The sequence below is a fragment of the Lagenorhynchus albirostris genome, chromosome 2 (genome assembly GCF_949774975.1).
Source record: "Lagenorhynchus albirostris chromosome 2, mLagAlb1.1, whole genome shotgun sequence".
In the NCBI taxonomy this organism is placed as follows: Eukaryota; Metazoa; Chordata; class Mammalia; order Artiodactyla; family Delphinidae; genus Lagenorhynchus; species Lagenorhynchus albirostris.
Genome location: NC_083096.1, coordinates 174,497,598 through 174,748,447, shown reverse-complemented (window position 1 = coordinate 174,748,447; position 250,850 = coordinate 174,497,598). Strand labels below are relative to the sequence as shown.

The window sequence follows — 250,850 nt, the reverse complement described above, 5'->3', positions numbered from 1 at the left end:
TAGATAAGTTCATTTGTACCCTTTCTTTAGATCCCACATATAAGCTATATCAAGTTACGATGTAGAAAACAACTTATGGGCTCCCCTGGTGGCGCAGTGGTTGAGAGTCCGCCTGCTGATGCAGGGGACACGGGTTCGTGCCCCGGTCCGGGAGGATCCCACATGCCGCAGGGCGGCTGGACCCGTGGGCCATGGCCGCTGAGCCTGTGCGTCCGGAGCCTGTGCTCCGCAACAGGAGAGGCCACTGCAGTGAAAGGCCCGCGTACCGCAAAAAAAACAAAACAAAAAAACTTATGATTTCCAGGGGATAAGGGGGGGAGGGATAAATTGGGAGATTGGGATTGACATATACACACTACTATGTGTAAAATAGATACTAATAAGGACCTACTGTATAGCACAGGGAACTCTACTCAATACTCTGTAATGACCTATATGGGAAAAGAATCTAAAAAAGGGTGGAGATATATATATATGTATAACTGATTCACTTTGCTGTACAGCAGAAACTAACACAGCATTGTAAATCATCTATACTCCAATAAAAAATTTAAAAAAAAGATTCTAGCACGGTACCTGGTACGCTGTGAAACCTAAATAACGATGGTAGCTGATGCCCCTGCTCAAAACAAGGGTTGATTGTTTTCCCAATTAGCACTAATTTTATGGAGCTTCCTATATACCAGGTCTTATTCTAAGTACTTGAATGCTATTGACTCATTTAATCCTTAGAGTAACCTCAAGAGGTAGGTATTCCCATTATCCCCATTTTACAGGAGAGGAAACCCCAAAACTTACCTCATGGAGATTGAATCCATCAGCCATTATTCTGGTGTCAGCCTTCCCTTCAGGCCTGACTATTGTATAGTAATTCAACAAACATTTAACTGAACACTTGCTGTGTGCTAGGCACTGTTCTAGGCACTGGGGATACTGCACTGAGCCAGACAGTCCCTGCTGTCCTGGAGCTTACATTCTAGTGGAAAGGACAACAATGAAGAAGGGAATCAATTGCAGAAACCAGCCATGCCAAGAAAGAAAGAGAGAAAAAGGGAGAGAGGGGAAGGAAAGAGAGAGAGAGAGAGAGAGAAAGAAAGAAAAAGAACGAAAGAACGAAAGAAAGAAAGAACGAAAGAAAGAACGAAAGAAAGAACGAAAGAAAGAAAGAAAGAAAGAAAGAAAGAAAGACAGAAAGAAAGAAAGAAAGAAAGAAAGAAAGAAAGAAAGAAAAGAAAAGAAAAGAAAGAAGAAAGAGCAAGTGAAAGAAAGAAAAAGAAACCAGCTGTGCCTGGCTTTTGCAAAAGGGAATTTCCTGGAATACTGGAATGAGCCCTCAGGGCATCACTGAATGAATAGACCTGCTGTAATGCAGATCCAGGGAGGGAACATCTGATTGGCCTGGGCTGTGTCATGGGCCCACACCGAGGCTATGAGAGGGCGGAGCTTTTGATTACCTTCTTCTCCTCCTGACTGTAATCAGAGGAGATGAGGTAATTCCCCCCAAGAAGACATCAGAGGGGAGTATAAAGGGGAAATCCATGTCCGGCAGCCGGAAAACCAAACATCATGACACCAGCCCTCAGACATTTCAAGACTTAGCATTCTACCGGTCTCTCCTCTGAGTTGAAACCCCTTGTTCCCCCTCTGGGTTCCATCAACCTAACCCTCGAACTGGATGACGTTAAAGCTGAAATCTAAAGTCAACCAGCTGTACAAGTGACCAAGCCCCTGCCTGGTGGAGAAGAAGTGGAGTGCGTCCATCAGGGCCCAAGCAGAGAAACAGAACCAGCAGGAGATATGTATGAGGTGATTTATTGCAAGGAATTGGCTTATGCAATTGTGGGAGCTGGTGGGGCAAGTCTGAAATCTTAGGACAGGCATCAGAGAGGGCAGGGGGGAAGCCTGCTGTCCACAGGTTCCCCAGGTAGGATTTTGTCTCCATCAGCGAAGCCTCAGCTCTGCTCATAAAGCCCTTCAACTGATGGGATCAGGGCCACCCAGACTATCTAGGATAAACTCCTTTACTTAAAGTCAGTCATTATGAACCCTGATAACATCTATAACTATGTCTGTCAGCAACACCTAAATTAGCATTTGATTGAATAACTGGCCAAGTTGACACACAGAGGTGACCTCATTAAGCCTCTGGGAAGATGTGGCATGTTTAGGGTTGCCAGATAAAATAGAGGAAAGCTTAATGCCCAATTACATTTGAATTTCAGGTAAACGATGCATAATTTTTTAGTATATGTATGAAAGAAAGAGAAAGAGAGGAAGGAAGGAGAGGAGGGAGGGAGGGAGGGAGGGAGGGAGGAAGAGAGGGAAGAAATATCCTTTAAAAGCCCACCTGCATATGAAGACTTGGAACTCTGAAGCAACCCTGGGAAGGAGCGTGGCACCGAAGAACCAGGGGCCCCTCTCATTCACTAAACAGCTGTGAGTTTGGAGAATATTTATTGAGCACCTATTATGTGCTAAATACCAAAAGCTATAGCTAATACCCACATAGCATTTTCCATGTGCCAGGCACTGTTCTAGCTGCCTTTTAACTTATTAATTCATTTAATACATAAAACTCAGTGGGAGTAGGTATAATTCCCATTTTATAATGAGGCAATCAAGGCAAAAAGACTAAGAAATGGTCCACAGTCCCAGAGTAGGTAAATGGTAGACCTGGGATTTGAACCCAAGTAGTTTGGCTTCAGGGCTCATATACTTGATGGCCTGTGTACCAGTCAAGGTTCAGAGAAGCTAACCCAGTAGGAGATTTATACACACACACACACACACACACACGTGTGTGTGTGTGTCTATGTATATATATGTATGAGGGGAGGGAGGGAGAAATATACCCTTTAAAAGCCTTTATGTATATACGTATACATGTATGTGGCACGGAAGGCACACGCTGTCACCTCCAGCATCACCTCACACTATTGATCACACATGGTCAGCTCTATTTTGTGTAGAGGAAATGGCCCAAGGGTGTGGATACCAGGAAGGGAGGTCATTCAGGCCATCTCAGAGGCTCTGCCACACTTCCCCGCTAATCTGCCCCTCTAGATCCTCAGCTTGGTACTTGGGGAATTGACAGTCAACAAGACCAGCTCTTTCCCTGTCCTTCCAATGCCTTAGGGTGTGAGGGAAGAAACAATCAATAAGTAAACAAATAAATAAATCATTACAAGTTGTGGTATGTGTTACGAAGAAAGCAGCAACTGTACCTGGGGTGACTGATCAGGGAAGGCCTCTCTGAGGAGGTGACATTTGAGCTGAGACCTGAAAGGTAAGGAAGAGCCACTAGTCAAAGAGTAGGGCTGAGCCGCATGTGCAAAGGTCCAGAGGTGGGACAGGCTGGCAGGAGCTGAAGGAGGAAGGTCAGTGGGGCTGGAGAGTGGCCTCACAGGAGTGCCATCGGGCAGGCGCTTGTAGGCCTGGTGAGCAGTTAGAGCTTCATCAGAATGAGCAAAGAGAAAGTGGGGGAGCAGATGAAGGGACAGGAGAGGAAGAATCAAAGTGACTTCCCTGTCCCAAACACACACACCCACACTCACATTTACTTGGCTGGAGGGCTTGGGCCCTCACTGGAGGGAGACATAATGAGACCTTTCCCTGCTGACTCTGGGGAAGGGAACCTGAAGGAAGGGTCTAGAAGAATGAGAAAGACCCTTGTACCTGAAACCCAGTGGCCTTCTCCGCAAAGCACATCTGCTTCGCATTTAAGGTGCCGAAGTCTCCTATCAGGACCAATGTTAACCTGCCAGGAAGTCCTGTTTGTGCCGCCTCAAATCATGACCAGGACACGCCTCCCTCCACTGTCCCCTCCTGGCTGAGCCCCATCATCTGTCACTGGATTATCGTCACAGCCTCTTAAATGGTCTCGCTGCTTCTGTCCTTGTTCCCATCTATTCTCCATGCAGCAGCCAGCTCCTCTTAGAAACACTGTCAGATCCTGTCACTCCTCTGCAGGAAGCTTCTCTGAAGGCTCCGCATCTAAAAGCCAGAGTCCTTCTGGTAACGCACGTGGTCCTACAGATCCCCTCTGCCCCTCACTTCTCTGACCCCATCTCCCACCACCCTCCCAATTGCTCAACTCACTCCAGCCAAATGGTCCTTCTCAATGTTCCCCAGATACCTCAGCAGACTCAAGCCTCAGGGCCTTTGCACTTGCTGCGCCTCCTACCTAGAACACTCTCCCCATCCTACAGCCCCCATCCCACTCAACGGCACCTCTCACCTCCTTCAGGGTTTCTGAGTGTCACTTTCTCTGATCACTCTGTTCAAAACTCCAACTCTCCCCATCCCCCAAGCCTCTAACAGTTTCCATCCTCCTTCCTGCTTTGTTTTACTCTTTTATCTTTATCCAACTCACTTCACTTTCCTTCTTTATATGTTTATTGGTCTTCTCCCCTGACAGAATGCAAGTTATATGAGGGTAGGAATGCTAGTCTGTTTTATCCCCTGCTCTATGCCCAGAGACTAAAACAGTACCTGGCATATAGTAGGTGATCAATAAGGTTTACTAAAGGATGAACAGAGTAAATCTAGAATTTGACGCTCAATAATCATAGAAGGATGACTACTAGAAGACTATAAACTTTTGGGATAAGTGTTTCAGTTTAGCCTGATAGCACTGGGGAAGATAAATGAATATAATCCCTTCCTCCCGATTTACCGATGAGGCCCCTAGAGGCCAGGACTCATTGTGTTCTGAGCCCTGTCATTTACCAGCTCTGAGGCTTTCGTCAAGTCACTTTTTGGGGCATCAGTTTCCCTATCTGTAAAATGGGAAGGATGGACTTGATCACCTCTGAGGTCTACCAGACATTCAAACATTTCAACAGGCACCATCAGGAGGGGAAGGGGGGAACTTTCTTCCAAGGTTCAGAAAATCTCTCATGCACATCGCCAGCGAAAGATCAGATGACATTTTTGAAAGGGGAAATGCTGTTGACAAGTAGCGAACTTCTTTTTACATCTTCTTAAGTAGCCAACTTCTTTTTACATCTTCTTAGAGTGCTGCAGTGCGGTGCCCTCTCTCTCCTTTCTGCCTCTCAGACCCTCACACCAGCAACCCCAGGGTGGCTATGTGGGGGGAAGGGGGAGGGAGGAAAACACACTAATGCCCTTTTCCCTTATTTTGGAGCATTTTCAAATAGAATGCCTAAAAGGCCTGGAACCACTCCAGGGTGTATGCCTGACAGAAAAGGGAGCTTCTGTGCGCCAAAAACTGGTGCAAATATCATCATAGTTGCTTTATTCTCAACAGCCCCAAATTAGAAACAACCTGAAGGCTATCAACAGAAGAATGAAAACATCAATTGCAGTATATTCAGACAATGGAATACAGTACAGCAACGAAGAAGAACAAAGTACAGCCATACAAAAACCCTGCCTGGATCTCCCAGACACAATATTGAATGAAAGAAATCAGGCACAAAAGAGTACATACTGTATAATTCTGTTTATTCGAAGTTCAAAAACAGGCAACATTTATTTACGGTGATGAAGGTTATAATTAAGATTACTTGTGGGGGACTTCCCTGGTGGCACAGTGGTTAAGAATCCGCCTGCCAATGCAGGAGACACGGGTTCGAGCCCTGGTCCGGGAAGATCCCACATGCTGCGGAGCAACTAAGCCTGTGCGCCACAACTACTGAGCCTGTGCTCCAGAGCCCTTGAGCCACAACTACTGAGCCCACGTGCCACAACTACTGAAGCCCACACGCCTAGAGCCCGTGCTCTGCAACAAGAGAAGCCACGGCAATGAGAAGCCCGCGCACCACAACGAAGAGTAGCCCCCGCTCGCCGCAACTGGAGAAAGCCCGCACGCAGCAACGAAGACCCAATGCAGCCAAAAATTAATTAATTAAATTTTAAAAGAAAATAAATAAAACTTCACCTGAAAATATTTTTTTAAAAAAAGCTTTAAAAAATAAATAAATAAGTAAAAGGGGACTTCCCCGGTTAAGATTCCACGCTCCCAGTGCAAGGGGCCCAGGTTCAATCCCTGGTCAGGCTAGATGCCGCATGACACAACTAAAAGTCTGCATGCTGCAACTAAAAAAAAAAGATCCTGCCTGCCACAACTAAAGATCCCACGTGCCGATCCGGCACAGCCAAATAAATAAATAAATATTAAAAAAAAAAAAAGTAAAAGGCCTGAAACAAAGGAAGTTTCCAACACAGGGAGATCGTCGACCACCCACCTGTAGTGGATTTCCACAAAATTGGGTGGCAGTTCCCACCTCCCCCTGGCAGCCCACAGAGTCACTAACTCAGAACTCAGCACATCTGGCCACTGTTTCCTCCTTCTGAGCAACCTGGTCCCCAGAAGCCAAGAGGACAAAGGGCCAGCTGCTTCTGGCTCCAGGCTGCATCATTCACCCACCACCCTCCTACCCCTTCCTGTCTCCCACCGCCCTTCTGAGGGCCAAAGCCTTGGAGGGGTTCCAATTCCTCCATCTTTTGCTGGCCTCCTCCCCCCACAACCACCCTCCCCCTCACACACAGTGTTCCATAATCCTGGATGAGACGGAGAGGAAATCCCAGCCTGGCGCCTGCCTCCGGGCCTTTGTGGCTCTCTAGGTGAATTCCATGGAGCGTCCAGTGCCAACCAAGACGCTGGGGAGTCGAACTCAACTACCAGGACTAGGTCTTTGGCACTCCAATCATAGGTCTGCTGAGACCAGTGACTCCTGACTCAGGGCAGAGACCCCATCACTCCACCCCCTTCCTGACCTGGCTTCATTCACGTTGGGAGTTTCTCTCCAATAACAATAAGAGTCTCCTTATACAGAGCAACTTTTCATTGCTTGCTGCTTCCTTTCACAGATGTCAACTTGTCAGGACTATTACTGACCCCATTTTACAGATGAGGAAGCTGAGGCTCTGCCAGGTTAAATGACTCACCCAAGGAGCTGTAAACACAGAGCCAGGACTTGAACTCAGGCAGCTCAGCTTCAGTGCCATGTGCCCAGCAGCAAGCTAGACTACCTCACACAGGCACAAGTCTAAATATAAGTGCCGGCACTGTGAATGCTGCCTGGGATTAGCTAAAAGGCAATGTAAGGTGCAAGAAATGGTTACGTTTCTCAAAGGAAAAGATCCCAATTAATACAAAATTTTAAATGTTGAATTACGTTGAATTATGTAGAGAAAACCACTTTCTCCTTTCTGGCCAGAGGGCCAGTTAGCCTGATGGTGCTGTCCAAACTGGGTCCACAGGCTGTCCAAGCAGAATGGAACCGCTGGGAAAATCCAAAGGCATAGGGCGGGTCTGTCTTTTCCCAGGGCTGCACTGGGGCATTGTTACCAGCCCGCTGGCTGCACAAAGCCTCAGAGCAGAGCCCGGGGTGGGCAGAGGGTTGGCAGGGCAGATGGCTTATCAGGTGCTCCTACACACCAGAGGTGAGGAAGGAATGCCTTCCCACCCAAGCGCTTAGAGAAAACAGGCCCCCCTCCCCGGAGCCCCAGGGACTTGCAAGCTCTTGGACTGCTCAGAGCCCTTTGACCGGAGACAGCCAAGGGACATGGGGCGAAGCTCTGCAGGGAGCTGAGCAGAAACCCAGGGCGCCCTAGGCTCTGCATTATAATTGGATTTTCCAAGAACTGGCTTTGTGCCGCTTTTCAAGCTGCTGATTTACAAACTGACCTCAGCCAGCATTTACTCTTCCCTGTAACTGGATTTGCCAACTCTCAGACTCGGCCTCTTGTTTCATCCTTCCATTTTTATCCCTGCTCTTCTCCAGGGAGTCGACCCGGCCCCGCTGTCTGGACTCTCTTTCTGATGTTTAAGTGGAGTGAAGAGAGTCAATATATTACGCTGTGTCAATAACGGCCTCCTGTCAGTCACAGCCATTCTGCCAATCGTCTAGGGTATAGGCGGGCCTTAGGAAAAGTTCGACCAATGGCTTTTCACTTTCGCCCAGGTGACGCTTGTGACTGGCCCCGGCCCTGAGCAGACGGGCAGGTACTTGGGGGTGCAGGAAGCAGGGAAGGCGGCGGTGAAATAAAACCGTACCTTTGTGGGAACCGAGTGGCTAAGAGGATAGGCTCTAGGTACAAGAGCCAGCTCTGCCCCCAACTAGCTGTTGATTTGGGACAAACACTCCGTCTCCAATTTAAGGCCTAAATGAGATGCTGCATGTAAAGTGTTTAGCACAGCACCTGGCATGTACAAAGATGATGAAGGGTGACATTTTAACGGATGGTGTTCTTCAGTCCCAGTTTTTCTTCTTGTTTCAAGATCCTCGCCACCCCTAAAATTCAGGCAGCTGTTATCATATGTCTGCTGGAAGGCATGACACAGCGAAAAAAAGAGAGCCGAACAGTCCTGACTTTTGAATTTTGAAAGCCTAGGAAGTCAGGGAAACAGAAAGGACTGATGTGAACGGACAACAGAATAGATGGGGGGCGGGGAACAACCCAGATGCTGGACTAGCAAGACTTCCTGCCTCTTAAGACAAAATAAAGCTTCCCACATCGGAAGGAGGAGGGCAAGTCTGAAAGGAAGCAAGGGAAACCGAGAACGGGCCCCTGGGCTGTGTCCCATTGTGTCCCTTTCCGTGTGGAGCCTGGGAGGGCAGCAGGACCCTAGATGGAATGGTATATCTGGGCTGGTGGATCTGAGACAGCGCCATGATGTTTCTCTGCACCAGCAAGGGGCAGGAGAAAAATCGTCCCGGGGGACCCGAAAGTGGCAGAGGCAGGGAAGAGTGAGGGCTGCCAGCTCAAGTGTGTACACAGGCCAGACAGGTTTTATAAATGAGTGAATCCAGGCTGGATGCATAACAGGGAGTGTTGGGGACGGTGGTGAATCACAAGCGGGCATGCCTGGTCTGAAGCGGCAGCCACTACACAGGTCCAGCAGATCACTGCTCCACTGGAATGTGTGCCCAGAGCCCTCTGCTCCAGACAGCTAGAGCCTTATGTGAAAATTCCCATTTCAAATATTGGTAACTAATTGTTTTTGTAATAAAATTTTGAAAAATAAATGTTATTTATTTTTCCTTTCAGTTTTCTTGAGATACAATTGAGATACAGCATTGTATAAGTTTAAGGTGTACAGCATAATGATTTGGCTTACATACATCTTGAAATGATGAAAACGAAAAGTTTAGAAAGCACCCATCATCTCATATAGATACAAGGCAACTAATTTTCAAAAATACTATATGGACCAAATCAAACCTACCTGTGGACTACACACGAATCAGAGGATGCCAGGTAGGGGCTCGTCATCCTGCCAGGTTTCCCCTGGGCCCAGCAGGGTGTGGGAGTTGGGGTGAGGGATGGCTCAGTGTGGACTTGCAGGGTCCACAGCCAGCAGCCAGTCTGGGTGGATGGCATTGGCTCCAGATGTGCTCCTAAGGTTGGGGGAGTGGGATGGCACTACAGAAGGCCCTCAGAAATTAGATGCAACCCCAGCAAAAGGGGGAAGGGAACATTTCTGCCACCTGGCAGAAGAGGGACTTGTGAGACAAATTAGGCTGAGTCATGGAAAAATAGTTACCTTTCCTGCCAGCTTGTGCTTGTGGTCTGAGTCTCACCTCCTCTGGTGACCTGGGACATTCAACTATTTCTATACTGCATGTGATTTTTGAGAATTCTTTTCTTCCTTATGTCCCTATGTATTCATTTATTTTATTTATCTATTATTTGAGTTAAAATCTTTATTTTGAAATAATTAGATTCACAGGAAATTTTGAATGTACAGGAAAACCTTGTGTGTCCTTCACCCAGCCTTCCCCAATGGTAACCTCTTGCGTAACTATGGTACAACAGCACAGTCAGGAAACTGGCACTGGTACAATTCACAGAGCTTATTCAGGTGTCATGTTTGACATGTATTTGTGTGTGTGTGTGTGTGTGTGTAGTTCTCTGCATTTTTATCACTCGTGTAAATCAGTATGATCACATGTGATCAATCAAGATCCAGAACTGTTTCATCACCGTAAGCTCCTTCACGCTACTCCAGTGTAGCCACAACACTTCCCTAATCCCCATCCTCTCATCCCTACCTCCATCCCCTGCCAATGATCTTCAGCTCTGTAATTTGGTTATTTCAAGAATATTACATCAATGAAATCATAGAGTATGTAACCTTCTAAGATTGGCTTTTTCTACTCAGCGTGATACGCTCAGCTCAGCGTAAATTGCTGCATATATTGATCATTTGTTCCTTTTGACGGCTGCATAGTATTCCATGGTTGGACGTGCCAGAATTTAAACATTCCCCTATTGAAGGACACTCAGGTTGTTTCCAGTTTGGGGTTATTATCGATCCTTATGTATTTAAAATTAGAAGATGTCAGCCAGGGGCAGCTGTGTTCTGAGTTTGGACGGGGTACAATATTTTCTGTGGCCCCTCAGTCATGGAATTTTGCAGAGACTTTTTCATTGGAACCCTGCAGAAGCCCTGGGAGGGAGGCAGGGCAGAGATTCAGTCAACACAATTTTCTTGAGCACTTACTATGTGCCATGCACTAGATACTGGAGTTACAGTAGTGAATGAAACCAGTTAAAACCCCTCTCCTCTTTTATTATCCCCACTACACATGTGGGAAAACTGTGATTTGCTCATGGTCACACAGGTAAGAAGTGACAGAACTGGGACTTGAACCCAGGTCTTCTGACTTCCAGGCCAGTACTTTTCTGATTATATTTCTCTGTCTACCCTCAATGACAGCAATATCAGAGCACAAAGCACATGCTGGGGATCCTGTGTGTGATGTTGTAAACAGAGGTTCTTAACTGGGGGTGATCTACTCCCAAGGATGTTTGACCATGTCTGGAGTCAGTTTTGGTTGTCACAACTTGAGAGGGGGTTGCTACTAGCATCTAGTAGATAGAGTCTCAGGGAAGCAGCTAAACATCCTACAAGGCCCAGGATAACCCCCACGGCAATGAACGAACCCACCCAAATGTCAACAGTGCTAAAGTTGCAAAACTCTGGTCTAAAGAGCCATGGGGGCTTCCCTGGTGGCTCAGGGAATCCACCTGACAATGCAGGGGACACAGGTTCGAGCCCTGGTCCGGGAAGTTCCCACGTGCCACGGAGCAAGTAAGCCCGTGCGCCACAGCTACTGAGCCTGTGCTCTAGAGCCCGCGAGCCACAACTACTGAGCCACCGTGCTGCAACTACTGACGCCCGTGCACGTAGAGCCCCTGCTCTGCAACAAGAGAAGCCACCGCAATGAGAAGCCCACGCACCGCAACGAAGAGGAGCCCCCGCTCGCCGCAACTAGAGAAAGCCCGTGCGCAGCAACGAAGACCCAACACAGCCAAAAATAAATAAAATAAAATAAATAGATCTATTTTTTTTTTTAAAAAGTAGCCATAGGAGTCACGGACAAAGACAACAGCTACCCAGACAACATAGTGTCATGTTGAACTTCCACCCAAGCAGACACAATCATGTACTTGACAGGTATGGTTAGAGCAGGTACATTGTTGGTTGGGGGCTGATGGAGGGTCCTTATGAAATAAGTACAAAGAACCGTCACCTCCTCTATATCGGTGCTGGGAGGATTTTCTGCAGGAGACGAGGGTGCAGGGACAGCAGAAATGGTCGAAGACAGAGACTGGTGATGCAGAAGGGGTAGGAGTCCTATTCCTCCGTTCTGTGCTCTGCCTCCTCTGCTTCTCCTGAAGAACCTTGTTAATCCCCTCCTTCAGGTAGAAATGTACAAGAGGGCGGGGCTGAATACGCCCAGCCCTTTGAGGAGCAGCAGGGAAATTCAATCCACGCCATAAAGCGCACAAGAAACATAACTTCAGTTTTCAAAACGAGACTTAATTTCTACTTCATTTCTGGGTGGAAGAAATGATAGTTAATCAGAGTCTCCCTACTTCCTGTTCTGGATTGTGTCTATGTTTCTTATATGGGGAGAGGAGGTGCTCCCATAGGGCCAGACCTGGGCAGGGGGCAGGGGCGATCCGGTCTTTTCTGGCATCTGCTGTGGGCCACGTTTCTGTCTTCCAGGAGGCAGGTGTGCCCTCCCAGGCTTCCTGGAATCCATCTCCAGGCCCAACTTCTCTCTCTTTCTTCTCTCAGCTTCTTCTGCCCTCTTGGGCACACGGGAGACGTTGGCAGGGCCTGGCAAAGCCGTGCAAGGCCGTCTCAGCCCCTCTGCCAATCACTCTATGTGACCATCCCTTCCCTTCCCGTGCCACGCTGGGTAAGGGGAGACATTCTCCGAGGCTTGTCCCCAATCCATACTCCCTCCCCCAGACAGCACAGGGCCGCTGCTTTGGTCACGCCTCATCTCTCTGGAGACCCACATCTTCATAACTCTGCCCTCTACCTGGCCCCCCAGCCCAAGGAACTTTGACCTTAACTGGCTTGAGGGAAATGGCTCTTGGGTCTCAGTCTCCATTTTGTTAATGACATAAACGTTATGCCCAGAGGCCTCCAGGCCTTCCTCTTTTGAAACTCAAAGGCCACGTTCTTGCAACTCAAAGTCCTTGTTCTTGAAATTCAAAAGGGTTATCTCTGCTTTCCTGATGAATCGAGTCTTCCTCCAAAGCAAGAAGCGCCAAGGTCTGGAAAAAAGCAAAAGGGAGAAAAACAACTTTCATCAATATCACCAAATATTAGCCCACTGTGGCAGCCTGGGTGGAAGGAATGGGCCACCAGGACCCTAGCAGGTGTGGAAGACACGGCCGTGCTCCTCCTGTTGGCCCCTTTCAGCCAGGGGAGCTGAATCTCTGTCCCCCTGTTCATCTTCCATCTTCTGAACCTGGATCAAGGAGTCCCTCAGGGTATCATAAACACCACTTACATGAGAACCAGGGTAGAAAAGTAGGTGGGAGCACAGGCTCCAGGCACATTAGGGTCATAGGCAGACCCCCCCCCAACTTACCAGCTGAGTGACCTTGATTAGGTCACTTAACCTCTCTGTGTCTCAGTTTCCTCATCTGTAAAATGGGGGAACTCTAGTACCTTCCTCATGTGGTTATGAGGATGATTAAATGAGACAGGAATTGTAAGGTGGGTAGAACACTGCCTGGCACACCGTCAGCGCTGTATGAATGGTGGCTGCTACTGCTATTTACTTATCCTAGAGGTGGATGTCTTTCCTTGAAATCCAAGTCCCACAGGGCCCTTGTGTTTGCTGCTGGTGGTTTCAATGCAGTTAGTTAACGGGGAGAGGATCAGGGCACCTGTGCTTTGTCTCTGGCCCTGCTTCCAGGCTGCTTGCAAAAGCTTCCAAGGGATTCTCTTAAGGTCCTTTTGTTGCAAGCAATGGAAACTCATCAGACTAGTTTAAGCAAAAAGGAAACCCGGCAGAACAGGAATACCGCTCAGCCTGAAGAACTGGAAGGCCGGCAGGAATCCCGGAAGCATCTCTCTCCCACTCTCTCTGCAGAGGGCTTTGCTGCTTTGGCGTGTGCTAGCCCAACATGGAGGCCCTCCTATACTGATGGTGCCTGCTGTAGGTGTCTGCCGGGGGCTACCAACAGTCATTGGCTTCTTCCTTCTGTTGGCAAATCCTCCATTTGTCTCAGGTGTCTGCACCAACCCCAAGTGACTCCAGGTGAATCCCAAGAGTCTACCCCAGTCTGGAGGGTCCTCGCTGCGATGGGGTTAGGAGTAGTCATGTGAGCCAGCTCCGGCAAGGGAGCGATCAAGGAAGTTTCCTAAGAGCTTCTGGGAAAGGTTTCATCATTGATGGAAAAGGGACCCACAGGAAGAGAGAGCGACAGACGAGGGAGCCTGAGGGAGCGTGAGTAAGGAGGCTGAGCACATCAGAAGGGCCACCTGATTATGAGGTCCCCGTGTGTCCTTGTCAAGGAGTCTGGACTGGATGCCGAGGGCAGTGGGGAACCGTTGCTCAGATTTGTGTTTCACACCGCTGACCATTCAACGGGGAGAATGGATTCAAGGGCGAGAGCTTGGGAGCAGGACCCCAGTTAGGAAGTAGCTGGATGAACTGACTGATGATTATGAGATCTAGAGGAAGGTTCTACAGGGTGGGGCACAGAGGAATATGGGGTGATAAGGAGGAAGGAGTGCTGGTTCTCTGTGCTCAGGTGTCCCAAGAACCTGTACCCCAAAACCATGATGTCCTCACCAGCTCCATTCTGGGCCATCTGATCCATCTACACAGGCCCCATTAAGCTGGTAACTCAGGAAGAGATGTATTTCTTGAACAAAAAAATTTCAGGCAATGGGATGAAGTTGTTTTATTTAAACAAATGGTCCAATTATCCAATTTCACTTTGCACTATATGAGCACAATTTCTCACCGTGCAGACCTGATTAAACCTTCAGAGAGGTTGGGCCAGTATGTCATGGGTAATGCCTGCAAGCCAGACACATCCTTTCCGGGTAGGTGACTAACGTGAACCACTCCAGGTGAAGGTCAGGTTACAAGTATGGTACGTGTTTTACTGCTGACTTTGGCAAGAGTCACAAGGTAGAGACATCATTCAGATCCTCAGAGTTTAGAAATGAGTAAAGGTGGGAAGAGGGGGTCATCTGCTCAGAACTGAGCAAAGGAAGAGTGGCAGATGGGGAAAGATCACAGCAAGAAAGGGAAGACACAGGGGCAGACAAAGGAGGGTGTGCTCTTGGTGGACCATACAGGTGGTTCCTGGCCCCCCTATTTTTTCTAAGTTTTATTATAAATTTAATACATTCTTTTTGAAACAAATAATAATTACCTCCTCCATCTCTCCCTCCCTCCCTCCCTCTCTCTCTCTCTCTCTCTCTCACACACACACACACACAGACACACACACACACACACACACACACACACACACCTCTTCTCAATTTCTAAAGGTAACTACGGTTTGCTTTGGTCTGGTCCCTCCTGAACACTTTCTATGCGTAGTCAAATACATGTGTCTCCATCTGTTTTAAAAACCATTTGTAGGCTTCCCTGGTGGCACAGTGGTTGAGAGTCCGCCTGCCGATGCCGGGGACACGGGTTCGTGCCCCGGTCCGGGAAGATCCCACATGCCGCGGAGCGGCTGGGCCCGTGAGCCATGGCTGCCGGGCCTGCACGTCTGGAGCCTGTACTCCACAATGGGAGAGGCCACAGCAGTGAGAGGCCCTCATACCGCAAAAAAAAAAAAAAAAAAAAAACACCATTTGTGTGGCATCAAAATGCTTGGTCTCTTGCTTTTCTCAGTTAATGATCCATCTTGGATATTCATCCCTGTGAGACAGCTCCTTCTCTCTTCATGACTGCATAGTACTCCAGTATGAGCCTGCACCATAATTAATTTAGCATATCTCTTTTTGGTGGCATTTAGCTTGACAATGATTTTTCACCATTATAAATAATCAGCAATGGAAATCCTTGAACACATCTTCTTGAGCACACATGTGAGTTCTTCTGCAAGATGATCTCTTCCTCTAAGTGAATTTTTCAGCCTTACTTTATAACAGATTGTGGTCAGTCACTGACCAGAGACAGTCGAATATTTTAAATTAGTTACTTGCTCACTCAGGCAGAGCAAGTCAAAATGTATGCCAGGAAATGCTCGGAACAGCATCCAGTCCTCCTCAAATACAGACTTTCAGAGCTGGACACGTTAATGCCCCAAACGACTCATGTTCGGATGTCACTGGACCATTTATAAGGCACTTTTTCACATTCTGGTTCACCTAATCCTCATATTGGTCCTGAAAAATAGGTATTATTGGCATCACTCTTTTTACAGATGAAGAAACTGAGGCTCAGAGAGGATGAGACATTTGCCCAAGGTCACACAGCTCATAAGTGGCAGAGGATTCAGAAACCAAAGAGAGATCTGATGAAATCCTGCCTTCTTTCTAAATCTATGATTCAGCTTGTGTCATGGTGCCTCACATGAGAAGAGCTTTACAGTGAATAGTTAGCTGAAAATGTGGGTGAAATAAACATCTGCCCACGTGGCTGAGTTTGCAGGATGTATTGGTTTCCTATTGCTACTGTAACAAATTACCACAAACTCTATGGCTATGAGCAACACAAATTTATTATCTGACAGTTCTGGAGGTCAGAAGTCCAAAATCGGTCTCGCTAGGCTAAAATTTAGGTGTCAGCAGAGCTGTGCTCCTGCTGGAGGGTCTAGGGGAGAATCCATTCCTGACTTTTTCCAGCTTCTAGAGGCTGCCCACATTCCTTGGTTCATGGCCCCCTCCAGCAACTGCATTACTCTGACCTCTGCTTTCAGTGTCGCATCTCTGACTCCCACCCTCTTGCCTCCCTTATGAGAACCCTTGTGATCACATCAGGTCCACCAGGATAATTCAGGATAATCTCCCCATCTCAAGATCCTTAACTCAATCACATATGCAAGGTCTCTCTTGCCATGTAAGTTAACATATTCACAAGTTCTGGAGATCAGGATGTGAATATCTTTGGGTGGCCATCATTCTGCCTCCCACACGGGGTTCCTAGCATAGTTGTTAAGAGCAAGTATATACCTTGGTTCAACTCTTGGCTCTACCACCTGCTAATGGATCCAGGTACGTAACTCCTCTGAGTCTTAGCCTCACCTGAAAAACAGGAATTATAGAATTTTCCTTTTAAGGCTGTTGTGATGATTGAATAACACAATGTTTGTGGAGCACTTGAAACATAGGGCTCGGTAAATGGTAACTGTCATCTTCCCCATTGCCTATGATGGTAACAGAAATTCCACCATTCCAGATTTATTTCTTTGGCTCTTTTCCCAAGGGCATGTCTCAGGCCCTTGTCAGCTGACAGTGGGATAAGGTGGCAGTTAAATTAAGTCAGGCTCCTCAATGGGACATAGAGAACCTGGGAAGATTCAGAGAAACTAACCACATAGAGGGAGAAGGCTTGAAGGGGAGGATGACAAAGAGAAATATGGTTCCTTTGCCAGCTTCTGGGTTCTGCCTGTGGCTCAGCTCTGAGAATTTCTCCAGCCTCTCCCCAGATTAGCCAGGGTCAGCCTGCCTAAAAGGAACACTCTGAAGATGATTTTCTCAGATAGACGAGACCTGCCCAGTTGGGTGTGCAACAGAGCAGGGCGGCTCTGGAGTTGGACCCTGGCATGGAAAAGTACTGAGGCCCTTTGCCTCTGGGTAGGAGCTGGAACAGCTGTCTGAAATGATCACCCGCAGTCCAGGCCTCTCCAAAGTTGGTCTTGCAGAGTGAAATGAAAACCAGATTCCTGGTCTTATCTGAGAGCTATGTGACTGTTTCACATCACTCCTTCAGAGCCTGGAAGGTTCCCAAATTCATTGTCTAAACTTTGCAGTGGATACGCACAGCTCTCAAATGGGAGCCTGTTATCACAGGTCCCTTCCACACAAAGGTTCTCCCCATTTGCTAAGATAATGTTATTATTTGGGGCTTTCATTCATCCAGCAAATATTTACTAAGCACCTGCAGGGGGCCAGTATGGGGGCGCAGGGGTCCCAGTCCTCAGGAGAGCAGGAGGCAGACTTGTAAAAAATGACACCACTATGCAGAGTGCGACACTGGTGTCTTCTTCCTGAGTGACAGATAGGAAAAGCAGGGGAAGCTTGTCTCAGGGCCCAGAACATGACAAGTGATTTTTCTATAGCAGGGAGAGCACAGGCTCTGGAGGGGACCAACTTGGGTCAAGCTCCTGACACTTCTCAGCTGTATGACTTTGGGCAAATGACCTCAACCCTTTAAGCTTCAGCTTTCTGTTCTATAAAGTGGGCATAACTGATAACCATCTCCAGGGTTGTTATGAGGATTAAATGAGATGGTGCAAGGGAAGCAGGTGGTAACCTGGTGCTTGATCCACAGTAAGGACGTGAGGAATACCAGTTATTGATATACTTATGGGGACTCATTACTCTGTTTCTCTAAATGCCTTTCCCACCCCCAAATCACAGGACAGCCCCAAATTGGCTTCTTTATAGACACGAGGGTCCTGTTGAACTGTTGCCATCAAGAAGCAACAACAGGAAAAAATACCCACGTGTGACCACTCTGTAGGTATACACACATGGGGACCATGTGTACCCATGAAGTCAGCAGTTTGTAAGTGAGCTTGATTGCAATTACCAGCAGGGTGTCTATTTTCCATCCTGGACAGGGCAGATTCCCAGTAGGAGGCGCCTTCTGTCCTCCGCTAGATTCTCTGACACCCGGCCAGCTGCCTATCAGCTTTTCTCAGGACTTGAACTTCAAAGGGCTGGACACACACTGGAGAAAGGGACCCTGGCCTGACCGGTCTTGGAATTCAGAACAATGTAAGGTTGAGAGAGGAGAAGGGCAACCTTCTCCCTCTGTGTTTAGAATCGGGCTGGGTCCCAGCAGCGCAGTTCCAGAGCAAACCTCCAGGCAGCGGCCCCACGCAGGGTCGCAGGTTAGAGGCGCCCTCCCAAGCTGTGGTTCACCCTCCCCAGAGCCAGGCCTTGGGCAGCAGCTCTGGGGCTCTCAGCAGAGGCGGACCACCTCCCTGCCACCTGGTCGTTAGGACACCAACCGGTGCTTCCTTGGGCAAGTCCTCCGCAAAGCTGGGAACGGGCCTCCAGCTGGGGAGACACCCGAGCCGGGGCGGCCCCATCCCGGGCGCGGGTGCAGGCACCTGGAATGGGCTCCACCCCGACCAAGGCCCAGGTGTGAGACCCGGAGGGCGCCCAGGGAGCCCGGGAGCGGGTGGGGAGCCGAGTCGAGGGCCTGAACAGACTCGCTTTTCAAAAACTCGCTTCCTCCTTTCTTACCTCCGCCCATCAGTTACCTCGCAGGGCCCCAGCCCTGGGCGGTGCAGGCGGGGCTCAGCACCCTGAACCTGCTAGAGGGTGAAGAGGGAGGCGGCAGCCTCCCCAGGAAGGGGCGGGGGAGTGGGGAGGCCGGTGCACCGGCTGGCCAGGTGAGCGCCTCACCAGGTAAAGGCGCGGCAGGCGGGCCCGCTGAGCTGAGCCACCGGGCCTGGTGGGGAATCTCTGCTCTTACTTAACCCTTAAAACCCGGACTCCGGGCCGAGACGCCTCTCCCCACCCTACCCGCATACATCCAATTCTCGGTCCCCCGCGGGGGTGGAAGGAGTCAGGGCCCTACCCCCTCCCCCCCGCCCCCGACCCCGGTTTAGCCAACTTCATGCGGCCCAGCGCCCCCGGCCCGCACTCCTCCCCCAGGAGACCGGACGGAGTGGGTGTCCGCCCTCCGCAGCTGGGGCTCGGCGCCCCGGGCCTCTGGGTGGAGCAGACAGCCGGGCTTGGCGGAGAGGGTCGACTGGTGGGCGGTGCCTCTCGGGGCCGGAGGCCGCTCTGGGCCGGCACCGCCCTCCGTCTCTCGCGGTCCCTCCCTCCGGCACGCCGGCGCCCAGCGGCCGCGCTTCCTGCGTCCCCATCCCGGTCCGAGAGCGGGCTGCGCGCTCTCCGCCCCCGCGCTCCCTCGACCGAGATTCCCCGGAGCCCCCAGCCCCGGGATCGCGGCACCCGAAGGAGGCAGCCTGTGGGGGCCGGGGTCGTGTGGCCCCCAGCCCCCGGCCGCCGACCGAGACCGAGCTGGACCCGCCGCCGCCCCGGTGAGTCTGCGCCTTCCGCCCCGCCGTGCCCCGCGGAGGGATTGTTCCCCACAGGGCCCCGGGGGGAGTCGACGGCTATCTGGGTCTGTCTGTCCGTTCGTCTGAGAGCTTCCTGCCCGGGGTCTTCGGCGGGAGGACTGTGTACTCGCATCCTCTGGAGCCGCGCCGGGCCAGTGAGGGACCACCCGGCTCCCGGGCATTGCGCTGAGGACAGCTGGCTTCGCCTGGGGGAAGGCAGCCGGCCTCCGGGCCCCCTGTTGGCGGGGACAGGTGCCATCCGCCTGGCGGATTTCGAACCCTTGGCCAAGGAGGCACCTTCCCTCGGTGCTTAGAGCAGAACTTCTCAGTAGGTCCCAGGAAACCGCCCGGCGCTGCCCGAAAGAGCCCTTTCCCCCATCCCTTACTCCTTTTTGGAAAGGGAGACTTTTAAGGGATATAGATTCGTGTGTGAGTGTGTGTGTGTGTGTGTGTGTGTGTGTGTGTGTGTGTGTGTGTGTGTGTGTTAGGTACTAGAGGCAAAGGGTGAGAAATGAGTGTGAGCAATGGGGTGTAACTCAGGTTTCTTCACCTAGAAAAATGGGAGTGATAACCTCCCGGGGCGAGGTGGGGCATTAGTGCTTGCCGCAGAGCAAGTATCAATACTACTCAGGTCCAAATCAGATATCTAGTCTGCGCCCTGAAGGGAGCCCTGTGGCCCAGAATGCCAAGTCTGATTAAGAGGGATGGGCACTTTCAGAACGAAATCTTTCCTTGCCAAAGGACGAGGGTGCAGGAAACCTGGACGTCCCTACGGTTTCCCGAGAAGCTGCGACGGGTCCTCGCTAACTCTGCGGGTGGTCCAGGAGCTGGGAACCCAGGTGTAGCCGGAGCGGGGTGGGCGGGGCCGGAGCCAGCCTGGCGGGAGGCAGGAGAGGGATTGCCCTCTAAGGCTGGCTTCTGGCTTTCGTTTTGAGGGGGGTCACTTCGAGGATGGCCTTCCTAGTGAAGGGTTGGCTCTGGGACCTGTGACTGGCTTTTACACTTTGGAGACGTCACACAGGGATCTTGACCTAAGTTGATAGGGCCAAATGGAATTGGGAGGGGGCCCCTTTCCCTCCAAATGTGTCCCTCCCCAGCTTGCCAGAGCTATCTCCCAGATTGGGAGAAAAGGCAGAAGAGGGAGAAAGGGGAGGAGACTGGCTGTGCATCGGTTCCTCACAATGTCCTGAGCTGCCAGTGGTTCAATGATTAGGGCCTCTTGAGTATCACAGAGGCCTAGGCCGGCCCCCTGGGGATACAGGGCCAAGGGACCTCAGAGAGTTCCCAGCCTAGTGAGTAGTAAATGGCACGTGTCGTAAAGAGGTGGCAATATAGTCAGACCCCACCGTTCCCTGGCTGTGTGACCCACAGTGTCACTTTGCCTCTCTGAGCCTCAGTTTCTTCATCTGTACAGTGGGAATGATGACCTAGGGTGAGGGGGGACATTCATGCCTCGCACACAGCAAGTACTCTGTAGGAAGCTATGGTACAGGTTTAGGGAAGAACGGAAGAAAGAAAGTAACTTAGGGTGAGGCGTACCAGCAGGTCCTGCTAAGAAAAGAACGTTAGTAAATTAAACGGTGAGGTGGAGTCTCTCAAAGGGACAGGGTAGGAAGGGTGTCTGGGCATATGGAACAGCACAGGCAAAGGCACGGAGGTATGAAGGTGCACGAGGTGTGCTGGACTGAGGCAGGTGCTCAGGTAGTGGCAGGTGGGTTTGTGGGAGGATGCAGGGAAGTAAAGGGATTGGAGGGTCTGGAGTGAACTGGACTGGAGAGGTGGGGCGAGGTCATCACAGGTGGGACTTTATTCAGTGGAGGTCTTAGAACCGGTCCACAGATGTTGACTGTGTGCCTTCTATGGGCCAGGCACTGTTCTAGGTGCTCAGTATACATCGCTGGACAAGAAAGACAAATTCCGTTCAGGCTCTTTAAGCAGGAGAGTTATTTGATCCTGTTGCTGTGTTAGGAAGATAAATCTGGCTGCATGGAAGTTTGGAGAAGGCTGCTAGGGGAGAGGAGGCTGGCCCGCAGGCTGGTGGAGGCATCAGGAATGAAGAAGTTGGCTTGGTGCCCCGCACAGGAGGCAGAGGTGGTCTTAGCATGTGACCACTGGTCAAGGAGGAGATCTGTGGATTCAGTGTGAGGCTCAGACTGCCAGCCTGCCAGCCTGTCCTCTACCAGAGCAGGGCCCAAGCTCCTCCAGCTGAGGCTTTCCAGCTCTCTGGTTTGAGAAGTCCCGAGCCCCAGGAGCGTCTGCGTCTATGCGAGGAGTGGCAATGCTGGAGACAGAGTCAGCAGCCCATCTCCTGTTGGCATTTGCAGTGAGCAGCCTGTCCCTTTGGGGGGGCTCCTGTTTTCCTGGGTCACGGTTCTGGTACATGTTCTTTCCTCCCTCTGCAGGGCTGGCAGTAAAGCCCTCAGAGCTCTTGGGCTGGAGGAGACCAGAGCTCCAGGACCTTTGGCTCTGGGCTTCTCATTCAAGGGACTGAGGAGAGTTTTCTCCCTAAGGGCCAGGAAATTTCCCTAATCTCAGATGCCTTCTGACTGGGGACGGGGTGAAGGGTCTGCTTCTGGCTGCTGGCTTTTGCTTTCCCTTTTGTTGTGTCTGCTCTGAAGTTTAGAGGAGTTTTTTATTTGTTTGGTTTGGTTTGGTTTTTGCACTTGACAGCCGTAAGAGCATCCTTCTCCTGGTTATAAGTCTCCTTTACTTGGAGGTGGACCATGCACGGCCTTTCACCTGCCACAGGAGGACCCTAGAATGTCCTCTCATTTGACAAACAAAACTCAGAGAGGGGAAGGAACTCACCCAAGGGCCCACAGCAAGTGAGCAGCAGAACCGGATCTAGGTTCCTCTGCATTATCCCAGGAGACTGGCCACGTTCAAGTCAGAGACTTGTTAAGGGCCCCAGGTTAGTCCAGGGTGGGAGGTTTTCTCAACATCTGTCTTGCTCCTCCCCAGTTTGGACTGGTGGCCCCGTTTAGCCTGGTGATTTTTTTTTCCTCCTTCCTTCTGGATTGAGCCTTTGGTGCACCAGCCACCGTGCTGGGAGCTCTGGCTCTGCGGAGAAACAGGTCACTTGTTTGGCTTTGCCTGCTCCAGGCCACCCACACTGCCCTACCCTTCCCGGACAGCCCCGAGACGAGACGCTGGCCTGAGGTCGTGCTCCGGGGATCTCTGCTAAGTGCCTCAGGCTCATCCTCTGCTCCTCCCTCGCCTCTGCCCCAAGCCCTGTGTCAAGATGCTGGGCTGGCCCCCGCCTTCTAGTCTGTGTCGTTTACTCGGGCTGAGCAGCTGAAAGTTTCCTTATTCTCTCTTGCCCTAGATTCCTCAGACATAGCAGCCCTTCAACCTGAGTGCTGGTTCCTTTAGCTCTGAGAATATTGGAGCCAGAAGGGACCTTAGCCATCTGAAAGTCCACTCCGTTTGTTTTACAAATTGGGAGGTTGAGGCCTAGGGAAGGGGGAAGGGAAGGGACGGGCCTGAGATCAGAGCTGGGGCTAGAACCCAAGATTCCCGATTCTGTCTTGAATGATTTTAAGGATGGTTCTTGAAGAAAAAACAAAACAGAGCACACTCCTCCTGCAAGGGCCCCTTTCTCCCTATACTCCACACTGCCAGGAATTTGGGGGGTACCCACAATCACACGTCCAGAAGGAGTAAACGCTGGGGCCCCCGGAAGGCAAGGAGTATATGTGTCTTGACATTTTCAGGACCTATCTCTTCAAACTGACTTTCACGCCAGGGACTAAACTAGTGATTAAACTTACTTGCTGCTCCCTGAACCCTACTTTATCATGTACCCCTGGATAGACAGGCTCTTGAAGTTATTTTCTCCCCCAGGTTACAAAGGAAGTACATGCTGATTGTGGAAAACTCGGAAGGAAAACATCACGATATGCTGACAACCACTGTCGCCACGGTGGTGTCTTATTCAGACTTTTTTTGTTTGCTGGCTTGCCTGCTCTGCTATTTCATATCCTCGTCTTCCAATTCATCAATCATGATGTGTACTTTCCCCACCTGACGGTTTTTTCACACCGGTTCTAACCTGCCAGTCTCACGTGCTTCTACCATGTGATGGCTGGAAGGTACTTAGGAGGCCAGAATTTTGTGGCCAAAATCAGAACGCTCCAGTAGCCCAAATTCTGTAACGTTATGCAAATTACCACTGTGGGACTTCAGGGGGCCACTTCTCGGGTCACCGTCACCATGGCTGTTGGGAAAAGGGCTGTGTTTACCAAATCTAATGCAAACATTGATTCTCAGTGAGCTTCTTAGAAATGGAGGACATCAGCCATCAGGGGTGGGGTGGGTGTGATCCCAAGATTCTAGGAGGGAGGGAGAGAGCTTCGTCTCTTCTGATCTTTTGCTGTGTTGGTTTTAACCTAGCCAGGTGCTTCCACCCTGTTTTTATCACCCCTTTCCCCAAATCTCCCCAGGACTAGGCACTGGGGTGGCAAGTGCAGGTCCCTCGAAAAATCAGAATTTAGGTCACTTGTCTCCAAGCCCTACCTCTTGGAGAGGCAAAGATGGCAAAGACGTGCAGAGAATTTTTTACCGACTCAGGTGATAAGGTCAGTCACCCCACCCTGGGGACAGGATTTCCTGGCGTCTCTCATCCTCTAACAGGGTTGAAGCCTTGCTAATGCCATGTAAATTGTCAATACTAGTCGTGATCTTGGGGACTTCCCTGGTGGTCCAGTGGTTAAGTCTCCACGTTCCCAATGCAGGGGGCCCAGGTTCAATCCCTGGTCAGGGAACTAGATCCCACATGCTGCAGCGACGATCCCGAGTGTCACAACTAAAGACCCGGCTCCGGTTCACTGGGTTTTTTTTTTTAAAGATTTTTCTTTTTTTTGATGTGGACCATTTTTAACATCTTTACTGAATTTGTTAACAATGTTGCTTTTGTTTTATGTTTTGGCTTTTTGGCTGCAAGGCATGTGGGATCTTAGCTCCCTGACCAGGGATCAAACCTGCACCCCCTGCCTTGGAAGGCGAAGTCTTAACCACTGGACCGCCAGGGAAGTCCCTCACTGGTTTTTATATGGTGATCCTGGGAAACTTGGGATTCCTTGGACAGGTCCTAGAAGCAACTCAGGGGTTTGTGGGGACAGGGCTGAGTGGTGGGAAGCAGGGCCAGCTGGGCAGAAACTCTGCTTACAAATATTAAAGATGTCATGGTGCGAAGGATCCCTTTAAAGAGATTCTGCGACTTTAAAAAGAAAACGAAACCGCTGCTGGTCTAGCCACCTCGATTCTTAGAAGAAACCGAGGGCAGAAAACAGAGTCTGAGGCCTGTGCGGGGCAGGTGAGGGCTCTCAGGCCTCTCACATTGATGAGGGTCTTCAGATGAGGCACTAAAGTCAGTATCAGACAGAGCTCCTGGCTGGAGACGCACGTTGGCCCTGCAGCCCGCTTCTCCTCTGGGCCACACTGGTATGTGCGCTAGGAATTCATGTTTATCATCATGACTGTAACTGTCGTGCCAGTGGTCCAGCTTAAATTGCACAATGCACAAAACAGTCATTTGTTCAATGCCAGCATTTAAAACACATCACAGGGTTGGTTAAGCCTGTTTAATGTCCCCAGAGCTTCCCTAATGGAAACATCCTACAGGCGATGGGCCCAAGGTCACCCAGCAAATCTTGGCAGAACCAGGATGAGAATTCACCAGTGAGAGAGGTCCTTTTTTGAGATTGTGGTCTCATATGATGTATAATTCTGGATGCCTCCAGGAGGTTCTGCTATTTTTTCTATTCAAGATGTCGAACCACGTGGCTCTAATGCTTGGTGAATTTTTTGTCTTTGCCAGTTGTTCCTCTTCACATCTGGTCTGGGAGAGAAAAGGAGAGACAGAATTTCGTTACCCTTGTTCCACATTTTCCCCACCCCGACTGGCCGGGCTTGTGTTGGTTAGGATGTGGACATGGTTTCCTGAAACTTGGGCATGGGGGGAATATGATAAAAAACAAAACACTCACACTTTCAGACTCCATATATTACAGCTTCATTAGCTGCAGTGTGGTGGGCAGGGATTATATATTGGAGTTGCCTTTGGGTAATTGTTTTCAAACACTGACAGATGCAAATTAGACCATGGGGAGTGGGGAGGAAGTTGTCTTTGGCTGCCAAGAGCTGCCATTTTAAACGAATGTGCTGCTAGCATTGCGTGCTGGTCACGAGCTGGTGGGGACCTGAGAGGCCAGCTGCGCCCCCTAGATGGGCCAGTGGTCCCGGGAGCCACCGTTACAATACAGCTGACCAGTGGCAAGGAAACCCAGGAGCTTGGAGGAGTTGGTTTAACCCAGACTTGGAGAGTGAAGGAAGGATTTTCAGAAAGGGCAGAGTGTCAGCTGAAATCCGAAGGGGGAGCAGAAGGTCAGCAGCTGTGCCTGGCAGAGGTACAGCCTGTGCAAAGGCCCAGCGGCATAAGAGAGCTTAATTCACATGGGCTGATACTAGATGTGAAGGGCAGGGGTGGGAAAAACCATTTACTTGATTTCTTTCATTCAACCAGTATTCACTGAGTTCACTCTACAGGCCAGGTGTCCAGGGTTTTGGGGGGAAATGTTCCATAAGGGAGACTCAGTCCCTGCTTTCCTGGAGCTTACACCGTACTGGGTTGGGGGAGGGGTCCGTACATTAGGAAACAAACAAGGGAACTAAACCAATAACCATATCAGGCACTGAACTGAAATCTTTGCCGCTTCCCCACTGCCTGCAGGGTCAAGTCTGGGCTAAGCCCCTTCGCTTTCAAAGCTCTGAAGACTGGACTCTTTAGAGTTTAGACTCAGTTTACCTTTCCAGAACCATTCCGGCTGCCCCGATCCCTCTCCGCACCCCGGTGCTTTGGTCAGAAGGAACCAGGAACCGCTTCCCACCTCACTTTCCTTCCCCACCCATAGCCACGAACTTTGATGACTTTTCTGTCTAGAAAACCAAAACCAAAAGCAAAACTTGGAGAGGTGAAGGGCATTGTGCATGACCCTAGTGTACGTATCAAAACTAAGAAATTCACATTGCTGCTGGCTAAACGACAGACTTCACTGGGATCTCACCAGCGTTCCCACTGTCATGTTTCTGCTCCAGGATCTGGTCCAAGACACCACCTTGCATTTAGTTCTCCATCCCCTCATCTCTACTGATCTGTGACCGTTTCTCAGTCTTTCCTTGAATTCCATGACCTCGAGAGCTCTGACGAGTACTGGTCAGTGTTTTGTAGGATGTCCCCCACTTTGGGTTTGTCTGGTGTCTTCTCATGATTAGACTGAGGTTTGAGGAAAGAATACTGCAGAGGTGAAGTGTTCTCGTGACATTATGTCAAGATTTCCACGATGTCAGCATGACTTATTGGGGGTGTTAACCTTGATCCTTTGGTCAAAGTCATGTCTGCAAGAGTTCTCCACTATAAAGTTACTCAAGCCCCTTTTTGTAAGAGGCTTTTAAAGCATGGTAGTAAAAGGTCAAATTATAAAATAAATTCTTGAAAGTGACTGACAGATTGGGCTTCTAAAGTTAAAAGAATTTCCATAGAGTAAATATTAAACTGGAGCAATATTTGCAACACATCCAGACAAGGGGTTGTTTTCTGGACACATACAGGATCTCTTCTAGTCAGTGAGGAAAGGCTAAATGCCCTAGTTAAGAAATGGGATAAAGGAATATATAAAGAAGATGTGGTACATATATACAATGGAATATTACTCAGCCATAAAAAGGAACAAAATTGGGTCATTTGTAGAGACATGGATGGACTTAGAGACTGTCATACAGAGTGAAGGAAGTCAGAAAGAGAAGAACAAATATCATATATTAACACATATATGTGGAGTCTGAAAAAATTGGTATAGGCGATCTTATTTACAAAGCAGAAATAGAGACACAGACGTAGAGAACAAACGTATCGATACCAAGGGGGAAGGGGGAAGGTGGGATGAATTGGTAGAGTGGGGTTGACATATATACACTATTGATACTATATATAAAATAGATAACTAATGAGAACCTACTGTATAGCACAGGGAACTCTACTCAGTGCTCTGTGGTGACCTAAATGAGAAGGGAATCCAAAAAAGAGGGGATATATGTATACGTGTAGCTGATTCACTTTGCTGTACAATATAAGCTAACGCAATATTGTAAAGGAAAAAAAAGAACAAATGGCATTGACCCATAATCATATAGGAAAAAACCCAACAATATTCAACCTCATCATATTAAAGAAGCTGCTAATTAAAACAATGCCATCTTTCACATATAAAATTTTAAATGTTTTGAAAAGTTAAAAAATTTTAAGCTGAAAAAAGGAATGCTGGGGCTTCCCTGGTGGTGCAGTGGTTGAGAGTCCGCCTGCCAATGCAGGGGACACGGGTTCGTGCCCCGGTCCGGGAAGATCCCACATGCTGTGGAGCGGCTGGGCCCATGAGCCATGGCCACTGAGCCTGCACATCTGGAGCCTGTGCTCTGCAATGGGAGAGGCCACAACAGTGAGAGGCCCGCGTACTGCAAAAAAAAAAACAAAAATGGAATGCTGGGCTTCCCTGGTGGTGCAGTGTTTAAGAATCCACCTGCCAATGCTGGGGACACGGGTTCGAGCCCTGGTCCAGGAAGATCCCACATGCCGCAGAGCAACTAAGCCTGTGTGCCACAGCTACTGAGCCTGCGCTCTAGAGCCTGCAAGCCACAGCTACTGCAGCCCGCACGCCTAGAGCCTGTGCTCCGCAACAAGGGAATGAGAAGTCTGCACACCGCAATGAAGGGTAGCCCCTGCTCGTCACAACTAGAGAAAGCCCCCGCGCAGCAACAAAGACCCAACGCAGCCAAAAATAAATAAGTAAAATAAATAAATTTATTTTTTTTAAAAAGGAATGCTGATATGGGGAGATGGTGATTTCACAAGCTCAGGGAGGGATTGTAAATTGGAGGACATTCTGAAAATGCATGTCAAAGCTTTAAGAAAGGTAGCAGTTTCAATACTAGGAATTTATCCAGAGGAAACATGATTGTATAAGGAGTTAGTTTCAACAGTTTTTTTTTTTTTATAATAGCAATAAAGTGAGAAACCAACTGTGTGTCTGGCAGTAGAGGATTGGTTGTATAAATGATGGGTCCTCCATGTACTGGAATATTCCTCAGCCACATCAGTTTAGATGAACACTGATGATATGCAGAATTGTTCATTATGTATCAAAAATTTCAAAGGTCACAAAAGCATACTGCAGTAAGATCTCATTTTTGTAAAATTTAAAAAAGTGTGTTTGTTTACAAAACACTCAAAGTCTGAACACCATCATAGATATTATCAGTAGTTACGGACGGTGGGGTAATGGATGATTTTAATTTTCTTTCTGCTAATCTAGATTTATTAATTTTTGTTTAATAAACAGGCAGTATTTTTATAACAAGAGAAAATGTTTCACTGTTAAAAATCTCATAGGGTTTTTGTGGATCCCCTTAGGGTTCCTACTAGGTAAGGTGCTTTGTGAGCTGTAGAGGGCTTTGCAATTATTAGCCTCTATTCCAGGTGACTCTTTTCTCATTTTTAATTTTGAGCATGTGGGTCTCCTTTCCTACCCTTAGGAAGCTGAGATAGGAGCAACGCGGGAACCACAGCAGCTCACTGATCTGTCTGTGATAGGCTGAATGTTTGTGTCCCCCCCCCAAATTCATATGTTGAAGCCCTAACCCCCAATGTGATGGTAATAGGAAGCAGAGTCTTTGGGAGATGGTTAGGTCATGAGAGTGAGACTATCCTCATGGGACTAGTGCCCTTACATGAAGAGGAAGAGAGACAGAGATCACCAAGGAAAGGCCATAAGAAGGCAACATGAAGGCTGTCATCTACAAGACAGGAAGTGAGGCCTCACCGGACACCAGATCTGCCGACACCTTGTTCTTGGACTTCCCGCCTCCATAACCATAGGAAATAAATGTCTGTTGTTTAAGCACCCCCCTCCCCAGTCTACGGCATCTTGTTGTAGCAGCCTGAGCTAAGATACGACCTCCCAGCGTTATGATGCACACATATATATATGTGTGTATATATAAAACCTGAAGTGTGTGTGTGCTTTACAAACAGTAAAATGTACCCTTTTTCATGTACCGTTCTGTGAGTTTTGGCAAACACAAACAATTGTGTAACCTCCACCATGAGGAAGATATAGAAAAATTTCATTAACCACCCCCCCACATTCCCTCATGCTGCCCCTTGGTAGTCAACCCCTCTGCCACCCCTGGCCCTTAGCAGCCAATCATGTTTGCTGTCCTTGTAGCTTTGCCTTTGTTCCAGGATGTCATGGAAATGGAATCGTACAGTGTGAAGCCTTTTGAGGCTGGCTTCTTTATTTTTTTTTTTTTAAATATGTGCTTTATTTATTTATTTTTTTTTTTTATTTTTTTTTTTTTTTGCGGTATGTGGGCCTCTCACTGCTGTGGCCTCTCCCGTTGCAGAGCACAGGCTCCGGATGTGCAGGCTCAGCGGCCATGGCTCACGGGCCCAGCCGCTCTGTGGCATGTGGGATCTTCCCGGACCGGGGCACGAACCCGTGTCCCCTGCATTGGCAGGCGGACTCTCAACCACTGCGCCACCAGGGAAGCCCGAGTCTGGCTTCTTTTACTCAGCGTAATGCACACGAGACTCCCCCATGTGGCATTTGTTCCGTTGTGTGGATGTACCACAATTGACGTATTCCTTCACCTGTTGAAGGTTATTTAGATTGTTTCTGGTTTGGGGTGATTATGACTAAAGCTGCTGTAGACATTTCGCATGCAGATTTCAGGATGAACATGAGTTTCTCATTTTTCTTGGGCAAATACCTAGGAGTGGGATGGCTGGGTATGTATGGTGAGTGTATATTTATCTTTATATGAAGTGGCCAAACTTAGAAAGTTTCATGCTGATGGTCCAAGGCGGGGAGGGGGGAAGAGAATGGACTCTTATTGAGCACCTACTGTGTGCCCCGCACGGAGCCAGGAGTTTTACACACATAGCCTCAGGCAATCCTCAGCACAGCCTAGGAAGTAATGAGCTCTGGCCCCCCCTTTACAGGTGACCCACAGAAAAGGCAGTTTCACATAATCTGACCTAATAAATGCAGAACTACTCTCTTTGACTCTGGGGGCAGCCAAATCAGGGGCCATGGTAGGAGACCGTCTAGCCTCCATGGTATGTCCTTTACTTCTACCCACCCCCGCATTGTTCTAGCATTTATACATCTTTATCACCTCTAGCCTAGCTCAGAGTCCATTTACTTGAGTGTGCACCCCTGAACTTCCGTAAGGTTTTTCCCAGCTCCTACTTCCAGGACCACAGCTGTATAGGGACCTAATAAAATATTAATAACACCCTCCCCTCCAATGTGGAACTTTAATGACCTGTGTTGAACACCCAGTAGAAACCATTTGTCATCTCTCCTTGAGTAATATTTTGTCTTTTCCCACCATCATTCAGGGCTGCTGGAGACTCCCCCTACCTCCTCATCCTGCCATGTTGCTGCCTTGTGGGTCTCAGCTGAAATGTCCCCGTCTCTGAGAGACCTTCCTTGATCACCTTGTCCAAAAGACCATCTTCCCCCTTTACTCTTTCCTATTCTGTTTCCTTTTCGGAACATCTCTTGTTAATCCATCCCTCCGTGTGTTTGTCTCTTTCAGTAGAAGAGAAGCTTCATGAGAACAGGCTTTGTCTTGTTCATGCCTGTGTTCATCATGCCGGACCCCCAGTAGTTGGTCAGTGAGCGTTTGTTGAATGAATGACGTCAGCAGAGATTTGTTGAGACTTTATGACGGGCATAGTTCCGTGCTCAGGGTTTGAGGAGTCCCAGAGAAATGTAAAAATGCCCCGAGGTGGCGATCAGAAGAACACAGGTATTAAGTCCTGCCTGCTTCACTTTTTTTTTTTTTAAGATTTATTTATTATTTGGCTGCGTCAGGTCTTAGTTGCGGCACGTGGGACCTTTCGTTGCGGTGTGTGGGCTTCTCTCTAGTTGTAGCATGCAGGTTTTCTCTTCTGTAGTTGTGGCGTGTGGGCTCTGTAGTTTGCGACATGCAGCCTCTCTAGTTGAGGCACGTGAGCTCAGTAGTTGCGGCGCGGGCTTAGTTGCCACGCGTCATGTGGGATCTTAGTTCCCTGACCAGGGATCGAACCTGCGTCCCCTGCATTGTAAGGCGGATTCTTTACCACTGGACCACAAGGGCAGTCCCCTGCCTGCTTAACTTTAAATTCAGTTAAAGAGAGAAAGTGGGAAGGAAAAAGAGTCCCTCAAGACATCCGAGAGCTGCTGGTGGCAGTTGGCTAAGACAGAGGACCTGCATTGACAGCTCAAAGGAGAGCTGCTTCCTGCTGGCTGTGGGGGAAGGGGAATCAGTTGGATGTGGAACCAACCAGGATGCGAGGCCTTCCTGGTTAGCTGGGGGAGGGGAGAAGGCCGAGGCAGAGAGACTCACAGTGTGCAGAGACGGGGAGGCAGACCTACGTGACCTCAGGGGCGACATCAGGACCGTTTCCCTCCCTCGGACGTGTCCCTGATGTTGCACCCATCTTCCTCCTGGGAGAGAGCACGTTTTTATCCATGCTGGAATCGTTGGTGCCTGGTACAGGGCCCTGCACACAGTGGTCACTCAAAGAACATGGGAAGTAAGGTTGAGCGGGGGGCAGACCACACCCTCCCGGGAGATGGGACTTTATCCTGTAGGCTCTGAGGGACTCCTTTGACGTTTTGACAGACACAGTGGCTGGAGGGTTGGCATGGCTGCACTTATAGGCTGAGAAAGCCTTAGAGAAGCAGGTTTTAGTAATTCTCGCAATCAACCAGGCCTGAGGAATAGGAGGGAGATGGTTAGGGTGGGAAGAATCACTGCAAAGAAAGGCTTTGAGAAGGAAGAAGAAACAAGTTTGGGGACCAAGGGGATGTGGAAGTGAGAAGGGGCTGCAAATGCGCATGTCTAAAAGGATGCAGCTGCGGGTGTTAAGGAGAGAGTCTGGCCAGACATGAGGCAGCAGGGAGTGGTGGGGACTGTGGCAGAGTGGAAGGCAGGCCCCTTCCATAGGAGACAGCTGTGACACAGCACCGGCTGCCTGTTACATGTGAGAACTGGGGCCAGGGCTACCCGGTTTTCAAGTTTTGTGTATGAGGTCACCATGTTCTCAGTGTTGGCAACTACTCTATAGCATATAAAATAAATAACACTTCACGGACTAAATAAGTTGTGCCCGTGGGCCAGATACAGCCCTTAGGCTGCCAGTTTAAGACCTGGGGGTGTGTCTGGGCTGGGGATGGAGTAGGGAGGAGAAGGAATGCTCAAGCACACTGAGATTTCAAGCCCAGGGCACCGGGAGAATGGTGGCCTCTCACACTGTAATTAGGAAGTCTGGAGGAGCGGGGACGGGGAAGGATGATGTTGGAATGATGTGGACAAAGGAGGATGTCTGTGATGTATGACGAAGGACACGGACCAGCAAAAGCAGCTTTTCTGTGGAAACAGCTGGATTGCAAAGGCCGTTGGTTAGAGACTGGAGGGAGGGCCTGTGAGTGTGGTTCTTTGGTGATGGGGCTGGAAGTGGTCTCCCTGGGACCTTTTGTAAGGGGTTCATTCGTTTTGGATTCGGCAGAGGGTTCATTTAAGATTTGCACCCTGCTAGGAGGCAAACGTAAGAATGCGGTGTTAGAGCCTTAGAGACACGGGTTTGAATCCTGGGTCGGCCCCTTGCTGTCAGGGACCTTGGGCCAAGTCTCTCTGGGGCCCCCCTTTCCTGGGTCTCTGTCCCACGTGGATGAGAATGTTGGCCTTGACGGGTTGGGAGGTGTCCCCAGCCCCTCCCCAGGTCCCCGTGCCCCACACCGGGCGCTAAAATACTTGTCTTACAGTAACCCTCACCCCGCACGACCCCGGCCTCCTCTCCTGGGTCTAGGGCCTCGGATGGGATGCACATGGGGTCCTTCCTGGTTCCCCTCACCCCGCCTGGGCGTCGTGAATCCTACCTCCCCCAGCGTGGCTGCTGCCATCGGCCACCTAGAACCACGGCACACCCTCAACACCCTTCACTGCGGGGGACTCTCAGCCTCCCGGGGAGGGATACTGAAGGACAGTGAGTGGCCGCCTCCCTGGTCAGGGCGGCTGGAGGACATCCTGCGGCCCTGGACGCCGGTTCAGGGGTAGTTTTGTGTGACATGGGCCCTGTCCTCATGGAGCTTCTAGTCTCTGGCAGGAGGGAGGGTGACACAGGCTACTCAACACCAGACCACAGTGTTTGTGGTAACATTTATTGAGCACTTACTAGATGAGGAGAGCAAGGCTCAGAAAGGGGAAGCGGTTTGCCTAAGGCCACCCAGGCAGACCTGGATTTTAATCACCACTGACTCTACCCACGTTGCTTTACTGCCTCTGCTAAATTGGCACTGGGGCTCCCTGCAGGTCCCTGGTGGGGTTTAGAGGAAGGGCTGTGAATGATGCATTTTCATCACATGCAATCTGTAGACGCTGGGGAAGGAGGCATGAACCTTAGTCAAAGCTTCGGCAACCAGAATACTCCTTGTGTTATCTCCATGGGCTTTTCAGCCTGGTGTGAACAGCTGACGTCATCAGTCAGAACTCCACGGGTTCAGCTTTCAAAGCTACGTGTGAATCAAAATGTGGAATGACTCAGATCCTTGGATAGGAGGACGGATTCCTCTGTGACCCAGAGCAGGTCCAGTAACCTCTGGGGGCTTCTCCCCTAGATAGAGGGCTTCTCCCCTAGATAGACTAGGGAATCCCACCCCAACCGGGCTGCAGCACCCAGAGAGAGGGTGAAAGTAAATGCTTCTCCCTGTGCCCCAGCAATTCCACTGCTGGGTATTTATGGAGAGAAAGGCCAACAGCGACCCACCAAAGCTCTCACACGTATATTCATAGCAGCTTATACCCAGCAGCCCAAACGAGAAAGCAGTCCAGGTGTCCACCAGAAGGTGACCAGATTAACAGACTGTGGTGTAGCCACACAACGGACTTCTGAGCAAGAGAAAGGAAGCAAACGAACTACAGACACAGGCAACACCGCGGATGAACAAAAGAAAGCGGACAGGACACACGCTGTATTGGTCCATTTATATAAGTTCCTAGTACAGGCAAAACTAACCTATAGTGACAAAAAGCAGATCTGTGATTGCCTGGGGTGGGGGATGATGGGAGGAAGGCGCACACGGGGAGCTTCCTGGGAGGGGCTTGTATCTTGATCTCAGCAGTGGTTACATGGATATATGTTGTTAAAACTTATCAAACTGTACACGAAGATCTATGCAATCTACTAGATATAAATTATACTTTAAGTAAACAAGTAAATGACCAGATGCCTCTACCCCAGCCCTGGCAACTCAGTCAGCAGTCTTGGGTGGGGCCCAGGGGCATCTGCATTTTCAGCAAGTACCACAGACAGCATCGACCTTCAGCCTGGGGTGGGCACCCCAGACTCTAATCGCTAAAGTCTCTTCTGGCCAGGACAGTTGAGTCTTTGAAGATGTTGAGCATTTGCTGTGAGTCTGTTTTGAAGCATAAACCTAACTGGGGTCAAAGTCTGGTCCCGGGACTGACTCCTGATAACCGGCAGGAGCGGCTCTAAGCCACGCACAAAGCACCCTCAGTTACCGGGCTGATCCTGGCCATGTGCCGGGCATCACAGGGTCTGCTGTACTGGGGACAGAGGGCAGGACTCCTGCACAGGGCTGCGGACGCCTGCCAGGCGCTGGGCATCAGGCAGAGCTAGACAGGCCCTCTCTGGGTTGTGTCTCCCTGCCCTCCAGAAAATCATGACTTTGGCTGTGTGTTGAGGAGCTGTGGTGTTATACCGTTTTGTGTATACGTTGAATTTTATAAGAGGATGTTCTTAGGCACCTCAGCTCAGAGTCAGCCTAGGCTCAAGCCCCACATCTCCACAATTAGCTGTGTGTCTTTGTGCAAGTGACTTAACCTCTCTGTGCTCCTTATCTGTGAAACGAAGAAGATGACAATACTTCTTCGCAGTGCCTTGAGCAAGGGAAGCATTTAGCAAATGTTGGCTGTTACAATTACTATTACCTAATTGAATGCTTATAATAACCCTATGGGCGTAGGTGCTGTTCTTATCCTCATTTTACAGAGCCAGAACTGAGGCTCAGAGAGGTCAAGTCCCTGGTCCAAAGTCACACAGCCAGGACTGTGTGGAGCTGGAATCAAAACTGGGGTCTGCCTAACTCCTGAGGCTTTTCACTGCACCACACTGCCATCAGCTTTGTGGGATGGGGATCATTACAGAAGACCCCCATGCACTGGAATGAGAATCCATCACTAGTTGAACAAGAGATGTGCCCTTCTTCAGTAAGGCTGTGCGTACTGGTTCTGAAAGTGGGTTCACATCCTGGCTCTGCCAACTGTGGAACCCTGGGCAAGCTGCTTAACCACCTCGGTTTCCTCATCTGTAAAATGGGGGCGCTAATCCCGACCTTAAAAGGCTGTTGTGAGGATGAAATGAGTCGGTGTGTATGTGGCACACAGTAAGCCCATAAGCCTGGTCAGCTTTATTTACCATCACTGCAAGCTTGCACACATCTCGGTTCGTGACTGAGCCGGGTGGGTTAGAGAGGATGGGAGGTTGTCCTTCACGCCTTCGAGGAAGTGATAGGACAGTCTGCAGGGCGGCCTGGGGCAACAGGCAGAGAAAAGAGCCTCATGAACCATGTGCAGGGAACCTGAAGTTCTGTGATTAAACCCTCTTGTGGATTCTCTCATTTTAAAAACTCAAAGCCTTGTTCCCCGTCTTGTCCCGTGTTTCCTAACCATCATGTTTACTCTATTGGAAGCGATTCGGGGCTGACAGTCCCTGTCATGTCTAAATGGATGGCAGGCTTCTTGCCACTGGCTCTCAGTTTGGGGGGTGGGGTGGCAGCAGGTGCTAGACAAGACTGAGCTCAAGGTGGACAGACAACCCTTTTGTTTGTTGATTTTTTGGATTTCTGTTTTTGTTGTTGGTTTTTTTTGTTGTTGTTTTTTGGTTTTTTGCCTGCATCTTGGGAACCACAATGTGGGTTTCTCAAGCTGCTCTGTTTCGTTTGGGTTGAAAACAAAAATAAAAGGCAGGCCATCAAACCGTGACATCCAGCTGCCTGCATGAGACTCTGTGAAGGCTGGTTTATAAATGAAAAATGTGTGACCGCACTAGGCTGAAAGCAGAGGGGCCACACAGCACAGCGTGTCTCTTCTGGAGTCCAACCCTTGTGCTCTTCTTGGCCTGAAGAGGTGCCAGTCTGCCTCTCTGAGCCTCGGTTTCCTCGTCTATGAAATGGGGCACAATTGTGGCACCCACCTCATGAGGCTGTTGTGAGATGAGGCAGTAAAGGTCTTAGTCCAGTGCCTGGTACACAGTACGGATTCAACAAGCAAGAGCTAATGGGATTATCGGTTTGCCAGCCCCACTCTGAGTTGAACTGTTCAAGCTCTGGGTCTCTCACTGACTGGCTGTGTGACCTTGGGCTAATTAGTTCACCTCTCTGAGCTTCAGGTTCTTCATTTGCAAAATTGAGACCCTGTGTTCCCTATGTAACGGCTTGTCCTGAGGATTAAATTAAGGAAGATAACTCCTAAAGGCAGCCTGGCAGCGTCCTTAGGATATTCAAGTGATTGTGCTGCCAACGTGATGCTGGGAGCACACGGCCTTGACTCTCAGGGAGGTTGAACAAGGTCATAAGCCTCCCCCAAAGTGTCCCGGGGCTGCGATGCTGGGGGTACCTGGTACAGCCCCTAGTGCCAGGGAATGTAGTTGATGCTTCTTGGAGTGAGGGAGAGGCCAGACACCGGTTACTTACCAGGTGGTGGTGAGGGGTGAAGGTATGCCAGCCGACAGAGGGCACAGAAATAACAACTGTTCCTGGCTTGAGTGGCCCCTGGGTCTTCCGTGTTGGGCTTGTTTCTGGACTCATGTCTGGAAGTAAAATGTTTCATAGCAACAGTCGTTGGGAACATATGGATAGACAGACCTTGCTTACACAGATTCCGAATACAAAGACGCAATTTACCCAAAAAGCACATGAAGGGATTATGATTCCCCAACAGCAGAATTCTTTATTTTATAGAAGTATTCACTAGGAAATTCTTCTCAATGTCAAGCACCCCTCGTTCATGTACAGTGCTGTTTGATTTATGAATAAGAGGGCGGGATTGTGCAGTGGTAGCAGGTGTAGTTACAGGGGCTAGATCGCTCCCCACTCCACTCCAGGTGGAACCCCTGCTCTGCCTGTTACCATCTATGAGACCGTGTGTCTAATGTGCCTCTATTTCCTCGTCTGCAAAATAGGGATTATTATAAATAGTACCTATCTTACCTCATAGGTTTCATGAAAAATAAACAAGATAACCCATGTAAAGAAAAGTTAATGCCACATAGTAAGGGCACAATACTTGTGGCTGTTATTAATTCCAAAAATCTTTGCAGAGCATCTTCTATGTGCCTGGTGCTGTCTGCCCTGTACCTGCCCTCGTGGAGCTTACTCTGGGTTGTGGGATATGAGGGGGAGGGGGGGAGGCAGACAAAACATAACATAAACAAACAAGATGAATTCAGGTTGCCGTCATAGCTGTGTCCCAGGAAAGAGGGAGCTAAGAGGTAGGATCACATGGGGAAGTGCTTGCAAACATCTGGCTTGGAACTGCGATAGTGACATTTAAGTGACAGATGAGAGGGAGCCAGTGATGAGGGCAGAGTGGTTGGAGCATGGGGTGGGGGTGAGGGGCAGACTGGAGCAGCTCTTCAGAGACTTGAGATGCACCTGCACCTCACCTGTGGAAATGCAGGTGCTGCACCAGCAGGTCCAGGTGGATCTGAGGTTCTGCTTTTCTAACTAGCTCCAGGGCCACCGAGGCTGCTGGACCACACTGTGAGTGGCCAGTACCGGAAGACAGAGGGAGCCAGGGTCCAGGTGGCAGAGGGCCTGGAAGGCAGGTGGGGAGTTTGGATTTTATTCTCGAAGGCAGTAGGAAGGCAGGCAGGAGAGTGACATGACTAAAGGATGCTTCCAGAAGCTCATTTTGGCTGTGTGGAGAAGACTTGCTGGGGCCAGAGTGGCAGCAGGGAGGCCAGGTAGGAGGCGATGTAATCGCACAGGTGACAGTGGCAGCAATGGAAGAGGCAGGAAGTAGGTTTGAGAACCGTGGGCAAGTAGACTGACGACACTTGCTGAGGTGTTGTATATAGATATCCTTCATAATCCTTTTTATCCTTCCTAATCTTAATAAATATTCTTGTATGTGCTTCATTTTAAAATATTTTAAACCAATAGTCTAGAGCAGTGGTTCTCAGCCCCGGGTGTGCTGCCACCCCATCCCCAATCTAAGGGACATTTGGCAAGGTCCCAGCTGGGATCAAGATGCTATTGGCATCTAGTGGGTGGAGACCAGAGATGCTGCTAAATAGCCTATGATGCACGGGACAGCCCCCCAGCAAAGAATTATTGGGCCCAACACGTCAATGGTGCCGAGGTGGGGAAACCCTTGTGTAGAGGCATAGAAAGTCAGACATGCAGAGCCCCCCCCTCTCACCCCAGCCCTACAACCCAAAGAGAACCAGTGTTACCAATTTGCTGCACAGCTGTCCAGGCAGTACACTGTGCATATACAGTACGCAGATTTCCTGTATCCCGTCTCACCCCAGAAGGGATGCTAGGGAAATGCTCAGAACCTGGGAGCGCTGAGCTGCACACGGAGGAGGGCACCTGTTTGTTTTGCCAAATCTGTTCCCACTCACTGGAGGTCACACCCAGCGGGAGGGGGGAGGGGGGAGGGGAGGGAGGGTGGGCAAGCGGCCTAAAACCTTATTCCTCTATAAAGTGTGATAGTCTTTCTTTTCTCCAAAACCGCACATTGTGAGGCAGGCAGCCTCTCTAACTGGGACTAACTCAAGGAATCCAGGATTTCAGTGCCAGAGGACACAATGGGATAACCTAGTCCCACCCAGCCTCTTATTTCACAGATGGGAAAACTGAGGCCCAAGGCTTTTTGTAAATGGAAAAAATCCTTTTATAATAGTCTCTTCACAAATTACTGGGATTTTAATTTCAGATCTCCAATGTAATGCACAGTGACAGCTTATGTTCCTGACTTTTTTTTTCTCTTGGACGCGTCCGTATGTGAGGTTGGTTACAGTGGTGGACAAAGGGGACGTAGTTTAACAAAATTAGAAGGCGAAAGACAATGTATTAAATTTCCCTGAAATCAGAATTGATTTCATTTGGAGAGTGTGTCCTCTGCTCCAAGGTTCTCTCTTCCTATCTTTACTGTTACGTCGGTCTTCCCGCTCTGGAAGGATGGCGGTAGCAGAGGGCAGGATGCTTTCGTTTGGTTTCGATGCCCTTACTAAGTGGAAGAGAAAGGTAGCAACCCGACGGCAGTCTTCTCAAAACAGCAGGAGGGATTTTACTGGTCTGTGAACTCCGAGGTGTGAGGAGTACTGGTTTCATCTGCTTTCACGGGCCGAACCGAGGGCAGGATCGGCATCATTTTCACAGCTTTGGGGAGGTCCGGTTTCAATGCAGCCTCAGGTATGCAGTGCTGCCATGGGGCGGCCCTCCTTCCCTCACCATGCTCCTGTCCTTTACGAGGCCTCAGGGAGCCCCCCAAGTGGAAAGAATGAGGCCCCGCCTCTGTAGGACCCCAAGGGAGGAGCGGCAGGTCTGGGAGGTCAGTTCTGGCAGCGCTGAGGGCGCCCACAGCTGGAATCCAGCTGTGGTCTCCATCGGCCAGCCCTCTCCCCAGCCCCCCGAGGGATTTGGCCTCCTGCCTGGAACCTTAGCGAGGAGGGGTGCATTAGGAAGGCTCCCCGGGACTCCTCTGTACCTGTTTTCCCAGATCCCCCAGCTGGAGCAGAGCCTGAATACCGAGCTAAGGGGTTCGGCCTTAGACTCTTTGGCACTGGGGCGCCCCTGAAAGCTGCTGAGCAGGCGAGAGACAGAACGAAAAAGCCTGTTTCCTGGAGCTCAGAACGGCAAGAGCACGCTGGAGGAACTGGACAGGAAGGCGCGGCTGGGGCAGGGAGCCAGGTGGGCACAGGGAGGTGGGAGGGCTCACCCCGCAGCGGCAGCAGTGGATACAGAAAAGGAGGAAGAGCAGGACGCGTGGGTGGGCCTCGGGCCTGGACGAGGGAGAGCCAGGAGTCACGGACGAGCAGGGTTTCCAGCCCTGGCGAGGAGGACGGCGACTCCGCCAGTGGGAGACTGCAGAGGTCACGGAGCCTTCTCCCAGCCCCAGTTACGTGATCTGCGGACATTGGGTCGTGGGGAGGATGCCGTGAGAGTGTGCGTGGGAACTGCATGGAAATCGGCAGGCCCCAGGGGGGCGGCAGGCAGGTGCCAGGGGCCTGTGAGCAGGGCTTTATCCTGAGGGCCCTGGGGAGCCATGGAGGGGTCTTGACGCCGGTGGTGTGATCACATTTGCCTTTGGGAAAGAGCCCCCTGAGAGCAGTGGAGAGACGGCAGGCCGGGAGGCCGGGAGGCAGGGAGGCCGTGGAGGAAGCCTCTGTGGCCAGTATGCAGGTGAGGTGTGAGGTCAGCCTGGGCCAAGCAGGAGGTGGTCCTCCTGGAGCATGGCCGCTCCCCAGGGCGCAGCTCGCTTGTCCCCTTTGTGCTCGGGCAACCGCCGCGATGAATGCAGGGTGGCCAGTGTGGGTCCCAGCGACCCCGCTCTAGGGCTCTCCGTGACTGTGTCTGTACACACAAACCGTGCGCTGGGCAGGTCCCTGCGACAGCAGCCAGCACGGCGGAGGCCCGGCTGTTTGACCAGAGAGGCAGCCGCCTTGGAGTGAGAGCGTGAGGCCCAGCACCAGATCCACCTTTCCTTTCAAAGAATCCCCCCCACCCCCTCCCCTCCCCCACCCCTCCCCTCCCCCTCCCCTCCCCTCCCCTCCCCCACCCCTCCCCTCCCCCTCCCCCTTCCCCCTCCCCCCCCACCGTGCCCGCCACCACGCAGCCCCCCAGCAGTGTCCTGGCAACTCCCCTGCCTCATCAGGGACTAGACCTTCATTACTCCTGCCTCTCCTCTCCTTTCTTCCTCCTGCCATGCTTTCATGGTGTCCACTCCATTTTTGTTCACTTATCTCTCCTTCTTTGGGTTGTTTGTGCCTCTTTCTTCCTTCCTGTCCCCCTCCCCAATTTGTCAGGTCTCCTAGTTTTTCTTCTCTTTTGCCCCTCTTGGGTGTACAAGGCTGAGGACGTTTTGCTGCTGCTGCTGGCTATCTCGGTGCCTGCCACAGTGCCTGGCCCACAGGGCACAGACGGCAGTCCCCTCGGGCATGTCTGCCTGTCCCCTGACACCACATGCCCTTCCAGTGCATTCCCTTCCTGCTTCCTTTCTTGCTCTGTGCGTATCCGTTTGCTAGATGTACATTATAACCTTGGCGATAACGTTTTCAAGGACAGGCCTGGTTCTCCCGCCCTCTATTTCCTGCTAACCACCTAGAGGCAACCCTTGATCACCCTCACCTGCTCTGGCTACCTTTGCTTCGCTGATAACGTTCTATGCCAAAACGCATGGAGTTATGATTCCTCAGCTGATCTTCAGATCTAAACACCCTGCAAGGTAGATTAAGGGCCAGACCTTGTATATATTTAATAAACTCCTGTGTTGTCCAGGCCCCTTGTGGGGCAGAGATGATGGGGCGTAGCTCCTGGCCTGAGGGGGACAAGGGACATGACCGGAACACCCACAGATGCACTGGAGACCGTGACACCCACTGTGGGGCTTCCGGGTAGATGATCCAGGTTCGAATCTGCACAGAGGCTGTCGTCTCTGACTGTTCCCCATCCTCGACCCCCTTCCCTCCTCTTACAGTGGGGATGAGGCGGCAGCCAGAGAGAGCTTTGATGATTCGGGCTACAGAGATGATGTGCGAGAGTGTCCAGCTCGGTGCTCGGGCCCAGGAAGTGCTCTGAGTGTGGGTGTCGGGTCACAGCCCCTAACACTGTGCTGCGGCAGCGCAGAGACGGGCAGAGTCCTCGCACATGAGACGGGGCTTCGGGCAGCCCCATGAGCCCCCAGTCCCAGGGGCTGAGCGAGGCCCGGAGAGGTGCAGGGTCAGTACTCAGCCTGGACCCTTAGCTCTAAGCAGGTTACTTAAGACACTGACTTGCATCTTTGTCACTGAGTGGTCCTGGACACATCCGTTCCATCTCTGTCATCAGCAAATCTCTGATTCTGATATTAGACAAAGGATTGCCGTGTTCATGGAAGCAGCGTGTAGTTGTTTAAAAACTCATTCTTTAAAGCATGGCTTGGGGGCAGGTGAGAGGCAGGATTTTAGGGGGACTCTGGACTCAGACTATCTGGTTCACAGCCTCATTCTGCTACTTATTAACGTGAGGCTTTGGGCAAGTCACGTAACCTCTCTGGGTATCTGTAACACGGGGATGGTGGCAGCGTGTTTGTAAAGATTAAATGAGATAATCCAGGCTCAGAGTAAGCATTCAATGCAGGTTAGCTGTTCTTATCATGACTGAAAGATGCAGGTTTCTGAAAACAAAAGGCCCTCTTGTAAAATATGTAATCCTCGCCCCCATTTGTAATGACACACCTAGTCTATATCCAGGTGCTCCTGATACCTGAGTGGGGATGCTTTTCCTGGCAGACAGTCAGTGAAACGCCAGTGAACCCCTGATGTACAGGAGTGTGCCTGGGGGCCCTTAGGGTATGCTGAATAATGAAATTAGGAATGAATCATGACCCTCCCCTCCCAAAAGATGTTCACATCCTAATCCCAGAACCTGTGAATGTGTTACTTTATATGGTTAAAGGGCCTCTGCAGATTCACATTATCCAGATGGGCATGATGTAGTCACAAGAATGCTTTTAAGTGGGAGGCAGGAGGGTCAGAGTCAGAGAAGGAAATGTGACGACAGAAGCGGAAGTTGGGAGATGGAGAGGAGGGGCCAAGGATGGCAGGCGGCCTCTAGAAGCTGAAGCAGGTGAGGAACCGGATTCTCTCCTAAACCTTCCAGAAGCAATGCAGCCCTGCTCATACCTTGATTTTAGACCTCTGACCTCCAGAACTGTAAGAGAACGAATTTGTGCTGCTTTAAGCCGCTAAATTTATGGTAATTTCCTGCAGCATTACAGCAGCAACAGGAAGCTAACAGCCCCTCTTGGCGGCGGCGGGGGGTGTCCATGGGTGTTTATTAGATTTTCATCTGTGTTGACGGTCAGAGGATGAGCAGTCGCTGGTCCCCAGCATCTCACCTGTGGCCCTGGGAGCCCCTGCTGGGCGTCGCCGTAGCCACTTTCCCCACCTTCCCCGGCCTCCGTGTTCTCACAGAGCCCATCTGAAATGCAGGTGTATGTTTCACCACTAATTTCTTCTCTGGAAAGGCCTCTGAAAACAGCTGTCCTGTCACCCTGGAGATTCGTCAATCAGGGCCATGACACATGCCCACGGAGGGTGCCTCCCCTGGTCCTCAGTCACTGCTGACACCAGCTCTGGGCCTGTCTCCAAGCTGCTGCTGCCCGTCTGGACGGGGAAACGGGCTGCGGTTCCAGCAGCGGGAGCAGTAGAGGCACCTCTTAGCAGCTGCCGGAGGCCACAACCTGGCACGTCACTGGGCTTTATCGTTCACTCGCCCAGAAGAGCAACAGCTCCTCGGCAGAGCCCTCCAGCCTCTCACCTTCCCAGGTTCCCCACACACATGGCGGGGGCAGCGAGCAGTCTCCAATTCTGGGCCAGGCCTGGCCTTGGTTACATCACTGGATCCTGAGAAGCAGCATCTCCCTTTTACAAATGTGGAAACTGAGGCTTGCAGAGGTGAAGTGCATTGCCAGGGGTGGGTGTACCGAATTGAACAAAGGTCCAATGGACTCTGTATTTTTCATGACACCACTAGGTCAGCTACTCATTCTTTTATTTAATTTTTTTAAATTTTATTTATTTATTTAAAATTTTTTTTGGCTGCGTCGGGTCTTTGTTGTGGCACGCAGGACCTTCATTGTGGCACGCGGGCTTCTCCCTAAGTTGTGGTGCAAGGGCTCCAGGGTGTGTGGGCTCTGTAGTTGTGGTGTGCGAGCTCCAGAGCACGTGGGCTCTATAGTTTGCAGCACGCGGGCTCTCTAGTTGTGGCGTGTGGGCTTCGTTGCCCTGCGGCATGCGGGATCTTAGTTCCCGACCAGGGATCGAACCTGCGTCCCCTGGACTGGAAAGCGGATTCTTTACCACTGGACCACCAGGGAAGTCTCCTACTCTTTCTTTTATTAAATTCCCTGATACCACTATGTCATGCTTTTTTTTTTTTTTTAAGTTTTTTTTTTTTCCTTGGCCTCACCACGTGGCTTGCAGGATCTTAGTTCTTCGACCAGGGATCGAATCCAGGCCCATGGCAGGGAAAGTGCCGAGTCCTAGCCACTGGATCCCCAGGGAATTCCCCGTCATGCTTTGCATTCGCTCAGTGAACATTTATTCAGCTCCTCCTGCATGGACCAGGCCTGTTCCAGGACTGAGAGAAAGCAGCAAACAAAGCAGACAGAAATTCCCACCCTCAAGAGCTAACATTTCAGAACAGCCCTGTCCAATAGAAATAGAATGTGAGCCCCATATGTAATTTTAAATTTAACTTTTAAATGGGAACCATATGTTTTTAAAAGGTACAAAGAAACAGGCTAAGTTAATTTTAATAATATATTTTATTTAACTCAGTATATCTGAAATAGATCATTTCAGCATGGAATTAATTTAAAATGTTAATGAGATATTCTTATTCTTTCTAAGTCTTTGAAATCTGGTGCGTATCTTACACTTCTACAGCACATCTCACTGCAGACCAGCCACACTTGAAGAGCTCCCTTGCCACCCGTGGCTAGTGGCCATTGTATTGGACAGCGCAGCCCTTGCATACAGCGAATTCCCACTGGCCATCTCAGCAGCCACCTGGGTGTGATGGGCGTCACTCGCACCACCCAGTGGAGCTGAGCAGCCATCGGTCCATTCCTACCGCAATCAGCTTGGGATTACGCTGGCCGCATTCAGCTCTGTGGCTTCTCACGGCTGGGTTGTTGTGGATCTGGGGAACCAGCATTTCTTTGTGGGGCGGTAGGCAGAGGTGCTGGGCCTCAGCTCAGAAGGTTGGGTTAATCCAGCCCTTACTTTGTGCCACATCCTCATCTGTGGACCTTGCTGGGCCACTCTCTTGTTTTATTATTGTTGTTATTATTTCATTTTCTTTTTTCCTCCCCTCCCCCATTCCATTTTATCTTTCCTCCCCAGGGCAACCATCCCAGGGGCATACAATGCCCTGATTGGCCAGACCTGGGACATATGCCCACCCGTGGAGCCAGAGTTTGGGTCAGACACCTGGGCTGAGAGTGGAGAGGCCCTGGCCAAGGAAAACTAGAGTGCTGTTGCACTAGGATTAGGAGTGGGCAGGAACAACAGCACCTTCTGAACTTCTCTAGGGTGCTTGAGACTAACTGCTGCCCCTCCTTGTTTGACACCTCCTCCTGGAAGTTCTGAACCCTGTACCTTCTGGGGACCTCTTCCTCTGCCTGGGGAGCCCTTCTTGGCTTCTTTGCTCAGGCTCCCCTCTTTCCCCACCTCTGGCTCTGGCTGTCTCAGAAAGACCATACGGAGTCTTACAAATAAATTCACTGTTACTATTCACCAGGTCTGGGCTGGTTCAGGTGGTAAAAAGCCCTAAGTAACTGTAAATTCAATAAAATAAATCTTTGTTTTTCTCCCAAGTAAACAGAGTCCAGAGGTCAGCAGTCCAGGGCTGGGAGGCTAGCTCTGTGATTACCAGGAACCCTTACCCCTTCTGTCTTGTTGCTTTGCCATCGTCTACCTCATGTTCCAGCATAGCTGCTGAGATCCAGCCATCATATCTGCATTACAGCCAGTAGGAAAGGGGTGGGGTGGGGTGGAAGACATGTCCCTTCCATTTAAGAACCCTTCCTGAATGACCCTCCCCCCAATACTCACTTCTGTTTCTATCCTGTCAGCCAGAATTTAGTCACATGGCACGGCCAGCTGCCCGAGAAGCTGGATAAGCCACGGGAAACTGAGCATCCGAAGTCTTCTTAACGATGGAGGAAGGGAAGAGTGGATATTGGGAACCACGCGCAGGCAAAACAAAACCATCCTACTGAGTATCAGGCTAGTGAGTTGTTATCTCCTCTCAGGAGGTGCGCTATGCTTGGGGGTGAGCTGTGCCCTACAGGTGACATCTCACCTTAGCCAGCTGTGTCTGTCTGTCCCTGAAAAGGTCACCCCTTTCCCAGCACTTAGCTGGGTCCTGGTTGGCACTTACAGGTCAGATGGCAGAGAGGAAAGGCAGCCGAGCTGTGCACCCTGAGGCCCCTGAGAAATCGTTTTGCGCCTCAGCAGTTTCGTCGGGGCTCGTCTGTTGATGAAGAGGCCACTGCAATATCCCCTGTTGGTTGCAAGGAAAGCAGAATGAGTCTTTTTCAGTTCCTAGGAGACTTTAAAACCTGGGGGAACGAGTGGGTGGTGGTGAGTGTGGGCTGGGGGAATCCAAATGTCATCCTTCCCTTGCTGCACCATGTCTTGGCGCTTCCTGTATACCCAGCACTGTACACTTAACGTGGATAAAACATTCACTCCTCAGCCCTGTGAGGTCGATTCTGTCTGTTCTAATCACCTCTGGACAGAGAGGGATTTAACTCCAACCCTTGCATTGACTGTGCCTTGACCTCTCTGTAAAGTGAGGGTTACAGCAGCACTTCCCTCACAGGCTGCTGGAACAAGGGAGAAGATGTTGGAAAGCATGGGCTATGCCATGGAGGTAGTAAGCTCTCAGCCAGGGGTAGTTCTTGTTTTATCTCCCAATGTGAAAGAGGACCCAAGCCCCCTAAAGCAAGCTCCCCTCCCTCAGCTGTTTTTCTTCTCCTCTCCTGCAGGCTGCCCCATTTTAACCTCGATTCTGGTTTTATGATTAAACATCATTGTCAATTATTTACAAGTCTGTCCAGATGAGTATCAGGGTTACAGGGGACTGAGTAACTCACACGGGGGAAGCTGGTCCTTGTGGAGGGGAAATGAGGGGAAGGAAAACAAGGAATTCTACCTTCTGACCACAGAGGCTGAGGTCAGCCTAGGGAGGGCTTCCAGCAGCCGGGGTGTGGAGAGGGGACTCTCCATCGCAGTGTGGGGACTGGGACGGGAGGCAATGGGTGGCGGGGCATGCTAGCTCTGGAATCAGACATAGCCAGTTTGAACCTTTGCTGTACCATTCGCTGTGTGACTTTGAGTAGGTACCTTAACTTCTCTGAACTTCAGTTTCCTCATCTGCGAAACAGGGATCATTATAGAAACTTCCTCATTAGGGTTTTAGGGAAATTTAAACAGGATAGTAAAGAGTAAATCAAAATATAATTATATTAAATAAATAGTAATAATAGCTAATTAATGAATATTTATATGTGAAATATACTAAATTTTATAAATAATAAACAGAATTATTAATAATAATAAAAAATGCATGGAAAGCACCCAGCACAGTGCCTGGCAGTTGGTGAGTGCTTAGGAAATGTTCATGGGTGTTGCTACAATTCCAAAATGTAACCGTTGGAAAAAGAATTGAGTGTGACAAGTGACTTCCTAAAAATCAAAAGCAGGCGGAGGCCAGGGGGCTGGAGAAAGCAGCTCTGGCTAAAATGCTTCAAGTAGGAATTGCAGGTGGAAAGTGGAGAAGAGGGGGTGGAGAGAGTGTGTTGGACAGCTCAGCTGTGTTCCCAAAGGGCTCTTGGCAGAAGGTTTGGGAAGCACTTCTATGGAGGCAGCGTTTGCTGTAGCTAAAAAAGAAAATGTCCAGATATGGGCAGGATAAACTTTCTCAGCCTGTGTCCTAGTCTCCAGAATCAGGGCCAGTCTGATAAAGGCCTGGGCACAGGGAGGGCTTTGGTTCTGCAAAGTCTGTCTCTCCTCTACCCACCCCTGGTTTTGGTTTAAAGCCCCTCATATAAAGACCACATAAAATAGACATCCGCCTTGTTTTGTCCCCAGGGTTTAGGAACTGTAGCTTTGAGCCACTGGAAGAGCCTGCTGATACAAGGCTGAGAGTGCTAGCCTTTATCACAGTTGCTATCCCAGCAGAGTTAGAACAGGTGCAGACTTGGCTCGAGAGTGGAATCTCGGATTAACCTGTAAACCAGGTCAAGGGACGCTGGGTTGCCCAGCTTCCCTTCAACCTGGTCCCACAAGGAATGGGTGCAAAATTCACCAAGAGATTGGTTTTATCAAGACTAAGGAACTGTGCCTGATTAAACCAACTATTGGGTAACCAAACAGTCCAAGTGTCGGCAGGTGCCCATAGAAAGGTATAAACACGAATGCTGCCAGTATTCATTTCCTGTGGCTGCTATAAGGAACTACCCCGAACTTGGGGTCTGAAAACAACACAGATCTGTTTTCTTGCAGTCAGTTTCGTGGGCTAAAGTCACAGTGTCGGAGGGGCTGGCTCCTCCTGGAGCCTCTAGGGGAGAATCCGAGTGCTTGCCTCTCCCAGCTCTCGAGGCCGCCTGCTTTCCTGGGCTCGGGACCTCTCCTCTCATCACGCCAGCCTCTTCCTGCCATCATCACATTTCCTACTTCCTCCTTTGACTTTTTGCCTCCCCCTTATAAGGACACTTGTAATTAAGTTGGATCCACCTGGATAATCCCAGCTAATCTCCTCAAGACCCTTGAGGTAATCACATCTGGAAAGTCCCTTTTGCCATACAAAGTAACAGTCACAAATTCTGGGCATTAAGATCTGCATATCTTTGGGGGCTATTATGCAGCCTCCCACATGCCTTTTCCCAAATCCTGAGAAACACAGGGTGGTGAGTCACAAATAGCCCTGAAGTGGACCCCGGATTCTTCTCCGTCCCCAACTTAAATGGCCTTGAATTAGCGACCCACACGTTCTGGGCCTCTTTAAATGTGGATGGCCTCTCACCTGCCTCCACAGGTGTGTAAATGACAGCTGACGTGTCATTAGAGCAGTCGTTCTCTGCCAGGCACTGGGAGAAGGCCCTTAATGCCTTCACTCATTAATACATCGTCTTTACTGTCCTTGGAAACGGTCAGGCAGGCTCCCGGCTCGGGGCCTTCGTTCTGTGGGTCCCTCTGTAGGAAGTGCCCTTCTCCCAGATCTCCCACATGCTTCCTTGGAGCCCTCACCTCCTTCCAGTCTTTGCTCAGATATCCCTTACCCAGGGACTGTGTTCCCTGACCACCAGATTTTATTTTATTTTTTTATGTATTTTTATTTTTTGGCCACCCATGCAGCGTGAGGGACCTTCGTTCCCCAACCAGGGATCGAACCCATGCCCCCTGCTGTGGAAGTTCAGAGTCCTAACCACTGGACTGCCAGCGAAGTCCCCCTGCCCGCCAGGTTTTAAATTGGCACTGCCAGCTCTCCCTCCTGCCCAGCCCAGCATCACAGCTTTCCTCTAGCTTGGATCACCAGGCAACATATAGCCTTTTTCCTACAGCCTTTTTCTCTGTTTTCTCTGTTAGGCTGGTGGTCTGTGGGCTCTGCGAGACAAAGCTTCTGTCTGTTTTATTCATTCCTCTGTCCCCAGCACTCGAACGGGCCCTGGCACGTGGTGGGTGCTCAGTGACTAGTTTGTTGAGTGCATGAATAAGTACCTGTAACTCAAAACTTGGAGCTCCTAACGCATAACAGCCCGGTGAGGTAGATGCCAGTATCATTCCCCTCTTACAGATGAGGTGACAGGCTGAGAGAGGTAAGAATTCACCCTTCTAGGTAACAATTAAGTAGCAGAGCTGAGATACGGACGCAGCCTCTGGTCCGGAGCCCACCACGTGGTGAGTGGAGTTGACCTTTGCAGTCAACCTCCGTAGTCCCCGATTTTAGAAGTTCTCCCCTCTGCCCTCCTGTACTTTGTGCTGCAAAATGCCTCTTGAGAAGGATAAACCAAACGAATCAAGTTGGTGTCCAAAACGGCCCACTGCACAAGGACAAATGGTGTGTCCAGACGGTGCCCAGGTTCACCCGAGCCTGGCCGGCAGCCAGTACCCTGACCGGGGGCAGCGAGGTGAGATGTGCTGCGCACTCCAGTCTCTCCCCACCAGGTCCCGGGTCCTCCCGCCTCCCCAGGCTCGGAGCTGAGCCTCAGGCGTCTGTGCTCCTGGTCACAGGTCGGCCGTGACATCTCGCTTAACTTCGTCCTTGTGCCCAGAGGGTAGCCTCAGTGGCGGGACCGTGGAGCCAGCCCTTAGTGACAGGGATGCTGTCCTGCCTTGATCTGAGTTAATCAAGCTTGGCGAAAGGCTGGTTTTTTGTTGTTCTGAGGATGAGGAAGTTCTGAACGGGGAGACTGTGCTCAGGGCCACCACCTCTAAGCTGTGAGACCTGGGCAAGTTTCTCAACCTCTCTGTGCCTCAGTGTATTAAGGGATAACATGCACAAAGATGGGCACCTCCTCATATGGTTGTTGGGCAGAAAAAAGGTGCTAACCCGTGCAGAGCGCTTAGCGTGAGCCCAGCACACGGGCAGTGTCCAGGAAGCAGGAGCAGATATTTCACAGTCGCTGACGGTGGGCTGGGGCTGGGGTCGGGGCGGCCGGGTTGCGTGGTCAGAGCCTGTACTCGGCCCTGCTTACCAGAGCGGGAGGCCATTGGTGGCTCATCCCTAGAGCCTGGAGAAGGATCAGGGTGTCAGACTCGCTTTGATGGTGACAGGAGCTCTCAGACTCCATCCTGGCAGGGAACACATAGAGATGTCACATTTTCCAAGAAATATTGAGTGTGGCTGGAGCCCTCGAGACTGGGTGCCCAGCTCCAGCCCTGTAAGTAGGGTCACACGCCAGCCACTTGCTTAGAGAAAGATACAGTGTCAAGCTCCCGAAGAAAAGATACCTGGTTTGTTAACTTGCTCCTTCTGTTTATGGCTCCTGGAGTCTTCAGACTTGAATTTGCCTTCCTTAATTTCCTTCCTTAATTTCACCAACACTTAATGGATAAGCAAGGAGACTGGAGACGTCAGGTCTTATAAAATTCACTGATGTCTTATACTGCGGAGGGGAAGCTGCCTCTTTTCTCTGCAAGAAGTGGTGCACCCTGGGAGGTGTCTGCTCTCCCATCTCTGTGCACTTTCCCAGGCTGAACCCTTCCCACGGGACACCTTATCTCCTCCTGCCCCCAAACTCCGCCCAAGGAAAGGTTACAGATGCCTCCAGGTCCTACACAGCTGCTGCTTTATCCTTCCTCCTTCCTGCCCCCTTCAAAGTGAATTGGTCGCTCTCTCTGTAGGCTCATTTTACGTACCCCGTTTTAGTGCTTAGTGGTGCAAAGCATGGGCTTTAAAGTCGGACATACCTTACCCCTGCCTAGCTGTGTGACCTTGGACCAGTTACTTTGCCTCTCTGAACCTCAGTGTCCTAGGTAGAACTAATAACTATTAAATGATTATGCATGGAAAGAGCTCAACAGAGGGCCTGGCACAGAGTCGGCATCCAACGCACGTTCCCTCTTACCTGATGTTCACTTCCCTTCTATAAGAAAGAATCACCTGTCTTCCTGCTGGACTGTAAAGGCAGTCTCCCACATCTGTGTATCCCCCGAAGCCCCTGGCACACAGTAGGGACCCAGGAATTGTTGGAAACAAATTCTTTAAAAAGTCATTTTAAAAGAAATGTACATATGTTACCCCTCATGCTCTGGTGATGAAGTGTCTCCAGGGGTGAACTGTGTGGTGCCCATTTCTGGCCTGCGTGCCCCACCCAGGGAGTGGCCCACAGGGGGCTGGTGTGGTGCAAGGGAAAGGAGGCGGGCTTCCAAGTCAGCTAGATTTGATTGTGAAACTTGAATCTGCAGCTTACAGCTGTGTGACCCAGGGCAAATGACTTAACCTCTCGGAGACTCAGATATAGTGGGGCTAATCATCTTTGAAGGGCATCTGTGAGGATTGGATGCCTTTAGAAAGGGTGCCTGATTCCTTCTTGAACTGTTCCTATTATTATCATTACTCTGCCTCGCAGTTTACTTGATATCCTTTCTTTTTCTTTTTCCCATCAGCGCTCTCTGGCTCAGGCAGCCCTCCTCTCTCCTCTACCTTTAGGACTCATTTGCACAGTGCTTTTCGGTTTTTCCTGAGTGCACAGTCTACAAGAACCTGTTCTAAAAGAATAGGAACCCGACACCCCTTGACCTTGGCTCTTGGGGAGGTAGCCTGAAACTCCCCGGTGGGACAGGGGCAGCGGCAGCGGTGGCTCAGAGCCTTTCCTCCGGCCCCCACCCCTTCCCTGTGGCATGGGGCTGGAACTTGGTGACAAAAGTGATTGTGAGCTGAAACTTGGCCAAAGGGCCCCACTGAATTCTTCCTTTGTGATGGGAATGTAGCACAGCCTGGTTCCTGCGAATGGAGCTGGGGATCCCTTTCCCAATTATGCAGCTTGGCAGGAAGAGTTTGGGGCTCGGGGAGAATGGTCAAGGAGCCTCTTTGTCACGGGGGCCGGTTGTGCTGCCAGACACCTCCGACTGCCGAGAATCTCCTCCCCCTAAAGCTGGCCAGCCTGGACGCTTCTGGAACTGTGCCTTCCAGGGCCACAGGGCAGAGCTCAAAGGCCACGTGAGGGTCTAGATCACAGCCCAGGTTTCTAAACTGTGTTCCAGAGAATTGCTGGGATTCGGCGAGACGCGGGGCAAGGGAAGGCTTGCCCATTAACACTTGGAACCCTGTGCTGTTTCAGCCAGAGCACTGCCGTTTTCTATCGTTTGATTTTCTTTAAAGCATTGTCTTCATATTGTCTCTATGTCTATATAGAGAGATTCTAATCCAAGTGTGGACTGGTGATAATGACCACCCCCAACGCCCCACCCCCAGCTCATCCTGGTGAGCGCTCAGATGTCAGAGCTGTGACTACTCTCCCCAGGGCACAGCCCCTCCCCTGTCCCCAGGGAAACCCCTGGCTCTGGCTCTACTTGGTCAAAGATGTACGGGAAGAAAGACAACAGGTGCCCAGGTTGGAGGAACAAAGCTCTGGGTGCTTACCTACGTGCTGGGAAGACCAGCGACCAGCTGAAACCTCAAAGCCCACCAGGGAGTATTGATAGAGCCGCCATCTCGGGTCAGAATGGAAGTCACATTTAACCTGGGTCCCTTTCCCGTGTTGCTGGCATATCATTTGCATACAGACACAAGATTTGGGTATCCTGAAAATTAGCTCTATCTAATCCTCTCCTCCTCGGCGCCAACCTTGGACTAGGCATCTCCCCTAATTGATATGGGACATCAGTTAAACTTTTTAACTTGCTAGATAGTCATTCATTCATTCTACAAATAGTTATTAAGCAGCTGGTATGGTCTTGGCACACTATGCTGGGTGCTGGGCATAGAGAGGTGAACAAGGCAGACGAGAACTTACTTTCAGGGAGTTTACGCTCCAGTGGGGGAGACAAGGAAGCAGCAGGAAAGCAAAACGAGACGATCATAGACTGAGTTAATGTCATCCATCCATGAGACGGAATGTCATAGGGACCGAAGCATGGGGCTTGAGAGTAGCTGGATGAGGGAGGGGACATTATTTGTAGTGTGGTCAAGGAAATCCTCGCTGAGGACGTGGCATTTGAGCTGAGAGACAGAAGTAGTAAAGAAGTGGACAAAAAAAAGAGACAGGTGGAAAAGTTTCGGGTGTCAGGAAAAGTAAGTGCAAAGGCCCTGGGGCAGGGTATGCTTAGTGTGACTAGAAACAGACAGGAAGCCACAGAGGGTTGGTGAGCCAAGAGATAAGATGTGAGAGAGGCAGGAGCCCAGTCTAGTCTGGTGGGATTTGAAGGCCACAGCGGAGGAGTTCAGATTTTATGCTAAGAGTTATGGAAAGACATTGACGGACTTTCAGAATCTCCTATTGCAAAATATTCCAGTCAGTCAAAAGAGTATATATAAGATATATGTGACGTTTAAGAAATAATTTAATAAACATCCTTGTACCCTTCACTATTCCTCCCCAGCATCATTTCTCACTCCTCCAGGGAGATAACTGTTATCCTAAATTTTAGTTTATAATTTTGCCTTTCTTCCTAATAATTACAAAGATAAAGCAATACATTGCCTGGTTTTGAACTTCATATAAATATTATAGGATCATGCTGTGTGTGTTCTTCTGCAATTTGCTTTCCCGTTCAACCTCACATGGGTCAGTATGGGCCACGCTGGTGCATGTAGCTGCAGTTTATTCATTTTCTCTGCTGCGTAGTACTCCGCTGGACTATAACTGCATAGTCAGCTGCTGTCGTGGTTTATCCTTTCTCCTGGGACGTGACATTATTCGATTTTCTAATGTTGAATCAACTCTACATTCTTGGGGTAAACATTTTTTTAAGATGTTGGATTCCATTCGGTGATATTTTGTTTAGGATTTTTGTTTCTGTGGCAGCAGATCAAATTGACCTGTCATTTTCCTCTCCTGCCTTGTCGCTTTTGGGGTCAAGATTACAGATTCCTCATAACGTGACCTGGGGAGTGCTTCTCCTCCTTTTACTCTCAGGAGCACTTGTGTAAGATGGAGAAAACCATGGAAAGATTTTGTCAGTGTAGCCGCCGTATCATCATCCTTCTGCAGCCCCACTCTTGGTACAGAATCTTGAATTTTTTTTGCATGTCCCTTCCCTCCAAAAAGCAAACACGTGCCTCCCCCAGGAGTACCTCAAATTGACATGCTCACAGCCTACTTAGAAAGCTGCATTTCTGGTTTTTTACAGGTGGATCCTTAACTCAAGATTTTAGCATGAAGAGTTGTTGTCAGGCCTGCCTGGAGGCTCCCTAGGTAACAACAGGTAGGTGCCTCTCTTAACTGGTTCACCGTTCTCTTGAAAACCCAGATACAGGATCACTCACTTATCCCTTAGGGCTGCCTTGAACCTGAGCCATGATGGATCCAACTCCTGGGTCCAGAGGTGAGTCCGGCTGAGCTGGGACCCCAGGCTGTTCACCAAGGCTCCTCTGTTTTAGGGACATCTTGGAAACTATGTGGTCCAAATCCTCTAAGCACAAAATTAGCTTCTTTCCATTATTTTTGGAAGGGAAAGAACAGCATGCTAAATATAACGTGGGTCAACAAGCCAGAAACAAGATAAATAGCTTCCAGCTGCACCTCAGGGAACTGGGTCTCCACACCCCCAGTGAACCGTCGAGATCTGGTCTCCAGAGGGAGGGTGGAAACGACGAACAGTTTTAAGCTACCATTGGACACATAACCCTGCCATGAACCCCTCCCCAAAAACACCTTTATTTCATTTTCTTATTTGAAAAGCAACACATTTCTGTGTTTTCCAATTCTTATCCTCCCAGAAAGAAAAAGAAAAGAAAAATCATTCTAATCCCAGCACACGGAGAAAATAACTGTAAACATCATGGTTTGTATAATTTGAGTGTTTTGAAATTTAATATAATACATTCATTGGTGTCTCTCAACCTTTTCTTCCCCGACTATCGTTCCTTCCCGGAGGAGTCTCTTTAGACCTTCTTTTTGTAATGCTCTCCCAACCCCCGCCCCATGAAATTGTCATGCCCGACATGCTGGGGATCTGGAGGACCACTGACTATTGTAACAGGTAAGATTATTTTGCACCATCCCCAAGAGTCAGTTGTTTCCCCCTTGTGGGTGATCTCACCCCATTGAGAATGCAGGCTTTAAATAATATTAAATAACAAACCTTTCTGTAAGAATTTACCGTGTGCTGGTCACATACTATTCTAGGTACTTTAGGTCTATTTACTTTTTTATGTATCATAACTCCCCTATGAGGTGCGTCCTAGAGAGCTTTTATCTCCATCTTACAGTTGTGGAAACTGAGGCACAGAGAGGTTAAGTAACTTGTCCAAGGTCACTCATCTGGGAAGGTACAGAGTGAGGATCAGAGTCCAGGCAGCCTCGTTCCAAAGCTCACACTTAACTACCAAGCTATGTTGCCTTGTGACAACACATTGTGATTGTAGGAAATTCAAAATACAGAAATAGAGTAAAAGTTACACTTCCCAAGCCCCCTCCATCCCCAGAAGCAATCTTTGGCACAAGTTTGGAATGTGCCCCTTTTCTGGGATTTTACGTACATGTTTGCGTACAGGAAAATATATTGTCTCTTTTTCATTTTAACATAAGTAGGATCGTTTGGCCCATTCCCCTGTATATTCATATATACAGACCCATGTATGGAGTTTTATTAAAATTAGAATCACAGTGAACATACTCTTGTTTGACTTTAAAATGTATCATTAGCTGCTTTGAGACCATAATTGAATAAGTGCATGCACCATATTTTATTTAACCAAATCCAGATTATTGGCTATTTAAGTAGTTTCTAGTTTCTCGCTACTAAAAAGCTATGATGAATATCCTTGCCCTGTGCATAATTCTTAGAAGTGGGAATTGATTGGAGCCTAAGGGTATAAACATTTTTGGAACTTTTGATCCACAAATGCCAAAACTTGCCATCCAGCAACATTGTATGAAATTGCCCATCCCGACACCCTCACCCACACTGAGTATTAGTGCCTGTTTTCAGTCATTGACAATTTAACAGGCCAAAAATGTGTTAATTCTGACATGTTCATCTCTGCCCGTGTCTCTCATCGGGGACCTGTTTTACTCACGTGACAGCATAAGGCAAAGCTTGAATTGAGAATTAATGAGAAGAGGAAGCAGGGGGAGATAACATGGCCCCATCACTGGTTTAATAAACAGGCTGTCAGCCTCCTGGGAACGAAGCCTGCCTGTCCGGCCCTGAGCAGGTGCTCAGTAAATGGTTTCTTCATCTCTCCTGCTTCCAGCACGAGGCTCAGGCTGCACTTCTCCACCACGGAGCCCTCCAAGTCTGGCCTTGTCTCCAATCCATTTGGCAGGACCTACGCATTCCTAGGGCTGCCAAACCCCTCCTTCCCTTCGCTGGCTGTGAGTGATGTGAGAAACACACAGCCTTGTGTATACCGTAGACTGTTCCCAGCTGGTCTCGCTGCAAATGTCTCCAGCAGGAATGGACAGTTGCTTAACAAAATCTGGGCAAGGAAATCCCAGGATGAAGGGCAGAGGCGCCTACAAAGGCCAGAGCTGCCCCTCTCACCACCCGCGGCCCCAACCAGCCCTGGGGGAAGATCAATAAGGATGGAGTCAGGGCTCCCTGTTCAGTGCTCTGTATGCATACACGTGCATGGTCATATACCAGCACGCATGCATGGGTGTGCATGTATGTACACACACGTGCCCAGTGCATTCAGGGGCAGATGCAGATCCTATTGTGTGAAGTGGGGCTTCTCTCACAGAGACTTTCCATATGCCCTCCAGCCTGACTTAAGACACCCAGCTGCCTAGTGCCACAGTTCCTTTCTTCCCACTTTGTTATTCCCTGTAGACTGTTTTCCTGCTGACCTGGAAGCCCCCCTGATTCTAAACTTGCTCACCAGTGTTTCTCCAGCGCCTAACACTGCTTAGCAGACGCACAAGAAATATTTGTTGAGTGGGAAAAAAAAAAAAGAGAGAAGGAACTGACTTCAAGCTGATAGAGGATGTTATCCCAATTATTTTTAGAGTATTTTTGAACAAAGTGGCCAGTTTCGGATGGAGCCCAGTGCTGGATGAGAAGTATCTCGGCAGCATCGGCTCTCACGTGGCCTGGTTAGCCGTCCTTTTGCAAGGAGCGGAAAGAATGTAGAACGGCAAACAGGACCTTGCCCATCGAAACAGCTGTAAAGTTTTACTGTTCTGCAAAAGTTGCTTAGGCAGGAATAACATATCTGAGGAGTAATTAGCCAGGAGCCTTGCTCGCTGGTCCCCCCGCCCCCTGAGAGTGTTCTACCCTCAACTCTTCAAGTCACTGGCTCCCTCTCCCAGCCAGCAAATGGTTACGGACTCCCAGGACGGCTGACCGCTGCCTTTAGCACAAGGTCTCTGAGCTGCTTCACGGGAGAGGGTTTCTCATCCAGTTGGGAACAGCAGCTAAGATGAAGGATGTGCAGGCTTCTGCCCCTTTAAGAAAAGCAAAATTCCGTGTGGCTGAAAAGAAGCGTGTCTTGCAGGACAGCTTCATCCGGCCTCTGTTCATTTCATTCGTTTGATTCAGCAGACATTTGGGGGGGGGGGCCCTGTTACGTCCCAGGAGCAGAGTGAAAAACATGTGGTCACGGAAAGAGAGAGACTTGCCACGGTAGTTGCTGGTGGCTTGCGGGACACACGGAAGGGCAGCTGAGCCCTGGCGATCAGAGAAGGGCAGAAATGCCGGAGGGGATTTGCGAAGGAGGGCGAGGAAGGGCATGAGTGGGAGAGGCAGGGCCAGGTTGAGCCGCCCATGAGCATGATTCCAAGGAGCCTGGATTTTGTGCTGCGGGAAATAGGGAGCCATTGAGGGTGGTGAGGGTCCGCAGTCGGCTGTTGGACCGGGTCATATCATTGACCGATGCCGGTCAGCCAGGCGATTCTGTCACAACTATTGATCATGGCTCAGGCATGCCATCATTCACTCTCCTCGCCATACCCGGTAAGAGGTGAGATTTTATCACACTTCATTAAATCCCACAAAATGTTTGAACCACCTGCAGCTCTGACCTTTCCAGCCTCTTGCAGGGAAAGGTCGCGCTTTTCCTTTTCAGGTGGGGGTAGGCGGACCACAGAAGGAACAGGAGCACGTAAGACCTCTGGAATGCATCAGAGGCGAGCCCAGCGAGAGGCTGTGACTCAGTCCCGCTTCTCCCCACCTCCAGGAGCACAGCCGCTGTGTCCACCGGAGCACTTGGAACCAGCACTGATTTTCCCCTCTCCTCTCTCTGCTTTCCTTCCAGACCTCCCAGCCGCAGCTGTCCACACGGGATGCCTCACATTTGCTTGAAACCATCCCTTGAGAGTCTGGTTGCTGTTTCTTCAGCGTGGCGCTAGGGATTTAGCGCAAGGCGTTTACGGGGCTTTTGTTGCTGCTGCTGCCGTTTTTTATTTATTTATTTTCTTCCTTTGAACCCGGGCCTTGCCCCGCTCCCGCTGGCATGATGGCCCAGTCCAAGGCCAACGGCTCGCACTACGCGCTGACTGCCATTGGCCTGGGGATGCTGGTCCTCGGGGTCATCATGGCCATGTGGAACCTCGTCCCCGGGTTCAGCGCTACCGAAAAGCCAACCGCTCAGGGGAACAAGACGGAGATAGGGAGCGGCATTCTCAAGAGCAAGACCTTCTCCGTAGCCTACGTGCTGGTCGGGGCCGGGGTGATGCTGCTACTCCTGTCCATCTGCCTGAGTATCCGTGACAAGAGGAAGCAGCGGCACGCTGAGGAGCTGGCGCACATCCAGCACCCGGGGGTCGCGCCTCACGCCCACGAGGAAGACAGGTGAGGCTGGCCACCCGCCCCAGATGGGAGATGGACGCACACACCCACACGTGCAGGGCTGAGCAATGACGAGAACATTTTAGTCAAGGAGGCTTTCTCCCATTAACGCTTCTGTAAAACAGTTTATCATTTTACCGATACCTTTGTCCTTCAGTCCCGAAGTTTCCCAAATAATGTGGCTTGAATGCATTACAGGTGTGTCCAGGTTTTGACACCTCCAGGGGTTCTGCGTGGCTCCCGGGGTGGCCAGAGCCTGCACGCTGGAAGCTTGTCCATTTACCCCAATGTCCTGTGTGTTTATGCTTTTAAGTTGAACAGGTTGGGAAGTAGTGTTCTCTTTGACCCAAAATGCCACGAACAGATTTAAAAGATAAGTGGTAAATTGGGGAACATATGATAAAGGTTGATATCCCTAGTATAAAAAGAGCCCTTACAAATGAATATGAAAGAGAAACACATCAGTAGGAAAATGGACAAAGGACACAAACAAGCATTTCGTAGATATTCACACTGTAGATGTTCAACCTCATTAGTCAGGAAATGCAGACAACCAAAAAAACGCATCGTAATTCCTTGGCTTTCATATTGGCCCAGATGGACTGCCCCCTGGGTTGGAGGTTTGTAGGGAAGTAGGTTGCTGACCGGAGTGTTGATTGACATAACCTTACTGAAGGGGCGTTCACAGTAAGAGGCCATATTAAAGATGTGTGCACCTATCAGTTCTCTTCCTAAGAGCTTATCTTTGGGAGACAATCACACAGGTGCAAAGGGTTTTGTGCTCATATGTTTATCAGAGCATTGCTGAGAACAGCAAAGACAGGTGACAACCTAATATCCATCAGTCGAACTGAAGTATGACATGCCCATTCAGTGGAGTGCTACACAGCCATCACTGATCTATATTTGCTAATATGGGTCCGTATCCACCACATGGAGAAAAGGAGGTTGTATATAATACAGCATGTTAGGAAAGGTTTTCATCACATCGTATGTTGCAGCTATGGAATTAGAGAAAGATCTGGAAAGGTATACGACAGAATGTTAACAGTGATTGTCTCTGGGTGGAACAATTTCAGATGTTTTTATCTTCTTCATTAGATTTTTCTGTGTCGTTTGAATTTTCAGTAAGAATGTCTTATCTCTATAGTGGGACGGGAGTTGTTTTTATTTTGGAAAAATTAAACCAATTTTCTGAGAGTAAAAGATAATCAGGCATATTCTAGAAAACTTGGGAAATAGAGAAAAGAACAAAGAAGGAAATCGGTCACCCATCATCACCCACCCTGGCTGTGAGCTCACAAGTTCATTCCTAAAGGAGATGCGAGGAAAGCCCAGATAAACAGTGAGGTTTCCGGTGTTGGCCATTATCCCCTATACAGGTTCAAGTGTAGGGTGCTGGAAAATGGCTATTGGCATTACTCCCTATAAACATGTAAAAACTGCCCTGACATTCTGGTTTTCTCTTTCAACAGTCAAATGAGACTAAGGCTGAGGACCTGACCTATCCTTTGAGTCTAATGGTGAACGTGGAAGACAAAATTACAGAATAATTCGAGATACATGTAAATTTTACATTCCAGATATTCCTTCTCTACCCAGGGACAACCATTTTGCTTCAAATTTGCAGCCGTTTCATGCATGTTTATGTTGTCTTTGGTCAAAGGATGCCCAGCTGGGCATCGGAATAGCCCACCCAGCATGCTATTAAGTGTGAGGCTAAAAGGCAAGGGAGGTTAACTCCCAGATGATATGGTGTAGTAGTTGAGAATGTGGCATTCATTTCCTGCCCTGCCACTTCTTAAAGGTATGACCAAGTCACTTTACCTCAATGTATCCATTTCCCCATCTGTAAAATGGGTATACTAATAGAACCTAACCCATAGTGTCATTAGGAAGATGGCATTGGTTCATATGTACTTGGGACAGTACCTGGCTCATAGCCAACAGTTGAAGTGTTAGCTCTTGTTACTTCTTGGACACATTTGTTGTTTACAAGGCTGGCATACGTGGTCCCAGTGGCAACATGGGATTTGGAGTCCATCTATTTGTGATTTTAAATGACTTGAGCGCAGGCTAACACCCCCGTGTCTGTGCTTGGTGTGTTGCAGCCAAGAGGAGGAGGAGGAGGCCTCCTCAAGGTACTACGTCCCCAGCTATGAGGAAGTGATGAGCACAAACTACTCGGAAGCAAGGGAACCAGAGCAGAACCCCAGGATGAGCATCTCTCTCCCCTCCTACGAGTCCTTGACGGGGCTGGATGAGACAAGGCCCACCACAACCAGGGCTGACGTGGAGACCAGCCCGGGGAACCCCCCCGACAGGCAGAACTCCAAGTTGGCCAAACGCCTGAAGCCGCTGAAAGTTCGAAGGATAAAATCCGAAAAGCTTCACCTCAAAGACTTTAGGATCAACCTGCCAGACAAAAATGTGCCTCCTCCGTCCATCGAGCCTCTGACTCCCCCACCACAGTATGATGAGGTCCAAGAGAAGGCCCCCAACTCCCGGCCCCCGGACTGACGACCCCTCCCGGGCGTGTTCCCTCCTGTCACTCAACCTCCACGCCAACAGATCCCGAATGAAGCCACTCAGCCACCGTTGAGAAGCGGAGGGGCCAGGTGTGTACTTAGCAATTTGGACGGGGCCGGGGGGTGAGGGGTTCTGGGATTCAGGAGTGACTCTGCAGCCCCCAGGACCTCACATAGTAGGTGCATCGGAAAGAGCTGCTGCTTCGGATCTCGTGATGCTGTGACCCTAGCAAGGAATGGCACCGGCATCTTCCCCCCTTGTCCTTCCGCGACTCTGAATCGCCAGTGATGACACTCCTCGTTCCAATTAGGAAAGGATACCTAGCAACTGGTTTAGATTGTGGTTCTGTTTTGCTTCCACTAGGACTGTTTTGTTTCCAAAAGAAGACAAGTTACGCCTTCGCTTTTTCCCTGGTATCCTGAACTGTGGGTAGGAAAGATGACCCGCTTTATGGAAAGGACATGGGCCCGTTTTGTGAATTAAGCCGAATGAGAGGCTGGATGATTACCCTGGGGTGAGACCCAGGTGGGGTTCTCAGAGCCCCTGATGCCGTCAGTTCTTCTGAGGGCCCAAAGCCTGAGGATGCATGAGATCCTAGTTTGAATTGGTAGACTTTCCTAGTCTCTCCTGTGTAATGGCAGAAAAAGGAAAGCCGTCTGGGATGCTCCGTTCCTTCTAAAATGCCTTGCAACTGAGCTTTTTGTAATAAAATGTTTTATATGTCACACATTTGGTGCTGAATTACTTTAGCAGTTCTTCCAATACTGACTTGCTTAGGGAGAAATCTCACTGATGAGAATAATACTAGCTAATATTTCCTGAGCACGTAGTATATGCCAGGCGCCGTGCTAAGCACCTCACATATTTATCCCATTTTCAGCTGTACCCAAGCCAGGTATTACTTCCTATGGGTTAGTTCACGAAGAATCAGGTTAATTAAAGGGCCCCATGTCACACCGCTAGGAAATGACAGAGCTGGGATTTGAACCCAGGCCTCCAGGGCCTGAGTACTTCAACACTCTAGTGTGCCACTCAGTGGAAAGGGCTTTTTCAGACTTTGAATGAGGACCTGTGCTTCCCAAGAGCTGAGACTGTCCCCGTCAACCCACATGCCCAACAGAAAGTTCTGGGTATTTAGACAGCAGCTCTCTACCTGTCTAAACATCCTATGACAGCTCTTCTGAGAACTGGCCCAGATGGGCTGTATGATCATGCAGAGTGAGCGTGTCCTCGTGGAGAGGGCAGGGTGCCTACCTGCGGAGCCCAGGAGAGAAATTCAACAAACGAGAACATGCAGCGGATGGCAGACTGCTGAGGCTGGGCTGAATGAGAGGACCAGGGACGTCGGGGGTCAGGGTCTTGACTGTGGAGTGGGAGTCTGGGAAGACAAATCTGAGTCCAAAGTTCCCTTCCTGGGACTTCCCTGGTGGCCCAGTGGTTAAGACCCTGCGCTTCCAATGCCGGGGGGCTCGGGTTCAGTCCCTGGTCGGGGAAGTTCCACATGCCATGCGGCGCGGCCCAGGAAAAAAAAATAAAGTTCCCTTCCTGGTCCTGGCAAGCGTGGAGCGGGCCGCGGGGGGTCTGTGTAGCTAGGAGGGTGGTTAGAAGAGCACATTCTCAGGCCCTGATGTTTCCTAAAAGCTCCTGTGGGAGAAAAGGAGCGGCAGTTAGGAAGTCAAGCACCTTCTCATATCAGAATTGGCAACCGTGCCTAAGTTCCAACCTTTCATTTCCTTATGTAAATCCATCTATAAAAAGGGAGCTGCAGGGCTTCTCTGGTGGCGCAGTGGTTGAGAGTCTGCCTGCTGATGCAGGGGACACGGGTTCGTGCCCTGGTCCGGGAAGATCCCACATGCCGTGGAGGCTGCAGAGCCTGTGCTCCGCAACGGGAGAGGCCACAACAGTGAGAGGCCCGCGTACAGCAAAAAAAAAAAAAAAAAAAAAAAAAAAAGGGAGCTGCAATACCGGAGCACCGGGTAACTGCTCGGTGGCCTGGAATACCCGGAGGCCTGGTCTGGTCCCAGCCCACCCCTGAGCCAGCCTGTGCCTCTCCATGTATCTCTGGGCTGGACTTGCTATTCATTTACTCCCTTTTTTTAATAAATTTTTTAAAATTTATTTTATTTACTTATTTATTTTTGACTGCGTTGGGTCTTCGTTGCTGCACGCGGACTTTCTCTAGCTGCGGCGAGCGGGGGCTACTCTTCGTTGCAGTGCACAGGCTTCTCGTTGCAGTGGCTTCTCTTGCTGAGGAGCTCAGGCTCTAGGTGCGCAGGCTTCAGTAGCTGTGGTGCACAGGCTCAGTAGTTGTGGCGCACGGGCTTAGTTGCTCCACAGCATGTGGGATCTTCCCGGACCAGGGCTTGAACCCGTGTCCCCTGCATTGGCAGGCGGATTCTTAACCACTGTGCCACCAGGGAAGCCCCTCATTTACTCTTAATGCTTCCCCCTGATGAGGACAAACAGGAGGAAAAAAGAAAGGGCAATAGCAAGATTCCAAATGAGCTGAGAAATGACCTTCTGAAAGGGCTCTCGATCTGGCCTCTGGTAGATGTCTGTCGGGGTGTCTGCCCAGCCTAGACCTTCCTCAGGAGAGAAAGAAGTTTAGGGCTTGCCGTGGGCTGACTGGTGGCCCCAAAGATCTCAGGCTCTAATCCCTGGGACCTGAGAATGTTACCTTACAAGGTAAAGTTTTGCGGATAGAAGGATTTTGAGTTGAGACTATCCTCGCCCTAAATGCCATCTGTAAGTGTACTTATAAGTGAGAGACAGTAGGAGATTATATACAAAGAAGAGGCGGAGGCAGTGACCACAGAGGCAGGACTAGAGTGACGCACCTACAAGTCAAGGGATGCCAGCAGCTTCTGTGGTTAGAGTCTTTTGAACTCCTTGGCTTTTCAGCTCCTAGGCTGTAAGACTTGAATCAGCAAATGCCCCAAGGAGAAAAGCTGTACCAACTGTCAAGCTTGCGTCTGTGTTTCCCTTCTCTCCAGAACTTGGCCCACATGTCTCGGTGTCTCTCTAACATTCAGATGCCAGCGAACAGATGTTTTCTTACTTTATCCAGGTTTTCTAAAATTTCTTTAGACTTCACCTGATCTTATGTTATTATTGAACTATCATCTCAGTTACCCCTAGGAAGAAAATTTACAATTTTTAGAGCAAAGGGAACCCTGGTGCACTGTTAGTAGGAATGTAAATTGGCGCAGCCACTGTGGAAAACAGTATGGAGGGTTCTCAAAAAACTAAAAATAGAACTACCACATGACCTCGCAACTCCACTCCTGGGTATAAATCCGAAAAAAACAAAAACATGTGTTTTCAAAAACATGTATTTGAAAAGATACATGCACCCCAATGTTCGGAGCATCGTTATTGACAATTACCAAGATACGGAAGCAACCTAAGTGTCATCAAGAGATGAATGGATAGGGCTTCCCTGGTGGCGCAGTGGTTGAGAGTCCGCCTGCCGATGCAGGGGACACAGGTTCGTGCCCCGGTCCAGGAAGATCCCACATGCTGCCGAGTGGCTGGGCCTGTGAGCCATGGCCGCTGAGCCTGTGCGTCCGGAGCCTGTGCTCCGCAACGAGAGAGGCCACAACAGTGAGAGGCCCGTGTACCGCCAAAAAAAAAAAAAGAGATGAATGGATAAAGAAGATGTGGTACATATAACCAATGGCATACTACTCAGCCTTAAAAAACCCCCGAAATTTTGCCATTTGCAGCAACATGGATGGACTTGGAGGGCATTGTGGTAAGTGAAATAAGTCAAACAAAAATAAATACTGTAGGATATCACCTATATATGGAATCTAAAAAATACAACAAACGACCGAATATAACAAAAAAGAAGGAGAGTCACAGATACAGAGAACAAACTAATGGTTGCCAGTGTGGAGGGGGAGGAGGGGGCAATACAGGGGTGGGGAAGTGAGGGATGTGAACTACTGGGTGTACGACAGGCTCAAGGATGTATTGTACGACACAGGGAATATAGCCAGTATTTTGTAATAACTGTAAATGTAAAGTAACCTTTAAAAAGTATATAAAAATTGTTTTAAAAAGAAATCATATTGAAAATTGGAAAACAATTTAAATGTCCATCAACAGGAACATGCACATATAAATTATTGTATTTCCTTACATGGGAATCCTACATAGCGAGGAAAAAAAAAAAAAAGGGGGAATGCCAGCAGCCACCAGAGCTGGAAGAGGCAAGGGATGGATTCCTCCCTAGAGCATCCAAGGGAGTTTGGTCCTTCTGAAAAACCCTGATTGCAGCCTAGCGGATACTGATTTGGGGCTCCCGGCCCCCAGACCCATGAGAGAATACGTTTGTTGTTTTAGGCCACTAAGCTTGTGGGAATTCATTACTATGTTTAGCAAACCAACACGGGGCTCAATCTTCAACTCATTAGAGACCAGCCCCCGCTTTGATCTGAACACTTCTGGACTCTTCCTGTAAGGCAGGAGTGCTGTGGAAATTGCACGAAGGACCTTAGTTGTTTTGTACGTGTGGAAACAATCAAGTAGAAAATTATTCACGTTGTTCAGAGAATAGCTCATGGATGTTTAGTACGTAAAATGTGGAGCAGGGATGCACCTCCGTCTAAAGGCAGGCAGGGAGAATGTTAGCTGGGAATGGTAACATAGGCTGGAGCCCTGAGCAGTGCCTAGGAAGACAAGGAAGTTATCTGCAAGAGTAAATTAAAACCAAAGCAGGAGGTCACTTTCACCTCAAAATTCCCGAAGGCACACTCGTCCTGCTTGCTCACTGGTTCAGACTTACCAGAGCTCTCTATCTTTTGACTACAAAAAAAGCTAAAAAGGTAAAAACCAGAAGAAAGACCCTGGCCCTTCCTTTCCTCTCCACCATGTTTTTGTTCTTAGGGTAAATATAAGAAAGGCAGAGACAGGGGATAAAAATCAAAAGCCACCCACCTGTTCACGGGCCCTCACTGGCCCCAGGGCTATGAAAGAGCAAAGAAAATTCCCTCCTAGCACTCCCGCCCCACCCAAAAGGAGGCATCTCTGCAGCCGTGTTGGTGCCATGTGACCTCCGCCCTCTCAAGTCACAGCCGATAGGTATGTGTTCACCTGACCCAGGAGAACCAATCAGAAGCGGGGCTGGGCTAGGCTCATCTCTCCCAGGTCCTGGGTTGGGCAATGTGGTATCAGGGATTAGGGGGCCACAGGTGAGTGAAGCAGGGGACGTACCTCAGCACAGAGAGAAGCTGACTGCTGAAAGAGGCAGACATGAAGATGAGACCTCAGACATAGCTGTCTCCTGATGACTTTCTGGTCTTTGGTCCTGATCCCTCGGAAAGCCCAGGTGTACTTCTGCCCCTGGGTTCCACAAGAAATGCTGTGTCCCCCCAATAAATTCCCCTTTTGAGCTCGGATCCTAAATTTAGCCCATGTCCTTGAAGGTGGGCCCTGCCTTTGCATCATATCAGGCAGCGCTGGGCCCACAGTGGATACTCCACCTGGTCTCGATTTTGATTTTCACTTTTCTCAGACCAGTTACAGTTCTGAGAAGGGGAGCCACAGGCAGATGATTGAGGTAGAAGATCGTGTTGGAGCACAACTGCGACTGCAGTGCAGAGCGCTGCCCGGTGTGCGTGTGCAGCTAAGTCAGCTGCATCCACCCACAGATAAGTATTGAGCTCCACAGATATGTGCCAGGGTACCGTTCTGGGTTCTGGGGATAAAGCATGAAGCCCTGCTCTCCATGGGAAGGGTCCTTGCTTGGACAGTGTTTCCCAAAGTGGGTCCAATGGCCTTGGGTGACAATGACCATGGTCATTTTGGACTGGCTACTTGCGCTGGATATAATAAACTTGAAAGCCACCAGGGAGCCACGTGCCCAGAGAAAGCTGGTCTGCAAGACGAGACTCATGAAGCAGAGGTTCACGGAGGAAACAGTCCTTCATAGAAAGAGATCTGGGTTCTCCTTAGCCTGGCCTCACTCACTGTCCGATAGGATGCCCCAGGCTACTTTCAATAAAGTCCTATCTTATGCTTAAACGAATTGCAGTGGGTTTCTGTTGCTTGATGCCAAACGTCCTGAGACGCCTTGGTTGGATGAACACGTGTGAGATGGGAAAGCTAAAATAAACCCACAACCGTGGAGCAAAACTGAAAATGGGACACAGCTTTATCCCTGGAAATGGATGGATCAATGTAAACCACAGGCCATAAAGGGCAGCACACAAAGAGCCCTTCTGAGGATTAATGGTCTCGTTTGTTGCCTTAAGGGCCCTGGCCAGGCCCATTTAGCTCCTAGGACAAATTGTGCTGAGTATTTAAGTGTGGAGGTACAAAAGGACAGCCCCTGTTCTGTATGCAAGCGCAGAGGGCGAGAGATGGGCTTTCGATTGGGGAGGACTTTGTTTTAATCCAAGCACTGCTGCTTCCTAGAAGGATGATCGTGGGCTAATAATTTGATCCCTCTGAGCCTTCCTCTCTACACCAGCAAAATGGAGTTTCCTAATTTTGAGCACCTGAGGAAACCACAGACAAAGCGCCAAAGCTACACCTGACACAGAGTGGAGGCAGGGGAGGGGGTGCGGGTGGTGGTGGTGGGGGAGTTGCCACGTGGTGGCTGTGACTAGACCACTTGAAGATTCAAGCACTTCTCCAAGTGTGAGCCTCACACTCATTTCTGAAAACGTGTTTTGAGAAAATTCACCAGGCGCCACCAGTAGTTTGCAAGGAATCTTCACATAAAGCCATCTCCAGGAAAACGGCAGCAGGGCCACGTAGGTAAGACCAGTTGAGGCAGCCCTGGGGTCAGCCTTGCACAAGGCTTGGTTCCTCAAGGTACGTGATGGCAACTCTCATGGCGTCCGTTTTGTTTGTTTTCAGTCTAACGCCGAGTTGTCTGTGTATTCAGAGCTAAGTGGCTGGTACTAGGAGCCACGGCCATCAGGATTCTAGCCACCGTCTTCCTGGTGAGTCCCCAAGCACATTTGCCGGGATTTTAATGGGAAAATGTCCCTGATTAGCTACATTTGGGAATCTCCAAATTAAACAGTCTATTCATTCAACACATTTTTATTGAGCACCTACTATGTGCCACATCCTAGGGATAATCAGCAAACAAATGGATCAAGTCCCTGCTGACACAGAGGGCACATCTTGGGTGGAGGGGGGACATAAAATAAACCGATAAATAAAAATAGTGTGCAATGTCAGAAAATGAGAAGTGCTGTGAAGAGAAACGAGGCAGGGTAAAGGATAGATGAGAAGGGATCACAGATCTGGGCGATCAGGAAAAGTCTCCGAGGGAAATAACATTGCAGAAAAGTGACGAGTGAGCCACATGGATATCTGGGTGCAGAGAATTCCAGAAAATCTCTCAAATGTCTGTGCGCATTATGAATCTCCAAACAGATGCTGTATGACGTCGCATTTCCCAAACCCATTTGGCCACAGAAACTCTTTTTCCCCACAGAGCATCTTCCAGGGTCAGCTTTCACAGAACACCCTGCAGGGTATGGTGATGGTCCAAATCTGATATTCTGCAGGGGGAGAAACAGGCCCAGAGCAGACAAGGGTTGTCCGAAGTCCTACAGCTCATTGATGAAGTTGTCCATTAGCTTTCTCGCTGTGTGGCGTTCAGATCGCATATCACCAGTAAGGGCAAGCCACTAAGATGGCCCAGCGCCTGACAGCGGTGGTGGTGGGCAGCGGGGTAGAAACAAGTTCATGGGTCCAGGATGAGCCAGGCACAGGCGCCTGGAACCTCCAGCTCAGACCTCCCTGTGTCCACTCCCCGACAGGGAAGCGTGTGCCTCTGATGGGAAGCCTGCACCCCCTCATGACAGCCTCATGGCAGAGGGGTGGATGCTTTCCAAAGTTCTTGCCACCTGTGTGGGTGGTGGTTCACAAGGCACCGTCAGACCATTCAGAAGCACCTTTCACGCTGAGCCGACAGGAGAAAGCCATTCCCCGGTTTCTTTTTAGCAAAGCAGCTGGCCTAGGAAGCGATGTCCGAGAGTGCCTGAAGATGGGATGGTACGTGACAGCGAGCCACAGCACATCAGGCTCAGATCCTCCGATAACTGAAGGAGAGTAGTGGTCAGGAAACCTGCTCTCCTTGGACACTGTGGAGCAAGCTGACCGAGAGGGAGGGAAAGATAGGGAAATACGAGCGCACAATACACAGATGCAAATTTCTCCAGAAAAGCCACTAGAGAGAACATGTATACACGTGCACCAGACACCTTTAAAACGTAGCCCTGGCAACAGGAGTTTCCTCGGGGCCAACCCGCCTGACTGCCATGTGTGTCATCAGACCCCTGGAGCTCTGCACTTTCCAGGAAGGCAGTTAGGTGGATGACATGCTGATACAAGCCGACCAGCTCCCAGATGCAACATGGGACAAAACGTTCTCAACTTGCAGTGACACTCTTAAGGATTCAAGGCAACGCCAGAACTGAATGTTCTCACTTCAGATCAGTGGTTCTCAACCAGGATCGGTTTTGCCCCCCAGGGGACATTTGGCAAAGTCACAGTGGCCGGAGGGGGAGCTGCTGCTGGCATCTAGGAGAGCAGGGATTCTGCTAAACCTCCACCAATGCATAGGACAGTCCCCACAACAAAGAACTGTTCTACCCCACAGTCAATGGGGCCGAGTTTGAAAAAACGCTGCCCTGGACAAAGGAAAATCCATTCTCTTGGACGGTGAGGATTCCCGTCATAGAGCCTGGCCACCCGGTGTCAGTTCCATAAGAGAGAAGTGGGAAACAGTCATCCTTGGAGACCAGTCTGAGTGTGGTACTTACCATTTTCCTTTAAAGAAACAGTCTTTTAGAAAGACTGTTTTCCTATCCCTCCCCAATCCAGAACTATAAATCAAATTCCCCATGGCATGATATAAACAGACTTCTCTTCCCTTTCTCCTTTTCTCTATCTCCAGTCCCAACTCTGTGCATTAAAACCTGGAATTTAATTGTAATATAAAAAATGTGGGGGGCTTCCCTGGTGGCGCAGTGGTTGAGAGTCCGCCTGCCGATCCAGGGGACACGGGTTCGTGCCCTGGTCCGGGAAGATCCCACATGCCGCAGAGCGGCTGGGCCCATGAGCCATGGCCGCTGAGCCTGCGCTCCGCAACGGGAGAGGCCCGCGTACCGCAAAAAAAAAAAAAAAAAAAAAAAAAATGTGGGAAAGAAAAGAGTCAGTAGTAGTTACAAACTCAGATTGATTTTGAGAAGTTTTAGATTATTTAAAAGCATACTTGGAGCTAATGGAGGGTGAATAACAACAACAACAACAAAACCAACTAGAATACAATTTGGGAAGCAAAAGTTATGGCAAAAACCCTTCTGGGCTATAGGTCTTCCTTATCAGAAAAAAGAGCCAATGTCAAACAATACAGCATGCATCTCAGAGATAACTAGGCTCAATACTGTATAAAATTTGGGAGGTGCGTGGGAACTTTAAACGCAAGAAAATATCCTTAGTGTTTATCCTCAAGATGACTTATTTCAGAATGCATCCTTGATGATTATGTCCAGTCAAGAAAAATCACCAGCATCTACTTTAACAAAACACAAAAGAGAGAAAAATCATATAATAATGTAAGAGCAAGCTTTTTCCTTCACTTTTTGGGTAAAACTTGACAAGCTGTGAATATATGTGTTGGTAAGAGAAATTGTGTGAATACTTGATATAAACAAGTGAATAAATGTACCTGCCTGGGCTTCCCTGGTGGCGCAGTGGTTAAGAATCCGCCTGCCAATGCCAGGGCTCGAGCCCTGGTCTGGGAAGATCTCACATGCCGCTGAGCAACTAAGCCCATGCGCCACAACTACCGAGCCTGTGCTCTAGAGCCCGTGAGCCACAACTACTGAGCCCGCGTGCCACAACTACTGAAGCCCATGTGCCTAGAGCCCGTGCTTCGCAACAAGAGAAGCCACCGCAATGAGAAGCCTGCGCACCGCAATGAAGAGTAGCCCCGCTCACCGTAACTAGAGAAAGCCAGTGCACAGCAAAGAAAGACCCAACGCAGCCAAAAATAAAAATAAATGTACCTGCCTTATCTACATGCTGCCTCTTTCAAAGCTGAACAACAACCACAAAAAAGATAAAAGCTGCATTTTTTTTTGTTTCTGGCAAATTAGTTGTCTGTTTTAAAAATCAGATTCAAAGTATGAGCCCACAGATTGACTTTTTGATTAGGAAAGGACACACCATTCTAGCAGTTGCCAATGATAAATTCATTTTAGCACCAAATGGGTTCTTTTAAATCAGCACAAAAGCATCAGAGAGAAAGATTCAGGAATACACATCTCACAGGAGATGCCGTGAGCGGAAGAGAGCAATAATTTGAAAGGTAGTGCTAAGTTTATTGAAAATATCCACTCAATCAATTAAAATGACAAAGAGGAATTGGGACCAAAAAAATCTAACTGCTATTTACGATAAAAGTTGATTTTGATGTTTATTTCCCGAGTTTAAAAAAATAAATTTAAGACCTAAGAGTTTTCCATTGACCTGAAAGCAGTAAAAATTGTCCATTCATCTTCCCTCAGGCCAATAATAGAAAGGTCTCAAGGGGCAGAATAGGAGCCAGAAATAAGATTGAAGGGGAAACAGTAAGGAGATGCACATCAAATGACTAAATTCTATGCGTAGGTTAAAAACAGACCATCTCATTGTCCTGCTTCATGTATAGCTGAATTCTCAGATGTGTACATTTTTATATGTACTTCCTTTCACTGAAACATATAAGTAAGAGCAATATGATTTTATCTCTATGGATTTCTTCAGGTCAGGGTTTCTCAGCTTTGGCACTAATGACATTTGGTGCCAGAGAGCATTTATGTGAGGGGGGGGCCGTCCTGTGCACTGTAGGATGTTTAGCAGCGTCCCTGGCCTCTACCTACTGGATACCAGTAGCTCCTCCCAGGTGTGACAATCAAAAATGTCTCTAGACATTGTCAAAAGTCCCCTGGGCGGCAAAATATCCCTAACTGAGAGCTACAGCTTTAAGTCTACTGGGGGAAAATGCAGTATGGAGAAGTAGAAAAAAAACAGTATCAGCTGGGTGGCAATTTTCATGTTTGTAAAAGGAAGATGTTGGTAACTGCATTCAGTCACAGGACTGGAAGAATCAAATGACTAAACTATAATGTTATATGTAATGAAAATGCTACAAAAGGGAGAGTTTTGAATAGGAATCGTGCTAGAGCTCATTTTGTCCAACTTCCTTGTACAGAGAAGGAAAACTGAGAGGCAGAGTTGTTTGTCTAAAGACCACACCAATGCAATACAAACATAGGTGGTTACAATTAAATACTGCGTAGTTTCCACCTGGAAAAACAAAAACGCAGGAGCCAACCTGCATGAACCCCTGAAGTGACATAGTATGAGCCTCAAACCAAATAATGAGTTCAGTGGATTAAAACACATCTACACTGTTTAAATCGAAGACTTCTAACGATTTTTTTTTTTTTTTTTTTTTTTTTTTTTTTTTTGCGGTACGCGGGCCTCTCACTGCTGTGGCCTCTCCCGTTGCGGAGCACAGGCTCTGGACGCACAGGCTCCGTGGCCATGGCTCACAGGCCCAGCCGCTCCGCGGCATGTGGAATCTTCCTGGACTGGGGCACGAACCTGCGTCTCCTGCATCAGCAGGCGGACTCGCAACAACTGCGCCACCAGGGAAGCCCCCTAATGATATTTTTGAAAACTCCCTGGTCACTTTGGCAGCTGCTTCTTTGAATACTGACACATAGAAGGAAAGAACCAATCTTTTATTCTGCCTTTCCTGAACCAACTGTATTTTATGATAAACAAAAATGGTTGATGAAGGATTCTAGCTAATAATTACCAAAGGAATAACAATCAGAAAAAAATCACAACTCTGTGACCCCACAAGAAATACGGATCCAGGCAATGATCCTCAAAGGATGCTAAAACTATTAGGCAAAAAGTTGATGGATGAGCTCAAGTGCCCACTTACAAATGAATCGATAAAACAAGGTATATACACACAATGAAATATTATTCAGCCTTAAAAAGGAAGGAAATTCTGACACATGCTACAACATGGATGAACCTGGAGGATATTATGTTCAGTGAAATAAGCCGATCACAAAAAAAGACAAATACTGTATGATTCCACTTATATGAGGTCCCTAGCGTAGCCAGATTCATAGAAGTAGAAAATAGATGGGCGGTTGCCAGGGGCTGGGGTAAGGGGAAAATGGAGAGTAGTTGTTTAAGGGGTACAGAGCTTCGGTTTTACATGATGAAAAGTTTTTGGAGGTTGGTTAAACAACAATGTGGATATCCTTAACATTAGTGAACTGTATATTTTTAAATGGTTAAGATGGTAAATGTTATGTTATGTATATTTTACCATAATTAAAAATTAAAAATATTAATTATTGGGGGAAAAAAAAGCTGTTGGGGACTTTGTAATGGATGGCTCAGTCTGTTAGCACTGGACCTACTGTTCAATCTCAATATCATTAAAAACGGGATGACCAGACATTATGTGCTCACTGTGCGATGCTGGACGGATCACACAGTACCGCCTATGAAGGCGTCTGGACAACAAAAAGACTTTGATCTCCTCAGACCTCTAGATCTAACTATTAGTTTACAGGAAACATGGGGAAAAGAGGAACAAGTTAACTGAAACCAAGAAGAAGTGATCAGCCACATCCAGGATGTGAATGTTCTACAGGACAAAAGACCCAGTTTCTCCAACAAATCAGTGGCTGGGGGATAAAAAAGGTCAGGGGCGGGGAGTTGCTGTTACAGAATTAAAGACATTTCAGAGACATTTCACATAACAACCAAATGTGATGTGTGGACCTTGTCTGGAAACCAACAGTAAAAAAGATATCTCTGAGGGAATCAAGGAAATGTGAGCATGGACTGAATATTAGATGGTATTCAGGAACGATTATAAGTATTTTTAGCTGTGATAATGTCAAGGCAGGGATAAAGTAAAGAAAAAAAAGTCTTTTCAGTTAGGATGTCTTTATGGGTGAAATGACACAACTTGCTCTAAATTAACCTAGAAAAAAACTCAAAAAGGAAGAAAAAAGAATGAAAGAACATTGGGAAAATGTGGAAGCTGGATGAATACATGGAGTTAATTGCACTCTTCTCTAGTTTTGTGTGTGTTTCCAAAATCCCATAATAAAAAACAATTTTTATGTAGGCAATCTCAAAGGAACATACAGACACACAACACAAACAGAGTGAGCTACAACCAAAGCGTAAGCAAATGAGGAAGCCATTACGTAAGCAAATGAGGAAGCCATAAGTGCAGGAAACGGGAGATTAAGCCCCGGGCCTTTGCAAAGTGAGCTAACCGAGTCTAAGATGCCTGTATTAAGCTGGCACTCTCAAAGATGCTCTACACCCTGGCAAGAGGAGGGCTTAAAAAAATTTTTTTTTCTGGACTTTCAGAAAGGGGAGCCTATGAAAACCTGTAGTTTTCAATGTGGCTCTGGAGGGGAAAACTAATAATGGCCACAATAATGATGATGATGATGACCATCCCGAAGGTTTGTAAACACGTGGGGCTGGGGCTCAAGTTTATACTCCATGTATTCAGTGGGAAAACTCCAAGCTGAGGAAATAAATGTCAGTGTTCAGAGGTTATTAGCATCCCCGGCATCCAGCTAAAACAGACAAAAAAGACTTCCCAGAGAAAAGCAGCCAGGAATCAGACCCCTCAGGATTCCCACAGATTAAGTTCAATCAAAATGAGATCACAGTCAAATTACTAAACATCCAAGCAATAAGTCAGTATGAGCCAGAGTAAGCAGAAACAACAAACAAGACATTGAGACACCCCCCCCCGCCACTCCCACCCAAAGACTTCAGATGTTGTAATTATCAGATAACAGATTCTAAAATCACTATGTATTCAATATTTTTTTTAAAAGAAGGTTTTTAAAATGATCAAGGAATGAGACTATCAAAAATGGCCAGACGGGCTTCCCTGGTGGCGCAGTGGTTGAGAGTCCGCCTGCCGATGCAGGGGACACGGGTTCGTGCCCTGGTCTGGGAAGATCCCACATGCCGCGGAGCGGCTGGGCCCGTGAGCCATGGCCGCTGAGCCTGCGCGTCCGGAGCCTGTTGCTCCGCAACGGGAGAGGCCACAACAGTGAGAGGCCCGGGTACCGCAAAAAAAAAAAAAAAAAAAAAAAAAAAAATGGCCAGGCATTTGTCCTCAGGAGTTTGTGGGAGCACAAGAGAGCTATTTGACCCCTGTACTTTTGGCTCTTCCATTCTGGTGGGAAAAACAGATTTATTTACAGAATCAAATTATGCTGGCAATAAAAATTCAAGTGCTTCCAGGAGCCAGAGAGGAAATGTGAGCAGTGCATTGGGCAGGCAGAACATAGGCTGTATCTAAAGAGGGAGCCTCGGGCTTCCCTGGTGGCGCAGTGGTTGGGAGTCCGCCTACCGATGCAGGGGACGCGGGTTCGTGCCCCGGTCCGGGAAGATCCCACATGCCGCGGAGCGGCTGGGCCCGTGAGCCATGGCCGCTGAGCCTGCGCGTCCGGATCCTGTGCTCTGCAACGGGAGAGGCCACAGTAGTGAGAGGCCCGCGAACCGCAAAAAAATAAAAATAAAAAAAAATAAAAGTAAAATAAAGAGGGAGCCTCTTCTCAGCCCCAGCAGATTGTTGATCCATATACAAGAAGAGAGTCCAGGTATTGCCAGATATTCCCATTTTCCAAAAAAAAAAAGGCATAAATCCAGATGTTAATGATCTGTACATGTCGGCTACTGTGGTAGATATCTGGTTTTGTCACCTAATAACAATTCACCTCTCTTCTAAAATATTATGGTGTTACGATTCCCCTTTGGGAACAACACCTTTCTCCTAGTCTCAGTCCAGTGTCTCAGAGACGGTGTTGATTCCACCTCTGGCTGCAGGGATGGGCATGTGGCTCAAGCTCAGCCAATCACAGCAGAGCAGTCTCCTGGGCCACCATAATTGGCTCAGGAATGGGCCTGTGACCCACCCAGAGAAAATGAGAAGCAGTGAGGCCATTGGGGGAAGCTTAGGAAAAAGACTCTTATCCTTCCCTATGGAATTCAAAGCTGAGAAGATGTAAGGGCTGGAGCTTTGGCAGCCTTTTAGTGACCATTATACAGAGATTCTGTCTAAGGTTGGATCCACATGGTCAAAAGAATCCCTGATAGCTGGAGAGAGGCCAAGGCCTCATGAAATCATCTGAGCCTGAACCCAGAGGTTCCCTCTAGACTTTTCATTTTTGGTAATCGGTGAATTTGCATTCATGCTGAAGACAATTTGAATAGGCTTCTCTGTCACTCCACAGAAAGAGGCCTATCCCTTCAGCAACTAATTAACAGTCTTTTAACACACTGGGAAAGCCAGACAAACATATCTGAGGGCTGACCATGGACCTTCAGTTTGCAATCTCAGCACCTGGCCACCCCTCTCCTTCTGTACTACTGTACCTAGCTTCTCTTATTTCTCATCTTCTAGCCTCCATTCCCACTGCTCCTTCCTTGTACCATACTCTTCTCTCCCTGCTCTACCTCCTGAAATCCTACTCATCCTTCAAAACTCAAGTCAAATGGTTCCTTTTTTCTTAGCGCCTTTCCTTAACCCCACCCTAAGCCCTACCCCAGGCAGAAGAAGATACCTCTCCCTCCATTCCCAGGCCCCTCTGACCCCCCGATGAACACTCAGCCCTTCTGCTGAGGATCCTAATTACCCAGCAACATTCCTGTCTCCCCTGCTTCTTCGTGATCCAAATTCAGACCCAGATTAGAAGGGATGATATTTGAGGCTTAAGTTTCAAAAAACAATCAGTTCTTAGGAGAAGTCAGAAAACATGGTGAAAGATGAGGATGTGGGTAAGGGATTAGAAAGAAAAGAACAGTTGTTCCGGGGAAAAGAGAGGGTCTCTGTGGAGTGCAGTGAGGAAGGAGGAAAAACTGGACATATTTAGACCAAACGAAATGATTCAGAGGAAACCTGAGAAGCAATGTCTAGAGAGGCGTGAGGTTGATCTGACTGGAAAGGAATATAAAAAATGTGTGACGGGAATGACCCAAAACAACAACGACAAAATGCCCAAAATAGGTGCACTGTTCACATGAGAAAAGAATGCAGACAGCAGCAAGACGCTGAGAAACCTCCAGAAAACAAGAGAGAAGGTGACAAAGGATGAGGTCATCTCAAACCAGATAAACTGGAAGGCGTTCTATTGATTGAAAGGGTTTTTCAAAAGCTAGGGCTCATGTTGACTTGCCACTGATGGAAACTCAGGGCACCGAGGCCTTCTGGAATTTTCTGCTCAGCAGACAGACACAGGGAGGGTCCCAGGAGGCCATTTGCTAGATGTAGCAAAAGAGCTACCATGGGTCAAAGGTCAAAACAAGCAAGGTGTCAGTTTATGAGCCACCCCAGGCAAGCACTGTCTCGCTTTTTACTTCTAAGGACCGTGGGACCTTGTCCACAGTTCCCATGCCTCCTACCCCGGGACCAGTTCTTTCTTCATGTGATAAAATACCTAAGCCGGACAGTATCCAATCACAGCGGCCCTTAACCTTTGTTGGGGACATATCTGGTTGAGGCTCTGGGCCCTCTTCCCAGAAAAACGCACACAGCCTCAGACACAACAAAGTTTCCTTCCCATTTAAGCAGCTTATACCCGCCCTGGGGCCCATCTCTTGAACAATAGTTCCTAAACTCATTCCCTTAATCAAAAACACATTTATTGAGTGCCAGCTACCTGCCAGGTACTGCTCCGGGCACCAAGGACACAGGGATCCTCTCCTCGTGGAGTGGACCTTCCAGTTTATATCTGAGCCCTCAAATAGCGGCCCGGGAATTCAGTGATTCTGACATGGGGCCAGAATTAGGACCTGTCGTCCCAAACAGCCCCAGCTCAAACACTCCTTCTGTAAGGAGAGAGGGGAGGAGTGTATTTAAAGCATGTGCTCTAACTGGGAAGCTCATAGCCTGCTGAGGGAGTGTAGAGGGTACCTGCACTTGGGAAAAATGTTTGGCAGAATCTCGTAAAGCCGGACGTACGTGTGACCCAGAAATTCTACTCCTAGATATATACCCAAGAGATATGTGCACATGTGCATACAAAAAGGTATACACAATAGCCCCCAATTATCCCTGGTGTTCACACCTCTGTGTCCCCTCCCCTTGAGACTGTACTGTATTTCTAATCAGATGCTGCAAAGGTGATGGGGATGTCATTTCTGTGATTATGTTACAGAAGATAGTAACTTCCATCTTGCCTGGAGACTCTCTCTATGGACTCTCACTGGCTTTGATGAAGCAAGCCACCTTATGGAGAGGCCCACATGGCAAGAAACAGTGCAGGATCTCTGGCTAACAGCCAGCAAGGAGGCGAGGCCCTCAGACTAACTAACAACCTGCAGGGAACTGTATCCTGCCAACCACCACATGAACTGGAAAGTGGATCCTTCCCCAGCTGAGCCTCAGATGAGACCCCAGCCCTGGCCACCTCCCTGATTGCAGCCTGGGAGAGACCCTGAGCAGAAAACCCAGCTAAGCAGTGCCTGGATTCCTGACCCACAGAAACTGTGACATAAGTGTGTGTTTTTTGGAGCCGTTAAGTTTGCCATAATTTGTTCTGCAGGAATAGATAACAGAGTGTAATGCAACGCAGCAGTGAGAATGAATGAACCACAGCTACATCAGACAACGTGGTCGAATCTCACATAGTTGAGTGAAAGAAACCAGGCAGCAAATGGAATCTGTAAGATTCCATTTACATGAAGTTAAAAAGCAAGCAGAACTAATCTATGATTGGAAGTCAGACAAGCGGGAGGGGGTAACCAGAAGGGAGCACAGGGAGACTTCTTGGAGGGGCGGGGGCGGGGGGTGATGTTCTGCTTCTTGATCTGGGTTCTGGTTAGGGTGGGTGCATACACTTTGTGAAAACTCTCCAAGCGTACACTTATCATTTGTGCTCTTTTCGAGATGTATATTATGTTTTGAAAACAAAAGTTTACAAAAAAGACAGTATGCTGGAGTCAAACAGCTAGGGTTCGAATCTTGGACCTATCACTTACAGGATTTGTAACTGGGCAAGTTACTTGACTTTTCTGAGCCCGCTTCTGTAAAATGGGTTGGGCTAAGAATTAAATAAAACAGTGCATGGCATAGCGGCTGGTACCTAACAAGCCTCAATAAATATTAGCTAGTTTGGTTAACCTCATTCATAATGGTTCATTGTTAATCTCAAAAAAAAAAAGTAGTGGAGGTTGACTTGCCTGGATGCCTGGGAGTCGAATTTACAGAGTTGTCCTGCAGGTGCCAACCCACAGAGACCAGCTGGATTCTCAGAACCCCTCTAGCAGTGATCAGGGGAGGAGCTCAGCCTGCCTCTGACACCCACGCCCAGAAACGTCCCTGGGCAACAAGCAAGATGATAGGCGAGTGTTCAGAGGTCAAGTTTGCTCTGGGTTGGGACTGAGACGATGTAAATCAAAGTTCTCCCCAGGATGTTTGTGATCGGATTGAGATGGTGCTGTCCTCCCACATCATCAAGAAAACAACAAAAACAAACAGACAGACAGACAGCAATGCGGACATTCACAGAAGGAGTCTGTGGTATCAGGCACAGTTTAGTACTTCACACATATTAACCCATTTGATCTTTACAGTCAATGCGGTTATTACCTCCATTTTACAGGTGAGAGAAGTGAGGTACAGACAGAATAAAACAAACAAACAAACAAAACCAGGCCCATCAGAGGTGGGATCAGCACCCTTCATCTGCAGTTTTCAAACAGAACATACAGACTGGCCTCCCTGGCAAAGCTTTTTTTCTTTTTTCTTTTTTCTTTTTTTAGAGAGAGTGGCTTTTTGTTTTTGTTTTCATTTTTTTTAATTAATTATTTATTTTTGGCTGTGTTGGGTCTTCGTTTCTGTGCGAGGGCTCTCTCCAGTTGTGGCAAGCGGGGGCCACTCTTCATCGCGGTGCGCGGGCCTCTCACTATCACGGCCTCACCCGTTGCGGAGCACAGGCTCCGGACGCGGAGGCTCAGCGGCCATGGCTCACGGGCCCAGTTGCTCCGCGGCATGTGGGATCCTCCCAGACCAGGGCTCAAACCCGCCTCCCCTGCATTGGCAGGCGGATTGTCAACCACTGCGCCACCAGGGAATCCCCCTGGCAAAGCTTTGGTTTGCAAGAGATGAATGTCCCAACCAGCCTTGTCTCTATCTGAGAAAAAACCTGGGTGTCTTCTCATTTTCTGACAGGGGAAGCAGGTGAGCACAGCTGCAGAAGGCCTCAGTTACCAGCTGTTATTTTGTGGTTTGAATTTATTTTTGTGAACCTGTGTGTGTGTGTGTGTATAAAAACCTGCATTTCCTTAGCCCATAGGGTCAGGTTATTAATGGACTGTGGAGCCTCTAGTGGCCCTTTGCTCTCCCATCTGTCACCCTACTCAACAGCTTAGCTACTTCCTGCTCTTCGAGCACTCTCTCTTTTACTCTCCCTTTCTCCTGTTCCAGCTCTTTCCCTGGCTCTCTCTTACCCCTTAAAGGCTGGGCAAGCTCCCTACCTCTTCCGGGCCAGAGGCCAGCATTCATTTCTTGTTGGAATGCAGGAGACAACAAGCAGGTCTGGGGAGGGGGCAGAGTGGATGGGCTCTCCCAGTCAAGGACAGCCCAGGGAAGGTATGCGGCCGAATGAGATTTTATGGGGCAGAGGTCCTGCAGGGAAGAAGCCCAGTGGGTGGCAGGAGAGGTCCGTGGCGAGCCCCAGCTACCCCCTCCTGGCTCAGCCCCCTTCCCCTCTTGCTGCGGGCACTGCCGAAACTTCAGGACAGCCGGAAGCCCAGATGGTTCAGGGCTGAGGGAAAGCAGGTGGTGAGCATGGGTGTCTCGTGGCTGTGACACCTGTCACCTGTAGTCCCGGGGGAAAATACCTTCCCATCACAGTCATCTAGATTCAAATCTTTTTCTGGCTGTGCCACCTTGGGCACATACCTCCATGTTTCTTGAGCCTTATTTTCCTGTTCAAGTGGGAGTGATTTGATAGAAATAATACCCATCACGACATTTTTGAGTGCTTCTCTGCTGAGCTCACTGTTCCAGGTGTTTCACACACACCTACTGCCCCAGGTTATGGTGAGGATTAAATGAGATGATCCACAGGAAGGACTGAGACAGTGCCCTGCAGGTGGAAAGCCCAGAGTTAACATCACTCACTCCAGTATTATGAGGACAGCTGGGAACGACGAAGCTGGGACCTGAACCCAGGCCTTTCAGACACCAGCATTCTGATGCTGATGGAGATACAGTACAGCCTTGGTAGCCACCCAGAGCTCAATGAGATTGATTGCTTACAGGCATCACCAAGGAGCCCATATACTCTAGAAACCTCTTTTTTTTTTTTTTTTTGGCCATGCCGTGTGGCTTGCGGGATCTTAAATCCCCCACCAGGGATTGAACCCGGGCCACGGCAGTGAAAGCACCAAGTCCTAACCAGTGGACTGCCAGGGAATTCCCCAGGTGCAGTATTTTTAACACCCCATCATTGCAAAGTACAACTCTCACTCAGCCCAGGACATGCTATTATAAAGCCATGAGTTATTGGGGTATTTTATTTTCTGTTTTTGAAATTTCAGTGGATGACATGGAACTGGGTTTTAAGACTTTCACACACCCTCTGAGATGACTGTGCCAACCTGTGGGGAGCAGCAGGATACAATCAAGAGTTGGCAATTTCTGCTCCAGGGAGTCTGAATGTCAGCTTTGTTCTCCGTTTTGTATTTCGTCATTGAGAGATGGACTAATGGCAAATATGCTCTCCCAAGCCTATCAGGGGGCCATGGGCTGCTCCGGCTCCAGGCTGGCCTGGATGGGCTCCGTAGGGTCTGGCTGGCAGTGAGCAGGGTTGTGTTCTGTGCTCATGTTGGTGACACTGAAGACAAGCATGGAGATGGGGGTGGGGCTGGGGAGGGCCATGGCTACAGAAGCCTAGGTCCTGGGGTAAGGACAGTTCAGCTCAGCAGCTCAAGAGGTAGGAGGCAAGGCTGTGGGCGAGTGGCAAGGGCTGCCCCTGTTCCTTCACTCATTCATTCATTCAGGCACTGTTCTAGGTACTGGTGATGCAGTAGTGAACAAAAGAGAAAAAAAATCCCTGCCCTCATGGAGCTTAAGTTGGAGGGCAGGGGGGTGTTGGGAGTGGGGAGACTGACAACAAATAAGATAAGGAAACTAAATAAATAGCATGTTAGAGGAGTGGTAAGATGAAGGGAAGAGCAATAGAGTGAGGTGTTTGTTTTGTTTTGTTATTCATGTTTTTTGGGGGGTTTTTGGTGGCGTCATGGGGCTTGCAGGATGGACCAGGGATCGAACCGGGCAGTGAAAGCACCGAGTCCTAACCACTGGACCGCCAGGGAATTCCAAGACCATTTTAAATAGGGTGATATTTGAGTAAAAATCTAAAGGAGCTGAAGGAGATCCCTGGGGGAAGTGCCTGGTAGGCAGAAGAAACAGTAACTGCAAAGGCCCTGAGGCAGAAATGTGCCTGGAGAGTTGAGCCTGACCCTCTCTGTTCATCTGAAGTTACCACTCAGGGCCCCAGTCTCTGTGGTCACTCCTCATACTTTCCTAGGGTCTTTCTGGTCGAAGGAAACTAACCCAAGCAGAACCTTCCAGGCAGACTGAGGGCCTGGAAGAGATTTCCAGGGACAAGTTCTGGGAGGGCTCTGTGATTCAACTGCGGGGTTGAATAAATCCTGAGGTTTTGCCAAGGTTTTAACAAGGAATTTGCAAGAATGCAACAAATTCATTCCTGGACCATGCTCCAGAGCTGCTTAATCAGAATCTCTGAGGTCTGTGCCAGGGAATGTGCATTTCTAAGAGCCTCTAGGCATGTGGGAGCATCTTTACCATATATTCCATCCCATATCGATTTCCATGATTTTTCTCTTATATCTTCTTCTAATTGACTAGAGTGGGGTCTGCCATCTTTCATCTTTCTTAGATGAATATTTTGAGTTTGTCTTGGGGCACCTTGTCAGTCATTTCCTGCCAGGGAAATGAGGCATTCTGTAGGTAGTCAGCGGGGCTGTTCTGCTCCCACACCAAAAGGGTTGATCTGAAAAAGGTGACATGGGGTGAGGGGAGATAGTTGGGATTTGCATGTCTTCTGCACACGCTCCTTCCCCCCCCCCCCGTCCCGTGCCCATGGGGGGTGCGGGCTTCTTAAGGATCTGATCCAGGTCAACACTGGGGCCACCGTCTGACACTTGTAGGGACTCAGGTGATGTTTGTTGAAGTAAAGAACACATGAATGAATAAACGTGAGTTTTGACAGGGAAGGACAGGAACAGTAAGGTTGTGGGCTTGTAAATACCCTTTCCCTAGCACGTGGAAGAATCTTCCATTCTTTCAAAATTGTTCCTTCCACCCCATCCATCTCCCATCTCCACCCCCACCCCCAGAAGTGATGGTCCCCCCAGCTTACTCTATTTTCTCCTCCACAACAGAGAGAACTAGAGATTCGGGTGGGACGGGGGTAGTAACCTCCAAGCTTCTCGTGGTTCAGCTCCATTACCCTCCCACGCCTGACCACCCCCTCCTCAACGCACCTAGCCTAGAGCTAAGGTCAGTAGGAAGGATTCTTGAGTCTGCTCCTTCCCCGCTGTAAAACTTTGGGCTACTTATGTGAACACTGAACCCGTTTCCCCATCCTTGAAACGGGGCCGGGGACCTCTACGCGGCAGGTCGGGGAAGGCTCGCAGCGCTGCAGCGGGCTGTAATTGGCCGGGTGCTCCCAGCGCACCGCCCCTCGTCCTCTGGCGCCGCGCACGCCACGCCCCTCACCAGCACGGCCGGCTGGGTGGCGTTGCCGTGGCGACGCGCGTACACAGGCCGGGCCGGCGCGCGCGGGCTGTGGGCCGCCGGCTGGAGACTCCGCGGGAGTGCGGCCCGGCGGCCTCGCCCAGAGCGGGCCCGGCGCCTCCCGAGCGGTCAGGGCTCTCGGCGGAGGACGAGGCGTGGGCTTCTTCCTCTGGCCAGGTGAGAGAGGCGCGCGAGGAGGCGGCGGGCGGAAACCTGGGCCGGAGGAGGCCATCCCTGCGAAGTCAAGGGCGTTGGGGTAGGCAGGGGACCCGCCCCACCCGAGTCCGAACTCTCTGATCCAGACTCGGGTCGCCAGAAGCACCCCCAGAGAAGGTGCCCCAACACCAGCCGTTCCTTCCTAAGTGCAGCCCCTACTTCGTCCCCCAGGGTAGCCGGCACGGGAGCTTTAGGCCTCTCCTGGGCACCAGCTCTTGGATGTCCTGTGGGTATAGCTGGGATTAAGAGAGGAACCCCTGTTTCCCCTGATTTATGGACAACACCCACCCAATGGTCAGAGACACACACACACACAGACACACACCCCGCCCCTTACCTGAACTCTCCTTCTTTAAGGAACTTTGAGGCCACTGTAAACCTCAAAAGAAAGTTCGCTCCTATATCCCAATTCTGAGCCATCCAAAGTGGTCAGGGGGGATGGAGATGATTGAAGCTCTTACTCTTTACCGTGGCTGGTGCTCCATGGCACTGAGTAAGAACGAATTCACAGAGCTAAACACATTCAAATTACTTTTACAGTGTTTTCAGGCAAGGAAGCGATGCACAGGGCAAAATTAAGGTGGAGAAATATTGTCCAATCCAAAAGCTAAAGAGATAGAATTTAGGTTTTCCAAGGAGTCATCTAAGATAGATACTGACAGGAAAAATGAAAGGTAGTTACTATCAAAGCTTCCTAGCCAGCTGGCTGTACTGACTTGCTTTGAGGTGTCGTTTGTATTTTCATTCACTCAGCAAATGTTTACCAAGCACCTACTATGTGTCAGGTGCTGCCCCCCCCACCGCCCCCTACCCTGGAGAAGGGGTAATGCACAGAACTGGCAGGAACTGCAAAGGGTCTGACGTTTTACCCTGTTTGAAAGTAAGAGCCTGCCTAGCTTATAGTTACTGGCAGAAGACAAGAGACTCCTGGGCCAGAAACAAAGAACTTTATTACTCACAGCACAGCTGACATAACAGGCAGCCAGAGCTGCATATGCACATTGGTTCCTGTTGCCCGGAAAGTCCCTCGGGGTGGTGCAGAACAGCCATTGTGGATGCTGTGCCCACAGTGGGTCTGTGTGCCAGGTAAGGAACTCCAAACTTAAGGAAACTGCAATCTTTGAAAGGGGCTGCTAGCAAACCTGCCCAACTTTTGCCCCAGAAGGAGCCGTTATCTTTATTATAAACATTACCTATATCCTCCCAGGCTGTTTGCCATACAAGCATTCTCGGAAAGTTAGTGCAAGACAAAATCTTTCAATGCCTTTGCTCTGAAGATGGGTACAAACACAAAATACCCACGAAGAATCGCTTCTTAACAAAATGAACACAGTTCTGGTTTTCCAGGAACATATATCTTAGTGAAAGAGAAACAAACAGCAAGCATAACTAAATAAAGGAACAGAACATGTCAGAGAATGATAAGTACAAGGAAGGAAACACAGCAGGGGAAAACCAGCAGGGGAATAACATGACTGAGGGTGCCTTTAGCCAGAGTGGTCAGGTGGTTGCCCAAGGGGGGACGTCTGAGCAGAGAGGAGACCCCAGCCTTGGGGACGTCTGGGGTGAGAGCTAAAACACAAATATGCGCATGATCCAAGTTTAAGTTTTAGATTAGTGGCGTTTCCTGTGGTTTTCCTGCAGAAGAGACATTTCTTGAAAGTTTACATTTTAGATTAATTCGACTTGAATGTGTTGCTTGATAACATGGTTCTCTGCAATTGAAGATTAATAACTGAGGACAACAGAGCATGGTTCTTTGGGAAGAGGAAATGTCTTTTCCCCTATATACATGACAGCGAACTTAATAAAATTTATTTCTCATTATATGAAAGCATATATATATATATATATATTTTTTTTTTTTTTTTTTTTTTTTTTTTTTTTTTTGCTGTACGCAGGCCTCTCACTGTTGTGGCCTGTCCCGTTGTGGAGCACAGGCTCCGGATGCACAGGCTCAGCGGCCATGGCTCACGGGCCCAGCCGCTCCGCGGCATGTGGGATCTTCCCGGACCGGGGCACGAACCCGTGTCCCCTGCATCGGCAGGCGGACTCTCAACCACTGCGCCACCAGGGAAGCCCGAAAGCATCAATATTTGTGGGACATCCACAGGCCTCAAAGTTTACAAATATAAACTATCCTGCTTATTTTTATTTCTCTTACCCCCAGGTAGGGTCTCATCTTCCTTTCAGAGGATGGAATGCTGGTTTCAAGGACTTTCTTTTATTACATGTCCCAAGTGTCAGCAGACAGTGCAATTCTCCCACCCCTACTCTGCCCCACCAGCAACAGTGGAGGTTTGTACACTGGTTACATGCAAAGGCCCAGAGTTGTCACACACTTACTATTGTGTGACCTTAACTTCTCTGAGTCTCAGTTTCCTCATTTGTAAAGCAGGACAATACTGACACCTACCTCGCAGGGTTGTTCTGAGGATGAAAGGAGACCATGTGTGTAAAAGGATAGCCCAGTGCCTGGCACTTAGTAGGGATTCAGTGATGAAATGATGATGGAAATGTTGATGGAAAGCAGAGCCAGACTGGAGACCCTCTACGGTCACACCTAGATGATTTTTGTTTTTATCCACAGTCTAACAACTTCACACTTCAGTGGCCTTTCAGTTGAAAGAGACTTGGGGACTTCCCTGGTGGCTCAGTGGTTAAGAATCCGCCTGCCAATGCAGGGGACAGGGGTTCAAGCCCTGGTCCAGGAAGATCCCACATGCCTCGGAGCAACTAAGCCCGTGCGCCACAACTACTGAGCCTGCACTCTAGAGCCCGCGAGCCACAACTACTGAGCCCACGCACCCTAGGGCCCGCGTGCCGCAACTACTGAGCCCACGTGCTGCAACTACTGAAGCCTGCACACCTAGAGCCCATGCTCCGCGACAGGAGAAGCCACCACAATGAGAAGCCTGCGCACTGTGAGGAAGAGTAGCCTCTGCTCGCCGCAACTAGAGAAAGCCCGCATGCAGCAATGAAGACCCAACAACACAGCCACAAAAAAAAAAAAAAAAAAAAAAACCGGAAAAAAAAGAAAAGAAACTTTCTTTGACATGGCATTGAGATGGATCAGAATTCAAATATCATGTGAATTATCAACATCTTGGAACCTACTGAAGTCACTGAAATTTTTATGTTTTAAAAAACATGTATAGGGCTTCCCTGGTGGCACAGTGGTTGAGAATCTGCCTGCTAATGCAGGGGACACGGGTTCGAGCCCTGGTCTGGGAAGATCCCACATGCTGTGGAGCAACTAGGCCCGTGAGCCACAACTACTGAGCCTGCGCGTCTGGAGCCTGTGCTCCGCAACAAGAGAGGCCGCGATAGTGAGAGGCCCGCGCACCGCGATGAAGAGTGGCCGCCGCTTGCCACAACTAGAGAAAGCCCTTGCACAGAAACGAAGACCCAACACAGCCAAAAATAAATAAATAAATAAATTTTAAAAACATGTATAGGATTTACTTTGAAATGCATTAAAATATAAAAGGTATAGATGGGTAAATATGTGATAAAGCAAATATAGCAAAATGTCGATTGTAGAATCTGGGTGTTGGTTATATAGAAGTTCACCATCCACTTTCAACTTTTCTGTGTGTTTGACATTTTCATAATAAAATGCCAGGAAAAGATACGTACAGAGTCTTGACCGTACAGCCAAGCTATAATCTTGATATTTTGTCTTTGGAAATCTTTTTTTTTAACCTAAATATATGAAGGAATGCAGTGACTTAAAAAGAAAGTATCTTCTAATGCCCATTTCCTTGATGACTGACTCTTCCGCACTTTAAGAAGCTCTGTAGAAGTTGGGGTTCCTTGAGTCAAAGTTCAGAAGCCCAAGATTAATAACAGTCATAATCACAGTAGGACAAATGGGTGTTTAGTGTAGCAATCACCATTCTAGATGCTTCACATTTAATCCTCACAAAACTCTTTGGGATACAGAGTATTATTAGCCCCATTTTACAGATGAGGAAACAGAGGCATAGAGAGAGAATAAGTAACTCACCCAGAGTCACAGAGCTAGTAAGTGGTGGGTTAGTAACACTGAGTACTTGATTCTGTCAGATAACTAACCCCAAACTAAGCTTAATGGGAGGTGGAGAGCGGTTATCAGTGGAATTCAGATTTGTTTGGGTTTTTTTTTTTTGCTGTTGCTTGTTTGTGCTCTGAGTTACATAAAGGATGTCCTCTTGTGATCAGAACCAAGCTCATCTATGCCAGATATCACTGTTAAAAGGACAGTCTTAAAAATGTGCGGAATTCTAATTGTGATCACTGTTAAATCCAGCTATCCACTCCTACCTCTGCTGACTTCTCCTGTGGACATTATGGTGTATTCCATTCATTCTAAATATGATATTGAATAATTAGAGGACTGTATTTTTCTAACAGAATTGTTTTCTGTAAACCTTTTATAGGGGAAGCAGAGAGTATGAGGGCCTATCTAAAGAGCGCAGAAGGCTTTTTTGTCCTGAATAAAAGCACTACGATTGGAAAGCATGAAGATTCAGACCTTGTTTTAGAGGTAAGACCTCTTCCTACCCAGTCCCCGACCCTCCCTACCCCTCACGCCACCAAAAGTCCTTTCTGTTCTGTGGACTCCAATCTCTTCTAAAGCACAGCCTCTGGCTAACAGTCCCAGCCTTCCTCAGTGTGCCACCAATAACCAGTCCCCGCATGTGCTGGGTCTCCCTGGCACATGTGGTGCGAATGAGCACAGTGCAAAGTGCGATGGGCCCTCTGTCCTTTGCTGACTGTGTCTGCAGTGTCCCACCCTGATGGCGCGGTTTGGAAGGTGGGCATAGAGCTGATGCTTGACCTTCACCTCCTTCGCGTCTGGCAGCCACGGCCACCTGAAGTGCCCAGCTTGAGCAATGGCCTCTCGCCCTTTCCAGAGCTTCTGGAGACTGTGGGCCCCTCGGAGCCGTCCCCCGCCCCCACACCTCCAAGTAGTAAATCAGGGTAAGCCCCGGGCGTGGCCTCAGCGCTCTCTCATTTCCTTTCATTCTCTGAATTAGCTGTGGCTTGGCCCACATTCCCAGCTCATTGACAGCCAAGGAAGTTGGAAGAAATTGTAAGTAAGGAATTATAAAAACAGTGGCTTTGAGCCTTTTAAAATTTTGAAAGGGATTAAAATATTGAAGCAGAAAGAGAAATGCAATGGAATCCCTTTATGACTGTGAAAGGCAGACCTCTCTCAGACTTCACTCGACAGATTTTTTAAAACTTTATTTTGAAATAATTATAGATGCGCAAATCGTAGAGAGAATGGCACGAAGCATGTGTGGAGTTCTGTGCCATTTTACCACGTGTGGATTTGTGTGTGGCCATCAAGATCTAGAAGTATTCCATCATCAGAGATGTCCCTTGTGATACTCCTTTTATAGTCACAATTCCTCCTCCCACCATCGTCCCCACGCCCCTAAAACCACTAATCTGTTCTCCGTCTCTATAATTTTCATCATTTATGTATGACCTTTGCAATTGATTTTTTTTTTTTTTACTCAGTGTAATGCCCTTGACATCCATTTAGGTTATTAGCTTGTTCTTTTATTGCTGAGTAATAGTCCACGGTATGGACGTATCACCTATGTTTAACCATTCACTTTTTGAAGGACATTTTGATTCCATTTGGGGCTATTACAAATAAATCTACTATAAACATTTTTGTACAGGTTTTTGTGTGAACGTAAGTTTTTATTTCTCTGCGATAAATGCTCAGGAGTATGATTGCATGGATTAACATATATGTTAATATATATTCGGTTTGTAAAGAAACGGCCAGGCTTATCCAGCGTGGCTGTACCATTTTTCATTTCCACTAGCCATGTATGAGACACATCCTCACCAGCAATTAGCATAAACACTGTTTTTCATTTTAGCCGTTTTAGTAAGTGTGTAGTGGTATCTCATCATAGTCTTAACTTGCATTTCCCAAATCGATAGTGATGTTAAATGTCTTTTCATGTACGTATTTGCCTTCTGCATATCCTCTTCGGTGAAATATCTCTTCCTGTCTTTTAAGCATTTCTAATCGAATTGTTTGGTTTTTTACCATTGAGTTTTGAGAATTCTTTATGTATTTTAGATGTGAGTCCCTTGTCAGATAGATGGTTTGCAAATATTTTCTCCCATCCATAGCTTGTTTTTTCATTCTCTTAGCAGAATATTTCACAGACCAAAAGTTTTAATTTTTAATGAAGTCCAGGTAGTTATTTTTTTCTTTTATAGATCATGCTTTTAGTGTCATGTCTAAGAACATGCCACCAGGTCCCTGACCCTGAGGATTTTCTCTTATGTTTTCTTCTAAGTGTTTTATAGTTTTATGTTTAAATCTATGAACCATTTTGGGTTCACTGTTGTTTATGATGTGAGATTTAGGTCAAAGTTCATTTTTATTGCATGTGGACATTTAGTTGTTCCAGAGCCATTTGTTGAAAAGACTATCCTTTCTCCATTGAATTGCTTTTGCAGGTTTGTCAAAAATAATCTGGCCATACTTTCTATGGGGGGCTATCTCTTAGTTCCCTATTATGTTTCATGGATCTATGTGTCAGTCCCTCTACCATTATGACACAGCCTTGATTACCGTCGCTATACAAGTCTTAAATCAGGTACAGTGATTCCTCCCACTTTTCTTTAAAAAAATTTTTTAACCTATTCTAGTTCCTTTGCCTTTCCATATACATTTTAGCATAAACCTGTCTGTATATACAAAATATCATGCTGTAATTTTGATTGGAATTGTGTTTAATCCTATATATCAGTGTGAGAATAATTGATATACTCCTACATTTTCTTCCAATTCATGAACATGGTATATGTCTCCATTTATTCAGTGTCTCTCATGAGTGTTTTGTAGTTTTCAGCATACGAGTCCTGTACATGTTTTGTTAGATTTACACTTAAGTATTTCTCTCTTTTTTTTTTTGAGTGATTGTAAATGGTATTATATTTTTAATTTTGGTGTCCACATGTTCATTGACAGTATATAGAAATTCAGTTGATTTTTGTATGCTTCTTGGTATCTTGCAACCTTAACTGCACTTTCTTATATAAGGGCTTTTGTAGATTTCTTGGGATTTTATACATAAACAATCACGTCATCTGCAAATAAGAACAATTTTATTTCTCCTTTCAGAAAAGGAGATGTGAATGCCTTTAATCTTCTTTTCCTTGCTTTATTTCCCTGGTTAAGACTTCCAGGACTCTGCTGAACAAGAGCAGTGTATAACTCCTTATATTCACTTGTTCCTGACCTTAGGGGAAAGCAGTCAGTCCTTCACCGTTAAGTACGAGGTTAGCTGTAGGGTTTTTATACATGTTCTTACGAAGTGCGAAATTTCCCCCCTTATTCCTCATTTTCTGAGAATGTTTATTGTAAACTCAACAGATTTAAAGATAACTCCATGAACCTCCCCGTGAGATTCTCCTCCATGATACGGTCTCCCTTCAAGGACACAGAAAATCTGTGCAGTGTGCAAAGTGGGAGGAAAAAGAAGAAGCAGCAGCACTGTAGTTTCTTCTTTATCCTAACAAGGCATAGATTTGGGGTAGTTTTATTTCCTGTCTGGCTAAAGTAGAGACAGAGATCTCTGTTTTGAACCTGACTATGATATTAGAAAACTGTAGTAATTTTTAAAAGCACAGGCTTTGGAGATAGACAGACCTGGGTTTGAATCTCATTAGGCTACTTTGTGGCTGAGTGACTTCAACCAAATTACTTAATCACTCTGAGCTCCTTTTCCCTGTCTGTAAACCCCTTACCTCACAGGGTTATTCTGAGGATTAAGTGAGAAATGCACATAAAGAGCCTGGCATGTGGTGCTCAGTAAATGACACAATGATCATTATTATGGTCGCATAAAACAGAGACTGAGAAGAATCCTCAGAGGTGCACAGGGTTGAGATGAGGATCCACTGACATTAATAAGCCGTTTGGAAAAGGGAACCAATGAGGACAGTTATTAACTAGACAGAAATTGAGTTGCATTCATTGTATAAAAATAATTGACTGCTTACTGCTCCTCGGACTTAGCTTAAGAAATACGTCACTGGGCTTCCCTGGTGGCGCAGTGGTTGAGAGTCCGCCTGTCGATGCAGGGGACACGGGTCCGTGCCCCGGTCCGGGAAGATCCCACATGCCGTGGAGCGGCTGGGCCCGTGAGCCATGGCCGCTGAGCCTGCGCGTCCGGAGCCTGTTGCTCCACAACGGGAGAGGCCACAGCAGTGAGAGACCCGCGTACCGCAAAAAAAAAAAAAAAGAAAAGAAAATAAATACATCACTGCTGCCAGCTACAGTCACATTGATTTATGAAGGAATCAGTTGCATTTCCAGAAGCACGAGCTCATTTGGGCTCCCTGGAGGACAGCTGATACATGAATTGCCAAGCATTTTGGGGATAGACTTTTGATGGGCGCTTCTGTCTTCTCTTTTTTTTTTTTTTTAAATTTTATTTATTTATTTATTTATTTATTTATTTATTTATGGCTGTGTTGGGTCTTCGTTGCTGCAAGTGGATTTTTCTCTAGTTGCAGCAAGCGGGGGGCTACTCTTCATTGCGGTGCACGTGCTTCTCATTGCAGTGGCTTCTCTTGTTGCAGACACGGGCTCTAGGCACACGGGCTTCAGTAGTTGTGGCTCGCGGGCTCTAGAGAGCAGGCTCAGTAGTTGTGGCGCACGGGCTTAATTGCTCCGCGGCATGTGGGATCCTCCCAGACGAGGGCTTGAACCTGTATCCCCTGCATGGCAGGCGGACTCCCAACCACTGCGCCACCAGGGAAGTTCCCTTCTGTCTTCTCTTAGACAAATCATCTTCCCAAAGCTTAAATGGGAGAGGAGATTTGCTCTGAAGAGGGGTGTGGGGACATGGGTCCATTTTGAAGAATTTTGAAGAATTGAAACCTACAGACATGTCAACATTTTCCAGTTTTATAAAACAAGGTAAAAGTGGCCCCTCTGCTGACTTCATTGGGCCTTTCTGATCAGAAGAATCACCCCTGATCAGCTACGAGCCATCCCGAGGAATAATTCAGTAGTCAATTTATAGTTTATGTTATTGAGGCCACTAGAGGTCATTCCACTAAATAAAATTCAGGGATTTATATTAATAAAAAGTCATCCTTGCAATTACCCAGAGGTTACATCTAGCAAATAAAAAAGATTGTTCATTTTATTTGCCTGGATCAATCCTAAAGAACAGGCAGTCATGCTTCTAAAGATCTCTTCTCATCAGCAAGGCTGACATGTTGTTTTGACTATTGGTATCGTAGTATTTCAACATCATTTACTCTTTCCGATAATGGAAGGTAGTTACATGCTTCTTGTTTTTAAAAATTGGGAGAAAGGAAAATATAAGGAAGAAAATAACAGTCATTTGTAATCATTTGGCTCAGGGAAAAATCAATATTGATATTTGCAGGGTTTTCCCGTCCAGGCTTTTTTTCTATATCCTGTAAGGAGTTTGGTTCCCTAAAGGCAATAGGAAGCCTGTTTATAGCCAGGCTAGTGAGAACTGTTTATAGTCAACAGTGATAACTGTTGTTATCACTCATTCATTGCACAGTATTTACCCAGAGCCTCAGCACCAAGCCAAGTCTAGGGGTACAGCGACGGCAGAACTGGACCTGGTCCCTGCAATCAGGAAGCTGCCAGGAGAGAGAGAAGTAAGTCAGATGATCCCACAAAGGTGTGACTAATTCCATTCCAACATTGGGGCTGTAAAGGAAAGGAATATGGAAGACAAGGAGGACTTAACTAGACAAAAGGAGAAGGGAATGACATGTGCAAAGGCCCTGGGGTGGAAGAGCATATTGTGAGCCCAAGGGACTGAGAGAAAACCAGGGCGTCCAGAGTCAGAGTGGGAAGGAGGAGGGCTAAGTGACAAGTAGGCCTCCTTCATGTCACCGTAAGGGTTTTGATCTTTATCTGAAAAGCGATGGGAAGAAGGCTTGAAACAAGGGGCAGACCTGCCAGTGACCATCCCGGCTGCTGTGTGCAGACGAGCCATCAGGAGCTCTAGTCACAGTCTCCCCTCTCCCGTCTTACACGGCTCAAAAGCCTCAGCCTTGCCCGTTTCACAGCTAAACCTTGCGAGTTGTAATTTATGTGATTTGATGTGTCTTGTAAACTGTAATTTTTAGAGTTGGATATGGCTGTTATCTAAATGCTGCTGAGAAAGGGGCTTAAGTCTTCCAGAATGAAGAAACACCAAGCCAGTGGTTGTTGGATTTTCCATATGTTTAAGAGTGGTTGTTAAACATGAACTCCTAGACATTCTGACCCAGTGGGTTTGGGGTAAGGCCCAGGAATCTTCACATTTATATGCTCCCCAGGTTCAGGTGGGGGGAATGGAGTCCCCTGGAGTTGGTTCCAGGACCACACTTCGAGAACCCCACCATCAGTGTTCCCTCCCTCTCCCTTCTTGATCAGCAGAGCTCCTGCTTGTGTGTGTGTGTGTGTGTGTGTGTGTGTGTGTGTGTGTGTGTGTGTGTGTGTATTATTTCAATAAACTTTGTTTTGAGGAAAAGAGAAGCGAAGGTTAAACAATGAAGGGCTGACTGACCCTCTCCCCTCCCCAAGGACTCCCCCAGTCCCACCGTGGGGAGGTTCCAGGATCCCTAGAAGACTGAGCTCTAGGACAGCCCAAGTCAGCGCAGGGCTGCAGCTGGGAGGGTGGAGATGGAGGAGAAAAAGAAAGAACAGACAAGACAGGGGGATGAAATGCTGGTGTCCGCACCTCCACCCTCGGTGGTCAGTGTCCTGCCAGCCGGCTCCTTTCTCATGGGCGGAGCCACCTCTCCAGCCTGGGTCAGCCCTTCTCGCGTGGGATCGGAGGGTCGTGAAGCCAGACTGAATCCCACACACACACACACCAGATCCCATCCAGCCAGATGACTCTCGTCCCTTTTCCTGGCCCCTGCCAGTTCTGGGCTGCCTCTCAGAAAAGAACCAGAGCCTACATCATAATCTTGTTTATTATTAAACAAGGCTGCTGGGATGGTCCTATTATTTGCATCATTTCACGGACGTGCAGGTACGTCTGCTCTGTCAAAGGACACATACAGCTGTAACGCTGATGGGCATGGCCACATTGCCCACCAGGGGTTTCCGGATGTGGTGTCCTGCCAGCAGTGGACGCCTGTCTCCCACTCCCTCCCCAGCCTAGGGTGCTGACCACCCATTGGATCTTCACTGATCTACGGGGTGAAGTATGGTACCTGTGTCATTTTAATTCACATTTCTCTTATGCTAAGCGAACACCTACATTGTGAGACATAAGGTGACAGGTGGACTCTCTGTGGGGAAATCCACGGAATGGAACAGGCCTGGGAGGGTGCACTTGCTGGCTCCCCATCTGCATCCCGCTTGTCCTCCTGCCTGGGGCGTGCTCCCGTCCCCCCCCACCCCCACCTCACCCCTGGCTTCTCCCCAAGTGCTCCTCGCTCTGGGGGTTCACCTGTTTGGTCTCGCCAGTCCTCAGGGAATGTTTTGTCCCCTGTTAGGGAACTGGCGGCTGATTTCATTGGTCAGTTCCCACCACAGCAACTGATGGACCTAGTTTCTCACCGGCAGATGGAGGGCTTCCAAGAGGAAAAAGTTCAGAGGAAAGGGCTTGATCGTGATCTCATTTTTTATTGTGGTAAGATATGCATAACATAAAATTTACCATCTTAAACCACTTTTATTAAGTGTGCAGTTCAGTGGCATTAAATCTATTCACACTGTTGTGCAGCCGTCACCCCCATCCATCTCCAGAACTCTTTGAATCTTGCAGAACTGAAACTGTGCCCATGAAACAACAACTCCCCGTGCCCCCCATCCCAGCCCCCGGCAACCACCATTCTGCTTTCTGTCTCTATGACCTTGACTACTCTGGGTATTTCACAGAAGTAGAATCATAACAGTATTTGTCTATTCGTGACTGGCTTCTTTCACTGAGTATAATGTCCTTAAGGTTCATCCATGCTGTGGCATGTGTCCAAATATCCTTCCTTTTTTAAGGCTGAATAATATCCCATTGTGTGGATTCACCACATTTTGTTTATTCATTCATCTACCGATGGACACTTGGGTTGTTTCCACCTTCTGGCTGTTGCAAACAACGCTATGAACATGGGTGTATAAATATCTCTTCAAGCCCCTGCTTTCAGTTCTTTGGGATATATACCCAAAAGTAGACTTGCTGGATCATATGATAATTTTATTTTTAATTGTTTGAGGAACCGCCATGCTGTTTTCCATAGTGGCTGCACCAATTTACATTCTCACAACAGTGCACAAGGGTTCCACTTTCCCTGCATCCTCACCAACACTTGTTATTTCCCTTTTTTTTTATAGTAGCCATTCTGATGGATGTGAGATGAAAGAAAGATCATAATCTTTTGAATAGCATACGTAATACAAACAGCTACAGCATACATTTATGGACTACTTACTGTATCTCACATGGCTTTATACATCATCTATGTATGTTCTGTATATCTATTTATAGAATTATATCCTCAAAACAAATCCTGTGCAGGTGAGAACTACTATTATCATTATTATCCTCATTTGATGACATAGAAATGGGACTCAGAAAGGTTAAGGAACTGGCCCAAATCACACAGCTAGTCGGGGGACGTGGGGCTGAGTTTCAGACTGAGCTGACTCAAGTTTCTAAAAAAAGAAGCTTCACTTTTTGAGTGTAAATTTAGCTTTGGGAACATCTAATATCTAAATTGGAAATTCTCAGTTAACTGCGATAACAAGATAATTGACTAAGCTAGGGAAATTCCACCCTGTGGAATCCAGAATGGGGGTTGTCAGTGAAATGTGAGATGAATGTTCTCGTGATCCTCATTCATGCAACAGGCTGAGGTGGCGCCATCTAGTGGGGGATTTGGGTAAAGAGGAAACGTTGACCTGGTGCTTTCCCAGGAAGAGGAGCATTGGGGCTGTTAAGCGGAGGCCCAGCAAGAACCACCGCTCATCTCTCCAATCCAGCCAGAGTAAGTTCTCTGCTTATAAGGACTGGTGGGATTAGATTAGTCCCCCCTGGATAACCCAGGATAGTCTCCCTCTTTTTTTTAATTTTTTTTTTTTTTGGCTGTGTTTGGTCTTCGTTGCTGAGCACAGGCTTTCTCTAGTTGCGGCGAGCGGGGGCTACTCTTTGTTGCGGTGCACGGGCTTCTCATTGCAGTGGCTTCTCTTGTTGTGGAGCACGGGCTCTAGGCGTGCAGACTCAGTAGCTGTGGCACGTGGGCTCAGTAGTTGTGGCTTGTGGGCTCTGGAGTGCAGGCTCGGTAGTTGTGGCACACAGGCTTCGTTGCTCCGCGGCATGTCGGATCTTCCTGGACCAGGGCTCGAACCTGTGTCCTCTGCACTAGCAGGCGGATTCTTAACCACTGCGCCACCAGGGAAGTCCCCAGTGCTCTTTTAAGAGCACTGATTAGTAACCTTGATATCTGCACAGTCCCTTTTGCCACGTAATGGGGCATATTCCCAGGTTCTGGGGATCAGGACATGGGCATCTTTGGGAGACCATTCTGCCCACCACATTAATACTACCACCTGACTGGACCGTTGCTTTGGGACTGGTCTGAGAGCTTTCTGGAGAAATCAGTAGGATCAATGCCACAGGCCATGGAGAAAGATGGCTGGATGAGCTGGAAGGTGATAATACCATTACCAAGAGGGGAAGAAGCAGGATTGGTTGAGTGAGCACCTCAACATCCAGGAAGCAGCCAGGCAGTTTGGGGCCTGGAGATGAACCAGGGGTTGGAAATACACATCTGCGAATCGAGGGGGTGGTACAGTGGCCCCAGCCCATGGACAGAGTGAGGAGGAAATGGACATCTGAGGGGAGAGCAGCCCAGCGTGGAGACCTGGAAGCAGTCAGAGAGGTGAGGGAGCCAGAGAGCTGTTGCCAGGCTGAGGGGATTAATAACAGAGACAGCTTGCTTTGTGCCAGGTACTGTTCTTGGCACTTTCGAGTGTATTAACTCATTTCATCCTTAGGAGGTTAGTGTTGTTTGCCCCACTTTACACATGAGGGCGTTGAGGCACAGATAGGCTGAGTATCCTGCCTGAGGTCACAGAGGGAGGCTGGGGCACTGGGAGCCACGCTCGGGCAGTCTGATTTCAGAACCAGCCTCTCCTGAGGCCTTGCCGGTCCACAGGGCTCTCCCGGGGAGACCGGGGAGGAAGGATCCAGCTGACAGGGAAGCAGAGAAGCTTCTTCTTTCCTTCCACTCCCAGACTCGTCGTCTCACCAGCGCCTGGTCATTTCCTCATTTCTTTATTCTTTTGAAAACCCCAATTTTTTACTATTTCTGCACTACATCCCTGTCCTGAGGCAGTGGGGGGATGGGGCTGGGGGATGGGATAGCCAAGAACCAAAAGGTTAAAAGAAATAGATAAAACACACACACACACACACACACACACACACACACACACACACACGGGTTAATTTCAAAAATGTTATCCCTTGGGCTTCCCTGGTGGCGCAGTGGTTGAGAGTCCGCCTGCCGATGTAGGGGACACGGGTTTGTGCCCCGGGTCCGGGAAGATCCCACATGCCGCGGAGCAGCTGGGCCCGTGAGCCATGGCCGCTGAGCCTGCGCGTCCAGAGCCTGTGCTCCGCAACGGGAGAGGCCACGACAGTGAGAGTTCCACGTACTGCAAAAAAAAAAAAAAAAAAATGTTATCCCACTCCTTTGAACATTTCACCAAGCAGTACCTTTTGTCAATCCTACGAAGCCCAGCTTATCAAACTCATTTTTGCTGCTCAGGGGGCAACTGAAGAGAAGCAAAGAACCATGCCCCAGGCTGCACAGCTGGAAGGTAGCAGAGGTGGGACTTGAACTCAAGGCTTTCTAACTCCAGAGCCCATCCTCTTGCTCTTAATAGAGAACATTTCACATTTGCCATATGTTCTCTCCTAAGGGCTTTTGTATGTATCATTTATACGTCACCAGTAACTTATAAGACTGTCCTTTTGTTACCTTACAGATGAGGAAACTGAGGTATCACTTGCCCAAGGTCACCCTGCTAGGAAGTAGGAGAGCTGGACTTGAGCCCAGTCTAATAACCACCACATTGTCCTGCTTCCCAACCCCTGAACCATCAGGCCACGTGCCTCTCTCTGACAACTGTGTCACATGTCACAGGGAGGCCGAGAGCCCGAGGAGGCCCCCGAGGGCAATGGCAGTGGGTTGAGGACCCAGCGGGAAAGGAACGCTCTTGAAGCCATTTGACAATAAAGGACAGGAAGGGGGAAGGGGAGGCGTTTCTAGGCCGAGGGGATGGTAAGCACGTTCACAGGTTAGACGGAAGTTACACTGTCAAGATGAGGATGCTAAAGCAGAGATGGTTGAAGAGAGGGACCAGAGCAGGGTGGGGTGAAGGCAGGACCACCCGGAGGCCCTTGGCAGCTAAGAGAAGCCTTGAAGATCCCATCTGAGAGCTTCTCCATGCCTGGGAAGTCCAGGTCCTGGCGGGGGGCTGAAGGTACATTCACAGGGGTGTGGAGTGATGGACGGGAGTTTCATGAAGGGACTCCATAGGGAGTGGGCAGGGCTCAGAGAAACCACAAAGGATAGTGCAGGGCCCAGAGCTAGTATAAGTGAGGACTGTTCCCACCCCCAGAGCTGAGGGGTAAGGGGCAGGGGCATTTCCTGGGACCCGGAGACCCCGAGGGCTGGGTAGAGTCCTCTGAGAGAAGCTGTGTGGCCCCACAGAAAGGAAGCCAGGGGAGTAAGTACCCCAACCTCTCTCCTCCCTGCTCTGACCTCTAACCCCCCATTGGCCAAACCCAACCAGAAACCAGAGGCAAGGAGCCCATCAGCCCATGATGCAGCTGCACAGGTGGGCCTGCTGGGCAGAGGGCGCCGTGGAAAGGGATGGAGGAGGGTCGGGAGAAGCAGATGGAGGATGCTGGCAGGTGCGGGAGGTGAAGACCTAGGAGGCTGTTGTCAAAGTAGAATGAAAAGCCTAAGAGCAGGGACTTGCTGGCTGGGGGGCCCAAAGGGCACTGGGCAACCTCGGGACAGAAGCGTGAGGGTGGCAGGAGGGTTTGGGGGCCGGGATGGACTTGAAGGAGCTGGTGGGCTTGAGCAGGGCCCAGGCTGGGTGAGTGTAGGGCATTACCCACAGGGAGGGGAAGGGGAGCAAAGGCTATGTGACTCAAGGAGAGGACAAGAGAGAGGATAAGGAAGGCCGGGATCGGGAGGTTATGGTCTGAGACGGGGCTTCCCAGTTCCAGGTGATGCAGGGTTGAAACCTAGCTCCAAAGGGCGGTTCCAGGTACACGTCGCACCTCAGCGACAACGTCAGCAAACCTCAGGGCAACATCGTAACTAAGTCAGCTTCCCGGGGAGGCTTCCTCAAAGCACAGGAGTCATCAGAGCAGAATGGTCATTGTTGATAGATGTTTAAACGTCTCAATATTTTATGGACTCACTATATACTTTTTAAAGATATTTAAAATGCAGAAGCCTTTAAAAAATGCACTTGCTTTCTATATTAGGTCCTGCCTGTCTCCTCTCTCATTATTAAATCACTCTCTACTCTGGAAATCACAGGGTACAAATCAAAGGTGCAGGTTTTGGAATTGGACTTGGGTTCAAACCCTGACATTGCCCCGTGCCAGCATCTTGATGTTGAGTGAGTCACTTCATCTTAGCCACTTTTTAACTCGTGGTAAAATACATATACATTTTACCATCTTAACCACTTTTAAGTGTACAGATCAGTAGTTGTGAGTGATTCACATTGTTGTGCAACCAGTCTCAGAATTTTTCATCTTGCAAAACTGAAACTGTACCCATTAAACAACTCCCCGTTTCCCCCTTCCCCAGCCCCTGGCAGCCCCCGTTCTATTTTGTTTCTATGAGCTTGACTACGCTATGTACCTCACATAAGTGGAATCATACAAAATTTGCCTTTTTGTGACACTTACTTCACATAATGTCCTCACGGTTCATCCGTGTTGTATGTGTCAGAATTTCCTTCCTCCTACACTGAATAATATTCCACTGTATGGATGGACCGCATTTTGCTTATCCAGTCATCAGTCAGTGGGCACTTGGGTGGCTTCCACCTTTTGGCAATTGTGAATAATGCTACTATGAACATGAGTGTACAAATCTCCCTTTAAGTTCCTGCTTTCAATTCTTTGGGGTATATACCCGGAAGTGGACTTGCTGGATCGTATGATAAATTTATTCTAAATTTTTTGAGAAGCCGGTATACTGTTTTTCATATCAGCTGCACCATTTTACATTCTCAGCAGTGCATAAGTGTTCCCCTACTCTACATCCTTGCCAACACTTGTTATTTTCTGTTGCTGTTTGTTTGTGTTTGTTTGTTTTTGTTGTTTTGCGGTACGCGGGCCTCTCACTGTTGTGGCCTCTCCCACTGTGGAGCACAGGCTCCGGACGCGCAGGCTCAGCGGCCATGGCTCACGGGCCCAGCCGCTCCGCGGCATGTGGGATCTTCCCGGACCGGGGCACGAACCCATGTCCCCTGCATCGGCAGGCGGACTCTCAACCACTGCGCCACCAAGGAAGCCCTGTTTGTTTGGTTTTGATAGTAGCCGTCCTAATGGGTATGAGGTGGTATCTCACTGTGGTTTTGATTTGCATTTCCCTAATGACTAGTAATGTTGAGCATCTTTTTATATGCTTGTTGGACATTTGTATATCTTCTCTGGAGAAATGTCTATTCCAGTTCTTTGCCCATATTTGATCAGGTTATTTGGGGGGGGGTTTTGTTGTTGTTGTTGAGTTATAGTTCTCTATATATTCTTCATATTAACCCTTCTTCAGAGTTGTGATTTGCCACTATTTTCTCCCATTCTCTAGATGGCCTTTCACCCTGTTTATTGTGTCCTTTGATTCACAGAAGTTTTAAATTTTGATATAGTTGAATTTTTTACTTTTGCTGCCTATGCTTTTGGTATCATATCCAAAAAAGCATTGCCAAATCCAATGTCATAAAGCTTTCCTCCTGTGTTTTCCTCTAAAAGTTTTATAGTTTTAGACTACGTTTAAGTTTTTGATCCACTTTGAGTTAATGTTTGTATGTGGTGTAAGGTAAGAGTTCAACTTAATTCTTTTGCAGTCTTTCCCAGCATCATTTCTTGAAAATACTGTTCTTTCCCCATTGAATAATCTTGGCACCTTTGTCAAAAATCATTTGACCATATATGCAAAGTTTTATTTCTGTGTTCTCTATTCTATCCTATTGGTCTATGTGCCTGACCTTATGTCAGTATCACACTGTTTTGATTACTGTAGCTTTGTATGCAGTAAGTTTTGAAATCAGGAAGTGTGAGACCTCCAGCTTTGCTTTTCTTTTTCAAGATTATTTTGGCTATTTGGGGTCCACTGAGATTCCATATGAATTTTAGGATGGATTTTTCTATTTCTGCAAAAACTGCTATTGGGATTTTGATAGGAATTGCATTGAATCTGTAGATCCTGCTGCATAGTAATGACATCTTAACAATATTAAGTCTTCCAACCCATGAATACAGGGTGTCTTTCCATTTATTTGTGTCTTTAATTTCTTTCAGCAGCACTTTGTAGTTTTCAGTGTACACATCTTTTACCACCTTGGTTAAATTTATCCTAAAATATGTTATTCATTTTGATGCTATTGGAAATGAAATTATTTTCTTAACTTCCTTTTCAGATTGTTCATTGTGAGCATATAGAAACACAACTGATGTTTGTGTGTTGATTTTGTATCCTACGATTTTGCTACTGAATTTTATTTATTGGTTCTAAGAGGGTTGTGGTTTTTCATGGACTCTTTAGGATTTTGTACATGTAAGATCATGTTGTCTGTGAACAGAGATAATTTTACTTCTTCCTTTCCAATTTGGATGCCTTTATTTCTTTTTCTTGCCTAATTGCTCTGGCTAGGACTTCCAATACTTTGTTGAATAGAAGTGGCAAAAGCAGGTATCCTTATCTTATTCTTGATCTTAGAGGAAAAGCTTTCAGTCTTTCACCTTTGAGTATGATGCTACCTATGGGCTTTTTCATATTTGACCGTTATTATGTTGAGGTAATTTCCTTCTATTCCCTGTTTGTTGAGTGCTTTTATCATGAAAGAGTGTTGCATTTTGTCAAATGCTTTTTGTACATCAATCAAGATGATCATTTTTTTCCTTCTCTCTGTTAATGTGATGTATTATTACATGGATTGATTTTCATATGTTGAAACATCAAGTCTGCATTCCAAGAATAAATCCCACTTGGTCATAGTGTATGATCCTTTTAATGTGCTGTTGAATTCAGTTTCCTCATATTTTGTTGAGGATTGTGGTATCAGTGTTCATAAGAGATATTGGTCTGTAGTTTTCTTGTAGTGTCTTTGTCTGGGTTTGGTATCAAGGTAATGCTGTCCTCTCACTTCACCTTTTGAGTCTCAGCTTCTTCATCTCTAAGATGGAGATAATAATAGAACCCTGTTTAGAGCTGTCATGCAGATTAAATGAAAAAAATGCACACAAAATGCTTCAGCAGGGCCCAGTTCACAGGAAGCCCTCAAAATACGTTAGATGATGATAAGGATAATAATAATAATAATAAATAAATAACAGTTCATCTCATAGTTGGACAGCTCAGTAGGATGGAGCTTATACAGTCAGTCTGTATTAGCAGCAGGGCATCTGTCCAGTAGTAGCACTTAGCAATTTTCCAGGTAAAGGGAGCGAGTGATATTATAGGGCAGAACTAGGAAGCTGTCTCCTGGCCTAACACGTGGTAGAGGCTCACCCAATTTTGTGGAGTCATTTAAAACTTCCTGCTTGCTTTGATTTCTTAATAATGGCTTGACAGTTTTTGAGGAACTGAAAGTAGTGAAGCCTGGGAAGAGAAAAACAAAATGTAACACACAGAATTTCTCTCATTCATGGGTTATCAAATGTTCAGAGGACACAAAGATCAATGGGAATGGTGATGAAGATGATGTGGGTGACATTTTCCAAAGAACTAATGTGTTTTAATTTTTTTTAATACTTTATTTTTTTGAACAGTTTTAGGTTTACAGGAAATTGATCAGAGAATACAGAGAGTTCCCATATATCCACCCCTCCAATACACACAGTTTCCCCTATTATTAACGTCATGCATTAGTGCGGTACATTTGTTACAACTGGTGAGCCAATATTGATATGCTATTATTAACTAAGTCCATAGTTTACATTAGGGTTCACTCTTTACGTTGTACGTTCTTTCGTTTTGACAAACGTATAGTGACAAGTATCCACCATTACAGTATCATAAAAAATATTTTCACTGCCCTAAAATCCCCTGAGCCCCAGAGCCCCTGTGCCCCTGGCAAGCACAGATCTTTTACTCTCCTTATAGTTTTACTTTTTCCAGAATTTCGTACAGTTGGAATCATACAGTATGTAACCTTTTCAGACTAGGTTCTTTCACTAAGCAATATGCATTTAAGATTCCTCCATGTCTTTTTTTTATTGGATAACTCATTTATTTTTATCACTAATATTTCATTGTATGGAGGTACCACAATTTGTTTATCCATTTACCTTTTAAAGCACATCTTGGTTGCTTCCAGTTTTTGGCAATTATGAATAAAGATGCTGAAGCACGTATCCAAAATAAATGAGTCTTCATGGGTATAGAGAACAGACTGTGGTTGCCAAGGGGGAGGGGGTTGGGGGAGAGATGGAGTGGGAGGTTGAGGTTAGCAGATGTAAGCTGTTACATATAGAATGGATAAACAACAAGGTCCTACTGTAGAGCACAGGGAACTATTTTCAATAGCCTATGATAAACCATAATGGAAAAGAATATTTTAAAAAGAATGTATATATATGTATAACTGAATCACTTTGCTGTACAGCAGAAATTAACACAACATTGTAAATCAACTACACTTCAATAAAATAAATAAATAAACAAAAATAAATGAGTCTTAAAAGTCAACAATAAGAAACCAAACAACCCAACTTAAAAATGGGCAAAAGAGCTGAACAGACACCTCACCAGAGATCTACAGATGTCAAATAAGCATATGAAAAGATGTTAAACATCATATATCACTAAGGAATTTCAAATAAACATGAAATATCTCTTCATTTATTTAGACTACTTTGATTTCTTTCATCAACATTTTGTAGTTTTCTTCATATACCTCTTCATATAGCTAAGTATTTTGTTAGATTTATTCCTAAGTACTTCTTTTTTTTTTTTTTTTGGTGCTAATGTAAATGGTGTTGTGTTTTTAATTTCAAATTCCACTTGTTCATTGTTGGTATATAGGAAAGCAATTGACTGTTGTATATTAATCATGTATCCTGCAACCTGGCTATAATTGCTCACTAGTTCCAGGAGGGCTTTTTGTCAGTCCTTTGGAATTTTCTGCATAGACAATCATGCCATCTGCAAAATGGGCAAAAGACCTGAACAAACACTTCACCAAAGAAGATTTTTTTTTCCTTCCCAATCTATATATCTTTTATTCTCTTTTCTTGCCTTGTTGCATTAGCTAGGACATACAGTACAATGTTGAAAATGAGTGGTGAAAGGCGACATCTTCACCTTATTCCTGATATTAATTGGAAAGCTTCTAGTTTCTCACCATTAAATATGATGTTAGCTTTGGGGTTTTTATAGATGTATTTATCAGGTGAGGAAGTTCCCCTCCATCCCTAATTTGCCAAGAGTTGTTGTGGTGGTTTGTTGGTTTGTTAGTTTATCATGGATGGGTGTTTAATTTTGTCAAATGCTCTTTTTGCATCTACTGATATGATGCGATTTCTCTTCTCTACACTGTTGATGTGATGGATTACATTAATTGATTTCTAAATGTTGAACCAGCCTTGCATACCTAGAATAAATCCCACTTGACTGTGGTGTATAACTCTTTTTATACATTACTGGATTCAATTTGCTAATATTTTGTTGAGGATTTTGCATCTATGTTCATGAGAGTTATTGGCCTGTAATTTTCCTGTTTTGTAATATCTTTATCTGGTTTTACTATTAGAATAAGTTTGGCCTCACAGAATGAGCTGGGAAGTGTTCTCTCTTCTTCTATTTTCTGGAAGAGATTATAGAGAACTGGTATCATTCTTTCCTTAATGTTTGATAGAATTTACCAGTGAACCCATCCAGGCCTGGTGATTTCCACGTTGGAAGGTTATTCATTATTGATTCAAATTCTTTACTAGATATGAGTCTATTCAGAGTATTTATTTCTCCTTGCATGAGTTTCAGTAGATTGTGTCTTTCAAGGAAATAGTCCACTTCATTAAGTTATAAAATCTGTGGGCATAGAATTATTCATAATATTCCTTTATTATCCCTTCAGTGTCCATGAGATCAGTAGTGATGCCATCGCTTTCATTACTGATTTTAGTAATTTGTATCTTCTCTCTTTTTTTCTTGGTTATCCTGCTAGAGGTTTGTCAATTTTATTGATCTTTACAAAAAAAAAATGCTCTTTATTTTGCTGATTTTCTCTGTTGTTTTCCTGCTTTTTATCTCATTCATTGCTTCTTTTCTTCTGCTGTGGTAGGTTTATATTGCTCCTCTTTCTCTAGTTTCATAAGGTGGAAGCTTAGATCTTCTTTTCAAATGTGTGCCTTCAATGCCATAAATTTCCCTCCAAGCACTGCTTTCACTGCATCTTGCAAATTTTCACAGGTTGTATTTTCATTTTCATTTAGCTCAAGATAAATTTTTATTTCCCAGGAGACTTCCTCCTTGGCCCATCTGTTATTTAGAAGTGTGTTGTTTAATCTCCAAATATTTGGGGATTTTCCAGCTGTCTTTCTGGTATTGGTTTCTAGCCTAATTCCGTTGTGGTCTGAAAACGTACTTTACATAATTTCTACTCTTTTAAATTTGTTGAGGTATATTTCGTGGCCTGGAAAGTGGTCTGCTTGGTGAACGTTCCATGTGAGCTTGAGAAGGATGTGTGTTGTTGTGGGATGAAGTTGCGTGGTTGCCAGTTAGATCCAGATGACGATAGTGCTATTCAGTTCAACTTCATTCTTACTAATTTTCTGCCTGGTGGATCTGCCCATTACTGACAGAGGGCTGTTGAGGTCTCCAGCTACCATGATGGATTCATCTGCTCCTCCTTGCAGTTCTATCGGTTTTTGCCTCCCATACTTTGATGCTCTATTGTTGGGCACATACAATGAAGGATTGTTATGTCTGCTTGGAGAATCGACCCCTTTATCACTATGTATCGCCTCTCTTTATCCCTGATAACTTTCCTTCCTCTGAAGTTGGCTCTGCCTGAAATTAATATAGCTACTCCCACTTTCTTCTTGTGTTTCAGTATTTTAAGTGCCAGAGTGTTTGGTAGGAACTTGAAAGGCACAGTCATTTGAATCAGGCAAACCTGGGAACAAGCCAAGCGAGTCAAACTGGCTGACTGTGGGCACACTTAATCATTCTATGCCTCAGTTTCCTCATCTAAAAAATGAGTGACTATCGGACCTACTGTACAGCACAGGGAACTATATTCAATGTCTTGTAGTAACCTGTAATGGAAAAGAATCTGAAAAAGAATAGATATTATATATACGTATAACTGGATCACTTTGCTGTACACCTGAAACTAACACAACATTGTAAATCAACTATACTTCAATAAAAAATTAAAATTTTTTTAAATGAGGAAGTCTCCCTTTGAATTATTGTGAAGATGAAATGGGATAATGCAGTAAAGCACTTAGCAAATTTCCTGGCATTTGTGTAATTGCACATAATGTGTAATTAATATATTCTACTAATATATGCAGTTATATTATTATCTATTCATATAATATAAGCTATTATATTATTAATATAAGCTATTGGTTATAATTATATTGTGGGACGTTAGTATAGATTTCTAAGTCCAAGTGCACTCTATGAAAGTTGGATGAGGCACTCTGAGAAGAGTAACTTAGAAAATAATTGCAAAGTCTCAGGCTGGGGTGGATGGCTCATAGGCAGTGTCCTGAGAAGACAGAAGACTTCACACGTGCCCTGCAGCCCATAGTACAGGGCACCGGGGCCAGGGGGAATGTGATATTTCCTCCCTGGTGCCGAGTTTTGCTCATTCTTCTTACTAAAGTGGTTACACAAGAGGTTTCTGACTCCACTGACAATTCACTGTCTGGGGTCTCCCTCTTTTGGGGGAAATGTGGTCACACTAGGGCCCCTATTGAAAAATAGATCATCTTTGGTTAGATAAATTCTGATAAGCTTTTAAGAAGCAACAGTAATAATTAATCACATGGGAAAAACCTTCATTGTACACCAAGGCTTTTAAATGTAGTTATAAAACTATGTTTTGTGGTGTGAGCTCAATTGTGTTTAAACTTTTTAAAAAGATTGTAAGCATAGAAAAAAGACTGGAAGGATGTGAACCATCGTGTTCACAGTGCCTGCCTCTGGGGGACGGGAGTCTAAGTGATTTTAATGTCTTTGTGTTTTTCTCTAGTTCTCATTTTCTGCATTATTACAAAAAAAATGTTATTTTAAAAATGAATAGAACAAACAAAAGAAAACAACAGTTATTACAAAACCTCCCCTTAACTTTAACACTTGCAGTAAATGGACAGTTGTCACTTGCCAACTGACCCTTCTGGTTTGTGTTGGGCCATTTCTGCTGTCTTGCCATTCAGGACAACCAAAAGGATACTTGCATGGGATCAGAGAACTACAAAGTGGCCAATTCCCCCCGAGTTCCCTCTTACCTCTGTGTTGCCTGACGCCCTACCCCAAAACTGGGCATCTATCCTGGGTCTGCTGTCAGGGTCTGGTGACCCTCCACTCACTAGCTGTGTGGCCTTAGGCAAGTCACTTCACCTCTCGGACCCTCAGCATCCTCCTCTTAAAATGAGGATTGCAGTGACCATCCAGCCAGATGAAGTGGTTAGCACATTGGGGCACCCAGTGTCAGTGGCACTAGTAAACATTAGGGCCCCCCTTGTTATTCCTGTTTTCCTGGCTCTGACTGTCCCCCTTCTCCATTTCAGTCTGCAGACATCGACAACCATCACGCGCTCATTGAATATAATGAGGCCGAGAGCAGCTTTGTTCTCCAGGACTTCAATTCCCGCAACGGCACATTCGTCAACGGGTGCCACATTCAGAACGTGGCTGTGAAGCTCTTACCCGGAGACATCCTGAGGTTTGGGTCCGGAGGGCTGACCTATGAACTGGTCATCGAAAACCCAGCCTCGGTGAGTCCAGGCCCCTGCGGGGTGGGGGTGGGGTGCAGAGGCGCCGTGTTGTGTCACCTTCCGTGCAGCCTAGGGCTCAGATACGGCCACGGGTGGAGTTCGTCTGGAGCGCGTCACTCTGCTTTCGCGATTCCGCGAAGTTCAGACCCATCGCGTGGGTGCCGGGGGAGAGCGAGTCCTCGCGCCCTCTTCTGGGCATTTCGTGGAATTACATGCAAGAGTTGCCTAGCGACCAGCCCGGAGCGAGAGCATTTTCCTGAAAAGTGAAGCTTGGCGAGGGGAGGTGGAAAGCAGGTGTGTGCTTTTGAAGATGCAGAGGTGGATGCTTCCTTTTTAGGCAGATCAGTGCTCTGCAACTTCCTAGCTTTGCGACCTCGACCAGGGTACTCTGCATGCCTGGGTCTGGGTCTTCTCAGCGGTGCAGGGCGTTGAGAGAGTATCTATGTGTAAAAAGTCAAAGTCTCCGGCGGGAGTAGACGCTCAAGGCCTGACAGCTGTTATCACACCGGATCAGAAAGGTTCCCGGGATCAGGACCTAAAGTATGGCCCCAGGTTAAGCGGCACGTAACCCAAAACTCGCCCAGCAAAGCTCAGTCACAAGAAGTGTCTGGTTCAGTAGGGAGGAAGGATGGGCGCTGGTTAGCAACACAGTCCTGGGTCAGAACCCCAGCTCTGCCACTGGCCTACTCGGTGTGCTCTTGCACAAACCATTGGACCCTTCGGAACCTCGGTTTCCTCATCTACAAAATGGGGCCAACGACAGCAATGACCTTGCAGGCTTATCTCGAGGGCTAAATGAGATGGTTATAATTGTAAAACTCCCAGAATAATGCCCATTCGTGGTGAGCACGCAATTAATACCTGTCATGTGTGTCCCAGAGAGACGGTGTGTTAACCTCACTCGCCAGCACCAAGAACGCTGCATGGACTGAGACCTCCGAGGCTTCAAATCCTTTCTGGGACGAGGCTGGGTATAAATGAATAAAGTTTAGAGAATCTAGACAGAATCCTGGGTTGTGGGTCCCCTAGGCAGCCCTAAATACTCACTCAGAGAAGACCGGCAGCATCCCTCAGGCTGCAGGGCCCGTGACGCCGCATCCACCATGTTTGGCTTTGAAAATCTGGGGCAGTTTTCTCCTGCGGCTGCTCAGACCCCTTTTCCTCCTTGGACCAGCATTAAAGTGTGCTCACTCGTGGGATGCACTGGGGTCCGCTGGCCTCCCTGAGGAGGGGCTCCTGACCCAGCAGGTGTTGACCTGATCAGGGACTCTCAACACGGGTTCTAAGGATCCCCCTCATCAGAACCACGTGGGGAGCAAACCAACAGTGCAGGTCTGGGCTTCACCCCAGGCCTGAGGACTCATAGTTAGGACTCCCAGATGAAATACAGGACACCCAGTTAAATCTGAATGTCAGATAAGCAACAAATAATTTTTATGTACCGGTGTGGCCCAAATATTGCAAGGAACCACTTATGCTAAAAAAATTATTTGGTGTTTATCTGAAATTCAGATTTAACTGACACCCTATAGTTTATTATGTATTTATTTATTCATTTATTTATTTATGCGAAATCTGGCAACCATACACATCCTCCCTGGGAGAGGGGGCTGGGAATATGCATTCTCACAAGCTCCCTGATGATTCTGATTCCCAATAGTAGGGAAACCCAAATTTAGAATCGTTTGTATGGAACACTTACAGAATTTTTTAGGGATCAAAGAAAAGGGGATTTCAAACTCCCAAGCCTGAAAATCCAAGTTCGCAAAGTTTGAATCAATGTGCCCCAACATGTCTGATTACAAGAATTTTTCAGGAGTGTTCAGTAAAATTACAGGTTCCCAGGCCCCCTCCCTGGGAAGTTCTGACTTTGTGGCTTTGCCCGTGGGGGGAAGAAGAGGGGGAGCAGCAAACAATATCTGCATTTTTTTCTTTTTTTTTTTCCTACAAAGATATTTATTGAAATATTATTTATAGGGGCATAACATTTGAAACCTAAATTTTCATCAAAAGGGGGCATTGTTAATAAATTATAAGGAGTTCGTTTATATATGGAATACTGTTCTGCCTTTTGAAAACACAGCTTTATTGAGATATAGTTGACATGCAATAAACGGCACAGGTTTAAAGTCTGTAAGTGGATGGGCTTTGACATATGTGTACACCTGGGAAACCGTAGCCACAGTCAAGACAGTGAACAGCTCCTTCATCCTCCAAAGTCTCCGATCACAGCATGTGTTGTTTGCTTGCTTGCTCTTAACAGCTTCACTGAAGCACAATTTACATAACAGAAACTTCACCCATTTTAAGTGTCAATTCAGTCAATCTTAATACATTTATGGAGCTGTGCGGCCATCACCACAACCTGCTTTCAGAACATTTTCATCCATTTCTATCACCCCAGACCTCGGAGAAACCTTGGAGGTACTTCACTTGGGGGTTTGTTTTTAACTTTTCATTTTCAAAATTGTGGTAAAATACACATAAAATGTACCATCTTAACCACGTTCAAGTGTACAGTTCACAGTGGCATTAAATCTATTCACGCTGTCGTGCAGCCGTCACCCCCATCCATCTCCAGAACTTTGTTCATCTTCCCAAACTGAAACTCTGTGCCCATCAGATAAAACCCCCTGCTTCCTTCCTCCCCTCCCACCGTGCGTTCTGTGTCTGTGAATTTGACTATTCTAGGTGCCTCATATAAATGGAATCTTACATTGTTTGTCCTTTTGTGACCATCTTGTGTCACTTAGTATGATGTCCTCATGGTTCATTCCAGCTGAATAATATTTCATTGTATGGATTTTGTTTATCTGTTTATCTGTTCATCCATCCATGGCCACTTGGGTTGCTTCCACCTTTTGGCCATTTTGAGTAAGTTTGTCATGAACATGGGTGTACAGATATGGAATGGGGACTTTATTTGACAAGGTGCTTCTTATATAATTGTGGGAAACAGTGCTGACGACCTTTAACCTTGAGTAGATAAGACGGAAGAAGATGCTTTGTAAGAGCAGCAGGAGGAATCACTGACGTGAACAGCTAAGCGATTCACCTGCTTTCCCTTATCTCACGCTCACAGCAACCTATGAGATGGGTTCTCCCGTGATCCCCATTTTACAGACAAGGAATCCGAAACTCAGAGAGGTTAAGTAATTTCCCCAGGGCCACACAGCTAGTCAGTGCAAATTAAACACGATCCCCACTTGCGGAAAAAGGAGGGGAGAAAACCATTTAGCCTGATGCTAGCTGGAGCAGTGGCCTTGACTGGTTTTCACACAGAGGAAAGCATACTCTCACGGTCACTCGAATATACACGGATTTTTTCAATTCTTATTCAATACACGCACTTGCACGTTGCTTCATTCCTCGGGTGACTGCAGGCAGCTGCACAAGTGTTGCCCTGGCCTGGGCCCAGGGCACTTTGCAGGACTCTCCCCAACCCCATCTTCTCAAAAGTGCTCTCTGCCAGGGCGTCCCCAGCTTGAGAAGCTTCCATCCGTGACGCTCTTATTCATGGAGGGGCCCTTTGCACGGCCCGCGTGAGGGCGGCCTGTGGACTGACTGACACGTTCCTACAAATTCCACTTCCTGATGACCCCAACCTGCTGGCTGTTTAAAAGAAGAGAAAGAGGGCTTCCCTGGTGGCTCAGTGGTTGAGAGTCCGCCTGCCAATGCAGGGGACACGGATTCGTGCCCCGGTCCGGGAAGATCCCACATGCCGCGGAGCGGCTGGGCCCGTGAGCCATGGCCGCTGAGCCTGCGCGTCCGGAGCCTGTGCTCCACAACAGGAGATGCCGCAACAGTGAGAGGCCCGCGTACGGCAAAAAAAATAAAGAAAGAAGAGAAAGAAAGAGGGGAAAAAGGGAGAGGTATTGAAGAGCATCTCTCATCAAATATTCTGAAGCCCAGTTTTTCTAAGAAATTTGTGGCCGTCTTTCTTCCGGCATGTTCTTGTTTCCAATTGATTTTGGGGTCCCTGGTGAGGGCGCTGTGTTTCCTCCTTGGGTGGAGTTTCCACGGGTGACTGCCCTGCTCTCATACAGGTTAAGTATGATGAGAACTTAACCGACAAAGAGTGCCCAAATGAAAACACTTATTACGGGTTTTGTGGTGACCATAACCAATAGAGGAGGGTGTGACAGCATTTTATTGGGGGAGAGGGGTGAGGTGCAGGGCGGTTAGGAATCCAGATGTGTTCGCAGGTGTCACAGTGGTTAGAGCACGTGCCCTGAGGTCAGGCTGACTCCAGCGCCGTCCCAGCCCTGCTCTTGTACTGGCTTTTATACTGGACATGCACAAATCATCTGCCTCTCAGAGCCTCGGTCCCCACTCCTGTAACAATAGTTCCTACCACCTTGAGTGACCGTGGTATTCAGTGGGCAAAGTACGTAAATTGCTTAGTCCAGCGTCTGGCACCTAATAAGCACATGAGAACCCTCAGCTCTAGAGTCAAGCAGACCAGCATGGAGCAGCCAGGATGCCTCCTTTGTACGTGTCCTTCTGGACAGGGGAACCTCCCCAGACCTGCCCCCACTAGCACATAAATACATTTGCAGATAAATTACCCATAGAACAACATACAAGATGAAAAAATATAAAGAAAAACTCTTGTTTGACAAAGTACACTGGCAGCCAGGATGTGCCCAGGACCATACTTTGTAAGTCATAGGTCTCTCATCAAAGTATTAGCTAGGGCTGCCATATTGCACAACTCCAGGGTCACCATTCACAACGTGGTCCATGTGGATGGTGCCCACTGAAGCTATGCAGGACATAACCCGCAGGGCCGTCTGCAATGCCCTGAAGCAGCCGTTGATTAATACCATAGAGTCTTGGCACCAGGCGTGGGAAATTGAAGTCATAAGGTCAGGTGTGCCTGCCGTATTGTGGGTTTTGTTTGTTGTTGCCTTTATTCGTGCTTTCTGAGCTCTGGGAAAGGAGGTGTAGAAACAAGCTGTGCTAGTCACAGAGGCGCCATTCTTACAAGGCAGCTGAGTGAGGAAACCCACGTCACCCATATGTATAAATCATGTCTTTCTCTGTTCTGAAATACGGCAAAACTGAGGGAAATGGCCAGAATGAAAAAGGAAGCCAGGCGCCACAAATGACGTGCCGAGTTGCGCCATGAGGGGGTTGACAGCTCCTTGGCAGCAGCCCCCATCCCCATGATAGCCTGTGTCTGGCCTTCCCTGTAGCCTGCTCTGCCCTGTTCCCAGTCCAGCCAGACTCTCCCATGTGTCTCCTGGATACTGTCTTCTGTCCCTGCAATGTCATGACGTCCTGTCTTGCGAGAAGAGCGCCCTCTGTCGGCCAATATTCCTTGCTGCTTTAATGGGGAAGCTCTGCAGAACACAATCGAGAAAGCAAGGGCTTTGGAGTTTGATGGACCCAAGTTGAAATGCCAGCTGCAACTGACTTTACCTTTCTGAGCTTCAATTTCCAATTTCTTCCAAGGAGCTACTCATTAATCCCAGGTCCCCTTTCCCCCTTCAGGTTTTTTTATAGAGGTCCCTGGGACCACCCCTATCATGGCATAAACTGAGGCTCAGAGAGTTTCAGCGACTTCCCCAAGGTTAGGCATCAGTCATATAGATCCAGAGCCAGGATTAAAAGCCAGCTCTCCTGAGTCCCTTGGAGGCTTTTCCTAATAGCACGAAGCATCGTGGGGCCGTGAGAGCCCAGGCAGGTCCTTCACTGCCCAGCGGTTAAGGAAGGTCTTGCAATTCCCAGTCCAACCTGCAATTTCACACGCTACAGGGGATGATTCATTATGTGGGTAAAAACGAAGAAACTGATAATAGAAGAAAATGCATTTTCAGTTATCTGGCTTCCTTGCTTGTTGGGTTGGCTCCACTAACTTTTTTTTCAGCTGCACCAACACAGGATCTTAGTTCCTCAACCGGGGATCAAACCTGCACCCCCTGCATTGGAAGCGTGGAGTCTTAACCACTGGACGGCCAGGGAAGTCCCTGGCTCCACTAACTTTTTTTTCTTTAATTATTTTATTTATTCATTTCTGGCTGCGTTGGGTCTTCGTTGATGCACGCGGGCTTTCTCTAGTTGCGGCGAGCGGGGGCTACTCTTCATTGCAGTGCGCGGGGTTCTCATTGCGGTGGCTTCTCTTGTTGCGGAGCACGGGCTCTAGGCGCGCGGGCTTCAGTAGTTGTGGCACACGGGTTCAGTAGTTGTGGCTCGCGGGCTCTAGAGCACAGGCTCAGTAGTTGTGGCCCATGGGCTTAGTTGCTCTGCGGCATGTGGGATCTTCCTGGACCAGGGCTCGAATCTCTGTCCCCTGCATTGGCAGGCGGATTCTTAACCACTGTGCCACCAGGGAAGTCCATCCACTAACTTTTTACCAGGGGTATTGCTGCCGTTCCTGGACAAATTCAGTTGCCCCCTTTCTTCTTCTTTTTTGATGATGATGATAATACCTGATGGCTAATGTTTTATGCTCATTTATTATGGACCAGGAAGTGTTCCAAGCATTTCATGTACACTATCTCACCCACTTCTCACAGACTAAGAAGTGGCTGTTATTATCCCTATTTTTTACAGACAAGGCACAAAAATAACACACTCATCAGGGTCACAGAGGAGGAGCAGAGCAGGGAGCTGGACCAGATTCTGTGTAATGCCAAATCCCAAGTTCTTAACCAGAGGTTGGCAAACTATGGCCCAGGGCCAAATGCAGGCCATCTCCTGTTTTTGTAAAGTTTCATGGGAACACAGCCATCCCATTCATTTCAGTATTGCCTATGTTGTCTGCTACAACGGCAGAGTTAGCTGGGCAGATCATATGGCACTCAGGGCTGGAAATATTTACTGTCTGGCTCTACAGAAAACGTTTACCAGCCTCTGCTTGTAACACTATGCTGTACTGCCTCTTTCATTTTACTTGGTTTCTGAAAGAAGAACTTAAAATAGAGGGGGGAGCTGGGGAGAAAGAACTCACTCAGATTGAGCCTTACTGTGTGCCGGGAAATGTGCTGGTTAATAGCTTAAGTTTACTGAGGAATAAGAAAAAACAGACAAGCTGGAAAAATAAATTTTGAACAGTCTTTTCAACACCTCTTTAAAAAAGAGCTGCAAATATGTGGTTCTAAATATACATACACATATATATGCATTTGCATATATAGTAATAATATAATTACATTGACATGTATCTGATAAATATACTAGACATTAACATATTATATATACAACAGATGCCTATTATAAATGTTACCTGTTTCTTCAACTGGAAAGTTTTCCTTTAAAACTGTGAAATGTTGGGAATTCCCTGGTGGTCCAGTGGTTAGGACTCAGTGCTCTCACTGCTGAGGGCCTGGGTTCAATTCCTGGTCAGGTAACTAAGATCCCACAAGTGCACGGCGAGGCCAAAAAACTAAATAAATAAAACTATGGAATGTCTTCCCTGGGTCACTTTTGAAGCAGAAATTTGGGGTTTGTAGCCTGAAGCCTGCTGTAGCTAGAGAACTATTTGTCTGTCAGAGTCTCTCTAAGCAGCGCTTTACTACTTGTCTTATGAGCAGTTCCTTGGTCTGAAATCATTCTTCTCTGGAGACGCTGCTTTACTTTTATACGTTTAAAGGTACATTTGGTGCGCGGTTACAGTCTGGTGGGTTTTATCTGCGCGTGTCATTACCTTTAAAACAACTTTCATTCCGAGTACATAGTGAGGCTTACGCTGAAGTCTCCATAAGCATGCTGTCCAGGAAATCTGATTGTTTGCAAGTGTCAGAAAACCAACTAAAACTAGCCCAGGCAAAAAAAAAAAAAAAAAAAAAAAAAAGCTCATGTAACTGAAAAGGCCAAACGCTGCAGCGTAGGCCCAGCTGGATCCAGGCGCCCAAATCATGGTCAGGAATCTGACTCTTTCTTCCCTGTTAGCCTCACAATCTCAGACAGACTCTCGCCTCACCTGTAGGAAAGTGGCCCCCAGCAGCCCCGGCACCCTACAAAGTAGCAGTTCCAGGGAGAGAGCCAGCATCTTCATTGGCAGTGGCTTGGATCATGGGGCTTCCCCTGAACCAATCACTGAGGCCAGGGGCAAGGAGTATGCTCTGATTGGCCAGGCCTGGGTTATGGGCTCACCCCTGGAGTGGGAGGGTCAGAGTTATATGGACTCGGGATTGTCAGGGAAAGGGTGTCTTCCCCGCAAAAAATTAAGGTGCCCGTCCAGAAGATGGAAAAAAGTGGATGCGGGGTAGGCAAAAACAAAGAAGATGTCCATGACATTAGGAAGCATTCCTATTGCCTAAGTGGAACCTTCCTAACGGGATTTGCCACTAGGGATCTGGGGGGAGGAAAATGACGAATAATCCACTTTTCCATTGGAAAAGTCCCAGGCCAGTCTCCAAGGAAGCAGAGTTGCTCATTTCTCTCCTCTGGTGAACAGGTGTGATGAGAAGCTCAGAGTCGGGGCCTTAGTTGTCCATGCCCAAGAAGGGTGGCGTTTCCACGTTCCTGGGACCTCTGAATAGGGCCCGTTCTTGAGGAAGATGTGGCTTTACTGTACCCGGGGTTGAGAAGCCGGCAACTGAGTGAATGACCAGAGACCATGGTGCCCTTCACAACAAACCCCTTTCTGGTCAAGCTCTGTCATCTCCTACCTGACCTTGTAGGATTTCCTCTACCCTGTGCTCTTACAGGTCCCGTGGGGACCTACTGATGTGATGAGAAATCCTGAGGCTGGGTGTTTTATATCAAAGGCGATTTCCCGAGACCAGTGAAGTGGAGGGCATGGGGCAGCAGACAGCCTCAGGCTCGGCATCTGCAGCAAAAACTCACACAAAAGGACCCCTGAGGCTGTGTTGTCACCAGATGTCTACAGACGATGCAGATGACATCGGGGAGGTGGAGACGGGAGCACGGGCTGAACCCTTAGCATCCTGCTGAGACAGAACCCAGACCCGGCCAGGAACCGGGCCACTTCCTGCTTCCTCTGGCAGACCACACCCTTTGTTACCAAACCAGAACCACATTGCTCCTTCTCTTAACTTAGTTGATGATCATTCATTCATTCATTCATTCATTCCATCTCTCAATCTGGCAAGACCGAATTGGAGTAGGCCAAGTCTAGGAGTAGCAAAAGCTATTTGCAAAAATCCGGCTGTTTTCTCATTAGATTCTATTTCCCATTTTATGGACTGACCAGGAAGCTGATTAGAAAGAACTTGAAAGGAAAGAAAAAACCGTAAGATTGAAGATTTACAAGAAAATGGGGGCTGGGAAAAACCCAAACAAATGACTTTTCTGAACAGCTCAAAGGGACTTAATTCTTTTAAGTTCCAAAACCTAAAAATAATGTATAACTTGGCGGTTCTGTGTTCTAAATGTATAATCCTGATTTCTCACACTGAAACCCCGTACAAGATTTACCCTTTTCTCTGAGTTACGGTGACACCCAGGGAGCTGTTGAGATAAAGGCCATTTGTCCTGGCGCCAAGTAGCCCCCTCTCCTGGCTTCTGAGATCTACTGGCCATGTTTTATAGTCTCCATTCTGTCTTTCCAGGTCCATGGCTCCTCCATGCTGCGGTCAGTGTGCCTGCCTGGCACCATCACCCCTACCCCCCAGGCCCTTCCAGACCTCCACATCTATGTATGTTAAATTCTTCTGTATAGAAGACGGTCTCTTCTCCCTCCTTTATGTATTTACTCCCTAATGTATCTATGTCAGTATGGACTCATGTATACTTATTTTACACTTTGAGTTATAATCCAATACTCATTAACTATTTCATCGCTCAAATTCTTCCAGCCTTGGCCACTGGGAGCTCTTTCAGGTTGGTTGCTGTGTCCTTGAGCATCTCCCCACCTTTTCGTTTTGGGCACTTCCTTACTCTCTGCTGTTACAAGATGCGCCAGGCTTAGCATGTATTTTCCCCATCCCAGCCCCAGAATCAAAGTCCTTTTTCTTTACACTCCGTTTGCCAACTGTTCAGCTCAGTCAGCGAACACCTACCATGAGTAGCAGGCACTCTGCTGGGCGCCAGTACAGCCAGTGATTGGCTGGTAAGTATTTAATGACCAGCTCTCTGGAATAAAGTACATGCATGCATAGCATAAGGTTTACTGATATAAAGAATGTGTAGCACAGTCTTTCCACATAACAAGAAATACAGTACTCTTTCTTGTAAATTCTATATAGCCAGCTGAGTCTCACAGAATGCTTTCATTGACTTTAGCTGAACTCTTGTATCCACAGCCAATTTCTCATTGCAGTTGACGAATGAGAGAGTTCCTGACCTGAGCGCTGGTGGATATTTGGGGATATTTTGTATTTATGAATAATACAAGTGAAAAAAGAAAGACGTTAGAAGAACATCACACATGCATCAGTGACATGAGTGACTTTTTTGCTGCATCAGATAATAATTTTCAAATACTGGAAGAACGTTTCCCCAATTTTTTGTTCTATTCATAACATAATGGCTAAGACACAACATGCTTTTGTATAATCTGCATTGTTAACATTTTCTCCATTACCGTCTCAAGTCTAGGCAATCAACAAAACAAACAAACAAAAAAAAATCAAGCTCTACATGAACCACCATTATTAAACCTATTTGTAAAAGTTTCTAAAAATCAAGCCCTGATTTATAACATTTCCTGATTTCTATGGTGTAATACGCCCTCCACGGTCAATTTCAAGCTCCCAATGACACATCCCTGAATACAGAGATGGAAAGAGAGGTGTGGTAACACATCACTATGTGGCATTTCCAACAGACACATATAGTAGAGCGAAATAACCTCAAGAGCATAGGTAATAATAAAATAGAGTAAAATAATTAGGAAGGGGTGAGTTAAGTTTGTATCACCTTTGTTTCTGATATAATTTAATTGTAAATTTATGTAAGTTAATTCTTATTAATGGCTGTGTTTATCAACCAGTTGGCAAAATTCCTGGTCATTTAACAATCGGTTCTCTGGGCGGGTACCAGCTGGCCCCAGCACTCCTCTGGTACAGCAGTGAACATACCACAGGTCTTCCCGGATGGAGGCTGGGGTCCTCTGAGCTGCTTCCAGGGCATGGCATGTACCAGATGAACAACACTTCCATAAGACAGTTGTCAGTGTTCCTAGAAAATCCCATTTCTAAGTAGCCCATGTGATGTCTTGTGGTTTTTCACACCATCTAATGCTCAGTTCCTTTTTTTAACTTGGAAAATATCCTATCATTCACTAACCAACCATCTAAGATCTGTTTGTGAGTATGGAAAGCAGATAATAAATCATGACTTCGAGTAACCTAGAAGTCCTAAGAGCACAGGTATTGGAGTCAAATAGTGTCACCGCTTCCTGGCTGTGAGACCTTGGGCAAGTCATTCAACCTCTCTGAGCTTCAGTTTCTTAATCCACATAATGAGGGGTAAAATGCCTCCTCCAAGATTATTCTGGAGATCAGATGAGACCACATGCGTTAAGTACCCAGCAGAGTCTGTGGCACATCTGTGGCTTCTCTACACAGTGGCTCATAGCCCTTGTATTGTCCACAATTACTTACAAATGGCAGAGCACATAACAAGCTCTCCAAGGGCAAGGTCTAAGTTCCCACCTTCTCTGCAGGCTCCAGGGCTTCCTGGCAGAATTCATGTGTACTGTAGGCACTCAATGTGCAAACTACCTTGAATTTTTTTTAGGGTCTCCCATTCAACCTACACTCTTTACAGGGTTAGAAGCAGATATTGGAGAAATAACACAAAGAACAAGTAGATAATATGAAAAAAAATGGATAGTGATTTCTTGAGTAAATCATTGACCCGTGTTTATTAAAGCTAATATAAATTCAGCCGTGGATGTGGTCATGGTTAATCCAGGTGGTTGACAACCTGCTATTTTAAAGGTAGTATGGAAAGGAAATCAGGAGTATAACATATGCTACCTCAAAAACAAAACAAAAAACCCAACCATGGCAACATACCATATAGTCAGAGAACAGACACAAAGAAAGAGAAAAGGCATTAGCATGTATTTTTAAACTAAAGTTTCTAAAATCAGACTTGGGGACTTCCCCGGTGACACAGTGGATAAGAATCCACTTGCCAATGCAGGGGACACAGGTTCGAGCCCTGGTTCGGGAAGATCCCACATGTTGCGGAGCAACTAAGCCCGTGTGCCACAACTATTGAGCCTGCGCTCTAGAGCCCACGAGCCACAACTACTGAGCCCGCGTGCCCCAGCTACTGCAGCCCATGCGCCTAGAGCCCACACTCCGAAACAAGAGAAGCCACCGCAAGGAGAAGCCCGTGCACCACAACGAAGAGTAGCCCCCGCTCGCCGCAACTAAAGAAAGCCTGCACGTAGCAACAAAAACCCAACACAGCCAAAAATAAATAAAATTAAATCTAAAATAAATAAATAATGAAAACAGACTTGTCGATAACTGACCTTGACCCCATGCTTCCTGTACAGCCCAGAGCTGGCTTTTGATGTGAGCCTTTTTCTTATGTTTGCTTTTCTCCCTGCCTGTTTCGTTGTAGTTACCAGCAGCAATTTCTGAGAAAACCTTGACCTTCCCTGTGATAGAGCAAGCCGGCAAACTAGAGAAAACCAGCTTTAACCATCCGACTAAAGCTACCCTCAACCAACACACTTCGGAGAACAAGAAAAACCCAAACTTCATTTTTTAATTTTTAAACCCGACGAGCTTGGAGTCTCTGCTGCATTTACACACCTTTCACTCCTTCCCCCAGGGGCCCTATCGTTCGGGCCCTATGTGCTGCAAGCGACAGAAACCAGCTCTAGCCGGCCTCAGGGATAGAGCCCTTCAGGGTAGCACCCCAGCCAGGGCTCAAAACCAACTTCCTTATCTTCCCCATCATGTTCACAGCAGCACAGTTACAATAGCCAAGAGGTAGAAACCACCCAAGTGCCCATGACGCTTAATGGATAAACAAAATACACTCTAAACTGTATGATGGAATATTACTTAGCCTTAAAAATGAAGGAAATTCTGACATGTTACAACACGGATGAACCTTGAGGACATTATGCTAAGTGAAATACACCAGTCACAAAAAGACAAGTACCATGTGATTTCACTTAGCTGAGGTACTTGGTACTTAGAGTAGTCAAATTCATAGAGACAGAATGTTGGTCACCACGGGCTGGGTGGCGGAGGGAATGGGGAGTTGTTGTCTAATGGTAATAGAGTTTACATTTTGCAAGACGAAAAAGTTCTGGAGATCCATCTCACAGTAATGTGAATATACTTAACACCACTGAACTATATACTTTAAAATGGCTAAGATGATAAATTTTAGGTTGCAGGTTATTTACCACAATTTGAAAAATAAATAAACAGCTTCCCTCTCTCCATGTCTGGGCTCTGCTCCCTCATGCTGGCTGCATTCTGAAGTTCCACCAGGTCACTCCAGATCCTGGTGTCCCGCCAAGTCTTCTTGGGTCTCCTTGGCTCTGATTGGATGACTTGCCCCACCACTGAACCAATCAGTATGGCCAGGGAGTGTGATTGGCTGATTGCTTAACCCCACCCACAGCAACGAGCCAACAGATTGGGAGGGGGATTCCTGGAATTTCCAGAAGAGCCGGGTGGGTTGTGGCCTGTCCACTACAGCAGTGGACCACTTGAGGCATGAGATATGACCACTCCCTTTAGCACCCTGGCAGTTAGTGGGCAGTGAGGGACATCTACCTGAGCATCCCAGCACAAAAGGGATTTCCTTGGGCTTCCCTGGTGGCGCAGCGGTTGAGAGTCCGCCTGCCGATGCAGGAGACATGGGTTCGTGCCCCGATCCGGGAGGATCCCACATTCCGCGGAGCGGCTGGGCCCGTGAGCCATGGCCACTGAACCTGCGCGTCCGGAGCCTGTGCTCCGCAACGGGAGAGGCCACGACAGTGAGAGGCCCGCGTACCGCAAAAAAAAAAAAAAAAAAAAAAAGGGAATTCCTCCACACTACCTGTGGTCTCTAGATTTGTTTTCTAGCAGGCGGGGGTAAAACATATTCAAATTTCCCCCTTCCCACCTTCAGCCCTTTCATTCGATAAATCTTTATTAAATAGATGAGGAAAGGTTATAGGAATGATTGAGGCAAGACAGCCCCAGAGGAGAGGACGGGAAGGGATAAGATGGATGGAGAAGTTAGTGCAAGGCAGGAGCAGGACACCTCAGCTTCTGAAAGAGAGAAAGGAAGAAAGCTTAGGTGGAGACCGAGGTGCCCACACTGGAGAGAAATTCGAATCTTCACATAAGGTAACAGAGTTCTGGAACACTGCCAAGTCCGTTCCTGAAACAGGTTTCAACGGGGCCAGTGTCATCATAAATGCTGGGCCAGGTGTCTCCAGGCAATTGGAGTTTGATTTTCCTGAACAATACTCTCCCTGACTCCAAAAAAGTCTTCAGGGGAATTCACCGGATTCTTGACTTGGCTGGGAAAGACTGTAGCTAAAAGACTGGTTTGGGAACCTGAGTGAGTGGAGAACCTTCCTCTTGAATACCATCCAGCTGGAGCTATAGGAAGTTCTGTCTGCCAGCGCTCCTATTTCGGAAGCATTCTGTCCTGTTTCTCATTATGTGTCTCCGGTCTGCAGAAAGCGAAACGTGACCCGCCACAGGCAGCAAACCTTTGAACTTAGCTTCTTACTTGAAAAGTGTGTTTTTTTCTGCCAAGAGACTGGGGGCGGGAGGGGGGGGCAGAGAAGGGAGAGAGAGACAGAGAGGGAAAGAGCTTTCCAGAACCCCAGTCCCACCACCCTCTCCACCACCACCTGAGCTTGGTGAACTCCTTAACCTCTCCATGCCTCATTTGTAAGCTAGGAATAAGGAGAGCTCCTCCCCTGCAGGGCTATTGTGAGAAATCGGTGAGTAATTACAATAAATGGTAGCATTCACGATGTCACGCTTTAACCACTAGGCTCGGGGTGGGACGGCCACAACAGCATTAACCAAGACAAAGCCAGGTGTCAGCACCTCTCAGCATTTGCTTCTCCGGGTTTAGATGGATTTTGATGTGCTGTCTGTTGAAAGTAGCTACAGACATCTTCCGCTGGGTCAGATGAAGAAAGGTTCCCTCGATAGATATTTATGGAGCGTCTGCCAAGAATCAGATGTGGCAGATGTTGAGGATCACAGGTTAATGAGCCAGTTGGGGTGCGAGCCAGTTGGGGTGCCGGCCACCCCAGAGCTCTCGGCTTCGGGGAACAGACGGAACGGGAGTGCCAGAGAGAGACACAGTGTGGATGTGTGTATCCTGGAGAGCTGAATCTCGGAGATGTGTTCATTCATTCTTTCAACCAGTATTTAAGGACCTACTCTGTATGTGCCAAGGGTTTATTCTAGGAGCTGAGGATACGGTGCTGAGCAAGGTAGACAAAAAGCTCTCACCCTCGAGCTCAGAGGTGGCGTTCTACCAGCTCAGACGCTCACTACCACATCTGTGATCCTGGGAAAGTCACTAGGTCTTGCTCAGCCTGGGGCTCATCACAGAGCATCAGGGGTATTAAATGAGGTAATGCATGCGAATCTTTTGACTGGGTGCCTGGCACAAAGGCTGCACCCAATAAATGGTGGTGCAATAGTGTGCAAGGTGACCCACGGTGGGGACCACCATCCCAAATTTGGGGAGAGTCTGGGAGGGCTTCCTGGGAGAAGTGACTTATATGCTGAAATCTAGGGCAGCAATTGTGTCGCCGGGACAGAAGGGTGAAGACCACCCCAGCTGCTGGTAACCTCCCCTGACCCTCTTGTCTGCCCCTGCAGGTCTCCTTCCCATGGGTGAGGGGCCCAGCACCTTGGCCAACGCCACAGCCACCTCGGGCCACCCAGCAACCGAACCAGGCACCCTCACCACCACAGGCCCCCTTCCACCCGGGCATCTGGCCAGCGCCAGTGCAGAGGAGCTGGTCCCCGGGATTCCCCGGGCCCCCCATGGTCCCACCTGCCTCCCACAGGCGGCCCGTGAGTGCCAGCAGGAAGATGCTCTCCTTCGTGGTGGACAGAGCCGCCCACAGGGTTCCCAGCATCAAGCAAGGTACTCATGGGCACTTCCATGGCAGCTTAGGGGGTGGGCTTTTGGCCGGGAGGATGGGTCTCAGGTTCTGCTTTCCCCTTTTCTTAAAAAACAATTTTTTATTGAGGTACAGTTGATATACAGTGTTGTGTTAGTTTCAGGTATGCAGCAAACTGAATCTGTTAAACATATACATGTATCCACTCTTTTTTAGATTCTTTTCCCATATAGACCACTACAGAGTATTGAGGAGAGTTCCCTGTACTATCCAGTAGGTCCTTCTTAGTTATCTATTTTATATATAGTATTGTGTATGTCTATCCCTCTCTTCCAATTTATCCCTCCCCCCTCTTATTCCCGGTAACCATAAGTTTATTTGCTACATCTGTAACTCTCTCTCTGTTTCGTAGATAAGTTCATTTGTACCTTTTTTTAGATTCCACATATAAGCGAGATCATATGATATTTGTCTTTCTCTGGCTTTTGCTCTCTGATTCTGAGGTAGAACATAATCAATTGTGAAAAAATTGGGATAAGCAGAAAGTTAGAAAACAGTCAAAGATAAGCTGTCACCCTTATCACCGGGATTCTCCCTGTTGACTTTTTGGCACAAACTCCAAGACTGTGCTCTGCCCGTCTGCACGCGTCAGTACCTCTGTGGTGAGTGTGTGTGTGTGTGTGTGTGTGTCTGTGTGTACGTATATATGAATATATATGAATGTGTGTCAGGATCTAAATTTATATACTTCGACTCAGATGTACACACATATTGGTAACTGAAATCCCTCTTGCCTTAGGAGGTTTTTAAATATTTTATTACCATTTTACAGGTTAGAGGAGACTGAGGCTTATGGAGAAAATTACTTCTCCGGAGGTGATATATTCAATCTAATCTCATCTAACACTTTTCAGTCAAATTTAAGGCTGGTTATCTCAGTGACTGTCACTCACAGCCTGGTCACTTTGGGGACACACAGCCATCAGGGTTTCCTTCTTCCCCCCTCCCACCCCCCCAGAAGGCCGCATGGCATTTGGGGAGGAGACTTCCTGTCTGTCCCCATCCTCCCGGCCTTGCCAGCCTTACTGCAGAGTAGCTGGGTGGACTTAGTCCCTGGCATGATTCCCAGGTTTCTTCTGTGGCCACTGGTGTGAAGGTCCCATTCTCTGTTTTCTGCGTCCCAGCCCCGGACCCCTCTGAGTCCCCAGGTCTCTCGATGCCTCCACACCCTTCCCTGGTCTCACTCAGGACCACTCACCTAGTCACCTCCCTCAGCCATTCAAATAATAGTTATTATTCTGGGCTTCCCTGGTGGCGCAGCGGTTGAGAGTCCGCCTGCCGATGCAGGGGACACGGGTTCGTGCCCCGGTCCGGGAAGATCCCACATGCCGCGGAGCGGCTGGACGTGTGAGTCATGGCCGCTGAGCCTGCGCGTCCGGAGCCTGTGCTCCGCAACGGGAGAGGCCACGACAGTGAGAGGCCCGCGTACCGCAAAAAAAAAAAAAAGTTATTATTCTGAAATATACAGACTAAGGAGCAAATGAAAGGTATCTCTGCAGTTTATATCATCATCATCATCATCATCTAAGGAACGCTCATGTACCTACCACCCAAGTTAAGAAATTACTCAGCCATTTCCCCCCAGCATTTTAATGTGAAAACTTTCAAACATACAGCAAAGCAAAAAGAATTTTACAGAGAACAGCTCTCCTCCTAATTCTACCGCTAACACTTTGCTGTACTCTTTATTACATTTCTGTCTACCCATCCTTCTCGTCCTGCATTAATCCATCTTATTTTTTGATGCATTTCAAAATAAATAGCACACATCTGTAGTCCCCCCCAGATGTTTTAGCACATATACCTTTAACTAGAATTCAACATTTTTTGTCTCCTTCGTGTAAAATTAACACACAATGTGTATTAGTTATCATGATTGCATAACAAATTCTCCCCAAACTTAGCAGCATAAAGCAAAAATCAAACATGTGTTATCATCTATACGGTTTCTGTGGGTCAGGAATTTGGGAGCAGCTTAGCAGGATGGCTGTGGCTCAGGGTCCCTCGTAAGGCTGCAGTCATCTGAAGGCTTGACCTGGGCCGAGGATCCACTTCCAAGACAGCGTGCTCACATAACTGTCAGCAGGAGGCCCCAGTTCCTCACCACACAGGCCTCCCCAGAGAGTGGCTCGAGTGTTCTCATGACACGGCAGCTGCTCCTCCTGAGCAAGTGATCCTGGAGAGCAAGATAGAAATTGCAGCATCTCTTGTGACGAAGCCTCAGAAGTCATGCTCTGTCATTGCTGCAACGTCCTGCTGGTTACACAGGGCGTCACCCTCCAGTGTGGGAGAAGACTACACACGGGCCTGAAGACCAGGAGGCGGGGGTTATCGGCAGTCACCTTGGAGGCTGGCTACCACACCATGAAAGTGTAGATCTTGAGTGTGTTCATTGAGTTTTGACGGTCATGTACACCTATGTAACCCGAATTCCTATCAAGATATAGAACATTACCATCACCCCAGAAAGTTCCCTCATGTCCCTCTCCAGTCAATTCCCAGCCCCAGGCCCCAGAGGCAACCACTCTTCTGAATTCTTTTCCCGCCATGGATTAGCTATTCCTGTTCTAGAATCTCAAGTACACAGAACCATGCAGTGCATGTTCCTTTGTGGAAGGCTTTTCTCACTCCACATAGTATTTCTGAGATCATTCATTTTGTTGCATGGATCATGTTCTGTTTTATGAACATATATACAGGGTTTTGTTTTTGTTTTTTTTAATGCATCCTTGGACACATGGCACATGGGCTGTTTCTTTTCTTTTCTGTTTTTCACTCCGCCATTTAAATGTTTCCACTGTAATCACCGGTTTCTCCAGTGCCATGTTGAACTCGGGGCTTCTCTAAAGGACTTGCCTTCCCCCTGGAGAAATGAAGGGTGAGTCATGTGGCTTAGAGTCCCTCACGTCTACCTGGGCTCTATCTCCTCAGCCTCTCAGCCAGGTCTCATGTTTCCAAACGTTTGCCCTCGTTCCCCTGACTTTCCCCCCATCCTCAGAAAAGGACTTTCACCTTCCCTTGTGATGGGGAGTTCCTTTCTGTCTGGGCCTCTCTACTCCACGCTTTAGAGAAAACTCTGTGCTCCAGTCCTCCATGCTGTCTCTTGACAGAAAACACCTATTTTTAAGAGTTCCGAGAAAACTCTTTCCTCTCTTAGCAAAGCTGGGCTCTTCAAATTAAATTGGTTTACTGTTAGACTGTCACCTTGCTTTAGACTTGAAAAATTCTATTTGAAACCCAAAGCCAAGGACCTATTTATTGCAGGTCAGGTCAGGGTTTCTCAGTCTTGGCACAGTGACATGTGGGGCCAGATGACTTCTTGTTGTGGGATCTGTCCTGTCCACTGTAGAATGTTTAGCAGCTTCCCTGACTCCTACCCGCTAGAGATACCAGTAGCAACACCACCACCACTACCCCCTAATTGTGGTACTCAAAAACGTCTCCAGACATTGCCAAAAATCAAAACGTCATTTTGCCTGGGGGCAAAATCACCCTGTTCTAGTTAATACTCATCCTTCCTTTTCCACAAGGCAATAAACCATCAGCTCCAAGGCCAAATCTTAACTGCAAGAGCTCATGGGAGGTGGGGAAGAATTACTGAGAAAAGAAAATATGTGGAACGATTTGTTAAAATAGCATCTTGATTCATATATTTTCCCAATAATGGGATCATATGAACCTAACATAAGTAACCTCCTTTTTTTTTTTTTTTTTTTGGCCGTGCTGCTCAGCTTGCGGGATCTTTGTTCCCCAGCCAGGGATGGAACCTGTGCCCCCTGCAGTGGAAGCACAGAATCCTAACCACTGGACTGCCAAGGAATTCCCTACCTGATTTTTAAAATTCAATAATATATCATAAACCTCTTCCCACTTCAATACATTTACTGCATAGTGGTTAAAAGCATAGGCTCTGAATCCAACAAACTTAGGTTCATCCCTTGACTCCACCACTTACCAGCTGTGTGTCCTTGAGCAGGTGACTTGACATCTCTATGCCTCATATCTCTCACATATAAAATGGAGATGGGAATAATAATGCCTATCTCACAGGGTTGTTATGAAGACGAAATCGTATCCTGCCCGTAAGTGCTGAGCACAGCACCTGGTGCATAGCGAACATTCAGTAAATAGTAAAATTTAAAAATTAAGTTATTACCTAACCAGGATTGTTATTTAAGTTTTATTTACAACTTACAATGTCTTAAAGACACAGTTAAGGTACGCACACACTGCCCTTGCTGCAGACTGGTGATTATTGGAGAGCACCAGGACAGCTGGGGGTTGTTAAAATATTAAAGCAACTCCCCTGCCGTTTGGCCAACAGCTCACGCCCGAAAATTCTTTTTTTTTTTTTAACATCTTTATTGGGGTATAATTGCTTTACAATGGTGTGTTAGTTTCTGCTTTATAACAAAGTGAATCAGTTATACATACACATATGTTCCCATATCTCTTCCCTCTTGCATCTCCCTCCCTCCCACCCTCCCTATCCCACCCCTCTAGGTGGTCACAGAGCACCGAGCTGATCTCCCTGTGCTATGCGGCTGCTTCCCACTAGCTATCTACCTTACGTTTGGTAGTGTATATATGTCCATGCCTCTCTCTCGCTTTGTCACAGCTTACCCTTCCCCCTCCCCATATCCTCAAGTCCATTCTCTAGTAGGTCTGTGTCTTTATTCCTGTCTTACCGCTGGGTTCTTCATGACATTTTTTTTTTCTTCTTAAATTCCATATATATGTGTTATCATACGGTATTTGTCTTTTTCTTTCTGACTTACTTCACTCTGTATGACAGACTCTAGGTCTATCCACCTCATTACAAATAGCTCAGTTTCGTTTCTTTTTATGGCTGAGTAATATTCTTAAAGTGCCTGTGTCCCCGTATCTGCCGTCCCACCGCCCCAGCCCTCCCGACCCTCCCTGGGGCTTCTCCCCACTGGGACCTCTGAAGGATCCAGCAGCTAGAGTTAAGCCAGTTTTGTCATACATGGCCCTTAGGTTCTTTTTGATAAATAACAGTAGCCGGTAAAGAAGTTTGGGGCGGGTGAGGGGTAACTGCTCCAGCACTTCCCTGCCTGGGTGTAAGGAAAGCGAGTCTCAGAGCAAATTCTAGCCCCACAAAGACTTTGAGTAAACACACCTTCCCCAGTAAAGGGACCCCATCGATCAGCCTGTTCTGTAAGTTTGATGAAGTCTCCCCTCCGGCCATCATCTTTCAGGGAAGGGTCCCTCAAGACAGCCACGACAGGGTCGCAGAGGCAGCCTGGGTCACCCCTAGAGATGGCATCAGATGCCAGAGCTCTAAGCTGAGACTGGACAGGGGCCCAGTTAGGGTCAGACCCCGGGGCCCTCCCTGGGGACACAGGCCAGGCAGTACCTTCCTCCAGTTGGGGCCGATTTCTAGCATTCAGCATACCAGGTGCGAGGCCACCCTTTTACCAATAAGAACCCATTTCTGGCCTTCAGTTTGCTCACCAGGAAGACTCTAGGAGTCACAGCTGCCTCCGGACGGTAGCCTGTCTGATGTAATACTGCCCGGCCACACCAGGCCTGGGAACCACAGCTTCTGGCAACTGACTGCCGCAGCCTGAAAACTAAATGACCGGCACACATATAGCATCAAACAGACTGTGCTGAATATTTAGAAACTAAGCCACAGGCCTGTGACCATCCTTGATGCACCACAGGGACCCCCCAGAATTAGGCTGCATGTTAGAGTCAAGCCTGCACCAGAAGACGATTTTTTTTTAATCTCTTTTCTCTATTCCTTTTTTTTCCTAACCCAGTTATAGATGTTGGCAGGAAAGGAGGTGTTTGTTAGGTCAGGAAGAAGGAGAACAAGGGGAAAATGTTCTGGTTCTGTGCTTTCTGCTATGGCAGCACCAGCCCCAGTAGCTGCTGAGCATCTGAAACATGGCCCGTGCGACTGAGGAGCCAAACGTTTAATTTTAATTCATTTAAATTTAAAAACTGATATTTGATCCAGTTATCGAAAGGGTCGAAGTCTGTCTGGAACATGTTGAGTTGGCGAATCGACTTTTTCGACTCTAAGATTTTGTGGAATCTGAAAACAGATCAAGTCTTCCTCCTGAAAATTCAGTTTCCAAATTGAGATGTGCTGTCAGTGTAAAATAAACCCCAGATTTCAAAGGCTTCATACCTCGAAGAAAAAGGATATAAAATATCTCCATATTTTTTGTCGATTACGTGTTGAAACGATATTTTTTAATGTATTGGGTTAAATAAAATTTATCGTTAAAAAATTCATCTCTTCTTTTTACCTTTTTAACGCGACTACTAGAAAATTGAAAATTGCATTCAGTAGCTCGCATCAGGCACTGCTGCTGTAGTCAGTTAGGACTTAGCTGCTCAGGACCCAAGAGGGTCAGATGGGGGCCGTGAGCTTCAAATAAAAGTTTTCTAATCATGGATCTAATTAGGGAGGTGGAGGGAGAGAAAATGGGCAGCTGCTGAAGTTCCAGGCCCTTCTGTTCCTCGCGCCCCAGGAAACACTGTGGCCAGGGCTGCTCATTCAACACACAAGGCTGTGCGTTCTCCGGGCACCACAGGCCATCAGCTATGTCCACTAGAGGTTCTGGGGTCCACAAACAGGTTTGAGACCTGGCTGGGGGGCAGGAATCTTTGACTCTAAAATGCATAAATAAAAAATGCAGAAGCAAACTGAATAAATGATTGAATGAATGTCCACAAACATGACGGTGCGTGCCTCATTCATCATTAATGTTAATACTCATTAAAGTTTCATCACCTTTGAAAACAATTTGTTCAGTTTGTCACTTCACAAGAAGATAAGATTGTGCAGTGACTGTCCAGAAACCATAGTCACTTGGACATTTAAAATACGCTGCTTGGGCCCAAGTGATCTCACAAGTAGAATGATAGAAATCTTTACAAAAGTTTCTACACCAATAAAAAAGAAACATGTATTCAGTGTTGATGTGAGTGAATTGCGAGATGTCTGATGTGATACAGAGTGGGGCCCCCAAACATAATGCCATACTCCCCGAAAGTCATATAAACAGCCCTTGTAACATTGGGGTTAATAAGAAAAAGATTAGGAAAGCTTACATGTCTGTCAAGTGGATCCTAGTTAAATACGTTTGGCACACTTGTACAGTGGACCACAAAGCTACCATTGAAAAGAACCCGGTACAGCTACAAATACTGACATGGGAAGATGTTTTTGATATTGTTAGCTGAAAAGTAAGCTGGAGAAGAATCTCTGTCATGTAAATCCATTTTTGTTTTTTGAAAAGATATGACTGCAATAAAAAAAATATAGCTAACGTTTAGTGCTCAATGCTCTACATGAGGGGTCAGCAAACTTTTCCTGTAAAGAGCCAGATAGTAAATACTCTAGGGTTTGTGGGTCACATGGTCTCTGCTGCAGCTACTCAGCTCTGCCTTGGTAGCTGGGAAGCAGCCATAAATAATATGTAAGTGAATCACTGGCTGTGTTGCAATAAAACTTTATTTACAAAACTAGGCAGAAGGCCAGATTTGGCCACAGGGCCATAGTGTGCCAACCCCTGCTCTATATCATTATTCTATTTAATCTCCAGATAGCCCTTTATAGCAGAGACTATCAGTGATCCTAAATTATATATGTGGAAACTAAGGCTTAGAGAGAGTAAATGACTTGCCTAAGGTCATCAGCTCTTATGCGGCATAGAAAAAAATCTGGAAAGAGACACATCACAGTGCATCAGTGCAGTTAACGCTGTGGAAGAGAAATGAGGCAGCTCTTACCCTTTCCAGTACTCCTGTAATGCTTTCATTGCATAAGTCTCATGAATGTGAAGGTTAATCTGAAAATATTCTTTAAGACTTTGGGGAAACTCACAGTCTCCTCTGCATTCTCTGTCGACCCTGTGTGTTAGTGTGGACCAACGCCATGGAACTGTCGGAACAATCAGTGGCCGAGGAAATTCCTGGGGCAGGGTTCTCCAGAGAAATTTTTGTGGACCAGGACCTGACCCAGCACGATAAGGTGAGGGGTCTCGGGGAAGGACAGAGCTACAGCAGCAAGAGGGACCATGGAGAGATTGCCACTGCCTCTTGTTCACTGTGTCTCAAGGACTGCCCCTTTTTCCTACTTCCAAGAAACCACCTCTTCCTCCCAAGACATTCAGCCAGGTTTGGCCATTGCTCATTTTATCCCAAATAACATCTACAGCTACAAGGTACTGAGCACCAACTGTGTGCTGGGCCATGTCCTGTGCACTTGACGTTTATTAGCTCGTTAATCTTCACCATCTTCAAAATAGATTTTATCACCCTCACTTTGCAGATGAGGAAACTGAAGCTCAGAGAGGTTAAGTAATGTGTTCAAGGTTGCCCAGTGCAAGGAGCAGTGTTAGGATTCAAACCTAGGTCTGGTTAACTTCTCAGAGGGTACTTCTAATTCCCACACAGTAATCACTTGGTCAACCTTGAATGATGGAACAGTGATGCAAAAACACGTTCCTAGCAGGAGCAAGTGAGCACTGAAGTCAGGGAGGCCTGGGCAGAGAGACTCGTTAAAGAACCAGAGAGGTTTAAAGCAGGGATGCGAGCAGAACAGATGGATTCAAGCCATCCTGGGAAGGGCCCAGGTCAATTTCTCCCCGCTTAGACACGACCTGAAAGTTACTCTAAAAGAAGCAGTCTATAATATCTCGCTTTCCTTAAGGGCCAGGGCCTGCTCCCGCAGCAATTCTCGGAGTTTGTGAGGAGCAGACCTACCTGGGGTTCTTGTCAGACACGGAAATCCAAAACTTCAGGAGGCAGGGGGTTCCAACTCAGGCATCCTGGTACCAGACTCTGAAAAATGTTGCAGAAAGGCGAGAAGCCACGCTCAGATTCTGTATTTATCGCTGTGTAACAAGCCACCCCAAAACTTAGTGGCTTAAAACAGCAATTCATTATTCCCCAGAATCTATGGGTTGACCTGGAAGGTTCCTTTGCTCGCGTCCCCTGGCCTCACTCATGCAGGCTCAGTCAGCCGCTGGCTTGGCCAGGCTGGTGGTCTCCATTGGCCTCCTTCCCACATCTGGGGCCTCAGCCAGGATGCCTGGACTGGTGGGCCCCTTTCTGCATGTGGATTTTCATCACAACACGGTGGTCTCAGGGTTCCCAGGGGGCCAGAGCAGAAGCTGCACAGCCTGTAAGAACTTGCCTGGAGATCATGCAGCATCACTTCCACTCCATTCAGTTGGTTATAGCAAGTCACAGGGCCAGCCCAGACTAGAGGGTGGGGAAATAGACTGGATGGCAAAGCTGCAAAGTATTTGTAGCCATTTTTCAACCTGCCTCAATTTTAACTTGGAAATATAGTGCAACCACTATAAATTTTTCTATCTATAGAAAATTTTTATAAGCCATTTATAATTTTTTCTATTTATAATAGAAATAATTTTTTCTATTTATAAGCTATTTATACCCTGACTTGCCAGGACTCCTTCAAGTGACAATAAATAAATTAGCTTGAGGGGGAGCATTTATTAGCTCATCTTATTGGAAAATTTAAAGGGCTGCTAGCTTCAGGTATGGCTAGATCCAGGAGCTTGAATGATGTCACCAGAACACCTCCCCACTACCAATCTCTCCCCTCTGTTTCCCTCAGAGTCTGGCTTTCTACATAAGGCTGGCCTTGTGTGTTAGAAAAGACAAACTCAGGCAAACAAGCCTACATATTTAAAGCTTGTGATCCAGAAGAATGCAAGATCCTCTCCCTCTGTAATCCATGTGTGAAATCTCTGATTGACCAGCTTGGGCCACATGCACACGGGGAGGTGGGACAGGAAGGAGCAGGGCACATGACTGACAGTCCTACCCAGACCACATGGAAGGAGGAACGCTCCCTCCAAGAAGGGCAAGGGGACCCTCACCAGGAAAGCAGAACCCACGGCTGTCCACTGCCCTCTGCAAACTTCTTATATTCCAGCACTGGCACGGGGCCTGGCACTTAGCTGCTGCCCGATGAATGTTTGTTGCATGAAAAATGAATAAGCACCTGGCTGATCATAACAGGGTGAAACAGGGGAAACTGCCCAGGCGTAGGGAACATGTCTGATGCTCTCTCTTGAAGTTTGGCCACCAGCATTCACAAGGACCCAAAGGAAGGCCCCTGGCAGTAGTTGGCAATGTCAGACAGGCTTTCTCATGAGCGAGAGAGACCCTGTCCTTCCCCAGGTCACAGAGCTAGCAGGTCGTGAGGCTGACTGGACGGCTCCCCTGGGAATGAGCTGGCCTAGAACTTGCCCGTTTACCTCCTCCTGTGGCTGCTTTGGAAAAGGCCTCTGGGGCACTTTTCTTCTTCTTCTTCAGTTTTTCTGACATTTTATTGATAACTTCTGGTGAGAAGTTTGGGGGATTTTTTTTTCCTTTTTTGGAAAACCTAACAAATTCTTTGGCTGCAGAACTTTTTCACTGGAGAGACGGAGGACAGGGTTAATTATACCTGTGGGTAAAGTCTAGCAGCAATTTTGTTTTTCCAGCCGAAAGTTTACATGAGCCCACGCAAAGAAATCACCATTCCTGTCTCATTTACTTTCCAGATTCAGTCACCTGGAACAAATTCATACATGAATAGCAAAAAGAGGCAGGAAGTACTAGAAGAGAGGAAAGGGAAAACAAATATTTCAGAACGTTTTAAGTTAAAAAAAAATAACCCTCATTATAGGCAGAATGTGGTCAAACAGAATGTTGTTTTCCTGATTACCTTTCCTAGGTCCCCAGTGTGCTAGGCTGACTATTATAAATGAAAATATTATAAGTAAACTTTCTAGCAACAAAAGTTCCCAAGTGGGATGGTTGTTCTTAATATGAAAGTATAATTCTCGGGGAAAGGAAAGTTTCCGTACCTGTGAGGTATAGACCTCCATTACAGGAGTCTATATACAAGTACTCATTTTAACCAAATTCTTGTCTGTGTGAGATTTTCCAAGCGACAGAGACAGCCTTGAAAGTCTGCTTTTTCCCTCCCTGCCTGCCCTCACCTTCCCAAGAATGATACCGTATTTTTCCTGTATTTCTTTAAATGGGCTCAGCCTTATACCCAGACCCACACCTAGTAAATTTCCCATCTGGCCTCCACCCAGGATGAAATAATTCTGCTGCTGGGAAGAGAAGTCAGCCGTCTCTCGGGTTTTGAACTTGAATCCAAATACAAAGACACCGTGATAGCAAGCCTGCACAACGAAGTGGCCAACCTGAGCCAGAAGCTGTTGGAAACAGCCGCCTCCAGGCAGAAGGAGAGGGTGATCCCGCCCAAGGTTCAGGTTCCGCATGAAGAGGACGATGCCCAACAGACAGAGATCCAGAGCTTGAAAGACCAGGTAGGGCTCAGAGACAAGTGGGTCGGGGCCTTGGGGTCACAACACAGGTGACAGCTCTCAGGGAGAGCCTGGGCAGAGCCACCCGGGTAGTTAGAAATGGGCAGTGAGCATAGCATGGTGGAGAAGAGTGCAGATCCAGGGAGTGGAGGGTTGGCAAGTTTCTAGCCTTGTAAGAACAATATTAGATTTGATTAAGTGCCTACCATGCTCAGGCCCTGGTGCAGGCACTTTTGGTGTATTAGCTTATTTATTTATTCATTTATTTATTTATTTTTGGCTGCGTTGGGTCTTCATCACTGCGCGGGCTTTCTCTAGTTGCAGTGAGCAGGGGCTACTCTTCGCCACGGTGTGTGGGCTTCTCATTGCAGTGGCTTCTGTTGCTACAGAGCATGGGCTCTAGATGCGCAGGCTTCAGCAGTTGCAGCATGAGGGCTTCAGTAGTTGTGGCTCGTGGGCTCTAGAGTGCAGGCTCAGCAGTTGTGGCCCACGGGCTTAGTTGCTCCATGGCATGTGGGATCTTCCAGGGCCAGGGCTCGAACCCGTGTCCCCTGCATTGGCAGGCGGATTCTTAACCACTGCGCCATGAGGGAAGTCCCCGCATTAGCTATTTAAACCTCAGTCTTCTGGCACATGCCATTCTACAGATGAGGAGACTGAGGCAGGCTCAGAGATGCCCAGGAGCTCGTTACAGCTTGCACAGCAAGTGAGAGGCAGTGATGTGATTTGAGTTCAGCTCTGCCATCTTGTACACCTCATGCTTTCACACCCACTTTGCATTTCCACCCAACTCCTGTCGCTTCAGTGACCACTTCTCACACCCACCCAGACCCAGCCAGAAAGAGCTGGAGATGGGGAGAAGGAACCCCATAGTGTTCCAAACACTGAGGCCTTTATCAAACCCTGAAGGCAGCTGCTGGTTCATTTATAAGGAATTTGACCAAAAATTCTCCACCCAGAATGTCTGGATTTACCAGTCAACTTCCTTTCTCCTGAAACTAAATACAACAAAGAAAAAAAAAATTTTTTAAGTTTTAAAGAACTACTTTAAAATTGGCCATTGATCTTGTACATAAATTATATCTCAACAAAGGTGATAAAAAAGCAATTGGTCATTGATGAATTTTGGCCTCAGTGCATAATTCTGCTTAAAACCATAGTCAGATTTGGTTCAAGATGGTGGAGTAGAAGGACATGCTCCCACTCCCTCTTTCGAGAACAGCAGAATCACAACTAACTGCTGAACAATCATCGACAGGAAGACGCTAGAACTCACCAAAAAAGATACCCCACATGCAAAGACAAAGGAGAAGGAGCAATGAGACGGTAGGAAGGGCGCAATCACAATAAAATCAAATCCCATAACTGCTGCGTGGGTGACTCACAAACTGGAGAATATTTATACCACAGAAGTCCACCCACTGGAGTGAAGGTTCTGAGCCCCATGTCAGGCTTCCCAACCTGGGGGTCTGACAACAGGAGGAGAAATTCCTAGAGAATCAGACTTTAAAGGCTAACGGGATTTGATTGCAGGACTTCAGCAGGACTGGGGGAAACAGAGATTCTACTCTTGGAGGGCACACACAAAGTAGTGTGCACATCGGGACCCAGGGGAAGGAGCAGTGACCCCATAGGAGACTGAACCAGACCTACCTGCTAGTGTTGGAGGGTCTCCTGCAGAGGTGGGGGGCAGCTGTGTCTCACCAAGGAACAAGGACACTGGCAGCAGAAGTTCTGGGAAGTACTCCTTGGTGTGAGCCCTCCCAGAGTCTGCCATTAGCCCCACCAAAGAGCCTGGGTATGCTCCAGTGTTGGGTTGCCTCAGACCAAACAACCAACAGGGAGGGAACCCAGACCCACCCATCAGCAGACAAGCAGATTAAAGTTTTACTGAGCTCTGCCCACCAGTGCAACAGCCAGCTCTACCCACCACCAGTTCCTCCCATCAGGAAACTTGCAGAAGCCTCTTAGATAGCCTCATCCACCAGAGGGCAGACAGCAGAATCAAGAAGAACTACAATCCTGCAGCCTGTGGAACAAAAGCCACATTCACAGAAAGACAGACAAGATGAAAAGGCAGAGGGCTATGTACCAGATGAAGGAAGAAGATAAAACCCCAGAAAAACAACTAAATGAAATGGAGATAGGCAATCTTCCAGAAAAAGTATTCAGAATAAAGATAGTGAAGATGATCCTGGACCTCAGAAAAAGAATGGAGGCAAGGATCGAGAAGATGCAAGAAATGCTTAACAAAGATCTAGAAGAATTAAAGAACAAACAAATAGAGATGAAAAATACAATAACTGAAATGAAAAATACACTAGAAGGAATCAATAGAATAACTGAGGCAAAAGAATGGATAAGTGACCTGGAAGATAGAATGGTGGAATTCACTGCTGTGGAACAGAATAAAGAAAAAAGAATGAAAAGAAATGAAGACAGCCTAAGAGACCTCTGGGACAACATTAAACGCAACAACGTTCACATTATAGGGGTCCCAGAAGGAGAAGAGAGAGAGAAAGGACCCGAGAAGATATTTGAAGAGATTATAGTCAAAAACTTCCCTAACATCGGAAAGGAAATAGCCACCCAAGTCCAGGAAGCACAGAGAGTCCCATACAGGAGAAACCCAAGGAGAAACACACTGAGACACATAGTAATCAAATTGGCAAAAATTAAAGACAAAGAAAAATTATTGACAGCAGCAAGGGAAAAATGACAAATAACATACAAGGGAACTCCCATAAGGTTAACAGCTGATTTCTCAGCAGAACCTCTACAAGCCAGAAGGGAGTGGCATGATATACTTAAAGTGATGAAAGGGAAGAACCTACAACCAAGATTACTGTACCCCGCAAGGATCTCATTCAGATTGGGTGGAGAAATCAAAAGCTTTACAAACAAGCAAAAGCTAAGAGAATTCGGCACCACCAAACCAGCTCTAAAACAAATGCTAAAGGAACTTCTCTAAGTGGGAAACACAAGAGAAGAGAATAACCTACAAAAACAAACCCAAAACAATTAAGAAAATGGTAATAGGAACACACATATCGATAATTACCTTAAATGTGAATGGATTAAATGCTCCAACCAAAAGACACGGGCTTGCTGAGTGGATACAAAAACAAGGCCCATATATATGCTGTCTACAGGAGACCCACTTCAGACCTAGGGACACATACAGACTGAAAGTGAGGGGATGGAAAAAGATATTCCATGAAAATGGAAATCAAAAGAAAGCTGGAGTAGCAATACTCATATCAGATAAAATAGACTTTAAAATAAAGAATGTTACAAGAGACAAGGAAGGACACTACATAATGATCAAGGGATCAATCCAAGAAGAAGACATAACAATTATAAATATATATACACCCACCATAGGAGCACCTCAATACATAAGGCAACTGCTAACAGCTATAAAAGAGGAAGTCGACAGTAACACAATAATAGTGGGGGACTTTAACACCTCACTTACACCAATGGACAGATCATCCAAACAGAAAATTAATAAGGAAACACAAGCTTTAAATGACACAATAGACCAGATAGATTTAATTAGTATTTGTAGGACATTCCATCCAAAAACAGCATATTACACTTTCTTCTCAAGTGCACACGGAACATTCTCCAGGATAGATCACATCTTGGGTCACAAATCAAGCCTCAGTAAATTTAAGAAAATTAAAATCATATCAAGCATCTTTTCTGACCACAACCCTATGAGATTAGAAATGAATTACAGGGAAAAACCCGTAAAAAACACAAACACATGAAAGCTAAACAGTACATTACTAAATAACCAAGAGATCACTGAAGAAATCAAATAGGAAATCAAAAAAATACCTAGAGACAAATTACAATGAAAACACGACTATCCAAAACCTATGGGATGCAGCAAAAGCAGTTCTAAGAGGGAAGTTTATAGCTATACAAGCTTACCTCAAGAAACAAGAAACATCTCAAGTAAACAATCTAACCTTACACCTAAAGGAACTAGAGAAAGAAGAACAAACAAAACCCAAAGTTAGCAGGAGGAAAGAAATCATAAAGATCAGAGCAGAAATAAATGGAATAGAAACAAAGAAAACAATAGCAAAGATCAATAAAACTAAAAGCTGGTTCTTTGAGAAGATAAACAAATTGATAAACCATTAGCCAGACTCATCCAGAAAAAGACGGAGAGGACTCAAATCAATAAAATTAGAAATGAAAAAGGAGAAGTTACAACAGACACTGCAGAAGTACAAAGCACCCTAAGAGACTACTACAAGCAACTCTATGCCAATAAAATGGACAACCTGGAAGAAATGGACAAATTCTTAGAAAGGTATAACCTTCCAAGCCTGAACCAGGAAGAAAGAGAAAATATGAACAGACCAATCACAAGTAATGAAATTGAAACTGTGATTAAAAATCTTCCAACAAACAAAAGTCCAGAACCATATGGCTTCACAGGTGAATTCTATCAAACATTTAGAGAAGAGCTAACACCCCTCCTTCTCAAACTCTTCCAAAAAATTTCAGAGGAAGGAACACTCCCAAACTCATTCTCTGAGGCCACCATCACCCTGATACCAAAACCAGACAAAGATACTACAAAGAAAGAAAATTACAGACCAATATCACTGATGAATATAGATTCAAAAATCCTCAACAAAATACTAGCAAACAGAATCCAACAACACATTAAAAGGATCATACACCACGATCAAGTGGGATTCATCCCAGAGATGCAAAGATTCTTCAATATATGCAAATCAATCAATGTGATACACCATATTAACAAATTGAAAAAGAAAAACCATATGATCATCTCCATGGATGCAGAAAAAGCTTTTGACAAAATTAAACACTGATTTATGATAAAAACTCTCCAGAAAGTGGGCATAGAGGGAACCTACTTCAACATAATAAAGGCCATGTATGGCAAACCCACAGCAAACATCATTCTCAATGGTGAAAAACTGAAAGCATTTCCTCTAAGATCAGGAACAAGACAAGGATGTCCACTCTCACCTCTATTATTCAACATAGTTTTGGAAGTCCTAGCCACAGCAATCAGAGAAGAAAAAGCAATAAAAGGAATACAAATTGAAAAAGAAGAAGTAAAACTGTCACTGTTTGCAGATGACAGGAGAGAATACAGAGAATACAGAGAGAATCCTAAAGATGCCACCAGAAAACTACTAGAGCTAATCAATGAACCTGGTAAATTTGCAGGATACAAAATTAATGCACAGAAATCTCTTGCATTCCTATACACTAATGATGAAAAATCTGAAAGAGAAATTAAGAAAACACTCCCATTTACCATTGCAACAAAAAAATAAAATACCTAGGAATAAACCTACCTAGGGAGACAAAAGACCTGTATGCAGAAAACTGTAAGACACTGATGAAACAAATTAAAGATGATACCAACAGATGGAGAGATATACCATGTTCTTGGATTGGAAGAATCAATATTGTGAAAATGACTATACTACCCAAAGCTATCTACATATTCAGTGCAATCCCTATCAAATTACCAATGGCATTTTTTACAGAACTAGAACAAAAAATCTTAAAATTTGTGTGGGGACACAAAAGACCCCGAATAGCCAAAGCAGTCTTCAGGGAAAAAAACGAGCTGGAGGAATCAGACTCCCTGACTCCAGACTATACTACAAAGCTACAGTAATCAAGACAGTATGGTACTGGCACAAAAACAGAAATATAGATCAATGGAACAGGATAGAAAGCCCAGAGATAAACCCACGCATCCATGGTCAACTAATCTATGACAAAGGAGACAAGGATATACAGTGGAGAAAAGACAGTCTCTTCAATAAGTGGTGCTGGGAAAACTGGACAGCTACATGTAAAAGAATGAAATTAGAACACTCCCTAACACCACACACAAAAATAAACTCAAAATGGATTAGAGACCTAAATGTAAGACCAGGCACTATAAAACTCTTAGAGGAAAACATAGGAAGAACACTCTTTGACATAAATCACAGCAAGATATTTTTTGATCCACCTCCTAGAGTAATGGAAATAAATACAAAAATAAACAAATGGGACCAAATGAAACTTCAAAGCTTTTGCACAGCAAAGGAAACCATAAACAAGATGAAAAGACAACCCTCAGAATGGGAGAAAATATTTGCAAAGGAAGCAACTGATAAAGGATTAATTTCCAAAATATATAAACAGCTCATGCAGCTCAATATTAAAAAAACAAACAACCCAATCCAAAAATGGGCAGAAGACCGAAGTAGACATTTCTCCATACAGATGGCCAAGAAGCACATGAAAAGCTGCTCAACATCACTAATTATTAGAGAAATGCAAATCAAAACTACAATGAGGTATCACCTCACACCAGTTAGAACGGGCATCATCAGAAAATCTACAAACAAATGCTGGAGAGGGTGTGGAGAAAAGGGAGCTCTCTTGCACGGTTGGTGGGAATGTAAGTTGATAACAGCCACTATGGAGAACAGTATGGAGGTTCCTTAGAAAACTAAAAATAGAATTACCATATGACCCAGCAATCCCACTACTGGGCATATACCCAGAGAAAACCATAATTCAAAAAGCCACATGCACCCCAATGTTCATTGCAGTACTATTTACAATAGCCAGGTCATGGAAGCAACCTAAATGCCCATCGACAGACGAATGGATAAAGAAGATGTGGTACATATATACAATGGAATGTTACTCAGCCATAAAAAGGAACAAAATTGGGTCATTTGTAGAGACACGGATGGATCTAGAGACTGTCATAGAGTGAAGTAAGTCAGAAAGAGAAGAACAAATATCGTATATTAACGCATATATGTGGAACCTAGAAAAATGGTAAAGATGAACCAGTTTTCAGAGCAGAAATTGAGACACAGATGTGGAGAACAAACATATGGACACCAAGGGGGGAAAGTGGCAGGGGGTGGGGATGGTGGTGTGATGAATTGGGAGATTGGGATTTACATGTATACACTGATGTGTATAAAATGGGTGACTAATAAGAAATAAACAAATAAACATTTTAAAAAAAGAGAGAAAAAAAACCGTAGTCAGTGCTTGGGGGCCTTGGTTCTCTTGTTCTCTGTTTACTGTCTTTCCCTTCTGTAACCGATGCTAAGTACACAGTCTCAGTCCTAGAAATGATGCTCTAGAAAGGACACAGATTGTATATGGTGAACCTAGGAGATTCTAGCAGGAAACTGTAAGATCCATGAAGGCAAAGGTTGGGCCCAGTAACCTTCTAGAACTCTGTTAGGACCGTGTCTGTTTGTTTGTTCTTTATTCATCCATCCGTCCATTCATTCAAATAAATATTTTGGGGTTGTCTATCCCATGCCATGCCCTCTTCCAGGCTTTGAGAATTCAGCAGAGAACAAGACAGACATGATCCTTCCCCCTGTTATGATCTAGTGAGGGAGACAGAATAAACAAGTAAACAAACACATGCTCTAATATTTAAACGAACTAATGACTCTCCTTCGAACCTGGTTTTGAAAAAACAATGAAAGTAACAGGTCCTATAGGAATTATTAGTGCAAACAGCTACCTTGACATGTAGCTGACACATTAATGAGCATCTTTTTCTTGAACTGAGCCCAATTTTGTTGAAATATTCCTTTCAGTTATTCTCCCATTTCAGAGCTTGCCTGAGAAAATGACATGTCTTTTTCAGGTACATGGACGAGGCTGAATTATTCCCATATACCTTTTTTTTTTTTTTGGCCGTACCACGCGGCTTGTAGGATCTTAGTTCCCTGACCAGGGATCAAACCCAGGCCTCCAGCAGTGGAAGCACAGAGTCCTAACCACTGGACCACCAGGGAATTCCCCACATACCTTTTTTTTTATAATTGAAATATATTTGACATATAATATTATATAATTTCCACATATCTTTGAATATCAGCAAGTCACAATTTGAGTATTATTTAAAGTGGCTGCCGATATCTGGGGGAAAAAGTTTTTTTTTACAAAGAAATTATCTAGAAATAATTACACTGATGCATCATGCTGTTGCCTCCCCTACCACTGGAGCTTCACTTATAACTGAAGGAGAATATTTTATAACAAGGCATATATGAACCAGAGGCTCCACTGGTTTGAACTCAAATCGAGTTTCATCCACTGACATTTTAGTTTCTTAACTATTCTACTACCTGCAGAGCATTCCACCAGAAGCGTAAGCCACATGGCAGGTTGATTTATTGTTCTGATTACTTTATGTGTTTTCCCTGGTCCCCGAAGGTGTGTGCATAATGATTTGCTCTCAAAAATCTTCGATCCGCTACAATATCACTAGAAATTTCTTACCTCTGTGTGCTCTTATATGCCTGTGCTAATTAGAAGCCAAATTATTATCTTGAAACAATCACTCCTCCTAGCACTATTAACTTTCTTATGATTCAGTGCCCATTTTATTACACAGCTTAACCGACATTAAACATCTTGGAATTTATGCCAATTACAAACAATATGGATATTTATTTGGGTAGTAAAAGTATCAAAGAGGTTTGAAGACTCTTTGGAGTTTTCCAGCAATCCGAAATCCTAAAACTCTGACGCTTAGATTGAAATATTTTAAATCTGTCAAAAGCACTGGAGTCTTAGAGGGGAGCGTATGTTTTCCCTTCTGGAAGTTTGTCTCTGTGTGTTCTATCTCTGGTATCATGTAAATAAAAGCATTACGCTGAGAAGAGCTTACAAACACTTTCAGTGTTCCAAGGACCTTTTATGGAAAAGTTGTATTTCCCCCCAACAGAGAAAAGTAAGATGTGAAAGAATTTTTTTACTCAAAATTTCCAAAGCACAAATATACAAAAGTATAGCCTTGGGGAGAGTGAGGGGCAGAGTGGCCTGTGTTCCCACAACTTCTAGCATAGACCGCCCCCCAGTAATGTCTCAGGTGCCCCAGGGAAAAAGTAAGTGTAACTGCCCCAAATGTCATCGACTCTGAACCATGATGGTGCATGAAACGAGTCAGAAAACTTGTGAGACCTTGACGCTTCTGTTAATTCTACCAGAGTAATAATGACAAGATTTCCAAGGACACAAACCAAGACCAAAGGCTGTGAGCGCCATCTGGTGGCCATGTCACCACGCCCGAACCCCATTACCTGGGCATGCCCACTCCCTCCCCCCAAATCTTTTTTTTTTTTAATGTGATGCCCGCAACCTGGTCTGATGGTAAACAGGGAAATTCCTGTATTTCTTCTTTTGGAGGGATTATTTTTATTTAAGATACTGAGTCTCTATTTACTCTTATAACAGTTATTTTTAATTTAATGCACATTTTTAAGTTTAAAAAGGGAGCTGCTTCTACGAAAAATGCTGAGAAATTATAGTGGGGCTAGCCAAGAGACATGGGAAAAATAGTGAAAGTGGTATATGAATGACTGAAGTTTAGGAACTCTCTTAGGGTGGGGTTGCCAGATAAAGTAAGGACACCCAGTTAAGTTTGAATTTTAGAATTTCGTTTTAGTGTGTGTCCCAAATATTGCATGGGACACACTTGCACTAAAATATTATTCATTATCTGAAATCCTATTTTAAGTGAACATCCTTTTTACCTCCCCTAAATCTGACAAACTTACCTTAGGAGAACAAAGAAATTGCACCCAGGACTTCCCTGGTAGTGTAGTGGTTAGGAATCCGCCTGCCAGTGCAGGGGACATGGGCTCGAGCCCTGGTCCAGGAAGATCCCACATGCCGCGGAGCAACTAAGCCCATGCGCCACAATTACTGAGCCCTCGTGCCACAACTACTGAAGCCCGTGCGCCTAGAGCCCATGCTCTGCAACAAGAGAAGGCACTGCAGTGAGAAGCCTGTGCACCGCAACAAAGACCCAATGCAGCCAAAAATAAATAAATAAAATAAATAAATTTATTTTTTAAAAAAAGAAAAGAAATTGCACCCTTCTCCTTGTCACTTCCATTTTGATATCAAAACAAGCTAGCTCTTGTCCTGTCTACGGATTGCGTGGCATTTATGCCCCAATAAACGTGTCCCTGTGCGAGTACTGAGGCCTGACATCTGAAAAATCACAGGACAAAGGCCCACAGTGCACCCTGAGGTGGGAAAGGCCTGGCCAACAGTCTGGCCGCATCAGACCGAGAGGGAGGGGGTTCCGGGCCCCGCTCTCTTTCTCGGCCTCTCGGGTACCTGCTCTGAGGAGGCCAAGGCCTGGCAGCTACTTTCGGGCTCTTACCAACGTTGCCTTTGATGGAGAGCTTCCGCGCCCCACGTGTAGACCTAGACCCCTGGAGGGGGGCCCGCCCTCGAGGGGGCTCTGAGCCATGGACTTCGAGGGTGCTCCCAGCAGCCTTAGATAGAGCCGGCCTGTGGTCCTGTATTTCCTCTTAATAACAACCACACTGGTGTTTAAGTGCGCCTGGCAAGGCTTACAGATGCACACATAAAGATTACCAACCACCTTCCCCAGAGCCAGACGAGGGAGGCAGAAGCTAAAACGCCCCGTGGGTAGTCAGAGGAGAGGACTGTCCCGGCTCTTCCCCCTGCGCCGTGTGCCAGGCATGATCTGAGCACTCGTACACATGCTAACTTATTAAAATACCTCTAACAATCCTATCAGGTTGGGACTACCATCACCCCACGTACAGACTGAAAAAAAGGAAACAGAATATGGTGTCCTCCTTGTGTTCACAAAGTGGCAGAGACAGGACTTGAAGGCCGCAGTCCGGCTCCCGAGTCCATGCCACGCTTTACAGCCTCCAACTTCTCATGCTCATTCCTAGAACCACCTGGGAAGGAGGAACCAGGCAACTAAAGGCTGGGTTTGAATCACACTCCCCCTCTGACCAGCGCGTGATCCCGAGCAAGGGACCTCGCCTCTCTGAGTCTCAACCTGCTCCCTTGCGAAATGGGAACATTAATGGGAACGTCAGCCTTCAGCAACGCTGTGAGGAGTGTCACGGTAGCATGGGTGAATGGGCTTTGTAAACGCTGGCGTGTTCTGTGAGGTATAAACTGTCCACTGTTATCATCAGAGGGCGTTCATTTTATAACCTGCTCCCGCCTCTTGAGCTTTGCTGTGCATCCCGTCAGTGCTGGTTGATCTGGTACCAACAGCTGGTCTATTTACGGCGGACAATCCCCAGGTCACAGGAAGACAGCGGCACCTGAGCCCCCGGTGGCCACGGAGACAAGGTTCGCGTCTCGATGACCTATGACACGGTGGTCACTGAAGGAACAGGCCCCCTCCCGCCCCTTCCACTAGTTGCAACTGAAAAGCTTGGTTTCCCCGACACCCCGACCCAAGATCAACCCGACTGTTTGCCCAACGCTGGAGAAGTACCAGCATGTCCTGCAGGCCTGGCTGGCCCCCTCTGACCGTGTGTTGCCTCCTTCCACAGATCAGTGCCCTGCAGCAAGGCTACAGCCAGGTGCTGTGCCAGACCCTGTCTGAGAGAAACTTAGAAATCACGTCCCTGAAGAACGAGGCCGAGAACTTAAGGAGGGAGACCGCCATCACGTCAGGTGAGGCCCTTCTGCCTTCGGGCCCCGGGGCTTCCGCCCTCCCCCTGCAGACATCGCCAGTCAACCACCACACCTGTGCCCGTGACCTGGGTGCAGCCTCAGGGATCAGAGTTCTCCCCCAGTGGAGGTTTCTTGCCACCCAGTCCCGAGGGCAGGGCCTGATAAATATTTGAGAGAACGTTATCTCTTGGCTACAAGGTCTCCTGAACACTGGCCCTACCAGGGAGAACACAGGTCGCCTTGTGGCTTGGGTGGTTCCACAAACCAGCCTGAGTGCCAAGTAGAGCGTGGACAAAATGGGGTCACTCTTTTAAGGCACCCTTTGTCTCAGCCATTTCAGCCGAGTGCACTTGGGCCCAAGTGAAAACATTTTCTAATTTTATCAGAGGTGGTTCCCTGATAAAGGGCTTGGGTGGGGAGAGGGGCAGCCAACGCACAGCTGTGGCTAAGCTTCGATTCCCTGGATTCTTTCATTCCTTCAACATGTTTATTGAGCACCTACTAGGTGTCAGGCCCCGTTCCAGGCTCTGGGGAGGGAGAGCCAAGCAAGACAGTCAGATTCCTGTACTCACAGACTTGGGAGGGGGTGACAGACAATAAAAGTAAGCGGATGAATAAACAAGCCCACTTCAGAGAGCAGTGGTGCTGTGGAGAACATAAACTGTGTGTCGTGGTGGCCAGTGCTTCAAGGGGGGAGGCCAAGGGAGAACAGCTTAGTGGGTGTGCAACCATGGAATTCAGGTGGGGCTTGAACCCGTGGGCTGGGACTCGAACCCAGTCAGAACCCACTATCTTTTAATCGAGATCTCACATCTGGTCTCGGGACTTAATAAAGCTCAGGTTCTTTATGTCTCATCGCAGAAAGAATTCAGTGAGAGACAAAGTAAGAAGTAGATTTATTTAGAGAGAAACACTCCACAGACAGAGCATGGGTCATCTCAGAAGACTAGAGGCCCCCAAATATGGGGCAGTTAGTTTTTATGGGCTGGGTAATTTCATAGGCTAATGAGTGGGACGATTATGAGAACTCTAATATTTTAGGGAAGGGGCGGGGATTTCCAGGAATTGGGCCACCGCCCACTTTTTTTTTTTTTTTTTTTTTTTTTTGTGTGGCCTGTCCCGTTGCGGAGCACAGGCTCCAGACGCGCAGGCTCAGCGGCCATGGCTCACAGGCCCAGCCGCTCCGCGGCATGTGGGATCTTCCAGGACCGGGGCACGAACCCGTGTCCCCTGCATCTGCAAGCGGACTCTCAACCACTGCGCCACCAGGGAAGCCCCACCACCCACTTTTTGACCTTTATGGTCAGCCTCGGAACTGTCCTAGTGCTGGTGGGTGTGTCGTTTCGTTAATGTATTACAATGAGCCTGTAATGAGGCCCAAGTTCCGCTGGAAGTCGAACCTTACTCCCCCTTGGACTTAGCTGATTCTAACCAGTTTAGGTTGTATCCTCGACGGCTACGTCCTTCTTGCAGAGCGGACCTGTTTCAGGTGGGCAAGGACAAACCAAGGGCAAGTGAGGCTGCATGGAGTGCGCAAGGGATTGTGGGGCTGGGCAGGGTCGGGAGGTCTGGGATTTTAAGGGTGTTGGGAATCCAGTGGAGTTTTTTAAGCAGAAACTGACATGTCCAGAGACCTGAAGAGGATGGGACCACTCACATACGACGGGAGGGAGAGAAGCAGGTGACAGGGAGGAGGCAGTGAGCCTCGCAGGGGCACATCACTCTTAAAGCAGCCAGCGCGTGGCAGGAAACATACCCACAGCTGTAAAAGCCAGGCACAGCGCTGAGTCATCGCACGTGAATCACCATCTCTATGAATCTGCACTTTTCTTCTGCCTCACTCTGCAACTTAATCACCCCCCCACCCCCTGCTGCCCCCAGGTCTCTGCTTATGCTCCACCCTAACTTGGGATGTCCTCAGATATTTTCTGAGCACCTCCCCCAGGCTAGGTGCTGTTCTGGGCACCAGGAATGTTAAGGATGAACTCGCTGGTCCTCACCTTCCTCCCGTATGGCGGCCAGTCAAACCTCATCCAAGCATCAAGCCTGTCTCAGATCCCACTTTCTCCAATCAGGGAGTCGGGACAGACCTGGGTTGGGATAACGCTTGAGATGACTGGACCCACTCAAAGTGTGGCAAGCCCCAGGGGATTTCCAAGTAACTTAACCGTGTCCTGGAGGCAAAGCTCATCTTCAAAATGAAATTCTGGAGCATTTTGTTCTTTATTTCATATACATTCTCGATTGACACCTACCAGTGAAACTGGGCCTAATGTTCTTCCAAGAAAAGAACCGTATGAGATAACCCAATACCACTGCATTTATGCACCCTTCTTCCCACTTTTATTCAAAATGATACTACAATGCAAGAGGGAAGAGATATGGGGATATATGTATATGCATAACTGATTCACTTTGTTATAAAGCAGAAAGTAACACACCCTTGTAAAGCAATTATACTCCAATAAAGTATAATTGGATGTTAAAAAAAATGATACTACAGTAATAGAGTAGTTATCTATTGCTGCATAGCAAGTTACCCCAAAATGTAATGGATAAAACCCCAACCAATATTTATTATCTCACCCAGTTTCTGTAGTTCAGGAATTTGAGGGGGGGGGTGACTTTTAGTTCTCATGAGTTGCAGTCAAGATGTCGGCGGGGGCATCAGTCATGTCATCTAAAGCCTCGGGGGGAGCCGGAGGATCCCCCTTCAGAATGGCTGCTCATGTGGCTTTTGGCTGGAGGCCTTAGTCCCTCAGCACACATGCTTCTCTCTAGGGCTGCTTGAGTGTCCTCACAACACGGCAGTTGGCTTCCCCCAGAGTGAGTGACTGAAGAGAGAGCAAAGAGGAGGCCACAGTGTCTTTTATGACCCAGCCTGGGAGGAAACATTCCATCATTTCCACAGTATCATATTGGTTACCCATGTCAGCCCCATTCAGGGTGGGAGGGGCTACACAGGGCATGAATCCTAGGCGGCAGGGATCGTTGGGGCCATTTTGGAAGCTGGCTGCCGAGAAGAATAATAGGCGCCCTGTAACCAACATAATTCAGCCACTTGGTGTTCTTGGGACATACACCGTTTCATTTGACCCTTACAATAACTCTGTGTGGGACAGACAGTGGGAGGTGAAAGAGCTTGTCCAAGACCACCAAGCTAATAAGTGGTAGAGAGGGGTCCAACCAACCACCCCATCAATAGTGTCCAGCAGTGCCCTCTGCCACAAGCCCGTCTCCTGGCCTCTGGGGAAGAATTCCTGGACCTTCCCTGTGCTGCGGCTTTGTTCCCCAGGCCCATGGTGTGGCCTCTCCTCCTGGCTTCGCCTGGCCTGTGCCCACAAGGGGCCCCCAAAGCCTTCTCCTCTCACTGGTGCTGACTGAAGGCTTCATTCTCACTGAAGCCTCAAACCATGTTCCATGGACCTTGCTCTCTTTCCCATTCCTGCTCTGGGACCCTTGGAAAAAGCCTCCCCAGTTCTAGGCGGGCACCGGTGGTGGCCCGGGCTTGGAAGGTCTTGTCCGAACGTTGGCTGACAGCCATGGTGTTGCCAATAATCCTTCCTGCCTCTTTGACCTCCATGAGTTTTTTGTTTTGGTTTGGTTTGGTTTTTTTACAGAGATGGTTTCATCTTTGCAAAGAGATGTGTTAGTAAAGGATGATCAAGTTCAACAACTAAAACAGGAGGTGAATCAACTAAAGAGTGAGAACAAAGAAAAGGATCACCAGCTCCAAGCCCTCAGCTCCAGAGTGAGTGTCGGGTCATCAGCAAATTGTAGCTGCGAAAAGCAGACACAGTGGAGTCACATGACACACGGTGGTGAGATGAGGCCAGTGCCCAGGGGCACAGGGAGGGTAGCTGCTGGGCAGGTGGTCAACTTCTCTGCAGCTTTTCAAAGTACAGCGTGTATGTGGCTCAGAATAAGCATAATATGTATTCAAATCCAGCAAACATTTTCTAACCCCTATTATAAATTAGTTTGTTTACTCCCAGCAACAAACACACTTATTAGCATATACTGCCATTGCAAAGTTTAATATTAAACAGAATACGATCTCTCTGTGAGCAAGGATGACCACACGGCTGCATCATGGTCCCAGCACCACTGGTTCTCATAATTGCCTTCAAAGCAGAATGTTTGAAGATCCAGGTGCAAACACGCAGACTCTCATTTCTTCCTTAGACTTTAGTGTGTAGAATTTCTCTATGGAAAATGAACGTGGTAGGCAAGCAAAGAGCTTTTTACATGTAACTTTGACTATTTGCAAATCTTGCCTTCAATGCTAACTTCAGAATCCTGGCTCTATAGGGTAAGATTTCTCAGTATTTGTATGATGTGTCTGTTTCTTTGAGTCAAGGTAAAACCTCAAAGCTTTCATCTCAGGTGGCAACTCAGGGATTCCCAGCGGCTACCCGATAGCTAGGTCTGCATGGGGGTGGGGTGAGAACAGATCTTGAGGTTCCAAGGAAAAGGCACAATAAGTAATACCTGGTACGTAGTACCACACCCAGTTTGGAGCTGGTGAAAGGCACTGCATGAGTTTTGGGATCAGACAGACCAAGGTCCAATCCCAGAGCTTTCTTTGGTTGTAACTCATTTGGCCTCCATTTCCCCATCTGTGAAATGGGGATGACAAAATCGTTTTCTGAGAAGTGGGAGGCTGGTTTTAGTTGTGCTCCTCTGCCTCTGCCCCGGGTCAGCTGCCTGGCCAAGCCCTCTGCATTCGTTTCTCCCAAGCAGAGTGTCTTCCCAGACATGTGCTATAGCTGTTTTATGTGGTGTGTGTGTGTGTGTGTGTGTGTGTGTGTTGGGGACGGGAAGGGGATGCAGAGCTGATGCTAAGTAGAGGGAATACGCAAAGACAGCACCTGCTTGGCTCTTCTGCCTCCAGAAGTGCATTTGGGTGATTTATGTCCCCGTTTCCCCTTCCTCGTTGACCTTGGAATGAGGTCCCTTCTCCTCTAGCCTGTGCCGGCCAATAGCACAAGGGCTCATCACCACCAAGGGTACTGCTCTCGTGAACATTTGAGATGCCTTTTTTTTTTTTAATGACATACATCATGTGTGTTAATTTTAGAAAAATAAGTAGATGACATTGAAAAGAAAAAATAAAAAGAGAGGAGAGGAAATGCTACCTTGAGAAATCAGTGTTAATATTTTCATGTATGTTCTTCCAGTCTTGTTTCTATATATTGCCTAGAAATCAATCAATCAATCATTTTATAGTGAATTTATACAATGCACATTTTTTAAATTTTTAAATACTTACTATTTTCCCGTGCTAATAAATCAACGCTCTTATCATTGGTCTTAAAAGCTACATACTTTCTCCTGGATGTACCCAGTGTTATAAAGTGGTCTGCTGTTATAAACAACACTTGGGTTGTTTCCTCTTTTTTTTTCTTCCACTGTTACTGACAATTCTGTGAAGAGCATCCTTGAAACTACAGATTTACTTCTTTCTCCAGCCATTGTCCTTAAGGTACATTCCTCAAGTGGGAATTGCTGGGTCAATAGAAGGCACACATCCATCCTTATGCCCCTAATGCCTGTTGCCGGGCCACCCTCGGGAAAGACGGCTCCGTTTACCCCTCCACACCAGTCGGGGCAGTTGTGTCTTTGAGATGCAACCTGCACAAAAGCCCTAAGATGGACCCGAGCTCACTGGTTCCGCCCCCTCCACCCTCACCGGTCACAGAGTGAAAACATCCCAATTCCTGCACCCTAAGTACCCAGACTCTACCATGCTGCATTTCCCCTGTGGTGAAGTTTGCTGGTTTTTGAAGAGGAATTTAGACGCTCTATTTCTCAGAACTCATGAGAGGGGTGAACTGGGAACGACTGCAGGATCCCGAGCTCCCATCACACAAATGGTCTCGCGTCTCAGAATTCAGAGGTGTGATGGGGTTATACAGCAGGAAACACTCCTGGGCGTGAACACAGGGACTCGGGACCCCCAGGCAAGCCCCCGTGGCCTTGTCCTTTTTCTCCACAGTGCTCAGTGCTGAAAGAAGAGTTACAGAAGGAAGATGCCCAGAATGAGCACTGGGAAGCCCAGGAGAAAGAGTTAAAACTCTGCAAAACCGTGCGTTGAACCTCCTCACCCCTAGGTGTCCACTGAAAGCCTAGATTGTGACCTTCAGGGTTTTGGAGGGGTTCCGTGGCCCATTAGCTAGCACAAGCTCTGGGGCTTTCCGGGTGTTTGTCTGTTAATGTAGTCTCATAATTCTTTGATTTGCTAGCCTCAAAGAGATGGGTGAAAAGACCATGGAAAACATACTCTCCCAGATTTTCTGGGCAGTTGGCTCAAGGCCCCTCATCAGGTTTCCCCTGGGTAAAGGGAAGGGAGGTGGCCACCGTATGCTGCTAGAAATTCACCGTGGTCCCTACCCCTGGACTTGTGATGCCTAGACTTTCATGATCCACTGTCACAAGTTTCATCACAGCCCTGAGCACTGTTGTTAACACAACTCTTCTTTAAGTATTTTTACTTAAATACATTCAATTTTACACCAATTCATAAAAACAAAATAAAAAGCAAATGTATCACTGGCCTTGTATGGAAGGTGAACATAAAAATTAATACAATGAAAAGATGACCACTAAATGTACATGTTCACCCCCTGTACCAACCGAACCCTCGTGCACATCACCAGGCATACGTTTTCCATCCGTTGGGAAGGACGGTGCCTGGGACGGGGCAGGAGACGTGTGCTCTTTTCTAAGTCAGGAGCACACTTCTCTGCCTCAAATGAGAAAAAAGAAAAAATTTCATTGTTCTTTTCTTCCAAACTGTGCCCATTGTGTCTTCCAAACAGCCCTTATTTAGATTGAAGTCAAAAATATACCCCAAGGAAAGAGATTCTAATGAGTGGATAGGTATCTTGTACTGTTTAATCCAGGATCCATGCTAATCTTCAAAAGAAACTCAAATTTTCCCTCACCCAGCACTTTCATTGCATCCATTGAAAGAAATTCTACTTTGCCTTAAAGACGTAGAATTGGCCCCCAAGGGAAGGAATTAAGCAAATTCCAGACTAGGTTTCTGCCTTAATGAACCGGATGAAATGAGTTATGAAGTTGACTTCCCTGTTGTTGGAACTCTTTTCAGCAAATCCATGACATGGAGAAAGAAATGAAGAAGCTCAGGGAGGAGCTGAAAAGGAGCTGTACCGAGCAGAGCCTGATCTCTAAGACGCTACGGGAAAAGAGTAAGGTATGGCGGGGACAGGTCGGCCTGGCAACCACTCTGGGGCAAGCACTCCACCTGCATCATCTCTGTTCATCCTCACAATGACCCCATGCGGTCTATACTGGTGTTAACCCCACTTTACAGTCGGGAAAACTGAGGCTCACAGAGGTGAAGGAAGTTAACCAAGTTCACTTGCATAAAGTAGTTGTGGCAGAACTTGAATCCAGGACTGCCTGACTCCAAAGCCCCTGTGTGTAACCACTACCCTAGACTGCCTTCAAATCTTAATTGTGAAATTATCTAAGAAAGAATTGATCCATTCAATCAAGTTTGCCAATGATGTTGTTCCAACTTTAAATTCTCATATTGATTTTTTTTGTCTTTTTGTTCCATCAGTCATTGAGAATGTTTTTAAAAATCTCAACATGTTTGTAATTTGTGTTTCTTCTTTTACTCTTAACGATTTTTGCTTTATATATTTTGAGGCTGTGTTACTAGGTGCATATAAATTTAGAATCCTAATACTTCCTGTAGAACAAAACTTTTGATCATCGTGAAATGTCCCTTTTCATCTCTAGTAGTGTTTCTCCCTTAACGTCTTCTTTGTCATTTAGCTTCATCACTGGCTTTCTGTTGGTTAGAGTTTTCATAGCATATCTTTTTCATACTTTCTCTGTCAATTTTTGTCTTAAGTTTTAGACATATGCCTTCCAAATAGTGTATCATTTTTACAAAATCCAGCTTGACAATCTTTGAATTTTAGTCCATTTATATTATGTAATTACTCATGTGCTGGGGTTTAAATCTACCTTAATGCTCAGTACAAGTTGTACCATCTGTGCTATATTCCTTTTTCTCTCCTTTCTTGCCTCCTTCTGAGTGGATGGTTTTCTCTCATTTCTCTCATTCCACTTTCCCCCTCTATTAGCTTGGAAATATTTCACTTTTTTACTATTCTTTTAGTAATAGTAAGACAATAGCATTCCTCCTTGACTCACACACTAATTAAGTTTTTCACTCTTCTACTATTCTCTTAGTAGTCATCCTAAAGACTACAATACGCATTCTTAACTTACCAAGAGGCAATAGTAGTTGATAATTACGCCCTTCTCCTCGACAGTGCAATGAGTTTCAAACACCTTAACTTCACTTACCTCCTCCAGATTTATAAGCCATTGCTGTCATTTTCTAAACTCCTCTTGATAGTTAAAACCCCAAAAGACATTACTAGTGTTTTTCTATAGTCAGTATCATATCCACACATTACCCTTACTGTTGCTTGTCTTTTTCTGCCTCTCTGATCATCCATCTGGGTTCATTTTTCTTGTGTCTGAAGAATACCCTTTAGTGTTTTCCCTCACTGTGGCTCTGCTGATGACAAATCCTCAGATGTGCCTGTGTGTCTGTCTGGAGATGTATATTTAACCTTCATTCTTAAAACACATTTGACAGCGTGTTGAATTCTACAATGGCGGTTCTTTTCTTTCAGCACATTAGAGGCAGCGTTAGATATGTCACTATTGTCTCGTGGTTCCTATTATCTCCAGTTAGAAGTCATCTGTAAGCCTAACTGTTGTACCTTTGCATAATCTGTCTTTTTCTCCGGTTGCTTTGAAGATTGTCTTTCCCCTTGATTTCCAGAAGTTTTTTTATGGTTTATCTAGGTGTGGATTCATTTTTGTTTACCTCGTCCAGAGTTCGTAGGGGCTTCTTGAAGTCCCTGGCTTGGTGTTGTGCCTTCGTTCAGGTGCTTGGGCTCTGTACCCCATAGGCAGTGGGGAGCTACTAAGGCTTCTGAACAAGGGACTGATGCAATGACATTCGTGGACAGTAATAAGGGTGAAAATGATAGTTACAATTTCTCATGTACTAGGCATTACCCCGAACATTTCATCTCTTCATCTTCACAGCAGCGCTGTGATCTAGAAATCATCCTCCCCATTTTACAGATGAGGAAGTCAAGGCTACTAGTTACTAGTACAGGAACTAACCCAACTGCACAGTCGGTTTTGTCTGACTCCGGGTTCATCTGACTTCAGTTACCCTGGCGTAGCAAACAGCCACATGCTACTGTTTACACTGAAATTAGTCAAAATTAAATAAAATTTTAAATTCAGCTCCTCCGTCACACCAGCCACATTTCGAGTGCTCGATACGCAGATGTGGCTGGTGGCTGCCGTATCAGACAGCACAGCCTCGCTCAGAGTACCTGTATCGTTGCAGAAAGTTCTGTTGGACAGAGCTGCCTTACAGCTGGGTAACTCTCACAGTACCGTTAAGATTGCACTGGAAGAAACTAAACTAGAGGCGAGGAGGCCAGTTGTCACAGGCCAGCTTGCATGTGAGAGGGATTGGAGGACAGGCGTGAGACCACCGAGTGTGAGAGAGGGAGCAGGGCGGCCGCTGAAGGTGACTCTGAGGCTTGGGGATGGGAATGGGGGCCGTTCATGGAGAACACAGATAAGGGCAGAGTCCAAGGTTGGACCTGGCTTTTGCAGCATATGAAAAAGGCTGCTGAAATAGAAGTCAGAGCGTGTTTAGACCTGGGAGAAAACTAAGGCCCAGACAGGTTAGATGACTTTTCCAAGGTAACGGAGCTGGGTAGAGGCTCTTCCACTGCACCACACTACTCAGAAGAAAGCTTTTAAGGGCTTTTCTGGGCCTTTTATTACGTCCCTGTGATCCCCCTCTTCAGATCCCTAATAAACAGCCTGTGAATTGGTTTCAGCACAAAATCTTTCCATTTATTTACGAGAGTTTGCCTCATTTCCTGTTAGTGCCAGAGCCCAGGGCTCAGCAGGTGCGTCTAAGAACTGAGCAGCTGCGAGGCCTACACTGGCCAGCAAAGGGTAGCGTGGAGCATTCCCAAGCCTACCGCGCGTTGACTGTTACCCAGGCAAGGGGGGAAACGTAGGCCAGCTTCTCCACCTTTAAACGCCTTCCTTTGCAGGCTGCGATTCTTAATAGACATTGCTTTAGCAAGCCTGCAGAGAGGTTTCCACCAGTGAGTGTGCTCAAAGAGGTAACGACAAATAGTTATGATAATAATCCCAATAATAACATTTCCAAGTACCCATCACGAGTTATTAGAACGAGGCTGTGCGGCGGACATTCCCCTCCACCTTTCATACGTTACAACAGTACTTAACACACTCACAGAGCCCTTAAGCACTATTCCAAACATTGAATCCCCACAATAACTCTGTGCAGTGGTACTGGTATCATCATCCCCATTTGACAGATGAGGCCACCGAGTCACGGAGCAGTGAAATAACTTTCCCAGGGTCATACGGCTTGTTAGGGACCGAGCTGGGATTGGAGTCTGCGGCAGAACATAGTTGAGCCCAGGGTGCAGAGCTCGGCCCCTTCCCGTAGGGGGCGACTCCCTGTGAGTTTGCCTCCACCCCGTGCGTGCCTGTGACCCCTGCCACTGGGCTGCAGCTGTCCCTACCCCTCAGGGACTCCCCCACTGCCATTAGCCCCCCCAGAAGAGTTTCCCCAGAGGGCATGATGGTCACATTAGCAGCAAAGCCCACGCTTTCATCATCCTTTCAGGTTGAAGAGAAGCTTCAGGAGGATTCCAGAAGGAAATTGCTTCAGCTGCAAGAAATGGGGAGCAGAGAAAACCTCATTAAAGCCAATTTGGAAAGGGCAGTAGGTCAGGTAGGCGCGCTGCAGAGCCCCTTCACGGGCCCGTGCCCTCCACGGAATCCCGCACCCAAGCGGCCGGCAGGGATGAGAGAGGAGGAAGACGGCCTGGTTCAGTTCACCCTCTTATCTCAGGGCAGGGCTTTGTGCGGTTTCCGCGTCCCCAGTGGACGTCACTAAAGAGGCTTTTCCTTCTGGGAAGCTGCCCACTCCAGTGTCTGCTGTTGCCTGGGACCCTGACCAAGCAGCCGGTCCCAGCTCAAGGCCCACCCCCATGAACCAGCTGTGCACTTCCCTCTTGAGAAGGGTTTGAGCTCTCGAGCCCAGTGGTGTTTCTAGCACTTTCTCCTTCACATTTTTTGTCCTGACGTTTACAGCGATCTTTCTTCCTCTGGGCCCCCAAACAGATGCTACAGTCAGTGTCCCCAGGGAAATGCCGCATTTCTTTTTGTTTGTTTGTTTGTTTTGTTTTGTTTTGTTTGGCCAAACTGCATGGCTTGCAGGATTTTAGTTCCCCGACCAGGGATGGAACCCGTGCCCCCTGCAGTGGAAGCATAGAGTCCTAACCACTGGAGCGCCAGGGAAGTCCTGCCGCTTTTCTTAATAAATTAAAACCCAGAATACCAGGGCTTATGCCAGATGGAGATGGGCAGGGTGGGAAGAGGGCCATTTCCCAGGGCTCTAACCCAAGATGGCCCAGTGGCCCTTCCTCTTACACGTGGCACAGACATGAGGGCCAGAACATGCAAACGAGCCTTCACCAGAGGCTAAGGGAGAGCAAACGAGAACCCAAGATGGGGCACTGGCCCTCCAGAACACGGCCCACCGAGGGCAGCGCATCTTGGACCCCTCCACAAGGCATCCTCTCCTGGCAGCCACGGCTCCAGGGGGACCAAGAACGTTTTGCGTGTATGTGTTTGTGCTTTTCTTTTTCTGGGAGAGTGAGTCCACCTCGTCACTCACTGGATTCTCAGAAGGATCTGTAAACCACCAGAAAAGGTTAAGAGCCACAATCCTTAAAGGAGCCCTCCATCCCACCCAGCCCAGCTCCCGAAGCCCTTCCGTTTGGTAGCATCCAAGCCTGAACCATCAGTGTGACCGGAATTTGTCCCACGCGCTGACCTTCAGAGGCACCCACAAGTTAAATGACGATGCTGACCCTCAGGCGGGTTTTAAAGCCTCTTCAACCAATTTCCACACCATCACCCCCGGTGTCCTTTCTCCTTCAGGGTGCCGACCCCTCAGCAAGGCAGAGAGCCCGCCAGCCTGGGCTTCCCTCTGTGCACCTGGGCTACCCCTCACCTTGCTGGCACTCTGCACCCACGGCGCACACCCGCTTTGAGGGCATGATCTGCGCCACTTGCCGAGGGCCTGGTCATGGCTCTGACCAGGGGTCATCCAGGAAGACCCTCAGAGACACTGAGATTCCTCCAGGTCTAGACTCGAGAGAGAGAGGGCGAACGAGGCTTCTCTGCGCTGCCTGGGCTTTCCTGCTTCACCCCCTTGTCTCCACAGCCCGCTCCCGGCCTGAGGTCCTGCCCTTCCCCAGGCCAGTGACCACAGGACTCAGCTCATCGTCCAGCAGGACCTGTCCCTCCTTCCCCCACCCCCCGCCAAGCAGTCCCGTAGGGCGCCTCTGGTGGTAATGTGGGCCATCGTCCACAGGGTCCTCTCTACATAAATAACCTCTTCCTTGGGCGAGCTAGGACCCTCCCTTGGCCATGAAACCAGCAGACAACCCAGAGTCCCTCCAATCACCCGGCTGGCTTCCGGCAGGATGACTGCAGAGGTGTCCTTAGGAGAGTCACAATTCCTCTGCTTGGCTTCCCAGAGCTCCCTGGTGTGCAGCAGACTCCTGTGTCTTGGGACCTGTGGACGTTCTCATTGATTCAGTGGCCCTTATGGTCCTTCAGGGCTCTGTTATAGAGCCTTTCATGACCACATTTGGCCAGTGAGCCAAAAACCCAGGCCAAGGGCCATCGTGTTGGTAAATTTCCAGAGAAACTCGGGCTTCTTTGCCGTTCAGGTCTCATGAGCCTGGGGCATCTTGAACTCGTCATTCTCGAAGCCCTGATTTAATTTAACTGCGTTGTTTCATCATCCGTAATATGAAGACACCAGCACCAGGGAGGCACTCAGTAAAAACTGGCTGAACTGAAGTAGAGGACTTTGAACATCTGACCTGACAGATGTTTCTGTTATAAGCATTTGATGAACATTTATTGAGTGCCTGCTGGGTGCCAAGCACTGCACCAGGCTCCGGGGACCTGGAGAGGAATACAGGAGACGTCGTCTTCAGGACACAAGGTCTAAGGCACAGAACGGCAGCAGGCAGCAACTCCTTCCCTCCCCAGGCGCCCTTGCTGATTACACGAGCTGCTCGGGCTGACAGCCTCAATATTTATCTCACAGCCTGCTGCCAACGAAGCAATCACGGAAGAGCGCTCCTGGCCCTGGACTTCCCACCGGATGATCTTCCGAGAGCCCGAGACGTGTGTGTGCTGACCATGTGCGTCGGCTAGGTTAGGCGGGCACACCTGAAAAGTCATTAGAGCCTGCGGTCCCCCTCTCTTGTGTGGGCACTGCCCCTTCCGGTGAGAGGTGAAGGTGTTAATTACCCATAATGACCGCTAAAGGCGTGCAGAGCCTTCTCACCGATTTCTCCCAGACCCAGCGACGGAGGCGCCTCCCCCAGCCTTGCAGCTGCAGCTGCACCACTCACCTCATCCCCCTTCCCTTTCTTTGTGCTGCAGCTGGAGCTTTTCAGAAGTCAGGTCATCAAGGCCACGTACGGACACGTGAAACCGTTCCAGGACAAACCCGTCTCCGATCAGCAGGTTCGTGCCTCTTCCCCGCTTTCTCCTTCAGGGACCCGGGGCTCCAGACACGGGGAGCACATGTTCCTGGCTTTTGTGGGTGGCACATATTCTTCACGCTGTTGCTACACCGTAAAGATTTGTTAGGATTTTCTGGGACTTCCTGGCTTTTAAAGTAAAAGCCAGTTGAACTCCCTTGCAGTGTTTCTGTGAAAATCCAATTAAACCACCCAGGACCGTGTCTGGTCGCCAGACCCGCACGGTTAACCTCCGTTAGTCCCGCGAGGAAAGGGGCGGCCTCAGCATGGACGGTGCGTCCTCGCTCGCTCGTTCCTTCTGAAGAGGCATATGGCAGTGAGGGTGGGCCTCTGGCTGTAACGATTGCCTTATTATTCTTCCGTTTATCCTCTCCAACCCTGGGTGTCAGCGCGCGGGTCAAAAGATCACCCCACGGGCTTCTCTTGGAGAACGTCCTTTTTAGGGGCCCACAGCATCAGGCTCAGCGTGATGAGTCACTCCCAGAATGCAGAAGAATCTAGAACACACTCGTGACCACATGACAGGCCTTTGGCTCTTAAAAACCATCTCTGATCCTGGGAAACATGCCCTGGTGACAGAGCCGACATCCACCCTCCAGAGCCATCGCCAAAACACGCCAGGACCTCCCTCCTCTGAGCTTAAGCTGAAGCCCTCCAGGTCCCCTCCCCCCAGAGCCACCCTGCATTTTAATTTATTTATTTATTTATTTATTTTTGGCCGTGTTGGGTCTTCGTTTCTGTGCGACGGCTCTCTCCAGCTGCGGCGAGCAGAGGCCACTCTTCATCGCGGTGCGCGGGCCTCTCACTATCGTGGCCTCTCCCGTTGCGGAGCACAGGCTCCGGACGCGCAGGCTCAGCGGCCACGGCTCACGGGCCCCGTTGCTCCGCGGCATGTGGGATCTTCCCGGACCGGGGCGCAAACCCGTGTCCCCTGCATTGGCAGGCGGACTACCAACCACTGCGCCACCAGGGAAGCCCCACCCTGCATTTTAAATCTTTTTTTTTTTCTTTTTCTCACCAGTTAATAGAGAAGATCACCAGGGTCACAGAGGACAATATCAACTTTCGGCAGAAAAAGTGGACCCTGCAGAAGGAGACCCAGCTCAGCAGCTGCAAACAGGAGGAAATGACAGAGAACATCGTGAAGCTGAAGACATCCTTAGACAGTTGCCAGGTGCCCCCTTCTCCATTTCTCAGATGTCCCCTGTGTCTCGTTTTTGTGCTCCTTGTTCAGGAAATTGTCCAGCTCTGCTTTTAGTCCACCTTTTCTCTTGTTGGAGAAATCTGTTTGGGATCAGAAAACAAAAGACCTCCAGAAATGCCTCCCAGGTGAACTTGGTGTGGCCAAGGAGAAGCTGCCCGACACACTCCAAGTATTGCCTTTGGGAGGCCCCAGACCCCGGGGAAAAAAACAGCCCCGTGTTATTTCCAGAGAAACCAGAGAAACATTCTGCTCTTTATTTGCATTTTTCTTTTCTGTCCCAGCAGCGGAAGGCTGCTCTTAGCCTTGTTGCCTTTGACTTTGGAGGAGATGCGACCAGAGGGTCTGGCAGAGCCCCCACTTCGTGGCCCCCACGCAGGGGTCCAGCTTATCACATCAGGCAGCTGCTTCTGCTTTCTCTGGAAACACGCAGCTACTATTTGGGGAGTCTGTGCAAGTGCTGGCTTGTCAGCACTCTTTCAAATCAGGAAACCGCACTTTAGGACCAGCTTGTGTGCTGATCTCAGCAAGAATTCTGTAGCCAGATTTGGTTCTCGTTTCAGCCAAATCGTCCTTGGCAATTTGGCTTTGGAAGTGCCTACACCTAAACAAAGGGTCTCTTTGACCATCCAGGGTCCAAATTAGAGAGCACATGAAATAAAAGCTGCCTCCTTCCTTCCGCCCCCCAAAAAACGCAAGTAGAACTGGACCGTCACAGGGCGGCCAACATACGGCGCTGCCTGCTTCACGGGCACGTCAGGAACACTGCTCTTCGCGGGTCACAACCGTCAGGTGCTATTTCTGGCGATGGTGCCCGGGCTCCTCACGACCTCATCTCTTTCCAGGCGTGCATGAAAATGTCTTGCTGTAGCAGTGACCTGAAGAAGGAGGTCGACCTCCTGCAGCACCTGCAGGTGAGCCCACCTGTCTCAGGGCTCCAGAAGGTGGCGCTGGACATCTTGCGCCTGTCACTGTCCTGGCTGGAGGAAACGGAGCATCTCCTCCACGAGGTGGGGATCCAGTTCTCCAGCTCCGACAAAGGTGATTGCAACTCTTTTCTCACATAGTTAGTTGCATGACTGAAATATTGCGCTGAATCTGATCATGATGGGACATCTGTTGAGGGAGCCTTCTTAGGTATGTGGCCAAGTGTTCCCTTCTCCAGACTTCACTTTGCTTCACCACTTGAGAAGCAGTGTTCCTGGAAAAAAGTACACAAGTGAGACGTGATTACTGGAGAAAAATGAGACGCAACAGAGGCAAAAGGAAAAATCGAAATTATGCTAAATCTTCTCTCTCCGAAGTAACCATATATATACATATATATAGTAGAGACTTCTTTAGAGCAGTTTTATGTTCATGGCAAAATTGAGAGGATGATACAGAGCTTTCCCAGGTAGCCCCTGTCCCCACTCATACACAGCCTCCCCCATTATCAACATCAGCACCAGAGAGGTGCAGTTGTTAGAACTGATGAACCTACATTGACGCGTCATAATCACCCAAAGTCCATGGTTTACATTAGGGTTCACTCTTTTTTTTTAATCTTAATTTTATTGGAGTGTAGTTGATTTACAGTGCTGTGTAGGGTTCACTCTTGGTGTTGCCCATCCTATGGGTTTGGGCTTGGACAAATGTGTGATGACACGTATCCACCATTATAATGTCATACAGAATCGTTTCACTGCCCTGGCCTTTCTCGCCTTCTGAGATGGCCCATGCTCTGTCTGTGGAGTGTGTTTCTCTCTAAATAAATCCACTTCTTACCTATCACTTTGGCTCTCACTGAATTCTTTCTGCGATGAGACATCAACAACCTGAGCTTCATTAAGTCCTGCAACCAGCAGGTCCCCCAATAATGAGGCCAACCCCAGAGAGGACCCAGAGGCCCTGTAAGTCACGATGCTCCACCGGGAAGACGGTCCAGTCCTGAAGGTGCCTTTGACCCCAAATCTACTGCCATAAGCAGAAGCCAGGGAGCACGGTGGGGGATGTGGTTCAGGTCACACCATCTCTGAGCAGATGGGTGGATTCTGTGCACAAAGCCCTGGTATTACGTCAACTCGATTTATGAGTTTCACTTCTCAGGTCACTCTATAACTACATAGTAACAGAAAGTACAGAGAATTCATTAAAAGCCACCGTGGAGTCCAGAGAGGGGAAGTGAGGTGGGTGAAGTTACAGATCAGGGACATGGGAATAAAGCAAAATGATGATAACCCGTAAACCAGAATATCTGATATTCTAGAAATTGAGGAAAGTACAGCTACAAGTTTAACAAAATAAAAAGAAGCAAAGGAGAAGCCAACTTCAAAGCCAGCCTATGCAATTCCTCCACGGCAGCGCACGTCTGTCTGACTGAAGCCTGGCCCTGCTGTTCCTCAGTGCCTTCCTGTTAGTGTCTTAAGTAATCAACATCTCCAGGAATCCCTCTGCAGTGTTCAGGAATTCACCTCGTCATGGGGAAACTTGTGGTTTGAGGACTTATGTTTTTTGGAAAACTTTTCTTTTCAAAACTGAACATTTTTATTCCAAATAAAAGAAACTTATCCAAAAAAAAAAAAGAATAGTTTCACTGCCTGAAAATCCTCTGTGCTCCCTCCCCACGCCCCCCCAGCCCCTGGCAACCACAGATCTTTTTACCGTCACCATAGTTTTTGCCTTTTCTGGGATATCATGTAGTTGGAATCATACAACTTTTCAGATTAGTTTCTTTTATTTAGTAATATGCATTTTCGTTTCCTCCAAGTCTTTTCATGGCTTGATAGCTCTTTTTTTTTTTTAAGTGCCAAATAAGAGTCCATTATCCATTCACCCACTGAAGGACATCCTGGTGGCTTCCAAGTTTTGGCAGTTATGAATAAAGCTGCTATAAACGTCCATGTGCAGGGTTTTGTGTGGACATGTTTTCAATTCCTTTGAGTAAATACCAAGGGCGCGGTTGCTGAATCGTGTGGTTAGAGTACATTTAGGTTTTTTTTTTAATTCATTAATTTTATTTTATTTATTTTTGGCTGTGTTGGGTCTTCATTGCTGCGCGCGGGCTTTCTCTAGTTGCCGTGAGCAGGCACTACTCTTCCTTGCGGTGCACAGGCTTCTCATTGCAGTGGCTTCTCTTGTTGCATTGCATGGGCTCTAGGCACACAGGCTTCAGTAGTTGTAGCACATGGGCTCAGTAGTTGTGGCTCGCGGGCTGTAGAGCACAGGCTCAGTAGTTGTGGCCCGTGGGCTTAGTTGCTTCGCGGCATGTGGGATCTTCCCAGACCAGGGCTTGAACCCGTATCCCTTGCATTGGCAGGTGGATTCTTAACCACCACGCCACCAGGGAAGTCCCTAGAGTACATTTAGTTTTTAAGAAAACCACAAAACTCTTTTCCAAAGTGGCTGTTTTGCGTTCCCACCAACAATGAATAAGAGTTCCTATTGCTTCACATCCACGTTAGCGTTTGGTATTGTCACTACTATCATATTTTGTGTGTAACTTCCAAGGCATTTTCCCATGGAAAGAGCTGTGTGATTCTAGGCAAGTTACTTCCCCTCTCTTTGCCTGTTTCTTTACCTGTAAAATGGGGATAATAGGGAATTCTCACCCCTTAGGATTGTGAGGATTAAAATGCATTGATATCTGTAAAGTACTTAGAATAGTACCTGGCATAAAATAGGCACTACCTATATACATGTATTGATTTTTTAACTTTACAAAAGAATAATGTCATATTATACCCAATTTCCTTTAGTTTCGTTCCTCACAGTACATCAGGAACACCCTTCCATGTCAATACACACAGACCTACATCATCGCTGTCACTGATGGCAAGGAATCCCATTCTGTAGGATGTACCATAATTTATTTAGCCAGTCCTCTATCATGGGCATTTAAGATGTTTCCAGTTTTTCACGCTTAATAGATGAGGCTGACATAAATATTATTCACACATACCTGTTCATCTTATCTTTATCATCCTAGATGTGGAAGGATATGAACCACTTCCATTCAACAAAGATTTATCGCAGGCCTCCTAGATACCAGGCACAGTGCAGGATGGAGATATAATGGGGTCAGAAACAGGTAGAATCCAGGTCATGGGGTATATGGATGTTGGCTGTAAAATTCCTCCCTCTTCGCTGTACATTTGAAATCTTTCATAATAAAATATTGGGGAGCTAACAGGCACTATCCCTGCGCTTGTAGATCTTACGGTCTCAGGGAGGAATAGGGTGGGGCATTAAGTGAAAAATCACTCACATGTAAAACTTTAATCGTGACAGTTGCTTTGAAGGAGAATTGCAGGGCTCTGACCTGGTCAGGGACGGCAGGGCACCTGCAGGACGCATAGGAGTTATTTGCCAAAGAGGGGAGGGGAGGGCATTCTCATGGTGGGGCCGGGGGCTTGCAGAGCCCTGGTAAGAAGCTCTGCTTTAACCTGAGAGCAGAGAGAAGCCCAAGAAAGGTTTTAAGTAAGGAACTGATGGAACAGGCTTGCATTTGGAGACAGTCATCTTGGCCACGAGTGGAAAATGTACAGGAAGGTGGCCAGCACAGAACCCCGGGAGAGCAGTTAGGAGGCTGTCACAAGACACGATGGTGGCCCTCACTGTGGCAATGGAGGGGATGGAGCAAGAGAGAAGATTCCAGGGGCATTTAAGAGATGAATCAACAGGCCTCAGTGATGGAGTTAGATGTGGCTAGAAGGGAAGTGATGGAGAGAAAGGGGGTTACAGATCTCCAGGTTTCTGGCTTGTGTTAAAAGTACAGATGTGGTTCCTTCACTAAAATCCAGAGTAAGGAATGCCGCAGGAGGACCAGGTTTGAGGGGGAAGATGAGTGTGAGGTGCCTGTAGACATCCAAAGTGAGGTGCCAAGGACGCAGCTGTCACCCTGGATGTCCAACCATATCAGTGATGTGGCCCCGGAACCCAGAAGAACATGTGCCACATAGCGGGTGCTTAGTCAGATGGGATGGATGGACGGGTGGATGGATGGAGGATGACTAAAGCCATACGTGTGAATGGTATCACTAGGAAGAAAGTGTTGAATGAGAAGGGAGAGCCCAGGGCCACACCTGGGAAACTCCAACATTTTTTGTTGATCCTTCTTGCCAAATCGCTCTCCAGAGAGGCTGCACAAATTTGACATTCTTACAATAATGAATAGAGGAGTGATTTTCAACTCAGGTGATTAAACAGCCCCAGCCAGGATATCTCTAAGGTAATCCAGAAGGTGGTGTGAATTTCTTTTAAACGTCTTTAAAAAGAAAGGCAAAAATCAAGATTAACTTTTCTGTAAGTGCCTGCCCCTCACAGATAGCATAGAGAAGAGGGGGGCTGGATTTCTCCCAGCAACCCAGCCCCTCCCCAACCCCAGTATTACTGTTGTTGTAATCACGGCAGAGTCTGAGTGTGCATGAAACCAGGAGAGACGTGGCCCACAGTTCTAACTGTTCTTCAAAATCAGAACTAAAACAAGGAAAGACCATGATCTCTATCCTAGTAATAGCGGGGCCAAGCAATGTGTGCACTGTCCCCTCCCCAGACTTCAGGAGTCACTGAAGCCTCTGTCTCTAAATCTAGTCATACGTTACCATAAAGAAACATGGGTTGCAAAATTAAGCCATCAGGGGCTTCCCTGGTGGCGCAGTGGTTGAGTCCGCCTGCCGATGCAGGGGACGCGGGTTCGTGCCCCGGTCCGGGAAGATCCCACATGCCGCGGAGCACGTGGGAAGTTAGTGAGGACGGCCCATTCTTTATTCATTCATTAGGAGAGGAAGTTGGTGGTAAAAGGCATTTTATCTTCCAGAACTAGCAATATTATGGCAAAGCCCCAAAAGCCTAAAAGAATGGGATGAACTAGAGTATCCCCTGTATTCTCTGTATTAGGTACTGCTGTACCTAGTTCCTAGAGGCATCTACACAAGGATGGTGGTGGTGAGGATGATGGTGAGGATGGTGAGGATAATTAAGGTGATGAGGGTGATGGTGATGAGGATGGCGATGGTCATGGTGGTGAGAATAATGATTAGATGGTGAGGGTGACAACAGTGGCCATCATTCATTATTGAGCACTTATATTCTAGACAATGTCCTAAGTATTTTCCATACATAACCTCGGTTCATCATCACAACAACTCTATAAGGCAGGTAACATTATCCTCATTTTAGAAATGAAGAAACTGGCTCAAAACCTTTTTATGTGTTAGTCCACCATGATAAGTGATTCAAGGTACTTCCCATTACTGAGGCCAGCAGGGCATCCCCACTCACTCATCACCATACACAAACAGTCCTAAGAGCCTTCCGTGTTCACAGTTCCTAAGAGGAGGGTAGGAACCATGGTTTGTTTAACTCCTCCTGGGCACTTGTCACCGTGCTAGTTGTTTTACATGTACTGTGTACTTTCATCTTCCAGCAACTCAATGAGCCAGGTACTATTGTTGTCTTTATTTTGCAAGTCAGGAAACTGAGTATCCATAACATTAAGAAACGTGCTCAAAGTTGCACAGCTGGTACATGGTAGGGTCAGGACTCAAACTGAGGTCGTTGTGATCCTAGCACTTGTGTTTTTTCTGTGACCCCACATGCCTTCCGAAGATCCAGAGGGGTACCAGGTACACGCCCAATTCCTAGAGGACAGGTTCTGTCATTAACTTGAACAGAGACAAACCTGAGAGTTTCACTCCCTGGAGTGAAGGGCGTCTGATGCACACCGCGGGCCTTGCCCCAGCAAAGCCCCATTTGCATTATAGCGAATAATTCTGAGTTCAGGCTTTGGAGACCGGCTGCTAAGGTTTGACTCTCAAGTGTGCGCTTACTCATTGTGTGAGCAAGTGTCGACTTCTGTGTGCCTCTGCCTACTTGGTTATAAAATGGGGTTAAGATCTCACCAGGTAGTTGTGAGGATTAAACGATGTGGTACCCAAATCAGGGGGTCACACGTAAGCCTTAGTAAACGGTAGCTGCCGTGAGCATCAGCCTTGAATACTTGTTGATTTAATGTGAACTGAATGTGGACGGCAGACAGATGGATATGCACACAGGCAGAGCAGCTTGATTTGCTCACGCCGAGGTGCCTTTACCTGTGACCCCTGCCGTATCTCTATTTGACAGTAAGTCAGATTTTCTTAGCCGTGAGCACTCAGTTCTCTTTCCAGGCCTTCTTCCTCGGCTCTTGACAACGGGCTGCATTTCCTAGCTGCCGAGTGGTAAAGCTGGGACTCCGTCCAGGTCCCTCTGACCACAAAGCCCCTTCTCTGAACCACCATACTACCTGCCTTTTAAAATACTGTCCTAAGGGATAAAACGCATGTAACGAGCTGGGTCTGTAAAATCCTGGAATAAATCCCCCAGGGAAATCCAGGTTGAGTAAGTATTGTTGGGTCATGTCATGAGCAGCCCAGGAGATTGGGGTCACTACTAAAGATCTGATTGATTAAGATATCACCTAACACCTGTCAGAATGGCCGTCACCGAAAAGAACACAAACAACAAGTGTTGGAGAGGATATGGAGAAAAGGGAACCCTTGTGCACTGTTGGTGGGAATGTAAATTGGTGTGGCCACTATGGAAAACAGTTTGAAGGTTTCTCAAAACACTAAAAATTGAACTACCATATGATCCAGCAATTCCACTCCTGGGTATTTATTCCCCCAAAATGAAAAACACTAATTCAAAAAGATACATGCACCCCAATGTTCATAGCAGCATTATTTATGATAGCCAAGATATGAAAGCAACCTAAGTGCCCATCAACAGATGAGTGGATAAAGAAGATGCAGTAGGGAATTCCCTGGCGGTCCAGTGGATAGGAGTCGACGCTTTCACTGCTATGGCCCAGGTTCAGTCCCTGGTTGGGGAACTAAGATCCCACAAGCTGCATGGCATGCCCCCCCCAAAAAAATAGATGTGATATAGATATATCTATGTATATCTCTATGCAGTGGAATACTACTCAGCCATAAAAAAGAATGAAATGTTGCCATTTGCAGCAACATGGATGGACTTGGAGGGTACTATGCTTAGTGAAATAAGTCAGACAGAGAAAGACAAATACTGTATGATATCACTTTTATGTGGAATCTAAAAAATACAACTAGTGAATATAACAAAAACGAAATAGACTCACAGATATAGAGAACTAACTAGTGGTTACCAGTGGGGAGCGGGAAAGGGGGAGGGGCAAGTTAGAGGTAGGGAAATAAGAGGAGCAAACTACTGTGCTCACTTCAGCAGCACACACACTAAAATTGGAACCATACAGAGAAGATTAGCATGGCCCCTGTGCAACGACAACACGGAAATTCATGAAGCATTCCATATTTTTGTGACCTGAATGGGAAGGAAATTCAAAAAAGAGGGGATATATGAATACATACAGCTGATTCACTTTGCTGTACAGTAGAAACTAACACAACATCGTAAAGCAACTATACTCCAATTTTAAAAAAGAGGTACAAACTACTATGTATAAAATAAGTAAGCTACAACGATATATTTTATAGCACAGGGACTATAGCCAATATTTTATAATAACTATAAATGGAATATAACCTTTAAAAATTGTGAATCACTATGTTGTACACCTGAAACATACAATATTGTACATCGACTATATCTCAATTAAAAAATTAAAAAGCTGTGACCTAAAAAAAAAAAAAAATCTGATTGCTGAAGGATTACTGTGTGGTCCCACTGGAAGATAGGAAACATCTAAGGAGGACCTTAAAAGTTAGCTCCCCTCTCCTCCTGCCTGGTTTCTCAGCTTCTTTTGATAAGGGAAAGAAAGGACTTCTTACATTTTTCTTTGCAAGCTCGGTTGACTGTGTCTATTTCTGCAAGATTTTGTTGCAAATAAAAGGCTTCCCTGCATACATAGAAAATCGCTCTTTCTCAGATAGCCACGATATGCAGTATTTTTATGTGAAAAAAAAAGAAAAGCAAGTTGTAATACAATATGAACAGTGTTCTCCCCTTTTTTTGTTTTCAAATGCCAATATCTGACCACAGGAGAAATCTGGTGGAAAAGACATATAAGTGTTGAGAGTATTATCCCAGCATGATGAGACTGCGTGAGCCTTGACTTTCACTCAGTCATTCAACAACTATTTATTGCAGGCCTACTGTGTGCCAGCACTGAGGATACAGCGGGGGGACACTCTCCACTTTATGGGTTTCTGCCCTGTTTGGATTTGTGTAACAGGCATGTGTAACTTTTGTAACCAGAACTATAATCAAGAATTGCTTCTTCTCCCACAGAAGAAAATCCCTCTTTCCAACAGCCCAAGTCAGCATCACCCATCTCTGCCATCTCGGGGTCCTCCGAGTGCCCCTCTCCTCACGCACCCTTCACGTGAGCCAGCCCAGCCCTTCACTCTCCAGCCTCTAGTCTCTCTGAAAAGAGAATGACAGACCTAGGTCTGAATTCTGATCCTACTGCTTACCAGCTCCATAGCTTAACCTTGCTGAGAGTCTGTGTCTCACCTATAAATGCAAACACATTGCCTTGCTGGGCTGTTTGTAATGATCAGAAAATGTCACGTGTTAAACTCCTGGCATGGTGCCTGGCACACAGCAAGTGGTTAATACTGAATCGCTATTATTATAATATTCTTCTTCTCACTCTTCCAAGCTGGAAATTCTCAGCAAGTGGCATTGTCAGAGGTCAAGGGCCCAGGCACGAGCCTGTTCAGCTCCCCTCCTGTCTCCCTCCGCACCCATCTTTTCTCCTTTCCCTCTATCTTCCCTCACTACGTTCTCTTTCCAAATGCAGCTCTTCCCTCCCTGAGTCTCCCCTTCTCTCTCCCTCCCAGACCACCTTGTGCACTAGCTCCTGAATCATGACCTCCTTCTTCAGCGTACACAGCCTCTCACTCCATCTTTCTCCTTTGTCATCAAACATGCGCTTCAAGCTGGTGCATCTTCACTGGGACCACTGCTTCTTCAGCTCCTTTTCTACCGCTCGTACTCCTGTCCCATTAAGACCTTGAAGTGCGTTACACCCTGTGTGCTCACCACCAACTTCCTACTTTGCCTCTTTGAAAACTGACGTGGCCCCCCTGCACTGAAGCCCCACCTTCCTCCGCCCGCCATGTTCTCTCTGGCCTACCCAACCCTCTCGGTTTGCTTTCTTGAAACCCTCTCATCTTTGATAATTACAGCTTGGGTGGGTGATGCTCCTGGCAGCCAGTAGGCAGAGGCCAGGGATGCTGCTAAACGTCCTACAGCGCCCAGGACGGCTCCCACAACGAGGACTGTCCAGCCCAACACGTCGAGAATGCTGCAGTTAAGAAATGCTGCTGGCTCCTTCGTCTCTAATACATCCCGGTTATTTTTCTGAAAAAAAAAAAAAAAACACCCTTCATTAAGCCAACTCACTGCTCCATCAGAAGCTGAAATAGCAGTGACTCAGACCCTGGAGTCACACCACTGTGAGCCCAAGCCCTGGCTCAGCCATTTGCCAGCTGTGTGGCGTCCAGTAGCCACATGTCTCAGAGCCCGACTGCCTCATGTGTAAAAGGAGGCGATGGCGGGACAATATAGTGGGGTGATGCGCTGATGGCTTGGCAGAGGGCCGGGCACACAGGTCACACTCATGACATTTCAGTGATGTTTAACTCAAGTTTATACTCTTTAGGCTACTGTTCTAGGCTGGCCACAAATTGAACTCAGCTTTCCATCCCAGCTCTTCCCTCTACTCCTCCCCTCCCCCATCATCTGCTCTACCCCAGTTAAGCTCCACCCTCTTCCAGAACATGCACTGCATTTCCCCACCTCTCATCCTGCCTCCTGCCTTCACCTCCCGTATTAGTTTCCTATGGCTGTTCTAACAAATTACCACAAACTTAGGGGCTTAACACAACTCATATTTATTCTTTTACAGTTCTGGAGGCCAAAGGTCCAAAATCAGTTTTGCTAAGGTAAAGGCAAGGGGCTGGTTCCTTCTGGACGCTCTAGGAAAGAATCCGTTTCCTCACCTTTTCCAGTCTCTAGACTGGAAAAGGCGAGGAAATAAAAATTCCCCGCTTTCCTTGGCTCATGGCAGAGGAGCATCTTCAACTCTCTGCTTCTGTCACATCACCGGCTCTGTCTGTCTGTAGTCAGACTCCCTGTGTCTGCTTCTTGTAAGAACCCATGCGACTATATCGGGTCCACCCAGCTGATCCAGGATGAGCGCCCCCATCTCAAGATCCTTAACTTCACCACATCTGCAAAGGTCCTTCTGCCCTGTTATGTAATGCTCACAGGCTCTAAGGATTAGGACCCAGACATCATTGGGGGGAAGGCATCATTCACCCAACCACATCTTCCATTCTGAAACGCCATCCCCTCCAACTCTGCACACCCACCAATGCCCACGCCCAGTGGGTCCTCAGCCACGCAATGATCACTCCAGGCGAATGATGGCCCCTCCTCTGGGACCCTCACACTTCCCCACTCCTTCAGCCATCACTTCCACGCCACCTGGAGTCCCTGCCTGTTTCCTCCCAGGCACGTAGACCTTGTCTCTCACACTGAATGGCTTCATATCATCCTCTGCTCAGCGCACAGTGCTGCACACGGTAGACACTTAGTCGGTAGGAGCTCTGCAGGTGGTTTTATTGTCCTCCCACAAAAAGAAACTTGGACTTGAGCCCAACCGAAGCTGATCAACAATTTAAAAAACACAAGGTGGGGCTTCCCTGGTGGCGCAGTGGTTGAGAGTCCGCCTGCCGATGCAGGGGACACGGGTTCGTGCCCCGGTCCGGGAAGATTCCACAAGCCGCGGGGCAGCTGGGCCCGTGAGACATGGCCACTGAGCCTGCGCGTCCGGAGCCTGTGCTTTGCAATGGGACAGGCCACAACAGTGAGAGGCCCGCGTACCACAAAAAAAAAAAAAAAGAAAAAGAAAAAAACACAAGGTGGATGGCAATTCACGTTTCCTTGATGGGAGGGCAGCGTTGCCCTCACCCACCTGTCGGCAAGCTCTGTGAAGACATTATTCAGAAAGCAAAGGAAGTGAATTGAATGGATACTTACCTTCTTCTTCCTTCTCTCTTTAAGGATTGTCTTTGTATCTGAAATACCTTCTGGAACATTATAAAAAAATTACAAGCTGGACCCAGGAACTTCAGGTAATCTTTGAACTTCAAAAGTTCATTTCAGCTCCTCCTTAGAATTTACCTAGCCCGGAGCATTTTAACTCTGTTTCTCCTCTGTTAGGTAGTCAGCACACATCCTCCAAAAGGTGAAATGATACCTCCATTTGCACACGAAATGCTTCAGACAGGGTGGCTGAGATCTCCCAGGAGGGCAAGGAGGCTTGTTTTCCTCTGTCAAAAACCAGAAAAATTTAAATGCCATCAGATCTTTACAATTGTTTATTAAATGCAGTGGAAGAATTACAGCTAGCCACAGTATAGGCAGCAGAATTATGAAAAGTTACATAATGTCGACATTTTAGAGGCAAAATTATCCTTAGGGATTGTATCTCTCTGGTAGCTATTGCCGTATTAATACTGTATAATAAACAACCATAACACTTTTAGCAGTGTTCCACAGTTACTGTCTACTGATCACACATCTGGGGCCAGCCGCTAGGTGGGTCCGCTGGTCTTGGATGGACTTGCTTACGTGTCTGGGTGTTGGCTGGGCCTTGGTCAATATAGGCTGGCCTCAGCTGGAGCAGCTGTGCTCTGTTCCACGTGTCCCACGTGTCTCTGATCCTCCAGCAGGCTGGCCTGGGCACGTTCTCATGGTGCTAGCAGAGGAAGCAGACATCGGGAAGAGAAAGCAGGCCCAATCATGGAGTGCTTTTCAATCCTCTGCTTGTGTTATGTCTGCAAAACATCCCATTGGCCAGAGCAAGTCACATGACTGAGTTCAGTGTCAGGGGGCGGGATATGGGTGGGCACTGCAAGTTACAGAGCCAAAGATATGAATAGAGGAAGGGTGAAATATTGGGACCAGCATTACGATCAACCCCAAAGACCATCTGGTCCAGGGGTCAGCAAACTTCTTCTGTAAAGGGCCAGATGGTAAATATTTTAGGCTTTGCAGGACATACAGCCTCTGCCACACTTATCTGACCAGCTGTTGTAGAGCAAAGGCAGCCATAGACAGAAGTAAATGAATGGGCGTGATGGGCATGCTCTGCTCCAATAAAATTTTATTTATAAAAATGGGCAGTGGTCCATATGTGGCCTGCAGACAGTAGTTTGCCACCCCCTGATCTAGTCCATTCTCCTTATTTTACAGAGATGGACAGTGACATTCAGAGGCTAGGTGACTGTTTCAACGTCACACAGATAGTTGGTGGAAGAATCAAGACAAAAGCTCAGGCCTTCTGGCCCTAGCTCACTGCTTTTTCTCTTACACTCAGCAAATAATAACAAATAAGTCTAACTGCCATTTACTGAGCACCTACTATGTGCTAAACACTGTGCTAAAAGCTTTCCATCATTATCTCATTCTTACAACTCTAAGAGGTAGATACTAGTATTAACCTCGTTCTCTATACAAAGAAGTGTCTAGAAAGAACTAGAGCTGAGATTCTATCTAGATCTAGAGTCTGAGCTCTTAACCACGATGCTGTACTACTTCCCTATTAGTTACTAAGCTAAGCATCATTTTTCTGTGTTTTGAAGAAAGTTTCGTGAACCTTTGTCCCGCCCCCAAAGGTAGTGGAAATGACTCCTGCGTTAGTCCTGTCCCCCATCAGCTGCAGTTTCCCTTCACCTCATTTCAGATCAAGGTCAACAGTTCTCAGGAGACTCAGCAGTATTTGCTGCAAGAAAAGTTACGGCAGCATCTGGAAGAGAAGGAGAAGCTGACCGAGGAAAGGCTACAGCAAGAGGAGAAGCTGAAAGCCAGAGTCAAGCAGCTAACGGAAGAGAAATCGGTAAGGTGGCCCCCGTCCTTCTCTTTGCTACTGGAAACTGATGAAACGGGCTTTCCTATGAGAAACAGAGGGCGTGTACTTAGATGGAGAAATCTCAGCAACTCCTTGTTGGGAACTAAATTAATTAAAGAGGGTGAATGATGTAGGAGGAATTAACATGAAGCTTGAGTCCTAAAACTCAGAGATCAACTTGAAGATCAACTTGAAGAGGCAAGGTTATTGAAATGTCTAGAAATGGTACTTTGTTTATATACTGCAGCTGATTTTATTGATACAAATCCCAGTCGTTACTGCAGGTCCCGGTTTGTGTCTAAGTGTGTGCAAGACCAACCAATAGTATTTCAGTCTTCTGCTTTCTCTTCATGCATATCAGGGGAAACACATGGGGCTTCCCTGGTGGCGCAGTGGTTGAGAGTCTGCCTGCCAATGCAGGGGACACGGGTTCGTGCCCCGGTCCGGGAAGATCCCACATGCCGCGGAGCGGCTGGGCCCGTGAGCCATGGCCGCTGAGCCTGCGCGTCCGGAGCCTGTGCTCCGCAACAGGAGAGGCCACGGCAATAAGAGGCCCGCATACCGCAAAAAAAAAAAAAAAAAGAAAAGAAACACATGGCCAAAACTGCTACTTACTTTTCCAGAAACCAGCCAATTAAAGGATACTTTACAGCAGCGCCTCTCAACTCAAAGGTGTCCACGGATCACATGGGGATGTTGTTAAAATGCAGATTCTGATTCAGCAGGTCTTGGGGGCGGGGGGAGCCTGGGATTCTGCATTTCTGACCAGCTCCCAGCTGGTACTGACGGCACAGCTCTGCAGACTACATTTTCAGCCACAAAGTCTTAGAAGAAGGTTTTCCCCAAGTTGGCCGATAAGAACCACCTGGACGCTGGTGAAAAATATAGCTTCTTGGGCCCCACCCCAGACCCACTGAATCAGAATCTCAGGAGAAAGCCAGGAAACTGCACATAATGGGCTGATTCTCATCCTTGTCCTTGAGGTGGCCCTTTCTGATATTCAGGGACCCACCATGAATTTAACTACCTCGGTCGCCATCATCCTAGATCAGTGGCTCATGACTTTGGCTGCACTTTTGTCACCTAAGAGATTAAAAAATACTAATGCCTTGTACCCCTCCCCCCACCCCACCCCCAGGTTCTGACCTAACTGGGGTGAGGGTGTGGCTCAGGCACTGGGATTGGTAAGCTCTCCCTGGTGGTTCCAATGTGCAGCCACGGTGGAGGGCCACAGCGTGCTGCCCCTCCTCCACCCCCCTCAAGACAGCGGCACCAGATCCGCTGGACCCCCAACTCCCCCCCAGCACCTCCTTTCTTCCCCTGAGAAGGACTGGACCTGCCGTTTCCTCCGCCTTCACCGGGAGAAGCTTGGTGACTTCCTGCTTGGACCGTCCTTCTGTCACACACCCTCACTCTCCAGACCCCTCCAAGAGGCAAAGACCTCTGCCTGCTCCCTTTCATCCTCTAGTTCACGCCCCGCTACTTCTTCTCCTGTCTGCCTCTTTCTCTGCCTTTCTGCCTTTTGTGAAATAAAAGATTAAAAAGGAAGAACCACCTGACCCAAATCACCTGTGAGGCACATAAAGGTACCATTAACAACAGCCTTAAATCAAGGCAGCTCCCTCCAGAAGGACAATTAGACATAGAAAAAGCCAGTGCCATTCCACAGAGGGAAATAAAACCAGAAAGAACCTAGCAATCTTCAAAATCTCCACCAGGCTCTCCACCTGTTCCCTCCCTCCTCTCTGATTAACTTCTCCCTTTGCCAAATGTCTTATTTTAGTTTTAACTTTGGTTTGACTTGTTCCCACTGTGGATGTACAGTATTGCAGCCCCAGCATGTTCAACATCACCTTGGGCACCGGCCTGGGCCTCCCAGACGCCCATTTGTAACATCGATTCCAACAGATACAGGGTTTCAAGGGCTGACATCGACCCCCCCTTTAATCACAACAAAGCTTAGCGCGCACACCAGCCCATGCAGAGGGGGACGCAATGCCAGGGACCCACCAAGACAGAGCGCCACTGCTCATGTCCACTGTCGTCCCGTCGAGGGTCATCCTTCCCCAGACACGCACATTGATCAGCTTGACCCCAGGGACTCATCTGAAAGTACTGTTCCAGACTCCAGTGCCAGGTGCCCCGATTTTAAATGAACCTCCCTCATACCACATGACACCATCACCCCCACCCTTTCTAAAAATATGCTTGTCCGAATTCATTAATTAAACTCCTCACGAGTCCTAACTTGTCTGAGGACTCTGTTTCAAGGGTAAGAAATTCTAGGTTCCCTTACGGAGCTAATGTTCTTTTTTTTATTATGATCCGTTAGCAGCAGTCCTCTGATTTGTGCACACACTAATGGTTTAAATCAGGGAGCAGCAAACTTTTTCCACGAAGAGCCAGATAGTATCTATTTTCAGTTTTGCGGGTCGTATGGTCTCTGTTGTGGCTTCTCAGCTCTGTTGTTGCAGTGCAGAGGCAGTTGTAGGCAACCCACGATGAGCATGGAGGGATGCCAATAAAACTTTATTTACAAAGAAGCAGGCAGCAGGCCAGATTTGGCCCAGATGCCATAGCTTGCCAACTCCTGTCTCTAGGGTCAAAGGGACCAGGGTTCAAACTCCTGTTGACGTGATTTACTAGTAAACTGAACAGATTCCTTAATCTCTCTAAGCCTGTTTCCTCCTTTGCAAAGTTGAAATGACAGAAGAAATGATTAATCTTTACTAGTGAATAGTTATCATGTGACAAGTATTTCATGTTCGTCATCTCATCTGCTCCTCACATCAACCCAATGCAGGAAGCACTATTACTGTCCCCATTGTACAGACAGGGAAACTGAGGCTTCTAAAACTTCTCACTTGCCCAAGACTATACATCTAGGAAGGATCAACCGGAGGCTCTAATGTGGGCCTGCCGACTCCAAACCCCGGACTCTTAGCCCCTAAGTATACTGCCCACCGTTTTCTGTGGCAGTGAGAAGTGAAAGAGTTTTCTTGTTGTGAGAAGTGAGTGACTCCGTGCAGTGCCTGGCACAGAGTCCAGATCCCTACTATGGTAACCATGTCTATTAAACAACAATCATGACTTTCAGGCTTTGGAGGAAACCATTTCTCAGGAGAAAAGCAGAGCAAAGGAAGCATTAGAAGAAGAACAGAGCAAAGTCCAAGAGCTGGAGAATCGCTTAACCCGCCAGAAGGAGGTACGCAGCTCGGGGAGATAGTTGGCTCCAGCCCAAATCCGGCTTGAGGGCCAAATGGAAGAAGTTTAGAACCACAGATGATGGGGAGAAGCGCGTGGCAGAGTTTCCTAGAGTGATTTGTCCTTGGGAGGGCTCAGCTAGTCTGGGAAGAAGCAAGGGGGACTCTAGGAGAGAACCCTAGAGCTGTAGCCTTCACAATTAGTTGGAAAAATTGTAAACAGCGTAAAATACAGCCTTAGATAGGGGACAAGTTGGGATTGGTGACATAAGCATTTTCTGCACAGAGATTGTATCCCAAATCCCAAAAATGGAGGAATTACAGAATCGTGGGACTTCAGGGCTGCGTGTATCCTCCAACAACATCCTAAAATCATCCAGCCTTCAGCTCCACCACCAAGGAATTTTCTGCAGCCCAGGGCAGTCTATCCCAGTGTTGATGCCTTGGGCTGGCAGAACATTCTTCCTTTAGGTTGAATTGACCCAGACTTTCTCCCAGAAGGGTTTCAATCCTCCACCCGCCCCCCGGGCTCCTGCAAGACCCGTCTATTGAATACTTTCTCTTCCACAGAATAACCTTTTATAGCTGCTTGAAAATAGAGGCACCCGCTCCTCTCCAGACCTAAATGCCATTCCCAGTCCTGGAGCATGGCCTTGTTCCGCTCCTCTGAGCTGCTCTGTGCTCCAGAAGCCACAGATGGGCAGCTCACTGGCTGAAAAGGGCCTGCAGACATGTTACGTTTGGTCCTAGAGTGTTTTTTCTTGAATTCATAAACTATACTGAAAAATCCAGATTTCCACCCTCTCTTGAAAAGTTCAGAAATCTGGCCCTCCTTTCCACTTGGCAAAAACGGGCCGGAGTGGAACCAAGTAGCAGAAGTTTGCCACAGTCCTCGCCATTCCCTATTGCATCACACACAACCCACTTCACTTTGGGTAACTGTCGAGCCCCTGTAGGCATCTGAGTTTGCAACCCATCATCTGTTTTCTTCCTAAAGTTTTTGTAGGCAAAACTGGACACAGTTCTCCAGCATTTAGTGGCCTAGAGCAGGACTCTTCTCTCCCTCGTTGAAGATGTTGTACTTCTATTGATGTGTCCAAAATGGCTTTTGGAAAAGCCCTATAACAGTGTTCACTCATACTTACCTCGTGGTCACCCTCAGATCCCTGAGTCTTTTTTACAAAATGTTTTCATTAGCGCTTCGGTCCTGGGGCAGCACAGAGGAGTGAGGAGTGCAGGCTTTGCAGCCTGGCTGGGCTACTTACTGGCTCAATACCTACCTTCTTTAAAGGATGGCTGTGAAGATTAGAGATAATGTACACTAAAGTGTTTGACCCAGAATCATCTCTCAAAGAATGGTAGCTATTAATACTATCAATCACTGTACTTCCACTTCTGTTTAGGTACTTGCCGCCTACCAATCCCCCACTGCATCCCTACTCCTCAGAGGGAAACCCTGGCCCACCCACCAGTGAGGGAGAAATAATGAGCCTGGTGGGCAGAGCCCATGCCATTTGATCCGATCCAGAGAGGGAAAGTGTTTATGTGTTGGGTCTCACTCAGGTCTCCGGCGCAGCTGTGCTCTGCAGGCCTGTGTAAACAGTGTCAGTACCTGGTCCTGAGTTATTTCTCCAGGGGTGGCAAGGAGGAGGAGGGTGTCACAAGGGTTCCCGGCGGCCAAATGCCACTGAGAGGTCATCGGCACAAAGATGGGGAAGCCCCTTGATTTTAGAGCTCTCGAGGTCACGGGGCACTTCAGGAGGGAGATTTAAGGAAAGCCTGGTGGTGGACAGCCCCATGGCAAGGAGGAGCTGTGGCCAGGTCACCCAGGCCTAGGACAGCGTCAGCCCACTTCTCCCGGCAGGACCTCTCCATGGCTTCTTGTCAGGGGAACCTGAGATTAAAATCCCAGACACAGACTTAGATCAACCTCAAACAGTCCTTTGATTTTTCTTTCTATTAGACCTTCCTCCACACTGTCAGATGCATCTTTAAGGACGACAGAATCACTAGGTCATAATGCGGGTTTGGAGGTAACGTTAAAGATTAGTTCCCATGACCTGCCCAGGAGTGTGGGAGCAAAGTGGCCCAGGGGGACGGGACCTGGGCATGGGTCGCACGAGGACAGGCTTCCCTGTAGTGCGTAGCGCCCGTCTCGGCTGCAGAGGAGCTGCCGAGAGCAAAGTTCCGCGTGTAGACGTGAGATCAGGCCAGTGGGGCAGGAAAATGCCTCAACCCGAAACCCTCCTCAGACCTTCGGCTCCCTCACGTCTCATGGGAGACGCCAGGCTCCCGCGATGTTACTGCGCTTCTGCTTCGTTGGGGGCTGGTATTGGAACAGCTGAGTGTTGGCGTTTTTTAAACTGCTTTTCACTGCAACATATATAAAAATGTGTAGTATTTCCTCCATATTATGGATTCGATATTTTTGCAGGCTAATCTCGGACCCTAACCACCAGCTATAATGGAAACCGTGTTCCGAATTCCAGACCTCTGCCAAGCTGGTGTTTAAAACACAACCCGTTTGAGAGTTGAGGTGCCCTTTCTTTTTGTTTGTTTTTTTTTTTAACATAATGATGATGAATCTGAGGTGCCCTTTCTCGCAGTGACTAGAAACAGGGGCCTTACCGGCAACTTCTAGCCTTCTGCAATTTGCATAAACCATTTAATTGAACGGCTTATCGGCAAGCTGCTTCCTAGATGAAAGTCCCTGACTGCGGGCACTAATTACCAATCACAGCCCTCGCGTCCTCCCAGAGCTTCCCTTGTGAGCTTTGCCCCCGCCCCCCTAGAGATTGTTACGTGTGGCTCATTAATTCAATACACTGCCCTCCTCTAGAAACCTGACTGTCTCTCAGAGATTTACTTCAACAATGGGAAATTCCATTATTAATGAGATTCTTCTTCTTCTTATCACAGAGGCTGCCTGGCACAATGATAAGAGCTCAGACTCTGAAATAAGACAGGCTTGGTCGCCTCTGCTGGCTTGCTCCCTGCCAGGGCCTCCACCCACAGGCAACGTGAGGGGTTCAATCCTGGCCCCACCACTAACAAACTTCATGGTCCCCGCACCCTCACCAACTTTCCGTTCTTTAGTTTCCTCATCTGTTAAATGGTGACGCTAACTTCTCTGATGAGGTTGCTGTGAGAGTGACGTGAGTGAGAAGCGCTGGCCTTGGGCCCTGGCATGGAAGACCAACCCTCAACGTTTGAGCTACTGTCATTATTAGTATCATCATTATTAGCAATTTTCCCCCTAAATGTGCAGGCAACCAAAAAGCCTGGTCATTGATTTTCAGATTTTGGAGAGCAGCATTGCCCATGAGAAAAGCAAAGCAAAGGAAACCTTAGAGACAGAAAAGAGAAAAGTGCGAGATCTGGAGAAGCACTTAACCCAGCAGAAGGAGGTCTGAAGAGCAGAGAGAGAGAAATTGGGCGGTGGCAGCCAAAAGCCCTTTGGAAGGAGCTCCAGAACCAGATGTGAGGCCGTGTTTCGGTGCCCTGATGTAGAGCAGGTGGTAAAGCGGGCAGGTGGGGAGCCGTGCCTCCGTTCAGAGTGGCCGATACCACAACATAGGACTCACCAGCTGTATGACCCTAGGGCAGATCACCTAACCTCCTGTGCGTCAGTTTCCTCATCTGTAACATGGGGAGGGGTACAGTCCCTGCCTCGCGGGATTAAATGAGTTAGTGTATATTAAGTACTTAGAACTGCACTCGCACACAGAGGGCCATCTTCAAAAGCACTGCTGGCCAACTACCTAGGGAAGGGAGCTGCATGCCAGGGGAGACCCGCTGGGTTGGAGTCTGGGTCAGCCCCTCAGCCAGCATCCTCCTCGTCGTCGAAAGGTATTTATGATGCACCCAGCGTGGGCACAGTGGGAAAACACCCTCTTGGCGCCAGCCTCCTAGTTTCAGAGACTCCAAAGTAGACCCTCCCTGGGCCGATGGACAGATAGAGACACAAACATTGCAGAGTAAGATGGAGTAGACGGTACACAACCAGCTCACACGGTGGTCACATCAAATAAGCACCAGGGGTCAGTGCCTTCTGGAAGAGATGAGAAGTACACCCTCAAGGACAGGGTGATGTGGGAGGGGGAAGGGGTGTCCAAGTGCCAGGCCCAGGCTGAGCCAGTGACATCCACTGCCACCAGCCTGGGGACTGGGCTTACCAGCCGGAGCCGCCATGAAAGGCAGGCCCCAAGGCTCAGAGGAGGGATGAACGCCCGAGTCATGCCGTGAAAGTCAAAGAAGGGCTCTCGGACCCAGGAGGCCAGGTGGCCGTGCCCTCAGTGACCTGTGACGGCATCTCCAGGAGCCGGACTGTAGGGACAGAGGGGGCACACACAGACATGTGCCGGCCCTCGTGGAACTTCCAGAAACAAAGCTGGTGACTCAATGAATGGTTTAATTCAGTTTTATTCATCCATCTGCAAATATTTACTGAGTACCTACCACGTGCCAGACCTTATTGGGTGTCAGGGATACCGCAGAGCGCTAGACGGACCACGGCCATGCCCCCCACTCTAGGGCGGAGGGCAGACAACCATGTAAACAAACACAGGTGACTCCAGAGCCGCAGGCTGTGGGGTAGACAAAACCAGGGTGGGTTAGAGAGTGGCCCGCCAGCGGGGAGGGCGTCTCCAAGGAGGGCAGAGGGAACGCCACGGGAACATCTGCGGGAAGAGAATGCCACTAGGTCAGGGGTCCCAAGTGCAAAGGAGAGGGACCGGAGTTTGCCAGAGGGACAGGGGCAGGACGGGAAGAATGAAATCAAGCTGGAACAAGACGGAAGCCAAATGGGTCAGAGGAAGAAAGCCGGAGGGAGACACAGAGTAGGCGGAGCGAGGCATGGCAGCAGAGCTGGGTGGGCTAAAAGTGTCGATGCTGGTCCCAGTTCCAGCTCTGCCCCAACATGCTGTGTGACTCTGGGCAAGCCCCTTGCCCTCTCTGTGCGCCCATCTCTAATGCGGGTGCAGTGACAGAGGTTTGTTTCGAGGAGTCCGTGCATGCATTGTGACCACCTCCGCAGGTGAGGTCAGAGTCCCGGTCGGGTGGGGCGGATGGAGTGCATGGCGGGATATGGAGGCTGGACAGGCAAGCAAAGACCTTGGGAGTGAGGCTGTGCTAGCCCCTGCAGGGAGGTGAGGTCAGAGTCCACACAGGGCGAGGGAGCTCCGACACAGAGCGAGCCTTGTTAAGGGGTAGAACCCAAACTGCGGTCACAGCTGCCCCCAGACCAGCCCTTATACAGATGGGCCAGGGGTGGGGCTTTAGAGTGTGGGCTCCCGCTGAGCAGGGTGGCAGACTCTGCGCCAGCCTACGTTTGACTACACGAGCATGTCTCCTGCCTCCAGGTAGGGTGGGGCTGGAACCAGGAGGACAGCTCAGGCCAGGTCCAGAAGCCAGGCGGCAGGTGGCTAGGGCAGGGCACTGGCATCCGAACTGGCACCACCACTTCCAGATGGTGTGACCTTAATGCACTACTCATCCTCTCCCTGCCTCACTTACAGCCTCTGTGTCCTCACGTGCAGAATGGGGGGCAGACGCCACCTGGGGGCTCGCGTTCAGTGCACGGTGCAGGGGCTCATGTTGCAGAATTTAGAGCGTGGGCAATATCATCATCATCATTTTCATTTGTAATTTGCCAAGCGGCGCAGAATAAGAGAAGGGAGGGTGCCCTCCCGTGGGGCATGTGGCCTCTGACGTCAGGCAGGACACAGACTCGCAGGGTGGGGTCTGGACAGTCTTAGGCAGACTTGGCAGTGGGAAAATGCCAAGCCCATGCTGGGAGGAGAGTCAGAGCCCAGGTGGGGCGGGGAGGCCCGTGTGCAGAGCAGGGCAGGGGGGATGGAGGCCCAGGACGTAATGCTAGAACAGCAAGGCTGTCGGGAAGATCCTCTTTTCTCCAGAGCCACCCACCCCCAAAGTATAACAATGTCAGTAGATTTTCTTTTTACCCAATAATGCATGTTCACTAAAGAAAATTTAGAAGATACAGACCAGTGAAAAGAAGAAAATATAAATTACCATAATCTCAATTCACCCCAAATAGCCATTATTTATATTTTGGTACATAGCTTTCCAGTCTTTTGTTTATGCATATATAAATTACTTATTTCATTAAAATGTTATTCTTGCGAACTCTTATATTTGTACGGGAGGCATAACTACAAGAGTTTCAACAACTGCAAACAGGGTTTCTCGACCCTACTCTGGCTGTTTCCCTCCTGGGGCTTGTGTAGTTGAAGCTGGGCTCCAATCCCCTCTCCATCACCGTATCTGTGGGGTATATGTTCTCAGTCCCAAACTGTCCTGGGCTTCAATTTCTGGACCCAAGCCTCTGTAGGCTGGAGAGAGACCGCCAGTGTCCTTTGAAGCCACAGGAGTCAGGCCTGCTGGTACAGGTGTATCCCCCCACCCCCTCCCGCCCCCCCACCCCTGCCCTTTGCCTCTCCTGCCCCACCTCCCAAGAAGCCAGGTACTTCCCAACAAGGGACCACACTGGTGCCGTCACCTGTCCGTTTAGTAGTTTAGTTCGCGGCTCAGCGCCAAATGTGTTGACCTGAACACTCACCAGCCTGTCACTTCCTGAACACCAGCCCAGAAATCCTGAAAGACGAATAACTCTCTCTTTTAAGGACACAACTAACCAAGACGTGACTTGCGGGTTCTCACCATGCTGGGCACGCCACCCTTCTCACCTCTCTCTCCAGCAAGCATCCAGTCCCTTGAGCTCTCACTCCCAAACCCTGACTCACTGGTGTCAACGATTACTAATCCTGGCTTCCCCTTGCTGTTGTCACTTCCCTTCCTTTCTCGTGCACACACCCTCAAACCGCTTGTTGTTGACTTCCAGATTTCAGAGAGCAGCATCGCCTACGAGAAACACAAAGCGAAGGAGGCCATAGAGAAGGAAAAGAAAAAGGTGCAAGATCTGGAGAACCGCATAACCAGGCAGAAGGAGGTATGAGTCTCAAAGAGGAAAAGACATGGAGGAGCCAGCATGGCTGAGCACCAGGCTCTGGGGCAGGCGGTTCAAATCCTACCTCTGCCACCCCCTGGCTGTGGGACACTAGGCAGGAGTTGCCACCTCTGTGCCTTGGTTTCCCCACTTATGCAATACAGATGATCCGATAGATCAACCTCATGGAGTTGTGAGGCTTGATTGCTAACATACACAGAGACAAGCGCCCGGCACTCAGTGAATGCTGCATGTTTTATTGTTGTTGTTGTTGTTGTTGTTGTTATTATTATCTCACAGCCAGGAAGTGGAGGGGCAGGATCTGAACCCAGGACTACCTGACTCTAGGACTTCTCATCATCACCCCTCCTCTCTCTATCCTTGACCTTGGTGTAGGCTCAGCTGCCCGGGGTCACAGAGGGGGCGGCAGGATATAGATGCCTGAATGTCTGATCGCCTTGGTGCTATTTCTCCACCAGAATCTGTCATCATCGCTATCATCACCTTCATAATCAAACCACGTTTACGATTATTACTGAGAGTAGGAGATGCAGGAGAAGCAGAAGTTGTTGCACAGGACCCTGTCTTAGGCACCTCCAAGCTGGAGGACTGAATTCACCCCTCCTGGGTCCCAACAGTACAAGACACACATACACACACACACACACACACACACACACACACACACACACACACACACGCAAGCCGATATCTCAAAAGTCAAGGCACGTGATAAACACACAACCTGACAATAGTGGGTTAAATTTAAATACAGGTAAATACAATTTCAAAGGATTTTCAAGACCAGATGGGGCTGGGACTTCCACGGTGGTCCAATGGTTAAGAATCTGCCTTCCAATGCAGGGAACGCGGGTCGGGGAACTAAGATCCCACATGCCGCAGGGCAACTAGGCCCGCACGCGCTACAGCCCACGCGCCACAACCAGAGAGGAGCTTGCATGCCGTCACGAAGAGCCCTCTCACTGCAACGAAAGATCCCGCATGCCGCAACAAGGATCCGATGCAGCCAAATAAATAAATAAATAGACCAGATGGGACTAAACAGATCTTCAAGTCCATTCACACCGATCTTAGATCGTTTTCTTCAAAGAAAGGTTCCCAAATATTACCATACATAGAATCACTGGGGGGTTATTTTGTTCTTCTTCTTCTTTTTCTTTCTTTTTTCTTTTTCTTTATTTGGCTGCGCCGCACAGCACGTGGAATCTTAGTTCCCCAACCAGGGATCAAACCCATGCTCCTTGCAGTGGAAGCGTGGGGTCTTAACCACCAGACCGCCAGAGAAGTCCCCTGGGGGGGGTTGTTTTGGATTAAATAATGTTCATGAAAAGGCTACATGCAGTATGATTCCGACTATATGACGTTCTGGAAAAGGCAAAACTATGGCGACAGTTAAAAGATCAGGGATTAAAAAAAAAAAAAAAGATCAGGGATTGGTTAGGGGAGTGGTGGTGAACAGAAGGAATACGTAGGGTTTTTAGGGCAGTAGAACTATTCTGTATGGTACTATAATGGTAGACACATGTCATTGTACATTTGTCCAAACCCACAGAATGTGCAATACCAAGAGTGAACCCTAACGTAAACTATGGACTTTGGGTGATAATGATGTGTGGAGGCAGGTTCATCAGTATAAGAAATGTACCAGTCCGGTGGGGATGTTGACCGTGGAGGAGTCTGTGCATGTGATGGGGGCAGGAGTTCATGGAAACTCTGTACTTTCTGCTCAATTTTACTGTGAACCTAAAACTGCTCTAAAGAATGAAGTCAAATAAATAAATAAAGTGCGTCCAGCCCCAGCACAGTGCCTGTCACGAAGCCCACATTCCACAGTGTTGGAGAATGGACCCAAGGAGGAGAGTAGAATTTCGACAAAGATCGGAAGAATGGGTCCCGGGAGGAGGGAGAAGGTGTTGAGGACATGGCGACCAGAGTCCAATCTTGCCGGGGCCCCACGGGACGAGGGGAGGTCATCCCACGGCCGAAGCCACAGAGGAAGATGGAGGAGTGTCCTGGAGGCAGGTCCTGTGACGAAGGGGTGAAGGAACTTGGCACATTTATCCTGGAAAATAGATTTAGGGAGAGACATGACAGCCCTCCTCAAATATTTAAAGGGCTGTCTCATAAAAGAGAAATAAAACTTGTTCGATGAGCTCCAGGTGACAGCACTGAGCTCAGAGACCAGAAATCTCAAGTAGACAGATCTCAGCTGCATATTAAAAAAGAGTTCTGTAATCATTGGAACCTTCCAGAGAAAACATGGACTTTGGACTTTAAAAGGATCAACAGAACAATACCAGAACAGAGGTCACCTCCTCTCTGAAAACAGGGGAGGGAGAGGCTAGGGTAGATATGTATACCTGAATTTCTGTTAATTTGATGTTTGCTGTTTGTCTAGGAGATAGATTTAAAAATGCAAAAAGAAGACATTTTAAATGATAAATTAAATGATGCATTGGCCATGGTAGAAAAGACTCAGAAAACAAAGACGGCTGAAAGTCTAAAAGCAGAGAGCCTCACCATGAAATTAAGTGAAACATTAGCTGAACTGGAAACTGCTAAGACGAAAATGGTAAGTCAGTGCCTTCTGGGGACGGGAGAATTCTCCCTTCAATGCGAGATCACGATGCCATGAGGATGCGTGGTGTAGACCAGGGGTTCTCAGCCTCTGCACTGTTGATGTTCTGGGTGGGGTAACTCTTTCTCATGTCCTGTGCATTATAGGATGTGTAGCAGCATCCCTGGTCTGTACCCACGAGATGCCAGTGGCACCCTTCCCCCAGTTGTGACAACCAAAAATGTCTTCCAACTTTGCCAAATGTCTCTGGCATTTGGGTCAAATCACCCTCTGCTGGAAGCATTAGTTTAGTATAAAAAGTAAACAGAAGCTAAGATGACGCCCTCTGTCCAGGGTCTTCTAAGATGTTGTAATTCAGGGTCTTCACAGGATCAGGCTGAAGCACTGAGCAGCCCCAGAATTTAGGGATCAGCGACTATTCCTCAGACGTTAAGATAATGTTTTTCAATTTCATCTCAGCATTCAAGGCCCTCCACCATCAGGGCTCAATGTTGCACCCACCTGTCCTTCATACATTGAACAGACAGGTCTGTGGACAAGGAGTTGATGAGGATTGACCTGGCAGAAGTGCACAGAGTGAACCTGAGTGGGACTGGACTTGGAGACACCGGCTCGGGGCGTGGCACGTTGTTGCTGTAGTCCTGAGTCATAGGACCTGGACACTCGGGGCAGCAGAGGAGGGGAAGGAAGGAGTCACTCTGGAGACAGTGAGCAGAAAAAATGGCAGGACTCGACAACTGACTGACAGGACAGGAGCACTGAGAAGAGGGAGGAACCAAAGGAGGCGGGCGAGCTTGGAGCCAGGGCACCGGGCGGGCTGATGACACACGGTGGAGATGTGGGGAAGATGGGGGTCGGGGTTTGTGTCGGGGGGGGGGTCTCTTGTGGGAGAGGGGCTGTCTTCTGGAGAAGGTGAAGAATTCAGACTGAGACGAGGGTGGGGTACCAAGTTCAAAAGTTGCCCAAACCTTTGGCAGGGCGATAAAATAGATTTGGGGCAGGAAGCAAGACATGGGAACAAAATTTGGAAGATAGCCTTGGGGGAGTGATTGTTGAGACAGCAGGCACGTGTGAGCGTCTCAGGCAGAGAATTTACGCATCTGGAGAAGATCAGAGGCTCAACGTGTTAAGGGAATCAGGAGGAGGAGGATGACGTCATCCAGGTAGCAGGAGAATGATGTCATCCCGAGAGGGGAGGAAGGTGGGGGGCGGTCAAGGGAAAAGTTCTGACTCACCATCAGGGGACCACTGATCATTTTTGGGTTTTTTTGTTTGTTTGTTTTTGCGGTATGCGGGTCTCTCACTGTTGTGGCCTCTCCCGTTGCGGAGCATAGGCTCCGGACGCACGGGCTCAGCGGCCATGGCTCACGGGCCCAGCCGCTCCATGGCATGTGGGATCTTCCCAGACCGGGGCACGAACCCGTGTCCCCTGCATCGGCAAGCGGACTCTCAACCACTGCGCCACCAGGGAAGCCCCATTTTTGTTTTTAAGAACTACAAATTCATTCACTTTTCTCTTATAAAATTGTTCACTGACTAATTCAACCCACACTTACAGAGCATCTGGGTCTAGATGCTGTGACAGGGATCTAGACACTGATGCTGTGGGCATATTGGTAAATAAGAAAGGGTAAGTTTCTGCTCTCATGGAGCTTACATTCCAGTGGGAGCAAGAAATAAAGACAAGAGATCATTCAGATGGTGATAAGTGCCTCAGGGGAAATAAAACAGGATCATGTCTCCTTCAGATAGGCAGTCAGGGAGGGCCTCTCTGAGGAGGTGACATTGGAGCTGAGGCCTGTCACATGAGGCGTCAGCCATGCGAGGAGCTGGGGGAAGATTGTACCGTGCAGAGGGAACAGCACATGCAAAGGTCCTGGGGCGGGGCAGAGCTTGGTGCTGGTGGGTGCAGGGGGCCCATGTTGTTATTGCTGTTATCGTCCTCTTATCCAGCTCCCAAGATCATGTTAACCACGTCTGTTTTCCCAGATCATGATGGAGGAGCGGATGCAGCTGCAACAGCTCACAGTAAGGGCCCTCCAAGAAGAACAGGAATCCCAGAAGCACGGATTTGAAAAACAGATCATGGAATACAAGGACCAAATCAAACAGCACACCCAGACGATTGTGAGTCTTGAAGAAAGACTCCAGAAAGTGACCGAACACCGTAAAAAAATAGGAGAGATTGCAACGTTGAAGGACAATGACCCAGGTTGGTCCAGAGAGACGCCGAGGAAATCTTAGTGTTCAGGGCAGGTTCTGATGACCCTGTGGGTCCCCCTAGACTGATGCAGAAGAAAAGTCTGCGCCTCATTTAAAAGCTCCTCTATTGTCTGGAGGCCTTTTCTTCTTGTTACACAGCAAGGTTAGGCGCCCTCAAGGCCCAGGTTCAACAGAAGTAACAGCAATGAGCAGGGACAGCCTTTGTGCCGAGCCGGTCAGCCAGCGAGGGGCACAGGCTGCCGGGGCTGTTAGGGGTGTCAGAGCAGCACCACGGGAATCATCTTTTCCATGTGGAAACATCCCGTGCAGGGGCCTTTCAAAGGCATCTCTCTGCCATCAGCAATTTGCAACTTTGTCTAATGCACTTTTATAACCAGCTGGGGTTTATCTCTTTAAAAAAAAAAAAAAAAAAAGAGGCTGAAGAAAGAACTCAAGAGTTGTGAGCACTTGTTCGCCCTGAATGACCAAGGTGATGCGTAAAGCTAAAGACAGTGAGCTCTGGGAAAAGAGTTCTGGAAGTAGAGGCCTCGGGCCAGGGCTTCTCATCCTCGGCACTAGTACTGCCATTTGGGCTGGAGGGCTCTTGGTTGGGGGCCGTCCTGTGCACTTAGGTGCTGAGCAACCTGCCCGGCCTCTGCCCACCGGATGCCAGTAGCCCCCACCCCCACCCCAGTGCGACAACCAAAAATGTCTCCAGATGTGGCCAAACGTCCCCTTCAGGGTAAACTCCCCACTGGTTGAGAACCGTGGTCCTAGCCTCAAGCCAGTTGACAAGCTGTCAGGGCTCACCTCGTGGATTCATTCACTCAACGTGCATAACTGATCATCTATTATGTCCCAAGCTCATTCTAGGCACTGGGGGTTCAGCAATGGACAGGCCAGGCAGCTAGCCAAATCGCTGCCCTGACAGGGGACCCAGGATGGACAGGGCACCGTGGCACGGGCACAGGACGAGACTCAGTCTCCCAGCCCAAGTCCAGGTCGGAGGGAGGATGTTTCAGCTGGGACCCGAGAGCGACTACATCTTTGTCACCCCACTCTTAGATCCATGCCTGCCATCAAGCAGATGCTCCCTAAGCATCTGTCGAACGAATAAATGAGTGGGTGAACTGAGGGTGAGGGCGGAAACTGGAGGCGTGGGCTGAGGAGTAAGTGGGAGGTGAGGACAGGACGAGACTCTCGTCTGAGCGGAGAGCAGGAAATAGGGCAGGAGGTGCGACCCAGGGGTTAAGGCTCCACCCCTCCTGCGCCCATCTCCTCGTCTGTCAATGGAGTCAGTGATCCCTGCCTTAGAGAGTAGCTGGGAAGATTTCATGAGCTCATACGTGGTGCGGCGGGAGGCGGCAGCCTGTGACACAGAACACACGTTGGTTCCCATTAGGTGGAGAGGGCTGGGGGCATAGGGAAGCTGTGTAAGTTGAGAAAGACATAGGTGTGTTGATAAGCAAAGGGGAAGGAAGACATCCGTTGTGTAAGGACTGTGGTGACGCTGGCCTGTCCCTCTGATTCAGCCCAGGAGGGGGAAACACAGCAAGACACTGTGGCAGCACCTCCGGTGGAGAGCACCACCAAAGACGCAGTGTGTGGACACCTGATGTGAGTACCCGACCGGACCCCTGCTTCTGGCCACGTTGTCAGAGTCTGCAAAAAGGAGTTGAGTCTGGGCTATTCTTGCTGGTATTTGAGTTTTTCGATCCCTTTAGTTTCTCGATCATGTTCAAATTCCAACTCAACACTCTCCAGGTGTGTGGCCCCGGGCAGGTCACATCACCTCCTGTGCCTCGGCTTCCCTGCTGGTGAGATGAGGTACATGAATGCCAGCTAATGCTATGACTGGCTACTTTTTCCAAGTACCTGCTCGAGGCAAGTGCATTCCTGGGTATTATAAGCGGGTTTCAAACACCACTTGGTGGAGTGGGTCCTGCAGATGGTTCAAAGTTAAGAGGTTGGACTAAACGACCTTGAAGCTTCCTCCCAACCCCAAAGTCCATACCTGGAGCCACAAAGAGCTGACAGTTTCCAGGGAAACAAAATCCATGAATGGGAAAGATCCTGAAAGCCACTGACAAGCAGTGTCCAAACAGTAGGCAGGAATGTGATGCAGAGAAAGGATTCAGAAAGTTTCTCGAAAAAGACGAGCCACCAGCCTGAGCCCTGCGCCACGTACCAGTTACCAAAGTCTAACGTCACAGGGGTTTTACCTCAAGAGGGCAAAGATACTCAGATACTCAGCCTCCATGTTCTGAAAAGTTCCTAACTGACTCCTCCTGGTAGAAAGAGCTCTCTCTGAAGACAGCAGTAGCCATGACCTGGAGAAGAATCAGCCCCACGTTACTCTTCTCTGGTCCACTTCCTTAGCTGTGGACACCCTTGAGGCAGAGTTTCATCCTCAAGTTGGAAGAGTTATAGCCAAGGAGTAGAGAGAGAGACAGATAGACAGACACACACACACAGCACGCGTCTCTCAGGGCTGGGGTGTCTCACCCTTGCTCATAACCCCTCTCAGGGCACCTCTCCCGCTGTCACGCTGGGCCCCTTCCCACGGAACACTGCTCCCCTGTCAGCCACCCTGATCGCCATGGTGCCAGAGACGTCCTGCCCTCTGGGGCATGGGGCCAAAGAGCTGCCCTCATCCCACCCTCCCTGTGTCCCCCTTGATTTTCTGGGCCCCAGGGCCCACAGTTCTGCAAAGGGCCCCATGAGCACCACTCACTCACACGGTACCACATCTCTCCATCAGGAATTAAAAGAAGCTGGTGAGAGAACGGAAGCCATACCGTCCTCTTCTCTCTCCTCTTCCTCGTCCTCAAAGAATCCCTGAATCCACAAAAAAATAGTCTTCCTTCCTCTTTGCACCAAAGATCAAAAGTCCACAAGAGAATTGGTTCACGCTGACAGACGCTTGAGCAGCAAGAGGTTTCAACTTCATACTAGTCGTATCTCAACCTCAGAGCGAACCCGGCCGGGATCCTTTGTTCTGTCTCCATGTATTTCTTTGTAATGAAGGTGGATCAAAATGGATTTTTGTTTTGAGAATTTTTAAAGAGTGTGCTTATCGCCCTTCTGGGACTGCCATCACATGGACCATCATTGATCGGGGATCACTTTGCCTTTGTACTTGGCCCCTTCCAGGCACTCAAGACACCAGGGAGATTGCGTTGAACTGACTTGGTCTGTTTCTGTGAATTTCAGAGAGGACTTATTGACTGCTCAGAAGGAAATCCTGTCTCAGCAGGAGATCATCATGAGGTTAAGGAAGAACCTCACTGAAGCCCATTGCCGAATGTCAGATTTGAGAGGTGTGTACAGTTGCCCATGTCCCTTGATTTCCTGACCCACTTCAAGAAAGGAAAGAAACGTGTCTGAAGGGCTGGAAAGCTGGGCATTCAAAATCCCACTCAACCTGATTTCCTGGGCCGTCACAGTACTTTTAGCTCAGGGTCAGCAAGCGCTGTATCCTGGGTATTGAACTGATTCCTTTTGACATGGGGCTACAGGGAACATTCTCAGATGGCTCTGGACCTCTGTATGGAAATGCAACTTTCTTTTTCGGAGACCATCTCTGATGACCACAGAGGATTTGTCTCTGGGGGCAAAGGCTTGGGGGTCAACCGTGGGCGCCCCTGGGCAGGCCAGCCGGCACAAGTCCTAGCACCCAACAGCTTAGGGACCTCAAGTAAGGTGTCCCCCGGGCCTCTCCTTCCTCTGATGCAAAAACACCTGCAGCACGTCTGCCTCCCGGGGTTGATTTGGACGTCAGAGACCACTAGAGTAGGGGCGAAATAGCTGCGAGGTCTGCTCTCTTCTGGACGGACACAAGTCTGACTGAATATTCCTACTTGACCCTTCTTCTCCCAGACTTTTATTTTTGCCTCTCTTCTTCTTGCTTCTTAGAGCTGTCTTCTTTTCCCATCCCTAGCTTCCATCCAGCCAAAGGGCAGGAGTCGGGGGGTGTAACTAGGTTTGGGGAGGTGGAGGGAGGGTGAGGAACGCTCCTCTCGTCCCCATCTCAAATCCTGTGCACCCCAGACCTTCAGTGGTGTTTGCTCCTGTGTCTGGACCAGCTGATGCCCCCAAGGCTTTTATGGCAGGATTTCTCAAAGAGTGATTTTTCCATACCAAGTTATGAGAACACGTGAGAGAGAGGCTACAGTGTCCAGTTCTAGAACGGGGAGGCGCTGGACCCGGTTCTGGATCTGCTGTTTATTAGTTGAGCGACTTTAGGCAAGTCCCCTGACCTCTGTGAACCTCAGTTTCTGCACCTGTGACATGGGGGTGTTACTAGGAACTGCCTTGTAGTGTTGCTTTGAAGACTCAAGGCAGTGTTGGTGTCTTTTTTCTGGCCCTGCGGCACGTGGGATCTTAGTTCCCCGACCAGGGATCAGTCCCTCGCCCCCTGCGCTGGAAGCGCAGAGTCTTAACGGCTGGACCGCCAGGGAAGTCCCAGTGTAGGTGTCTTACTTTGGGTTTTCCCACAAGCAGACCCCCAAGCCCAGAATTCCACTGCAGGTGATTTATTTGAGAGATGATCCCAGGGAAGACAGCAGTGGAGGTGAAGTAAGACAGGAGGGGGAAGAAAGCAGATAACGGCTGTGCTGGTCGGTCAGTGGGCACAGTGGGGGACCGAGGTTACTACTGCAGTGTGGTCGCAGGGGTGCCACCTGGGGTGGGAGGGAGCTGGGCTGTGTACCCCAGCCTGTCTCCACCGGTCCGTGGTTGGAGGCTGTTGCCTCTGGCAGGCTCATGAGCAGAGCAGTCTCCAGAGGCCTTAGAACGCCATAGGCAAACATGCAGAGCAGGCAGCCGAAGGTGCCCTAGGATGCCACAGGCTCACAGGTCCTGACAGCTGGGGCCGGGCAGGCGCCTCGCGGGCTGCCTCATGGCGCCAGCGCTCACTGAAAGGTAATGCCGTTTTGCTGTTTTTGGGGGGAAGACGCACGCACACCTCCTGGCTGTTACTGAAGCCCCCAGAGCATCCCTGGAGGGTGGACTGCCTCGTGGCTCTTAGAGGCCTGGCAGAGCTGCTGTGGCCCTCGCGGAGACCCGGGGCGGGAGACCCCCTCACCAGCTTCCACGTCACTCCCAGGGGAGCTTAACGAGAAGCAGAAGATGGAGCTGGAGCGGAATGTGGCGCTGGTCCAGCAACAAAGCAGCGAGCTGAGTGTGCTCAAGGAAAAGATGGCACAGATGAGCAGCCTGCTGGAGAAGAAGGACAAGGAGCTAGAGGCCCTCAAGCAGACACTCAGGTGGGTAGGAAGGTCTGCACGGCGGGTGTGTGGAGCCCAGGCACACCCAAGTGCCCAGGGAGCCTGGCACAGAGAGGCAGAGCAGGGGGCGAGGGGGGGCGGTGCTCAGTCAATGCTGGTTGAAGAGTTGAATGAATGAGTAGATGAATGAATGACATACATTTCATTGCTTTACAACCTCATCATTTAAAACAAAGCTTTGCTCAGTTCTGTGCATCTAGACATTCCTGCCCAATATTCCAGATGAGTCTCAGCTTAAATGCCACTTCCTCCAGGAAGCCCTCCATCATTCGCCATCACGAAACATAGCCAAGGGCTCCTGCTCTGCCTGGGGTCCATCAGCTCCTTCATGCCACTTGAGCGAACCCTTCTCACACAGCCAGGCTTCTCCCACCTGCTGATTGTCTGCCTTCCCCATGAGAACCCCTGTGTAGACTCTATGACTCCCCAGCATTCACACGGTGCCTGGCACATAAAGGAACGTAGTAAATATTGACTGTACAAAGGTATAGACTGGAGGTGTCAGAGGTCAGCTTAAACTAAATATATTGTTGTCCCACGGATTCGTCTCAAAAATACATGTGAGTTTGCATTTCCATCTATAGTGTATCCATATTTTGACATAAGATTAATGTTTTTCCCAAGAAAGTTTGCATAGAATTGATATCTCATGTATACCCTGTAGCTTCATGTGCTCCGTGGTTCATGGCCAAGGCAGATTCACATAGTGGTTAAAAGAATAGGCTCCAGACCCAGGCTGCATGGATTCGAGGCCAGGCGCCTTCACCTACAAGCTCCACAACCACAGGCAAATTGCTATGTGTCTCTCTCCTTGTCTGTAAAACGGGGCAAGCAGAGTCCCCACCTCATGGGACTTCTACGAGAAATAGAAGGGTTGACACATAGTAAGTGTTAGAAACAGCAGACACACAGTAAATACCCCCCATGAATGTCACAGCAGGTGTCCCGCAGACCCAATGCAGGAAGCAAGGATGGGTAGGGGCCTGCCTGTCTGGTCACTGTAGCCTTAAGTCCCCCGAAGCTCATTTCCCTAGAAATCTTCGGGCAGTAGACTTGAAGGCTCAAAGATTTTGGTTCCCTGTAAAAATGGGAGTCCCTTTTCCAATTCTGTTCGTGGGTACAAAGGTCATTCACGGTTCCCGGAATGCATGCTGCCAACCACTCTGCTGCCCAGTGTCTCATCTTCTCTGCCCTAGGGCCTCCCAAGAGAAACACAGGCTCCGGCTGCACAAGGAGAGGGAACAGAAGCCCAGGAACGCAACCCAGATGTGTGACATCTCGGTGCAGAGAGAACCAATCCACACCGATATTTTCTTGAGCAGCCAGGAGGTGAGTGCCTGCCCTGTCCCTGGGCAGCTAGAAAGACAAGCTAAGAAAGAGCCCAGCAGTGGCTTTCTTTGTGCTTTTTTTTTTTTTTTTTTTTAACAGGGTGATGTGAGGTTCCAGTTTGAATGAGAAGGCACAGCTGGGGAAGGGCGGTCCAGGCAGGGTAATGGCCACTACAAAGGCCCTGAGGCAGAAATATGTTTCAGGAGGAATATATGTGGGAAGGAGGGCAATTTGGGATCTAGGAGAACTTTTACTTTTATTATTATTTTGTGTGTGTGTGTGTGTGTGTGGCTGTGTTGGGTCTTCGCTGCTGCACGCAGGCTTTCTCTAGTTGCGGCGAATGGGGGCTACTCTTCTTTGTGGTGCACAGGCTTCTCATTGCTGTAGCTTCTCTTGTCACGGAGCACGGGCTCTAGGCACACGGGTTTCAGTAGTTGCGGCACGCAGGCTCAGTAGTTGTGGCTCGCAGGCTCTAGACTGCAGGCCCAGTAGTTGTGGCGCACGGGCTTAGTTGCTCCGCGGCATGTGGGATCTTCCCAGACCAGGGATCAAACCTGTGTCCCCTGCATTGGCAGGCAGATTCTTAACCACTGAGCCACCAGGGAAGCACCTTTCTTTGCTTTTGTAAACATCTTCATTTTAAGTTCCAAAAATATTACTTGCTTATGTGAAATGTATGTTATCAACAGCTTGGCACGTGTGCCATCAGACCTTTTCCTCACAGAAACCACCACGTGCTCATACAGTCAGGATTGTGCGGTGGTTGAAGGTCAGGCTTGGATTCAATTCCAATCTTGACTCCTCCACTCAGAAACCCTGTGACCTCAAGGATGCACCTGAGTACCAATTCCCTCATCTGGGAAGTGGGAGTAATCCAGTCACCGCCCCCCCATGGGGTTGTTGAGAAATGAATTTATACACACAAACACACGCAAACTTACATATACATATATTTATTTAATAGGGTTTTTTTCAAAACATGGTATCAAGCCGCATATATTCTGCAACTATTTTTTTCTCACATAAGACTATTTAATGGGCATATTGTCAAGTAAGCATGTAAAGATCTACCTCATTCTTTTAAACGGCAGCAATGAATTCCATCACGTCCCTTTTATCCAACCAGTCCCGTATTGATGGACATTTGTTTCTACTTCCACACGTTGCTGTAGTGAATATCCTTGTAAGTATGTAGAACAAATTCCTAGATGTGATTCCGAGATGTCCAGAGGACAGCCTAAACTGTGCTTGGCATGGCCAAACTGCCTTCCCAAAGAGCCATGCCACTTACACTCCATGGCTGACTCTTGGCAACCTCTGCCCAGAGGCCTTTGCATGCCTGGAAGTCCCAGCAGCGCAGCACACAGGGATCGTGTCTTAGAGCGAGAACAGCCTTCAGCACGCAGTCCTCAATGGTGGCGCTCGCCTCTGTCCCCGTGGCAGGGGCTGTGATGTTCCCCATTGTACATGGGTGGCTGACTGGGTATGGCGCTTCCTCGAGGCCCCGGGTTTCCTGGAGTCCAAGGATCTCCTTTGCTTTGTGAAACTAGAGAGCAGAGCGTTTCAGTAACGGGCTTTGGACTTTCACTTGGAGACAGGGCCAAATGTGGCAGCTTGCCTTCCTGCCTTCTCAAAGATGCCTTTCCCCTGCCAAAGAGCAGTGAGCCAGGGCCGCCCGCAGCGTGAAGGAAAGGGCTCAGTGGCCCAGCCCTCCGGCCCTGGCAATGATCACCATCCAGGGAACTTTAGCAGAGGTGTCTCCTCATTACTAGGGCCACCTGGCGATGGGGGCTGCAGCGGGTTCCGCAGCTGTGAGCTCCATGGGGCCGGAAGCAGGTCTCACTCCTGTCGGAATCCAAGCTCTTCGTGCAGGACCCGGCCCATATTCATTCACACGTTCAACAACTATTGAGCGCCCGCTGTATGCCAGGCCCTGTGCTGGGCTCAGGGGAGGATGCTCAGGGTCCCTGCCCACACCAGACCCCCTGCGACTCTGCACGTGTTTGCTGGAAAGGACTGTTGACCAGAGGCCTGTGATTTTTAGTTTCTGTGACGAGGAGGGGTTAGTTGAGGAAGACGGGGGAGGGAGGCCGCAAGATAAAAGTAAAAAGGATTTTTTCTGTCTCAGAACGGCTTTCCACACTCAGGCTACTTCCTGCTTTCTAAACCAGAGTGGGTCAGAGGACTTAAGCATTGTATGAGAAAGAATCTCCATCTTCTCTAAATAAACGAATTCCCAGAAGAGCCATGAGTAAGGGTCACATCGGGCTCCGGCGAGCTCTGCAGGCAGAGGAAGGGCTGTCACCAAGCCCGGCTACTGCGGCTGCCCCACCCCCAAGGCCGGTCACCCCTGCCCACCTCCTCCTCTCCAGCCTCCAGCATGTGCCCACACACACACACACACACACACACATTCCTCGTGTTTACTCCCAAGGCAAACATACACCCTCAAAGAGAGGGAGGCCAGTGTAGAAAGAGCCTGGGAAGTAAGCTGGCTGTAGCCAGGGTCGGGCTCCCTCGAGGTCCTACTAAGTGCAGCCGGGGGTAGAGTGCCCCCTTCTCTCAGGGACTGAGCCCTGGTCCCAGCAGGAACACTGGGGCAGACCCCTTCCGGCTCTGTATTTCTTGAGCCCCTACTATGCCCGGGGAATAAGGCTGGGCCCTGGGAATAGCACAGTCTACAATGGAGACAAACTCTGCTCTCACAGAGCCCACATTCTGGAAAAGGAGAGACACAGGCAATAAACAAGTCAACGTCGAACAAAATGTCCAGCAGGAGTGAACGCTCCGAGGAAAGATACAGCAGGATTCGGGGCAGAGTAGCGTGTGGGAGGGGGCCTCCCAGGAGGAGACCAGGAGCAGAGCCTGAATGAAATGAAGGAATGAGTGGTGGGGACACGGGGTGAGAAGTGGCCCCAGGAGGACCTCAGACGGCCCTGCTGGGCTCCCCGAGCGAGGCCATGAGCCTTGTGCCCATCGTGGCCAGCGTGGGGCCTGGCACATGTCACATGGGCCTTCAATAAGCATTTGATGAATCAAGGAAGGAAGAGCAAATAAATGTCCCTTTCCCTCTTCTCTGCTTTGTTTACCTGGTAGCATTTATCACTTTCTGGAATTTGAACATGTCTTTCTGCTTGTTTGGTGTGTCTGCCCCATAGAAATGAGCCCCCAGCAGCAGAGCTTTCTGCCTGGTTCCCCGATCTCTCCCTAGTGCCTAAAACAGTGTCTGGTGAGCACTGTCTCTCTGAACCAAAATTGTTATAAGATTGTGATAAAACAAACAAGTTGTCAGTTTCTTCCCTTTCTCGCCATTTTGACTGGGACCTTCCCTAGCCACAGTACTTACATCTGAAAACCATTCCCAACACCCCATCCCATTTCCAGTTTCTTTCTTTAATATCTATCATTGTCCACCATATATTTTCCATGATTATCTTGTTTATTGTCTGTCTGCTCACACTAGGATGCAGACTCTATGATAACAGGGATTTTGCCAGTTTTAGTCGCTGCTAAGTCCCCAGAGCCTAGAACAAGGCATGGCACATAGACGTGCTCAGTAAACCTTTGTGGTATGAATGAATGAGTGGATGAATGAATCACTTACCCTAGGGAAACGCTGTTTAATTTGGAGTCTACGACAGGGCTTCAGGGGGTCCCTGAAGCTCCAGAAGTTGTCTGCAAATTTTTGTACGTGAATTTTTCTGGAGGAAGAAACCCGCATTCTTCCTATTCTCAAAGGGGAGCATATGTGCATGACCCTTAAGAGATGAAGAAGACCTTTCCTTGTCTGTGCCCTTCGTAAACCCAACTCTAGTGACATGGCTAGTGACGACCATATTGGATGATGCAGATAGAGAATACTTCCATTGTTGCAGAAAGTTCTGGTGGACCACACTGTTCCAGAGAGTCCAGGAGTCTCAGAGGAGTGTTTTCCTTTCTGCAGACCAGCCAGGAGTCCGCCCATCAAATTCCCTCGAGCAAATAGTAAAGCACCATCCTTATTACTAGCTAAGAAGAAAATATCACATGTTCTTACCTAAAAAAATGCCCCTCCAGGGACTTCCCTGGTGGTCCAGTGGTTAAGACTCTGCACTTCCGCTGCAGGGGGCGCAGTTTCGATCCCTGGTCAGGGAACTAAGATCCCGCATGCCGCACGGTGCGGGCAAAAAAAAAAAAAATGCCCCTCCAGGAGCGAATTTGATGTGATTGTTCAGAGATGAGACCAGAATGACAACAAGTGGAAACCCAAGCTTAGATGAATATTAGAAGAAAAAGAGAAATAAAACATGGGGATGGAACATAGAGGGGATCTCTTATTTATAGTGATGCTAAGTAGGTAGGAAAGTTGGAAATCTTCCTAGATGTGACTTTGTATTTGAAATGAAATTTTTAAATTCCTTCTCTGCTGAAGCCCCTTAATGATATTTTCCAAGGTACTAAGTAAGTGACAGGGTTTCTGCTAATCCATGATTTGTTCATGTTTCTTCAAATACAAGAGAGGGAGATTCTGATCCCTGATAAAGCTGCTGTCCTCACCATTCTGGCCACAGGAGCAGTCCTTCAGTGATGTAGGGGCCAAGTGCAAAGGGTCCCGACATGAGGAAGTCATTCAGCGTCAGAAAAAGGCCTTATCCGAGCTTCGTGCACGAATTAAAGAACTTGAGAAGGCCAGCTCGTCAAGTAAGTTTCCTCCTTCTAGTCACCCACTCTGTGCTGAGAGCCGTGGGCCCCAGACTTGAGGGTTCACTTTGGGGACTGACCAATTTGCCAGGACCACCATCTTCTATCCCCATCATTTCATAACTAAAAGGACATAGTTATAAAAAAAAAAAAAAGATGGGCAGGAAAAAAAAAATTGGGCAGACATGATCTCAGAGTCAAGAGCAGGCCTTGATATTAAATAAACAGGATTTCATGAAAAACTCACAACATTGTCCTTCTTTTTCTGATTTCACTGTGGCCCAGTGGAAACTTTTTCATAGACTGATGCTGTGCAAGGACCAACCTTGGGGAACTTCCCAGGATAAATACCCTGTTTAGAGGGAATAGGGCTTTCAAGAAGCCAAGCCTGCTGCTGGGTAGAGCACTGGGCTAGGACACAGAAGCCTGGGTTCAAGTCCATCCTCATACCTGTGGCCGAAGGTTCACCCTCAGTGCCTCAGCCCCGTGAGGCTGCAGCCTCATATTAGCTGTGTGGCCTTGGACAAGTCATTTCACCTCTCTGGGCCTTGATTCCTCACCTGCCAAGGGAGGATGGTGAGGTAATTAGTACTGGCCTGTGGTAAGTGTCCAGTGAATAGCAGCTGTGATTTTTTACATGCAGTAACTTCTTCCTGAGCCTTTCTTTTGAGTGTAAATTATTTCTTTTATAGATCATAAGGACCACATGGATGGATCATTTCTAGACTTAAAGACCCTCGGGATGGAAAAAAATGTTCAGAAAATATTGGATGTAAAACCTGACTTGCCAACTTTTTCAAGAGTAGAGATCCGAGCGGTAACCAAAGAAAATTTGTCTCTGCACTGAGTGACACGTGAAGAGGGTGGGCATGAGGACAGACACTAGCCGTGTGCCCTGGCACCACTGTATACATCATTGGTTCGAGACCAGGTCCTCCCTGATGGGCCAGCACCTGTATGGACTGGTCAGTGCCTGGCCGTACCAGCGGTCCAATGTTTGAATAGAAAGGCGGCTTCCCATCATGTACAGCATGATGTAGCGTTGCACTGATGTTGGCCAGGTCAATCTCTGGGCCCTCCTTTTCACATCCCATGTTATATTCTGCAGAAAATATTCAACAAGCTAATGTACAACATTATGTCACGAGCTTGCCTAACATTTGCTTTTTGCTATAAACTGAAAAACATGAACACATAAAGGGCAGCAGAAGGGAGCCATGATGACTAAGAAGACACAAGTTCTAGAATCAGAGATCTGTGTCCTAATCCCAGCTCTGCAAGCTCTGTGACCTTGGGCAGGCTCCTAACCTTTCTGGGACTTCATTTCCCAGCTGTAAAATGATGATGGAAAAATTAAAGGAGATAATTATGTAAAGTGCTTATCCCAGTGCCTAGCCCATAGTTATTATTAAACAGTATTTAAACAGTATTATCCAAGAAAAGCTTCCTTTCTTAGGGAGCATAGTTTGTATCTGCCAGGATTTTCAGAAGTAATTTGATGGTCAGGTTGAAGGTGCCCGTATCCTAAATGGATACTAGATCGGGTGTTTGATTGACACATGACAATGGACAGCTCAGGTCAGCGTTAATCACAGGACCTGCTGGGTGTGGCTTGCTGCGGCAGCTGGTCTAAACCAGCTTTTGGAAAAAATAATAAAGCCATCCTATCTGTACCCGCATTTTCTCCCACAATTTTTCTAGACATTTGCTCACACGTCTAGAGATGTGAGTCTTCAGAAACGTGTTGGTTTTCCTGATAAAATTGAACCTTCCTTCTCTGAGGTTGGGGGTAGAGGGACCATCTCCAGGTGGGGAGCTCAGCTGGATCTCACATCCTGATGATCCTGCTTCCAAGACTTACCTTCTCCTCGGCAACAAGCCCTCATCCCACCACTGACACCACAGAGCAGGAAACCTCCCAACTCTCAATCCTCCAAGGTTGGCAGTAATTAAACGAAAGAGCAGGAGGAAGAATAGCTGACATCTGTTAACTGCTTACTGTGTGCCAGGCGTTGAGCTCAGCCGGCTACATGCCTTATCTCACTTAGCCATCGTAGCAGCCTTGTGTCATAGTTACTATTATTGTCCCCATTTAACAGATAAGAAAAATTAAGGCTTCGGGAGGTCAAGTACCTCACCCAAGGTCACAGAATAATGATTGAAGAAGCCATGGGTGTGTCCCTGGTGGTCTGTCTGCTAGCCTGCAGAGACCGGGTGGGGACTGTGTGATTGGATCCCGTAGCCCAGGTTCTTCCTTAGTGACCCTCCCCTCAGGAAAAGGAGGGGAATCTGGAGATTCAGCGTAGCTGAAGCCACTGAGCAGCATCTCAGGTTCTTTTTGCAGCAGATCTGCCCGGTTTATTGTCATCTTCAGATACCCTCTTTTATTCTCATCTCCACAGATACATAGACAAATATGGCCACTCTTATCTATCACAGTCACTTTGGGGGCCTTTATATTTTTGTAGTTTTTTTTTTTTATCTCAGAGGTTTTCAGGGTAGTGCCGACAAATGCTAGGGCTAAGAGACGCTCATGGCAAGCATTAAAAGCCAATTTATTTTTCAAGGAGGCTTATTATGGTTGTTTGTAGTCATTCAGATCAGGTCCCCTATTCAGTCTGGTGGCCTTTCCGTGCAGTCAGTTGGGCTTCCAGCAGCCAGCTGGCTGGTTGGGGTCTTAGGGAGATGCAGCTGCAAATACTACCTGCATTGGCTCCGGAAAGGGTCTGAAGTGACGCCCACCCACCAGGTTCCAGAGCTGGGAGAAGGTTTGGCCAAATTTTGTGAGGGTAGGGTTTCTGCTGCTTAGAAATGAGATTCCTTTCATAAAAAGGAGGGAGGCTATTTTCTACTTAACCTTCATTCGTTCATTCAACAAACATGCCCACTATGCACCACTTGGTGCCAGGTGCCATGCTGGGCGCAAGGAGGGGGATAGTGAGCAAAGGCAACATGGTCCCCATTTCTCTGGAGCTTGTCTTCTCAACCTCGGCGGTACTGATGTTTTGAGCCAGGTAACTGTTTGTTTGGGAGACTGCCCTGTGTATCGTGGGGTGTATAGCAGCATCCTTGTCCTCTACCCACTAGACGCCAGCAGCAATTATGACAAACACAAATGTGTCCAGGCATTGCTAAATGTCCTGAAGGGGGTAGGGTGGACAGAGTCACCCCTGGTTGAGAACCACTGGCCTAAAGGGAAGATAGACGAGACAGTGGCCAAAGAACGGCACAAGCGATGCATCATTTCAAAGGCAGTCGTGCTCCGAAGGGGTAGGAACACAGTCATAAAGAAAGCAGTTCGCAGAGTCAGACTGGATTTAAAACCAACTCTCTTGGCATGGACATATATACACACACACGCTACCAAAGGTAGAATGGATAGCTAGTGGGAAGCAGCTGCATCACACAGGGAGAGCAGCCCAGTGCTGTGTGTCTGCCTAGAGGGGTGGGATAGGGAGGGTGGGAGGGAGGCACGAGAGGCAGGGGATATGGGAACATATGTATATGTATAGCTGATTCACTTCGTGATACAGCAGAAACTAACACACCATTGTAAAGCAGTTATACTCCAATAAAGATGTTAAAAACAAATCAACCCTCTCGAATTATTCTTTAGTAACTTTCCAGTTCTTCCATTATTCTTTGGGTTATTCTTCTGGATGTAGAAAATCATAATGGAATGCCAAGAGAGTTTTTTTTCTTTCTTTTCATTCCAGCCTCAAAATGGCCTTTCCAGCCCAGGGTCCATCATGGCCACTGAGAAGTTAGGGAAAACGGATGTGGCTGCGGCTTTAGACCTTAGTGAAAAGCTGGTAGGTACACCCGGCATCAGTCCCCTCCTGTCCAAACCTGCGTGCCCTGCAAATGGTTTAAACATCAACCCCACATACATATTTATGTGTTACAGTAGCTCCACGAGACCCATCTACTATCCCAGCATGGGCTGGGAATTGCACAGCCAAATTCCTTGGAAGACTGGGTAGTAAGAGTGAATGTTTATGTCTGTTGTCATTCCCCCTCCCGCCCGCCCCCCAATTCTCAAAAAGGTATAGCGTAAATGGATGCGGGGAAAATGAAAGTCGTACTAAAAGCCCCAAATGCACTCATTTGCAAAGCATGTGTTTCTTCTCTGCAATTGCAGAAAATGAATGAAACAGAATTAGACGTTTGCCTCCTCAAAGTGGCCACCAGCGGTCTTGGGCCAGGCCTCTTACCTGCGAAACGCTTTCTCGTAGTACATGGATATGAGCAAAACCCTCGGGAGTCTGATGAATATCAAAGATATGTCAGGTCACGTGTCCATGAAACACCTCTCCCCAAAAGAGAGGGAGAAGGTCAACCAGCTTCGACAAAGAGACCTCGACCTGGTGTTTGATAAGATCACCCTACTCAAGAACCAGCTGGAGAGAAAAGAAGAGCTTTTGAGGCGATACGAGAAAGACATTGAACAGCTCAGGTACGGCCCGTGTCCCCGGCAAAAGGCCCAGGCCTCCATTCTCCAGGCTAAACCTCGGGGCAGCTGCAGACCCGTAGGGACCAGGACAAGAGGACAGAGGCCTGGGTGTGGAGGGGGGAGGCGGGATGGTGACTCAGGGCCTGATGGACCCAAGTCTCTGGGCAAGAAAGCAGCAGATAAAGTACCCTACTCTCTCTTAAGGAATAAGGTGCACCTTTTATGAATGTGTCTGATGTTTCACCACGTGTGTGCTTTTCATAATTCCATCATATTTTCAGTGGTATCAGCTCCCCCACCCTCTCTGGGAAATTGGTAGGGGCTGGTAGCATAACCTTTGCCACCTTCACGCTACACTTCCACAGCCCATGGGCTATTTATTCTGCCCTCTATTCCCCAAATCTTCATCCTTCTCCCCCACTTGTAATGAAACCGCTAAGTTAGGCATATATAGAAGTGTTTTGAGAATCCCCCAGGTCGGGGGCATTGGTGGTGAGTTGAGAAAGATGAGGGGAAAAGAGACTTTGTCTCTCCTTTGTGCTCAGGCAGAGCAAAGTGTCGGTTCAGATGTACCAGTCACAGGTGGCAAAGCTGGAAGACGACATCTACAAAGAGGCCGAAGAAAAGGCGCTGCTGAAGGAGGCCCTGGAGCGCGTGGAACAGCGCCTGCACCGAGAGAAGAGGGTCAACAGGGCGATCAGGCAGCAGAAGGTGAGAGGTCCCTGCTCGGAGCAGAGCCTCTGAGGCTGCCCCTCAGCTCCCTTTAGAAACAGCCAACTGAGGTCCCAGCGGGATCCAGGCAGCACAGAATGCATTCGCCGATGCAAAGGAAGGTGGCAGAACAGCTTTAGCATTAGGCAGACCCAGGTTTAGACTCTTGTTCTACCATTTACTGTGTGACTTCAGGCAGCTTTCTTTCTTTTTTTATTTTTTAACATCTTTATTGGAGTATAATTGCTTTACAGTGGTGTGTTAGTTTCTGCTGTATAACAAAGTGAATCAGCTATATGCATACATATAACCCCATATCCCCTCCCTCTTGCGTCTCCCTCCCACCCTCCTTATCCCACCCCTCTAGGTGGTCGCAAAGCACTGAGCTGATCTCCCTGTGCCACGCAGCTGCTTCCCACTAGCTATCTATTTCACATTTGGTAGTGTATATATGTCCATGCCACTCTCTCACTTCGTCCCAGCTTACCCTTCCCCCTCCCCATGTCCTCAAGTCCATTCTCTACATCTGGGTCTTTATTCCTGGCCTTCCCCTAGGTTCATCAGAACCTTTTTTTTTTTTTTTAGATTCCATATATATGTGTTAGCTTAACCTCTCTGAGACTCATAGTCTAGCTTGTCTCTATTTTTTTAAACTTGTTTTTAATTTAATTTTTATTTTATATTGGAGTATAGTTGACTTACAGTGTTGTGTTAGTTTCAGGTGTACAGCAAAGTGATTCAGTTATACATATACATGTATCTATTCTTTTTCAGATTCTTTTCCCATATAAGTTATTACAGAATATTGAGTAGAGTTCCCTGTGCTACACAGTAGGTCCTTGATTATATATTTTATATATAGTAGTGTGTATCTGTTAATCCCAAACTCCTAATTTATCCCTCCCCACCACATTTCCACTTTGGTAACCATAAGTTTGTTTTCAAAGTCTGTGAGTCTGTTTCTGTTTTGTAAATAAGCTCATTTGTATCATTTTTTTAGATTCCACATATAAGTAATATCATATGATATTTGTCTTTGTCTGACTTACTTCACATAGTATGATAATCTCTAGGTCCATCCATGTTGCTGCAAATGGCATTACTTCATTCTTTTTGACGGCTGAGTAGTATTCCATTGTATATATGTACCACATCTTCTTTATCCACTCCTCCATCGACAACATTTGGGCTGCTTCCATGTCCTGGTTGTTGTGAACAGTGCTTTCTGAGACTCATAGTCTAGCTCGTCTGTATTTTTTTAACTTTTGATAATTCGTGTATCTTATCTCGTCCTTTCTATTCAGATAACTATTTTTTCTACCAGTTTTATTGAGGCATAATTGACATACAGCACTGTATTGAGCTTAAGGGTGTACAGCATAATGATTTGACTTACCTACCTCATGAAATGATTACCACAATACGTTTAGTGAACATCCCGAATTTTTTTAAAGGCGGCTATTCTTACTTTCATTGTTCTGCCAGGTGCTAGGGATACGCCGATGAATAAGCTCTCTGAGAATAAAGATTTTGGTTTGCCATTCTGAGTACCCAGAATGGTACTCAAGTCCTTCTGACTTGGGGCTGTGTATTTGTACACGCATGCTTGCGTGTATGTGTGTACATGTGAGTATGTGCTGTGTGTTTGCACGTGTGTGTATTTGTATGTGTGTGTGTGTGTTGCCTGCATGAGCTCTAAGGAGGCCAAGGTCATAGAAGGGTGCCCTTCTCCTCAACCAGGAGGTGATGGTCAGATAGCTCCTTGCAGAAGCCTGCCCTCCATCCTGCAAACCTTCCAGGCAGTAGGTTTCCAGACAGCAGGCTCTCTGGCTTATAGCCCCAGAAATGAAAAGTGGCTGTCCTGCTCTTAGGGAGCCTGGATGCGGTGTTTCCAGTACTCACTGCTCTGAATTAAACATCGCAGGCCTTAGTCTGCGTGTGTCATGGGGCTGCCTCAGGCAGAGGACAGCTTCCTTTCACACCAAGCAATGCCAGGGAGAGCTGGGCCAGTGGCAGAGCTGTGACTTTCCCTTTGATGTGCCCTCTGGAGAGCTCACCCCTCCCTGAAGTGACCCCCCCACCCCCGCCCCCAGGGCTTGGCAGGCTAGGCCCCAAAGCAGAGACATCAGACCACAGAATGGGACAGCAAAGGGCCCAAAAAAAGCCATTGTCATGTACTGAAAACCTGAGGATTTACATAATCAGGCTTCACATGCATTATTCATGGGCTGCCTCATTCATAACACAATGCAAGGGACGTGCCAGCCTGTTTGGCGCTAGACGTCCTTCAGCCCAGAAGGGTCTGAAACGGCCAAGTTGAACCTGTGTCAGGGTCCCCAGAAGAGCTACAGCTAGTAGCTTTCAAATTCGTGGAATTCACAGTTGGGGGAAAGATGTATATGAACTACAGCCATGATCGTGGCATCGCCGATGGTATCGTGTACTGAGCACTTACCAAGGGGCAGGCACCTGCTCCACACCGCACATGCTTCATCTCTCCCGTCAACCCACAAGGGATGCTGGCAAGTGTCGGCCCCTTAGAGAGAGGGGGCAGCTGAGTTGACAGAGGGTACCGTTCCCTGGCTACTAAGCGGCAGAAACAGGATTCCCTCCCCACCTGCTGCCCTCCCCAGCCCATGTTCACTTTTCCACACCCCTTCCTTCTGGGTCTCCCTTACCAGGGTGGCCCCCTTGTATACCTCTCACCGTTGCTCCTGGGGTTTTCACTCCAGGACTCAGGTGTGCATTTCAGGCTTGTTATTAATATGTCGTCAGAAATCCCTGTTTGTCAGGAAGAAAACAATAATAAATTTTAAAGTTTTGCTGGATTCTAAAGGGCACTTGTATGCATCTGTCTTGGCATCAGTTCTTTCCAGGGAGTATATCTTCGTTGTTTTTAAGCAGAAATTAACAGAAAATAGAATTCCTCTTTTCTAACTTTTACACTTAGTATTTTCACAAGGAGCCTTCGTTTTTGTAGTCTCCTGTATAAAACTTTGAAACTCTTCACCCGTTCATAGAGGTGGCAGGGTTGAAGCACTGAGATGAAATTACACATCTTAAGCTTCAGCATTGCCCCCCCAAAAAAATTGTAGTTTGTAGTTTTAATGTTTGACCATCCCTTCACCAAGCAGAACTTTCAAGAATCAAAAGTCGTATTTCCACACTAATACCTTTGGCTGTGAGAATGAGACTTGGTAGAAAATGCTGGGCATTCACAGAGGACTGGGTCTGTGGCTCTGTCCATGTGGCAGAGGGACGGGAACCGTGGCCCAGGCCGTGCTCACTCTAATCCACATCACTCGAGAAGCCGGCAGTGTCTCTCAGAGTTCAGAGGCCAGATCTGGAGTCAAACAAATAGAGGTCAAGCCCCACCGCTGCCCCCAATGACCCTGAGTAAGTGGCTTGACCTCTGTATCGCAGGTTCCTCAACAAAAGCAACCAAAACTGTTAACAAGGGGCCTACTCCGTGGGGCAGCGGGAGGGTTAAATGGCAAAATGCCTGCAGCGCCTGGCACACGGCAAGCCCGGTTTCTAAGGGGGAAGAATAGGCAGCTCATGGATGGGTGGGGATTCCTCTATTTCTTTCAGGGAGCTTCCTGCCAGCTGACGCCTTCCCCGGTCCTCCCAAAGCCGGCAGCTCTTATGGGACACGCTCTTCGCTTTGGTGAATACGACTAGGGCCACGGCCAAGAAAGGACCCAGATACCTTTTGTGAATGGGCTAAGGCTGGGATTTTCAATAGGAAATTTTTAAATGCACAGAAGTTGCCACTTGAGAAGCACGCAAGCCCTTTCTTAGGGCTTGAAGCGTAAGAAAGGCTGAAGGGCACCGGCTGCTTCCGGCAGGAGAAGCCGCTCGGCTCTCCTGCCAATCAAATCTCCAGCCAATCAAGTCCTGGCTAGGGGGCGTGACCACCGCTTTGCCTTGTGGTCTCAGCCAGGAAAACCCCCTAACCTCCCCTCTGCTTAATTAGCTCGTATCCCTCTTCTTTAAGATGAGAATTAAAATGGCGCCTAACTCGTAGCCTTCCATTCAATGGGAGCTTGTATACAAAACCCTTAGCACATAGGACCACAAAGCATACATGCTCTCCTACCATCGTCATTATCCCCATTATTCTATTTAACTCACTATCTTCCAAGAGTTCCTTGGGCCCAGGTATTCTCAAGATTCTGGCTTCCTCCGTGCCACTTGTGGTTTTTTTGTTTGTTTGTTTTTTGCGTTACGCGGACCTCTCACTGTTGTGGCCTCTCCCGTTGCGGAGCACAGGCTCCGGACGTGCAGGCTCAGCGGCCATGGCTCACGGGCCCAGCCGCTCCGCGGCATGTGGGATCTTCCCGGACCGGGGCACGAACCCACGTGCCCTGCATTGGCAGGCGGACTCTCAACCACTGCGCCACCAGGGAAGCCGCACAATTGGTAGATGTTGTGTAGGAGGAGCGTGGGATGGGAGGGGCTTGGGGTGGTGCTCTTCCACCCACAATGATAAAGTAGAACCGTGTGGCCGGGCCTATGCAGCGTACGGATAGAAGAAGGCTAAAGAAAAAGACCCTCACCCACCCCCTTCTTCTGCCCACCAATCCCAGTGAATCCCAGCGTCTCCTAGAAACCTCAGAGGTGTGTCTCCGAATGGAACAGGTGGGGATGCATTAAACGCTGTTGTGCTCACCTGATATTTTCACTCGGGAACGGGAACGTTTAGAGGATCTCGTACAGAGAAATGCCAAAGAATCAGCACCTTGCAACTGTTCCTTCAAAGAGAAAGAGAAAGGCAGGTACGGAGAGGTTTTGTGATCTTGCAGCCAGACACAAAGTAGGTACCTTATTTTCAAAGGGTAAGAGCTTATGGAGTGTAAATGGCAGCGTGGGTGGCCCAAGAAACATCCACACGCCTCCAGTGCCTTCCCCTCCCCCACCCCAGCCCCTGCCCCTGTCCCTTCTCCTGGGACCTAAGGGACCCAGTATCTGGAGGTGAGAGAAGGCAGAAGGGCAGTGCCACCATCCTAGGTGCTAAATGATTTGGGGACATAGAGGCAAAATCATAAGAAAAGGAGAAGGGGGGAGTGGGGAATCCCAGGAGCCCCTGCCCTAAGAAGGAAGTATGTGGGTGAAAGAAGGGGGGAAAGTGGTACAGAATGGAGCCAGAAATAAGGATGAAAGTGCCTATTATAACGATCCCTTCACCTGCCAAAGGGGAGCCCCATTTGATGGTGGGCTTTCTGGCAGCCCATGGGAAATGGAAAACCCAGTGTGGTCCAGTGTTCACAGCGTCCATGAGATATGAGGGATGTGTTGCTCAGAAGTGTTCACAGAACAAAGACAATACTGGATTTTCCCCCAGAGAGGACATTGTGTGATGTAATGGACAGCACCCCTGAGAACGGCAACGCGATGTTGGCTGGGCCACATCTGTGCACAGCTCTTGAGATGGACTGATGTCGTCACATCCCAGTGAGTTCAGTAAAGTTCAGGAAAAGCAAGTGCACAGGGGCCAGCCTGGGCCCTTCAGTGCCCAGCTGCCCACTGATTGAACTTAATCCAGGAAGGAGTTTTGCAGCAATGTTCAAACTGGGGTTCCCTGGCGCCTTTGGGTGCCGTGGAAGGGTGTGACTCTCAAAGCACACACACCTTTCTCCCACCAGAGAAGCTCTCCATTATCTTATACCCCAAGTTCCTCATGGGATTTTGCTTGGATAAACGGTTCTGCAAAAAAAGAGTGGGGGGGGGGCAGGATCGGGTGGGAGAGAAGAAGGCTGTTGGCTTAAAACTAACCCCTGCTTTATAATATCTGGGAACTTGGATAGTGACTGTGTCAACTGAGTTTGTGATAAATACTGAGTGGCTGCAGGCTCGAGGCCTTCTCCACGGAAAACACCTGGATGGCAACTGTCAGTTCAATACGGGCCCATCAGCCTTCACGGACAGTCCTCTGAGGGTAGAGTTAGCATCCTTCTGGGAGAATGGAAGAGTCTTGTAAGCACCTATGCCCGGTCCCCAAAGACAGCCTTATTTCCTCCATGAGTTTTGTGACTACCCAGTAGGGTTGCCAGATTTAGGGGAAAACAAACAAAAAACACAATGCCCAGTTAAACTTTAATTTCAGATAAACAGCAAAAGCTATTCAGTATAAATGTCCTAAATATTACGCGGGGCATATTCACACTAACAAATTTGTTGTCTTCATTCTGAGATTCAGATTTAACTGGGCATCCTGTATTTTATCTGGCAACCCCTCCAACATGTACTGAGCACCAACTAGACACCAGGCAGGGAGGTTCTGAAGCAGGTGTCGCAAGATGGCAGCCCACAGACATATTCCATTTGGCTCATGGGATTTTTTTCTAAGTTACGTTTCAAAATAGGGCAGTTTCCTGGAATACTCTGGATTTCCAGCTTCCCTGGGAAACTCGGAAGATCTGGCGACCCTAGGCCCACAGACCCACAAGCCACCATCACAAGCCTCCATCTTCCAGGCCCCTTAGAAAGGCACTGGGCTCGTGTGTTTGCTGCTGTCCACCACCACCCCAGCTCACTTCACCCACTTCTTTTACTTTCCTGGCCCCTGTAGGAGTCAGGTTGGCGACCCCAGTGGATGCTCAGGGCTCTCGGAGAAAGTCTCCTTCCTGACACCACTGCACATTCACCTGCGGAGTGTCAGTCTGCAAGGGAGACCCCAGTTCCCTCTCACTTTTGTGTCTCCAGTGCCTAGGGGATGCTCTTTCTTTGATGAGCTGCCCCTGAGGTGCGGGGCCTTGAGCAGATCAGGGTCAGCAACGGTAATCAAACCCCAGGGGAGTGGCAGGCTCCAGATTTTCAGTGATGCTGGCTTCCCAACAGGCCCCTGTAGTCCCTGCCAGGGAGGTTAGCCACTGGGGCTTTCAACATTTCCACTGGGTGGAAAGCCACTGGACATCTACAGCCTCTTCCACTGATCTAGGAGGCTCTGCTTCCAGCTAAAGCAGATCTGTCCTCCAAGAAGAATGCAGTATCCTTCATAGCCTTCTTGGTTGACCACCTCCTTCTCTGCTGCAATCTGGAACAGAGATTCCCTAAAAGGTTCAGCAGGACAGTGTAGCATTGCCCCAAAGCCACACCCCCTTCTGCAGACCTCCATCCTCACCTCCTCACCTAGGAAGGCTCAACATTCCATCCAAATGGGTAGCATCTGAAAGTTGCGAAAAATCCATTTTTCTCTGATGCAAAAGGCAAAGAAGAACATAAGCTAAATTTTGTCAGTATTCTTTCTGTGTTAAAGAGATGAATGTTTGTAGAGATGGTGAAGAACTCAAAAGATGCAGAACTCACATTTCCAGGTGAGCCAGAAGAGAGAAGAGAGAAAACCATAGAACGTCAGCAGGAAGCCCAGTTGACAGTTATCCCACATCTATTATGTATTGGGCATTCGGCATGTGCCAGGCACAGAGCCAAACACTCGACATGCAGTATCTCATTTAAGCTTCACAACAACCCTATGGGGTGGGTGTTGTTATTATACCCAATTTACAGATGAGATGTCTGAGGCTCAGAGACTTTAGGAGAGCTGGGAATTAGTGCAGATCTGACACCCAGGTGAGTGCTAGCTTTTCCTCCTTTAGGTTATAAACCTCCAGGTAATAAACCTGATACATTTCCAGTGGCATTTCTCTTAAATTTCAAGGAAGCATCCTCTAGAATTCTCTTAAAAGTTGAGAATTAAGACTATGAAATCTTGAACATGTTGAAACATTGCCATTGACAAATCAGCCCTGGAACTGGAATTAAGCCAATCCACGTTCCCACTTTGCAGACAGTAGAGGCGAGCTCTCAGGAAGCTTGAAAGCCAAACACATTTTGGTTGAATATGAGAGAGGAGACATTCAAGTTTGATAAAAGGCCACAGTCATGCTGAGGCAACCACATTATCATGGGAAGAAACGAAGATATTCTAGGTGAGGGATATATTTGGAAAATAGAAGCTTCTCAACCAGCATCCTTGTGCTAAGACCAGAAGGTGGTTACTACCTAGAGCAGCATGTTAAGAGGATAGAGAGCATCCTGACGGCCCCACTTGATCTGAGACGTTTGCCACCCTGCAAAGTGGAAATGACTGGAAGTTTGTTACTTATTCATTCACATATATGATTGAGCTGGGAGGAGGCAGAAACTGCCCTACATCTAGGTTTTGTCTGAGGACCACCTGGGGATATAAAATGGCAGAGGGGGTATTGGGATGGGTCCCGGATGCTGTGGGAACATTGTGCTTCTCTGAGATGTGAGACCCCCTGGAACTTCACGCTGCCTCTGGCTTTAACAGAAGCGGGGCACATGGTGCTTCGGCTAAGAGCAAAGAGCCAGCTTCCCATTCTCCCTGCCCTCCAGCCTGAGCTTAGAAGTTTGGTGTCTAGGATCTCCTCAGTACAGAAAGGTTTCCTCCAGGTTCCTTGCCAAGTGTAACTTGGGCGACTCCTTCCTCAAGAGTGGGCCTGGAGTCCTTCGGGGGATGGAGTCACCAGGACCACCTTGAAAAGGATGGTACGTGTAAAAACTGCTCCGTCTCGCCCACGCGTAAGAGAGTCTCCGTCTCTAACAAGCTTCAGAACTGACACCTCCTACCTTTTTAAGACCCTCTGGTTTTTTGTTTTCTGTCCTCCAAATGCCATTCATCGATTTTATATATTTTTTTCCATTGCAGCTAACAGTCTTCTATAATTGTTTGTCAGTCATATGCTAAAGGGGGAAATCTTCTAGTTGACAAATATTTGTTGAATACCTAGTCTAGGCCACATATTGTGGTAGAAACTGGGGACAGAAGAATAAACAAGATGATATGATTCCAGCCCTCATTCATTCAACATATATTTGTTGAGAGCCTATGATATATGGCGGGGACTGTCCAGGTGTTAAGGTTCAATCCCGTTCTCAGTGGGAGCCGTATCACCCCTGCGAGGCCCAAACTCTACTTTTTTAATGTATAAAGCGCAGACGTACGCACAGCGCTCTCTGTAATATTCAAATTTTATGGACGTGAGAGCAATTAGGAAAAAATGCCTAAGAAGGCTCCTTAGGGGAAGAACGATACTGAAAAAAAGGGTGGGAAACACTGGGTTAGATCAGTGAAGAAACACACAAAACTCCCTGTCTTTCTGGGTTTTATTCTGGGATAAATAAATGAATATAATGATTAAATAACTGCTTTTTGAGGACAAAGGCCAGTGCACTGAGCTCAGGAGCGTATTTCACAGGGACCTCCCTCCCCCCCACTCCCAGGTCAAGGGCCAAGAGAGGCCTCCCTGAAAGGGGGATGTTTAAAACCAAGACCTGAGGTGGTGTGGGAATGAACTGGGATCTTTCTAGAACCGATGCTTGCAGATGCCCAAAGCAGCCACTCCAGTATGCCCTGAGTTAATTTCCAGTTAATTTCCAAATTTCCAATCTAGATGTTGTTCTTTAAATGAGGGGCTTCTACCCCTGCCTTGTCCTTCTAAGGACGGGGCATGTGGTTCCAAACACTCAGGCTGAACGCATGTCGCTGCCTGTGGTCACTGGTTCAAGACGGACCTTGCCAGGTTCCCCCAACCCTCGGGCCCACACTTGCATTTTCACGTTTCCCATCCCCCATCTCTTCCTTTTCCCAGTTCAGCCATCCCATCTGCCTTCTGCTGCCCCCGTCCCCCCACTCAAAAAAGGGGACCAAAGCTTGCTCTGTGGTGCTTCCCACCCCAAGCTCGTGGCAGACCTGGGGCTCGGGGGACCCTGGGACCGAGGAATCTTTATTTTTAAACAAACACCCAGACTCCAACTCCGACAGCCAGCCCCACACCGGGTCAGGGCACTGGCATCTGGGAAACACCCAGAGCCAGCAATTTTATTGAAAATCAAATAAAAAAGGACACAAATGAAAAGTGGTTTAGAGGCGAAAGATTTTCAACATTTCCTGTCTGTTTTCCTTTTATCTGGGCATTCCTGCCAAGATTTACTTTGTGGGCTAGTGTAGAGGTGTTAGCCTTTCTTACCCTGAAATGATTTTTTTTCCTTGAAATGATTTTGAATGCAGTCTCACAACACGTTCGAGTCAGCCACTGGCACAGGTCTGGTACAGGAGGTGATTTTTAAACCTGTCTTAAAGAGAAAAGAGCTACAGAGATGGTCCTAACAGCCCCTTCCATTGAAATCCACCCAGAACCTCCTCTCAACCCCTGAGAAAGACAGGACATTCTGGTCCCTGTTTGACAGATGAGGAAACCAAGGGTCACGCAGTCAGTGGCAGAGCTGAAACCACCTGACTGAAACCAGCTGAAACCAGCTGACTACCCACCAGCCCTCTTCCCCCAGGGGCATGTGTTGGAGTCAAAAGCTTGCAGGAAGGCAGTGTGAAACCTGCTGGGAAGAAACTTGCATCTACAGTACATACAGAACTGTGTGAGTGAGATTCTTGGGTTGCAATTAATAGAAACCTATTCAGAAAGAGGGATGGGGGGCTTCCCTGGTGGCGCAGTGGTTGAGAGTCCGCCTGCCGATGCAGCAGACACGGGTTCATGCCCCGGTCCGGGAAGATCCCACATGCCGCAGAGCAGCTGGGCCCGTGAGCCATGGCCGCTGAGCCTGCGCGTCTGGAGCCTGTGCTCTGCAACGGGAGAGGCTGCAACAGTGAGAGGCCCGCGTACCGCAAAAAAGAAAAAAAGAGGGAGGGGGCTTTTTTAAGGATATAGGGGTGAGTGCCTCATAAAAACTGAGAGCTGAAAGAGAGCCTGGCCTCAAAATAGAACTGGTAAGCCATCAGATCTCAGGCATCATCTCTTTTACACACACACAAGCACGTGCATGCACACACACAGGCCATATCTCCTCTCTGTGTCTCTGCATGGCTCCCCTGATCTCTGCTCTCTCCAGTCATGTGACAGGAAGGAATGACCTCACGGTCCCCCAGTTCAAAGGACCAGCCCAGGGAGCAAGTAGCATCTTAGAGCCCATAACCCCAAATCCTGGGAGTGACCATTTTAAAAGCCCAGCCCGTGCCAAGTGCCCGATCAGCTATGACCAGGGACAGAGTCACACACATGGCTGCCTGGAGCCAGGAGTAGTGCTCAGAAAAGGGTTAGACGACCCCCTAGAGTATCCTGCATTTTCCCCGCCTAAGACATCAGAGACATAAGGCATTCCGTTCAGTAACAGCTTTTCGAGCGAAAGTCCATCCCAATGAATGTGCCTATAATCAGAAACTCCTGGTTCGAAAAAAGATGCAAATGTAAGAAGAAAATGTTATCTGTGTATCTGGAAGAGTGTACACCAAAATGTGAATACGGTTACCTGTGGGTAGTGTGATAATGGTGGATCATTTTACCTTCGTTTTGCTCACGTCTATGTGTGTCTATAAATATCTTTTACAACAAAGATTTTATTTTGAGTAAAAAAAAAATGCCATTTGAGAAATATTTGGGGATGTCCCTACAATTATAGAGTTTGGGCATTTGTTGCTCTTGCTTGTTGAAGGTTGGAGCCAGAAAAGACACCCCAAAGATGGACCAAGAAAGGGAGATGCTGAAGAGAGAAGCGTCCAGCAAATCCAGCCAGAGCCTTCTGTTTTCTAAACCTGGTGGAAGGAACTAGAAACGTCGTCCCGCTGGGCCTCGCGTGATCCTCCGTGAGTCAGTGTAACTCTTCCTCATCAAACTACTAAGATGCTTTTTTAGGACTTTAAAGGTTGCTACCCTAGTGTGTTGCTTCCTAGACTGGTATTTTGCACAATACTGTATTTTGGAGTGTGTGAGGAGAGGGGTTCTTTTCACAGATATTATGAATGTAAACATACTCAGGCATATGAAGAATAAGTTTGAAATTCAGACTCCTAGGCCCGGTAGATACAATTATGTGTTTGGGTAGTGACAAACCCAAATGTCACACCCCCAAGGAGCTCCAAGAAATCCGCAGTTGAGAAAACCCAGGGCATGTACTGGGGCCACAGGACAGAATGGTAACCTCAGGGCTGTTGGGGCCATGGTACAGTGCATTTATATCTGAATTTATTATAATAAATTTGAACACCAACCTGTTTTATCGCTTCCCTAACAGTGAGTCATGTTTATATGGTGCTCTGCGGTTTTCAAAACACTTCTTATCTAATCCTCTCCCAAGCCCTGGGAGGTAAATAGCGTTATGTTCCCCATTTTACAAATAAGGAAGCTGAGGCCCAGAGAGGTTAAATGGCCCACCTAAAGTCACACAGCTAGTAAATTCAAGAATTGGGTCTGGAACCCAGGTTTCTAATTCCATCTCACGCTGCCCATTCTGCCGCACCAAGACAGCCCGGTAGGTCAAGTCCCAGGCCATCAGGACAGACCAAGTACCCAGTCATCAAAGAGCACACACTGCCCAGGTGGACACACCCCTTTCCCATGGTGTTCGAAGAGACCCTCATTTTTGCCTTCTCTCCAGCCATCTGGTCTCTCCCTGCCTTTCTTGTACGGCCAAAGACCACCAAACAAAACAGGAGGAAGAGCCAGAAGTCATGAATATCATTTATTTTTTATTTTTAAAAAGCCACAATAGGGCTTCCCTGGTGGCGCAGTGGTTGGGAATCTGCCTGCCCATGCAGGGGACGCGGGTTCATGCCCCGGTCCGGGAAGATCCCACATGCCGCGGAGCGGCTGGGCCCGTGAGCCATGGCCACTGAGGCTGCGCGTTCGGAGCCTGTGCTCTGCAACGGGAGAGGCCACAACAGTGAGAGGCCCACAAAAAAAAAAAAAAAAAAGCCACAATAAAAATATTTTGATATTTTAAAACCAAATGCATTCTTTATACTGATTAAAACTAGAAGGAAATGGGAAAAATTATTTGCAAGATCTTCCACTAAAGGTACTTCTTACACAGTGAGAAGGGTGAGCATCACCTGACCTTAAAAATAATCTTGAAAATCCCAGCAGTTTTCCATAAAGAACATATTACTTATACTGTACCATATCCCCAAATCCAAAACAGCCATCTCCAGCACCAGGAAAGATCACTTGGTCAGGCAGTAGTTAGGCAGCTGGCTCACGTTTGGAAGCCAAATTGTGTGGGGAAAAAAGTACTCTGGTTGAATACAAATATTTGAATTTGCATAAGTTAAATGTAATGCCCATGTGACTCCACTGTATTTGAGGTCTTTCAAAGGACGTGTTCATTTGTATCATATCAACATTGCAACCCACAATGGCAATTTCCTTTCTCCATTCCTTGAACTAGATGGTTCTTTAGGTGTCTCCTCAGCCACACACCCCTTTCTCTGAGAATGCACATTCCCCAACCAGGTTTACCCTACCTACTGCTGCTCTCTTGGCCACACCTGATTGGCTGATCAGTAGATAGTCTACCCAAGCCAGACCAATCAGATTTCTCTTCTAACCCAAGCTGGGCCAATCAGCACCTGTGCCCTTGATATTTGGAAGTGGGACACGGAGTTACCACACAGGGTCATTAATGGTCCGGAGCTGAAGGTCTTGATGCAGTTCCCAGCTGGGGTGGCCATTTCTCCCACTGTGTTTGGAGAAACAAAGCCAGTCATAGAAAGAGATGGCCAGGATAGATAAGCAACAAGTAGAGACAAGAAACCAAGACCCAGGGAATTCCCTGGCGGTCCATTCTGCGCTTTCACTGCCAAGAGCCCGGACTCAATCCCTGGTCAGGGAACTAGGATCCCATAAGCCACACAGCATGGCAAAAAAAAAAAAGGAAGAAGAAGAAGAAGAAACCAAGACGACCCCCAGAGAGACAGTGCAGCAGACGCTACAAGCCCCTTAGTCATTGCCTCCCTCTACTGTATAAGCAGCACGCTAAACGCCCTCATTTCCCAGCCTCCCTTGCAGCTAGACCTGGCTGTGTTGTTCAGTTCTGGCCAATGACATGCAGGTGAAGGCCCTGGGCAGGGCTTCCCTTCTGGAATTAAAGGCAAGGCTTTGCTAGGAGAAAGTTTTTCTCTTTGTCCCTTTGCCTTGTCTCCTTTTTCTCTCCTGGAGCTCAGACTTGGAGCTGGAGCAGCCGTGTTGGGGATCACCAGGTGACAAGCAGGAGACCAAAGCCCACCTCAAAGGACAATGGAGTAGAAAGACATGAAGAGTCTGGGTGGGAGCCTAGTGGCACCACTGTGCTCTGCACTGTACCTGAACTGCCTACCTCTGTACATCCTGTTGTATAAATAAATAAATCCCTATCAGTTTAAGCCACTGTCGTCAGATGTACCTGTCTGCTGTGGAGCAAACCACTCAAAACTTAGTGACTTAAAACGGCAACGATTATTCCTCATGATTCCACGTGTCAAGCTGGCCACTGGTACTGGTCCGGCTGGTTTGGCTGGGGCTAGTTTAGGGTGGCTTCGTGTACATGCCTGCCTGGTCACTGGCTGGGTTAGGGCAGTGGTTCTCAACTGGGGGCGATTTTGCCACCCAGGGAGCATTTGGCAATGTCTGGACACACTTTGGTTGTTAAACTGGGGTGGGGGTGATACCATCACCTAGGGGTGGAGGCCAGGGATGCTGCTAAACACCCTACAGTGTGCAGAACAGCTCCCCACAACCGAGACTTACTTGATCCAAAATGTCAATAGTACCGAGAAGGAGAAACCCTGGTCTAGAAAGGCCTCAGCTGGGACGTCTGATTCTGCCTGGTGTGGTCCCTCATCACCCAGCAGGCCAGACCAGGCCACGTGTGGTGGGTACAGGTTTCCAAGAGCAACAGGAGAGAGCAAGCCCCAAAGCACACTTTTCAAGTCTCCACCTGCCTTGTGTTTGCCAACATCGCATCAGACAAAGCAAGCCACGTGGCTAGAGTTCATTTGGGAGGGGCTCCAAATTTTTACAATCTACACACATGCAGGTTTCTGTTGTTTAAAGCTGAAGGCATTCCAACTGATGCAGAAAGTTGCCCTGATTCCTGATGACTTTCTGGTTCCTGGTTTCTTTCCTTGGAAAGGCCCATTCCAAGGCCTGCCCTTGGGTTCCACTAGGACTCTTTGTATCACTCAAGATTCTCTGGTTGCAAACAACAGAAATCTCCTGTGGGCTTAAACAGAAAAAGGGTCTTAGTTTCCTAAGACCTTAAACAGAAAAAGAGTTTACTGAAAGGAAATGAGGAAGGTTAGAGCATCAAAGGGCAAGCAAAGCTGAGGAGTCTGGACAGGCAGGAGCCGTCTTTTCTTCCCCATAGACGTCCCCTTTTTGCTTCAGCCGGTTTGAGTTTCTGTTATTTGCAACCAAAATGGCATTTACTAAGATGCTCTGCACAGCCCCAACTGGTAGCTCTGAGAAGCTACCAGAGACCTTTCTTTCCCCTGACGTTGTGCCAAGGGACAGCAAGGTACCTGCAGTCCCCCCACCAGAACTCCCAGTCTTCTGATCCCCCAAGAAGCTAAGCCAGACAACTTCCTTCCACCCTTGCCGATGGGGGCCCATTTGGATGCGTGACTTTGCAGATAAGGTGCCCTTCTCCGGCAACTTGGCAGAGCCGTCAGTGCCTGCTGTTGTGGAAACTGGAGTCATGAAAGCGTCTGCGGAAAAAAACAGCTTCCCCCGGATCCGCGTTCCAAAGTGTGTTCCTGGTAAGTGGAGTGGTTTCCAATTTTTTAGGTTCTTAGGAAGGAAAGCAATACACTAACGATGAGAGGAAACCCAAAACCTGCTAATGCTAATGTGCTCCTCTTTTTGTTTTTCATAAGTTTATTTATTTATTTTTGGCTGCGTTGGGTCTTCGTTGCTGCGCCTGGGCTTGCTCTAGTTGTGGCAAGCGGGGGCTACTCTTTGTTGCGGTGCGCGGGCTTCTCTTGTTGCGGAGCACGGGCTCTAGGCATGGAGGCTTCAGTAGTTGTGGCACGCGGGCTCAGTAGTTGTGGCTCACGGGCTCTAGAGCGCAGGCTCAGCGGCCATGGCTCACGGGCTTAGTTGCTCCGCAGCATGTGGGATCTTCCTGGACCAGGGCTCGAACCCGTGTCCCCTGCATCGGCAGGCGGACTCTTAGCCACCAGGGAAGCCCATGTGCTCCTCTTTTTCGTACTGAGTTTCCTAATGCAGGAGTTAGGGAGCCAGGTGAGGGTAAACTCTTTCGGCTCATCAGCTTGGCCTCATTTCCATCAAGATGCGCCGCTTGCATCCGTCTGCTCCGTGTCCCGAGTTATTCTGGGCCCATTCATGATCTTATGTGCCTGCTTTTGTTTTTAAACATTTTTCTTTGTCCATCTGTTCCCCAGGAATCCATTGCAATGCATCCGTCCTGCAGTGGGAAACATTAGCAGGCGCCTTGTTTTGAGTTTCCTCTCATCACATTGCTTTCATTCCTAAGACCCTAAGATATCGGAGGCAGAAATCTTACCTCTGGCTCGACGTGGTCTTATCGTCACAGATTAGAGGTGCCCTTTGACTGATAAACCTCTTTTATGGTTAAACAACCAGCCTTCATTCATTCCAACAAACACCAGGTACCTACTATGCGCCAGGTACTAATGATACTGTGCTCGACCTTGGGGCCTTAACCTTTGCTCCCCTTTCTTTTCACGGTCTAATCTGCTGCCCTCCTGCGAAGGAGTTGGAATAGTTAATTTAGCGGGTGCGTTGCCTGGGAGAGCTCACCTGTGACATTCCCATCCTCTTTCGGCTTTCTATGAGATTACTACTGGGCCTTCTCTAGAGAAAGCTGCATGCAGCAGTGACCCTCTTCTGGGAGTTTCTTTGTGCCTTTCAACAGTTGAAGTTTAATAGCTAATAATAGCCAACTTTTTATAGCATCCTTGCCAGCCATCAGACCCTGCACTAAGCACGGTCCAGATGTTATCCCTCTCAGTCCTCACTGTCTGTATCACTCCAGTTTCACGTGTGAAAATGATGAGAAGTAAGTTACTTGCCCGAGAACAGAAGCATCAGAGCCCAGACTTCGTACTCAACTGCTCCAATACATCGTTTTCCTCGGTGAAGTCCAGGAACCAGCTTGTTATCTACTGGTTGATGAGGATCAGGTCAGCAAACGTTGTCTATAAAGGGCCACTTCCCTTTGTGAACCATGGGGTCACTGTCATCATTACTCAACTCTGCCATTGCAGCATTATGCCTAAACAAATGAGCTTGGCTGTGTCCCAATAAAACTTTATTTGTAAAGACAGGCAGAGGGCCAGATACGCCAACCCGTGTTAAACTCTCACCCAGACTAGATTGTTAATATCTGCGTGGCTATTGTCTGCCGCATGACTGCCAGGAAGCCAGCTGGTCATCATCTCCATCACTGAGAGTATTGTGAGCTTTTCCTACGTGCCATGTGCCACACGCTAAACGAAACACTTTACATAAATTTTCTCATTTAATCCTCTCAAGTACTCCAGGAGGAGAGAGCCATTCGAAAGGCCTCTCGAAAGGTAAAACAGGCTGCCCAAGGTCACCCCAAAGGGATTTTCAAACCCACTCCTAACCATGACACCACACTGCCTTTCACCATCACAGTGCTGCATCTGGACAACAGGAAACTTTGCTGGTGAGTCTGGACACCTGCCTTCCACTGGACCAAGCCTGAAAGAACCAAGACTTCACGACACACCCCTTCCTCTCGGCATCCTGGTTTACTAGCCCTTCTTAGAGTCCCCTGCTTTCTTTAGTTACTACATAAGTTCAGGTGTTCCCAGCCTAGGCACCATGATCTCTCTTTCAACCGACTTTGCCTGTCTCCGCCTTGTGTTAATTTTACAACCTTCCATTCAGTTTCCCAAATCCTCATGTGCCCCTGCAGTGGCCACAAGCAGTGTTTACCCGTAACTTCCTTTTATTCCTTCCACCCTGTCTGCTGAGCAGAGAGCTCTAAATGACCTCTGGGCCACATCGATACCCAAGGACCAGCAGGTCACCCGGCCCCAATCCCTATCTGATGCGGCTGACGCTGTCCTCAGAGGAGCAGGGGACAGACACTTGAGAGGCTTGTTGTTCAAGAGATCCTGTTAACTTTTGTGTTGAGTCATGTGGGTGCACAGAGGTGTCACTTTAGCAGCTTCTCTTTCTTGGCAGTGAGCTTGAGACCTGAAATCGGGCCACCAGATGCTCTGGAGGGGACACTGAGAAAACACGCAGTCCATCCTGAGCCCTCAGGCAGAGCAGGCCATCGTGCATCTAGTCAACCTCGATTTCTCCACGAAGGACCTTGGGCCAGGCTCCGTGCAGGGCACTGAGGAGACAAAACTGAGCCAGCCAGACAGGTCCCTTCCCCCAGGAAGTTGTGCTGGGGTGGGGTGGGGTAGGAGGTGTCAGGTATTTTATTAAGAGCTTCATTGTGGGTTGTAATAAGTGCTGAGTCCCAGCCAGAGGCGGGCTTAGCTGGAACAGTCGTGGCCTCTGTCAGTCCCCCAGCGCGGGGTCCAACAGATCTCACTCTTCAAACTGACTAGTCCTGCCCTCCCCACCCCCACCCCCACTCTTGCCCAGGACCAGAAGAATTCCAGGACCAGAGCCTGGTGCCAAACACACTTAATAAATAGGTCCTGATTGCCTGGACGTAGACGCACACTGCTTTCACAGAAGAGTATAAAAATCGAAATCAGCTGCCCGTATTATTGCCAGCTTTGGAAAGGGTCCAGGAAGGCACTGCAGATGCAACATTGCTGAGTTTTAAGCCACATGGTACACACACACACACACACACACACACACACACACACACAGAGTCTTTGAGTGTTTAAAACAGGGCTAAGACTCAGGCCAATCAGTGTTAACGTTGGACACAGAACCACCTGGGATTTAACAGAAGCAGAAATCACGCTCAGATTTTTTTCCTCCAGCCTGTCCAGTCGGGCATATGCAAATAATTTGAAAGACAATTTTGGTTTTCAAGCAGATTCAACGCATCCAAGATAACCCCCAAAAGAGAGCTCACTAGAGAGATAGGTTGGCTTCTAATGACCTGCAACCACCTGCAGGTCTTGGTCCCATCGTGCCCTTTTGCGCCTGCCCTGCTCAGCAGTCCCATGAGCGCCTGCCTGACACGGCTCCCCACCCCGATCCCCTATGCACAGCTTCCAGACTTTGCAGGACGTGAGAAAGCCTCTGAGATCAACCAGGCTGTGACCCCATTCCCTGCTCTCACTCCTCCAATTGCTCCAAATGAGTATCTGGGTTGTCCCTGAACTTTGACCTCTGTGCACCTTTCTCTATCCATCACAGGTTTGCTGGTGAACACAGAGGGTTTGTGATGATTAATTAGTAAATTGGTATTTATAAAGTGCCAAGTGAATGATGTAGTTTATGAGCTGACTTTATCTCTGCTGGCCTCCCTAATCCCTTCTTGTTTTCCCAGAATCTCAAGCTGGAGGGACCACCCAGTTCCGTCCAGCTCTGGAATGCCCCTCAGAGTTCTCTCCATCTGCCCCCATCACCCAAGAGCTCTTCCCAACCCTTCCTGTGTCTCCCCCTCTTTTTCAAAGTGCTGTTGTTTTTCTTAATATTACCTTACCCCTCCTCAAAAGACAGTTACACAAGTAGATGTGGGAGGAAGCAAAGAAATATGTCAACGGTGACTAAGTCTGCCTAGCTCCCTTGTCGCTGGAGTATCGTCAGAATTGGCCCTCTCTCACCCCTGCCTCTGTAAAAATCCTTTGCCAAGTGTGTGATTTTTCCTGAAGATCATTCTTTCCGCATGACCAAATGCCGTAATGCATAACCAGTCCAGATCGTTTCTTTCTGCCTAAATCCATGCTTGGGACACAGCGCTCAGGGTCACTCAGAAGTGATTTCCCCTAATGAACAGGCAACTGATGGTTCCTGGAAGTTTCACCAGCCAATCAGGGATCATCAGTTATCCCGGGCTGTTCTTCCCCCACTACTTCTCTGGTTTCTGAATAAGTGCTTTTCCTGAAGTCCAATGACCTTAGAAGGAAAGAGTTCAAATAAAATGCAGCCCCTAGCACGCATCTCTGTCTTTGGAGCGGATCAACAAGGCCTCTGAAATGAGGCAGAGCTCTGGGCAGCGTGAGCTCCCACTCCATGGTCACAGCGTCTCAGACCCCTCAACCCCTGAGCACCTGTGAGAAAATCAGCCCAAGAGGTGTTAAAAGGGCTCACCCATCTGGCAGCATTTCCTGAGCTAGGCCTCAACATAACTGCAGCAAGGTCTGGAAGTTCTGCTCCCCTTTTACAAGATGCAATAGGTAATGAACTGGAATTCCCCCAACTGTGCATCACTGGAGCCTGCCCTCCCTCCAGAGGGTTGTGTCCACATGAGCCAAATGGGTAATTAACCAGAGCATTTAATACATGCAGCCTGTGTGGTTAATTCAAACCAAAACCCCAGGTTTTTCACATACATGTAAATTGTTTTTCAAGAAGGCAAACTCTCACCTAATCTCTTCACTGTCAAAAAGTTTGCTCCCAGATGCAAAACATTTCATAATAAAGGTAGCCCTGGGTATTCCCTGGCAGTCCAGTGTTAGGGATCCGTGTTTCCACTGCAGGGGGCACGGGTTCAATCCCTGGTGGAGGAACTAAGATCCTGCATGCCTCACAGCGTTTCCAAAAAAAAAAAAAAAAAAGGTAGCCCTATTTCATGCAGACCCGCTATAAACCATAGGTTGGGGCAAGTTGAGGTTCATCAGATTTTTTTAAGTAATTAGCTGCTTTAAAAAGAAAGCTCAGCATTTGCAGGCATAATTTTTAAAGTTTTGATCTACACCCTGTCCCTAGTCTTTTGCATTCAGTAAAAAAACAACTATTTTGCTTCTGTTGGGTCCTTGAAGGACACATATGGAAGATATAGAAACTTACCTTTTAAAAGTAGCTGTACCAAGTTGCCCAAGACCAACAGAAACTTAATTCCAAGCTTTAAAAAAACAAAATCGTGTCATTTAAGCTGAACGTCTTTATTGGATACAGAAACAATCTCAAAAATAAGTTAATGTAAATTTCATATTTTCTTGAACCCTGAAGGTTTTTTGTCAATTTTATTATTTTTAAAATGCCTTTTAAATTAATTCAGCAATATTCTTAAACCGTGGAAAATCAAAAAATATCAGTTGAGGGTTTGTTCTGTGCAAATCAGTCTGTAACAGCTTGCTGGTTATACATTCTCAAGGGCTCTCTGCCTCCAGAGCACTGGTTTTTTAAGCCCTAAGCCCATCTCTTCTCTGCACATTGATGGGTAGGAGCTGCTTCTGCAAAGGGGTCTTGAGCATCACCCTAACATTCTAGAGCAGCGGTCCCCAACCTTTTTGGCACCAGGGTCCGTTTTCATGGAAGACAATTTTTCCAAGGACGGGGGCGGGGTGGGGGGGAAGGTTTCGGGATGATTCAAGCGCATTACATTTATCGTGCACTTTATTTCTATCGTTATTACATCAGCTCCACCTCAGATCATCAGGCATTAGATCCCCGGGGGCTGGGGACCCCTGTTTTAGAGAATAAGCACAAAGCACAGTAGTGATTCTCAAACTCCCCTGGGTGTCTGCTAAAAATGCAGATTTCTGGGCCCCATTCCAGAGATCAGTTTTGTCGGTCTGGATTGGTGCCTGGGAACCTGAATTATTAACCAGCCCCACTCCTCCCCCGCAGTGGTTCCGCTGCTGGAGGTCCACAGCTTTGCAGTTTTAAGGTGACAGACCAGACCACAGAGAGAAATTCTCTCTGGTCCCTTCCTGACACCCCATCCCTTGAGCCTTTGAAGAGGACATCTCTTCTCTGGGGTCCCCACTGAAATGGCAATATCAAGATCTCCCTGTCAGTTCCCCTAAAATTAAGTCTCAGACGACCACGTGGCCCAGCAGCTATTCTGCCAAGTCATTCATGTGATGTGCTGGCCCACAGGGAGAGAGCAAGGCTCTTCTCCCTCTCGCTCTCCCGCTATCTGCGAAGACCTCTCAGGGCTGAGGCCCAGGGCCATATCCCTCGCAGCTGCTGATCCATCCCTCTCCAAAAGATGCAGCAGCTCCACCTGCGGTTACGTCTAAACGGGGGTTCCTGCTCACCGGGTACACCTTCTTCATTACCTCTGCAACCCTCATCGAAAGCGACAGTGTGTAACATTGAGTCGTCTCCATAGCAACCGACAGGGTGTCACACCGCCATGGGATTACGACTCCACGGCGTGGGGATTCCAGAGAAGGGGTTGGGGGCGGCGCCCCCCTGCGCCCCAGACCCACACCCAAACTGCAGGGAAGGACCCCCTCGTCCTTCCCGCCTCGGTCCCCGGCCCCCAGCCCGACCTCTCCCGTTCAGCCGGCACAGTGAGGAGGAGAGGGGGGATGGGTTCTACGGGAGCCCCCCCAACCTTACGGGGGAGGATGGTGGCGGGCCCAGCGCCCCCGGTACACTCTAGTCGCGGAGCTCAAGCCGGAGCCCGAGACCGCGCGGGGCGGGCTGCGCAAGGCCGGGAGCCGGGGCGGGAGCGGGCGGGCCCAGCGAGGGGCGTAAGTCCCACCTTCGGGGGCGGTGCCTGGCTCTGGGGAGTGTCAGGAAGAGGAAGAGCGCGGCCAGAGGCGGCGCGGGCGCGCGACTAGCAGGGTCCGGGGGCGAGCGCCGCGCGGGCCACCATGGCCACGGACGAGCTGGCCAACAAGCTGAGCCGGCGACTGCAGATGGAGGGCGAGGGCGGCGTCGAGGCCCCGGAGCAGCCCGGGCTGAACGGGGCGGCGGCGGCGGCGGCGGGGGCACCCGACGAGGCGGCCGAGGCGCTGGGCAGCGCGGACGAAGAGCTGAGCGCCAAGCTGCTGCGGCGCGCCGACCTCAACCAGGGCATCGGCGAGCCCCAGTCGCCCAGCCGCCGCATCTTCAACCCCTACACCGAGTTCAAGGAGTTCTCCAGGAAGCAGATCAAGGACATGGAGAAGATGTTCAAGCAGTGAGTGCCCGCCCGATACGGTTCCCCACCCACCCCGAGAGCCGGCCTCGGCTCCCGAGCCCCCGAACCCTGGACCCCGCGCCGTCCCGGGACCCATGCGGCCAGCCGAGCTCCCCTATCCCTGACACACCAGGGGCGGGGACCCCTGGCCCCTTCCAGATAATCACGAGGCTTCGGGACCTCCTCCCTACCACGCATATGGGTCTGGGGACCCGCGGCCCCTGGCACGCGACCCCTCCTCACCGTGACGCTGCCCCCGACACACCGCACGCGCGCACGCGGAGTGGGGGACCCCGCGGCTCCTTCTAGATAAGCACAGGGGTCTGGAGGGTCCGGTTCTCTGGCCTTGTTAGTGATGCTTCTCCACACGCGCGCACACCGAGATTGAGGACCCCGTGGCCCCCTCTCCCCCTCCTCAGCTACTTGAATTCCCAACCGCCCCCCCCACCAAACGCGGGTCTAAAACACACACCCCACCCTCCAGGGCCTCAACAAAGGTGACCATTCCTTTTACTGGGGTCCTTTCATTTACTCTGCTTATCTCAGATCCCTCTCAACGTGGGTTCTGGGCCGAGACCCCTCCCCCGCGTCCCCTCCACTTATTCAGCATCTGCCAGCAAACTGTCAAAGACCCTTCGGCCCCTCCCACCTCTGCCCTCATCCACTCCGTTAGCCAGGACCCCAGCCCTTGACCCTCAGGTGATCTCCCCAGGGAGGGACCGCTTCCTCCCTGCCCCTGACTCGGCAGGTATGTACACACACACACACCCGCAGCCACGTCCCTGCAGGGCCGAGTCCCCGCCTCCCTCCGCAGACCGTCCCTCCCTCCTCTTACCCTCGTCACCCCGCGACACCCAGCAGCTTTGCAGTCACTTCCCCCTGTTTTCTGTCAGAAAGGCCCCATCTCTCCTTGCCTCCCTTCCTCCACCGCGTGCCCCCTTCCCTCCCCACACAGGGTCCCTGACACCCCACACCTTCCCATCTGACTTGGCTGGTAGCTCTCACCTCTACCTTTACTCCATCCTTAAATTCCATACCCCATGCCCTCAGCAGGTTGGGCAGGTCCTTCCAGGCCTCTGGGCTTCCCCCTCCCCCAACAAAAAAAACTTTAAATCTCTGTGAAATGACTAGAGAGAAAGGCTTCCAGGTCCCCTTCCGGTCCATCACTGCATTCACCCAGTTGGGATTGAGATGGTCAGCCACGCTGCCCCACCCCGAGCAGTGAGGGGGGCCTGGGGCGGGGGTGAAGGTACTCAGCCCCCCTCCCTTTGGTATTCTTCCCTGCCCACCTCCTGTTGACCATCCCCCCTGCCCCTGGCTGGAGGGGAAAACAGCCCAGGGGTGTGATCTGGAGTAGATCTGGAAGTGGATCCAAAAGGTAGAACCGTCCTGAGGCCAAGTCTCAGGTGAGGGAGTCAGGAGGTCTGGCAGCCCAAGGTCGAGAGGAAGGGGCGCTGACCCCACCTTGGCTGGGGCAGTGTGCTCGGACCGTAAGCAGGAAGCCCGGGGTGGCGGGGGGAGGGTTTTGCAACCCCCCAGCTTGAGAAAGGCTCTTTCCCACTCCTCACTGCTTGCTGTGGCCCTGCTTCTGCATTTGGCCCCAATGCAGAAGAGGTTTTTGGTTCTCAGACCTGGATGGCTGGGAGCCCCATGTTTTTCCGAGGGTCAGCCTGGGGTGGAACTGAGTCCTTAACCCCACTCCAGGCCTCTGCATGGAGACCCCTGGGCCTTGAGGAGCCTACTTCTTTGGCTCCAGGGTCTTGTCTGGGAGTTCTTCTCAAGTTTCTTCCTGATAAAAGACTGGCCCTATCAGGAGAGCAGGAGTTCCAGGATCGCAGCCTCAATAGAAGGCAGTCAGAACTTCCTTATAGACTCTGCCCCGCCCCCTGCCCCCCCCCCCCCCCCCCCCCCCCCCCGCCGCCCATGAAGTACGAGGGAGATTATTCAAATGCGGCCACCATCAGTGCCGCAGGACTAAGGAGCTTCTCCGTTCCTCCCAGCAGCCCCATGACATAGAACTGTCGTCACCACCATGCCGCAGTTGGACAGTCTGGGCACAGAGCGGTTAGGTAACTTGCCAAGAATACACAGCTCAAAAAATGATGGAGTCATAATCTAAACCCAGGTCTGTGACTCCAAAACCCATGTTCTTCCCTCCTGGGTTTCCCGTCACAGACGTCTGCCTCCACGCGGGGAAACACACCCCGCCAACACCCGCTTCCGTGTGCATGGCTGAGTTTCTCCCACGTGGACCCACCACCAGAGTCATTCTCTTAGGCTTCATCCCCTCTACGCCCGCCAAAAACAAGAAGGAGCTGTTTGGAGAACCCAGACATGCTGAATGAGCAGGGACCTGGGAGGCTGCAGCTTGGTTGGAAGGGACGCGTGACTAGGGGAATGGTCGTGAAGCTGCATTTGCAGCGCGAGCTCACTTTTTACAGAGGCTGTTGGCTGTTAGTTTGACGAGGGGTACTTTGTTGAAAATTGAGGGGAGCTGAACCCCTGGAAGCCCCCTCTTGGCACCACTACTGCCTGATGAGGTACTGGCAGGGGTGAGGGGGGCAGGAAGGGGTCAGGGAGATTCTAGGGAAGGAAGTACCACCCGCCGGGGGCCCTGGCGTGGATGGAAGGCTGCACATTTTGTATTCAAGGAAACAAGGCTTCACTGTGCCAGCCGAGCCCAGCCCAGCCGAGTCCTGCCTGTGAACAGCCAACAGACGGGCTCTCATGGAAGACAAAACTCGCGTTCTGCTTCTGCTGTCCAAGAGGTGCTGCAGCCTCCTGGGTCCAAGCAGGGCCCAAGGATCACAGCCAGGGCTCTGCTGGGACACTTCCACCCTGATCTGCAGCTCCCATGGCAGAGGGGAGGGGAGCCTGGCCCCCCTGGGAATCCATCCCCCAGAGAGAGTGCAGGAGATGGGAGAGGGCAGAGGGAGCTGGGAGCTGGACTTGTCTTGGAGGCCAGGAGCTAGGAAGTGGGGCTTTGTCCTGGCTCTGCCACTCAGTTACCTAGTCTGCCTGCCCCCTCTGGGCCTCAGTCTTCCCATCTGTGAAAGGAGCATGATGTATCTGATGATTCCCAAAGGTGATTCACCAATGACTTCCTTAGTTCTGAGTCGTCCGGAACCCTCCCGGATGGCAGAACTGCCTTCCAGGGTCTTCCAGTTCATCCATTCAGTGATCATCAGCAGATACTTCCTAAGGATGGAGATGGAGGGAGAAGAGAGGGGGCAGAGGGAAGGTAGACGGGCTTTCCGTCATCGCTGACCTCACGCTGCTGGTAGTTTCCATCTGGGAGAGACCTCCGGCGTTGTCACCAATGCTTCTCCCCCATTTTACAGAAGAGGAAACTGAGGCCCAGGAAGGTGTAGTGACATTCCTGGGGAGGTTTTCAGTGGCTGAACCAGAGCATCCTTATCTATACAGTGGGAAAAGCGGTCCCTGCTTCTCGAGGTGGGGCGGGGGGAGGTGATGCACGCAGAGCTCTGGCAAGGTGCCAGGCACCTGGAGGCACCTGGACTCTCAGTCCTTCCTCCTCTTGCAGCCTCAGGCTGCACCCCTCACCTCTAATCCGACCCTCTGCCCTCCTCTGCCTGCCCATCCATCCAGGGCTGCTCTGGAACCCTCCAGGCAAGGGGCAGCCACCTCTGGCCTGGCAACAGCCTGCGTGGGGCTCTGCAGGGTGATGTAAGCCGAGACCTGCCAGGGAGGAAGGCAGCCATGTAATTCTGAACCTGCCGTGGAATCCGAGGAAGATGTCCTAGTTCCCTGCCCTGCCCAGCCTCGTCCCCAGCCACTTCATCTCATGACCCCTTGCGTCAGAGAAGAGGGGGGCTTCCCTCTCTCCTTCCCACCTTGCCCTCCCCTCCTCTCCACCTGCTACGCCTCCCTGGTGTCGCCCTAGGCTCCTGCAGCTCACAGCAGCACCACCGCCTCGTCCTTCCTGGAGGGCTGTCTGGTGCAGTGGTTAAGGGCAGGGCCTTTAGAGTCAGCCGCCCTGGGTTGGAATCCCAGCCTTGGGCCCTGGGGCAAGGCACGTAAACCCTTCTGAGCCCCGGTTCCTCACCCTGGAACAGGGAGAATAACAGAACCCACCTCACAAGTTTGTGACGAAGTGCCTGGCACAAAATAAATACTTTCGAGGTTCCTGTCGCCACCATCCCCAGCCCTGGTGGTGGCGCCTAGCACGGAGATTCCTCCACAGAAGCCACTGGCTGACTCTACCTACCCCCATGGAGCTGCCCGGCCCGCCAGACTGGCAACAACCCTCTTGCTTTGGGCCGGAGTGACGGGGACCCAGCATGAGAACCTTCTTTCCCTCCTGCTGAACCGACACTTTCATTGACGGCTACATATGGCTTTGATAAATAACAAAAATGGGAAACCGAATTCATTATCACTTAACTACGTGGAAGGCAGGTGGCAGAAAAAAGGGCAGCGCAGACAGCAGCCCTGGGATGACACAAAACTAGGACTCCAGCGCCCGTCTGCCACCGCCCGGACAGGGTGCTCTGCTTCTCAGCGCCTGTTTCCCCTGGGGCTAAAGAACCTGCCTGGTAAAGTCCTGAGGATTAAGTTTTAAAAAGTCCTAGGGAATTCCCTGGAGGTCCAGTGGTTAGGACACCGCCCTTTCACTGCCAAGGGCCCACGTTCAATCCCCGGTCGGGGAACCGACACGCCTGACCGTGCGGCCAAAAAAAAAAAAAAGTCCTGAGCCTTTGTAGAGAGCCCACCATTGTGTCTGGTCTGTGGGCTATTAAAAACATAGATGATGATTTTGAAAAGCTTAAAGTCCATTCCTTTGATCATATTTTATTAAGTTTCTGTGTGCAAGGTCCAGAGAATTAAGGGAAAAATAGAGTTCCTGCCCTCAAGAAGCTTAAAGTCTCACGGAGAGCAGTGGCATAGAGGGGTGGGTCTTTGGGGGGATAGAGAGGATGGGCCCACCGGGCTGGAAACGGCAGGTTCCATTTCTTTATTTCTATGACGAGGACTGAAGTTCTCCTGAGGGATGCCGTGCCGCCGGCCCTCCACAGCCAGCCCCCAGCCGCCACACCCTCTCCTTGTTAAATGGGACCGCCAGGCCCAATGGAGCCTGGTGTGTTATTTCAGGAACTGAACTTCATCCTCACACCAGCCCAGGGAGGTGGGTGCTGTCATTATCCCCATTTGCCAGATGAGGAAAGCAAGGCTCAAGGTTATAATAAGTGGCAGGGCCAGGATTAGAACCAGGTCTGCCTACTGGGAGCTCCCGAGGCCAAGTGAGGGCTGCGTTTATGGGAAAGGAGGAGTCCCAGAGCCTAGGCGGGGGGTGAGGGGGTGAGGGGGGAGGTCCTCTGGGGGTTCAGAGGTTGGGTCCTTCCCCCTGCAGCAGCCAGGAGCTTGCCTTTCTGGGGAGAAGCCCCACACCCCTGGGGAGGGAGGATTTCCTGGCCTCAGGCCTGTCCTCTGCTCTCCTACTTCCCTTCTGATTCTGAGTCACCTCTCCTTTCCGTCCCCCCAGGGACTTACGGTTCCCTTTTGGTTTGCACCTTCCTGCCTTCTCTCCTCTGTGCCTCTGGGTTCTGGGCCTGGTTTCGGCTGTAGGAGACCCAGCCCTGCTGCCTAGGGCCCTTTCTGCAGGGCCAGCCCAGCCAGGAGCAGAGTCGCCCTGTGGCCTCAGCAGGGACAGTCCCCACATCCTCCACAAGCCGAGTTCCCTCTGACTGCCCAGCAGCCTGCTCCTCGGCAGACTTCTGCTTTTCAAGGTCTCTAGAGAAGCGAGGGTTCCGGGCCAGAAAGGTGCAGCCTGACGGAGCCGGGCCCAGGGACGCCTGAGCTGTGTGCAGACAGAGGGCCTCTGTGGCGTCTCCATTGCAGGCACTTTGCCTCTTGTTTAATCCTGTCTCGGCATCCTGGAAGATGATCATCACCCCTTTCATAGATAAGAAGACCGGGTCTCAGAGAGGGTTCCATGACTTGAGGAGTGGAGACAGGATTTGAACGAGGGTCCTTCTGACTCCCACGTCCCTTTCTCCCATGGGACCCGAAGAGAGCAGCGTCAGTGTCCGCCAGGAGCTTGTTAGAAAGCTCAGAGGCTCAGGCTCCACCCCAGGCCTACTGGGTCAGAATCTGCTTCCCCCCCCCCCTCGCCCCGGTACGCGGGCCTCTCACTGTTGTGGCCTCTCCCGTTGCGGAGCACAGGCTCCGGACGCGCAGGCTCAGCGGCCATGGCTCACGGGCCCAGCCACTCCGCGGCATGTGGGATCCTCCCGGACCGGGGCAAGAACCCGTGTCCCCTGCATCAGCAGGTGGGCTCTCAACCACTGCGCCACCAGGGAAGCCCAGAATCTGCATTTTAACAAGGCTCACCGGGTGTGCGCATTACGGTTTAAGAAGCACTGGGCCACCATAGCTGTCTCCCTGCCACGTTACTTAGTCTGGGCAGTGAGGGGAAAACAAGAGGAAAGATTAAGTTAAATAGTAAACACTGGGTTATATTAGACATTCAGTAAATGTTCTTTGCAATCACTTTTATAATAATTATTATTATTAGGGGCAGGCAGGGAAGGAGGCGGCACAGGGGAGAGCCCGGGGTGGGGGGGAGACCCACTGCTGAAACTACATGTGGAGGGAGCTGCCCTCCCAGGGTGGGCTCAGCATTAGGTGCTCGAACTTGAGGTTAGGACGCCCCCAAGTCCTGACAGCGCCCAGCAATTGCCATCAGCCTTGGGGGCCCCCACTTGATCCTTGGACTTATCGGAAAGCCGTGGAGGAGGCGTGAGCACCCCCCAGCCACACACTCACCCGTATGCACTCACACACCCTCTCCTTGGCTGACACAGGGCAACAGATCAAGTGTCAGAGTCCGCAGATAGGACTGGAGGAAGTGGTGAGAGGCTGGGCTTTCCCCCCATGAGTCAGGCAGTCTGGGGGTGGGCGAGTGCAGGAACGGATGGGCACTGCCGGCCGTCATCACCGAGCCTGTGGGCGTCCACCTGCACCGGGAGGCGGGCCAAGCCAACCTGCCTGTAACAGCTAGCAAGGCCAAAATGTCCCTGTTGTCCAGAACTTTCCTGCCCCAAGCAACCTGCCTTCCCATTTTGCAGGTCAAAGAGTAGAGGCCTAGGAGCCTCTGGGGCCTCCCCAGATAGGATGGAGGAAGACCGGGTCTGTGAATGCTGAGAACAAAGCCAGGTGGGCCTGGGGGCTCAGTGGTCCATAAACACCACTCTCTCCAGCTGTCTGTCCTCCTTGGGACCCCCATGGGCAGAGGGGCCATGAGCAAAGGCCTGGGATGGGAACTAGAAGGGAGAGAATTGGGGTCCCCTATGCTCCCAGGTCAACTGTTCCCACCCTCCCCTTGTGCAGCAGCTGTGATGACTCCTCACTCTGCTCTCAGACTGTACAGCACAGCTGGTGGGTGGGGAGGGTCGTGCGTGAGGAGAAACTTCCTAATAGTTCCAGAGCCAGAATGTGCTGCTTTAGGTAAGCAGTGAGCTTCCCGTCCTTAGAGGCATTCAAGATGCCAAGCAGGAAAACTGCACTGTGTATCTGACCCTCATGAATGGCTAAATGAGGTGGCCTCCAGTATCCTTCCCAGCCTGAGTTTCTTTGGTGCAGGGTCTGTAGGCATCAAGACGCAGCATAGTAGTTAAAAGCACATGTTTTTCATCAGGTCAGGGTTCTGATCCCAGATGTGCCCTCGTCAGCTGTGGTCTTGGCCAAGTCACTTTCTCCCTGAGCCTCAGTCTCCTCGTCTGTAGTATGGGGATATTTATGCCTGCTTCATGGAGTTCCTGTGAGGATCTGATACGAAACACTTGGCACAGTGCCTGGCACATAGTAAGTGCCCAGCCAAGAGCAGCCACTAATGATAATATTGTTATGAAATGAGGGCAAGCCCTGCACGCTGTAGGAGCCGGCCACTGCTCTCACCCCCGTATCTCCGGGTTATCAGAACCGGGGGAGGAGGAGCCATCAGCCGGATGGGACCTGCAGCCCAAAGGGGCAAAGTCTGCCTGGGTGGTGGCCGCTGCTCCACGTGCAAGGGCGGATGGGAGGGGATTTCGTCACCAGCATCTGGGGCGGCAGCTGCTGAGCCCTCCCCGTCGAGAGCTATTCAGGGGGAGGCTCAGAGGGGTGGTGGTTAGGCATGTGGGCACAGCACCAGGTGCAGCCGCCTCCCTCCAGTGCTGGAGAAAAGTGCTCAGCTCCCAGCCCAGGAGCTTTGTTGTCAGTCCTGCCAGATGGAACTGGCCCTCCCAGGCAGGGCCCAAGCCTCTCCTCTCAGCCCAGTCTCCCCCAGCCCTGCAGGCTTGAGAATCTGGGGCCCTCCATGGGACCGCCTTCCCAAGAAGAAAGCAGGCAGGCAGGGAGGAAAGCTTACAACTTTGGGAATCTTGCTTTTCTCCAGCTGTGTGACCTTGGGCTGCTTGCTACCCACTCTGGGCCCCAAGTTCCCTACATGACATGAAGGGGGTAGACCAGGCATCCCGGCGGATCTTGGGTACGGGCTCTTTTCCTGGATCCTCTGAGCCACCTGCAGCCTCAGCTGCGGCTCAGGGAGAGGGCTGAGGGAAGAGAGGCTCTCCCCAGTCAGAGATAGATGGCTGTTTCCAAGCATCTTAGAACACCATTCTCTCCTGGGTTGCCAGTGGTCCTCCTGCTGGTGGCACAGAGGCAGTCTCCCCCTTTGTCACTTCCCTCCCTGTCAGAGGAGGAACAAGAGAGTAATCCAGGACCGAGGCTTCTCTCTCTCTCTGCCCAGCGAGAGAGCAAAAGATTCTGTCCGGCTGTCTCTTCACCTCCCCAAGGGGCGGGGTCCTTGAATCAGGCCTAATGGGGGTGGGGGAGGGAAGTAGTGGGACCTTCAGAGAAGATGCTGGAGGGACCTCTGGGTCATCGTGTCCACCCGCTGCCTCCAGGCCAGTCTACAACAAGCATTTCCTCCCCGCCATGCACCATCAGGACTGGTGCCTGAGGGAGAAATTGTATTTTTTACCATTATTATTCTCACTATCCACACCATTTTTATATTGTATGTGCAAAGCGCTTAACCAGTATCTGGCGCACAAAAGTTCTCAATAGCCCCTATTCTAAAGAAACTGCAGGGTTTAAGCACATACCGTGTACTAGGCATTTTACATCCACAATCTCCTTTATCTCAAATCCCAGAGGTAGATGTTACCAATAATAATAATTTAGCAGTAGTAGTACTGTAGTTAGCGTGTAATGATTAAGTACTTATTGTGGGCCAGCCTCTGTGCTAAGAATCTGGGCGGATCATCTCTTAACTCTTGCCGCAAGCCTGGGATGGGTCTGATCTCCATGATGTCAATGGTTCATAGGGTCATGTGACTTGAGCAGCGTCACCTAGCCAGCAGGTGGCAGAGCTGGGGTTAGTCTCAGCAGAGCTGCTGTGAGCACAAACCTCCAGGGTTTACCCAGGAACCTGGCTGATCCAATGACCCAGAGCCCACCCACGTCACGGCCCAGGGCACATGGTAGATGTCCACTCCCCCGGGGGCCTTGTGGGAACAACCCCCTCCAGTGTGGCCAGCCCCTGCATTGTCCCCCTGGGGGCAGGAGCCCGGAAGCAGTCATTGATTGATGCTTGATTGACACAGGCAGCGGTTCACGCCGCGGTTTGAGCTGCAGCCCAGCCAGGCCTGGGAGCTGCCAGAGACCGAGATCCAGAGCCCAAGTTTCTGTCCAAGTTTGGACACTTTATCTGCACTTCCTCTGAAACTGAGCCACCCCTGGCTGCAGGAGTAACCCTTGAGCAGTAAATAAAGCTGAGGTTCAAGGGAGGCAGGTGGGGCGGTGGAGAGAGTAGAGTGTGGGCATCACGGGGGGGGGGGGGCGTCTGAACCCTTGGCCAGTGCCCAAACCTCTCCAGCCCCTGTCCCCTAATCAGTCACATGGGGACATAACTCTGACCCCCCAGGATTGCTGAGCGCAGAGAAAAATGCCTGGCACATAGTAGGAGCTTCATAAAAGTAACAAAGTCTCGTGATAGTGCTGGTAGCTGCAGTTTCTGGAGCCAGCGCTGTGTGAAGTGCTTGTCACGTGTGAACGTACCCAGTCCTCGCAGTGACCTTCCGGAAGAGTCCCATCATACCGGGGGTTCTCTGCCTTGTCTCCTGGAGCCCAAGCAGTCTGCTCCAGCCCTGACATGTCATCACTGGAGCCCGAGTTCAGAAAGGGGCGGGGGCTTTGTCTTCCACAGGGACGCTGAGGAGGGGCATCCACGTGACTTGCCCCGGGAAAGACTGACTCCCTCGCCTGGCCAGGCTCCAGGGCTGCTCCAGTACCGGTCGCTAAGGCTCATTCAGCAGCCACCCAGCCCCTTACCACTGGCAGACAGGCTCCAAAGATGGAAGGGGGCGGGGCTCCGCGCGCCCGCACAGGGCCCCTCCAGCTCTAAGCGGAGCCTGGACCACGGGATCGTTGGCCTCCCTGACCCTCCCGAGTCCCACAGCCCTCCACCACATCCTCTCGCATCTGCTTCCGCCTCGGCTGTGGCCACTGCTCTCACCCCGGACCCTTTCACCCCGTGGTGGGGAAAAAGGCCTCAGGACCCTGTGTTCCCTGCAGGGTTCCCAGAGACCTATCTTCCGGTGCTGCATCACTTCCAACCACTGACTCACTTGCTCGTGAACTATTTTTACCCCTTGCACAAATGCTCTGCTCAGCGCTCCAGGCAGATGTCTCTGTCCTGCTGGCAACCCCAGGACATGAGTGGTGGGGGGGGGGGCGGTGGGGCCCAGCAAATGTGCAGGTTTATGAGCCCTACTGACGTGGGGTAGAAGCCCAGCCCCTTCCTTCACTGCTGTGTGACCTTGGGCAGGCCACTTAACCTCTCTGAGCTTCCATTATAAAAGAAGGTTATTATGAAGATTAAGTAAAATAAAGTATGGAAATTTCCCAGCACAAAGATAGGTTTCAAAAAGTGGTTGCTGTCAGATGTCCATAGTCATGTGAAGCTTATGTGTAATTAGAGATGGGTGAAGGGAATTGGGAAGCCCTGTAGAGGCCACAGGAATGAGATGTGTGTTTGTGTAGGAACTCCAAGTCTCCAGGAAGTTTCTGGAACTCAGCCCCTGTATGTCATATTGCTGTCACCAGCGCTGCCACCCAGCCATCTTGAGGCCTCGGGGACCGCACAAGCTTCTTTAGGCTCAGAAGGCCCATGTGGCCAGCGCTGAGATGACTCTCCCCAGCCCACCAGGAGACAGGCAGGGCGGCTGCTTGGCTCGCCTGATAAGAGGCCTGGCTGGGCGGTGGGAGCAGCACCCACTTCTGCCATGCTGTGTGCTCCCAGCACAAGCAGCACCTCCCCAGCCAGGGCACGGGCCTGGAGCCCAGCTCTGACCCAAGCTCTTACCACAAGGAAACCAGTCGAGCGAGACGTTTAGACTCTGCCCCTCACCCTGTCCCTCTCTCTGCCAGGCTGTTGGTGGTAGAAAAAAGAGACCTGAAATGTGCAGGACAGAGGCACGGTCATCACGTAATCACTGTTCCAGGTCTTTCCAGCCACCCAGCTGGATCCCTGCCGCTCACTGCAGGCACCCTGCACAACTTGTTCCCAGAACACACCCCAGGCCACCTTCCAGAAAACTAGCAGGGGCCCCTCCCTCCTGTGACCTCTGGCCCTACCCTGAGACATGTGGTACCTTCTGCTTCCTCCTGCGTGGGAACAGGGAGAGGGGGAGAGATGGAGCCAAGATGTCCCTCGAGTGCCTGTGGAGGTACCTGGAGATGCTCAGTGAGTTCTAACTTCAGGGCCTCCTGTCACAATCCTCACCCCCATGGTATTGTAAATTCTCCCTCCCTGCTTGTTCACATCTCATTCAGTAGAGAGGGGCTGTGGTTTCCGCTGCCTTGTGTAGCAGGTAAATTTGGCCAAAAGTTAGCACTGTTCAACATGTAGGAGGCTGCCAGGTCACGTGGTGAGCTCCCCATCATCAGAGGTAACCAAGCAGTAGCTGGGCCTCAAATTGGGAGTCCACCTGGGCCGAGGTCCTCTCCAGCTGTGATAAGATGACGTGTTGGTGGGAGGCACCTTTTGAGCCCCCAGGCTCCTTGTACTCTGGCTTATGACCACCCTGGTCAGGTATGAGGTGGCAGGATGTCCTTAGGCCTCTCTCTTTGCGCTCACAGGTACGATGCCGGCCGGGATGGCTTCATTGACCTGATGGAGCTAAAGCTTATGATGGAGAAACTTGGAGCCCCCCAGACCCACCTGGGCCTGAAAAACATGATCAAGGAGGTGGATGAGGACTTTGACAGCAAGCTCAGCTTCCGAGAGGTGAGCCCCACTCCCCGTGGGGGGCAACACCGGGGAGTGGGGAGAAACTAACCCCTCTTTGTCATTGAGCGACTTTGTCCGTGAACGGCCACTGTCGAGTGGCTCATAGTTGGCTGAGTGAGGTGTCAGTGGATCCTAGAGCAGGTACCTGGGGAGATTCTGAGATGCCTAAGTGAGACAGAGGCACGTGCGTCCCTTCACGCAGTGAGCACTGCTGGAGTGACTTCTGTATACCTGACCCCGTGTGGGCTGTGGCAGTACAGAGAAAGGCCCTGTGCTCCGGGGGTCCTGGCGTGTAGAGGGGGAGATGCTCAGAGAGGAAATAACAGGATGCTGTGCTTCAGGAGAAGAGGGGACAGATGGGGGAGGGACATGCACTGCGGGTCCGAGAGGAGCCGGGCACTGAGCTGGGTGACCTCACACTCCGAATCTCACTCAGGCCTCACTCTGAGACAGGAGCCACGAACGAGCCTGTTTGCTGGAGGAGGAAGCAGAGGCTCAAGGCCAGAGAGCAAGGGCCCTGGTCCCCGGGCAGCATAGGGTTAAAGGCCAGAGGCGGCCTCTGGAGAGTCAAGGCTCAGGCCGGCCTCGGAACTGGCAGGAAGCACAGGCAGGGCGAGAGGAGGGGGAGGGGGGCGCCTGGGGGAGCCGAGTCCAGGGAGGAAGGTGCGAGCAGCACACGATGATGGGTTGGAGTCCGGACCCGGGTTCAAATCCTGCCCCCATCGCTTTCTGGTGCTGAGATTGGGGCAGGTTTTTTCTTGCCCCTGAGCCTTCCTTGCTCTGTAAAATGGGCAGAGCCATGTACCTTTAGGACTCAGTAAATGGAAGTTAGAGCGGATTGGTTTGGGGAACAGGGGAAACAAAGGTAAGAGGTAGGTTGAGGCTTTTAACGGGAGCTGAGCATGGGCAGAGCAGCCTGCAGTAGCCCCAGTCCTGGGGGTGGGGGGGGCAGGAGACAGGTCACCTAGCCTCCCATCGTACAGATGGGCAAACCAAGGCCCAGAGAGGGAGGGACGCGACAGCCTGTGCAGGACACAGAGCATGGAGGATGGAGAGCCCGGACCTCCAGCTCCCAGGCCTGTGAGTACCTCCTTTCCGGGGAGGCCTGCAACTGGCCCCGGGTGTGGGCAGGCTCTGGCCCCTTTCCCTCTCTCCCTGACAGCATCAGTGTTCTGTTCTCCCTGCTGCAGTTCCTCCTGATTTTCCGCAAGGCAGCGGCTGGGGAGCTGCAGGAAGACAGCGGGCTGCACGTGCTGGCCCGCCTCTCCGAGATCGATGTGTCCACCGAGGGCGTCAAGGGGGCCAAGAGCTTCTTCGAGGCTAAGGTAAGGAATATGGGAGGAGGTGTGGAACCCAGGCTGGGGTTGCCCTGACCCCCACGTGAGGACAGGTGTGGCCGGGGTACTCCAGGGCCCTGAGTTAGCTCAAGGGTCAGCACGTCCCCTTCCTGTCCCTGCTGAGACCGCAGACAGGAGGTGGGGAGCTGACACCCCTCCTGGGTCGGTCAGGGCCCACGGCGCTCCTGGCTTCTGTCCCCTCCCGTCCAGCCTGTGATCCTTTCCAGCTTCTCTTTCTCTCCCTGCCCCAGAGGTGGGTGAGGGAGGAGTGTGTACTCTTGAAGAGGTGACAGGGGCCCCTTTGAGCTGCCCCAGCCTTGTACCCGGAGCCACTACCCGCAAAGGACTGGGCCTTAAAGAGTGGGCCCGGGAGACAGGAAGCAGGCCCAGAAACACAGCACTGGCTCCCGGGGCCTCTGGGAGACACTAGCCCCGCCAGCCCCAGCCGGGAGGGAGTATGATGGGCCCCAGAGGCCACCGCGGTGCACAGTACCCTCCCCTTTCAGCACACGCTCAGATGCAGGGGACAAGTATGGTTCCTGGATCCTGCCCTCCCCGGGCCCCGGGGCCCCTGCCTGTTCTTGCTTCTCCCCCTCCCCATGTTAGCTAAGAACATTCCTTCTGAAGGCCTCCTCCCACCTCCCTCTGGGCTTCTAGGGTTGGTGGGATGTTTCCGGGTTCATCAGTGGGACCAGGTGTGCATCTGGGCTTCCCAGGACAGGGAACAGGATAAGAATAGCAGCTTCGGAAGCTCACATTTCTAGGACCCGTGCTCTGCAGCAGCTACTGAATATGTCTTCTCTCTTTCAATCCTCCCAACGTATCCATGAGGTCGGAGTTACTGAGCGCCAGGCTGTAAGTGGAAGCAGTGAGGCTCAGAGAGGTGACTGAAGTACCTGGCCCAGGACCAGGCTAGTGGGAGGCAGAGCTGTGTGTGCATAGGGGAGGGGGACAGCGGAACCAGAAGAGACCCCGGAGAGAGCCCCTCCAGCTCTGAGCCACTTCCCCCCCGACCCCACCCCAGGTCCAGGCCATGAACGTGTCCAGCCGCTTCGAGGAGGAGATCAAGGCAGAGCAGGAGGAGAGGAAGAAGCAGGCGGAGGAGATGAAGCAGCGGAAGGCCGCCTTCAAGGAGCTGCAGTCCACCTTCAAGTAGCGAGGCTGCGCCGCACCGCTTGGCCCCGGCCCCGGCGCCCAGTCCCGCGGGCGAGGGTGGCGAGGGCCGGCAGACCGCAGGCCAAGCCTGATCCTCGGCTCTGTCTGAAGGGACCATGCTAAAAAGCTACACGTGTCTGTGAACAAGCCGGCTGAGGGGTCTCCCAGAGCGGCCCGGCCCCTCCCCGCTCCCTTCCGCTGTCCCTGAGGCCCTGACACCAGCCGCCTCCCGGCCTGGCCCAGCCCTCCCTGGCCAGTCCTGCACCTCTCGCCTCCTGGCCGCCCACTGCCTGCTGCAGCCGCTCCTGCTTCTGGCTCTAGGGCGCTCCCTGCCGGTGGGCTGCCTGCACACACACTCCTCCCTGTGCCTCTCCCTTTCCACCTCCTCCTCTACCCCCGCAGAGACCACCTGCCCTTAACCCACAGGCTGCACTGCCCCTGGGGCCCTCGAGCGCCCCCCCCTGACTGGGGGAGCGACAGGTGGCAAGAATCGTGGCCGGCCCCATAGAGCTGATGGGTGGCACCCGGGCTCCCCATCACCAGCACCTGTTCCTCTGGCCCTGCCTCCTCTCTCTGCTGGAATCAAGGGGGGGGCTTCTATCTTGGCGAAGGGACCCAGGCTCCTGGCACCCCATGCTGGCAAGGAGACCCCAGCTCTCTGGGGCCCAGCCAGGCAGGGTGAGGGGGCAGCTGTGCCAATCTACCTCAAGGGCCCACACTCTGCCGGCCATGCCACGGATTGTGGGCAGGGAAGGCTCTGAGGGCAGAAACACCAGTCCCTGGTCCCCTCCACCCCCACCCCCCCCGCTTTCCCTGGCCCTGAACAGCCTGAGGGTCTCTGGAGAGAAGAGGGTGGGGAGGAGGGATTGGCCTCTTCATAGGGAAGGAAACCAGCACGTCTCCATTCTCCGGGAGGCGTCCAAGAAGTGCTTTAAGTGGTTTGCACGGACCAGGTTGTGGGGAGCAGGGGGCCTGGCTCAGCTCTTTCACGCCATCCTTCCCCAAGTGACGTTCACCGCCTTGTCACCAGCAACGGGACATGTCCTGTCACACCCACCCCCTGAGGGAGCATGGGGACCCCAGCCCTCCCCGTGCCCATCCCCAGATGGGCCGTGGCCAAGCCTGTGCCACCGGCCCGGCCCTACGCGGCTCCCGATGTGCTCGCTCACGTGTGTGCGTGTCTGTGTGTACGTGCGTCTGTGTCCATTGCTGTGTCGCGAAGCTGTGCCCGTCCTCCAGTCCAAACAAACGCGTGGCCGCTGAGGCCACGGTTATGCAACTTTCAGTGTGTGTTGTGACAGCGTCACTGCTTTTTAAACTCGGTAACTCTTTATTTTAGTAAAATGCCCCAAGAGTCTACAAAACTCCTGTTGGACTTGCAGAGTTGGACTTGCAGAGGTTTTATTTTTTTGGCCTTAGAATCTGCAGGAATTAGGAGGTACTGACCCCAGTGCAGCAGCCTTGGCCCTGGATTGCGTTTGCCTTAGCGGATATGTTTATACAGATGAATATAAAAAGGTCTTTTTCTTTTGGCGTATTGCTTTTTTTTCCCTCTCTTCCCTTCTCACCAAAAAAGAAAAAGGAAAAAAAAAAAAAGGCTACTTCTTCATTCGGTGGTACAATTATTTTTTTTAACTAAAATAAGATAAAATTCTATATTCTTATGTGTGTGTGGTTCTTGTTGGGGTGGGAGAGGGGAGGGGCTGGGAAAGGAGCGGACAGGATGAGGTCACCTGGGTGCTGGGGCAGCACTGGCTCAGGTGGCTCCCATGTCATTTCAGAAGCAGGGAGAAGAGGGACTCTTCCTAATGGGAGGTTGAGTTTGATGCTCACCTGCTGTCACCAGGGGCTAGTCTAAGCTCTTTATACGTAACAGCTCATTTCATCTGCACAGCCAGCCCAGGAGGGGGCTGGGGGTGCTGTGTTATTCCCAGATAAGAACAGAGACACTCAGAAAGTCTCCCAGAGGCACACAGGCAAGCGGGGCAGCTCCAGGCTGCTCGGTCCACAGCTCGTGCCCCTACCCATCCAGCCGCCCTGCCTGGCAAGTTCATTCAGAGGAGGACATGCACCAGGGGTGACACCGAGGCCACGGGGATTCTGGATTGAGGCACCCTAGAGCCCCCCAAGACTCTCTGCCACACTCAGAGATGCACCCCAAGCCTCCCCCGCAGACGGGTGGTTGGATGAAAGGCAAAGAGCCAGGTGGTCCCTGTGTAGCTTTGGACAGATCAGGCTCCCGCTGGGTCTTAGTCACCCCACCTGTTCAATGAGAGGGTCTCAAAGTCTTCCCAACCCTTCGGTTTCCAGGTAGCGTGTCCCCCGTCTGTCAAGTGCAACCTGAGTTGGGGGTGCAGGAGTTTGAGATTAGGCTGGGCATCGCTGCCCCCGGGTGGACATGGGTGGTATGACAGCAGCCAGGATGCCCTCCACCTCTGGCTTCCTTACAGTCCCTGCTTGGAGAAGGCTGCGTCCTTGAAGTGTATTTCCTGAGAAAGGCCACTCCCACATGCCACCTGTGGCCTGAGATGCCACTATCATTAACACCACATGTTGGGTTAAGCGTCGCCCTTCAATTGCCTTCCCAAGGGCAGAGCATCAGAACCCCTGACATGCTAGCAAAAGGGTCTCAGAACTGAGGGACAGAGGATACTGACAGGGAAGGGCTAAAATTCAAGCCCCAGAGCCCCTGCCCAGCTGGCCCGGCGGTGGATGTGGGCCTCCAGCCCTCAGAATGTGAGGGACACAGGCCAGCGGTCCCACGCCAGGCCCTCCACCATCAGATCCAGCTGAGAGGGGCCCCAGCCTCGGCCAGCACAAGACCTCCCACTCCCAGCCCAGGCAGAGGGCACGGGAGGAATAAGGAGGCCTGGAGTGATTCAGGGACCAGGAATGGGAAGGGGAGCCGGCTCCTCAAACCCTGCCCATGTCCCGCGCTCTCAGTAAGCCCCCCGCCAAGTCCCGGTCCCCATCACCAAACCCCAAACCCCTCAGTCAGCCCCCAAACCCTCTCTCAACACCCAGTACTTTCATCTGACTTTGAGGAGAAACACTGCCAGCCCCCAGGCCTGCCTCCTTAGTGGGTCCCACCCAAGATGTAACACTTGCCCCCCGAAAGTCCTGTCCCAGCAACTAAAAATTATGGGCCCCGGTCAGTGGCACCTGCCCTGTTTCTCAGGCTCTCACCAACAGCCTCCCCGCTTGACTCCCAACCTTGGCATTGCTTCTCCTGGCATTCCCTTCCCCTGAGCCCAGCCTCTGCCAAGTCACCCATGATTATTTTTCCAGCACAGTCTGGCCCTGAATGGCTGGGGGACATTAAGTGCCCAGATCCTGGGAGGCCCTGCTCCAGGCCCTGGAATACACGAGCTTCAGAGGGATAAGGATGGGGGTGTCTGGCATCGTCACAGTCTCAAGTCCTCATGTTCGTTTTGGACATGGAATCTGCAGAGAAGCCACCCTTTCCCACCTGCCCCCTATTAAGCTCCCACCCAGAACTCACGTCTTCTCGTTTGGGGCTCCCAGCTCTTGGCCCAGAACACTCCAAGGAACAC

General features: G+C 48.8%; 2 protein-coding genes and 1 non-coding gene across 7 annotated transcripts; all 3 read left to right on the top strand.

The window, feature by feature from the left end:
- Positions 1-19,187: 19,187 nt before the first annotated feature.
- On the top strand, positions 19,188-221,742 carry LOC132515211 (transmembrane protein 51). Of its 4 annotated transcripts, XM_060141381.1 has the most exons (30): positions 59,667-59,797; positions 89,816-89,922; positions 110,405-110,611; positions 126,343-126,613; positions 134,552-134,661; positions 137,753-137,989; positions 149,371-149,494; positions 153,115-153,245; positions 155,493-155,582; positions 156,609-156,713; positions 160,245-160,352; positions 163,091-163,174; positions 164,213-164,365; positions 165,238-165,433; positions 176,426-176,496; positions 178,110-178,262; positions 181,372-181,479; positions 188,340-188,447; positions 190,864-191,037; positions 193,033-193,255; positions 194,778-194,862; positions 196,459-196,565; positions 198,353-198,512; positions 199,730-199,862; positions 204,413-204,542; positions 205,235-205,359; positions 208,259-208,354; positions 208,778-208,998; positions 209,541-209,706; positions 221,179-221,742. In XM_060141381.1, the coding sequence occupies exons 2-30, from the start codon at positions 89,830-89,832 to the stop codon at positions 221,293-221,295; spliced, it is 4,086 nt and encodes a 1,361-aa protein (XP_059997364.1). In that variant the 5' UTR covers positions 59,667-59,797; positions 89,816-89,829; the 3' UTR covers positions 221,296-221,742. The 4 variants fall into 4 exon arrangements, with proteins under 4 accessions (XP_059997362.1, XP_059997361.1, XP_059997363.1 ...); XM_060141379.1 differs by lacking the exons at positions 89,816-89,922; positions 110,405-110,611; positions 126,343-126,613; ... (24 more) ...; positions 209,541-209,706; positions 221,179-221,742 and adding exons at positions 19,188-19,476; positions 55,193-55,267; positions 55,782-55,846; positions 61,906-63,048 and having other exon boundaries at positions 59,262-59,797; XM_060141378.1 differs by lacking the exons at positions 89,816-89,922; positions 110,405-110,611; positions 126,343-126,613; ... (24 more) ...; positions 209,541-209,706; positions 221,179-221,742 and adding exons at positions 19,188-19,476; positions 55,193-55,267; positions 61,906-63,048 and having other exon boundaries at positions 59,262-59,797.
- Positions 172,603-172,709, top strand: LOC132516511 (U6 spliceosomal RNA). The gene has a single exon (XR_009539344.1). It is a non-coding gene; the product is annotated as a U6 spliceosomal RNA (small nuclear RNA).
- A 10,395-nt stretch (positions 221,743-232,137) lies between the features above and the next one.
- EFHD2 (EF-hand domain family member D2) lies at positions 232,138-248,829 on the top strand. Of its 2 annotated transcripts, XM_060141376.1 has the most exons (5): positions 232,138-232,509; positions 244,654-244,801; positions 245,995-246,129; positions 246,973-247,024; positions 247,166-248,829. In XM_060141376.1, the coding sequence occupies exons 1-5, from the start codon at positions 232,202-232,204 to the stop codon at positions 247,417-247,419; spliced, it is 897 nt and encodes a 298-aa protein (XP_059997359.1). In that variant the 5' UTR covers positions 232,138-232,201; the 3' UTR covers positions 247,420-248,829. The 2 variants fall into 2 exon arrangements, with proteins under 2 accessions (XP_059997359.1, XP_059997360.1); XM_060141377.1 differs by lacking the exon at positions 246,973-247,024.
- Positions 248,830-250,850: the final 2,021 nt, after the last annotated feature.

Bases quoted from the DNA above. Each gene is read 5' to 3' on its own strand.
- EFHD2 (XM_060141376.1), top strand. From the start codon at position 232,202: ATGGCCACGGACGAGCTGGCCAACAAGCTGAGCCGGCGACTGCAGATG. The intron at 244,802-245,994 runs GTGAGCCCCACT...TCCCTGCTGCAG, and splicing joins GCAAGCTCAGCTTCCGAGAG to TTCCTCCTGATTTTCCGCAA. The intron at 246,130-246,972 runs GTAAGGAATATG...CGTATCCATGAG, and splicing joins AGAGCTTCTTCGAGGCTAAG to GTCGGAGTTACTGAGCGCCA.
- LOC132515211 (XM_060141381.1), top strand. From the start codon at position 89,830: ATGAGGGCCTATCTAAAGAGCGCAGAAGGCTTTTTTGTCCTGAATAAA. The intron at 149,495-153,114 runs GTGAGGCCCTTC...GTTTTTTTACAG, and splicing joins GGAGACCGCCATCACGTCAG to AGATGGTTTCATCTTTGCAA. The intron at 156,714-160,244 runs GTATGGCGGGGA...TCATCCTTTCAG, and splicing joins CGCTACGGGAAAAGAGTAAG to GTTGAAGAGAAGCTTCAGGA.